Source organism: Rhineura floridana, chromosome 1 (assembly GCF_030035675.1).
Source record: "Rhineura floridana isolate rRhiFlo1 chromosome 1, rRhiFlo1.hap2, whole genome shotgun sequence".
Taxonomy (NCBI): Eukaryota; Metazoa; Chordata; class Lepidosauria; order Squamata; family Rhineuridae; genus Rhineura; species Rhineura floridana.
Genome location: NC_084480.1, coordinates 179,091,501 through 179,298,268, shown reverse-complemented (window position 1 = coordinate 179,298,268; position 206,768 = coordinate 179,091,501). Strand labels below are relative to the sequence as shown.

The 206,768-nt window shown below is 42.4% G+C and overlaps 1 protein-coding gene across 4 annotated transcripts; it reads right to left on the bottom strand.

The window, feature by feature from the left end:
* Positions 1-1,353: 1,353 nt before the first annotated feature.
* SEMA5A (semaphorin 5A) lies at positions 1,354-199,419 on the bottom strand. Of its 4 annotated transcripts, none has more exons than XM_061588081.1 (22): positions 198,914-199,419; positions 106,827-107,023; positions 99,457-99,556; positions 88,863-88,908; positions 71,671-71,733; positions 70,910-71,008; positions 67,946-68,159; positions 67,178-67,463; positions 63,282-63,417; positions 60,503-60,707; positions 47,718-47,925; positions 41,791-41,908; positions 35,123-35,304; positions 33,569-33,712; positions 25,128-25,275; positions 21,440-21,665; positions 15,795-16,004; positions 13,791-13,961; positions 12,559-12,714; positions 11,832-11,879; positions 4,568-4,779; positions 1,354-2,577 (listed from the first exon to the last, which is right to left on the bottom strand). In XM_061588081.1, the coding sequence occupies exons 2-22, from the start codon at positions 106,954-106,956 to the stop codon at positions 2,458-2,460; spliced, it is 3,222 nt and encodes a 1,073-aa protein (XP_061444065.1). In that variant the 5' UTR covers positions 106,957-107,023; positions 198,914-199,419; the 3' UTR covers positions 1,354-2,457. The 4 variants fall into 4 exon arrangements, with proteins under 4 accessions (XP_061444065.1, XP_061444074.1, XP_061444094.1 ...); XM_061588090.1 differs by lacking the exon at positions 198,914-199,419 and adding an exon at positions 153,807-153,910; XM_061588110.1 differs by lacking the exon at positions 198,914-199,419 and adding an exon at positions 153,511-153,529.
* Between the last annotated feature and the right edge of the window lie 7,349 nt (positions 199,420-206,768).

Genomic DNA, 206,768 nt, shown 5'->3' with positions numbered 1-206,768 from the left:
TTTGCATGAAGTAGTCGTCTCTCAGGAACCAAAACTGTAAGATGCACAGTTATCATAAATCAATCTAATTTACATCACTGCCAATGAATGGTTAGTTCAGCAGCTCTGAAGTGTTTCAAGATACAAGGCAGGGAAGAGGTAGAAGAAATGAACTTTATATAATCTGACCATGAGCTTTTAATGCAAACCACAAGGACTAATTTCTTGTTCTTTAAAAAAACAAAATGAAACTTTGTATCCTAAATTATCTAATGGACTACTAGAATCCCAATGAGGGGTTTTTTTTGCTACTGTTGTATCATTGCAAACCTGTGAACATATATATGATTGCAGTCAACTAAGTCCTACTCAGAGCAGACCCACTGAAATGAATGAACCTAAGTTAGTCATGTCTATTCCGAGTAGGACTAGCACTGAATGCCGCCTATAGTGTCCCCATCTCAGCTGTTTTCTAGATGTTCTTTGTTCACAAATGATGAGGACTCCATTATAGCTATAGGGGAAAGCCTCACAGACAAAGGGGGTGAGAGAAAGCTGTGGAGCTGGTTCCCAACTTCTTTTGAGGAAACTATCAAGGGCAATGTTCTTATGCTCCTTAATGAAAACTAAGAAAGGTGTGCTGCAACAGAAAATATGTCCAAGCAGTTCTGATTTAAGAACCCACAGAGTGCAGCTGAACAGAGAATCATCCCCTTAAAACAGTTTGACCAGCTTTCAGCCTCATTCCCACTCACTGCTCCGTGCCTGGCTCTTTGGGTAGAGATGTGTTCTCACTACCCAGGATTTTTATTATTTGAATTATATCCAGGATAGCGGGAAAGGATCCAAGGTGAGAAAAGCAATGTTTTCTACAGGTGCACAGAAGAAAGCAAACTCTCCTCATGCTCTGGCTTTCCAGTTTGAGCTTTTCTACGGAGGCCTGAATGCAATCTCGTGAGTGCCCAACAGTCAGTCCCTTATTTTGAGGGAGGAGATGTGTACATGCTGCTCTCTACAGCCCTAGCTGCTGAATGCAAGCATCAGATTACCGGCTGCAGGGGTGGCCCCTTGGCTTGAGGCACTAAGCTCCAAACTCCTGTGCTTAGAGCACAGGACGGAGAGAGGAGCAGAAACAGGTTGGATGTTGAACCCAAGAATCAAGCCTGCATCCAAGGAAATGAGAGCCCTGGCTCTCTCACCACTAAATATAAAATCTTACATCTTATTTGGTATTTTCTTAGTAGAAAAAAAACATTTGAAATATACATTTTCTGTAACCAGTTGGCTGAAGTATTTAACGTAATTCTTTCACATTCATTGAAACAGTATTTAGTTGGTAAAAAAAAAAAAAAAAGCAAACGTATCATTGATAAAAACAAGCAACACCACCAGGGCAGTGAACTGATACAGAATTTGGACCATGATGTCTTTCTTCCAGTTTGTGTCAGCTTTATTCGCAGTTAAGCACTTCCGCTATTTACATAAGTAGGGCATGATGGGAAAGCTCACTTAGCGCATCAAAACTATTACATCAATGCTTTGCTTAATACACTTTATGTTGTTTTTAACAAGATGAATTAAATAAAACATTAAAAAGAGAAGCGTTTGTGCTTTCCATCTGCTCCTAAGAAATGAAGGGCAAAGGACATGACGGACCTGCAAGCAGGTCCATGGGCCATCTGTGTGCTCCGGAAGGTTTATGAATGTCCTAATGAACAATCCAGGTGGACTCTGTGCAGATACATTGGGAGGGCCATCACATAATGCAGAAGTAGATGCTTGGTTCTGAAAGTGCAGCAATAACATGCAGAAATAATTCAGCAAGCCTTCCCCAGCTTCCATTCCACAGGTGCATCCCAGCAGTTTGAAACAGAAAAAAACCCATGCATATTTCTTGGTAAATTCTATCATTTAATGACTCTGTTTCTGTAGCACCTGTTTGGCCCAGCTTCCCTTGTGCCAGAGGTAGCTTGTAGTCTCGCCATAATCTACTCTCAGTTTCTTCAAGGACCAAAACAATTTCAGGAGTCCCAAGTATCCAGCAAAGAAGGCACCACCAGCCCTCACATGGACACTGGAAATGGCTTGCTGCCAAACAAATCAGGATAATTTCATTCAATAATCTACCATACTGCAGTGGTGCAGCAAGGAGGCCTCCCACTTGCAGAAAAGTCTTTTTTCCCCTCAGTCGCTCTCTAGCCATTCTCAAAACACTTTTGAGAAGCTGAAACTAGGAAGTAGTAGAGTGGCAGCATATTTACCAAATTGGATTGGCCTTGACAAAATAATCCATGTCCTTTCGACAGGTCCTGATATAGTTATACAGTACAAATATTGTACTGAAATAAAACATTTTGGAAAGGGAACCTTTTACCCACACGTCAGTGTTTTGGTGTTCGCAGCAACATGACATTGATAAGTTGAAGTGTGCTCTGAGGATTCAGTCCTTGGGGACACATATCAGTTATAGACACCCTTTTAATATTCATCATAGTGGTTCAGATCTGTAAAATAGGCATTGGAATATGCCTTTGTAGTGTGATGTGGATTAAAGTACTTGTTTTGCTCTTCTAGTATCAGGTTATTTTTGTTAAAAGCCTGGGAATAAGAAAAGAGAAAAACAGAGTTTAGCACGCACATAGTTCTAATGAATAATGAATAAAATACTGAAATCCAAAGCAAGACAACTAAAACATATCCACATTTATTATATTCGCTGGTGGTGGGGTTGAAATGACGTGGTGGGTTGTTATTAAAGAAATAAAAAGATCAGAGGTAGAAATGAAGAAATTGCGGGATGGGGGAAATGAGACAGCAAGAGCGGCTTGTAAAGATGATTATTATGGCTGATTTCACACTGCACTTTATTCTGTTATTCTGATGATTTCTTACCTGGTAATTTAAGAACATAAGAAGAGCCTGCTGGATCAGGCCAGTGGCCCATCTAGTCCAGCATCCTGTTCTCACAGTGGCCAACCAGGTGCCTGGGGGAAGCCCGCAAGCAGGACCCGAGTGCAAGAACACTCTCCCCTCCTGAGGCTTCCGGCAACTGGTTTTCAGAAGCATGCTGCCTCTGACTAGGGTGGCAGAGCACAGCCATCATGGCTAGTAGCCATTGATAGCCCCGTCCTCCATGAATTTGTCTAATCTTCTTTTAAAGCCATCCAAGCTGGTGGCCATTACTGCATCTTGTGGGAGCAAATTCCATAGTTTAACTATGTGCTGAGTAAAGAAGTACTTCCTTTTGTCTGTCCTGAATCTTCCAACATTCAGCTTCTTTGAATGTCCACGAGTTCTAGTATTATGAGAGAGGGAGAAGAACTTTTCTCTATCCACTTTCTCAATGCCATGCATAATTTTATACACTTCTATCATGTCTCCTCTGACCCGCCTTTTCTCTAAACTAAAAAGCCCCAAATGCTGCAACCTTTCCTCGTAAGGGAGTCGCTCCATCCCCTTGATCATTCTGGTTGCCCTCTTCTGATTTTTTCCAACTCTATAATATCTGAGCATTATATCTATAATTTGAGGATTATATTTCATCTTTCACATGACATACAAGCTAGTTCCCGAAATCTTGTGTAATATAGTGCAAGTTTAGCACTAATTTTTGTGATAATGCCAGAAATAAACCGTTTGCAAGCTTGGAAACCTGGGCAGGCATCCCAGCATGCAGTGCACTCCTACCCTTTAGGCACGCAGGGGTTTTTTGCCTGATGAAAATTGTACCGGTATTCCGGCTTAGATGCGAGTAGCAGCAGCGTTTCCCACAAACACATCTATGCCTAATGGCTGAAAAAAAGTCAGATGCTAAAGAAAGAGCGGTTGCACAGAGACAGGATGAGATCTTAGACCTCCCACACAGTGGGGAAGTGTAGCGTGCAGGTGAGGGATGAAAACCACATTGTTCGTTGCCGTGAAAGACATTTGCGTTAAATGCCGGTATATCAGCTGAAACAGCTACTGTTCCTTAGCACAACATGTACTCCAGTGTGAAAGGAATTTTAGAAATTGGGACAGAAGCACTACCCTTTTAATCCGTTACACTAATGCAATAAGCCCCATGTCTGCAAGCAGCCTATTACAATCGAAAGAATAGGAAGGTGTTAAACAACAAATATTGGGACAAAACTATCAAAAGAAATAGGTAAGGGCGGAGGATGAAGGAGAGAAATGAAATATAGCAAGCAGATGATGAGGATGTGAAGAAAACTGGGTAAGAGAGGTGAGTAGAAGGAAACCATAAATGTGTAACTTTGTAAATTTATGGCACTGCAGAGAGGCAGCTGGCGCTGCCATGGAATCTCTTCTTCACACCAAAGTGACATGAAGGATGGCTCTAGAAGTTAAGGGGACTGAAGTCATGACGTGGAAGCCTTTTAGTACAGTCTCTGTGTGAGTCAAGTAATGTGTGCTCTAGTTCTGAAGGGAAATTTTGCCCCCCACCCCCAAAAAAGGTCAGGCCATTTAGAGTGCTGGTTCCATACTCTGGAATATTACAAGAACCGTCCCTTTTGGGACCATAGCAATTTTCAGGAGAACCCATATATCTAGATCGTACAAAACACCACTTCTATTCATTCCTTACCTTAATGGCTTCTACAGAATCATACTTGTCCAGCTTGTTGATGTGGTTAGTGATGTGGGTATTTAGAAGGGCAGGTGACACTGGATGGATGACAGTTGCATCATGGGACTGCTGCTGATACCGTTGGCAGTAAGTGTAAACCAGAAGAGTGAGAAGGCATCCTAGAATGGAGCTGCTCAGCCCCACGGCAGTCATGTGGAACATGTTAAACTCTGCAGGGTGGACGAGACAAAACATAGCGTTATCAGGTTTTGTTTACATTTGATTAATTTTCATATGTCATAGTTATACTCGGGGCTTTGTATACAAGACAGACACAGAGGGAAAAATACAGAATGCAAAACTAGGTACAGAATTCAGCGTTCTCAGAATCCAACCTTTTTTTAAAAAAAGCAAGTTTCTAGTCCTGAAAGATTATGGGATGGATTAGGAGTTCCTGTGAACTCTGCTGCTAGGATGCTCCCACTGGAGAACAGATGGAAGGGTATTTTTTTCCGGTTTTGCCTTCCCCCTGTAAATCTGCTCTGGAGAGTGGGGAGCTTCTGGAACACCACAGGAGGTGGCACAAGTCGCTGCAGGAGCAAGGAGAATTAATGGTCACCTCCTGATGGAGCCTCTGCTGGATTGCAGTTTCTTCTGCAAATGGAAGGAGTGAAATCTTAACATATCTTTTCTTTGAAGTGGTGAAGGAAATAGCTTACCTGCTGCACTAAGGCCACATTCACAGCATTTGTTTATTCCACTATTATTCCATTTTAAACAGTCATGGCTTCCCCCAAAGAATCCTGGGAAGTGTAGTTTGTGATGGGTGCTGAGAATTGTTAGGAGTCCCCCCCATTCCTCTCATAGAGCTACAATTCCCAGAGTCCTCTGGGAGGAGGGTTTGACTTAAACCACTCTGACAATTGTAGCTCTGTGAGGGGAATAGGAATCTCCTAACAACTCTCAGCACCCTTTACAAACTACAGTTCCCAGGATTCTTTGAAGGAAGCCATGACTGTGTTAAAATGGAATAATAGTGGAATAAATGTATGGTGTGAACAAGAGTTATTACCAGCAGATGAAAAAGTAGAGAACTCATGCAAGTTAGGAAAACGTGGAATAAGAAGCTGCAAAACAAAAGAAGGAACAAGCAAGCATTAAACTTAAATCCACAGTGGAGGATTCAATAATGATGGTGCTTCCACAGAAGATGCTTACTTTGGAAGTGTCATTCTTCACTGTTTACCTTTTTATACATACCAGCATCATCAAATTATTACTCTGTGTCCTCCCCGTGCGGCTTCTGTCTCCTTGGGACAGAAGTTAATCCAACTTTAAAAAGAAGAAGACTGGAACAGCAATGCAATGTCGGCATGTGTAGATGGCCTTAACACAGCCTTTGCCAACCTGGTCCGCTCCAGCTGTTTTGTACTATACCCTCCATTGGCCCAGCCAGTACATGCACCAGGTTTGCAAAGGTTGCCTTAACGCTACCATCCTTTTGGAGAGGCATGGTTTTGACATTTACAGGGACACTCTGGGTGGTTAAGGCCTATAACCAGGCCACGCCTCTTCACTTTCATGTCTGTGAGAACACCCCTTTCCCATTTTCTTCCCCATTATTATCAGTGCAAAAAGAAAAAAAAACTTGTAATAAGTTGTGCTACAATGTAATTTTGCTTCATTTTGCTTTTTAATTATTAAAATATTCATACAAAAGCACTTAAGACATAATTGATCCAGAAAGCATAAGTGCACAATGAGAAATAAAAGATTGAGGAAATGGTGGCATGAAGGGAAAAGCAACTAAAGGTGATGGGGCAGGGGAAAGCCATTTCAGGAAATGATTAATTAAGGAGTCAATTGCAACAAGATTGGAACCACTTTGATCCACATCGGGCAGGAGATAGTTGCTGATTGAAGGCCATAGTTCTAAGCGTACTTTACAGGAAAGTTCCATTAAATGGAAGGGGGCTTACTTCTGAATGCACATACTTGGGAACTGGCCATAAAGTTGCCCACTTATGCCTTTGCTGTGGGGGTGTAACGTTGGAAGACTGCAATGGGGATGAAGTGCTATGGACCCATAGTGAATATCTCACTCCCAGTTCATGACACAAGAACAATGCTCCAACAGCACTAAAAGGTTCTAGCTTTCAAGCACTCTGACTCAGCAGTACATTCTGCAGAGAATACCTCCCTGGAAACGTTTGAAGAAGGCAGGGGGAATACAACTAATGCCTTTTGGAGGGGAGGGAAACATGAAGTCATCTCAGCATATGCATTGCGTATATGTACTGAGAGCGTATGTACAGGGTTTGACTAGTAGTAATTACATTGTTCAGAGAGGGGGACAAACATATTAATCTGGTCCTGGGAACGGTCTTTCAGAGTGTTACGATTAGAATCCATCCCACCAATTTGGAATTGGGAAAAGGAATAAAAGACTTTCATCAGAAGAGCAGCATTGGTTTCTACAATGCAGGTGCTGTGTAAACGGAAAGACAAGACCAAACCAGACATAGGCAACAAGAGTTAGCGGACCTGGCAGCTTAAGAAAAAGTGGCATATATAAATTCGAGATATGGATGAGAAAGAAATATACACTTCAATTATGTATATCTGTACACACCAGTAAAGAAGCTTCAGTATAGTAGATATTGGACATTAAGCCTTTAAATTTATACTCGGGACTTTGACTATGTCATGTAAGAACAACAGAATAAAAACGCTGAATGCAATACTGGTTTTAAAATTCAGCTTCCTGAGAATCTCTGCTTCCATTTTTATTTGTAAAAAGAGCATGTTTCTAGCCCTGGTGATTATGAACATATGCAGTGAAGGCTGTTAAGGCGGTTCACTAGGTGAAACTTCCAGCTGCCACAAGGAGATGGGGAGGGTCTTCCCACATTGACTTTTCAGTGCTGGACGGCAGCAGCAGAGGTGGCGGTTGCTGCAGCAGCCCTTGATGAGTGCACAATTGCTGAGTGGATGGTCACCTTGGCATAGGACCAACCATTTAGCAACCCTGTGCTTGCACAACGCCAGCTGTGCTTCCCCCAGCCTTCTGGTGGCAAAGGCTAAGGGCAGGAACACACACACACACAAATCACCATACTGTGATGACTGCCAGTTTCACTTAATGAGCTGCTTCATCTGCAGCCAGCAATGAATTCTTAAAAGTGTAAGGATAATGCTTGCTGAAATCTTAGAAGCCAGTGTAATTGCTCAGTAAGGTTTGCAATGAACGGAGAGCAGCTCTTTGTCTTCTCTATGACTAACAGAAACAGAATAAATGTTGCAGATTCAGAAAAACTGGGAAAGTGTGCCTGTTTTGCATAATTGACCGCAATCATATAATTCAACTTTTTTGCACAATTGATCCTGCTAAAATAATTCAGCTTTTATTGGTTTTGGCAGATTGATTTTGTACATGTGTTTAATATTATTTAACAATGAATACAAACACTTTATGCTACTAATTTGACCCTGTTGGCTTGTGTAACAACCCTCCCAAAAATAACTTTCTGGTAAGAGGGGACTGAGTACTCTTTGGAGGTATGGAGGAACCGTATGGAGAAGAAAGTTGTTTTCTGCCTTCCTCAATTCAACCCATAATTTAGAAAATAGCAGTGTATGGATCTGTACGTGGATAGAAAACAAACATCCTCCTGAAATCATTGAAATACCCATTTTGCTACACAAACAATATACTACAGGCACCAGTTCTGAGACACTATAAATACTATTTGAAGAGCTCAAGTTAGCAATTACATGTCTATCTTCAGACTCTCCTTTAAGAATTTTTCTAGTTTCAGTTGAGACTCACAAATCCCTAGGTACTCAAAATTGATATTGATGGTTTGTCTGATTACTGATAGGGATGATGGCCACCTGTGAGTGGAAATATCCTTTCTTTTGGGACTCTGGAGGTGAAGTGAAGATGACAAGGGAGGGCCGACTGCTGGTCTCTAAACTGATCCTGTCTTGGACAGGGTAACTTTCTCACTTACAACTTTTTGGGTAAATTTGCTTTACCCAAAGTACGTTTGACTTCAAAAGAGGAAACTTCACAAAAATGAGGGGATTGGTAAAAAGAAAGCTGAAAAACAAAGTCCAGAGGGTCACATCACTCGAAAATGCTTGGAAGTTGTTTAAAAACACTATATTAGAAGCTCAACTGGAGAGCATACCGCAGATCAGAAAAGGTACCGCCAGGGCCAAGAAGATGCCAGCATGGTTAACGAGCAAAGTCAAGGAAGCTCTTAGAGGCAAAAAGTCTTCCTTCAGAAAATGGAAGTCTTGGCCGAATGAAGAAAATAAAAAGGAACACAAACTTGCAAGAAGACAATAAGGGATGCTAAAAAAGAATTTGAGGAGCACATTGCTAAGAACATAAAAACCAACAACAAAAAATTCTATAAATACATTCAAAGCAGGAGACCATCTAAGGAGGCGATTGGACCCTTGGATTATAAGGGAGTCAAAGGTGTACTAAAGAACAATAAGGAGATTGCAGAGAAGCTAAATGAATTCTTTGCATCTGTCTTCACAGTGGAAGATATAGGGCAGATCCCTGAACCTGAACTAACAATAGCAGGAAGGGATTCTGAGGAACTGAGACAAATAGTGGTAACGAGAGAGGAAGTTCTAGGCTTAATGGACAATATAAAAACTGACAAATCACTGGGCCCGGATAGCATCCACCCGAGAGTTCTCAAAGAACTCAGATGTGAAATTGCTGATCTGCTAACTAAAATATGTAACTTGTCCCTCGGGTCCTCCTCCGTGCCTGAGGACTGGAAAGTGGCAAATGTAACGCCAATACTCAAAAAGGGATCCAGAGGGGATCCTGGAAATTACAGGCCAGTTAGCTTAACTTCTGTCCCTGGAAAAGTGGTAGAAAGTATGATTAAAGCTAGATTAACTAAGCACATAGAAGAACAAGCCTTGCTGAAGCAGAGCCAGCATGGCTTCTGCAAGGGAAAGTCCTGTCTCAGTAACCTATTAGAATTCTTCGAGAGTGTCAACAAGCATATAGATAGAGGTGATCCAGTGGACATAGTGTACTTAGACTTTCAAAAAGCTTTTGACAAGGTACCTCACCAAAGACTTCTGAGGAAGCTTAGCAGTCATGGAATAAGAGGAGAGGTCCTCTTGTGGATAAGGAATTGGTTGAGAAGCAGAAAGCAAAGAGTAGGAATAAACGGACAGTTCTCCCAATGGAGGGCTGTAGAAAGTGAAGTCCCTCAAGGATCGGTATTGGGATCTGTACTTTTCAACTTGTTCATTAATGACCTAGAATTAGGAGTGAGCAGTGAAGTGGCCAAGTTTGCTGACAACACTAAATTGTTCAGGGTTGTTAAAACAAAAAGGGATTGCGAAGAGCTCCAAAAAGACCTCTCCAAACTGAGTGAATGGGCAGGAAAATGGCAAATGCAATTCAATATAAACAAGGGTAAAATTATGCATATTGGAGCAAAAAATCTGAATTTCACATATACGCTCATGGGGTCTGAACTGGCGGTAACTGACCAGGAGAGAGACCTCGGGGTTGTAGTGGACAGCACGATGAAAATGTCGACCCAGTGTGCGGCAGCTGTGAAAAAGGCAAATTCCATGCTAGCGATAATTAGGAAAGGTATTGAAAATAAAACAGCCGACATCATAATGCCGTTGTATAAACCTATGGTGCAGCCGCATTTGGAATACTGTGTACAGTTCTGGCGCCTCATCTCAAAAAGGATATTATAGAGTTGGAAAAGGTTCAGAAGAGGGCAACCAGAATGATCAAGGGGATGGAGCGACTCCCTTACGAGGAAAGGTTGCAGCATTTGGGGCTTTTTAGTTTAGAGAAAAGGCGGGTCAGAGGAGACATGACAGAAGTGTATAAAATTATGCATAGCATTGAGAAAGTGGATAGAGAAAAGTTCTTCTCCCTCTCTCATAATACTAGAACTCGTGGACATTCAAAGAAGCTGAATGTTGGAAGATTCAGGACAGACAAAAGGAAGTACTTCTTTACTCAGCACATAGTTAAACTATGGAATTTGCTCCCACAAGATGCAGTAATGGCCACCAGCTTGGATGGCTTTAAAAGAAGATTAGACAAATTCATGGAGGACAGGGCTATCAATGGCTACTAGCCGTGATGGCTGTGCTGTGCCACCCTAGTCAGAGGCAGCATGCTTCTGAAAACCAGTTGCCGGAAGCCTCAGGAGGGGAGAGTGTTCTTGCACTCGGGTCCTGCTTGCGGGCTTCCCCCAGGCACCTGGTTGGCCACTGTGAGAACAGGATGCTGGACTAGATGGGCCACTGGCCTGATCCAGCAGGCTCTTCTTATGTTCTTAAGTTGCTTTAGTAAGCCACTGGAGGACCTTTCTCCTGTAAGATACTTATCCAGGGATATGCGTACTCTGAACTTAAAAAAATTCTGCATGAAGGAAACCCAATTCTGCAACAAGTATAAATTATGCAAAGTAAACACAGGTGCATAGGTTTTCTTATTTTGCAGAATTCATTCTGCCATTTTTACTATTTTGCAAAATGTTTTCTGCTTCTGTAGTCACAAGCAAGGGGTGAGGAGATTAAAGTAGACATTGCCTTAGCACTGTTGCACATGGCTTTATTTATTCATTTCCATTGTTTATTTGTTTATTATTGATTTACATTTGTATCCTGCCTTTCCAAACAATGGTGCTCAAAGTGGCTAATAAGAAATAAAATACAATATAAGGCAACTCTAAAACAAGCAGGTAAAAAACAAATCAATGAAACTGCCAGTTTCTTATTGAGTTGCACTCTGAACATTAGTGTTGCAGCATCCAGGGTTCAAATTATGTGTAATACAGAGTTCTATGTTTCTTTTCCGCAAAGCAGCCCAAGGAGAAGAATGAGTCTGAGCAGAAGAATGGATGGAGAGGGGCTACTTAACCCCTCCAGTCTCTTCTACAGCTCCCCCCCCGCTACTTTTTATCTGTGGGGAAAAGAGTTGGATTCCCCACATCTTCTCACTCACGGGTGAAAATGCAGCATGGGGAAGTTGAACTGATCCAGAGTGTCTCCTGACTGGCTCTGTCTTCATGCAGGTTTGCTGCTTTGGGTTAAAAAAGAAAAACCATGGAGGAAAACATCATGGGACTCTGCATGAAACACATAACAGCAGCCTTAGCTGATGAATAAGGTTGGGGAAAACAGCATGAAAATCATTCGGGGGGTGGGAGGATGCAGAAAAATAATTGCTGATGGAAAGAAAATTTGGGAGTGGGCGAGGAACCCTTACCGCCACATCGCTTTTCTTTCATGCTGCCGGTTCTTGCTACTGTTACATCTGCAAGAGCAAATAATTCCGTTATTAGCATTTGTAAAGAACAGCAGTCCTAAATAATTCTTCAAAATTCCATTTCAAATGTTAACAATATAGATCAGTCTGTTATGAGGAATTTTTCAACTGGCAACACACAATCAGCATGCTGCTAATTTTGCTGAGGCAAAAGAAACCGTGTTTCATTCTGCAAAGTTAGCGAATCAAAAAGTGAAGTGCTCCAGTCCAGCGACTGCAAGGCATGCATCAAGAGCATCATGAGTGCCAAAACCAGGAGGGTTCAGCCAGTGGGATGGGAGAGAAGAGACTGAAAGTGACCAATTGACTTGCATGCCCTTTCGGAGGGAGAGAGAAAACAGCTGCCTTAAGTCCACCCCCTCTCCCACTCCATCCTGCTAAACAAGTGACCAGCACCTGTTTCTTATTCTGCTTTTGTCCCACTTTTCCTTTACTAAATTCACAGCAACTCACTCAGGGCTCCCATCTAAGAATTGATCGGGTCCAGACCCCTCTCATGACCCTTTCCTAATTGCCAAGTGCACAAGAGGTCAACTGATCGACTGCTTTAGCTAAATTGGAGAAGCTGTGTCTTTTTAAGTGGCTTACATTGTTGTAAAATAATTGTAAAAATTACATGCTGGCTGGATCTGGATAAGAAGAAGGAATGTAGGAGATCTGCCCTTACCTGGTATGAAATTGGAATCAGGAAAACATGGCTGGCTCTCCGTGGTATTTCCAGAACACTGGTGACCCACAGGAAATAAAACATTACACTGGCGGGTGCGAAACCGGATTCCAGATGAATCGCAGACAGACCACGCTGACCAGTCAGACCAGCTATCTGTGACAGCCAAAAAAATCAAGAGGCACATGAACAGCAAATAAAATGTTTGAATAGACCAGTATATTTTTTCCTACCTAAGTAAATAAATACCTTGGGCCAGATTCTCACATGATCAGATTTTAACACAACATTACCCTCACTGTGCAAGAATTTTCTATGCACGAATGCAAGGATTGCCTTACTTGAGACAGTTATTATGTACAAATGTTGCTGTGACTGTTAACAAAATGCCCATCTAGCTCTTGAAGTGGCACATGGGGTGTCCTTTTTTGGATCAGGACAAGATAGGAAGTTTAGTGCTGTGACTTGGACAAAGCCAGTCATCTGCTTGGAGGGCTGAGGGGACTGAGCCCAGCCCCTCCCTCCCCCAATTATTAGTCATCCAAGCTTGAAGTGTATTGGCAATCTGTTCAATGGAGAGATGCTCATACCCAGCAGCATACTAGGAACTCACTGCTGTGTATGAGGTTATGGGGTCTGAGGCCCAAATGTGCATAGAGTTTTAATTCTTTCTTGAGCAAGCAGGCTTGACTGCATCTTGAGCTTCCCTGTACCTGCTCCACATCCTCCTGAGGCTGAGGCTAAATAAATGATGTAATGACATCCAGAGCTTGGAAAAGTTACTTTTTTTGAACTACAACTCCCATCAGCCCCAGCTAGCATGGCCACTGGATTGGGCTGATGGGAGTTGTAGTTCAAAAAAGTAACTTTTCCAAGCTCTGATGACATCATAATACAGGGTAAGTGAGCATATACCTATAGGGGAGCACTGCACAGGAGGATGCTCTTTTTAGTAGTAGCTTTTCTTTCGATGCTGTTTTTGGTAGTGTCAGCCTGGGCCACTGCCTACATCAAAACACAGCTATGAAAATGTTGGACTTAGCACCGCCATGAAGCACTTAGGGTGAGTCACAGTATCTCAGGCGAACCTTCCTCACAGGGTTGCTGTGGAGACAGGGTTGTGGAGATAAAACAGGGGTGGGGAGAACCATACATGCTGCCCTATGCTCCTTTGGAGAAAAGGCTGGATAAAAGTTTAATTAAAAAAAATAATCTCAAAATACAAAATGTACCTGGGCATTGCTGTGTATTGCAGAGTGCTTCTTCAGTGTGGAGTCCTAGACAAATATCACCTCCATAAGCTGGTGCTGGGCTTGCGCATGAGCGGGTCCTCATATAATGCCCACCTCCACAAGTAGTGGAGCACTTAGACCATGATGACCAACAAGACCAACCTCCATCGACTGCAAAAAGACAAAACACCGCATCGTTTCTTACTCTTAGTATGGAGATCAATTAATTAAAAACATAGGAAGAGCCCTGCTGGATCAGACTAAAAGGCCTACCCAGTCCAGCATCCTGTCTCCCACAGTGGCCAACCAGATGCCTCTACCATACTCCCCATTTGTGCTCCCCAGTAACTGGTACTCAGAGACATGCAGCCTCCGGTACTGGAGGTAGTACATAACCATCACGACTAGTAACCAACTGAACCATTCTCATGCATATTTCATAGCTGAGTACTCCATAGATAATTGCAAGCATCTCCAGCAAAGAGTTTCAGGCCATTTTCTAGACTGTAAAAATTAAAATTAGAAAGAGAGCACAATATTTTTTTACGGGTATAAGAGAAGAAACGTAAAAGCACATCCTGAACTGCAACACGATAGGGTGTGGCAGCTCTGAGGCAAATCAAGGAAATCTGAAGGGCCCTTTGTAAGTTACAGCAGTAGCTGAGGCGCTGTTTTCTGTGCCTTCTTCCCAGATTTCAGTTGGAAGTACTGTATCTGTTTAAAAGCCATCTTTCTCAGCCTGGCCCCAGTCAGGCGAGAAGGATCCATGCAATCGGCCCCACTCATGGGGTTTGAAACTTCAAAATATTACCACAGAAAGTCTTGATACCACAGAAGGTACGTTGGTTTCAGCCAGCTGTGAATTGTTACTAAGAATTTACACTGAGCTATTTTCCCTAACAGTGCATATTTTCAAAGCAAGACTGTGGGCAAAACTAATGAGCAATTGTGCAAATCGTTTTTTAACATGTCAATAGGAGGTGTGCAATGGGGGGGGGAGGGCTGATCCAGACTGGGCACCCTCAAAGGGAAGGGGGGGCACTGCAGTCCTGACAGATTGCATTCTCTGCACCTGCTGTTTGCATTACACATTGCCTCTCCCGCCAAAATTCTCTTGGCCAAATCATGCCTCCATGTAGCTTTCTAAAATGTAGCTTATGAGGGCTGTCACAAAGGGTAAGAGGGAGGCTCTTTTTCTCCTTATCTTCCCTTAATGCAGGCATTGCCTCACCTAAAAGACTGGTTTAAAGTTATGTATTCATTCATTCAAATAGACTTCTTGGGCGCCTTTCAAAATATAAATATTTTCCCAAGGCGGCACAGAAAGTACATTAAAAACAGTAACTGCCAAAAACATAAACATTCAGATTTAAAATAATTAAGCAAAAAAAACACAGTAAAACTATATCATTCCAAGCCAGCAATCCTATCGTAAAAAGTTAAAACCTTTGCACAACCATCAAAGACAGCACAGACAACAAAAATACACCTTCTAATTAAAAGCCAGCTGAAATAAATTGTTAAGAAGTTTGGGTGGTATTCAATGCTAGTCCTGCTCATAGTATACCCATTGAAGCCAATAGGCATGACTAACTTTGGTTCATTAATTTAAATGGGTCTAGTGTGGTGTAGTGATTACAGTGTTGGACTACACCTGGGAGACCAGGGTTCAAATCCCCACACAGCCATGATGCTCACTGGGTGACCTTGGGCCAGTCACTGCCTCTCAGCCTCAGAGGAAGGCATTGGTAAATCCCCTCTGAATACTGCTTACCATGAAAACCCTATTCATAGGGTCGCCATAAGTCGGAAAGTTGAAGGTAGTCTATTTCTATTTTTCACTCTGAGTAGGATTTAGCAGAAAACAATGCTAAGCCTGCAGTCCTGAACTAAACAAGGCTTACTTCTGAACACATACGTATAGGATTACACTGTTGCTGTTTGTTGCTTGTACAACCTGGAACTAGATCCATGCTTTCACACTTTCCTTCCTTGGCCTCTTACCTGGGCAAGGGAGAATGTTGCATTCTTGGTATTCCAGGGATGGTCCCAGACATGGCAGCCCCCCATACTTTGGCTCAGGGTTGTTGCAAATACGTTTGCGGTTCCGAATTCCTCTGCTGCAATCACGGCTACACTGAGACCAGGGAGACCAGGAGGACCAGGCACCATTAATTGTATGAGCAGAGTAGTGCCCAGAATGCATGAATTCACCTGCAAGACACAAGCACAAGCAGTACACTAAAAAGAAAAACAGATGTCTCTGCAAAACAAAAATGTGCCTAATTTGAATCACCTTGATTTTTAAAACATTGTTTTTCTTACTGTTCTAATTTAATTTGACTTTTGATCCAGTGGTTTGGGATAGTTAAAATAATGTACACAGAGAATGATAATTTTGTATTTAACTTGACAGTAGCAACAAGACTGACAATTGCTTATTATTAGAAATCCCAGAATTATTGGAATAGTAACAACCAAGGAATGATGAACTGGCTACTCGTGGTTCAAGTGAAACTCTCAAATAAATTGTCTCTGTCACCTAGTGGCCTCACCAAACTCATTTTTAAGTTGGAAGAAATACAGATTCTGCTCTATTACCTCTTTCTCTTTCGGATTGTGTTACATGTAAATGAATGTACCAATATGTAATGAACACTCTAATGGTGGAGCCCTTGCTGTTAGATAGCTCCGTCTTTACAATGAAGCCTGTCACTCACCACCCTGGGACGTTTTCCTGGAGAACCAGTGAAATGCCAGAAGTTGGCCATTTCTCAAATAGATTGATATGAGATATTTAAAATATAATAAAAACAATGACCTTCATAAGGAGGCATGAAATGAAACACTAAACTGAAATATTTATTGGAAAAAGGGGTTGAGCTTACTGGGAAGAAAAAAATTAATGGAATATAAAACTGTCAATATCATTCTCATTAAATTATTTTTGGAAGATATATTTTAAGCCACATAAACAGCAATTCTTGCCTTGAGCAGGGGGTTGTACTCAGTGGCCTTATAGGCCCCTTCCAACTCTACTGTTCTATGATTCTAAGTATCCGAAACTGTCATGAAGCTTAGATAGCCACACTTGTGCATAGTCGTTAGCAGGCTTCACTCTTTTCCCCTTCCTCCTACCGTTTTGTTGAAATTTAGAGTGTAAGCTCCTTGAAGCAGGGACCTAGCTTCTGTTATGTTATTCTAACAGGCTCGATTAATCTCACAAGACAGAGCTGTTAAAACCTTCCAGAATCTTTTCTTGGCATCAAAATTAAAGAAACAAAAAACAATAGGAAAGAAAAATGAGCTCTCTACACGGACACAAGCCACAACTCCAACAAACATAGGCACATTTCAGAACATGTTAAACTCTCGCATCAAAATCCACAGAACTTACAAGTTCCTAACAATTTGCCTGGATAATGCCTCATGTATTTAGATGCACGCCTGTGATTTTTAAGTGTATATTTATTCATTCATTCATTCAATTTATATCCTGCCCTTCCTCCCAGAAAGAGGAAACCTAAAGCGTGAATGAGACAAACAAGTGTTTGAAAAACATATATTATAGAGACACACGCGGTGAGTTAGGACTGGCTGTGGCCCTACTTGGTGGAATGGCTCTGACAACGTGGCATGAATTGCAGATTAAAGGAAAGGAAAAACAGCAAACTCTTAAACAGGAGACAATTACATTACTAGAACAGGACAGTACTAAACCTGAGTCCAAAAAAGGAGAATAGAAATATAAAAGTCAAGAGCAATTGACCTGAGTAGGGAAATTGAGTTGGAAAGTGACTCCTTTCCAATGATCTGCTTTAAAAGGATACAATATACAACAAATACCTTGTGACACATTTAATGAATATGTCCCTCCTAGATTGTATACTATTACATTTATAATGAACACCATCTTTGCTCTTTTCAAGCACAGGATATTTGTGTTGCTTACTGTTATGTTGTATGTTTTATGTATGATTCTTATGAAAGGTGAAATATGTTTTATAAGCATGGTGCTTGATAGATTGACTGACTGTTACATAGGTGCTGCAACCATTGTAAGACTCTCTGGACAGTTTACATGTTTTTTCCCAATCCCAAGATTCCTTTTTATCATGGCTCATGTATGAGTGTTTGCTTAAAAGCAAGCCTTATTTTTCTTAAAAGGTTTACTCCCAAGTAAGTGTGTGCAGAACTGTGTTGTCTTGTTCAAGAATTCCACACCTACCCTCTCTGCATGAATCAGAAGTGATATCCCTCTCTGTAATAGCAAACTCACCTCAGCTGCTGAGTGTCAACAAGACAGTACTCAAAATGGCCCTCTGAGAAACAAGAAGGGGGTGTTAGCATGCTCAAGGAAACCCCAGATTGCAGAAGTCAACGTTTCTTAAGGGGAAAAAATCTAACGAGGACTGAACATGCTCAGTGAAGACAGAATACTGAGTGTGTATTGTGGGTAGTGGGGAGAAAACCAGAGAGGAGGGAGAATGGCATGGAGTATCCTGGAAGAGGGCGTAGCTGACTGACTGGAACCCTGAACAAGAGCACTGCACACTAAACATTTTGTTGTAGGTCCCACTTGTGTTATTATACTACTTAGCACTTAACATAGCACCTTAGAGTGTTCTAAGCCCTTCACAGCCATTATCTCAATAACCCTTATCACAGTTCTGGAAGGCAGGACAGTAGGATTTCTCTATATTGCAAATGCAGGACTAAGAGAGTAGTCCAGAGGCCACCAAGTGAGTTAATTACAGAGATTTGCATCTGGGATTTCTTGGCTCAATCTCTGAGCCTCTGCCCTAGTTCTTTTCTCCTCCCTTCCTTCAATCTCAGATCTATTTTCATTTGCAGACTCTCAATTACCAGGCCATTTTTAATTAAGGGGAAATCAAAGTTAAGGGAAACAATGATAAAAGCCTTCAAATATTTGAGATGCTGCCAGAAAGAGGAGAGGTTACCATTGTTATCTCCTGGCCCAGAGTCAAGGATGAGGTGGAGTAATGGACAAGTTGGAACAACATGAATTTGGTGGGGCCTTTGAAAATGCTTTATAATGGCTATAATGGTGCCACAGGGAAAGATCTGTCCCTGGAAGATTTATAAAAATGGAGGAGGAAGGCATTTAGGTGAAGAAATTCTTGCTGCAGGGAAGAATGTGGGAATAAATGACGCCTCTAGCTTTCAAAGCAACAGTATTACAGCCTTCCATTTAAGCACAAGCTAAGAAGAAATTCCATGAAGTTGAGTGGCCAGTCTGGCTGAGGAGAGATGGGGTGCTCTCTCTCTCTCCTATATACCCAGCAAAGTAACCAAGTGGGCTGCCAGAGGAGGGAGGCTCCCTACTCAGGCTCCTCCAGATGAGCTGTTTAGTGAGCATTCACCCTGATTCATTCGCACAAAGCTTCCACAGAGGTTAGCGTATATGTGGTTTTTTATTGAGCATTCATTCTGATTTGTTCACCAGGAGGCTACACGACAATGAGCTTTCATCCTGATTTACTTGTACAGTGTTTACACATCTGCCCATTAATCTTTTGTTAATTTCTTTTCAATGCATCGTAATGCAGCAGCCACTGCAGGAGGGATGGAGCTCTGTGTTCTTTCCGTGACTCCAGCCAATCCCTGAATATGCTGTCACGGGGCCACGTAAGGTCTCAACAGCACACCAAGCTGCATTGCAACAAAAAACTGAGAGAAAAGAGGCACCGTAAGCAGAGACTAAAACCATCTACCTGTCTCCATTTCTGGCTTTCAATGGGACAAAAAAGGTGTCAAGACTGATGTCAAAGTAATGTTTTGCTAAGGGATAAACACACCGGAAGTGAAGCTGGCAGTTTTGCAACAGCTTCCAACAAGGGAAGCAATATCATAACCCAGTTCTCCTCTTATCCTCCCAGCTGTTGTTCCCTCAGGCTTATTTCCTATTTTGCAGCCCAACTAGAGATTAAAAAAAAAAACATCTGGGAGGGGGCAGCAGTGATTCTCCTAGAAATCTTGAGAAATGTAGACCTGATGAAGCTAACATTAGGCGGAGGCAGGACACACAACTGACTGGCAGCCCTATCCCAGCTACAGAAATGGGTCACCATTAGAGTGGAACAAGGTACCAAGTGAGATTCTGCAAGGATCTGTGGTGGGGGAAGCAGCATGTGGAAGAACGGACAATGCACTCATCAAATGAAGAGATAATGATATAGAACGGGGAGGGATGGCCAACTTTTTAAGAGGTTAAGATACAAGTTCAAACCAATCTCAGCCTGGGCAGACAGTGCCAAGGTAAAACCTATTAAGAGAAAATATAAAGTGTTACACAGGGCAAGAATCAGACGTTACAAGATAGGACAAAAAGGGTTTAGGGGATAAGGAACGGATCATGAATCAACAGCAGGGCAATGCTATGGCAAAAATGGAATATGGCACGCTAACTGTGGCAGCTTCTCCAAAATCTGAGAAACATTCATGCTATGCAGTGTAGCACTGGCAAGTTGACATTTGACACTCAAAGTTCTGGACACCACAACAGAAAGAAACTGAAAGAAAATTAGGGGGAAATCTCCAGTTCAGATGAGAGCAATGAAGAAGATTAAAAAAAAAAAATCACCCTAGAAGGCAAATTGCAAAAGTGAAGACAGAAGACTGGCTATATTTAGTCTCAAGGAAGGAGAATGAATGTTGAGAGTTTTCAAATATTTAAAAGATGTCAGAAAATGTGGAAGAGCTATAGCTTTATAACAGTTTCCATGTTACGAAAAATGTCCGAATAATAAGAGCTGTTCAGCAATCAATCAAGCTACCTGGGAAGGTTACAGAATCTTCTTGGCAATTTTCAAGGAACGGCTGAGCAAGCAAGAATGCTTTCAGTGCAGGATGTCTTGCATTAAGGAGGGAGGCTGGGCAAAGCAGGGCACACGATCCCATCCAAAGCTACAATCACCTATCAATATACATAGGAAAATGCTGTTGTCTCACAGCAGCATTTTATTCTTTGCTGCAGAATTGAATGGCACCTGTTGATTTCTCTGACAACGTGCTTGTACATTCACACTCTGGTGTGTATGTGCGTAGTGCACACTGTACACACACAAGCACACGTGTGTACCGAAGGGATATAACTGTCATGGAAGTCAATAGCTGTCTTCCTTTCTAAGGCAAAAAGTGAAATGTCTTATGGGAACCGCTAGAGATGGGCAACATCTGCCATACTGCTGACATAGGGATCATCAATATCCGGTACAGGGAGCACATTTGACCCTCACCTGAACTTTGTCCTTGAGAGCAGCATTTGGTCCCTATCAGAGTATGCAGGAACAGATTTCCTGCACTGGTAGGGAATTGGACTAGATGACCTTTGAGGTCCCTTTTAAGCCTAGGAATCCAATTCAGGTGGTTGCTAAATTTGCCCACTCCATCCACTCATGACCTCAGTATTTTTTGGAGAGGAGAGGGGGAGGTTTTGCTTCTGAACAGATAATATCCTTGTGTGTACTTCATTATATTCTGCCATGAAAGATCTCCCTATGTCCTCTGCCGTACCAATAGGCACCCAGCTGGTGAGTCTGTCAGTACCAGCAAGGCCAAAGTCTGTTAACCCATTCAGCCATACCAATGGCAATAAACCTAAGGTTCTGACGTGAAGGCCTGCTTACCATCAGTTGAGCATCCAGTGGTACCATCACTAGAACAGTAACGCATTTCAATCCTCTGCCTTCCCACATCTAACAAACTTGCATCCGGCAGCCGTGCCTTGCAAGTATATCGGAACCGTTGTTCATAGTGTCCACCATTGTCAGAGATATTCACTGGGGTCCATGGGGTCCAAGGAGTTGTCTTCTTCAACTCTGGGCAGGGGCTGGTGCTGCAAGCTTGATACTCCTGAAGGAAATGTATTAATTGCTTATATTTAGAGTCTAAATGGCTTATGGACAACTTGAAACATTGCATCAATTCCAGTCTTCCTTGGGCCAAAACGTTCTGAACCTAACTTTAACATTGTTTAACCATGATGATTAAGCTTGTCTGGATATCCCTGTACCTACAATGCCTGCATTAATAAAGCACAGCCCAATGATAATATTCATTATGGGGCAAACCGAAAATCCATGTCCACAACCAGACTTATCACTCTGAGATTTTGAAGCAGCAGCACCTACTTTTGCTGATTTATAGTTTGTCGTTTCTTTATTATTCATTAACTGCTCCCAGCATAGCTTTTAGAGCAGCTTACAGAATAAAAGTGTAAAAAACTATAAAATCCATAAAACAAATCACAGCAAGCAGTTTAAAAAATCAGCTTAAAAACAGAACAAAACCAAGAGGACCAGGAGAAATAAAAAGATTTTCACTAAGTGCTGGGGGGGGAAAATCAAGATTTTTTAAAAATAAAGATGATTCCAGGCAAACTGCTGTGAGAAGGGAGTGCTGAAGGAAGGATTCCACAACTAAAAAGGCCCAGTCTCCAGTCAGAGAAACTTAGAGAGAGCATGGAGCTGAGTCTTAATAGTCAAGCAGGTCCATGGTGGAACAGGTGGCCTTTCAGGTCACCTGGTCTCAAGGCATTTTGGGCTTCATTGGTAAAGGGTGATCTTCAGCCTCAGAGGAAGGCAATGGTAAACCACTTCTGAATACTGCTTACCATGAAAACCCTATTCATAGGCTCGCCATAAGTTAGAATCGACTTAAAGGCAGTACATTTACATTTTGGTAAAACTAGGGATGGGGCAAACGTTTACAGCAAATACCAACAGTCCTGTTCAAATTCAAAAGAGCAGATCTGAGGGGGAAATAGTCAACTGCAAGCAGGTGCCTAGCTTTACTCTATTTGCTCCAGCACCACTGCCTCCACTCCTGCAAGCAACTCTCCTTCCACCAAAGAAAAAAAAGAGTCTCACCTTAGGAAAGGGAGAAGAAACAGAGGGTACCGTAGGGTTCTGTTGTGGAAAGTAGAGACCTGGAGGCTCTCCACTGGTTGGAAAAGACATGTGTAGTGCCTTTCTCTGCCAGGGGTGATGGGAGATGAGCTACAAGCCCCCTCACTGCTGGCTTGTTCTTCAGATCCTCCATCCTCGGCAGGTGGTGACCAGACTCTCCCACCGCACTACCCTGGCCAGCCTGAAGCGCTCAGCCTGACCAGGTGGTGCCCTTGGAGCTACTTTGCTCACCTATTGGCCAGACCAAGTTCTAAACCAGCTGATGCCCTTTCCCAGTAATAAATCAGAGGAGTCGCAAGGGCTTCTGGGGCACCCTGTCATTTTGTATGGAATGCCTGTCGGATCAAGAATGGCTCCTTACCCCAGCGGCATCATGACTGGGGAAAGGATCCAGCCTTTTGAGCAGACTGGCAGGGAGGCGCCAGAAGGCCGGCTATCCCTGTGCTAGACAAAAATACCAAGAACGTCATTTTGTTGGTAAATGACAGATACCACATCGGTGGAAAACCCAGCCTTCATCAACCTGATACCTCCCAAATGTTTTGGACCAGAACCCTCAGCAGTCCCAGACAGCACGACTGGGCTGGCTGGGGATAACAGGAGATGTAGTCCAAAACATCTGGAGAGCACCAGGTTGGCCAAGGCTGGTAAACTACTCTGTTTGAACTAGAGGTAACTGCAGCACTGACATTTGACTATGAAGTCTTCTCATTTTTAGGCCCTCAGGTTAGAACTGCTCAGCACACAATCTCTAGCTTTTCATGCTAAATATACAGTTAGCACGAACAGGCCATAACATTGCTTCAAATGAAAGTCATAATTAGAGCAGCTAAAAAGACAAGTATTTTTCCTTCTACACTGCGTACTGCCTTTGACTTTCACATGGGTAAATGCCAGACCACACCCTTCAATATAAAAACCACTACAGGCCAACACAGGTCTTCTCGTGTGCAGTCTTATGACATTACTTCCCTCTCTCTGACCTTTCTTCACCATTAAGGTTTAAAGGTTCTACAAGGGAGACCAAAACAACCCTTTCCCCTCAGAAGGCAAAACAGGCACCAATCAAAGAAACCTGAACCTGCCATTTCTGGAGGCCACTGAGAGGTAGGGAAGGCAGAAGAGAGAGTGCACATTGGTCTGAGACCCTAGTTCATCCCAATCCATCGCCATTTTATTTATTTAACAAATTTCTAGGCCACACTTCACAAAAACTATGGGGGAAGCATATCAGGAAAGCGACACAACAATTAAAACAAAGACACAGAACAGGTCGACACGGCAGCGAAACTCAGCAGAGCAGATAAAACTAAAATTAAAGCCTGCTCAGGTGACATGCTGGAATGCCTGGGCAAATAAAAACATCCCCACCTGGTGCTGGGATGACATCATCATTGGCTCCAGGCGAGGCTCCCTAGGAAGGGCATGCCAGAGGCAGGGTGCCATGACCAAAAAGGCCTTCTCCTTGATCATCAGCCAGCTCATTTCAGATAAGGAGGGAGCAGAGCCTCAGATGACAAATGCAGCAGGCACCTAGGTCTCCACTTAAGATTCAGCACTTTGAATTGTGCCCAGAAATGGATCTGCAGCAGCAGCATTGCTTAAGAACCAGTTAGCAATCGAGGCTGCAATCCTAACCCCCACTCCTTGCCAGTGGGACTTTGTGGTGCAGTGGAGCCACCGGTGCATCTGCAGCCCAGCTGATCAGAGCAAACATAGTGGAATGGGGGAACATTATTGAGCCCAATCCCTGTGCTAGGTCCAGGGTAGTGGAGCAATCGGGCCTGGATTTGGCCTGATGCCTCACCCGACAGCGAGAAGATCGGCTCAGGATGTAGTAGATCCTGGGTCAACTCAGCTCCACCCCCTTCCCACCCCCGGAATGCCCCATTTTGGGGCTATCCTGGCTCCACTGGCAGTAATACTACCAGCCTGCCTCCTGCCCACATGTTTGGTGGGAGGCTGGCTGAGCTGGGAGAGCTGAACAAAAGGACATCTCTGCTCAATGCAATTCCCCCTCCTCCAGCCTGGCATAAGGCGTAGAGGCTTGGATTGTTCTACCTATCTGTTGCATTTTGTGCAAACTAAAGTTTCTGACAAGTCTTCAAAGGCAACCCAATATGCAGTTCATTGCAGTAGTTCAACCCAGGAGGTTACCGCACGTAGACCACGCTGACACACACTCTTTCTCTCCTTGTACAGATAGATGGATAGATAAGTATGTTTCACCACCTCCAGTTTTTGTCAGTATCTCTGTCCCAGCTTAGCATGCGACAAAATAATATATATTCATGAGATATAAATAACTCATGATATTCATGAGATGTAAATAATATCTTATATTAAGGTCTTATAAATATAAAATACACATATACACATTTAGAGCAATGAATGCAGGTGGACTCACAACGCTGCAGCCAGGACAGTCGGGGCCATTCTCACAAACTCTGTGACGGGCCTGAATCCCTCCTCCACACTGGGCCGTACAGCGCTCCCATGCACCCCAGCCAGTCCAGAACATGTGCGGAGAACATGGCAAATGCTCGTTACAGTACCTGTGAGAAGGGAAACGAAAGAGAAAAGAAACTATACACTTGGTGACAGCTTTTTGAATTATTTAAGAACAGGTTAGCGGCTTCACTATCAATGGAGCAGACAAACGTATCAAGACCAAAATGAAGCAGAATATAACTGAATGTGGTCTTCCCACAGTGTTTTTAAGGTAATGCATAGGACGGATCAGCTTACAAAATGGCATAACGAAAAAGAGGCCCCCTCTCAAGGAGCTCACAGTTTAAATTTTGAAAAAACAGCAAGAGGGGATGGGCAGGAGATGCATGGGGGAACAATGAGGGATGGATATAAAAGTGCAAATAAAGGAATTTGCATATACACGTGATGGGGCTTCTCCTTTTGAGAAAATGCTGTCTAATTATCTTCAATATTTTATGTATCATTACAGGGTATTCATTACCAGATGCATCGGTGGTATTACTGTTAGGATATATATCAAAGAGACCCGTGAGGATCATGATTTAGTTTTGCTGGTGGCAGCTAAGATTGGTCTGGCTAGATTTTGGAAATATACAAATATACCAGCAGTTTAAAAATTGTTCTGCAAGATCTAGGCTATTGCAGTTGTAGAAAAGATCACAGCTTACATCAAATCTAGAACTGAAGGTAATCAACAATGTAAACAAACGGTGCGCATTAAAGTTTGAAAAATACTGTTCGGGTAGATAATATTTTACAATGTCATAATATCTTCTTTACTTTTTTATTGAAGTAAAATATTTTTTAAAAAAGAATACAAGCAGGTGCATTTATAAACACATAAGTTTTGTTTCAGCTTTTGATCGTTCCACAACCTTAATCTAGCCTTGCAAATACTTTTCAAGCAGCAGTGGTTCTCCCCCGCCTCTTCAGACAAATCTTAACGAAGGCACAGTAACACATGTGCCTGCAGTGTCATTTGTATTTATTTTTTTTAACAAAATGTATATACCACTTGACTGTAAAAAAAACCTATAAGGGGTTTCCAAAAATACATTCAAATTATCGATAAAACAGTTAAAAACAAGTAATTAAAATATTTTAAAACAAAACAGCAACAACTAAAAAGATTAAAACACATCAACATCTATGTTGTAGAGTCAGAAAGTTTTGTCCGTCAAGGACCCTAAGTTATAACAACATACTAAAACAAAACACTATCAAAACTGACTTACTAAAATCTATTGCCATTTAAATGCAAAAGTCCACAACATGCTGTCACAAAAGTTTTCGTGCTCTCTTGTGACTGCAAAGGCAGAGGAGGCAACCTCTTAAAATAAAACAGCAATTCCCTAATCTTTTGTTGAATTGATCAGTCATCCTTTCTGAGCAAAATATTTAGATCTTCAAGATCTTATAAACAGGACACCGGAACAAGTAGCAAACCGTAAGTCTTCCATGATACCTTCACCACAGATGAGATTTCTTATAGGAGTTTTTCCTCCACTGACAATTCAGAACAGCAGAAGATGTGGCTGAAACCAGAGAAATGTCAGGGCTCTCCTGATCTGGTATGCAGAAAAGTCCAATAGATAGCTTTCATAATCATGTGTCAATTTATACAGGTGATACCATCAAGCAGGATTCACATCAAAAGGCTTGGTTAAATCAGTTTGTATAAACACATTCTGTTTTTAAATTGAATTTTAGCTACCAGATTAATACCACTAAAATAGGCAATAAAACCCACAGGACCAAATGTTTAGTCCTATAAGACTATGAAATCCAAACTGAAGTGCTCTTTAGGATTTGTTCTTGGCTACCATAGTTTTGGCAATCTGCCATCCCTCATCCACAAAATTTCAGTCCAGTAGTTGAAAAGCCATGGCACGGACACTTATCAAAATGGAGGTAAAATACAGGGTTTAGACCTAAATAGGGTTTCTCCAAATCTGATCTGAGAATTTTTAGGACTTTCAAATTCTACTTACCTATGATAACCTCATATTTGGGCTCTATAAAGCATCCCTAGAACTTGGAGTTCTTCGTTTGAGGGAACACTGTCTAGTTATCTTACATATTTTAAGTATTATTACTTAAAATGGGGTTAACAACTTGTTTGACCCCATTGTGTTTTCATTGGTTCAAAGTAAGAGATTGGAGGTGATCCCTCCAGCCACCAGCTTCTGAAAACTGGTTACCGAAATAATAATATGAGTTGACCTGTTCAATTTTCTGATCATTTGTGCTTTTTTTTCTTTTTCTTTAAAAAATATTTATTGTCCATAAATCGTAATATGGGCAAACAACTTTAGGCTTGTTATAATTTGCAGAAAATAAATCATTTTAACCAAAATTCTCTAATACTAGCAACAGAACATCAAACATATCCAAGCACAACAAAAACATGATCCTATCATCTGAATAATGGCCATGTTTAGAGCCAGCTGGTAGGGGGGGCGAAAACTATCCCTCTGGTTCTGACACATCATTTATATATATACACCAAGAAAGGGAGTCCATGTGTATTACTAACCCCCACTAGCATTAGAAAGTTACTTGACTAGCGGGAACTGATCTGATTCTAAATACAATCTATATAGTATTGTGCTGAAGAGTTTTGGTCACAGTCTTTCTGTTTGTGGAACTGAAGGTTGCCTTTCAGTCAACTAAGCAGAGAACATTGGGCTAAGAGTTCATTCCTTTTTTCCCCATTCAAGCTGTTGATGTGCCATAAATGGTTTACATTGATATGCTGCTATAGACAGATGGACCTGGTGATTTTTATGGACTTATTTATAAGGCTGTCTTCATCCATGTGCTGCTATATATGACTAATGATAGGACAACTGAAGCATACCAGAACCCAAAGGAGATCCTTTATTTTTTTGAAGAAGCATATACTAGATCTCCCATCAGCCCCAGCCAGCACTGCCAATGATCAAGAATGACAGGAACTGTCGTTCAGCAACAAGTGAAAGGCATCATATTGACTATTACTGTCCCAGATTTCCCCCCCTTTGTATAGATTAAATATGTATTCTACAGCTTCAAATGTAAGAATTACAAAAACGCAGAGAGATGATTATGTGCATTAGTTAACATCACTAAATTGCTTGAGTTCCAAGCACTGTACCCTACACTGGTTTTCATTTACTGTTTTTTTATCATTGGTGTTTTACCTGGGTTTTAAAATCAATAAAATATTAATTGCAAAAATGTAAGGATTGCATCACTCTGCCCAATCATGGGGCTTACCTATCAGACTGGATTTCTGCAATAGCTTTACATGGGGGATGCCTTTGAAGACTGGAAACTACAGCTACTGCAGAATACGGCCACATGATTGTTGACAGGCTTGAATGAACTGGTCCCATTACATTTATTTTGACACTGCTGCATGGGCTACCTATACATTTCTGAGCCCAATTCAAAGTGCTGGTTTTGACCTATAAAGCCCTATATGGCCCAGGACTCCAGTATATTCAGGATGCCTCTCTTAATATGAACAAGAGTGTTAGATCTTCCTCTGAGGCAGTTCTCCAAGTGTCCCCTCTGAGGAAGGTTTGGAGGGTGGTGACAAGGCAGAGGGCCTTTTCAGTTGTGCTTCCCATTGGTGGAATGCTCTCCTCAGTGAAAGTTGCATGGAGCCATAAACAACATCTTTTCAGCACCAGGTAAAAATTGATCTCCCAAGCATTTGACATATTATGATGATTTAGCTGTTTATTTATGATATGATTTTGCTGCCAAGGTTTTTGCTGCTGTTTGATTGGGTCTATTCTATGGATTATTGTTTAGCTTTTATTGTAACGTATTGCTATTTTTTCTGATTTTATGTTGTGCTTTATGCTCTTAAAAATTTGTAAGCCACTGAGAGACTCTTTATGTAGCAAGCAACTAATAAATTGAACAACAACAGCTGAAAGAGCTGCACTAGTTGCCAATTTGCTACCAGGCCAAGTTCAGGGTACTTGTGCTACTTCACAAAGCCCTAATCAACTTGGACTCAAAGTACCTTAAGGACCGCCTGACTCCTTATGTTACATCTCGATCACTGACATCCTCTGATGGGGCACTTTGGGTGGTTCGCCACACTCCTGAGTTTCAGTTGCCCTCCATCAGGGACCAATCCTTTAGTGTTGCAGGTCTTGGCCTGTGGAACTCCCTACCAATAGAGGTTTGACAGGAACCATCTCTTCTTTCTTTCAGGCATCTCTTAAAACTGAACTTTTTAGATGGGTCTTTTAGCATGATTTCCCCCCCTCTTCCAATCAATGCAGTGTTTATTTACGCTTTTTATTACTGTTTTTAATTATGTTTTCAGTTGGGTTTTAATTTTATAATGTTTTTGTATGTTGTAGGCTGCCTTCTTGGACTTTTATGGAAGTGTGGCTTATAAACACTTAGTAAACAAATAAAACAACAAAAAGATACACAGGATAACAACCAAAGATTGCCCCTGTCAATCCATCTGCATTCAAGCATTTCTTCCTTATTATGGTAGAGGAAACATTCTCTCTCTCTCTCTCTCTCTCTCTCACACACACACACACACACACACACAGAGTCTACCACAGCAGACAACTGCACCCAGTGCATACACAAGGCTCTAGATTGCAACGAGAACGTTTATAAAAACGGTTTTGCTTTTAATAAAACCTGAAGCCAACCTCATATTCTCCTTGCAGTCAGAATGAGCCACAGCACACAAGTAAATTTGCTGCAACTAGCAGACAAGCCCAGAAACCTCAAATACATTTCAAAGTCTCATTGCGGGGGTGAATCTGCCGGAACTCGGGATTTTGAGCAAAGTCCAATTAATCCTCTTTCTGGACGCCTTTCAAGCTAACAGGAAGTGCTTTCCCCCTGCTGCTTTTCCCCTCCCTGCTAATTTCTTCTTTTCTCAGGACCCAGAGGGCTTATGTTGCACAGCAAATCTGCAGAACAAGCAATGCAGGAGTCTTAGACCTGTGAAAGTACTGACCCTGTGTCCAGAAGTGATGAGGGCAGAAGGGAGAGGGTGACGTGGAAAAATTGCCACGCTGGTGATATGACCCTGGACGCATTGAATGAGGCCCCACTCAGTTTTTCCAAAGATAGCAATTGCTATTTGAAGGTGTGGAGGGCAGGGCAAGGGGAAGAAAAGAGAATTAAAAACACGCACGCAAGCTGGTCTAGTCCCTTCCCCACAGTGACTCCCAAAGTTCAAGCTCGTTTCCTGGAAAAAGAATTCATTGCACTGACACCGACGTTATGCTTCCCACCAAAGAATGGGAACAGATGCTCATTATGATCATGGCCGAGCACCTCGTGAATGTAACCAAGCAACCCTGGTGCAATTATGGGGGGCAGGGGGTAGGGATGGGGAGGAAGGCTCCTGCTATTTGGTCATGTCATTTAGCAAGCGTTATGACTAGGCAAAAGGAATGAACTACAGCAATCGTATCCATGTTCCTCGAGGACATACATCTCCCAGAGCCGGGAGAGGGCTGGAAGAGCTCCTGTCTGAAACCCTGGAGAGACGCTGTCAGTCAGTGGGGACAAGACTGAGTGGGATGGGCCAACAGTCTGACTCGCAGGATAAGGCAGCGTCCTATGTGCCTATGTATCAGAGGAACCCTACGCATGCTGACCTGGGAGTAAGCCCCCCTGAACTCAATAGGACTTACTGCTGTGTAGACATGCATAGGATGGAGCTACGTATTAATCATTAGGGACAGAATGTTTAACCAATTAGATAAGTGAATTAAAAACATTTGAATGGCTAAAAGTGATACCGTGCCACCAGCTAATCAAGAGGCATCTTGAATTGTTTAAAACAGACTTTCGCCACAAGTACCTTCATCCCAAAAGAGGCACTGTTAAAGACGCGTGTGGGTTTTGCTCAGAACATACTAGTGTCCCAACTACAGTGCTTTGTTTTATTTTTTTCCAGAGGAGTGAGTGGCGGAGCTTCCCTTACGTGGGAGAAAGTAAAAGGGTGTACTCAGGGACACAGGTCAGGAAGGGGCCATTGCTGCCCCCCTAGCTACACCACTTCGTTGCATGAGCAGTTTTTGCTTCTTCGCCGACAGTGGGCCTATTTACATGCGAGAAAAATCTGCATCTGGTGCTTTTTGCAGATTCTTTTAATTTGAACAGTTTACTTGACGTTTTCGCCAACGCGCGTGCATTCTACTGCTTTTGCCTTTTATTCCGGATTAAATGGATGCGACAAAAACCCAAATTTGCTTTTAAAATCTACACCTGCTTCTACCGTGTATTACCTTTTAAGCGCCTTTTTTTGGCTGTGCAGTTTCTTTGCCATTAGATCCTCCCTTTTCTCCACCCCTTTAATTGTCTCTGGGCGTCATTTTGTTTCCTGCCCTTGACGAAGCAACTTCTGGTTGCTCTCACCTTCATTTCTCCCACTTCCTCCCCAATCCTCCCCCGCTCCTTTAAACTAAATCGACACCAACAACTCCCCGAGGGTAGCTGGGCTGGAGCTCGTAAAATTCCTTCCTCGGAGCTGTGGTTTTGGCGCTGTTGTTTACGTCTAGCATGTGTGTGTGCGAGAGAGAGAGTGAGAAAGTGTGTGTATGGAGGACCTCTTCTGCCTCGTAGCATCCCTCCGCTCCCCCCCAAAGCTGGATCTCTCTCTCCCCCCCCTCGGGCTGATGCATACGCCCTTTTCACAGCCATGGCGAGAGGAGGTTGGTGAAGGCACCACTAGGGTAATTTATAACCGCCCAAAAGCACATGGGAAAGGGGAGCTGCCTTGGCGTCAGCATCTGCTCCACTCACGGAGAATGATAATATTAAACAGTCAATGCTTCCTTTAGTAGCTGCTTTTAATGTCTCTCTAAAGATAATTTTTTGGGGTTTTTTGTCCCGGGGTGCCAAAGGCACACCAATCTCACACAGGGACAGTCTGAAAGCCACGGGTAGGAGCCATTCCTTTTCTTTCAAGCGCCTACTCCTTCGTTTAGGCAAACACCACCCCTTCCCCACCTCCGCAGTTAACATGCTAATGTGTGGGCGTGGCAACAAAGAAACGCTGGTAGCAATAAATGCACACGCGTGTGAATGCTACAAAGAAAAACAGCCAATTTATTTGTAGCGAGGGCGGAAGTATGTGAACTGTCAAAATCAATTGCGATGGAAAAAGCAGCATTTTTAATGTGGATCTTGGGTCCCATGTAAATAAGCCCAGTCTGGCTAGTTGCATTTTGCTTTTCATTCCACAGAACTTAACAGAAGCCATCAGAGGTAAAATCTGCTCCTCTTTGCACACCCGGACACTTGCTTCCCCTTCTTGGTCATTATACCATGGGGAGTTTCAATCTGTGTTTTGAGAAGCCCTGGGGCTTCTCAGAGCTTTCTCAGGGGTTCCTCAAGAAGATCAGCAAGACTTGACAGACTTCCTAATGGGCTGCATTATTGCAGAGCTTCCCTGGCAAAGTACTGTACGTCTGCAAGGTAGTGCTGGATGAATTCTGGGCTGCACTCTCTATTCATGTGGGCAGTGGCCAGGCCAAACCAGCTTGGTTACTGCCCAGCGTAAGCTCAGGATTCACCTGAGAACATGGCCCAGAGCATTTTGCTGTGTGCTGGATTTCTGTGTCAGACGTGCAGAGATTCGACAGCAAATGGGTCAAGGTGGAAAGAATACCCTGACAGTGGAAAATTTAAAAACCTCAGCTCTAAAACATGATGGAACCTTGGGAAATTACTTTTAGATTGTTGGGCAGGTAGTACCTTGAAAACATTCTCTTGTACTTTTGAGATGTTTAAAATATTTAAGGAAAAAAATAACACCAGCTCGTCAATAATCCAGTGCAGTGACCATACATCATTTTCTTCTGGAGGTTGAAGGCAGCCACATGGAAGTCTCAACACTCTACAGGGAGAAGTAGAGCTACATCAGTGAGCCAGTGTGGTGTAGTGGTTAGAGTGCTAGACTAGGACCTGGGAGACAAGGGTTCAAATCCCCACTCAGCCAAGCTCAGTGGGTGACCTTGGGCCAGTCACAGTCTCTCCGCCTATCCTACCTCACAGGGTTGTTGTGGAGATTAAATGAGGAGGGGGAGAACCATGTATGCCACCTTGAGTTGCTTGGAGAAAGGTGGGATATAAAATAAATAAACAAATAAATCATACATGGCAACACTGATTTTGGGAGACCTCAGCTAAGTGAAAAATGAAAACTGCAACTGAATTTTTACTTCCTTGATAATAACAAACAACGCTACAAGCCAATATAGCAGAAATGAGAGAGAAAAGGATTGACAGAAAGGAGAAGAAATGAAAGAGGGTAATAAAATAAAGCTGATGCATCAAAAGGAAGCCAAGGCAGATGGAAAGGCACCTTACCTTTCTTCGCGGTTCTGCCCCACACATACACGCCCTCCATGCCGAGGGGTTGGGTTGCTGCAGGAACGTTGGCGGACTTGAAAGCCTATTCCACAGGAGGTGCTGCAAGGAGACCAGGATGTCCAGGGAGTCCAGCCTCCATTTCTAAAAGAATAAGAGACCAAAACCTGTATGTGCAAAATTCACTGTTCGAACCCTGCAGGGGAAATAGCTCTTTGGGAGGGAGTAGGGAAATCTGTAATGGGGAAAATGATAGGCAAGAAAAGAGTTAAGGCTCCTTTTCTCACACTCCTTTACTCTAACCACCACCACCACAGCCCCTCCAGTAGCTTTTTTAAAAAGGCTTTGGGTAACGTTATAGTTTGAGCAGTATTAGTATGTAACTAGCCCCTCTATAATGCCAAAACATCTGATTGGCCCTCCCTGTGACTGAAGAAACCTAATGCAACCTAAAAGCATCATATTTCAGAAACTGTTAGTAGAAGTGCAGCTCAGTTTTAATTTTCATTTATGTCTTTATTGTTAGGTTTATATCTTGCCTTTCTGGAGAAAAGTAATCCCCAAGATGGATTGCTTTAAGCAAATGCAACATTATCGTGCTTCGAGGAAGAATAAATTGTAAATTAGGGAAGATATAAATTTGTGTGCCAGGACCTAATTGTTACAACTAATCTTTAGCCAAGGAGAGAAGATAATTTTGAAATAGCAAACAAGCCAAGAACAAATAAACATGGTTTGCTTTGGTTTTTATGCAATTTTATTTTATTTAAGCTCAAATGCAGAAACAGATAACCAGTGTTTAATAAGGTAATATTTCTTCGCAGCTAATGGAATGAACAGCAATTGAAAGCTATCACAGAAACTATGTGGATACTTGTAACTGGATTCTCATCTGCCGATAGCAAGGATGGTTAAGTGAAAAACGTTTCTGGGGAATGGATTCCTTTCAATAACTGAGCCTCAGCTGTGTATTTTTCATTCCAAAAAGAATAATTGGTAAAGCCCTAAGAGTAATGCAGTACATGTACTATTGCCACAATATTTCCAGTGTCACTTAAAAACATTTGATGTCTATGTATTTCCGGTGTGTGTATATCTATATCTACATACACACACACACAAACACCTATTTTATGACAGAAAATCTGGGGTTGGTGCTAAGTGTACACTTGACAGGAAGCCACAGTCAATCCCAGCTCCTTGACAGCACCAGCTCTAGAATCTGAATGCCACCCCTTAACCTGGAAGAGGCTAGTTGCGCAAACCAAGAGTTCTGTCATGCTGCCCCTGACTTTTTTGGGGTGTTCTGTGCAATTTGGACATGGTGGTCCTGTTGTGGCAATAGGCCCTTTGCTGGTCTGGAGGCCAACTCCAAGTATGTCACTTACATATATGTCATGTCCATACTTGACAATTTTAGGTTTATATCTAAAAGATCCTAGATTTACACCTAAAAACATGTAATGTGTGATGTGGCCCTAATTTCAATATTGGCACCAATGCACAGAGAACTCTCTCAGAAGTTCAAGGTCCTCTCATCTTTGTTTGGCATACCTGGAGCAGTTGGCAACCTCCATACTTGGCCCTTCACATTGCCGCCCCCCACATTTTGGAACTGGGTTGTCACATGAGCGTGTCCTGCAGAGGCAAAAGCCTACGCTGGAGCCATCTATGTGTGAGCAAGACTTCCATTCTGACCAGGCTCCAAAATTGCCATCCATGGTCAAATTTCTCATCTGGGAACCAAAAGGCAAAATACAAGCTCTGGTTATCACATTCAAGGTAATAATCATCCATTATATGACATACTAACAGGACAATCTTAAGCACATTGATTTTTTTCTGAGTAAACACGCTTAGGATCATGCTGTGAAAAATGAAAGGCAACCAGGAAGTTCAAACCAGAAGACTCATCTGAAATTGCAACACACACATAAAAAAAAAAAAAAAAGCAAGTTTCCCGCTCATCCAAAGTCTTGGAAAGTTCACACATTTCAACTGAATGGATGACCACATGTAAGGCAGCCCCCTTCTGGATGGTAGAATCCCAAGGGATCCCTCTCCAACGGCTGTCCCTACAGGCAGGTTATGCCAGACAGACCTGATGTGGTTTCCATACCCCTCACCTTTTTGCAAACTCTCACTGAAGAGACAGTACCTATATACTGCACAATTACCTGCAGAGCAGAATCATCTCCTTGCCAGAGAGAAAGGACAGCAGAAGTGGTCCCATAGCTCAGTTGCACAGCACACGCTTTGCATGCAGGAAGTCTCCGTTTCGGTGCCCAATATCTCCAATTAAAAGCATCTTAGGGGAAGGGCCGTAGGTCAGTCACAAAAGCACATACTTTACATGTAAAAGGTCCTGGGTTCAATCCCAGGCATTTCCAGGGAGGCCTGGGAAAAACCCCTGCTAGAAACCCTGCCAGTCAGTGTCAACATTACTGAGCGAGATGGTCCAGTGGACTGATACAGTATACAGCAGCTTTCTCTGCTCCTATGACGTGAAGGAACTCTGCTCGAGACTTTACAGAGCCACTGCCTATCAGAGTAGACCAGAGATGGAGAACCAGTGGTCCTCTAGATGCTGTCTGACTCCCATCAGCCCCAACCAGCATGACCAATGGTCAGAGATCGTGGGAGCTGGAGTTCAACAATGTCTGGAGGGCCAAAGGTTCCCCATCCTTGGAGGAGACAATAACGAACCAGAGTTCCAACTCAGTATAAGGTAGCTTCATGTGCTTTCCAGTCCTGAGGTTTTTGAGTAGCCAAGCAAAAGAAGTAAGGTCAGTGACAAAATAATACTGGATAATATTGCACACAACAAGGCCAAGGTAATAACATTTTTCCAAACGTAATAAGGTTTTTCTTAACAAATTTACAGAAATGTTGATTATTGAGGAGAAGGAAATATGGCAGATTAAAAACCCCTCTAGTTCAGAGATTTAATAGCATCAATTCAAATGGCTTCATTTTGCATTGCTAGTCTGTGGCTGGTCTCCAGAGCCTTTAGCTGTTCTAAATTTCAGGGTTTCATCACAATTAATGGCTCATATGTAATACTAGCACATCAACAAGTCAAGTTTATTTTGTGACACCTGCTATTGATAACACTATGGTTGTGTTTGGACATGATGCTACACCATGGTTTAGTGTTATAAGTATGAACTTCAAAGAGTCTTGGGCTCATGCATTACTCCTCTCCTCTCTTTCTCCAGGGCAGCTGCAAGGAGACTGGATTAACATCTTTTTAGCATATTATCTGAACCCTAAACTGTGGTTAATTTTAAGTATGGATAGTGCAAAAAAACCAGCTTTATAAACTGTGATTTGAAGCTAACTTGTTTCCACTAACCATGGTTAATATGAGCCACAGTCTGTCTGGGTTCAGACGACACAGCAAGCTGCAGTTAATCTAAAATAGAAGTGAAAACTCTGCCTTGTGGCTGTACAGAAGCAGGGCACGGGGGAGTACACAAGCCAAGGTTTGCCATGGCTTGTTCTGGTTATGCTAAACTATGGTATATCATAGTTTAGCTAAATGATGGTTTAGCATTACATCCTAACCAGCACACTGTGTGTGATGTAGCACATTGCACACTCGCTATCTGTTCTCAAAAACAGGAAATTGGTTATTTCTTGTAAAATAGCAAAAGTCCTTCATATAATCACACTGCTGCAACAGTCTGAAACAGAACAGAGGAAAAGAAAAACCCGTGAAAGCTGAGTTACACAATCACAGCAAAGTGATGGGGTTTAACTCTTGCTGGATTATACTGTTTCCACATGTTTGAATGCTCCTTTTATTTTTTTTCCTGCAAATAAACATGTCAGGGAGAAAGGCCTTATTTTCCTGATTTGATAACTTTCCACATGCAGTGAGTTTTTACATAGGGGTTTTTAAAGATGGGACTTTATTTATTTATTTGTTTGTTTGTTAGATTCTTTAGGGAAAAAATGTTCAGTTCTCTGCTTTGTCATTTTTGTTCATACAGATAGACCAGAAAGAAACTGCAATAGATACTCAGTGCATCAAGTGGAAATATAGGCTTCCAAATAAATAGGTTGAATGTAGAAAGACATCCTAAGTGTGGTGGAAATGGTTTCAGTACAGTTGCTACTGGAATGCAGTGAGTGTATGTCAAAAACCATTCAAGCACACTACAGAATATTCTGTCTTCATCCATGTTCCACCAGCTATAATCGATTATACAGCCACTCTTGTGGCTGTATACTATAGTCAGCACTGATTTTTCACATTACGCAATGTTAAATTGAAAATACCCCCATGCCATTCTGATGCTTCCCATAAACTCATGTCAAAACAAAACCTTACAAAACTTATAGTCCTGAACTCAGAAACTCTTAATTAACAACCCTCTAAATTTTCATGGTGATACACAAAACAGTCAGACAGAATTGAGAGTTCAAAATGTAAAGAGAGGGAGAGAAAAACCAGAGCCCTTTTGGACTTTTTCCTGTCAGAGTTCTCATAATCTGTTGAAATTAATTAAAAATCAGCCATGTGCACACAGTAATGGTAATCCCATTAGGGACCTTGTCCCATACTGTGACCTTCATCTTCTGCAGTTTAAAAGTTAAAAACTTGCCTGGCTGATTTTTAATTAATTTAAGAAATTTAGCATTGAACTCAATTATAAGGCCAGACAGGCTCAATAAGAACCAACTGTCAGTGTTCTAAAAGCCAGACTCACAGCTGCTGGGCTTGCCTGATCAAGGGGCCACACCCAGGCCAAACCTTTATTTCACTTTAGACAGTCATGCTTCCCCCAAAGAATCATGGGTAGTGTAGTTAGTGAGGGTGCTGAGAGGAGACTCCTATTCCCCTGAGAGAGCTCCAGTTGCCAGAGAGGTTTAACGGTCAGCCATTCTGACTGAAGCTCTGTGAGGGGTACCAGGGTGTCTGTGAGGGAAACAGGGCATCTCCTAGCAACTCTAAGCACCCTTCACTAACTACACTTCCCAGGATTCTTTGGGAGAAGCCATGACTGTCCAAAGTGAAATAAAGGCCTGGTGTGGATGTGGCCAGGGACAGCTTTGGTTTACATTTGGGTGGGAGGCTACATGTGCCTGCTGTAGAATAAAAGATGGGGGAAACCCTGAAAAAGAATTATACTGCTCACAGTGCTTTCCTTTTGGAAAGGAAAGGGGCTTTCCCTCTGCCCAGTGTCCACCCACCCAATCTCCTCCCCCTCTCCTCCCCCCTCCCCTTCCTGCCCTTCCTGCCAGTAAATCCCACTGAACTCAAAAAGCATGCAAATGATCGAACCTATCCTCCACTCCTCCTCCCTCCTATCACCTCCCTTTTGCCCCTTCCTCTTCCTTCACTCCTCCCTTCCCCTCCCCCATCCCCTTCCTATCCCCTTCCCCCTCCTTCTCCCCCATGGTCAGTTTCACTTATCCTAAGCATGATTGCATGGGAGTAAATCACATTGGACTCAATAAGCATGCAAATGATCAAACCTGCCCTCCTCTCCTCCTCCCTCCCATCACCTCTCTTTTGCCCCTTCCCTCCCCCTTCCTTCACCCCTCCACCTCCCCTTCCAATCCCCTCCTTCCCCTTCCCCTCCTTCTGCTCCCCTCTTCCCTCCTTCCTTCTTCCCTCTACTTTCTCCACCCCCTCCTCCTCCTCCCCCATGGTCAGTTTTACCTATCCTAACCATGATTGCATAGGAGTAAATCCCACTTAACTCAATAAGCATGCAAATGAGCAGACCTGCCTTTCCCTTTCTTCCCCTCTTCTCTCTCTTCCGCCTCCCCTCTTCCTCTCCGCCCCTGCCCACTCCAGGCTTCCCTCCCCATGGTCAGTTTTACCTATCCTAAGCATGATTGCAAGGGAGAAAATCCCACTGAACTCAATATACATGCAAATGATCAAACCTGTCCTCCTTCTCCCCTTCCTGCCTGCTCCCCTCCCCCTCCTCCCCTCCCCATCCCCTGTGGTCAGTTTCACCTATCCTAAGCATGATTGCAGGGGAGTGAATCTCACACAACTCAACAAGCATGCAAATGATCAATCCATTCTCAGCAAACTTGCACAGGATCCCATTTCTTACCTTCCTGATTAAAAAGCAGAGAAATTCACTAATAGGCAAAAAAAACCCTTGTGGTTTAAGAACATACCTATAGCCAAAAGATATTTCTATCAAACTTTAAAAAGCAGGGAACAGCTATAGTGAATGCACCAGGGGAGCAGGAGACCTGAACTCCTCTCTGAGATATTGTAATGCCCTACAAATTTGTTAAAATGCAAACACAATTTGGGTTGGTCTTTCACAGTCCAATCCACTTCCTGTGTAGCTTGGAAGAATTTGGTAACGTGCCTCTGAGCATATGGTGAGTGGTGGCAACACCTGCCATCTCCAAAGATGGAGAATTACATTTTTCTATGTTTGTTGGTGTTCTTCTTACTTTGCTTCTTTTCTGTGTTACTACCGTTTCTACTATAGCTGTTTCCCTGCTTTTTGAAGTTTCATAGCAGCATCTGTTGGCTTTAAGTATGCTCTTAAACTGCAAGGTTTTTTACCTATTAGTGAATACACAATTATGTGGATGACACTGGTCACCAATGCACCACATCCCAAGCTTTATCAAAAGCAGCACAGACAACTAATAACAACACAAATCAAAACTCTCTAACAGGGCATACTGTAGTGCAAAGGGATAACTCCCCCTCCACCACCACCTCGCATCAGTCATGGCTCTGCAAATCCACCAGTCAGATCACAAGGAGCAAGGGTGACCTTTCCTGAATGCCATGAAATAGGGGCTCCCAAGGGAAAACAAAAGGAAGAAGAGGAATGCATGGCTTAAGATGCTGCAGTTAAGGAAGGCTGGGAGCAACAAGGTAAGGAGTCCTCAAGGCTCCAGTCTGATCCAGAAAGGAGCTAGAAGGGAAGGCTGGATGCTGCCAAAGCCCCTTCCCTCTTTCCAATGTCTTTGAGAGTGACTGCTCCGAGGGGATGGGGGCTATTCCCCTCCCCTCGCCTGAGTTCCCTGGCATGTACAAATGTCCTGCAGGGAGAAAGGGAGGGAGGGATCAGGTCACTGGCAAGCACAAATCACTGCTAGCTAGTAAGCTGTGTGGAGCCCTGACAGTGCAATTAAGAGCATGCCAAGAACCTGCAGCTGCATATTTCAGAAACACACACACACAGAGATAGTCATGGTGGCTGTATGCTATCTCCAAGAGTGGAGGCAGCATAGAGAACAAGAGGAAAAGAGCATGTCCTGGTTCCCAGGGACATGTGATTGGCTACTGTGGAAAACCAGATGCTAGGCCACAGGGGCCTTTGATCCGATCAAACGGAACTCTTCTGAATATTCTTGCATGGGCACGCACGCACACCTCTGCCCTTTGCCTCCCTGTCACAATGTAAACACTGCCACATTGCCTGTCCAACCCTTTCCCCTCAGCAACTGCTCTTCATCCTGGCCTCTGTGTGAGGTGGATTCTCGGCCCCAGCTTCCCTTTTTCACTTTTGCTGCCCACCTCTGCTCCTCTATCCATCAGATCTTCCCTTTCAACGATTCTTTCATTTCATGAAGGCAGCATTCCTTTGGGCCCTTCTCTCCACTTATCTAGCCACTTCAGCCTGCCTTTTTACAGCATTTGTGGGAAGCTTTTTCTCAGTCCTCCTCCTTACTGACCTCTCCTTTCACAGAGCCCCTTCTCCTCAGATTCCTCCATCTAACCTTTCTAGGTTCAGATTAATCAGCCCACTGTTTCCTATGTGAACTCTTCTGCCTCAAGGCTCTCTTCCCACTCTGCTTCCAAACCTGAATTTCCCTGCTTGCCCTGTAGTACAGCCTTGGATTCATCCCCGCTTCCTGCCAACAGCGCCCGCCTCTTCATGTCCCGAGCCCTGTGTGAGGTTTTCACAGCCAGACTCTGACTTTCCACTTCACATACAACAACTGCAGTTGCCAACATTCTACAGCTGCAATAGCCAGATTTTAGCTTGTTAGATGTGTAAGACTGTAGGTGGATAACTTAATGACTCAGACATACAAATTATGCTTCACAACAGCTTGCTGAGGAAAAATAAGGTTAAGCTTGCAACTCTGATGAGAGAGAATAAAACCTTGAACTGATGTTTGAATACAATCATTTACTTAATCTGAATCCTCTGACTTGTTTCTGTAGGAGTCACTTGGACTCAGGGAATATGAATTGGAAGAAGAATCTGCATTAAACTTACTGGACATAGGGAGATGCTTTGCTCCCACTGACTCATGCTCAGGCTTTCTTCCAGTGGTGTGCATTTCTTTAACACCAGGTCCCAGCCACAGTAAGGATCCTGGGATCCAACACACGTGCTGAAAATATAAACCCAAAACATCAGGCTGCATTGCAATCATTCGTATGTACCTGTTGTGTTGTGCGTGAGGCACACAGAGTGCTTCCTTCATGCATTAAAGGCTGAAAGGGAGAGAACATTTCTCCTTAGACTGGATTAAGACATCAGTTTGGGCCTTGTGGAAACCACTGCAAAGCACTCCAGGTCAGCATGTATATATGTGGAAAATGGCCACCCAAGGGCATCTTGAAGAATTTAACCCTGCATGTCCCAGCAAGTGGGAAGGCTATGCAGCCAAGCTGGATTTTTACTTGGCAGCAAATGGCATTACAGAGTCTGAGAAGAAGCATGCTGTGTTTCTCAGTGTCTGTGGGCCGGACACCTTTGACCTAGCCCAGGCCCTCCTAGCACCAGCAAAACTTGCTAAAACATCTTATGAGGATATCCTGAATGTTTTACAAGGACATTTCTCTCCAAAACTGTCTGAAATAGCACAACGTAATTCTTTCTACAAAACGTAATCAGGGCCCAACAGAGAGTGTGTCACTGTATGTTGCTGAACTTAGACGCATGGCGAAACACTGCAATTTCCCAAACCTTGAGGAGATGCTGCATGATCGCCTGGTCTGTGGGTTGCATGATGAGGGCCTGCAAAAGTGTCTGTTTGCAAAAGGACAGCTCACGTTCAAGACTGCATTAGAGGAAGCTCTGGCTACAGAAGCAGCAGCAGCAAGCGCCCGAGAAGTGCGCTTGGCAAGAAACTCACCCTGTTCAGAAACCCAGCTGGCTAAAGATTCAAATCAACAACTTCTAGAGATCCACAGGCTGAAGTGCAAATGCTCATCAACTAGAGTAGGTGTTGCAGGACCTCCAAGATCCAGACAAGTTTCCCCAGTGAAATGTAAGAGCTGTGGAGGATCCCATGAACATTGTGCCTGCCGTTTCAGAGGTACACAGTGTCGGTATTGTCAAAAAGTTGGGCATATTGAGTGAGCATGCCAAGCCAAAGCGGAAGCAGCCACCCCAGGAGTGCAGTGCAAAGCAAAACATCATCAAGGACACAAAGCAGTACCACACACACAGAATTTTTCCACACATGACAATGCAGAGGAGGTGATTAACCACATCAAGCCAGGGTTGCAGTACTCTGCCAGTGTGAGGAAGGTGAAGGTGACAGTCACCATCCAGGGCACCATGCACCATGGAAGTTGATTCAGGCTCAGGTTATACCGTAATCTCATTGGAAGCCTACCAGCAAATATTTCCTTGTGGGGGCCCACAAATTGTCCCTTTCCACTCCAAACGTACTGATTACCAGGAAAATCAGGTTCCAATAAAGGGCGTCTGTGAAGTTGAGGTGCATTACCAAACTTTCCATGGAACTTTACAGTTATTGGTTGTTCAAGGACATTGCACCAGTCTCTTTGGCTTAGACTGGTTTGAGCCATTGGGCATTGCTCCCACGGGGGTCCACCAGACTGGTGAATCATTATGGGATAGCATCCTAAATAATTTCAAAGCTGTTTTTGATAAAGGTCTTGGGAAATATAAGGGGCCTCCTATTTAGTTGTTCTTGGATCCTACTGTGGCCCCCATGAAACCCCATCGCGTTCCATTTGCACTGAGCAAAGATTGATGCTGAACTTGATCATCTCATAGAGCAAGGCATCTTGGAGCCAGTGACACATGCTACATGAGACCCATTGTCACTCCATTGAAGGCCAATGGCGACATCCGCATTTGTGGTGACTACAAATGTACTATCAATAAAGCCCTGCATCAGCATCCATATTCAATGCCAGCGGTGAGACATCTTTTGGCATCACTCTCACAAGGAATTTTTTTTTCGAAGTTTGACCTGGCCCAGGCCTATCAACAACTATCTGTGGATGATACTACTGCCGATGCTCAGACTATCACCACTCATCCTGGAGCATTCAGAGTAAAAGCCTCCAGTTTGGTGTTTCTGTAGCCCCCGGAATTTTTCAGAGTTTAATGGGGGATATTCTTAAAGAGTACAGGGTGCCATACCGTATTTTGATGTCTTGGTAGCCAGCAACTCCATTGCTGAACTTGCCACATGGGTGAGGGATGTACTGCACCATTTTGCTGTTGCTGGTCTCCGGGTCAAGCATGAGAAATGCATATTTGGTGTTTCCCAAATTGAATTCCTTGGCTACAGTATTGATGCCGCTGGCATTCGACCTACCACCGGTGAAATTTAAAGCAATTCATGAAGCTCCAGTGTCCCATAATAAACAGGAACTCCAAGCTTTCTTGGGACTCTTGAATTTCTATCATGCATTCCTGAAACATAAGGCTACAGTGGCAGAACCACTGCATTGCCTTCTTGACAAGCATGCTGCATGGCAGTGGACAGCCCAGCATGATGAGGTTTTCCGTGCTGTAAAACACCTGTTATCGTCTGACAGTTTCTTAGTGTGCTATGATGAATGGAAGCCCTTGATTCTCACGTGTAATGCCTCTCCACATGGTATTAGAGCTGTCCTGAGCCACCGCCTTGAGGACTCTCATGATGTGCCTATTGCTTTCTACTCCAGAACAATGTCTTCAACAGAACGGAATTATGCCCAAATTGATATGGAGGCCCTGGCTATTGTAGCTAGTGTAAAAAAAGTTCCATGACTTTGTCCATGGTCGACTATTCACTATTGCTACTGACCATAAGCCATTATTAGGATTGTTTGCACCTAACCAGCAGACGCCTCAAATATTATCTCCACGCATGTTGCAGTGGGCAATTTTCCTGAACGTGTATGATTACACCTTGCAACATCAGCCTGGCAGAAGCATTGCCCATGCTGATGCTTTGAGCCACCTCCCTCTCCCTTCTGCTGGGGTTGATGAAACCCCTCCACTGGACGTGCTGTTATTAAAGTCATTACCGGAACCACCCCTTCATGCTGGGAATATTACCACTGCATCGTCCGAGGAACCAGTTCTTGCCCGTGTTCTCAACTGAGTGTGGAGGGGGTGGCCATTAGGGAAGCTTGAGGAGAAATTCAGACCATTTGTATCCAAACAACATGAACTATCAGTACACAAGGGATGCCTCCTGTGGGGAAATAGAGTTGTCATTCCTACTGTGTTGAGACATCGAGTGTTGGAGGCCCTACATGTCGGACACCCTGGTATAGTGCGAATGAAGGCTCTGGGGTGCAGCTATGTATGGTGGCCCAAGATGGACAGCAACATTGAAGAATGTGTCAAGAGATGTGAAAAGTGTCAGGTTTCAAGACCAGCTCCACCACATGACCCAGTGCACCCATGGGAATCGAAAAAAACGCCATTGTCACGGCTAAATATAAACTTTGCAGGCCCTTTCCAGGGGCAAACCTTCTTGATTGTTGTTGATTCATACTCCAAATGGTTAGAAGTGGTTCCTGTATCATCAGTGACATCCTGTGCTGTTATCAAGACCTTACACAGGCTTTTCACAACACATGGGTTGCCCAACAGTTTCAGACAATGGGGCCCAGTTCACATCTGCGGAATTCCACACATTCCTGGATAATGGACTAATTCGGCATATCACTTCAGCCCCTTTTCATCCAGCAACCAATGGCCAGGCTGAGAGGATGGTCAGGACAACAAAGGATGCATTGAAACAGATTGTAGAAGGTGATTGGGACCAACTCCTCGCAAGTTTTCTCCTGACACAACACATCACACCTTGTGCCACAACTGCAGGAGCCCAGCTGAGCTATTAATGAACAGACAACTGATGACTCTGCTTGATCGGATGCATCCTGACTTGACCAAGGACCGACCAAGGGAATCCGCTGCAGTTCAAGAACCTGCACGGGTGTTCAACTCAGGTGACCTTGTGTATGTCAGGAACTACAGTGCTTGTGAAATGTGGATTCCTGCCACTGTGACCCAAGCCACGGGCCCATTGTCCTACAGAGCTCAAACACCAGATGCCAACACCAGTGTTACATCAACATGTATGTGGACCAGATGAGAGGACGAAGCCCAGCTCCATCAGTTCTCTCTGAAGGTGCTGGAAGTACTCAAGTGGGAAGAGAAAATGAGCCAGTGGCTGCTCCTGATGCCGGACAAGAGCAGTTGCGCCTGGACCCTGAAGTGGACCTGCATGAACCAGAGACAAATGGGGAACTAGGTGATGCGCTATCAGCTTCAATGCAAAACTGTCATCGACTGACCCGGATTGGGGCTCGTCCCAAGTATCTTCAGGACTATGAGAGCTGGGAGGAGGCGCGTTGTGCATTGGCCCTCCAGGCTTGCCATACCAGGAACTGCTGAGTCTGCCCAGGACTGTGGCAGTTTTGTTTTACTTCTGAGTTGCAGTTTGGCCTACAAGCAGCACCACGCTGTGGGCCTTGTTCTCTTCATATCTTTAGTGATAGTAAAGTTCTTGTTATTGTATATCCTCTGTGTGGCCATTTCCTTCAGAATACTTTTTTTATGTTGCTTGGGAAAGCACTGTCATTTCTTAGTATGCTTGCTAAAGGCCAATCACACTTGACAAGTAGGGAAGAGGGAAGGAAGGAGAATTTCAGCCCTTTCCCAATTGTACTTCCTCACTTCTCATCCATCAGAGAAGCTGTTGCCCCAGACATAGCAAGGGGTGGGGTCAAGCCTCCTTGTCCAAATCTGGCTGTGCCCCCCACCCTTCCATTCCCTAAAAATGGACACAGCTTCAAGAGCCCAGAGCAAGCGATATGGAACGGTTCCTCTCCTTGACCCAGACACTGAATTTTCCTACAGATAAAGTTGGTGCTATTAATAGTTTTCTGGAGATGTTCTACTTTGTCCCAAAAGAAAAACCACCGTAGAATCTGCTACTGAGGTTAACTGGAAGATTAACCAACTAAAGCTTTGGCTGATTAATTTAGTGGGATGCCTGTTAAGGTATTTGGAGGTTATTTCAGATGTGTGCAAAGATCGCCAGCAATGATCCCGTGAGCACATCTGCAAACCACAGAAACTGTCACAACCATGCAAGCACCACAACCACACAAATGCACACTCAGTTCTCCCTCTCACCAATTAGGCTTGATTTCCCCCCCCCAAGCCTAATTTTTTTTTGGGGGGGAGGGGTTGATCTTCCTGGAGAGTGCAATTGTGGAGACAATTTCCCTCCCCAGATGCAATCTCTCAGAAGATCACCCCTCTCCACTGCATGCAAGAACTGGGCTGGAAAAAAATATTTCTACAATTAGGCACAAGAGGGGCATGGGATGGGAAGTAATCCTTTCCTCCTAAACTGTAACTTGCTCCCCAAATTACCTCACTTCCACTGTAATTAGGCTTCAAATAAGGGTTCTATTGTAGCCAAAGAAGCCTTCTTTGAAGCTTAGATTGCATTTTTTACATCGGAGGCAGGGGGCCACAGTTTGGGAGGTAATGGTCAGGACTGGAAGAAGTCTTCTGTTGGCTTTGACTAGTTTCAAGTGTGCTTTAAGTGGATGGAGGGACCGTGCAGGCATCAGGGAAGGCCTCTATGGGTGCCTGCAGCCCCAATGTTATAGTAACATGAATGAAAAAATAAAATAGTAGCCTTTCCTTTTTACAATGTGGTGCCTTTCATGTATTAAACTGTAAACTATCTTACATTTCTTTCAATATTTCTTGGGCTTACATATAGATGTCTATAATATGCGTATTTATTTAATTTGTAATCAATCAGTTAATTAATGATAATTAATTTAGGTTAAATGGAAGATGAATAATCAACTAAAATTCTTTAAGATCAGCTGATAGCCCCAACAGTATTTTTTTTACGCATCTGTCCTCGATATCTTTGAATTATGCCCTTCTCTGAAAGTCAGCCAGCCAGATACCTGTATGTTTTGTAAAACAGACATCTCTTCAGTGGGATCTTCACCACACTTCTCTGAAGGCCCACATACAGAGCACTTTGGCTGTGTAAAATCTGCAGACTCCTGATGGTCTCCCGCTGCTTCTTTGGGAATATGTTGATCTCTTCTAGCAAGCAGCTGCCTGATGTTTGATTAACTGGAGCAAGTACTTTCTTAATAGTCCCATGATCTGTAAGGCAAGGAGAAAGGAGTCTTGTGAACATTGTGAGGGTAACACTTCCTATTCAGGTTCCCTCTTCCTCATGAGCCATTTTTCTGCATGCCTTTCAGCAGACAGTGAAGGCTCCTACTGGGAGAAAAGGTGGGATATAAATGTATTAAATAAATAAGCTGTCCTGGGGAGGCTATATGTATGTCTGAATACACACATTCCTTGAAATTCAAAAGATACCTACAATATATGAGACTGCCTTAGACTGAATCAAACCTTTGGCCCATCTTGCCTGGGGCTCTCCAATCTGACTGGAAGCAACTCTACAGGGTTTGGGGTTTTAGGAAGATCTCCTTCCCAGCTCTGCTGCTTTAGATCCATTTGACTGATGGTGGTGATGGCAGTAGCAGCCAGTGTAATGAGACAGTGCCATGGAGCCACCCCTCTGACACTGGTGTAGTCAGCCCCATCCAGATAAGCTGCATTTTCAGGAGGTTTCCGAAGGGCAGCTCCACCTCACCACACTACTGCCTACTGGGTATTGGTGATTCAACCTGGGAACTTCTGCATCATCTGTCACCAAGCTGTGGCTCCTTCCCAACACAGCTTCCCACGCCATCATTGTAGGGACTGTACCAGAAAGAAAGAGGAAGGCAAGACAGTAGTATAGCTGGTGCTAATTTAAAATGGGTGGAATTATGGGAGCTGTAGTCCAAGAACATCTGGAAATCCAAGGTTGAATAACAGTGTTTTAGGTGATCTAGCAGTGCATTATTGTGTCCTCACATATGGAAGATGTGTGTGAAGGGGAAGCGTTTCTGCAGTGGAATATAACTTTTGCTCTAAGACCCTGATCAGCAGCTAGTTTTGCCACAGGGCCACTTAAAAGAAGGGATGGGCAGGGTCAGGCCAGGGCCCTACCCATTCCCCAACATAAACAGACAGTAAATCCCACTGCTATGGCCACTCTTAAATCCCTACTCTAACGCATGGGTGGTCAACCTGCAGCAAGTGGTGCTAGTAATAAGCATCTGCAGGAAGGCTATGAACAAACTACACTTTTGCCTGCCTTTCCTGATGCCTGCTCTCTGGATAATTAGACCCAAGGCACTGAAGATGCACGTGTACTATAGTGCACATTACGGTGCCATTGGGCTTGGGACACACGTGCCAAAAAGGCTAATCACAATTGTTGTGAGGAGTTCTTCTGGGCTCGCAAGCATTTTCCCTTCGAACAAAAAACACCACGAGTGCAATACCCTGTGCTCTGTGTATCCATTTACCATGGCCTCCACTGTTATTCCAATACACCACAACATATCCTATCTGAAGTGTTTGGCGTTAGTGAGGTTTGCAGGGTAAGGACTCCACAAGTACAAACATAAATCTGTGGGGAAGATTGAACCATATATAATCTCAGAAGCTCCTTCACTGTAGAGGTGAAATTGACAATCTTCATCAATTTCACTGCTGTAATGAAGGTGCTTGCCAGTTTCACTGCCGCTCTTTGAAGCCTTTCAGAGGGGACTAAATAGTGTGCAACTGGCACTGAATTTTCCAGGACTAGTAGCTAGATGTACAAGTCTTTGAAGAAGACAGTATGGAGGTGTGGGGGGGAAGCGAGCAGGTTTCTTAAGAGGAAAAAACACACACATGCAGAAGTTGTTCAGAAACCTCTTGAACATCTGAGTGATTCAGATATTGTGTGGATATTAGATATCTTGGAATGTAACCGTAAAAAGAAAAATTCTGAGGAAACAAAGGGAGAATTTCTGAACTAAAAAGACTATGCTTGGAAGGAAAACAAGTGCTCTTTTGCAAATGCCTGCAAAAATGCTAGGGGAAGAATCCACATGGACATGGACTGCCTTCAAGTCGATACCTCTGAGGCTGAGAGGCAGTGACTGGCCCAAAGTCACCCAGTGAGCTTCATGGCTGTGTGGGGATTCAAACCCTGGTCTCCCAGGTCATAGTCTAAAATGGATAGACTCTATACCAATTCTCCTGTGCAAGGAGGAGAATAAGCTTAGATTTAGTTTCACTTTTCTCATGCAATGCTGTGAACAGCCTTGCTGTGAGCAGAAAACACCTTCTACGCAAGGAGGAAGGGCACCTTCAGATCCAATCTCTCAGTGCTTCCATCCCTCCACTGCTGCTTCCATGTCCGCTGTGATCTTTCATGGGTCCTCATCTGCATACATTATAAACTCGATTCTAAATACATACTAAACCATTAGTGTTTCTGGACTGATCTTCTAAGGAGATACTGAGAGTCTTGTATTATGCTGTCATAGAGATTAAAACTGATGGAGAAAGGAATAGTGTTAGCATTGCTGTTTTAACAAGTTAATATCTACAGTATTTGAAATACTGTATAGTGATAGTTCTTTAGAAAGAACTAATATGAAATATTTCAGTTAATGTCTTTCCTTCCACAATAATATTAAATTATGCTGTGGTGGTGCCGGTGGGGAATTTGCAATCAAGTAGCCAGGCCGGAGGGGGGGGAGTAACCATTTCACCACCAACCATTTCACCCTTGTACCTCCCCAGGTCCACTTAACACAGCAAACCTGCACCTGGGAGTCCTGGCTAGAGAAGCAAGGGTGGCTGGGGAAAAGCAGTGGGAAGAGAAAGATTTATGCACTCCCCCTCCCACTTACTACTTTGACATTGCAAATCATGCCTTCCTCTTGCACTTTGCAACTGGAGAAGGGTAGTCCAAGTTATCTGGTTTGTGCTTGTCACCAACATGCAATTCCCATCCCTCTATCCCAAATGGATGCAGGATCTGTACTGTCAGCAATGAAGCTGATGATCCATAACAAAATGTGCAGATAATTCAGTTCATTTGCAAACTCCTCAGAGATGTGAAAGGGCACCATCCTAAATGATAATTAAGTTGAATTCCTTTTGTGCAATTTAGAAAGTATGATTTCAATTCCCTCTTGAGGATGCTGCGACACAATCCATTGTGCATTTCCAGTACCAAGTAAGTATTTTGACAATTACTTGTCATGCTGTCCAAATGCTTATACTACAAGCAAATAGCGTAATTATGGTTCTCTTTTCACATCCCTCTGAATGAGACTTGTCCTTTTCAGACTTGTCCTTTCAATAGTTGCATCTGTACATCCGACAATTATTCAAAAGAAAAGGCTGTGCCTCAGTCAAAACAAAGTGAGTTTTGATAAAGAACAACAAAACAATGACATGCCAGTTTCTAAAAGGAATGTGGCTACCTGGTAACTGCTTTTGTCTCAAAAATCATGCTACATAGAGGAAGCAAAACCCACACCAGGCACCACATCACAGATACCCTACAAGTCTTTGCTTCTGAGAGTCTTCTAAAAAGGTTGTCAACGACAAGTAGCCATGTGGGAGCTTCTTGGTGGATACTGCTCTTCAGCAGCATTAAAGGTAAAGAAACTTTAAATTTGGCTATGGTAAGGCAGGGGTAGCCAATGTGATGCCCTCCCAATACTGTTGAACTCCAGCTTTCATAAGCCCCATCCAGCATGGCCAATTGCCAGGGACATTGGGAATCGTGATCCATGGAAATCTGGAGGGCACCACACTGACAGGGTAAGGTAAAAGATCAAATACAATGATGGCGTCTGTGGCACTGAGGTCTTCCTCCAAAAGAAACCGTCTCCCTGCATATAGTGGGCTGTAGCAAGATAGATGGAGCCAGTTAGCCTTCTGTGGCCAACCACAGATACAGGGTACCTTTGCACATTCCCCAAGCCATGTGGGATCCGCTGTTCCATGTGGCCAGAATAATGGTTAAGTGACCCAACCACATAGACAGGGACTGACTGCACGGTCTCGGCCACTGAATCGACACCTTGCTGGGAGGGAGGGTGCAGATTCATTAAAAAGGTACCACAAGATCTGGCCCCACCCACTTGGTTGGGCCACTTAAATATTTCCCCACTGTGCAGGAGCCAGTTGTGGAAATGCAGTACCCAGGTGGCTGTGTCGATGTGTAAATGGTTCCTGAAATAGCAAGCAGGAAGAGGGGATAGGAAACAAAGAAGGAAGGTGAAGCTGGGAAAAAGCACGAGATCCTGTCTGAAAGAGAAGAGTATTTAGGAGCGTAGATAAGAATCTCCCTTGTACGAGAGGAGGCAGAAGGGAGATCTGCTGGCAAGACAGCAAAGGAGTGAGAGTGAGTGGGAAAATTTCCCCATTTACTTTCCAGTTCACGCAGCTACTGAATATGCCCAGCACAAACTTTACATTTTGATCTTTCATAGTGTTTACTGCTATGAGATGGATAGGAGAGGTGAGCTGGAATTCAGAGATCTGGTGTACGTACTATGGCTATCAATACTCCTTTCCTCCATTTACTTCAGAGTAGCATTTATCTTCAGACTATATAGGCTGAGATCCAAAGAGTGACTTTAGTTTGCCACCCAAAGACCTGGGCATGCCCTATGGGATTTTTGAACAGTAGACACTCCCCCACTCCATATTAAACACTGCTTTTAATAGCTCCTTCAATTTCAAATATGATTTGCTGTGTGGTCCAGGAGAGTCTTGTGTGAGAAACGCTAGTCCAGAGGCTCCTCATCTGTGAGTACTTTTTGTAGGTATGCCATGTATAGAGATCGAGAAAGAGAGTGCAGTTCCACAAAGGGCTGATTAGCATGCCCCAGCCAGCATGGCCAACTGCCAGGGACATTGGGAATCAACATGCAGTAACATATACACATGCAGCCCAATTAAAAATAATTACTATGCAACTTCATGTAAAATTGGAAACGACAGAATCAATCTTTACAAGACACCTTGATACTTACTTTTCTTCTTTTAAAAATCCTACATTATACTACATAAATGGTAGAGTTAGTGAGGAAGAAGGCGAGACAGACATAAATAAAGTAACTACTGGTTGTTGGTAAATTTTGTCAGCGCAAAGGTTCCTTCCTAATTCTACCCTGAGACCACACACAAACTAGAAACATCCCCACCCTACATATCCAGCCTTGCACATGAACTTAAAATAGGCACTATCCACATATTACCTTGCAATATGCCAGACTGATCCCAACATATAGAAATTTATTCTGCTGAGTTACATGAGAAATTGCTAATGGACCAAGACGCAGATTTATATAGCATAACAGAAAACATATGTATTTGTGGCTGCAGCGAGAGGAACAACTGGAACCAGTCTCATTTTACCTAAAGCCATCACTAAGATCTAGTATAGCATTTCTGCTATACTATAATTTCTGCCTTTATTGTTGTGTTATCTATAGGAGGGGTAGCCATCATGGCACCCTCCAGAAGTTGCTGTGCTACATCATCCCTGACCATCAGCCACGCTGGCTGGAGCTGGTGATAGGAGTCATAGTCCAACAACATTTGGAGGGCACAATGTTGGCTATCCTTAATCTACAGTCCAGAATATATTAAATGGCTTCATATAAAATGCATGCCATCTAGCAGGTGTTCTATTTCAACATCATAAATATACCGATTTTATCATTTTGCAGCAATATTGCCAAGATTATTGTAAAAATTGCTGATAATAATTCTTTTAAGGAATTCATGCTATCTAGAGCGTGAACCAACACATCACTGTGTTTCCAGTTACTATGGGCCAGAACAATGTGGCACTCCTAAACAAAAAAACATACCCTTATACTGTGGAAGGGGCTGGACAACATTCATATACAATAGGATACAAAGAACAAAAATTCTTGAGCTCTGACATAATTAACAGCAAACAAGTTGAAAGAAATCCACATAATTACAAGCTTGCTGCTGAAAAGACTCCTGCTACAAACACACTTTTCCAATTAAATACCTGCTGTGCAGCTCATTGTTGCTAGTTATAAATCGAAATGAATGGAGGGAAAAGTTTTGTATTATATTAGCATTTTAAAATCTTCAGCACTCACAAGACATACACAAGACAATCAGTTACCTCCGAGTAATTTCTCTCTCTACCAGTTGTCTACCGGGCCCAATTCAAGGTGTTGGTGCTGACCTTTAAAACCCTATACGGTTTCGGCCCAGTATATCTGAAGGAACGCCTCCAGAATCACCGATTGTGCCGCCTGACGAGATCAGCCTCGCAAGACCTTCTCTCGGTCCCACCGGCCAAAACAGCTAGGCTGGTGCGGACCAGAGAGAGGGCCTTCTCTGTTGTGGCCCCCACCCTCTGGAACTCTCTCCCTTTCGATCTCAGACATGCTCCCTCCCTGTCCAGCTATCGCCGAGCCTTGAAGACCTGGCTGTTCAGGCAGGCCCACAAGGTTGGGACAGATTAACTTATGTTACAATTGAAGTAATGAATGGTTTTTTAGCTTAAAATTTGATTATGTTGATCTATATGTATTGTTTTTATTCTTGTTGTTCGTCGCCTAGAGTGTCCCTAACCCGGACAGATAGGCGGCTGAAAAATAAAATTTATTATTTGTTATTATTATTATTATCTTCACTTCTTCCTGGTACGTGCTGTACTTCTTGTCCTTGTTTTTTCTTATTTATTTGCTTCTCATGCTATTTTACATTTTGGGCAAAATACATGCATCAACAGATTCAAGACTATTCATTATAAATCTTGGATCCATTACAGTTGGAAGGTGGGGAGAGGGACTTTATAACGTTATACTGTATGGAGGTGAAGCATTCTGTAGCATAAAATCTGGATCAAAACTACAAAGCTGTAACTGATATACGATACTGTGTTTTTTAAAGCCCTATTATATGTATGCACACAAAATGTGATGTCTCTACAGTGACATATTCATCATTTTTGATTAATGTTATTTTATAAGTCATATGATATGTATTTTAAATGATCTGTTTTAAATCGCTGCGTTTTTATCATTTCATAAGCTATCTTGAGGGAGGAGGTTCCATATCCTAAAAAGCAGGATTTAAATGGAGAATTAATAAATAAAATAAAGTAGTTGTGTAGTTGTTTTGAATGAAATGTTCAAAATTGTAAAAAAAAAAAAGGAACTCTTTCAGCAGACATGTAACATTTGAAATAAAATGTGATCCACATTCCCGTCACAAGTAATTTCATGAAGTTACCAGGGTGATCTTGAGATGGAGAATGAAATCAAGGAGGTATCCAAAGGAGGAATGCTATAGTAATGGGTGACTTCAGTTAAAATGTCTAGATGCCCTAAATGATTGTGCCCTAGAACAGTTGGTCACAGAACTGACCAATGAGACACAAACAAAGGGATACTTCATCTTAAGTGGTGCCCAGGACCTGGTGGGAGATGTAAGGGTTGTTGAACCAACTGGGAAGAGTGACCACAGTGCTACCAAATTCAACATATATGAAAGTGGACAATTACCAAGGAAGTCCTACAAAGTCACATTTGATTTCAAAAGAGGAAATTAGGGGTTTGGTAAAAAGGAAGTTGGAAAACAAAGTCAAGGGAGTCAAATCTCTCCAAAATGCTGAGGTGTTGTTCAAAGCCACAATAGAATCTCAGCTAAAATGTATACCACAGATCAGAAAAGGTACCACCAGGGCCAAGAAGATTAATGAAAAGAGTCAACGTGATTAATGAGCAGAGTCAAGGAAGCAAGAAAAGTTCCTTCAGAATATGTTAAAGTCTTGTTCAAATGATGAGAACAAAAAGAAACAGCAACTTTAGCAAAAGAAAAGCAAGCAATCAAGAAGAGATGCCAAAAAAAAAAAAATTGAGCAGCAAGAATGTAACTATTCCCAACAGATATTTCTATCAAAGCAGGGAAATTGGGCAGCACTAGGGGAATGCACCAGGGGAGCAGGAGACCTGACCTCCTCTCTGAGATATTGGACTGCCCTACAAATCTGTAAAAATGCAAACACAATTTGGGTTGGTCTTTCACAGTTCAATCCACTTCGTGTGTAGCTTGGAAGAATTTGGTAACATGTGCCTCTGAGCATATGGTGAGTGGTGGCGGAGGAGGAGGAGGGAAGGGGAGAGGAAGGAGGGGGAGGGAGGGGAGAAGATTGGATGGGTGGGCACTGGGCAGAGGGAAAGCCCCTTTCCTTTCCAAAAGGAAAACATTGTTAACAGTATCATTTTTTTTCAGGGTTTTCCCCACCTTTTCATTCTGCAGCAGACACATGTAGTCTCCCACCCAAATCTAAACCAAAGCTGTTCCTGGCCACATCCACACCAGATATTTATTCCACTTTAAAAAGTCATGGCTTCCCCCAAAGAATCCTGGTAAGTGTAGTTTGTGACAGGGCTGTGGAGTCGGAGTCGGAAGCAATTTTGGGTGGAGTCGGAGTCGGTAGAAATGTACCGACTCCGGCTTCAAAATAAATTTTGATTGACAATTTTTTTAAAATATAAATTCAAAATGTCAAAGAAGCTTCCCATGAAGTCAGCTGTAGTTGAGCATTTCACCATAACTCAAGATGGAAAACATTTTGTGTGTCAGTGTATGACACAGGACCCAGATGAAGACAAATGCTGTGATGCCAAGATCAGCGCACATTCAGGCAGCGATAAAAATGCTCCTACGAGAGCTTCCAGTTTAAAAAGACATTTATAGCCCTTTCCAGGGCTGTGGAGTTGGAAGCAATTTTGGGTGGAGTCGGAGTCGGACAGTAGAAAAATAGAGGAGTCGGAGTCGAAGGTTTGGCGTACCGACTCCACAGCCCTGGTTTGTGAAGACAGTTGAGAGTTGTTAGGAGACATGCTATTCCCCTCACAAAGCTACTGTCCCCAGAATTCTCAGGGAAGAGAAGCTGACTTTTAAATAACTCTGGCCACTGGACTTCTGTCAGGGAATAGGAATTTCAGCTGGAAATTTTACCTATGTTTAGAAGGGTTTGAAAACCTTCATTTTTGACTTGCCAGAGGAAATGAATGGGCTAATTGATTGTAGTTCGGAGGGCTTGGGGTGGGGACTTGGTTTGCAGAATACATGATTTGGGTTTAGTGATGGCATTAGGTGCCTTTCACGATGATGGTTGATATTAGAAATTATGTTATTTTATGTATTGTTGTTACTTTAATTGTATATGTTTGGTGTGCTGCCCTTTGGTAGAAGGGGCATTATAAATAAATGTTATTGTTATTATTAATAATAAATGTCTGGCACACGTGTGGCCCCTGATTAGCCAAGCCAAACAGCTGTGGGTCTGGCTTTTAGAACACTGAAAGTTGGTTCTTGCTGAGCATGCCTGCGCTATCATAGACTCCAATGTTAAATTTCTTAAATTAATTAAAAATCAGCCATGTATTTTTTTAATTTTTAAACTGCAGAAGATGAAGGTCAGAGTATGGGGCAAGGTTAGTAATAGGATTACATGTACTCTGAACATGGCTGATTTTTAATTAATTTCAACACATTAGAGACCACTGAAAGAAAAAAGTCCAACAGGGTCTGGATTGTTTTACCCTTGTTTTAGACTTTGAACTCTGGATTCTCTCTGAGTGTTTTATGTATCACCATGAAAAATTAGAAGGTTGTTAAGCAAGCATTTCTGAGTTCAGTAATATATGTTTTGTAAGATTTTGTTTTGAAATGAGCTTATGGGAATCAGCAGAATGGCATGGCTGGGTATTTTCAATTTAACATGGAGGAATGTGAAAAATCCATGCTGGCTATAGTATACAGCCACTCTCATGGCTGTGTAATACATTAGAAGCAGGAATCCAGCTAGGGTTAGACCTTTGGGTAACAAGGGTGCTAAAGGTATGTTAAATAAAGAAAAGGAAACTGAAGAGAAGCTGAGTGAGTTATTTGCATCTGTCTTTTCTGCAGAAGATGTAGGACAGATCTCTGTGTTTGAACTAACTTTCACAGAAAGGTAATCTGAGGAACTGAGGCAAATAGTGGTGATAAAAAAACCAATTTCTAGGTCTTATTGATAAAATTAAAAACTGATAAATCACTGCATCTGGATGGCATCCCTGACAATTCTTAAAGAACACAACCATGAAATTGCTGATCCTCCAACAAAATATGTAACTTTTCCCTAAGATTAGCTTCCATATCTGAAGACTGGAAAGTGGCCAACCTAACACCAATTTTTAGGAAATGAACCAGGGTATCTGAGGAATTAGACTGGTTAACTTAACTTCTGTTCCAGGAAAACTGGTGGAAAGCATTGTAAACTATAGAATTACTAAGCATTGTTATGTGCCTTTAAGTCGATTTCTTCTTACGGCGACCCTATGCATCAGCAACCTCCAATACCATCTGTTATAAACAACCCAGTTCAGATCTTGTAAGTTCAGGTCTGTAGCTTCCCTTATGGAATCAATCCACCTCTTGTTTGGTCTTCCTCTTTTTCTACTCCATTCTGTTTTTCCCAGCATTATTGACTTTTCTAGTGCTTTTACTAAGCATATAGAAGAGTAAGTCTTGCTGAAGCAGACCAGCATGGCTTCCGCAACGGTAAGTCCTGTCTCATTAACCATTTCGAGTTCTTTGAGAGTGTCAAGAAACATATAGATAGAGATGATCCAGCTGACATTGTGTATTTAGACTTTCAAAAAGCCTTCAGTAAAGCCCTCAACAAAGACTCCTAAGTTCAGCAGTTATGGGATAAGAGGACAGGTCTTCCAATGGATCAGTAACTGGTTAAATAACTGAAAGTAGAGAGCAGAAATAGATTGGTGGTTCTCACAATGGAGCGATGTAGTAAGCGTCAAGGATCAGTACACTACTGGGACCTGTGCTTTTTAGCTTGTTCATAAATGCCCTGGAGTTAGGGGCAGTGAGATATTTGCTGATGATACCAAGTTGTTTAGGGTGGTTAAAACAAGAAGGAATTATTAAGAGCTCCAAGAGGATCTCTCCAAACTGGCTAAATGGGCATTACAATGGCAAATGCGATTCAGTGTAAACAAGTGTGAATTGATACACATTGAGGCAAGAAATCCTAACTTCACACATATGATAATGGGGTCTGAATTGGTGGTAACTAACCAGAAATGAAGCCTTGAGGTCAGAGTAGATAGCTTGATGAAGATGTTAACCCAGCGGCAGCAGCTGTGAAAAATGTGAATGCCATGCTAGGGATAATTAGGAAAGGAACTGAGCTGGAAAAGGTTCAGAAAAGCTCACCCGAAATGACTCATGGGCTAGAATAAGGATGGGTTATAGTTGGGGCTTTTTAGTTTAGAAAAAAATGTAAGTAAGGGGGGGACATGATAAAAGTGTATAAAATTATGCATGGCTTGAAGAAAGTCCAGCGTGAGAAGCCTTCTCCCTCTCATAAGAATAGAACCTGGGGTCATCCAATGAAGCTGAATGTTGGAAGATTCAGGATAGACAATATTTTTTCACACAGTGTAATGATAGCCACTAACCTGGATGGCTTCAAAGGGTGGGGTAGACAAATTCATGGAGAATAAGGCTATCATTGGCCACTAGCCATGATGACTATATTACTTCAGTATCGGATGGGTTATGGCTCTGACTGCCAGTTGATGGGATTCACAAGTGAAGAGATATGGACATATTGGATAATGTCCAAAGCACCTCTTGTGTGAGCAAAAGTGCAAAGAAGGGAATCGCTGACTTCTGCCAACTCCACCTCCAGATGTAGCCCCCTGTGCTCTATCAGATAGCATTCTGGAGGACCCCTCAATTCTCAGAAGGAGGATTCTTGGGTTGGGGGGGGTTATGACTGGAAAAATGCCAATACATGAGCAAAACAACCACAGACCTTTGGATCCCACACCAATGGTCTCTGTTCACTTTGCGAGGTATGAAAGGTGGACAGTACAAGCAAGCAACATTAATTATTGTCAACTATATGAAAATATTACAAGTCCTCTCCCTCCCCATACTCTACCCACATTCTCTGGGACAAGCAGCTGTCCAACTAAGCATGTGCATTATAAATGGGAATCACCATATCTAGCAAAGGCAACTTCCACTGAAAGCAGTCACGTTTTTCTGAAGTATTATTTTAATTTCTGCAAATTGGGCGCGGCAGGAGTTTTGTACTAGAAAGTGTTTAACTGATATGCTTAAAACTGATAAGGCCTGCCCTAGTTATGAGTCTCTCAAAACTGCTGAGATGTTAGTTCCTTGCGCACCAAATTTCATTCTGAATTAAAAACTGTGCTGAAATGGATTTTCAATGCTCCTAGTCATGAACCTTCCACATTCTCTGAACTCAAAACGCAAGTCTGCCCAAAGGTTTTCCTATCATAATTACACAGTCTAAAAAAAAATGGTTTGCAAATAAAATGTAAGTGTTCTACATGCTTCTCTGGTTTTTTTTTCTCTGTAAGCACACAGACTGAAACACATATAAATGACACTTGAGGGAATGCATGTAAAGGAATAACTATCCCAATCTCTAGACTGTTTGCAAGGCAGGAACTTTACTACAAATTAGGCCATCTGAACAGCACACAAATCCTTAAAATGCACAAGGACAGTTGCAGAAGATCTATTTCAGCTGTGAGTGTTATTTCCCACCTCCCGGGAGCCATATACAACCTGTTGCAGAACTGGGAACTGTAGCCCAGTTACAATTTTGCCTGCACAGGCCCACATGTCACATTCCCTGCAGTTTAAGCCTGTGTGCTCCTTCCCTCTGATTATCATCTCCCCGCAGGCGACATACCCAAAGCCAGACAGTGAATGCATTTACCTGTGGCCAAATAGATGATGTGGAAAAGCATGTCTTTGCCTTGCACCACATCCACTACCACATGGGAAAAACGGCTCTTGTCCTCCATGAAGTAAGGAACTGGTGTCATAGGCTGAATCACTTCATGCATCAAAATAAATTTCTGGGCATCTGGGAGATTCCTCTCTGTCAGATTCAAATATAGACCCTGGTCCATGGTGCCACACTGCAAATGCATAAGTTTTTCTACCATTAGCATAATAAAGCATTCAGAGGACTAAAACATACACCAAACTCTTATCCCTAACTAGGAAAATGCCCAAGCTGGATCCTACATAAATTGTGCAGTAATGAATGACCACTGAGGTACACAATGTACTCCAAAGAAAAATGCTTTTCTACATTAGCAAGTCATCCAAACTTCCTCTGCAAGTATCTGATGAAATAAATATAGGGACTGATGCAATGAAGTGCATCAAAAGACTAAAAAAAAAATCCCAAACAAACATAAGAGGTGTTTTGTTAGCTATAAACATGAATCCCAAATATATGAGATGTAGGATTTTGATGGATAGTCCTGGATTGGTTGCAGATGCAGCAGCCACAAGGACTAGTGCCTCATGCACTTGTAGGGTCCTCTTCTCTTCCATGGTGGCTTGCCTGGGCTTGGCTTCTTCAAACCAAAGCCAGTCTATAACAGGAAATTCCTTGCTGAGTTCTAGCTTGCCAGAGTGAAGAGTCGGCAGGAGGCACACAGTCATTGCTGGGCTCTGGCCCTCAGGCTGATTAGGAAAAAGATGACATACATGCCCTCAAACTCAAAAGGGTAAAGAATTACGCACAGGGTGAGAACAGATTTGTATATTTATCTACCACACCTAACCTACTAGCTTTCCTCTGTCTGTGCAAAGGTACTTCCATCCCTTCCACACAAGATGCATACTGAGGAGCATAACAAGCAGAAATCACAGCGGTTTCCCCCTCAACCTCAGTTTTCCCTGCTTTCACAATGCCTCTGGCACATGTACCTACCAGCCACCGCCCCCACTGATTCATCCACCAGTCTCACCCCACTCCTGATGGCTCAAATGGGCCATCTTCCCTTTTTATTTTTCAAAAATGTTACTTGCATGTTTAAGCAATCGATTTTTTTAAAAAGGTTAAAATGTTGCAAAATTAGCAGGGAAAGGGATAGGGTTCCTTATGTCATAAGGCAGCAGCCAACAGAGTTCAGTCAGATTCTGCTGCAAATTAATGCATTTGGTTCCTGACCTCAGCTGAGGATAAGAGCCCTCAACAGGTATGAGAAACAAGAACATGGCAAGTACATTTACAGAGAACAGCAACTCCTCTTTTGTAGGTACATCTGAATATACCCACACTGTGACTCAACATACCATCCAAAAAACCCCAGTGAAGCTGCTTTTTAGTGGCACACTATCAATAGAGATGCACATGAAAGCATGGTTAGGACAGAGGTCACAATTGTACTTGAAGAGAAAGATGTCCGTATAGTCATGATGGGTACAGGTCTATATCTACTCTGAGGAACAACTAATCACATTTTAATAATTTTTTATTAATTTATCCTAGTTTTCCCTAAATGTCTGATATCAGTAGTACACTATAGTTTGGAGTTAAAAATTGGAGGCACAGTTCCAATTTCATGAAAACATTTAGTTATAGGGTGTTTAGAGTAATGAATGGCACTCATTCTAATAAATAAAGCAACAGAAACCAGTATTTTTGGTCCCTAATCTTGCTTTCCTGATCACACATTCCATAATGCCCGAGTTGAAATGCGGCAATATTACAAGCCCTCAGAGGAGGTTCCCTGCAATGAGTGACTCATTGCTTTGGGTATGCCCCCTTTTTGGTGCAGAGATGCCATTGGTGATCTCTGAGGATGGGACATTCTGGAATTCTGGAGCTTGTCTGTATCAGGTGAGAATGGATAATTTATTCAGCCACAACTGATGCAAAGAATAATTACAAGCACTCAGAGGATGCTGATTGGAAGAGCGTTTGCCTGGAGCCTCAACTGAATATTTTTTATTGTTTTATCAATTTATTTCTTACATTATTCTTAAGTCATATTAGTGAGATGATGGCTTGACTTACTCATGTTTTGTTCCGTTCATGGCCACATTGCCTGTGATGAGTTGCTTTTTCCCCTAGTCCAAGGTAATGCTTTTCTTATTGTTACCCATTAACATGTAGCTGCTCAAGAATATTCCCACCCATTGGCTTTAAGTGCAACTGGTTACATCATCTCTCATCTCCTGCAAGTATGTAATGTCTCACAAGGGCATTCCCAATCGTAATTTAAGCCTGTGATGCAGGATCAGTGAACTTAAAGAACACCTTCTTCGAAGAGGATATTCTCCACATATTATGAATTGCAACATTCACCAAGGCTCCATTCTGTCCAGAGAAAATCTCCTCCATCATACTGAGGTGTCAAAGAGCAGAGAGCAACGGATTCCATTTGTGGTAGATTTCCATCCAGCATCTCCTAACTATCACCGAGCAATCAGGGAGAGCTACCCATTGCTGGCAAACTCTGAACATCTCACCAGAGCCATCAGCAGGCCTCCTATTATAGCATTTCACCAACCTCCTCATTTGTGCAGACTGTTGGTGAGAGCTGTGCTTAAGCCACCTATCACCAATCCAGATGGGGATGACTAGGTGGGGACACACATTAATCTATCCACCATCTCATTTGCCTGTAAAAATGTGATAACGGTTTAAAAGACAATGCATATGGTTAATTACCTTCCTTTTTCCCTTTAAGTACCTGAAAATTAGGGTTCGGGTTGGGATAAGGCAGCCAGGCAGAGCGAGAGTTCTCTTGATACTTAAATGGCCCATTGAAGACTTGAGTTATTGCAGTCATGTTGAATACACAAACAGCTGAAACTGCTATGCTGTTCCTTTAAAAAAGACACATACATAGACAAACAAAAGAAGATGAAGCAGACAGAAACGCAACTATTTTCATTTATATCTATTAATTCTTTACATTTTACATAGACTAGATAAAGTACACTTCCAATTACTCCAAAATTACTGACAAAAACTACAGGATCATGTAGGTGGTGAGCGCAACACTAGCCTTGCCTGGTGAAGGGAAGAGTCCAGAGGGAAAGACCTGTATTATAAGGGTTAAAAGAGGTACAGGTATATCTTTAAAATATTTTATAATGAACTCATCAATCCCAGGACCCCTGAGATAAAACAGATAAATGTATGTCCAACTTTTGAGTATTTAAAGCACTTCACCTACATTATCTTGTAATCCTCACAATAATCCCATTAGGGAAATAAGTCCCCGTTATTTCCCCAGTACAGATGAAGCTGACACAGTGACAGCGACAGCTTGCCTAAGACGACTGAGTCTTCTTGGCACACAATTCCGTCTCTGACAGGGACATCCTATCCATGCCTACTTCAATGGGGCTTCTCCCATTGGGACTCAGGCTGCAACCTACTACCTCTTGATAAGCACATCTGTAAACTGCTTGGAGGTGTTGTTTTTTACAATCAAGCTGTATATAAATTTTAATAAATAAAAATAATATTATATTTTGGCCTTATCAAATGTTATAGAGCAGCTGGGAGGGAAATGTGTCCCTTCTCCCCATCATCTCCCCCATCAACTTACTACTCTACATTGCCCCCTCACTTTAAAGAAAAAAATGGTATTGGGGCACTGTTACACATAATATCATGCAACACAGAGGTGGGTAACCTGAGGTCTTCCAGATGTTGCTGGACTACAACTCCTATCATCCCTGACCAATGACAGGGGCTGATGGGAGATGGAGTCCAATGTCTGAAGGGCCACAGGTTATCCAGCCTGATATTACATATAATTGGTCTCCGAAAGAAAGAAGCAGAAATGAAGTGGTTTGCTCACTGTTAATTTATGCGAGGGCAGGTAGAAGAAGGGGTGTGTGTAGATGTGACATCTTGTTTCATGCTGCAATTCTAGATCTAGGGAGGGCAGAGCATTCTTCTCTCTCTCTCTCTCTCTCTCATCAACATTTTTACAACAATCATCCACTTATGCAAATCAACAGAATTAAACCTGTCACTCTGAAGTTATTCACAAATTGTCCAGTTTCATTTGAATTCAAGCCTACAGACTCTGTCACAGCACAGGAGCATATCCATGTGTGTTTCTTAAATTAAAAAAAACTGTTTAAGATCCTCAGCGTGCTAGGCAGACTGCTTATTCAAAGTTTCTACCCACCAGGGAAAGAAATGACATAATGTAGAGCTGCATGCCAATTTGATAACTGAACTAGACAGGAGAACTTTCTGTCGAGCGGCTAGGATACAGGAGCAAATGACAATGCTGGTGCTATCACAAAAGCAGAAGTACAACGATCTCAGTTGAACAGCATTTGAAGTTTTAAGAATATTGATAAAAAGTTTAGCTGAAGCAAGCTAAAAGATTTTCAGTGCAGAGTGAAAGTAGCTATGGAAGTACTTTAACTCAATAATTCATGAGTTAAAACACTGACACTATCTTTCTTTTTAAGAAGAAATGTAGATAAAAGTTGGGAGACTTCATACAGACTTTCAATTTAAGTGAAACTGCTACTACCAGTCTGCAGAGCAAGCACATTACTCCTAACACACACTGTTGTTTAAACAGGCCTATAGAAAATCAAGATGATTCAGACAGTACATGTTAACGTCTGTGCTCAATTTATTTATTCATTCATTTTGAAGAATTTAAAAACCGCTTAAATAAATAAAAATCCCTAAGCAGTATACACACAAAATTATAAACAATTATCAATAATATACAAATAAAATCAGCAAAATTTAAAAAGCCAGATGTCAGACTCCATATTGCTCTGTAAAACTAAGCAGCAACCTGGAGTTATTTCTGAGGCTTGATTCAACTGCTCCCAGAGGGCAAATGGATAAAAATTGTAATACTATTTGTTTCACTTACACGCTGCTAACAGCTGTGCCTGCTACTGCTCTGCTAACACACCACTTCCTGACTCCAGCCAGGACTAGCCTGCATGCTGCTCTCTAATACCAGGAATGTTCCCCAGTGCCAGAGGTTAGTATGCATGCATCATCCATTGCTGGAGACAGGGTTTTTTTGGGGGGGAGGGGAAGGAGAGGTCTTAAAAATGGTACAGTTTACTTGCATTTGGCAAGAGGTCTCTCCCTTTTGATGGGGCTCACTCTTGTTCCCTGCTTCCTGCTTTTTGTGTGGCCAGAGCATCCACATACCCAGGATCCAGTTGAATTAGGAGGGTGAACATTTTATTAAATTGCCTATAAAACTAGGCTGTATGCTAAGTACTAAAATAAACATGCTTTTCCCATAAGTGCATAATAATTTTACAAGGACTTCAAAGTAGCTTAGAGATAATTCTCAGGTAGTTTTCCACTCAGACAGCTAACTCAGACAGCTACTTATGAGCATATAAATGTTTAAGAAATGCACCTTTATTTCTACATTTGTAAAGCGTCTAGCTTTTATGCGTTCAACAAATTATCACTCCTCCTAATAGTAAAGTGGGAGGGCAATGGCACAATTTGATATAACTGCTTCTTAATAGTTACTCTTTATTTTACTGTAGTATGCTTATGTTCATTGCTTCAAATATTAATGTTTTTCCTCCAAATATTAACCAGTGTATAATATTCATTAATAAATAGGCTTTTGATAAACCAAATATCCAGTGCATAAAACCAGAGTTAATCGTTTTGATGATCTCCCCTATATCCCATCCCATACACCCTATATCCCATCCCATACACACACGCACGCACACACACTCACGAGAGCTGAAACAAGCAAAAAATACAATAAGAAGCAAGTACCCTGCCCCAAACATAAAGGCTACCACAATAATCAGGAATCCATTGACTTATATCAGCTGCATTGGCTTCCAGTTCAATTCAAGATGTTGGTCACTGACTTTAAAGTCCTAAGAAAGTTTAGGACCAGCTTATTTACAGGACTACCTTCTCTTGTATGACTTTGACTGGCCACTCAGATCTTTGAGGAAGGTCCTATCACAGAAAAGGCCATGTACTGTGTCCTCAGCAAGTGAAGTTCAGTTGCTAGAAACAAAGGCCTTCTCCATGGCAGCACCTGGCTCTGGAACTCAACATCCTGCCTTGGGAGGCCCACATGGGTCCCCTCCTTGATGACATCTTGTATTGAACAGTATGTATGGCTCCACAGGACTTTTTGTCTGTTACCAACTCCCTCACTTCAAAATATTGATTTTTTTGTATTTTTTTAAAGTGTCTTACGATTGTTTTTGATGGAGTTGTTGTTAGTTGCTTGAAGGCTCCTTGATGAAGCACAACGTGCAGGATACAAATATTTTAATTAATAAATAACTGCCCCATTATTTGCTAGTCATTGCCATCTTGCCTAATAAAAAACACCACCAATGAAATCTTTCCAGTTTGAGACATTTACGTCCTTTCAGGTTTTTCATTCGTTACATTTATAGAAGTAATGAATGGATGTACTTCCTTCTACACTTCCTAAAGCCTCTATCTCAGACATTTTTCATTATATATTCTGTTTTCAAGATGGTCCACTCTTCTGCAATACACATATCTCCTAGGAGTAGTAGACAGCAGACCTCTTCCTCAATCTTATTCTGAATATTCTAGAAAAAAAATACTGCATAAACTACATACACATTAGTGGTAAAGATCCCGTAGATTAAGTCCAGTTCTGGCAGGAAGAACGTACTCTGTAATTCATTGTAGTAAAAAGGGATTTCTCCAGGGCGGGAGCAGTTCAAGCGAGCTTTCATGAAGGTGGTCCAGGTGTCTTCTAGGAGGAACCTGCCTCCAATGTCATTTTTACAAACTCGGGCAGCCCGTGAAAAGACTATTTTCCCACAGTCATATTCCACTGCATTCTCTCGGAAGAAGAAATAGATGAAGTTTCCAATGTCATAGGAAGACACAAAATTTGGTTCTGCAAGACATCAGTGGGAGAAATAAAAAAAACCCTTTTTATTTTACTTCCAATTTTCCCTCACAAAGAGGAACAACTGGACTGTTGTTTAAAAACCAGAAGTCTACTTGTGAATTTGACAGCACTTACTTGTACAGCTGAAGGTTCCAGAGATTGAACCCAGGACCTTTTGCATACAAAGCATGCACTCTGCCACTGAGTTATGGTCCTATCCCTGCCCCTTTCACCTACACTCTCTCATTTTCTTTGTAGCTTTCTCATCCTCCTCCTTTTTCTCTCCACCCAACTCAATGTCATGTTGAACTACCAACTTCAAGCCATCAACGTTGAGGACTAGAAAGCCATTTTTACAACAGAGAAACTGGGAACATTTTCTGAAATATCAAGTATTTAGAATGCAGGTGTTTCCTTCACAGGAAAGCAAAAATACTCCTTCAGAAGAATATTTATTCAAGTAAACAATGTGTCTTCTCTGCACTCACCATTAAGCCATTTAGAGTTGTACTGTGCAGTCCGGAGAGGAGGAAGCATCCCCAGGCTGCGATAAATTGCAGGATCCCTTCCTGGAAAGTCCATGACTGTTGCTGCATATAACTCGCCAGTGCTTGCCAGGAGAGCTGTGGAGTTGTGCTGGGGGCTGTACGGACAGCGAGCCATGCCACTGATCTGATCATGTGTCTCTTCCAGGTTATTAAGCTGCACCAGAGGGAATTAAAACCACATTACATCACATGAAACCATAAATCAATTCACAAAGTTATGTGCAAAAACAGAATGTGCATCTCCCAGTCCTCTCCTATAGAGCAACAACCACTTTCTAGCTCTGTGGTGTGTATCTGAAAATTGGGGGGGGGGGAGCATTCCCACTTGCACACGTTGCAATAAAAGAAATCTAATGGACAATCACTTGCATTAACTCTAATTGCATAGCATGCTCTCCCTCTTAACAATACCATCTGTGCACCAAATTCAAACAGTAAGGATACAGAGGTGTTCTACAATAGACCTGCCCCAGTAATTGGAGCGCACTAAACTTAAATCCTGAGTACTTATCCAAAGCGTTGTGAGACCAACCTATTTCAGCTGGCTTTCAGGGTTTAGGGTTAACTCAGCAGAGGTCAGGGGTTATTTAACATGATAGGATATTGTCTTCTTTTACTTTCATTACTAGTCTCAAGCCTTCAAGATAAATACATACATATATACATATTGTACATACATACGCATAAAAAATAAGTAATTTCTTCAGGGAAATAAAATCCTAAAGGGGAAAAAATGATATGTCTCTTGGTTTAGGAGACTTTGCCATCAAAAATCAAAACTGTTCTATTATTTTTCTTCTTAAATTCTAGACATTGCTCACCAAGAGCTACACAACAGTGGAGGAAACTCCCAAAGGAATGTGTGTTATTTAAAGGCTCCAAAAAGTCACATATTTATGTTGTATTTATTAATATGGGCTTCCTACTGGATCCAGGGACTAGCAAGTCATCACAGGTGCTGGGTATTGGAGGGGATACTATACTTGATCATCCTTACAGCCCATACGGGTGATCTACTCTTGTTTTATGCCTACTAATTCTTTGACCTCTGCAACATATTCAGTTCTCAAAACATGACTATTTATGTATTTATCAATCTAACAACCAAAAAGGAGTGGGCATTTGCCTTCCAACACATTCTGTTTTGCCCAGTTGGCAAATTTGGCAACTAACCTTACATATAAAAAAGTTCTGGATATTTACAAGATGATCCTATATGTCTTTACTTGGATCAGCTAAATGATCCTACTTAATATCCTTGCATGTATGCAGAGAGAACCAAACAGAAATCTATTCCTTGTCTCTAATAATTCTGCAGTACATATGAACTTCATGATAAAAAGGTTTTAGATTATGCTCCTAGGTTGTATAAAGGCTGCATTTAGTTGCAAGCTAAAACGTTTTAAATGTGATAGCAACCAACAGGTATTCATGATTGCTATGGAAAGATACGGGTTTTAAAATGGGAGAAATTACTTTAAATTGGCCTTTTTTTTCTGGATATCCTTTAGGGGTTTTTTTAATCAGAATAATATGGTTTACAAAAACAAAAGTTCTATTAAGTCTTACAGTTCCATATCTTACATTGCAATATTCAACAAAGCAGTTTCGTATTTCAGCAAAATTCACATTCTACAATCTTCCTTCCCTCCTTTGAACAGCTTCTCCATTTCTGCCTGTTCCAGATATTTCATTAACCACTCCCTCTCCATTGGAGCTTGTTGGTTCTTCCATTTTTCTTTTAGTTCACATTATATTTGCTGCTACCAGTGGTTCCCTGCCTCATCTTAAATTACATTAAACAAAATCAACAATAGGCTTAACCTATCCTCACAAGGACCAAACTTCTCACAATCCCAGCAAAACAAAAGCTCACCAAGCTTCCCTTTATGTACCTTATGCAAACAATCCCCCCAGCCCATGTGACTGAGGGTGGTTAAGGCAGAGGTGGGGCTGATGGCCAGGGGAGCGGGTGAAAGAATGAAAACAAAATTGCATGGATAGTTTTCAATTTAGCCCTAGTAAAGCACACTCTCGCTATGATACTATCTATTATTATTAATAATAATATTTATTTATTTATTTATCTAGAAAGATTCAGCATACACACTGGAATGAATGGTATCACGTAACCAATCTACAGATATTTCCAGTTACCTCTGCATCTTTTCTCCAGTTGGCAACCAGGGCCGGCACCAGCATGACTGGGCCTTGGGCACCAGCCTGACCCAGGCAGACTGCTCCTGCCTGTACGCTACGTGCATGCACATGCCTGCCATCAACCAAGATGGTGGTAGGGGCATCAGTCCTTTAAAGAAGCCTCTGCCACCATCTTTGTTGATGGCAGCCCTGCACACACAGCATGTGCAGCAGCAGAAGACAGGAGAGCGTTAAGTGGAGTGAGCGAACAGGCGGGCGGCTTGGAAGCTCCTTCCTGCGATCCATGGCAGGTTCCTGATCACAGCAGGGGAGCACTACTCTTCCACCCTAACGAGGGGCCCTATGGGCCCTTGGCCAGGGCCTGACTTGGCCACCCTTTGGCGCCAGTCCTGTTGGTAACAATCATCATAACTGGTTACCTACACTATTATATTTTACATTAATTTAATTGCCACCCTCCCTCCCCATAATAATCCTGGGAACTGCAGTTTGGAACAAGTGCTGAAAATTCTCTTAGAGATCCCAGCAGGACCTTTGCCGAGCACATAAAGAAAAGACATCAGGTGGATCTCCTTGGGGAGCGTGTTCCATAGTTAGGGCCTTTTTTGTGATTGCACCCTTTTTCATGGAGCCCTAGCATAAGGTTTCTGCCCCACAGAATCAAAGTATCTAGTGCTCTCTGGGAAGAAGGATTGAGTTCTGAACCTGTTTAATTCTGTAGTGTGGATTTGCTCACATTCTTACCGTCCGATTAGTGCAAATGGGTGTAAATGCATTAGTTCCACAAGCAAATAGCCTGTCCCCACCAATGAGAAGAACACGAATATAATTCTGGCACTCTTCCTGACATAAAAAAAAGAGAACAGGATAATCAATGTCTCATAATCAGTGTATGGTAACACCTGACTTACTTTTCAGTGGTATTCTACAGTATAAAACCATATATGAAAAAAATAGGTAAATCATGCCTGCCTGTAATTGGTGGGATGAGCAGATTATATTTACAATTAATTCCTTATCCCAAGAAATCCATCGATACTTTTGAGAGGGTCTGCTGCATCACCTTCTCTTTGTACTGATGCAGCTGCCGACTTGGACATAGCAACAGCCTGTGCATACTGTAGTTAACACAAATATGGACTTCTATAGAGAAAGAAATGCTCTTGCTCCACCCTACCACATGCAATATACTACTCCGTTCACAGAAGAGTTACTCCACAGACTTTAATTTGGAAAAGAATCTGAGTGCTCAAGCCATCTCCAACCATTATAGCCTCTTTGTAAGGGCCGGCTCACACTCCCCAGTGCTCCCCACATGGGTGCCTTGGCTGCTGGTGTGCTTGTAATTGTGCAACAACCACAGACAAGACAAGCTGCAATCCTCAATACACTGACATTTGGATTGTGTCCCACTGAACCCAGCGGAGCTTACATCCAAGTAAAAGAGCAGACAGCTGCATTTTCTCATTCAGATCTAGGAAACTGATCAAGGGGCAGCTACTCACCTTTGATTTGCCTTTACTGTAACAAGCTTTTTTAGTAGCTTCTTCACAACGCCACTCTACTCCCTAACATGCAGAAACACAAAAAGATTATATTTGGCAAAAGCAAGTATAATGCATAGAATGCATCTTAGAGATCTTGAAATTCCACTTAAATCAGCAACACTGATTTCAAATTCTATGCGATATCATATATTGGTCATATTTGGACATCACAACAAGTCACAAACCATGGCTCACCACGCACAAGTGAATCATGCCCAGTTCACTCATCCCTCTAGCACTGGGAGGAAGCGAACCACCACCCTCACTTAACGCTATTTCTGAACCAGGGACCATGGTTTGTTTCACTCCAAACGATGATAACTGCAAATTTGCTTTTGGCTTGCCAATTGTGATCTGCTTCTTCTGCACACAAGTGGTGAGGAGTGAAGCAAATGCAGTTCACTCATGCATGGTAAGCTATGGTTTATGGCTTACAGTGAAGTGTGAATGCAGCCATGGTGACAAAACACCACAATGTACCCATACAGAATTGATTCAAGGCCAAGGGCAGCCATGTTTGTTCTTCACCTGTTTGCCCTTTTCATGTATGAGGTGTGGGGTTTTAGGTCTTCTTTCAAATCACAAAGGTCACACAGGTGAGGTGACCTATTATTCTTCCCCACAATCTCCTTTTTCCCTCCCATGTACCTGCAGCAGAGGAACATGGGGAGGTAAGGCCCATGTACCACTTTTGATGTTAAAATTATACCTCCACTCCCATTTCAGATGTGAACAGGATAGGCACATTAATAAATAAACACAGATCTTAATATTTATTCTAACCAAAATGTTATTTAGTTATTTAAAAAAATTGTATACCGCCATTCATCAAATGATTTCAGGACAATTAATTTACAGCACATTAAAACCATAAAGTACAATAAATAAACACCAAAAGAATTAAAACAAAACAGCAGGATTCAGGATGCACATGGATAAAAATGTACTTTAAAAACATGGTCTAAAAGACCTAGGAGAATTAAAAACAGCAGCACCTGGAGAGCATCAACAGATGATCTCAATGTACAGGCAAGTTGATAGGGGGAGTAGGTGTTCCTTTAGATATGTGGGTCCCAAGCTACATAAGGCAGTGGTGGGAAACCTCCCTCCTGCAGGCCTAATTTGGTCCACAAGGTCACTTTCTACAAACAACGCTCACCTATCCTACACCTGGCATCATATATGGTATCAGGCGTAAGGCAGGTAAAGACCCAGCTCCCTGGCAAAAGCAGATGTGCCAGCATCTCCGATCAGCTGATGCCTGCAAACCCTTGTATCTTTCCCTGAGCAATACTGTTTTCTCCAGAGCTGCTGTTAAAAGCAAACATCGAATAAGCCATTTTCTTCCCTGCTCAACTGGCAATCTTTGAACATCCACCTATGTTTCTTGCAACCGAGTCAATGCCCGTATGAGTCTTGCCAATGAGGTGTAGTGGCTACAGTCCCAAGTGAGGACCGAGGAGAATTGGATTCAAATCCCTGCTGAGCCATGAAGCTCACTGGTGACCTTCAGCCAGTCAGCAACTCTCAGGCTAACTGACCCCACAGGGTTGTTGCAAGGATAACATGGGGAGAAGACTATGTGTGCTGCCTTGTGGATACAAATATAACAAATAAATAATTGTTTATGGGGGGGTGATTTCCTTCTCCAAAAATCCTTACACTGTGAAGTTTTACATTAAAGTACATCAATTTAGTACATTGTGGTGATTATAATGTTGTTCTTTATCGATAATATATTGATATATCATTATATACGATTACACTTTCCAAATTATACTTGAGTCCAGTATCCCTAGGTGGGAATAGCACACCACTCTACTTCAAAGAGTTCTTCCCTTGACAAATGGAGAGTTTAAGCTGGAATCAATTCTTTGTCTGCAGAAGGACCAGTTTCCATGGAGACACAGTCAGCAATCCCTGCTGTCAGCCAAGACAGACTGTGGCAAGAAGGAGGCAGACCCACGCTTTGCTTTTGCTTTCTGGTAATGTGTAGAATCTTTGCAAGTTTTCACCTGGCTACGAGTGCAAGAGGAGCATAAAGTGGTTGCCCTTACATGACATCAGCAACCCGACAGTTGGCACTGAAACGAGAGCTGTGACTTCTTACTTAATAGCTTAACTTCATTCTTGTTTTAATATTTTTTTCCCAGAAGCGTGACAAATAACTTCATGCAGGTAATTTTTGTACATTTCATTTCTTGGAAACTGTACTTAGTTGATGTGAAATAATTGATTGGGGGCTGATTTAAATAAAGGGGATAACAGCTCAAAGATACAGGGGTCCCCGCTTTACAGTACTTAGCTAATACAGCAGTCTCAATTAGACGCAATTAGATGAAAGCCCCACTCATACGGCGCTTGTTCCACTTTTACGGTGGTTTTCAGGCATTGCAGGCCATTCTGTTCAATGGGTTCCGCTTTACAGCGGTTTTCACTTTATAGCAGAGGTCCGGAACGTAACCCGCCGTATGAGTGAGGCCCTACTGTATACATTAATAACATAAGAACAGCCTGCTGGATCAGGCCAGTGGCCCATGTAGTCCAGCATCCTGTTTTCACAGTGGCCAACGAGATGCCTGCAAGCAGGACCTGAGTGCAGGAACACTCTATCAACTTGTGGTTTCCAACAACTGGTATTCAGAAGCATACTGCTTCCAACCTTGGAGGAACAGCAGAGCCATCATGGCTAGGAGCCATTTATAGCCTTATCCTCCCTGAATGTGTCTAATATTCTTTTAAATCCATTCCAGTTGATGGACCCCTGCCTCCTTTGGGAACAAATTCCATAGTTTAGCTATACACTGTGTGAAGTACTTCCTTTTGTTTGTCCTGAATCTACCAACATTTCATTGCATGTCCACAAGTTCTAGCATTATGACAGAGGGAGAAAAACTTTCCTGTATACACTTTCTCCATGCCATGAATAATTTTATACACTTCTATCTTGTCAACTCTGACTTGCCTTGTCTCTAAAGTAAAAAGCCCCAAATGCTGCAACCTTTCCTCGTAAGGGAGTCGCTCCATCCCCTTGATCATTTTGGTTGCCCTCTTCCGAACCTTTTTTCAACTCTACTATATATTTTTTTCCAGTGAGGCAACCAGAATTGCACACAGTATTCCAAATGCAGTCGCACTATGAAAAATGGAAATGCCTTCAAGTCGATCCTGACTTATGGCGACCCTATGAATAGAGTTTTCATGGTAAGCAGGATTCAGAGGTGGTTTACCATTGCCTTCCTCTGAGGCTAAGAGGCAGTGACTGGCCCAAGGTCACCCAGTGAGCTTCATGGCTATGTGGGGATTCGAACCCTGGTCTTCCAGGTCGTAGTCCAACACCTTAACCACTACACCACACTGACATTATGATATCAGCAGTTTCATTTTCAATTCCTTTCCTGTTGTTCCCTAGCTTATTTATTTATTTTTATTTTATTATTTCAATTTGCCTTTTTCACAGCTGCTGCATACATCTTAATTGAGCTATCCACAACAACCCCAAGGTCTTGTTCCTGGTCAATCACCACCAGTTCACAACCCATGAGCATTTATGTGAAAAAAAATTTCCCCTAGACATGCATCATTTTACGTTTGTTTACACTGAGTTGCATTTGCCATTTTACCACACATTCACTCAGTTTCAAGAGGTCCTTTTAGAGCTCTTTGCAATCCCTTTTTGTTTTAACTACCCTGAACAATTTAGTATCATCAGCAAACTTGGTCACTTCACTGCTCACCCATAACTCTAGATCGTTTATGAACAAGTTAAAAAGCACAGGTCCCAATACCGATCCTTGGGGGACTTCACTTTCTACAGTCCTCCACTGGGAGAACTGTCCATTTATTCCTACTCTCTGCTTCCTGTTTCCTAGCCAGTTTCTGATCCACAAGAGGACCTCTCCTCTTATTCCATGACTGCTAAGTTTACTGAGATGTCTTTGGTGAGGTACCCTGTTGGAACCTTTTTAAAAGTCCAAGTACACTATGTCAAATTAGTCACCTCTATCTGAATGTTTGTTGATAAAGAACTCTAATAGGTTAGTGAGACAGAACTTACCCTTACAGAAGCCACACTGGTTCTGCTTTAGCAAAGCTAGTTCTTCGATATGCTTGAGTATTTTATTGTTAACACTATTTTCCAAAAAAAGGAGGGGTGTAAACCCAGAATGCCAAAGGAGGGAGTTTTCAAAATGTTTATTGTATATCTTCTATGAAGAAATGGCTTGTTGTATAAAATGCCCAACGCGTTTCAGCCCAACAGGGGCTTTCATCAGGGGATTATCGTTGCTAAAACCTCTATATGCGTTGGGCATTTTATACTACAAGCCATTCCTTCATAGAAGATATACAATAAACATTTTGAAAACTCCCTCCTTTGGCATTCTGGGTTTACACCCCTCCTTTTTTTGCATTTCATTGTATGCCTTCCACTTTTTTTCTACTAACACTATTTTCCACCAGTTTTCCCAGAAAACCAGCCCATAATTTCCTGGATCCTTTTTTAAAGATTGGTGTTACTTACCAGTCCTCAGGTATGGAGGCAGATCTGAGGGACAAGTTACATTTTTTTTAGGAGATCAGCAATTTCACATTTGAGTTCTTTGAGAACTCTTGGGTGGATGCCATCTGGACCTAGTGATTTGTCAGTTTTTATTTTGTATATTAAGCCTAGAACTTTATGTCTCTTCATCACTATCTGCCTCAATTCCTTAGACACACTTCCTGGAAAAGTTAGTTCAGGCACAGAGATCTTTTCTATATCTTCCGCTGTGAAGATAGATGCAAAGAATTAATTCAGCTTCTCTGCAATCTCCTAATCCTGCTTTAGCACACCTTTAACTCCCTTGTCATCAAAGGGTCCAACTGCCTCTCTAGACAGTCTCCTGCTATTAATGTATTTAAAGCATTTTTGTTGGTCTTCATGATTTTAGCAATGTGCTCCTCAAATTCTTTTTTAGCATCCCTTATTGTCTGCTTGCATTTCTTTTGCATTTGTGTTCCTTTTTGTTCTCATTCAGACAAGACTTCCATTTTTTGAAGGAAACCTTCTTGATACTAATAGCACCTTTGACTCTGCTCGTTACCCACATTAGCATCCTCTTGGCCCTGGTTGTACCTTTCCTGATCTGCAGTATATGCTCCAGTTGAGCTACTAATACTGCGCTTTTAAACAATTCCCAAGCATTTTAGAATGATTTGAGCTCTTGAGTTTGCCTTTCAACTTCCTTTTTATTGATCTCATTTTAGGAAAGTTTCCTCTTTTGAAGTCAAATGTTATCATGTTGGATTTTTTCTTCGCAACTGTCGATTTACATGTATGTTTAATTTAATAGCATATGATCATGGCTCCCAGTCAGTTCAACAACACTCACATCTTGCACCAGGTCCTGGGAGCCACTTAAGATTTAAGTCTAGGGTCATTACCCCTGTGGTCCGTTCCATTATCATCTGTTCTATGACACAGACATTTAGGGTGTCTAGAAAAGTTGCCTCTTTGTTGTGACTGGAACACATGTGTAGCCAATCTGAGTAGTTGAATTCCCCCATTACTACAGCATTTCCTCTTTTGGATGCTGCGTCGATTTCATTCTTCATCTCGAGATCTCCATGAGCATTTTGATCAGGGGGACAATAGCCGATCACCAGCACCAAATTACTCTTGGAGCCTGGTATCACTACCCACAATGATTATATGGAGAAGTCTACCTCTTTTGCGATTTCTAGCTTCCTGGACTCTTTGATCTACACAGCAAATATACACTTACCCCTAAGTTTCTTTTCAAACTTTCTGCTTTCAAGCAATATTCCCCACACTGACTTATATTTAAAGCACTATAAATGAAGCTGCCATGTGTTGGAGAAATTGCCCCAATATCTTCCACATTTCAGAAGGAGCCATTCCTGATTTTCCAATCCTTTTGTAAGAAATTCCTTTGGACAGCAGAAAATATTTCATAGTGAGTCAGGGAAAGGGGGGTTGAAGAGGGCTGGAGCCTTTGATGCTAGGAGATAATTTATTGAACGTCTCCCTATATCAGAAAGTCAAATAGGAAGTTTTGGAAGCAGGCTTGGGAATAAAAGTAAAAAGTCAACAGAAAAAATTAAGCAATTTGATGCATGAAGTTGCCAATGCCTGCTTTTAAAAATTGTTCTCCAAAACAGCCAAAGGCAGGGGCATTGCTGGCTCTTAAAGGACTGAGGACACAGGCCTGTGGCACAAATTTGCATAAAATTACACATGCTGATTTTTACATATAGATGTCTCTGTGAAATTAAGATGGTGGGTTGCTGGAAACTCACCAACACTGCACAGTATGCGCAGCTGCCCTATAAGGGAAATGTTTAGAAAAAATAAAAGGGAGGAGAGTCCAGGGCATGAGATCTTGGGCTTGCTGCAATCACCCAGTTCAGGCCCCTTTGGCAAAAGGGTTTTTTAAAATACAGAATACAATATGATTCAAAGATGGGAACAGTATAGATTAACGGCCTGTGTAGTACTTGACAGATACATCAGACAGGAGGGGAAACACATAAAGCCAAGAAAGGAGTGAGGCTGTGAGAGAACTCCCAAGTAACAGAAAAAGAAACTAACAACACCGTATCTCCACGGCCTCTTTTCCCTGCTAACATATAATACAAAATGTGCAATCTGGTGTCATCCTATTGCAAATCTGCCCACCTGCACAAGTGGCAGCCAATTAAGAGAACTGAAGGACAAGGAAGCTCTCAAGGTAGTGATAACATATTGCACATTTTGTAGCATTAGATATTAATGAAGGGGGTAAACACTGCAGGGTGGAGGCTGCTTTTGGTGGCAGCCACACAGTTCCTGTAATGTCTCTTTCCATCCTAAAATAAGTAGAAATATTCAAGTGTGATCATTAAAAACTATTCCCTTCTTGGACTTTGATAATAAATGGGCCGTATATACCCCTTCATAGTTCTTCTAGGATATGTGAAACACGTAATACCACCAGAAGATAGGGAAATGGCATGCTTATTGTCGCCCGGTTATTGATCAGCTATAAATGGAAGATCAACCTGCCCTCCTTTGAAGAATGGCTTATAAGGGTCTGGGATACAGTTTATATGGTTAAACCTACTAATATTATAAGAATAAGAGAGGCAAAAACAATAAAATGACCTGTTTATACAGACATGAAGGCTCTTTATTCATTATTGGAAAAACAAGATAGAGAGTATGATTCTGCTGTGTGTTTATACTATGCACAACCTGATTAATAATCCATTTGTTCTCTCCTGCTTTGCCTTGTTCTTGGTTTTCTTTTCATTCTTTTCTCTTTTATTTCTTTTTTCTTTTTTTAATCCCTTTCATTATTTCCCTTTTTTGTTTATAACTATCTTTGGAATAAAAAAAAATAGTTAATAATTGTGGAGAAATAATTTATATATATATACTTGCTCTGGAGGATCGATAAGAGTGAATAAATTATTTAATTCCTGTGATTTTGTTTTCTTAATCATGGTGACTGTATTATTTATATTGCATTATGAAAGCAAAATTTAAAAATAATTTTAAACAAAACTATTCCTAAGTTGCAGCGTTATTTTGACCCACAGCTGCAAATATGCAAAGAATTATCATCACTCTGAACATACATAAACTGGGAGACACGCCTGTCACTGCAATGCTTCTTCCTCCCTCCCCCTCATGCTCATTCCTTTAAGCCCTAATGTAATGTCTGAAAAGCAATCAAGAACTGAAAAATGCATACATGCATGTGTGAACCAGACCCCAGAGATGGCTCTTAAGGATTGCTGACTTCAAATGGTCTTTGACTTTGCTTTGAACTGCAGCAATTAGCAGGTAATAACATGAATCTCCATGCTGTGAAAATGTTACCTGCTAATTGGTAAAGCTCAAAGCACTGTTAAAAGACACAGATACCGGAGTTGGTTGAAAAGTTGACAATTCTACACTGTACTGATCTTCACTGTTTCACATGGTTAGGGCTGGAAATGCATCAGAGAGATTGGCTTTTTTTCTGCTTAGCTTGTCACTTTCAGTGAATAGTTATATTGCCTTGAAATGCCAAATTCTGAAGCAAAAACTGAAACCTAAGGCCTGAACCAGCCCTAGTATATACTCTTACTTAATATAGGGCAGTATTCAACTAAATAATTGCATTCGTGCAACTGGACTTTCTCCCCTCTCCTCCCCTGCACACACCCCATACTGTCCCCAAATCTGCGCTGAAAGGTTAGAGGAAACACCAGCACAGATTTAGGGGGTGTGCAGGGGGAGGAGAAGGGTAGAATGTTCCATTGGACAAAGAGAAATCCTTGTGCTGACGAGACCAGAGACATAGCACTATGATGAATGCAACTCATAGTACAAAAATGATATTTTACACAATGGTATAAAGAAAAGAGAAATACATTCCTGCCCCCAAGGAGCTAACAATGTCAATTTAGACAGAGGAGAAACGAAAAAGAAGGAAAAACAAAGGCAATGGGATGAACAGAAGAATATGAATGCAATTATATGTACGTAAGGGCTTAATTTTGGTTGGGGATGAAGATCAGGAAGTTGTGCCAAAGGCTTCACAGAAAAGATGGCTTTTGAAGAAGGTTATGAATAGGAAAAGGTGGCACCATGTAAATGTCAGTCTGGTAAGAAGTTCTAGGCATTGAAATGGAAATGCACTACCTTCAAGTTGATTCCAGCTTATGGCGACCCTATGAATAGGGCTTTCATGATAAGCAGGATTCAGAGGGGGGTTACCATTGCCTTCCTCTGAAGCTGAGAGGCAGTGACTGGCCCAAGGTCACCCAGTGAGCTTCATGGCTGTGTGGGGATTTGAACCCTGGTCTCCCAGGTCGTAGTCCAACACCTTAACCGCTATACCACACTGGCTCTCTCTAGGCATTAGGGGGAGCCAAAAATAATGAGTGGCATCATTTAAACAAGCATGAGACCTTTGGGCTGCTGTAGGTGGTAGATTTGGAGCGAAAGCCACAAGCAAGAATATAATAGCAAATAAGTATGGAAAGATAAGATAGGCAAAGCCAACAACAGGTTTGAAGAAAGAAGGAGTTTGTGTGTGGATGAGTACTGTACTGTTACACTCATACTGCCACACACTAGACAAAGACAGCAACAACATCTACCTTCGCACATAATTCATATCAACAGAAATGCATATCAACTTTTATAAACTAAAAACAGAAAACAAACAGAAAAGAGTGAAACAAAATTCCAGACAGATGGCAGAGTGTGCCTTAGGCAGATGGCTCTGGTAATTAGACATTGGCAAAACATAGTATTTCCAAAGGTGGTTTAATTACACAGTGCCAGAAAACTAACTACATAATTTTAATAACTTCATTTAGTTGCCTTTTTACTATTGTTATCTGTTTGCCTTCACGTCTGATGCCATGTATTCAAACATGTTTTTTTAAAAAGGTACAATGCAACCTAGAATATAATTTAATTCTTTCTATCAAGCAGGGAAATTGGACAGCTATAGTGAATGCACCAGGGGAGCAGGAGACCTGACCTCCTCTCTGAGATATTGTAGTGCCCTACAAATTTGTAAAAATGCAAACACAATTTGGGTTGGTCTTTCACAGTCCAATCCACTTGCTGTGTAGCTTGGAACAACTGGGTAACATGTGCCTCTGAGCATATGGTGAGTGGTGGCAACACTAAAAAAAACCTCCAAAAACAATTGTTTCCTGTACAATCACATACTACCAGTAATCAAACCACCAGCCATCTATCATTAAGTAATAGCTAAAAGGTATTGGGTAGCACTCAACACTAAAGTCAGGATCATTCAGAACATGGTATTTCCGATCTCTATGTATGGATGTGAAAGTTGGACAGTGAAGAAAGCAGATAAGAGAAAAATCAACTCATTTGAAATGTGATGTTAGAGGAGAGCTTTGCACATACCATGGACTGAGAAAAAGACAAATAATTGGTGTTAGAACAAATTAAACCAGAACTGTCACTAGAAGCTAAAATGATGAAACTGAGGTTGTCATACTTTGGACACATAATGAGAAGACATGATTCACTAGAAAAGACAATAATGCTGGAAAAAACAGAAGGGAACAGAAAGAGGAAGGTCAAACAAGAGATGGATTGATTCCATAAAGGTAGCTACAGACCTGAACTTATAAGATCTGAACAGAGTAGTTCATGACAGATGCTTGCTGAGTCATAAGGTTGCCGTAAGTCGTAATCAACTTGAAGGTACATAACAACAACAACATTGGGTAGCAGAATGTATAAAAATGGGAAAGTTATACTTCAGGGAAAGCTTTACCAAGCCGAGTTTTGAGCTGGAGATTGACTTGAAAACTCAATACGAACGTGAGAACTGCCTTGCAACATCAAATGCAGTCATTGCTCCAACTACTGCTAGACAAACATCTCTGGAAATTCACAAGCAGTGCACAAGGGTTATGGCCACTCCCTCTTTATTCCTCTGTATCTTTGAATCCCCTCTGAATATGGAGATTTAATTTACCAATCGTAGATAACGTCAGTTAACCTTTTCATTCTCTGTTTAAAGCCATTGTGTTGTATCCAGTGGTGTCTGTCATCGTGTTGAAAGGTTCATTGATCCAGTGGAGGCTTTAGTCAGAAGGGAGAAGAAGGTGGGTTTTGTCCATTCATCCTCCCTGCTGTTCTGAAGGGTCCCTCTGGAGCAGACATGGGGACTGTCATGAGGAAAAACTGGAGAAAAATCTCCTCCTTCCCAGTTCCGCTAAAGCTCCTGCTGGATCAAAGTGCCTTCAGCCAGCAGAAGGTCACCACTTAATACAATCCAATAAACTAGTGGTCACTGCTGCATCTTGTGGTAGTAAAAAACAAAAGTGAATTACGCACTTGAGAGAGAGACCCTGTAAAATATGGCGGTGAGCAAATTTATTTACCATTTCAAAATTCTTTGTCAGCCTGATTCTCTACCTAAGATTTGCTGTACCAGGAAAAATGTTGTCCCCTCTGCTGGAAAAGCTCATGAAGAAAAGAAAGAAATGAGGGTCATCAACCTGTTAGCCACCATCTAGTTTTAATGGCAGACTTGGAGGTAGAGTAGCCATTGCCCTCTGACCCTGGACCATCCAGACCAGGCAATGTGGTGTCACCAGACTCCTTCAGCTCAGAGGACATCCCCCAACCATCCCTCACCACCTCCATGCCATGAGAGCCAGCAGTTACCCAACAGGGCAATGGCCCTTTAAAACGGGTGAGGAACCTCTGGCCGCCGGGCCAAATGTGGCTGGGTCTGATGGGAGGGCACCATGTTGGCTCCCCCTGATCTAGGACTGACTGGAGCAGCTCTAGTATTTCAGACGGGGGACATTTGCAGCTCTACCTCAACATACCAGTGACGGAACCTTGGACCTTCTGCATTCAAAGCATGTGCTCTACCATTCACCTGCGCCCCACTTCAAGCTTTTCCCCAATAATCCTTTATGTAGGGTTTGTCTTTTTCAACATCACTGCACATATTTTCATTGAGCGATCCTCCACAGAAGTCAGCTTTCATCCCAGCTATTGTAAGCAGCCCACATGTTAAGTTAATTTTTTAGTTATTGTACCAATACATGACAGCTGAAGGCATCACAGAGATGCAATGAGCATTATTCAAAATACTATTGAGAAGCAATTATGAGAGCATTCTTCAAGCTGTGTCAAAATGCACTTGAACAAATTTGGCATTTATTTTCAGCCATACCCTTTAGCAGTGCTTGGCAGGATTCTGCAATAATGCTGTCAAACTGGTAACACAAACTCTGATCTTCTGTTAGGCAAACTCTGTAATTAAAATTAGACAGCACTGTGTGGCTAGTGGTACATGCTTCAGAATGGAATGCTAAAAGCCAAAGTATGAGTGTACTATGATATTAATAGCTGAAGAATCTATAAGGATAGCTGTAGAAAAAGGTTAGTGAAATATACAGTATGTTATACAAGCACTTTTGCAGGGACCCTTTTGCATTGCAGCAAACAAAAAACTGTCAGACCAAAACTCATAAGAATTGTAGATTTTACATTTGAATTCATTACAATTCAATTATAATCCAACCCTTGAGATAGCTCTTAGCTTAGCTGCTTGGTCTCTTTTCCTACAAAAAAAAAAATCTACGTTGCATATAACTGTATTTGCTCTTACCCACACACGAGTGTTTAAAAGACATGTGGGTATACACGTACGGCATCCACAGATTTATAACTCAGTCCAATCCATGTCTAATCAGAAGTAATTCCCGTTAATTTCACTGAGCTTATTCCCAAGCAAGGGTCTACAGAACTGTAGCCTTAATATGGGAAATGCTGGTAAATATATGACAAAAATATTTGCCTTCCAAAGGGTGAAGCTTCCCACAACAAATATCCTGTTTTATGCAAGTATTTTAATGTCACTTACCTTTAACTGCACTAATGTAGGGAGTAAAACACCTGCACAGCTATAGGACATAACAGTGTGCACCCCCCCCTTTTAAAAAAAGCAGGATTTTAAATGCAGATGGTTTATTTGGGCACATTGTGGTACAAGAGGAACTGCGTACACAGTGAAGATAGTACTGAGTAGATAAAAGTTCCCCTTGCAGTGAGGGTGACTTCTAATAGGCTTTTCTGGCTGCAAAAAGGGTCTTTGGCTGCCTGGGCAAGCAGGTACTTTGTGTGTGTGTGTGTGTGTGTTTTAAGAGGAATCTTTAGGAAACTGCTGAATATATACACAATTAAGTGACACCTTAAACCCTAACGCATGCTCTCTCTGCACAAGAGGAATCCACTTTTTGCCATGAAAATACAAAATGCAGTCTCAGACAAGGATAGTATGCCCAATTAATTTCCACTGTGTTTCATTTCTGGGGTATTTCAATGCCCTACAAGCTAAGAGGTGAATGCCATGCATGTGACAGATTCACAAATTTATGTTGTAGAGATAACAATGTCACGTGTGAATTAAAACATGCGTTTGGAAAAGTATATCTGACAAAACAATGTAAATGGACTGCCTTCAAATAGGGTTGTTGTGGTAAGCGGTATTCAGAGGTGGTTTACCATTGCCTTCCTCTGAGGCTGAGAGGCAGTGACTGGCCCAAGGTCACCCAGTGCACTTCATGGCTATGTGGGGATTCGAACCCTGGTCTCCCAGGTCGTAGTCCAACACTCTAACCCAGTGGTTCTCAAACCTTTTTGGTTCGTGGCGCACTGTAAAACATATAAAAATTTTCTGGTGCACTTCGTGTACAAAATTAAAAATATATTAATATATTTAATAAAAATAACTTAAACTATAGAAATCTATTGCTTACCCTATACAAATGGGTTTCTTCTCATTTTTAAAATATACTTTCATAATATTTGAGGCACACCTAGCCACCTCTTAGGGTGCAGCAGTGTGCCTGGACGCACCGTTTGAGAATCACTGCTCTAACCACTATGCCACACTGGCTCTCGCCATCTGACAAAAGTGCATCTTAATAGTTCCCTCAGGCATATACTTGGTTGGCAACGTAGGTTTTCTCTCACATAGTGGAAAGGGTACAAACTTCTCAGTCAAGAAATATGAGAGGAGGCAGGCTATCTAGAGCTATGGAAGATGTCTATGGTGAACACAGTCTATGCTTAGCACAGCGTCTATGCAGCAACAGCGGTAGTGTTGAGGAACCAGGGGTCTGCTACTCACTGCTGGATCTTTCCACAAACTGATGCTACACTCGCAAGGGAAAGAATTGTGCCCCTTTTTTCTGCAAACCAGAATGTACCTATCATTGCGTAATAAGAGAAATGTCTAACGAACAGTATACAAACATATGTACACAAACCTTACCTGATTACATATGGTATGGAGCTAAAATATAAATAAACCTTTCCTATGTATGAAATATAAACATGAACTATAAATGTTAATATTAAGCCCAGGTGAGGAGAGTAGGGCAGGACTTCCCAAACTAGCGCATAGTGTTAGTGTTAAAACATTTCACTTATGGTTATATATGTACTGTACTTTGAAAACCAGCTGGGAGACACTCCTGGAAAATATTAGCTGCAATGATATCACCAAAATGGCTGCTACTAGGCCTGTGCACAGACCCACCCCCCCAACAATCTGATTTGCGGCTCCGATTTGTAAACACAGATCAGATCCAATCTGGTCTGGACATAGATCCATAGAGTTGGAATGGACCTATAAATCCACCCCCCCCTGCTCAATGCAGGAATTCAAATTAAAGCTTATAATTCTGACCCAATCCTGATCACAATCCAGATATCACACCTCTCCAAAAATCCCACTGATTTACACTACAAAACTGAAACAGCCATAACTCTATTTGGAGACATGGAGATTGCTATACAGGGGATTAAACTAGCCAGGTTGCAGGTGGATAGCTTTTCATGCTAGCCACCTTTAAATTTTGACATTAAAACCCATATAACACTTTTGTTTTTTTCACACAGCAACATGAAATCTGGTGATATGGTAGTCCCTTTAGAGGAAATTAACCCTGCCAAATTTCAGATGGGTAGCTCCAAGGGTTTTTGTGCTAGCCATCTTTAAATTTGACTTTTTCCGAGAACTGTTTTTAAAACTGTTTTAAAAACTGCTAACTGTAGTAGTGAGTGAAGGAAAATAAAAATAGTATTTAATGTTAATAATATTCACAATGGCTAGCAATTGGAAATATTATTATTCTTTAATTATATTATATTATTATATAATTAACAACAACAACAATATGGGGCTGCCCTTGAAAATGACTCGGAAACTTCAACTGGTCTAAAATGCAGCAGACAGATTACTGGCTGGGATTCCCTTTAGATCTCATATAATACCTGTTTTAAAACAGCTACATGGGTTGCCAGTTCGTTTCCAGGCTCAATTCAAAACGCTAGTGTTTAAAAGCTCTAAAGTCCCAAATACCTGAAAGACTGCTTCCTTCCCTACAGACCCTCTCAGGTGTTGAGATCAGCAGAGGGGGCCCCTTTTGGCAATTCTGCCACCCTTAGAAGCTCATGGGGGTGGCAGCCCAGGATTCTCTGTGGCTGCCCCTCTGCTGTACCATTCCCTCCCCACTGAGGTAAACCTGGCAACTTCATTGTACAGTTTTAGGTGAAAGCTGAAGATGCACCTCTTTACCCTGACCTTTGACACCTGAGATGTATATTTTTAGGATGCACCCTATTCTGTGATTTTAGGTTGTTTTGGAAATTCTTTAATGTTGTATTTTGTTATAACCCACCCTGGGAACTTTGGGCAAAGTTGGGTAAATAACAACAACTATAATTCTGTAATGATCTGTATTTATATATCACAGTTGCAAATTGGATTGGGGGATCTGTGCACAGCCCTAATAGCGACCATTTTGATGATGTCATCACAGCTAAACGTAATCTCTTCTGGGAGTGTACAATGCATATGCAACTAAAATCTGCAGTTTGAAGCTAATAGCCGGAAGTCAACTTTTTAAACACTATTTGCTGCTAAGGCTGTACACTAAACTGTGGTCCGTGGACCACCCATTGGTGATATATGTACTGTATATAACTGAGCTTCATTCAGGTGATCAGTGATGTGTCTGTAGATTTGTGGTTCAAGATGGCACATGCATCACATTAAATGTTCGCATTGATTTTTAATTCTTTTTATTGCTTTTTCTTATATTGTATTTTAACATATTAAAATTTGAACTCTGTGGAATTACAATTGCTAGAACAGGCAGAAAATATATTAAGCGGTCTGCCAAGACCCTCAGCAATTTTCAAGGGGTCTGTGGGGAGAGAAGTTTGGGAACCACTGGACTAGGGAGTACAGAGATATGCAGCAAGGAAATTGCTCAGCAAAGTTAGGCAAGACCTTGCAGCCAAGATATAGTGGAATGGGCATTTATCACCGCTGAATGAAAGGATGTAATTATACATTTATTATTATTTATATTGACAACTTGTACAGAGGAAAACACATTTGTGTTGAATAATTTCCCCAGAATAACTGAGATTAGAAATGACCAAAAGCATTTATTTTATTTTTCTGTTTTTTAAAGCAGAATTCTATTTGTACACCAAAAGTCCTTTCCTCCCTTTTCCTAGGTAAATATTGCCATTGGGGTCATTCAGATGTTAGTGTGTTCTTGCAACATGCACCTCCTCTTTCTCTGGCAGCTCTCCTCACCACTTCCACTGAAGTTGAGACAAAGAATTTGGCATTTTCAATTTCCATCTCTGAAAACGAAGTCCTTTGGAACCCTGCTCCCAATGCTGTGGATCTTCAACCCTGTGGATCTTCATTGTTTCTGTTGCATTTCTTGCACCCTCTAGGCTATACCACTTCATACCGCAAGTGGGAATTCACTGGATGGAATGCTCTTCCAGACCAGGGGAAAAAAAACACCTTTACATAGAGAACTAGATATCAAGGAGAGAGGACAGCAGTTCATGCTCATTTTTCCTAAATTGCTATGGCTAGCAGCAACAAACTCCTCTAGGATGCACACCTTAACATGGTGAAGGGGTTTGAGATTGCCAAAGAAGCTGTGAGCAATGCTGTGAGAGAGGGAGAGGGAGAACAGAGAGCGCACAAGTCCCTTGTTACAACAGCTCCACTGGCTACTGGTCTGTTTCCAAGCACATTTCAAAAGTGCTGGTTATTACCTATTAAGCCCTATATGGCTCGGGTGCAAACTATCTGAAGGACAGTATCTTCCCATATGAGCCTGTCCAGACTCTGAGATCGTCAGAGGAGGCCTGTGTCTCGATCCCACCGTCCTCACAGGCATGTCTGGTGGGAACGGGGGGGGGGTGCCTTCGTGATGGCTGCCCCCAGGCTCTGGAACTCCCTTCCTAAGAAGGTTAGACTGGCTCCCTCCCCCTTGTCCTTCTGTTGGCACATGAAGACTTTTCTGTTCCGATAGGCTTTTGGAAACTGACTGCAAGGGTATTAAAAGGGTGCTGTGTTTACTGATTTGTATTTTGTGTGTTTTCTATTGGTGCGTTTTAAATGGTTTTAATTTTATAGTTCGTTAAATTACATTTTACTTATAACTTCTGCATGTTTTATTTATGTTTTTAATTGTATTTGCTTTAATTTTTGAAAGCCACCTCGTGTCCCAGTTCTGGGGAAAAGGCAGCATATAAAACAACAACAACAACAACAACTTCTTACCTGGATGAGAGAAAGATCCTCACTATGTAGCCTGAAGAGATAGTTTCTAGAGAGGGGAAAAAAGAGGGGAAATAGAACTAGTTATTCAGGTGAATCCTGAGACAAAGGTTCTTGGGTGTTCCTGATTTAGAAGCTTAACACCATTATACACATTCTGTGACAGCAAACCTGGGTTTGCCGCTGAGTGTCAGTTCCTGGGTCTTCAATGAGAATTCCTGTATAATGCATCTGTTAACTACACAACGTGTTTAGTGTGGTGGCACCAGTACTTTACAACACTTTCTACTGAAATCGGATAGGCACCTGCAATTTTGATATTTAATCACCTGCTGAAAATGTTTCTATTTTTCAAAGTGGTGGGTTTTTTTAGAATTAATTTGAATCAGTGTTGGATATTTGTTCTGTATTTTATGATTTTATTATGTTTAATTATTTCATTGTACACTGCCATGATATTTTTCAACAAATTGGCAGTTTATAAATACTCTTATAAAGAAATCAAATGTTTCAAAACTTGTTTGTGTAATATTTAGGCAGTACATTAAGTGTACACTGAAACCTGATGTGTGAAGTAGCCAAACACTAGGGGTATGCTTGATAATTTAACTACAGACAGCTTAGGTTCAGCAATGTAAGGTAAGATTTACCTTTTCATTCTTAGTTTTAGTTTCTCTAAAGTTTACTTGCACTTGTGAGTGGCAAGGAGAAGTGGGAGAGAAATGCCAATGTGCCTGTTATGTGTCAAATATTTAACTGTCACTCCTTATCTGTAGACTTTGGCATGATAAAGGGGTGGGCCAGAAGCCCAGTTGCAAAGCACTTGCTGTGTAAGAATAAAGGCTCAAGTTCAGTCCCCAACGTTTCCCATTGAAGGACCTCAGGTACGTCAGAAGGTGCCTTATACCAGGGACAGACTGATTGTCCATTTAGCTCAGTGTGGTCAAAATGGCAGCAGCATTCCAGCAGAGGTTACCAGAGGCACCACAGACTGAATGCGGGAATTCCTGCATGCAAAGTGCACCCTCCATCACTCCACTGTGTTGCTTTAGGTATCTGGTGTGCAAGACCTCCATCTGAGATCCTGTAGAGTTGCTACCAGTCAGAATAGACAGAACTGGGCTAAATGGACCAATTCAGTATAAGGCAGAAATGAGCGACCCCCAGTTTGTAACACAATGCAACCATCATATTGTTGTGATATTAATAGATATTAATTACTAACAATCATGCAAAGATAAAAATCCCTACAGAGTGGATATATGATTTGCTTCAAGTTATTTTAGTAAACAAAAATATGTTCTGCATTTGGGATTTTTTCCCCATGCATTTTCCATAAAAGGAGGGAGGGGGGATGTCCCGTCCAGAGCCGAAAGAATGAGGCTGGAGTGTGTGTGCAAGTAAATCTTGTTTTATTAGAGTAATGGATACATCAAAGGCATTGCGCTTCATAGGAAACCCTACGCTAACTCACTAGAGTCCCTAACTATACTCTAGACATGCTCTGCAGCGTGTGAAGGAAGTTGACTCAACGACCCCCCACTGGGAGCGGCAGGCTTATATAGGAAATGTTTTCGAATGTAATCTCTGACTCCTTCGTAATTCCTGTCTTTGCCCTGTCCATTTCTCGCGGCGACGGGAACGAGGAGACAGGGGACGCGCATCCAACAGCTCATCTGAAGACACCTGCTCCCGAGCAACGCGCTCGAGGTCAGGGGGCGGTGCCACACTGGAATCCTCCTGGGAACTGCTTGGTAAAGGAGGAGCTGGCACTGACTCTGAAGCTTCCCCCCACAAGTCCTCTGCATCAACTGGGGGCGGTGCGCTCGGCTCCTCGGAAAGGGTGTTACTCGTGGGAACTGGCTGGAGAGCAGGCTGCCCCCCTCCCGCACGATCCTGCTCAGACACAACAATCCCCAACTCTGCTTCTTCTGGCTGCGGAGGTGCCTGAAACTCATGCCTCCCCCCTTCCTGTCCCTTCTGAGTTGGCTGCAGCGCAACCTCATCCCCCCCTCCATGCTTTAACCCTTCCCACCCCGAGGTCTAGGGTCCTCATGGAATTCTCATGGAATTCTCTCACCAAAGTTGGAGCGTGCACATTCTCCTCTGTTTCCCAGGAACGTTCAGTTGGATCGTACCCCTTCCAATGAATCAGGTACTGAAGACGCCCTCAGCGTTTTCGTGAGTCCAAAATCTGTTCTACTTCGTATTCCTCCTCCCCCTCTACCAACAACGGCGGTGCGGGCTCCACTCGCGGACGGTGAGGGTCGGGAGCAGCATCCTTGGTCAACAATGCCCTGTGGAAGACTGGGTGCATCTTGAAGGTGGGCGGCAATTTTAGTCTGTAAACCACGGGGTTAATCTGAGCCTCCACCTCAAAGGGCCCTACACGCCGATCCTGCAGTTTACGACACCGGCCAGGCATAGCTAGGAAACGTGTAGAGATCCAGACCTGGTCTCCCACTCGTATGAGGTCCCCCTCTCTCCGATGCTGGTCAGCTGCGTGTTTGTAATCTGCTTTGGCCTGTTCTAGTTGCTCTTGGAGTAGCTGTTGCATAGCGTGAAGTTCCTGCAAGTAATCCTCAGTGGCTGGGACTGAGAGACTGTCTTTTGGGGCAGGGAAGGCTCGGGGGTGGTAGCCAAAATTGGTGAAGAAAGGAGTCTGTTGCGTGTGCGAATGCACAGCATTATTATAGGCAAATTCTGCTAAATGCAGGTAGGACATCCAGTTGTCCTGCTGATACCCCACAAAACGACGTAAATATTGTTGCAACACTGCGTTGACCCTCTTGGACTGCCCATCTGTTTGGGCAGACGACAGTCTCAGCTCACTTTGCAGCAACTTCCACAACGCTTGCCAAAAACGTGAGGTGAATTGTGTGCCCTGATGGGAAACCAGGCTGTCTGGCAGACCGTGCAGCCGATACACATTTTGCACGTACAACTTGGCAGTGTCTTGAGCGCTTGGGAGCCCTGCGCACGGAATGAAGTGAGCCATTTTCGAGAAGGCATCAACGACCACCAAAACTGTGGTTTTCCCCTGCGAAGGTGGAAGGTCTGTTATAAAATCCATAGTAATCATTCCCAAAGGTCCTCCTGGAGTAGGAAGGGGTTCCAGTAGCCCCGGTGGCTTCCCAGTGGCATGTTTAGCCCTCATGCAAGTGGGGCAAGAGCGAACGTAACGCTCTACGTCCTTCTTCACCTTGGGCCACCAGAACTTCCAAGTGACAGCTTGAATGGTCTTAAAAACCCCAAAGTGGCCTGCCGTGGGGGCGTCATGGCACTGACATAGTACCCTCACTCGCAGTTCTCCGGGGGGCACATAAACAGCTTCCTGATGGTGCAGTATGCCATCCTTCCATATAAGGTCCTTCTGTTCTGCCTGGGGTGACGCGCCCTCTTCGACCTGCTGCTCCTGCACGAAAAGGTCCTGTTGTTGCGCTTCACGCACTTCAGCTTCCCAAGAATCTTGGCAGGCCCCTACTACTCCCCGCTCGGGAGGGATTATGTACTGTAACGGTCTTGGGGTGGGATCCCTCAGAAATTCTGGCTTCCTTGAGAGGGTATCAGCCCGCTTATTCTGTGCTTTGGAGATATAATGAATTTTGAAATGGAACCGTGCGAAGAACTGAGCCCAGCGCACTTGCCTCTGATTGAGTTTACGGGCGGTATGAAGACTCTCTAGATTACGATGGTCCGTGCGCACCTCAATTTCATGCTGTGCCCCTTCCAGATGGTGTCTCCAGGCTTCAAAGGCATCTCTAATGGCTAATAGCTCCTTTTCCCACACAGTGTAGTTTTGTTCAGAGTCGGTTAACTTTCTGGAAAAGTAGGCACAAGGCATTGGTTCTCCCCCTTTCTGGGCCGGTTGCAAAAGAACCCCTCCGATCGCAACGTCCGACGCATCCGTCTCTACCACAAAAGGGAGCGCCGGGTTGGCAGGCTGTAGTATGGGTTCGGTAGCAAACCTTCGCTTCAGGCTCTCGAAAGCCTCTTGTGCAGCTTCTGTCCATTGGAAAGGTCCTGAGCCCTTCAGGCAATCTGTGAGCGGTGCGGTCTGATGGGAGTAGTTGGCTATGAAACGATGGTAGTAATTTGCAAAGCCCAAGAAGCATTGCAAATCCTTCTTGGTCTTGGGGGGTTGCCACGTGAGTACACAACAAACTTTTTCTGGGTCCATTTCTACTCCTGCTGGAGAGATCCGATACCCCAGAAAGTCCAATGTGGTTAGGTCAAACCCACACTTTTCCAGCTTTGTGTAAAGACGGTGTTCCCGTAACTTATGCAGCACTGCACGCACATGCGAGTCGTGTTCCTTGGGAGTATTCAAATAAATCAGGATATCATCCAAATACACTATCATGAAGCGGTCCACAAAGTCCCGAAATATGTCATTCATAAAATTTTGGAAGACTCCAGGTGCTCCCGACAACCTGTATGGCATCACCAAATACTCAAACTGACCGTAACGGGTCTTAAACACAGTCTTCCATTCATGACCTGCCTTAATCCTCACCAAGTTGTAAGCTCCTCTCAAGTCCAGTTTCGTGAAAATTTTGGCGGAACGCAACCTCTCCAACATTTCCCTAATGAGCAGCAGCGGGTAACTATTGGGAATAGTGAGCTGGTTTAGGGCTCGATAATCATTACAGGGACGGAGCTCCCCCCCTTTTTTCTTCACAAACAGCAGGGGTGCACCAGCTGGGGACTGTGAAGGGCGAATGAAGCCTTTCTTCAAATTGGCGTCGTCCCTTAACGCTGCCAACTCTGGTTCAGATAGAGAGTAGATCCGCCCGGCGGAGATGCGTGCCCCAGGCACCAAATCAATGGCACAATCATAGGGCCGGTGAGGAGGGAGTTGCTCCCCTTCCTTTTTATCGAAGACGTCCCGAAAACTCCCATTCTTGGTGGGCAAAGTTATCTCCCTTGGAGGAGACGCCCCTGCCAACACCTGTGGCTCCTCTTCAGGCTGGCAATGTTGATGGCAGTACTTGGAGGTTAAAACCACCACAGCTTCATCCCAAAAGATTGTGGGGTTGTGCCTAACCAGCCAAGGCATACCCAACACCACCGGGAAACGCGGCAAGGACACCACATAGAACGACAGGTCTTCCCGATGCCCAGGGACCTTCACTTCCACGGACGCAGTCACCCGAGTCACCTCCCCAGACTTCAGAGGCCAGCCATCTATAGTTTCCACTGCCAACGGCTGACTCAGTTCTCTTGTGGGAATAGCGTGGTGTAGCGCAAACTCTCGGTCCATGAAACAAGAGGATGCTCCACTGTCGATCATAGCCTTGGCTGAGAAGCTCTCACCTGAGGATAGGGTGATGCGAATGGGCAACAGAAGGGCCCCTTGGGAGGGAAGGGGTCATAACGGAGGCTCAGTGTCTGTAGCATCCCCCAACTCTCTAGCCTCTACGAGAGCTGGGATGTGAAGTTTTCCGGCGGCTGGGATCTTCCAGTTTTGGCTGCACAATTTCTGGCAAGGAGTCCAGACTTTCCGCAATAGAGACACAATCCTTCCCTCTGGCATCTTTCCCTCTCCTCCTCTGTCAATCACGGTCTAGCCCCCTCAATCTGCATGGGCTCCTCTCCCGAGACAGTAGGGATGCCAGGATTGGGCACGGGGCGCGCACGGGGTAGCAGAGCAGCAACCTGACTCCGTGAAGGCTCCATTCTTCGCTCCAACTTTCTTCCTTCTAAGCGGCTGTCTATCTGCAAACTCAGTTGAATCAAACCCCTCAGTGAGTCGGGGTGTGTGGAGCATGCCAGTTCATCCAACACTTCTGGACTCAGTCCATTTCTGTAGAAGTACATCAAGGCTGGGTCATTGTACTCCGTCTCCTGAGACAAAACACGAAAAGCATTCGTGTATTGCCCTACAAACCCCCTTCCCTGTCTCAGGGTCCCTAACTGGCGGCCAACCTTCTCCTTCCTCTGGGGGTCTCGGAACATGTCCCCCATCGCATTCTTGAAGGCATCAAACTGGCGCAATATCTGGTCGTTGTGAATCAAATACAAGGTGGCCCAGTTTGCCGCTTCCCCTTCCAATAAACTGATGATGAACGCCACCTTCGCGTCATCAGTTGGGAACTCAGCTCTGCGCACTTGAATGTACAACTCACATTGGGCTAGAAACGTGGCAAACTGTTCACTCTGCCCCCCGTATCGCACGGGGAGCCCCACTGGAGACTTTACAGGGGCTGCCGCCCCGGGAGGCGCAGCCTGGACTTGGGCGACCAAGGCATGGAGATTCTGGTTATCCACTTGCAAGGCTTGCATTGCGGCTCTGAGGTTTTGGTTCTCGGCTTGCAGGGCTTGCGTAGTCACTCAGAGGTTCTGGATCTCGGCATACAAAGCTTCCATGGTGATAGGTACTCCCCTTCTTGCTCCGTTCTGGTCCATGTCATCCGCCATGGGAACAGGTTCGAGTAGGGATGGTGGTTGAGTCAATCTGTCCCGTCCAGAGCCGAAAGAATGAGGCTGGAGTGTGTGTGCAAGTAAATCTCGTTTTATTAGAGTAATGGATACATCAAAGGCATTGTGCTTCATAGGAAACCCTACGCTAACTCACTAGAGTCCCTAACTATACTCTAGACATGCTCTGCAGCGTGTGACGGAAGTTGACTCAACGACCCCCCACTGGGAGCGGCAGGCTTATATAGGAAATGTTTTCAAACGTAATCTCTGACTCCTTCGTAATTCCTGTCTTTGCCCTGTCCGTTTCTTGTGGCGACGGGAGCGAGGAGACAGGGGACGCGCATCCAACAGCTCATCTGAAGACACCTGCTCCCGAGCAACGCGCTCGAGGTCAGGGGGCGGTGCCACACTGGAATCCTCCTGGGAACTGCTTGGTAAAGGAGGAGCTGGCACTGACTCTGAAGCTTCCCCCCACAAGTCCTCTGCATCAACTGGGGGCGGTGCGCTCGGCTCCTCGGAAAGGGCGTTACTCGTGGGAACTGGCTGGAGAGCAGGCTGCCCCCCTCCCACACGATCCTGCTCAGACACAACAATCCCCAACTCTGCTTCCTCTGGCTGCGGAGGTGCCTGAAACTCATGCCTCCCCCCTTCCTGTCCCTTCTGAGTTGGCTGCAGCGCAACAGGGGAACAGTAGGATTTTCTGTGGCAAGTACAAAAATAACATATTCCTCTAGTCAGCAGCTAGATTTGCAGAAGGGCGGTCATCATGAAGAGGGATTGAAAAGTATTGGGCAGGTCGCCTCTCCCCAAGGGAGACCGTCAGTGACAATCTGCTACACTCTCCTCACACATCTCTTGCTTCTGAGTTGGCAGCTGAAGGCCAGATAGTAGCCCTTGTGGGAAAGCAGTTTGGCCCATGAGCCATCAGCTCCTGATCCCTAAAATATGCAGAATAAAGCCCAAATTTTAAAAACTGCAAGGCTGAAGGTTTATTTCAGTTTGACAGACTCTCTCAGACAACCTTCCTCTAGCAGTACATCATCTGCTGTTTTCTATTCCAGAAAAATTTAGAGCCAGCCAGGAAGAAGTGTCCTTCCTTTCCTAGCTCACTGTCAAAAACATCTTAGAAATCTTCACCCTCATCACCGTTGCCTCTTTTATTAAAAGCAGCTGAAGGCCATTTTCAGGTCCAACACAGCCTTAAATAAAACTCAGATATTTTTCACACACACACACATTTCCTCTGACAACATCAAATCTTCAGTGTGTAAAATCTCTAATGCAGCCATAAAGACTTCTACCACACACCCGTATTTAGGCTGCACTTTTGTCTCACAATTCTCCACTCTGTCTCACTCATGCTCTTGGTTACAAACTGTAATGAGACATCGCAAAAATAAATGTACTGTTACGGCTGCTGGTTGACTATTCCTTTGATTACGATATCTTAAGAGGTGTCCGAATGAGTAATGAACAAACAACTTTTCAAAACATATAGCAGATACGTATTGCAATAACCTAAACATTTCTTTCTTCCTTTGATAAGCAATGGCCCGTTGACTGAACACATAAGGATCTATAAGCAAAGAACAAACAAAAAACACCAAGACTGTCTAATTTTTTGGTACCAAATAAGTTTAATTGTTTTTTCAGGGAAAAGTTTTGCTATTTGTTCTGCAAATTGCCTTTAACAGAATTAATAACAAAGGCACAAATTATACTACAATACATTTAAATCAAATAAACAGTTTCAACTTTAATTTAAGGTCAAGTCTATGACACTAGATATTCTTAATCTAGGCATTCTTCTATATTACCATCTTCTTCAGAGGACTGTACAACAACAGCATTAACTGCATCAACAAAGTCCATTTTCATTATATAGAGGCAATTTCACCCTATCTGGCCATAGATTCACAAGTTCCAATACATCCAGCATTATCTCGACCCAAAAACTGTTGGATCAAGAATTTGTGCATGCTGTGAATTTCTCTATATTCATAGGCTTGCAAGTGTTGAAGGAATCACGGTCTGGAGGAAGTCTTGCAAAATCAGGATCTGGAACTCTAGTCATCCAGATCACAAGGAAGACAGTGTGTGTAGGCTTCCCTTCTTCAGATGTCCACCCTCAACAAGTGGACATTGGGGGCAAGACCAGGACAGGGTTAGGGTTGGGTGGCTGGCTGGGGCTGATGGGAGTTGTAGTTCAAAAAAGTAACTTTTCCAAACTCTGATCAGAACTGACTTTTAAACAAACATAAGCAAGAACTCTGGCCTATTTGTGCTGCTGTTGGTGACATTACATGTTTCATTCAAACTGCTTCAGCTAGGGTGAAAAAAAGATTGGTTGCTTTAAAATTTTAACCGACTAACAAAACAAAACACTAGTCATCTATCAAGCCACACAGCCACTTCCTTAGAGCACTATTATTATAACTCGGCCTGACCCAAAAACCCTCCAGAAGGACAGTTAGTATTTTTAGACATCTGGAATCAAAACCAGGATCATCAAAAGGGCAAAGCTGTAGCATGCTTAGGGTCCCAAATTAAGATATTGCTGGGCAGATTTAAGCACCTATGTCTCTTACTGCTTGCAGCATTCATTCTTCGCACTGATTTAGCAAGAGGAGGAGCCTAAACTCAGAAAAGAATGACCAGATGCATCAACTGCTGAAAAATTCTAATTTAGGATGAAGACAGAAGTATAAAGAGCAATAACAGACAGTGGTTTAATCAGTTGTAAGCCAGCTTCACAATTTGCACAAGAGGCATAAATAGCAAATCAAATATATTCCAGTACATTTTTTTTTAAAAAAATGCGAATATCCTAAAAAAAAGTTTCAAAACTTCTTTGTGGATTTGTCAATGGGAAGAGTCGGCAACAATATTAGCACTAGCCAACTGCCATCTCTACAACTGGCTTTTTCTTGGTTCTAACTAAAGTGTGCTGCAATCTTGCAGAGTCTTTTCCTTTTTCTTTTTCTTTTTAGTGATTGCCTTAGAAGAGGTAAAGATATGTTTCTACTGAGCATGGGGGGAGATGCTTCCAAACTGGCCCCACTGCTATATAAATGATATATCTGTCTTTATCCTGGTAATCCTTGCGATAATAAGTTTTAAAAATTGTTTTTAAGGATATATTTTAGATTGTTGTAACCTGCCTTAGGAGTTCAGGTTGGAAGGCGGGTAATAAATTAATAATCCTTACAGTACATATAGGATGCTTTCACTATAAAATATTACCTGCACCTAGAAAGCTAGCATGTTAGCAAGAAGGCTCATAGCCTGGCCTTTATTGTTGTATTGTATGGGAAGGGGCAACCCCCTCTCCCACTCCAACTGTGAAGTGGTACACAGTCTAATCGGAACTTTATCATGAGATTCTCTTGACTGTTGTCACTTAGCTTTAAGTTCTAAACATAGCAATGATGCTACCAAGTAGCACAACTAATTCCATGTTGTGGAATCCATGGTTTATTTACACGTCTTAACAAGGCAGAAAGAAGGAAGGTATGATATTTTTTTGAGAGTGCTTTCTAAGCAACACTTGCTGAACCTCCTCTGAATGCACCATGGCTCTTCTTAAAGAAGCTCTGTCCCATATTTAATGTAGAAACCCTATACACAAGAGTCTGAATACTACATTTGAAAATAGATATGGCCTGCCTTCAAGTCGATCCCGTCTTATGGCTACCCTATGAATAGGGATTTCATAGTAAGCGGTATTCAGAGGGGGTTTACCATTGCCTTCCTCTGAGGCTAGTCCTCCCCAGCTGGCCATGGCCCGCTCAGCTTGCCGCAGATGCCAGCCCCTTCCTTGTCCGCAACTGCCAGCTGGGGGGCAACTGGGCTCCTTGGGACTATGCAGCTTGCCCACGGCTGCACAGGTGGCAGGGCACATAACCCCTGAGCCACTCACTGTGGGGGTGATCTTTAGCTGGCCCTTGACATCCAGGAGACACGAGCGGGGATTTGAACTCACAGACTCTGGACTCCCAGCCGTAGTCTCCTCCTCATCGTGCTATACCAGCTGCATTTTAGGTACCTACAAATGTAAACCCTTAAGTGCATAAAAATTACATGAATATAAACAATGTATTTTAATCACATTTGCATTAAACAAGAAAAAGTGGTCCTCTGAGAAGATACAATTTTTTAAAAAGCATCGTCTCACCTTGCACCAACAATAACCTCTTTTTGTCTTGGATCAAACGTTATCTGAGAGAAGTCAACAGCATTTTCCGCTCTGAATACATGTAACCAAGGAGCAATTTCTATTCAAACAAAAACGTAAAAAATGAACAAAATCAGAATATTAATTATAAAAATACTTAGCATTTACATAGCACTTTTGGTACCAGCATGGAACTTTGAACATATTATATCATGAATCCTTACAACAGTCTTATAAGATGCCAGGACCATAATGCTGACCTAAGACAGTTGTCTGACCTAAGGCTTCCATTTTGTGTCTCCATGCACGCTCCCTTGCATTTCTTCCTGCTAATTTCTCCCCAAAAGTAAGAACTGGAGAGAATTTGAAGGTTCACAAGCCAGCCTTGCTAATGCCATGCTTCCTACTACTTCCTTGGCCTTCTGGAGCTCTCTCTCTTCCTTTCCTGGTTTTGCATTACACTTATGGCAGTTTAAGCGATGGTTAATGCAAACCAGATCCCCCTTGATACCTGCTTGTAAAACCAGCTTCAAACCATGGTTGCAACCTGTGTGATTTAGAACAGAAACATGGTTTATGCAGGTGCACATGCCATGTGATCATCCCCCCTGCTTTGGGCAAGTCTGGGGGAAGCCTTGGGAACCCAAAATATGAGCTATTAAAAAAAATAGAATGGTCAGCCATGTAAAAAGGCAGAGGAAAGATAAAGAAGAATGAGAACAGATGACACCCTATAATTTAGCAAGAAGAAATGGTTTGTAATATTGCAATGAACAGGTATTGGAGAAGTGTAAATAATTTAGACCAGGACAGAAGAAATAGAAGCAGCTGAAGACTGCAAGTATTCAAGACTTTCAAGAAGTTTAGATGAAAGAGAAAGCAGAGAGCTGGGATGATAGTTAGCAAGAATAGAAAGATCAAGTGATGTTTTCTAGGAAACAGGAGCAGGGATACAGTCATCCAGGGTCTTCGGGGGGGGCTTAGACCCTTTACTTTTGGGGGGGCAGGGTCACAGCAGGGTACCTAGGACTTCAGCATCGTACAAGCCAATCAGCATGAAAGGGGAGAGTGTTAGCCACTGAAAAGGGTCTTCTAACATGCTTCCGGTCCTTTCCTGCTGACTGGAGCCAATCAGAGTGAAAGGAGGTGAGTCAAACACTGAGAAGACTTTTCTCAGTAGCTAACACACTCCCCTTTCATGATGATTGGCTCCTAGGGACATCTCTTGTTGATGAAGAAGGCATTAACCAAGATCTCATTCTCAACCCAGCAGCAAAAAAGAAGGAGAGGAGTGTGGCTGTAAATATTATGAAGGAACCCTGCACTTCTGAATTTGCCACTACAACTACTGAACAGGAGATATCCCAGCTTGCTTACAATTAAACGAGAAAAAAGAGAGAAAATGTTAAAATATAAAAAAGAAAAGCAAACTGAAAGCAGAAAATGAATAGGTAAAAGAACATATGAAGAGCCTCACTGAATCAGATCAGGGGCCCATCTAGTCCAGCATTCTGTTCTCACAGTGGCCAACTGGATGCCTATGGGAAAGCCTGTAAGGTAGAAGCTCAAGAGAACAAGTAATAAGCTACACTTTACTTTTTAAAAAAAGGAAAGAGGAGACACCAATGAAAGAGAAGGGTGGGAGATAAAGGGAGAGAAGGGATGAGAAACATCGTAAAGACAGAGCTTGGAAAAGTTACTTTTTTGAACTACAACTCCCATCAGCCCAATCCGGTGGCCATGCTGGCTGGGGCTGATGGGAGTTGTAGTTCAAAAAAGTAACTTTTCCAAGCTCTGCAAAGATATTGATGAAGAAATGAGGGGTGAGTCAAGAACGTGGCAGAACTTATAGAGAAGAATGAATGGGACCTTGGCTTCTGTTTTCTTGCAGTTACACTCATATACCCACCTGCATTCCAGGGTTATGCATCTGAGTTGTTTGTGTTTTGGTTTTGATTCTCTGTTTAGCACATTGTTTTTCCTTTGCATTCATTGTACTTGGCACTTATCTTTAATGAAACCCAATCCAAATAATATTTAAAAAATGACAGGGAAGAATCTTTATCCACAAAATAGTCAGCAAATATAATGGGAGAAAATTACACAGAAGAAGGGACTGAAGGGGAGGAGAATTAAATGCAGAGAAAACATGAGGATGAGAGGATTAATAAATGAGGGGGAAACGGTGGAAGAATGATTAGGAAGAATGCATAAATTTTGAATTACAAAAACGCAGAAGAGAATGAGATTTGTGCCAAAGACGCTCATACTGGCAAATTTGATCTGAGGGGTCATCACAGGTGAGACATCCACAAGCAGAACTTCAAATTGTGTTCTGCAGGCTGTCTTTAGCCAGTGGATTGACATAATAGTTTCCTTAAAGACCCACCTTCTTGAGAAGATGAGCTGGCTATGTTCTGCACCAACTGAAGCTTCCAAACAATCTTTGAAGGCATATGGTACTCGAGGAGTACTACAGTGCGTGAATGTAATCTTCCCAATCTGGTGTTTTTCCCTCTAATTTTCTTGTGACATCCATATCTGTTCCCCTCTTGTTTTATCACTTGTTGTAGCTTTTTTGTTGTTTTTAAAATAAAGCTGGAAATTGAATGTAGATGCTCAGTTATGCCAAGAAACCAATGTGATGTGAAGTGGAAAACTAACACTTGGCACTCAGAGGCATGTCAGTCCCCTTCCAATATAACAGAATGTTCTGCAACTACAATATGAAGAGTCTAATTTATCACCTTCATTAGTCTATGTGCTCAATCTAAAAGTCAGTTTCATATGGGCAATGAAACAAGACACATAGAACCACATTTTAAGCTACTTTCCCTTTCCATATGTCACCAGGGTGTTTCCAGGAGGATTTTTCAAGTTTTGCTACATTCATTCTGCCTTCTGCTACAGGAGATGCTCATTCAATTAGTCTTCATTTATGGCAGATTGCAATCAGCCCATTTGTTGTGGACTGTGTAAGGACTGGAGACATGAGAGAAACTTTTTCCCCCAAAAGGCCTTCTGTTCCCACAAACTATGATAATGCTAGTTGATTTACAGCTCAATCCTATGTATGCTGACTCAGAAGTAAGCCCCACTATGTCCAGTGGTGCTTCCTTCAGTTAGGCGTACACAGGATTGCGGCCTGTTTGTTTGAAAAGGAGATGGTTGACCACAGTTAAACTTTAAATGTAATCTGCATATTATAAATTCAATGTAAGTAAATAGGAATTTATTCATTTTTTATTCTTGCTGCAGTCCCTCATATAGTATTGGATGTTACGCTAGAGATTTCCCTGGTCCGTATGAGTGGCTTCTTGGAAAATATATGGAGAACTGCTTTAGGGAGAAGGAGCCAAATCAACTCCTGGTGCATGAAGAAGCAACCTCATGGTTCTCCAGATCCTGGCCAGAATCTGTCCTTCAGAAAACATTATCCTCATGTTTAATGTCTAGATGGCAGGAATAGTGGCTGCACAGTCACTGCAGCTTTCTCACAAACCTCTTTTTATCAAAGTTATTCCCTTTTTTCTTTTTCTTTTTTTATTCTTGCTTGGGCTCTGTATCTTCCACTAGATTTCACAAAGCTGATTTCAGCAACTATAACTGCCAAGTAAGTAAATGAATCAGTTTTAGTAGATCATCATCACAGTTGCAGTATCCAAGAGGACTCAGCTGCTGTTTAGCAGTTACTTGCAACACATTGTGATAGTTTAATTCCTTGCAAAAATATTGCAAGAAGAAATTGGGACATTATTTATTTGTCCACGCTAGTTTCCTATCTCCCCACTGTGTAATCACTGTTTATTTTGAAAAGCATCTGTGCTGGTTACTCCCCTCATTGATACATTATAGTATGTCTCCTCCCTTCTGTAGCATCATTGCTAACTTTTGTAGCTGCTAAAATTGTCAATATGTTCACTGCTGGTACCCTGAAATAACACTGGCAATTATGACAGTCCCTGTGGAGAAATGGAGGACCATTAGCAGCAAAATCCACAAGGAAACCTTTTAGACTGGTGATTAAGCAGCCATACATCTGATCAGAATCGCTCAGAAAACAGGACAAGGAGTCTCAAGTATTAAGGATCAGCTCTTACAACTGAAACAAGTAAACATCACCTTTACATTTCTGCAACATTCTTTTTCTAGCTCCCTTTCATCAACGTTAAAAAAAGACACTATGGAATTATTTTCAATTCCTTTCAAATTGTGGGAATGCGTAAAACAATGTGGTCATCATGATGAGCAATAGCTGAGTGGGTGGATGAATATCAACATCCCTTCTTTATTCTCAATTGGGTTTGTCCTACCTTTCTTTCCCTTAGCCCCTACCTCATCCTACTTTGTGTCCCTACTTCCCCAAGTTCCACCTACACCTGCACTGTCACTCAGTTGCATTTCCAGAAAGCAGTTGTGCTGGCTGTTTCTTGCTTTCACAGGCACGCCTTAATTCTTGATGACATTTTGCTTCCAAGTCTGTTAAGTGTGGCAGTCTGCCCCAATCCTTAGTATGAAGTGGGCTCATTGCTAGGCATGCAAAGAGATATGAAATGAGGGTGGGGACTGGAGTGATGGATGCTAAAGCAAGTGAAGTTTTCTTAAAGACGTGCTTTCCATATGCAGTCTCTATAAAGAAAGGCCATTTGACATCTTGAATGGAAGGTTGCTGGCTTCTCAAACGTAAGTCTATCAGCTTGCCTTCATCTCAAATTAGAGATAGTATGGTACCTTTCCTAACCACACCAGCAAAGAGGTTCAAGAAGAAGAGGCAGCATTCATAGGTATGAAACACGATGAGATTGTGTCATTTTTTAAAATGAATATGATTTCTACATTTAATATACCTTAGCCAGATTCTCATCTCTTGGCCTAATAGAATGTCAGCTATTTTTAGCAACTGCTAAGCATCAATAAGAGTATCATCATCTGACACAGTAATTTTTAAAATGTAAAAATGTTGTTTCTTTAAAAAAAAAATAATTATGGGTAAAATCCAGATGCTGCACTCCAAAAATTCCACTCCTTGTTGGCTCCACCTCTTTCCTTTGAAGAGTAAAAATAGGTTGTAGCTTAGCCTATGAATATATTTTCGGATTATTTTTATTGCAAGTTCTCTTGGGACAGGAGAAGCAGCTTCAAGACAAGACACATCTCCCTTTCCTTGAGTAGTCAAGCTCTAATGCCTGGCTTTGAAAATCTGGTCACACTTGGACGTTTGCCTTCATTGATTATGTGCCCTCATTCCACCAAACCGAGAAATGGGGCAGCAGAATGACAGATAAGACTCAATGTAAGGGAGTAAAAAAGTGATGCTTACTGAGGCAGAGTCCTAACTTCACATTTATACTTAAGTCAAAATTAGCTACGGTTGCACAGAAGAGAGAAGTTTTGGAATCCCAGCAGAGAGCTCACAGAAGCCATCGACTCAATATGTGGCAAACAAGACAAATTCATTTTAAGAAAAGGGGCTAAGAATAAAACAGACTATTCTATAAATTTAGACTGAGGCCATGTTTAAGCCCTCCTTCAGGCATTTGTTTCTCTGTGTGATCAACATTGTGTGGAGGAGAAATAAGCACATGTATTGATGTCCCCATCATCCTGCATGGCTTTGATGGTGACAGTCTGCAGCAAGGTGCCTTCTCTGTCATGTAGGCTCCCTGCACAATTTAGAATTTTGACAGTCACATGGAGAAACAAATGCCTGAATTCGAGAATGCTAGAATTCCCAGTGGAGTCATCATAGTGGCCATGTTGCCCTCCCTGCAACCACCATCCTCAGAACTGGAACCACAAGGTTTAGTTGGATCAACTGGACGATGTTAGCTCTTGAATCAGGCAGGACTGTTCCCTAGACAAAACAGTTGGGGTGGGAGAAAAGAAAACATGCTAAGAATTAGCACAGCATTTTAAACACCAGACTAAATGGCTCAAATAATGGTACTGGTTTGTTCTGTGCATGCAACCCTTAATCTGGGTTATTCCAGAAATATCACTGAAATCTGCACTAGTGTTTTGGATTATGAAGCTTGTGTAAAGTGATCAGAATAATCCTTCATGTTATATGGTATATCGGTTACAGTCCTATTACACCATCTAGGACATGGCGGTAGTTCGGTGGTAGAGCTTGGGCTTTACACACAGAAGAACTCTGGTACAGTCCCTGGCATCTCAAGTTACATGATCTCAGAAAGCTGGGTTAGATTTCTCTACTTAAGACTTTAGAGAGATTCTGATAATTGGAATAGATAAGAATGGACCAAAGGTCCGAATTGGTATAAGACATTTTAAGATGTTCATGTTTTCTACTGTATACTGGCCACCTACGTTTGCATCAAGGTGAGTGGTCCTGTGATGACCGAAAAGCCTTTTAAGACTATGCACTAATGAATCCTATTCCAACTGTCAAGTCTTTGTTTCTGTGATGCCTGACTGTCATGACCATAGTGTCAGACTCCCCTTTTTTAGATGATGAGGTTATGGATTCAGAGGACATCTCAGACTGGGAGGAGAAGGTGCCCCTTGAATGAGCCTTTCATGTCTCTATCTCCTTGGCAACTCCAGCGCCAGAAGAGCCTCTAATTCTACCGTCTTTCTGACCTGAAGAGGTCACACTACCATCTTCACCCTCCAAGGCCTCCAGCTCAGAGGCCATAGAATTGCCGCACCCTTTCCTGTTAAGAGCACAGACTCCACTCATCGGGGTGGAGCTAGCTGCTCAAAAGAAGCTTCAGGCCTTTTTGAAGCACAGTCTGAGTTTGTCTGTTGTTGGAGCAACATTCAAGCCTGCTTTGTCTGACTTGCAGCCTAGGTGCCACATTGAGCTATCCAAGGTGCTGCCCACCTTACTTCACCTTATGGACTTTGACCTCCACTTTGCTCAGCCAGTCTTATCTGGACTTACCCTCTGCTGTGTTTGACCTTTCCTCACTGGAACCTAACCCTGACTTTATGTTTGTCCTGACTCTACTTCTTGGATTTGGAAATTATATTCACAGTATGTTATCTGGTGTCCCTGGACTCTGTGCCTAGCACAAATTCCCAGTTGCCTACAAGCCCATCCCCAGTTGAGACTACAGGTTGGGACAGAACAGTAACAGCCTTTTAACAATGCTACCCTGATAGATAATGACTGTTCCTGCTAACATAGTGCACCTCATATTCTATGGCTTCATAGCAGTCATTGCCTCCACCCTGATGAGTAGTGGCCCACTGATTCAAAGAAGTGAAACTTAAAACATCTATAAGAAAGCTGGTTGAAGGGCCACAAATTCACTTCCACTTGCCTCAGTGCAACAAAAATCCAAGTGCCAATTTTTCTCTTCTTTTAGAGAAATATTTGGAAAAGTCTCTTCTCAGTGACTTACCTTCACTTGTAATGATAGGATGCTCTACATGTTGACAATGGGAATCCTCTGTGGACACTGCTCCTAAGTAGAACATCCCCAGACCTGTGACCAATATCGCCATCAGAATGCCATCCTGCACATTAGCCATGTCTTCCTGGTGCCAGTCACATCTCCCTTAGCCAGCAACTCTTCTTGTATTCAGATGTGAAAAGGCCCTACAGAATGCAACAACAAAATTACAACTAGATCAAGCATGGCCATTCTAGCAGCATAATTGACTCTTCAATGTTGGCCCAAGGCCCAGAAGTGCATTTTGCCATTTGACAAAATCTCTTCACAGGTGATCTGCTTACCCCTCCAAGCATTAAGTGGTCATAGTTATGGAGCACATGTGCTTGAGCATGTTTGGGAGATTACATGCAAAACTTACAAGTAACACCCCAGGATGGATTTTCATGATCCCTCTTTCCCTCTCACACCTACTTAAAATAATTGCTGTATTCTCCTCTCAGAGATCGCTACATTCTGATCCGGCCTCTGGGCCACCAGTTCACTACAGTATCTCTAATTTAGACCATAGGAAGATAGGACAACAATTGTTCACTACATTCATCTTCTCCTCTAAAGGAGTTCATTCTATTTATTTCAAGAAATTTATAACTTTTGAGGAGGAAGTCCTCCACAACGTGCTTTACAACACATTTAAAATACAAATCCAACTCATAAGACACTTCCAAAATATACAATCAACAGTAATAGTAGAATCAAAACCAGCAACAAGACAAAAATAATACTTAACCAAAGCTCAATAAGCCAGCCACCATTTGTGACCCTGTGGAGAAGAAATTTGTCTTTAAGGCCCCTTAAAAGGTGCAAGGAATGAGGTTGTCTGATCTCTATAGAAACTGAATTTTGTAATTGCAGTGTCACCACCAAAAAAGCCTGTTGCAAGTATCCATCAGTCTGACCGTTTTCATCAAAGAATGCCGAAGCAGTCCCTATGACCTAGATCTCAGGGTACAGGCAAGACAATATAGGTTCAGATAGTCCTTTAAGTAACCCGGTACTTAACATATAAAATAAGGTGGCTAACTTTCTGTTTTCTTCACATGGCCTTAAATGAAGCGACCAGATAATAATGTCACCTGCTGTGGGGGAATCAGTAGAGAAAGGAAATATCCTTGCAGCTGACCACCCCCACCTCCCGGCCAAGAAACAAGCTATGGGAAAAGCAGGAAAAAGAAACCAAACAAAGTGCCACATTTATAAAAGAAACACTGTCCTTTTACAATATGCTGTAGAAGTACTTCAGAATGGTTGTGTTCCTGGGCCAGAGCATCTCTGCTATGAATATTCTATGAATCCGTGCTCACAGTTTTTATGTGAGAGCTTTGTTTTGTACAATTGTGTTATATATGTGGCAATGTTGTCATCCTTCTGTGGATTGCCCAAGAGGAATATAAGAATAAATGAGACCTATTAGAGAATGCTGCTATTTGCGCCAACGCCATGCTCGTTTTTATCTCTTAGCAAGAAATTATTCCATGTCCTTCTCATTTCTTTTTCCTCTTAGCCACAAGAGATGGCAATTGCTTTGAACAATGGCTTTCGTGCCCTGGCCCAGGAACCCTGGAATTGCTTGGAAGTCTTTCAGCAATTCCTGAATGACAAGATGAGAGTGGCAGACAAGCTTCTCCAAAAGATATCATCCCTTACAATGTACAGGTGCAGGAAAAGTGTTGGGTATGCTCTGGAGTGGACTTTTAGTTCACAAGGAACAATGCTGAGGCCAGTATACACTTGGAGGAACCAAGTGTGCACAAAGAACAATTCTCAGAATCCTCAGCAATGTGCAGATGATCCCAAGTAGATGTGGATTCCTCGGCAAACAAGTCCCTGGAGTCAGAAAACTGGAAAACTACCAGCTGAAAATAATGTACAAGACTTCAGAGCCCGACCATAGAAATACAGGAAGCTCCCTCATACGACAGTCAGACCACTGAGCCATCAAAGCCAGTCCTGTCCACAGTAACTGGCAACAGCTCTCCAAGGTTTCAGAGAGTCACTCCCAGCCCCACATGGAGATGCCAAGGACTGAACCTGGGTGCTTTTGCATACAAAGCAGATGTTATCCTTCAGAGCTGTAGCCCTGCTCAAGAAGTACTAAGAATTGCTCGGACTGAAGGAAATCCCATTAAGTTAAATGGGACTAATGTGCTCAGAAATGAAACCTTACAAACCAATCCTAATGAAGACTTCCTGCTGTTGTTGTTATATGCCTTCAAGTTGATTCTGACTTATGGCGACCCTATGAATAGGGTTTTTATGGTAAGCGGTATTCAGAGGGGGTTTACCATTGCCTCCCTCTAAGGCTAGTCCTCCCCAGCTGGCTAGGGCCTGCTCAGCTTGCCACAGCTGCACAAGCCAGCCCTTTCCTTGTCTGCAACTGCCAGCTGGGGGGGAACTGGGCTCCTTGGGACTATGCAGCTTGCCCATGGCTGTGCAGGTGGCAGGGCACGTAACCCCTGAGCCACTCACTGTGGGGGTGATCTTTAGCTGGCCCTTTACACCCAGGAGGCACAAGCGGGGATTTGAACTCACAGACTCTGGCCTCCCAGCCAGGTTCTCCTCCCCACTGTGCTATACCAGCTGTCAAGACTTCCTGCACCAGCCCATAAATTAATGGAATGGGACACAATAAATGCCATACCAAGAAGCATAATGTTGTGGTCAGGGCCAGCACCAGCCTGCCCCGGGCCCCGGCACTCCCCTTCTGTGATTCGCAGCAGGATTGGTACCGCGGATTGCAGGGCGGAAGTTTCCAAGCCACCGGCCATTCCCTCGCTCAACCTACCTTTCTGCTTTGGCAGCTGCGCACAATGTGCGCGCAGGGTTGACATCAATCAAGGTGACGGCCGAAGTTTCCCTAAGGGGTTGAAGCCTCTGCCGCCATCTTGGTTGATGGCACACATTGCTGACATCAACCAAGATGGTGGCAGAGGCTTCAGCCCCTTAGGGAAACTTTGGCCGTCACCTTGAGTGATGTCAGCCCTGCGCGCACACTGTGCGCAGCTGCAAAAAGCAGCACAGAGAAAGGTAGGTGGAGCGGGGGAATGGCAGCGGCTCGGAAGCTCCTGTCCTGTGATCCGCGGATTGTGGAAGGGGAGAGCAGGGGCTCCTCAGACAGGGGCCCACCTGGCCACCCTTTAGAGCCGGCCCTGGTTGTGGTGGCATCACAATCTGGATATTGGTCCAAAGTTTAAGGATTGGTGCGTAAAGGTTGCTTCGCACATTCTGGTTTGTTTGTTTATCAGACAAATACTTATGCACCTAAAACCTTGTGTGGTTGAGATCAACACTTGCATCAGGAAGAGCATCTAGATGACATCAGCTGTGTTGACAGTGGACTAAGACTCTTATCTGAGTCATCCATCAGTATGGTGTCATCTGTCAGTATGGTGTAGCGGATGTATTTCCTGCCTCGGCAAGGAGTTGGATCAGGTGCCTTTAGAGGTCTTTTCCAACTCTATTATTCTACAACTGAGTTAACTGACAGCCTTCACTGGTATATATCACAAAATTTGTCACAAAATGTGAATGTTTACCAAATGTCAGAGGGACATTTGTTGTCCCATATACATATCAAATCTCACCCCCAGCCCCCCAAAAAACTCCTCTGTCCCCATTGCTGCAACATTTCTAGAAATTTTGTAACAGCCAGCAAGTTGATTCACACACACACACAAAATGGTAGCAGCTATTTGGAAATAAAAGGCTATTGAGAGACTGATCAACAGAGCAGGCCAATCCCATACAGCAGCATGGGGAAAGGGATGAGGCAAATAATGCTTTCAACAAATGTTGATTACCGAGCATAATTTTTTATCAAGTAGCAGTCAAGGGATGATTAATCACTGTAATCTTTACCTAGAACTAATGTACTATACTCATATGGGCTTCGTTTCCCACCCCCAAAAAAGTTAAATGCTGGTGAGGGGAGTGGGGGAAGGAGAGTTGTTTTTCTGCCTGCAAAGAGCCTTGGAAAATGTTTTCCAAGATGTCAGCTCATTCTTTAATCACCCACATTAGGTGTACAGCCTGAGGCAACATTTTGAGTTGCCCGTGAGAGCCTTACAAAGGAAGGCAATGAAGTGCCGCCCTGGACTCCTGCTGGAAGGAAGGGCGGGGTATAAATAAAATAATAAATAAAAATAATAATAAATAAGTTTACTTCTGAGAAAACTCTACCTACGTTCTTCCTACAGCAGCAAGAGAGGGGAAGCTGGGCCATGCCATCAGCTCTACTAAGAGAACCCAGCTGGTGCCTCCACTCCCTGAACTGTTCCCAGCACAGCTGTTAATTATGAGAACTGTGAAACGTGAAGCACCGGTGCCTACATTTATTTGTTTTCCTCTTCCCTCCTTGCCCCTTTTCCTTTTGTGTCACATCTTTTCTTTTATAAGCCAGAGGCAAAAACTGTTTTGTTTCTGTTTTTTATCTTTAAGCTGTTCTGGAAGTGTTGTTGGTTGAAGAGAAGGATAAAAATACCTTAAATAATACATATACATATATAAATGTGTGCAAAGAACTGCAATTTGACCATCTCAGTTCCCCAGGTATTATATTAAAAACAGCAGGTCTGGAGAGCATGTCATAGTGTGAGATGCACTGTTCCTCTGAATACCAGTCATGGGAATCGCAGGAGGGGAGAGTGCTCTTGCACTCAGATCTTGTTTCCGGGCTTCTCATTGGTATCTGGTTGGCCACTGTGAGAACAGGATGCTAGACTAGATGGAGCATTGGCCTGATCCAGCAGGCTCTTCTTATGTTCTCAGATCTGCATCTGTTTTAGAGCAGCTAATAGGAGCAAGGGTTCACGAACACAGCGGCCCAGCTACCAGTGGCAACCACCAGATTAATTCTGCCAACTGCTGGCTACTGCATGCCGACTGCGAGATGACATACCCCTCCCCAGGAGCGTCTCCTAAACTTGGCACAAAGTGGAGAAATTTGAAATCAGTGATACCTACACTGCTTCCAACTTTCTCCAAAGACCAGTATGGAGTCAGAGAGAGACTCCATTTCCTCCGGAAGTCCTCAAGGCCACATCAGAGAAGGGAGTAGTGTCTTACTTTGTATCAAATGCCTTTCCTAGGGTAGGAGCAACAAAAAATAATTCATATTTTTGTGGACCTCCAAATAGGAGAGACTCACGATAACTCTGTGATATGATTTGAAATAGTCCAAAAGTTTGTTTTAGAGTAGAACAATGATCAAACCCCTATTCCATATTGTTATTTTATAAGCTGCTTAACCCCACCCCCAAATCTAAGCGATGTACATATCCTATTTTATCTTGGCATCTACATATTAAATCAAGAATTTGGAACTGGGAACTAATTTCAATTAGGCTGTAGTCATCCAGGGTCTCAGGGGGTCTTAGACCCCTTACTTCTTTGGGAGCAGGGTCTCTATGTCTCCAGCATCCTCTGAGCATGAAAGTAGAGTGTGTTAGCCACTGAGAAGAGTCTTCTAACATGCTTCCTTGTCCTTTCCTGCTGATTTGAGCCAATCAGAGTTAAAGTAGGTGAGTCAACCACTCAGAAGACTCTTCAGTAGCTAACACTCTCCTCTTTCTTGCTTTTTGGCTCCTAGAGATGTCTGTTGTTGTGAGAGAAGGCATTAACAAGGATCTTATTCTCAACCCAGCACCAAAAAAAAAAAGGGGGGGGGGGAAGATGGCTGTGACTATCATGAAGGGACCCTGCACTTATGAATTTGCGCCACTACACTACTGATTTCAATCATTTCCTTTTGACTTTTGGGGAAGCCAGTATTGCTCTAGGTCAGGCAGGGTAGGGAACTTCAGGCCCGGGGCCAAATGAGACCCTTCAGGCCTTTCTCTAGCCCTTGGGACTCTGTCCAGGTTACACACCACTCACAAGGCTCCACTGTCCTCACCTGCCCTGCCCCACACCCTCCACCTGTGATTTTGCCTGGCCAGAATGTATTCTTGACATGTGATCATACCTCTTGCTGGCCAGGATAGAGAGAGGGGAGGAGATGTGCATAACATTTCAGGTCAGCCTAGCTGGAATGTGACCTACTGTTCAAAGGGAAACATCACAGCTGTTGCTTGGCCCATACCACTACTGGTATATGGCCCTGGGAAGGTTGCCAACAAGGGAAGGTGGCCTTGAGGCTGAAAAAGATTCCCCACCCCTGGTCTATGTGTTATTTCTTGCCAGGCACATGCCAATAAAAATGGTGTCATCTGGTGGTCTCCTCCTGTACCATGAAGCAGCACTCACCACACACATTGGGGGCACACCTCCTCACAAATTACGAGGGCTGTGGAGTCGGTACACCAAACCTTTGACTCCAACTCCTCTATTTTTCTACTGTCCGACTCCAACTCCACCCAAAATTGCTTCCAACTCCACAGCCCTGGAAAGGGCTGTAAATGTCTTTTTAAATTGGAAGCTCTCATAGGAGCATTTTTAGCGCTGCCTGAATATGCGCTGATCTTGGCATCACAGCATTTGTCTTCATCTGGGTCCTGTGTCATACACTGACACACAAAATGTTTTCCATCTTGACTTATGGTGAAATGCTCAACTACAGCTGACTTCATGGGAAGCTTCTTTGACATTTTGAATTTATATTTTAAAAAATTTGTCAATCAAAATTTATTTTGAAGCCAGAGTCGGTACATTTCTACCGACTCTGACTCCACCCAAAATTGCTTCCAACTCCGACTCCACAGCCCTGCAAGTGACCATCAAGTATACAAAGTATGTAGGCTCTGAAAACCTCCATGAACTTCCCTGCTCCCATTCCTGCTTTTATTGGATAAAATGGACTACAACATGTACCCACAGCACCAAAATAACTTCCTCTCCCACCACACACACACACTACATACCACCATTTTGTGTATTTATGAAATGCTGTCATATGATACAGAGCTGGTTCCCTTAAATTCTGCTCACCCGTGGTCCATTTCCACTGTCTTTCTGGTTGTTTTCTTTGCATTCCTTCCAGCTAGAATTAATCCTCCATATAAGACTTGATCAGATAGTTTATAGCTTATGCAATGAAAACTGAATGGGGAATATGAACAGCTACAGGCAAATCAGTCATTATCAGCTATTAATCTGGACGGCCACACAGAATGAATAAATCAATAAAAAGGCATTGAATGGTTATTTATTTAACCCCTTATATTCTCTTTAAAGCATCCCCCCACTTCTGAGTATGAATCAATCATCTGTGCTCTATCATGGGATCAATAAGGAACATATTTGTAGCCCTAATGTGCAAAAGAGATTCATAAAACAAGAGGCACTCAACATTTGAAAAAGGACATGAATTTCTAAAGGCTTTCTCATTTACATTTTCTTTCTCTATTATATTGATGTTAGATGGATAGATGCATTAGTCAGAAAAGCTTGACCACACATCCTTAATTAGCCATTCCTCATGCACAGTTTCCCTAATCTCTTGAGAGACATATCAAAGTTATACTTCTAAAAATTTACAATCCATCAATTTATGTACAGGTTGTAACAGGCCACAGCTGATAACTCGCTATAGAGAAGTCCCATTAAAAAGGACAACTCTAGAGTGAACTCAGTTGATTCTTTGCTATTGCAAGCATTTTAAGTATTATTTTTATTTATAAAATAATTTGTTTCCCACCTTTCTGGTTCAAAACTGAATCACCAAAGGTGGCTAAAAATAAGATTAATAGTCTTTATCATACAACTGGAAACAACCAGAAAATAAACTGGAAACAGACAAATGGCAAACCAGATTTTTCATGGGGTGTGAAAACCCAACTAACATAGGCAGCAAACCCTATAGCTGAATCAAATGTTCTCCTGACCAAAATCATTTCTACCTTGTTTGGATTAAGCAGTTGGTAACCCACATCCAGTCCATTACTGCTTGCAGATGCAGACTGAGTTGGAAATAGGGTTGCCAGGTCAGAAGAACCCCAAACCCTAAGATTTCAGGGTCAGGCCCTAATGATGACACAGGTAGGGTTGTCAGATCTCCTTTTCACCCAGAGACTCTGGTTTTTGTGGGTCCTCTCTGGGTCTCCAGGTGAGGCACCCTAATCTCCAGACTCTTCGCTTTTTTTTACAAATTAGGTTTCTAGGTGATCTGCTTCAAAAGATATAAACTAAAATGTCAGCCCCTCTGCAACTTCTGCTAGTACCAGCTGCTCTAATCCCTGCCCTTTCAAACTTTTAGCCAATAAGTGAAGTCAAGGTTGTGACTGACATGATATGTTGACCCCCAGACAATACCTAAACCCCGTTTCAAGTTGTGAGAACAGTTTCCTTTTCCTGCTTGTCTCACATCAGGAATTCAGTAAATTTATAGCTTTCAGCAGCATAAAAAGTACTTTCTCTGTACAGGATTGGGACTTGCTCCTGAGTAAACATGCATAGGATTGTACTACAACAGAAGATCACAGCAGGATCTTGGTGGACATACACAGTAAACAATTTTAGTTATAATTATAATAAAAGTGTGCATGCAGGGTTTCCTTAATTACTTGCAAAAATGGCATATTATACATTTTATCTTTCAATTAATTTTTGAACACAAATTTTAAAAAAGTGTACATCCTGCGTTGTAATTAAGGTGTCAAACAAGTTTAAATTTTCCTGGGCTGTTGAAGAGGGCAGTTTATTTGTCTTATTCATAACCTGTTTTGAAAATCTTTCCAATATGAAGCTTTTCTGGGAGTGAAGCTGCAATGCTAATTCCACATATCTGGGAGTTAACCCCACTGAATTCTCTCTGTCAGTTATTACTAACTGGAATTGGGTTGGCTGTCAACATGAGTTTATAGCAGCCCACATGGTAGACAGGAAATGTAGAGAATCTTTTTAACTCTTACTTATTTCTCAAACCTCTCTCTGCAGTGAAGGGTCAAGTCTGTACAGACGTTCAGAGCAGCCATGTTAAAAGGCAGGCAGAGCATTCCAGACAGGAGGTTGCCAATCCTGCTTTACTTTTGAGTAGACATGGTTAGGATTGTGCTGAAAATCAAAGGGACTTTGAGTGAACATAGAAAAGGATTGTGTTGTAAATATTTTTCTCCCCCTCCAATCCTTTGTTTTTCTCTGAAGAAATTAGGCAGGGCTTACTTAGGTGTCACTGCTTTTATCGGCAGGAAACATACTTTTTAAAGAAAATGTTCTGCAATGGGCAACTGGTTTTGACAATAAACTATTATATGGGGTGTATGTATTTTTACATCTCCAGTGTGTGTGTATATGGAATATTCCCAGCAACCCTGTGAGGTAGGGTTGAAAACCAAGGCAGCTCACAACAAGAAGTAAAGCCATTTAGAATCCAATAACCATAAAACAAGTATAAAACAGTTGCAAAACAGCTTAAAGTGGCATGATTATGAATTTTGGATTGGGTGAGTGAAGTTCCTTATCGCTACATGGCAGTTCTGTGCATGTATTCCTGTTTGAGTAAGCCCCATTGAATATATTGGGACTTGCTTCTGAGTAAACATGCATATGATTGCTCTATAAATATCTTTACAGGTTGTGTAAATAATAAACATCTTTGACATTCATGCTTATATAAACATTTCTTCATACTATGACTTGATATGTTTCCAATTTCACACTATGATTGCAAATTATTATTAGGGGCAGATTAAGATGAGAGGCGGTGCATAGCCCATGGTCACCCAGTAAACTTTGTAGTTTATTTTCATTCTAAAATTTAATTAAAATTATTTATATGCAGGCAAAGTAATGCAGATTCTCATAATACATTTAAAGCACATCCGAATTGCATTTAAAGCACATGACTTCCCCAAAGAATCCTGGGAAGTGCAGTTTCCCCTTCACAGTTATAGTTCCCACCACCCTTAACAAATTACAGTTCCCAGGATTCTGTGGTGGGATTCCTGTGCTTTAAATGCATGGTGTGGATCTATCCTAGTATACTGTACATTCATTAGTGAATTGAAAAGGACAATTTTAAAAGATACTTTCTTAAACTGGGCTGTAGCTCAGTGGTATGCATGCGAAGGTCCAAAATTCAATCTCTGGAAAAGACTATTGCCTGGAATCCTGGAGAGCCAATGCTAGTCCATGTCATCAGTACTGAGCTACATGGTACCAAATGGCCTGAGTCGGTACAAGGCAAATTCCGTTGTTCCTAAAAGAGGAAAGAGACTCAAGGGCCACAATGACTCTGAAATTTATTTATGTATTTTATTTACAACATTTATATACTGCTTTATTGTAAAAAACTGCAAAATGGTTTATAGAAGGTATTAAAACAATAAAATTATTGGCAAAAACAGTTAAAGACAGGTATTTACTCGTAGGAATCTTGTGGTTAGTATGGTAGTACATTTAGTAAATCATCACTGTCTTTTCTTTTTCTATTTGCATTTCATTTATCTCTGACCTCACTCCCTTACATCCATAGAAGCAACAACAGCGTTTCCTTGCACTTAGCTCAACCCTCTTAAACCCACTGATGATGTACCTTGTTGGTTGCATGATGGTTTGTTTCTTGCTCAATAATGGTAAAAGAGTGACTTCCGGGAAGGGTGACTTCGCTTGTGCCTGCTTTTGGGACGGGCTCCCGCCTCAAAAGAAGCTTATTCAGATATAAATCAGTCAGAACATTTTTTTTTTGACTGATGAAATTTCTCCCGGGCAGGGAGAAACGTAGAGATCAACCTCAAAAGCCTGTTTTTGTTGGGAGGACTGGATTTCATTAATTTATGAGATAAGGTCCAGCCAACAATGCCGGACGGACTTTCGAACAAGCTCTATCTGCTTAAGCGATACGTTTATCTTTTCTTTAAAGAGAGAACGGACTAACAGGCAAGCACCCTTCTTTCTATTATTTTTTTTACTTGGTTTAAATTGTTGCAGCAAAAGGAGATTTGTCAGATTGATCGGCTTTGGACAGCTTCTGGGTGAGCTATAACTCTTCTCTGTTATCCACGAAATTAACAGCTTATCTCTGTTTCTGTCGCAAAAAGCTGTCCTGGAAGTGCATTCTAAAGATATACACAGAAGAGGGATTTCTATTCCTGATTTCTATTCCAAGGAATATTATATTGTCTGGGACTATTCTCTTTTTGGTCTATTTTATTTTGACGAATCTGCTTCTTCACGACGCCACTAACTGTTTTGATGCTGGGAACTAAATTTGTTTTGCATTCTTGAACATAGAGAGATAAGGCAGGTTGCTCTGTTTATACTGTGATGTCATCAAGCCTGGAATATTAACCCAATTGTTGCTGAAATAAGAAGTGGTTTTTCTTTATTTTTGTTTTGCTTTGTTTTCGTGGTTTTAAAAATGGCAATCAAGAAAGTGGCTGAGAATCTGGAAGTAACTATGTTTCAGAAAATAATGGATGAGATTGAGATAACGAAACAAACCCTGCGACAGGGTAGTAAGGAGCTGAAAATTGAACTGAGCAAAATGACGCAGGAGTTTAAAGAAATAGGGGATCCTGTGAGAGAGGAGAATGAGATCAGAGATGAGAAAAGAAAAAATAAAGGGAAGATACAAGCCCTGGAGATTGGAACAAATGTGGAATTGGAAAAAGATCTGGAGTTTATGGATTTTAGAAATAAAATCTACTGTTTGGAATTTAACGTTATCTCTGAAGAAATTAATGAAGATATTAGAGATAAAGTTATCAATGGCTTGGATAATCTTCTGGACTGGAATGATGTGATGGAGCTTGATATAGAGAAAATATATGGAATTAACTGCAGCCATGTGACAATGGAAAAACTCTTAAGAGATGAGCCAGTGCATTTTGTAAAAAAGAAGAACACAGATATGACTTTACAACAGTATTTCAGCAACTTATTCAGAATGGATGGCAAGAAAATATTTGGGATAGAGGAAATTCCCATCAGACTCTTATTATATGACTATGGCTACAACAGCAAGATTATTATGGAATACTGATAATGGAAGATTGGACACTGAAATTACTGGACTTAACAGGACTATTGAAGATGGAAGATGGAACTAATAGGGATAATGGAATAATGGCTATTGAAATTATTGGACCTAACAGATTCTGATGAGATGGATTAATCGAAATGTTTATTTGGACTATGGTTATGACAATAAGATTATTATAATTATTAACGAGATGGATTAATTGACATGTTTATTTGGAGAAAAATTGATAGATATATTTCTTAAAGAATTGAAACCTCTCTTTGACTTTTTGTGGAAAGAATAAAGTAATGTTTATGAGATTTGATGATTAATTAAGATAACTACTGGAGGAAAGTGATTTTATAATATGATTTAAGAGACAGGATTGTTATATATTGTAGACCTATAACTGATTTGATATGTGACAAATGGGAAGTCAACATTTTATTTTTTTTTGTTTAATCATTTTTGTTTTGTTTTTTGTCTTTGAATGTTTTATGATTTTGTTTTCTATGTTTTATGAAAATTTGAATAAAAATTATTGTAAAAAAAAAAATAATGGTAAAAGAGTATTTGCATACTAGGAAGTGTGGCTTCAATTGCTGTTGCTGCCAAGCTGCCGTCTGTGAAGGTAGAACAAACCATGTGTGTTTTCTCTCTGTCAGTTATTACTCACTGGAATTGGGTTGGCTGTCAAAGTGAGTTGATATCAGCCCACATGGTAGACAGGAAATGGTAGAGAATGTTTTTAACTCTTACTTATTTCTCAAACTTCTCTCTGCAGTGAAGGGTCAAGTCTGTATAGAAATTCAGAGCAGCCATGTTAAAATGTAGGCAGGGCATTCCAGGCAGGAGGTTGCCAATCCTGCTTTGATATGGATATCTATGCAGAGGATCCCTAGTCAAGCCTTACCAACAGCACAATCCAAACCATATCTACTCAGAAGTAAGTAAGTTCCACGGGCTTGGTCCCTTAGTAAGTGTGTTTAGAATTGCAGCTTTCAGGGATATCCGTCTTTACTTCTGAGTACTCAGAAGTACTGGAGGGGAAGAGAAAGATTTACAACACAATCCTTTGCCAAATTCACTCAAAAGTCCCATTTACAGCACAAATCCTAACAATTTCTACTCAAAAATAAGTCGTACTGAATTCAGAGAGGTTTATTCCCAGGTAAATGGGATTAGCATTGCAGCTTTACTCCCAGAAAAGTAAGTATAGGATTAAAGCTTCATATTGGCAAGGTTTTCAAAACAGGGTATTAATCAGACAAATAAACTGTCCTCTTCAACAGCCCAGGAAAATTCAAACTTGTTTGACTCCTTATAATTAGAAAAGTACAACATATTATAATGGCATCATATGCTGCAGCATGTACACTTTTTCAAATTTCTGTTCAAAAATTATTTGAAAGTTAAAATTTATAATATGGTATTTTTGCAAGTGATTAGAAAAAACCTGCATGCACGGATTTATAAAAATCATAACTGAAAATGTTACTGTATGTGCATGCCTACCAAGATTCTGCTATGATCTTCAGTTCTAGATTTCCTGCTATATTATTGTAGAAAGGCAATCTTGCTACTGCTGAAAGTTATACACTCACTCAACTTCTGATGTGCAGATAAGCAGGAAAAGGAAACTGTTTTCAGGATTCACAATGGCTTCTAGCTATTGCCTGGAGGTCAGCAAATCTCTCATCAATCACAACCCTGACTTCACTTATTGGCTGAAAACCTGAAAGGGCAAAGATTACAGCAGGCAGTATTAACAGAAGTTGTGGAGGGGCGGTGGCTGACATTTTGTTGTATATCTCTTGAACCAGACCATCTAGAAGCTTATTTTTTGTTTTAAATGAAAACTAAGAGGCTGGAGATTGGTATGACTTACCCAGAGAGGACCCCCCAAAACCAGAGTCGCTGGGCAAAAACCAGAGACCTGGCAACCCTAGTTGGAAATGAGAGAGAGAGAGAGGGAGACAGAGAGCATCAGATTCCAAAATGCTAAACAATCTCCTCACAGCACTGTCATGTTGATATTAAATGGTGCAGGGGACAAGATGGATCCTTGTGGGACCCCATGAACCAAAAGCAAGGGATCAAGCAGAAATCTATAAGTACCATGTTCTAGAATCTATGCTCCACTCCCGGAAGGACTGGAGGCCACAGTAAACAATGGCCCCATCTCCATCCTGGCCAGGTGATCTAAAAAATACCATAGCTAATGGCATCAAAAGTAGCTTAGAAATTAAACAGAACAGAGACGTACTCTTTCTGCCCAGTTCCCAGAGTACATCATGAATCAGAACAATCGAGGTTGTCTCAACTCCAAAGCTGGAAGAGAAACCATATTGAAACAGATCCAGATCATCGCTATCATCCAGAAATACCTGTAACTGGTACTGTAACTACCACCACTTGCTAGAACTCCTTGCCCAATACTGGAATACTGGAGACTAGATGATAATTATCCAATACAGTGGGATCAAGAGTGGACTTTTGCTTCTCTTCTGCCTTCATAAATGTGTAATTACTCATTCTTGATTATTTAGTAACACAGACATGCAGACTCATACTTCAGAGCTGCACAATGAAAAGTCAAAACAAAAACAAAACAAAGCTGGAAAGATGTGAGGCAATTTTTGTTCCACTGAAATCAGCAGGAGCAAGCTAGCACAAATCAAAGGGCCCGTCCATACGACTGTATTATCTGCAATATTATTGCTTTGCATCCTCATTAATTCACCATCGTCCATATGACGTGGCAAGCTAGTACGGATTTTCGCGTTCATAAATCCACTGATATGCTTTCCTGTATCAATAATCAATTACATTAATGTCCATGCACTCGGACGCAATGCCGCAGACTTTGCTATAATAGGCAGTCTATGGGTGTTCCTCCACCATATATCAGACCCCCTGTCTCCTTCCCACCCAATAGCACATCCACAAACCTGTGCATGTGTGGAACCTTGTAAAAAGATATACGTTTCTGCCCTCTTCCGAAAAAGCATGCAAAAAGCAAACAACCGTTATGGACCAATCACTGAAAAGGAGTGGACTGAGGCGGGTGGCCAATGCTAAAGCAATTTAGACCAAAATAAAGCCCACACATATGGGTGCTTGATAATCGGGTTTTCACAATAACCCAACCGCAAACAAGACATGTATGGATCTCGAGGCCATCAATAAAATATGGAAAACGTGGATTTTGCCATTAGGTATGGATGGGCCCAAACTTTGGCAATCTATTGTATTTGCATCGACGCCTGTTATTATTGCTCTATTTTAAAAACAATAAAAATAGGAGGTGAAATGCCAGGTTCTTCGGTTCAAACCCATTTGTATAGCTGATTGTTAAAAAGCAATATGCATTCCACACACATTGAAACCTGTTTAGCCCCATAAAGTATAATGACATTTACCACACTAATATCATTCACATCAATGGATGGTCCATAAATTCCACAACTCCTCCTGCCCATTTTGACAACCTTCTCCAAGGAAGCTCATAAAAAAAGCAGATTGTTCTCTCCCCCAGCCCATTCCAATATCACTTAATAGGTCTCAGAGGACTTTTACAGTCTTATTAAAGGGCTATCTAGGCCTTTACCCATTACTGAGATGTAACCTGTGATTGATTAAGAACCCAGAATGTGGAAAGTTCTCTCTCCTCTGCAAGGTAGTGCAACTTATAATCTCCCACAAAATAAATATAAAAATACTAAAATTTTCATTTAAAAATACTCTGAACTAATTTTGTGTTTCAACACAGAAGCACTTAAGCAACATAAGGAACCCATCAGCCAACCAAATTCTCTCTCTCCCTCCCCTTCCCCCCAAATATATACACATAATTTACTTAAAGAAGCAATATTGATGGTATAATTAAGAGGTGAGACAGCTACAGTGATGCTTTTAAGATTTTGCTCCCATATTTCATCTTGCAGATTTTAAATATGATTTTGGTTTCATAGCCCCCCCAAAGAAAGATGCCATAGTTTCTCTTCTCCAGAGTTCCTTACAAATACAAAATAATTTATAGCAATACAACATTGAGAGGTCTGTTAATAATAAAAAGTGGGAGGGGGAGAGACAACAATATTCTTACATTTGACCAGGGCTGTGGAGTCAGTATACCACTCCGACTCCTCTATTTTTCTACTGTCCGACTCCAACTCCACCCAAAATTGCTTCCAACTCCACAGCCCTGGAAAGGGCTGTAAATGTCTTTTTAAATTGGAAGCTCTCATAGGAGCATTTTTAGCGCTGCCTGAATATGCGCTGATCTTGGCATCACAGCATTTGTCTTCATCTGGGTCCTGTGTCATACACTGACACACAAAATGTTTTCCATCTTGACTTATGGTGAAATGCTCAACTACAGCTGACTTCATGGGAAGCTTCTTTGACATTCTGAATGTATATTTTTAAAAGTTTGTCAATCAAAATTTATTTTGAAGCCGGAGTCGGTACATTTCTACCGACTCTGACTCCACCCAAAATTGCTTCCGACTCCGACTCCACAGCCCTGCATTTGACATAGTTTTATACCTTGGGCTGATGCTGACACAATATTGGTTGCCTTCTAACTGCAATTAAGGAATGATGGGCCAGTGCCCCCGTCATGTTGTAATCACACTGAAGTGGTTTATTAGCATGTATGTTCAGTTAACATACAATCAGTATGTTTTACAGTTAACTAAGGTTTCACTTAAAGCAAGACGTGTAGTGTAGTGGATGGACCCAGGGTTGCAGGGGTGTCGTGAAAATAAAAACAGGGGTATAAATAATTTATACTTACGTAAACTTCCTACAGAAAGTGAGGGACATGAAGGAGGCAGACAGACAGTCCTTAGATATGTATATCCTTAACAAATAAAGAGGCCAAATATAGTTTGGCATAGGTCTCAGCTCACAAATTGTAGTTAACATTGCTCTGCCTCCTGAGACTGCCGTTCCATAAAAACTGAGTTGTTAATTGTGCCTTCAAGTCGATTGCAACTTATGGCGACCCTATGAATCAGTGACCTCCAAGAGCATCTGTCATGAACCACCCTGTTCAGATCTTGTAAGTTCAGGTCTGTGGCTTCCTTTATGGAATCAATCCATCTCTTGTTTGGCCTTCCTCTTTTTCTACTCCCTTCTGTTATTCCCAGCATTATTATCTTTTCTAGTGAATCATGTCTTCTCATTATGTGTCCAAAGTATGATAACATCAGTTTCATCATTTTAGCTTCTAGTAATAGTTCTGATTTAATTTGTTCTAACAACCAATTATTTGTCTTTTTTGCAGTCCATGGTATCCACAAAACTCTCATCCAACACCTCACTTCAAATGAGTTGATTTTTCTCTTACCCACTTTTTTCACTGTCCAACTTTCACATCCATATATAAAAAATCAGGAATACCATGGTCTGAATGATCCTGACTTTGATGTTCAGTGATACATCTTTGCATTTGAGGACCTTTTCTAGTTCTCTCATAGCTGCCCTCCTCAGTCCTAACCTTCTGATTTCTTGACACTGTCTCCATTTTGGTTAATGACTGTGCCAAGGTATCCTTGACAAGTTCAATGTCCTCATTGTCAACTTTAAAGTTACATAAATCTTTTGTTGTCATTACTTTAGTCTTCTTGATGTTCAGCTGCAGTCCTGCTTTTGTGCTTCCTCTTTAACTTTCATCATCATTCGTTTCAAATCATTACTGGTTTCTGCTAGTAGTATGGTATCGTCAGCATATCTTAAATTATTGATATTTCTCCCTCCAATTTTCACACCTCTTTAATCTTGGTGCAATCCCACTTTCCGTATGATATGTTCTGCTTATAGATTGAACAAATAGGTTTCAAATTCCCTTTCCGATGGGAAACCAATCAGTTTCTCCATATTCTGTCCTTACAGTAGCTTCTTGTCCAGAGTATAGGTTGTGCATCAGGACAATCAGATGCTGTGGCACCCCCATTTCTTTTAAAGCATTCCATAGTTTTTCATGATCTACACTATCAAAGACTTTGCTGTAATCTATAAAGCACAGGGTGATTTCCTTCTGAAATTCCTTGCTCCGTTCCATTATCCAACATATGTTTGTGATATGATCTCTAGTGCCTCTTCCCTTTCTAAATCCAGCTTGGATGTCGGTCATTTCTCGCTCCATATATGGTAAGGGCTTTGTTGTAGAATCTTGAGGATTACTTTACTTGCATGGGATATTAAGGCAATAGCTCAATAATTATTGTATTCCCTGGGATCCCCTTTCTTTGGAATTGGGATGTATATTGAACACTTCCAGTCTGTGGGCCATTGTTTACTTTTCCATATTTGTTGACAAATGTTTGTCAAAATTTGGATAGATTCCGTCTCTGTAACTTGTAGCAACTCTATTAGTATGCCATCTGTTTCTAGTGATTTGTTTCTTCCAAGTATTTTAAGAACAGCTTTCACCTCACATTCTAAAATTTCTGGTTCTTCATCATATGGTTCCACCGTGAATGAATCTGTCATCCTGTCATCTCTTTTATGGAGTTCTTCAGTGTATTACTTCCATCTTCCTTTTATTTCATCTCTCTCAATCAGTGTGTTCCCCTGTGAATTATTCAACATCCCTACTCTTGGTTTAAATTTCCCTTTCATTTCTCTAATCTTTTGGAGTAGGGCTCTTCTTCTACCCTTTTTGTTGTCCTCTTCCATTTCTATACAATAACTATTGTAATCCTTCTCTTTGTCCCTACATACTAGTTGCTGTATTGTTGCATTTAGGGTTCTAGCCGTGTTTCTATCTCCTTTTGCTTTTGCTTTCCTTCTCTCTTTAACCATTTGAAGAGTTTCTTCAGTCATCCATTGAGGTCTTTCTCTCTTTTTAACAAGAGGTATTGTCTTTTTGCATTCTTCCCTGATAATATATCTGACTTCACTCCATAGTTCTTCTGGTTCTCTGTCAACTAAATGTAAAGCTTCAAATCTGTTCCTTATTTGGTCTTTATAGTCTTCTGGGATGTTATTTAAATTGTATTTTGGCATTATGATTGCTTTGTTGTTCTTCTTTAGCTTTACTCTGATTTTCAATATTACCAGTTCAGTATTTGTACCACAGTCTGCTCCTGGTCTTGTTTTCACAGAAAGTATAGAACTTCTCCATCTTCTGTTACCAATTATATAATCAATTTGATTCCTATATTGACCTTTTGGTGATGTCCACTTGTACAGTAGTCTTTTCGGTTGCTCAGAAAATGGGTTTGCAAGAAACAAATTATTGGCTTCACAGAATTCAGTAAGTCTTTCTCCTGCTTTATTTCTATCTCCCAAGCCCCATTTTCTCACAATTCCTAGTTCTTCTTTGTTCCCTACGTTTGCATTCCAGTCTTCCTGTACTTTTGCGTAAAATCTCTCCAATTCCTCTTCTTCTGCATTTGGTGTTGGAGCATAGACTTGGATGATGGTTATGTTAATACGTTTCCCGTTTAATCTCATTGATGTTACTGAGACCTTCCGTTATAGCTCCTAATTGCTTTTGCTACATCACTTCTCACTATTAACTCCTTCTTAATTTCTCATTTCCTGCATAAAATATTTTGTAGTTGCCTGACTGAAAATGTCCCATTCTTGTCCATTTTAATTCACACATACCAAGTAATGTAATGTTGATAAGTTCCATTTCTTGCTTGACAATTTCTAACTTTCCCTGATTCATGCTTCTCACTTTCCATGTTCCTATTGTTTGCGTAGTACAACGCCGGACTCTCCTTTCACATCTGTGCACATCAACCTCTGGGCTTCCTTTTGGCTTTGACCCAGCTGCGACATTAATCACAGCACTACTCGCACTTGTCCTTTGTTCTTCTCCAGTAGCTCGGTGAGTGCCTTCTGACCTGTGGGTCTTATCTATGGGCTGATGTCAACCATGCAAATCTTTCAGAAAGGCAAAAGTGACGATGTAAAAGCAAAACTATTCACAAAGTTATCATCTGCTGAAGTTAAGTCCCTTTTCTGTGGTTTGCATATGTAGGAACACAAGTTCATATTTTAATCATAGTTGGCATAATTGTATAGACTGACTGGAGCAATGCAATCAAACCTTGTTTTGCACTGGCAGTATCCTCAGTGATTCCAGGATGCATTTTAAAAGTTCAAAGGCTAGGAAATTGGAGGGTGTGTTTTCAATGTGGTACACAGCACTTAAAATAGAAGGGTTGCACAAACACACAAGATAATTGCTCTCTGAAATAACAGTGGAAGAAAACAACAGCTGCTGTTTGGACACTTCAACGTGCAAAGCTTTTCTCGGGTGTTCCCAATCTAGAAAATGTTGAAAGCAGCATTGCTTCTTCCCAACAACAACAAATCATCAACTATTTCTTCTCCTGTGACCAATACCCATTGGCGGCCTAAGTTTTTAGATAAATACTGAATTACAGTAAAACCATGTGTATTTTCGCAAGGGAAAATTGCATATTACCATATGTTGCTGAACTGTGTTTTGTTGAAATACGATTTGTATTTCAATATGTATTTTGTATTTTCCTTTTACATGTGTTCAAGTTGTGGTGGCCTGTGACTCTGAGCAATAAAAATTCATTTCATTTCATGAAAACTAATTTCCTGACATGAATAGAATTAAAGGACAACTTCATTTTTTTAAAAATCAGAACTCCCCGTTTGTATTCAAGTTAGTTTTTGAATTGTCAAAATGAAAGACATATAAAGCGTGTTATGAGAAAGGTATTTCTGCTGTGCCAAAATGAGGAAAAAACTTCTCTAGGTTTTGTACAGCTAATAGCTAAAGATATTCCGTTAACTCACTATCAGTAGACTGTAGCATTCTGTAGTTGTAAATACCTGGAGGAAGCTATTAGGCAAGGCACCGCTTGCAAGAAATCATCCCCTTGCTGAGACCTTCTCTTTTCAGGTGAAACAATGCAGTTGCACGTACATCAGCAGGGTCAACAATACCCCACAATGTAAAGGCTCAAAACTTATACAAAGGGTTCATGGGGTATAAATGACCCTATAGCTTTTTTTAAAAAAAACCACAAAACAATCAACATATATATAACAAAAATGTAACATTGCAATAATCTTGTGAATTACTAATTAAAATTCCAATCCTGTGGGCAGGGACTGTTTTGTTTTAATTGAATGTGTGTAAGTCACTCTGGGAGCCTTTTTGTCTGAAGAGCAGGATATAAATTGCTCTAAAATAAACAAAGAAACAAATCTCACAGACCTTACAACCATGGCACTCGCTACTTAAGAAGCCTGTGTACAATCACCACGTTTCACAACTGCATCAGCAGGACAGACAAAAGGGTTACGTCAAGCACAGCACTGCTGCGATTTTCTGCGTTGGTGTTAGCCACAGAAATGATGCTTTTCCTTTCTCTTGGTGTCAGCAGTGGCAGAGCCTGCCAGTTCTGAGACTGCCTCTCTTGATGCCTCATGCAAGCTGGCTATGTGCTTAGCAGTAGTGGGCGGCCGGGCAACACGGGTGGGCTTCTGTTGCTCTCCCAGCTGCCCGGCGCCGAGGATTGCTGCTGCTGAGGAAGGGAGGGGGGAAAGGGGAGAGCGAGGCATAGGGGAGATCCACTTGGTAGAAGCTTTGGATAGGCTCCACCACACTGTGCCAAACTCCCTGCGCCTCCACCTTTCAGTCAGTGGCATCATCCCATGGTGTTGGGAAGCCAGGAGTGCAACAGAGCCCCACCTGTGCCACTCCACTGGCTGCTCCTGGTTCCTAGACTCAACTCCGGGCTTGATCAGCTCTAGAACTAGGTCTGCTAGGAAAATATATATTTTTGGATATTCAAACCATTGTGTATGGTCCAGTTTCCATACAATATAGGCATTTAAAGCACACAATGTCCACCATATCTGAGAGGAGGTGGACACAATTCACTACCATTTCATCAAGCGTTCAGAAGTGTGTCCATACCAGCTGTAGTTTTGTTATAATAAAGAACGTGGCTAATCTTAGGATGCTACATCATTATGCACTGAAGAAAGAAGAATCACTGCTATTCTTTTCTATGCCACCTAATTTACCAGGGTCAAATCTGCTTGAAAACCAAAAATGCTGCTGCCCACACTCCTACTTGTGGGCAAGGGACACTGTAGAATAGAACTCTGTTCTTTCAAGGTACCAGCCAGAATCAGTTTTTTCTTAGCTAATCTCCTGTCTGGTGAAGAAGTTATCTTTTGTTACAGTATATTCCATACAGAACTCTGTTAATGTGCTGTTAGTTTCTCAATTACTGTCTAGATTCAGAACTGATGGGTCACTTTTTCTGCCTGACATATATGTCTGCATCGTGCACATATGATGTTTTGGAATCACAACACATCCAGAATTTTATGCTATAATTTGTGCATTTGGGTGGCATATATTGCTTCATTGGACATTTTCCTTTGAATGACACTAATTGTTCATTATTTGTAACATTCTCTTATGGCATAAAGCATTGTGGGAGAGAGTTGGTAACTTGTTTATAAATTAAATGGAGTTAGGAATGAGCAGTAAGGTGCCCGAGTTTGTTGATGACAGCAAATTATTCAGAATGGTAAAAATAAATAGGGTTTGTTAGGAGCTTCGAAAGGATCTCTCCAAACTTGATGAAGGGGAATTGGCAATGCAGGTCAATGTAAGCAAGTGCAAAGTGATGCACACTGAGGCAAAAGAAAAGCACACCCCTAATTTCACATGTATGCTAGCAGAGCTTGGAAAAGTTACTTTTTTGAACTACAACTCCCATCAGCCCAATCTAGTGGCCATGCTGGCTGGGGCTGATGGGAGTTGTAGTTAAAAAAAGTAACTTTCCAAGCTTGATCTGAACCGACTAGGAAACAGATCTTGAGGTGGGTAGCTCAATGAAAGTGTTGACCCAGTGTGGGGCAACTATGACAAAGGCAAATTCCATGTTAGTGGTCTTCCCAATAACTGAAAATGAAACTGTCAGTATCATAATGGCTTTATAGAAAGCTATGGTGCAGCCACATTTGTAGTGCTGTGTACTGTTCCAGTCACCACACCTCAAAAAAGGATATTGTAGAGCTGGAAAAGGTGTCGAAAAGGACAGCTGAAATGATGAATGGGCTGGAGCAACTCCCATAAGGAAAGATTACAACATTTGGGGCTTTTTAGTTCAGAAAAAAGGTGAGGAAGGAAGGACATGATAGACGTATATAAAATTATGCATAATGCGGATAAAGTTTTTCTCCATCTCTCATAATACTTAAACTCAAGATCATCCAATGAAGCTGAATGGTGGGAGATTCAGGACAGACAAAAAGGAAGTACTTATTCACTCAGCACATGGTTAAACTATGAGTGGCTACTGGCCATTGTCAGAGGCAACATGATTCTGAATGCAAGTTGCTGGGAATCACAAGGGGGGAGACTGCTGTTGCATTTGTGTTCTGCTGGTGGGCTTCCCACAGGCATCTGGCTGGCCACTATAAGAAAAGCATGCTGGACTAAATAGGTCTTTTGCTTTGATGCATCAGAGCTCTTACATTCTTATGAATCGTTGTTGCTTTACACTTGCGTCTGTGTGATTGACTCCCATTCTCAATTTGTGTATTTCTAAATAAACAGATGTTACAACAGCCTATAAGTTTCTGGTACAATCTCCTTACAAGAAAATTTATTCTGCAAATGACTGTAGCATCTGACCAGAGATCTCCTCTCACTTAGGGAAGAAGGGACCCTCAAACAATAATTTGTACTGAGCTTGAAAAATAGGCAAGGCTTGACCAGTATAAGTATATGCAAGCTCAAGATACACAAACTCGTGATCAGTTAAATCTCTTGGGCATGATCTAGCCCTTATATGTGGGAGGGAGACAGGTAGCCAAAGTGTGCTAGTTTCTGCTAGAACTGCCTTTGGGGGGATAGGTGACATTGCTGGGGGGGGAGGACATATACACTATCTCAGTTCCAGGATTACAGGCATCTGACCAGAGAGCCATCAATTTAAAAAGCACAAGGAGGTAGAAACTTCTTCATTCTTCAAACAATACAAATCCAAGGTTAAACTGCATGGCAGGGTAAGGGAGGGCATTTGTTGAAATTATCTCACAAGATACATTGTGCCATTATCTTTGGGGGGGAAATAAAATGTCCATTCAGAAAACCTCTTACAGGTGGCACAATTTCACACTAACTTCATACTAGCACATTTTGGCAATGAAAGTTGGATACATCCCACTCAATTAAATATTCACTATATTCAGCAACATTGGGATTGCTTTTGCTTATCTAACATTCTCTCATCCAGCAGATATATAACTCCCATTGATTTAGTTAGTGCCACCGAGAGATGTCATTTTACAAAGCTTTAAACAAACAAAAGTCAGGTCTCTGACTGAGAAGCTTACAATCCAAATTAAATTTTAATAAGACGCCAATAAGATCAAAACCAGGTTGCAGAATCCATCATATAGTACACTATAATTTACTGCTCACCAATTATATAAGACTTCTTACTAGTTATTTATTCATTATGTGTTTTCTGGGAGGGAAATAATGAGGAAGAAGAAAGGTAGGTTCCTCCCTCCCCCTTTGAAAGGCACAAGCATAGTTTCCAGAACAAATTGCCAACAGAGGAACATATACAGGATGGGATGGGATGGCACAGGATGCTCTGTTCAGCAAACAGCAATCTGTTATTCACATTTTAATATCTTCAGTGTCACCCTCCAGCATAACGTGCACAATTAAGAAGAAATAGGAAGGTAGTTCTTTTTTCAAACTCGAGTGTTAACCCACATACAGCACCAGAAGAAATTGCAACAACCACTCAACCAACTTTAAACATTTTCATTAATCTTCAACACCTCCCATCACAATTCAAATGCTAATTACATACAGTCTTTGTTTTTCCCAGTTAGCAGCAATTTCATTTGGAAATAAAAATGGAGTATTTATAAGAAGGGTAACCGAGAAATGTGAAGCTAGACACTTCCAGAGAACACAAACAAGCCCCAGAAAACGCTGACGCCGAAGCAATGTACAATACACCTCCGTGTGTATGTTTGAATCAACTTTCTTTTTCAAAACATACATTGCAGTCTTGAGTGGAGAACCTGAAAGGGGGATGTTTAACCCTTTCCCCCTCCAGTCAATTTGATACTTAAAAAATGTTATTATGTGCCTTCAAGTTGATTTCGACTCATGGCGACGCTATGAATCAGCGACGTCCAAAAGCATCTGTCGTGAACTGCCCTGTTCACATCTTGTAAGTTCAGGTCTGTGGCTTCCTTTATAGAATCAATCCATCTCTTGTTTGGCCTTCCTCTTTTTCTACTCCCTTCTGTTTTTCCCCAGTATTATTGTCTTTACTAGTGAATCATGTCTTCTCACTATGTGTCCAAAGTATGATCACCTCATTTTCTGTCCTGCCCAGAACCCGAGAGACGAGACAGAGACGAAACTGGAATTAATTCTTGTTTTATTAGAATAACGTTACATCAAAAGCAGTGTGCCTCATAGACCTATCTATGCTGACTCATTACTGACCCTAACTAGGCTACCTAAGCTTGCTCTGCAGAGTGTGGAGTAAGTTGACTCAGCACCCCGATCAGGGGGGCGCTGCCTTAAATAGGAAAGGTCTTCACCCGTAATCTCTGACTCCTTCAAAGTTCCACCTTCTGACTGACCCGCTTCTGACGGCGTCTTGCGCGGGGTAAGCCTCCACTTGCTCATCTGACAGTGCACGCTCGCTAGGTGCCAGCTCGACTTCAGGGGGCGGGGAACCCGCTGGCGGGGAAGTGTTTGAAGTGCCAGGCGGGGAGTCCTGGGGGGGTGGAGATGGCACATGTGCAAGGTCATTCCCCAACTGCTCCGTTGGGGCGCTTGTAGGTGGAGCAAGCTCTGCGTTGATGGGAGGACTGTCCATGGGAACTGGGGGACTGTCAACTTCACCCCCTCCCTCAATGCCTTCAAAAACCTCATCCACCTCTGGCTCGTCCCCCTGATCTATCTGAGGAAGCTGGGGCTCGACCAACTCCCCTCCCTGCTCCTGCTGGGGGAACTTCCCTCCCTGTTCCTCCTGGGGGTGTTGGGGCTCAACATCTTCATCATTTTAGCTTCTAGTGATAGTTCTGGTTTAATTTGTTCTAACACCCAATCATTTGTCTTTTTTGTGGCCCATGGTACGCTCAAAGCGCTCCTCCAAAACCACATTTCAAATGAGCTGATTTTTCTCTTATCCACTTTTTTTACTGTCCAACTTTCACATGCATATATAGAGATCGGGAATACCATGGTCTGAATGATCCTGACTTTAGTGTTCAGTGATACATCTTTGCATTTGAGGACCTTTTCTAGTTCTCTCATAGCTGCCCTCCCCAGTCCTAGCCTTCTAATTTATTGACTATTGTCTCCATTTTGGTTAATGATTGTGCCAAGGTATTGACAAGTTCAATGTCCTCGTTGTCAACTTTAAAGTTACATAAATCTTCTGTTGTCATTACTTTAGCTATAGTCCTGCTTTTTGTGTGTTTTCCTCTTTAACTTTCAACAGCATTCTTTCCAAATCATTACTAGTTTCTGCTAGTAGTATGGTATCGTCTGCATATCTTAAATGATTGATATTTCTCCCTCCAATTTTCACACCTCCCTCATCTCTTTCATCACCTCTTTCATCACCTCCTCTAGGATGCACCCATTAACGTGGTGAGGGGGTTTGAGAGTTTCAAAGAAGCTGAGAGCAAAGCCGTCAGGAGTCTAGACCAAGAGGCTAGACTCCTAGCAGGGGCACCCAAGGCGGAATGGTCAAAGCTGAGACACCAGACTAAGATGCATCCAGACTCAGAGGAAGGCAATGGCAAACCACCTCTGAATACCTTTTACCATAAAAATGCTATGAACTTAAAAATTACCGCTCCCCAAAACTGCTTTTTTGACTCAGGAGGAAAGATACAAATACCCAAATCTTCCCCTCTCTTCACAGAGAGATAGAACACAACAATATAATCATTCTATGATTGTGAATGGGGAAATAGCCAGAATATAAAGGGTTAAGCACTACCGCTTCCTCCTCCCTGCTATTCTGAAACTCACAATTGCAGCCTCCCACATTTGCATTTAAAGTTAAGGGGGGTATAATTTCAACCTGTGCGGCTATACTAAAATGTCTCTTTTTTTATTCACTGCTCATTGATAAGAATCATCAGAGCAAAAAGGATCCAAAAATTATTCAGTCCAATCCACACCCCAAAGCAGGACAGTCAAATATTGATCTGCATTCATACCTCATTAAGCGCATTACATATTACCCCACATCACCCTGATTATAAATAGTGCTTTAAGCAGACAAGGCATCCGAGGGCTGGAGGTGCCTACAGGGATCAGACAGAGAGAAAAGCAAACAGCTGAAGCACCTCAGCCTAGACACACACAGCACAGTGGATACTGTCACTAGTCAATCAGAAAAGAATAAATTTCAAAAGCAGTTCATGAAAGAAAAGCCCCATGATTCATTTTATTGCTTCCTCTAGCACATTTGTATTTCGCCTTCCTTGTCTAGGCAATTGACTTGATCCCATTTTAAACTCTGTTAGTTCTTGAACAAGTGGACCAATTTCACATGTGGGACTGAACCCAGAATTTCCAGATCCAATCTCAACTTTCTGTCAGGGTCTCTGGAGCTTGCACTAAGGAACTCATCCTTGAGGACGGCAGAGACAGCCTCTTATTAAGGCACCTGAAATTGATGTGCGCTCACACTTCAGAGGGCTCTTCAAGCACTTGGTATGTGTGATATCAGTTCCTCCATTCGGTAGCTAGTATAAAGCTTCTTGATTAGCCAGGTTCTGTATACATATCGGGCACAGCCTCATGCCCTTGAGCATTCCACCTGCTGCATTTCATTGTTTAGTAACTAGCCTCTCAGAGATCCTGGGCTGTAAGCAGGACACACACACTCCAAATCTCGATTCAAGTACCACTAGTGGTGATAGGTTATTTAGGCTTGGAACATAACAGTCTTTCTTGAGGGGGTATGGATTAGTTTGATGGTAATGTGCATCATTTTAATTATGTAAAAACATGACAAGCTAACTCTGCTGCATTTGGGGGCCTCCCCGCTCATTCTACTGAGTAAGGCCCTGGACCTCTGCCCCAAAGTCCTGTCCTGATGGTACCACTGAACACTGCCCTCTCTGGCCCTACTATATCACTCCTCATCTTCTTCTTCTTCAAGCCAAAGATGTACTTGAAATGTGTGCGCTCTTGCCAAGCAATCAAATGTCAGTCTAGATCAGGCTGGCCAGTAAGCCGATCTACAGAGAACACCTGCCAAACAAAATGCTATCCCAGAGGGCAGGCGAGCACCAGAAGGCAGCAGGCAATTTCGCATCCTTCCAGATTGGACCCTGAATATAAAGCCAGCCAACTCAGGTGCACAGGACTCACAATGAAATGTACTAATGAGAGACATTTCAGAACCCTGTGTAGGGTCTGTAGCTCCCTACAGAGGGAAAGAGCAGAATGAGAAAAGAATAAAAAGGGAGACAAGGGCTTCGTTTAGTATTTATAATGATATTAGAAATTAAATGGAACAATTTTCACCATAGAAATCAGTATGTAGGCGGACGTCTGGCTCCAGAGCTCTGTGGGTGCCTCTCTCCCCTGGCTGCAAGGGGGAAAGTTTCAAGGATTGGAAGCAAGAATTTAATTCAAACATGTAAAAACGATACCTGCCAACACAAAAGTGAAACTTAATCTACAGTAATTCTCCCAATTATTTCTGGATTGATGGCCTTTGGATAAGAGACCTCAAATGATTACGTTGTCTTCATTTTTCACCGCTGATTCCACAGTTGGCCAGAGACGTTACGTATAGGAGCAATATAAATATCTCTCTCTGGTCATTATGAGAATTGCTTGGCTATACCTGGTAATTTCAATGCTTGGAACAAGCTCCTAACTACACCACCCATTGGGAAGAGATAAGGATTCTTGTGGACCTGTCAGGGTACTGTTCCTGAAATCTCAACTTCTGGCTGCTCAGGAGCTTTGGTGCAGAACTTTCCCAATCTGGTGCCCTTCAGAAACCCTGCAGCATGCTGGCTGGGGCTGATGGGAGTTGTAGTCCAAAACATCTGGAGGGCACCAAGTTGTTGTACATTAGGGTTCTCCATCTCCTGGCTGCTGCTGTCCAGTGCCATATAGCTCCAAGGTTTTCCTTTCCCACCACCGTTGTATGGCTGCTGTGCTGTGTTAGGTTGCAGGCACAGCACCAATGAAACTGTGCCACTCTTGTCTGTCACTCTGCCCTCACTGTGCCTCTGAACAGGCTGACATTACACTTTTTGTCCATCATCTTGAAAACACAATTATTTCATACTCAGCATAAAATATTGCACAATGTAGTATTAGTTGAATAACTTCATTATTAGGCTAGACGTGATCTTTGTTGCCTATTTCATCCCCTTGTCCATTTGGCCTAATTACATTCCTGGACATTTCTGTTTCATTTTGATATACTCACTGGGGTTTTATTTTAGACAAAAAAGCTCTATATATGAGTTGGGGAAATCTGTGACCCTCCAGATGTTGCTGGACCACAATTCCCATCATCCCTGACAATTGGCCATGCTGATGGGCACTGATGGGAGTTGGACTCCAGCAAACACCTGGAGGATCACAGCTTCCTTGCAGTACACCACCTTAAATTCCTTTCTAATGCCATTTCACACACTTGACACTCCTCTCACAGCAAATGGTTCCTGCTGGAATTTTCTGAAATGTTGATCTTATTTAAGGAGATAAAATTCCTTTGAGCATTTCAGGCTCCAAGCAGTACAAGCAATCTCATTTCCTGCTGCCAGAGGACGGTTCTTAATTAAAATAAAAATCCTCTTAATTTTCAAGTTAGAAACTTTAAGAGCCATTTCACTGGTCTGCATGGTCCAATTAAAGCCTCTTCTTTACTGCCTGCTATTCTGCTTTGCAACTCTGTCTAAATGAGTTGTATATAAGTAAAAGCCTATAATTATTACATGGGTTCCCTAGAAATGTGGAATGTTGCCTTACAAAGTACTCAGCAATGCACAACCTCATGCCAAATGGGGCTATATGTTTACCCTGCCCACCCAGATCTCATTGTGTAGGGCTGTTCAAATGATAACACCAGACGGTGGTAACAAACATTTACGAGAAACAGTTAACTATATGTTTGCTGATGGTTTCCTGTGGTTCTTTAAATGAATTTCTCGGAAGGCTGAGATTACGCTGCAGTTTGGGGTCACTGTTCTGTGGCCTCACTAATCTGCCACTGGAGTCTTCCAACTCACAAAGTTGGAAGGATTCTTCCAAAGTTTTGTCTTTCCAATTTGTTTGCAGGGCTAGATAGAGTGCTACAAATTAGGAAGTCCCTGTTTTGAATCTGGCCTCTGCCATGAAGTGGCATTAAGCAAGCCACTCAGCTTTTGCCCATCTACAATTTGGAGATGAACTGCCTTATAGGGTTGTTGTAAGAAGGATTACAACTAGATAAGCACTTTTAGTATTCTAAAGCACTAACTTTTTTTTTTTTTACAAAATATGTTTCTCATCTCATCTTTACTGTTTGCGGTGATTGACCAGCCACGCAGGTACAAATATTTAAATGCAGAAAGGCAGAAGAATTACATATAAACAAATAAACAAGTTAAATTATATAGCTTCTATATAAACAAACTTAAGAAAATAAAATCTGGTCTACTAAAGTTAAGATGCATTAACCATCTGTTTCCTTATAGTACATGCTAAAGCACAGAATTTTGCCACTTTAAAAGTTATTTCACTTCTTAAATCTGAGAGAAGGAAGGAGGTGTAGAATGTGTCAGATCTACCTGGCAATTTTTTTTAGAATTCGAACAATATAAAAGGAATGAATGTCCTTATAATATGAATAGTATAACGGGACATGGGTGATTGATTCAACCTCGGCCAACTGGCATGGGCAGATGCGTTGGGAATAAGGAATGCACAAATATTTCCCCTCCAACAAGGCTGATGGTAAAGAATTGAAACGAGCCAATGTAAAGGCTCTACAATACTTAGGGATCTCCAGGGCATAAAGATAGGCTTCAGGGGCAAGATTCTTATTGTGATTGACTGGGAACAAGTAACGAGAAGCCCGAGCTCTGTCTCCTTGTAAGGCAACATCCCTAATCCGGTTCTTAATCAATTCTTTGGCCTTTATAGGTCCCAGCTGAACCAAAGCTGAGGCAGAAAACCCATAAAGATGTAACTTTTCCTCAACCATACTTGCCCAACCAGAGGTCAGGTTATCTGTTAAAATCAGAGGGGCTAATCCTTGAGGTTTGAAATTTAGCTTGAGCCAGAAGCTTAATGTGGTTAGCCATGCTCGTGCTTCAAGAGAAACCAGCTCAGATTCCAATCTGAGTAGGGTGTTGGGAATGCCACGTGGGGCACCAAAAATGGATTGTAGAAACTTGGAATGTATTGCCTCCAGGGAGCAAAAATCTTTATAAAGGCATATCTGAGAGCCATAGAGTAAGTGGGCCAACACCTTGCCCTGGAAAAATTTGATGGCAGGGGGGATATGGGAACCCCCTTTTGAAAAGAATAATCTAAGAATCTTCTTTGGGCATTTTCAGAAAGATTTGCAATTTGGGCTCTCCAAAACTTGAGAGTTTGAAAAACTACACCCAAGTATTTATAATAATATAATAATAAAATTTTATTTAGCAGACGCCCATCTGTCCGACTGAACGGACACTCTGGGCGACGTACAATATAAAATACAATATAAAATACAATCTGCTCATATACATAATCATCACATTATTAATATCATAACATCTCATCTGAAGACCATCTTACATTAATACAGTGTAAAACCTAACCCACCCCAGAGATCCCATAGGCCTGCCTGAAGAGCCAGGTCTTCAAGGCTCGGCGAAAAGTCAACAGGGAGGGGGCATGCCGATGGTCAAAGGGAAGTAAGTTCCAGATGGTGGGGGCCACGATCGAAAAAGCCCTCTCCCTGGTCCGCACCAACCTAGCTGTCTTAGTCGGTGGGACCGAGAGAAGGTCCTGTGAGGCTGATCTTGTTTGGCGGCATATTTGGTGATACTGGAGGCGCTCCTTCAGATAAACTGGGCCGGAACTGTATAGAGTTTTAAAGGTTAAAACCAACACCTTGAATTGGGCCCGGTATACAACTGGCAACCAGTGTAATTCAATCAACACTGGGGTGATATGATCGCGGTGGCGGGTCTGCTTTATTAAGCGTGCCGCCGCGTTTTGTACCAGCTGGAGTTTCCGGACCGTCTTCAAGGGTAACCCCACGTAGAGCGCATTACAGTAGTCTAATCGAGAGGAGATCAGGCCATGTATCACTTGTGGGAGCAGATGTATGGGAAGATAGGGTCGCAGCCTCTGTACTAGATGAAGTTGGTACCAAGCTGCCCGGCTCACTGCAGAAACCTGAGCCTCCATAGACAGCTGGGAGTCCAAGATGACCCCGAGACTGCGGACCTGGTCCTTCAGGGGCAAACTCACCCCATTAAGTATCAGGTCAAAATCACCCAACCTTCCCTTGTCCCCCACTAGTAATACCTCAGTCTTATCGGGGTTCAGCTTCAGCCTGTTCTCTCCCATCCATCCACTTAAGGACTCCAGGTACCTGGACAAGGTATCCACAGCCAACTCTGGTGAAGATTTAAATGAGAGATAGAGCTGCGTGTCATCCGCATATTGGTGACACTGCAGCCCAAAACTCCTGATGATGGCTCCCAGCGGTTTCATATAAATGTTAAATAGCATGGGAGAGAGGATAGAACCCTGTGGCACACCACAGTTGAGGGGCCAAGGGTCTGAAACCTCATCCCCCAACACTACGCGTTGATATCTACCGGAGAGATAGGAACGGAACCACTGTAAAACAGTGCCTCCTATTCCCAGTCCCTCCAGGCGACTCAACAGGATACCGTGGTCGACGGTATCGAAAGCCGCTGAGAGGTCCAGGAGGACGAGGAAGGTATGTTCTCCCCTATCCAACGCCCTCCTCATATCATCCACCAGAGCGACCAAGGCTGTTTCAGTTCCGTGTCCAGTCCTGAAGCCCGACTGGAAAGGATCTAAATAATCTGCTTCCTCCAAGTGTGTCTGTAGCTGCTTTGCCACCACACGCTCAATTACCTTGCCCAAGAACAGTAAATTGGAGACTGGGCGAAAGTTGTTTAAATCTTGGGGATCCAAGGAGGGCTTTTTCATAATAGGTCTTATCACTGCCTCCTTGAGGGGCAATGGCATTACACCCTCCTCCAAGGATGCATTTACCATTGCCTTGATCCCATTGCCCAGTCTCTCTTTTCAGCTCATAACGAGCCATGAAGGGCAAGGATCAAGTAAGCAAGTGGTTGGTTTTACAGTAGAGAGCACCTTGTCCACTTCATCAGAGAGAAGAGGCTGAAACCGATCCCAGCAGACCGGATTGCAACTGGCCGCCTCTGGACCCCTACTTGTAACCACGACGTACGGAATCTTGTCCTTTAGGTGCTCGATTTTATCGGCAAAGTGTTTAACAAATGTGTCACAGGAGGCTTTTGATTGTTCCATAGGTTCCTGCGCTACTGGACCGACCAGGCTTCGGACCACTTGGAACAACCTCCTGGGACAGCACTCTGCCGACGCAATAGAGGCAACAAAGAATTGCCTCTTTGCTGCCTTTGTTGCCCGCTGGTAGGCCGCTATTGCTGCTCTAACCAGTGTCCGATCACCTTCAGTGCACGATTGCCGCCATCGGCGCTCTAGTCGTCTCACTTCCTGCCTCAGACTGCGTAACCGTGGTGTATACCAGGGTGCAGTCTGAGTTCTATTCAGGAGAAGAGGACGTTTCGGTGCCACCCGGTCTATTGCCCTAGTGATCTCCCTATTCCACTCCATCACCAGGGCTTCGACCGGGTGGCCTTCAGTTAGCTCCAGATCACCCAGCGCATTTAGGAATCCAATAGGCTCCATCATGCGTCTGGGGCGGACCATCCTAATAGGTCCTTGTCCCCTGCTGAGGGTGGGCGGCACAGAGAGATCCAATTTCACCAGGTAGTGATCTGACCATGACACAGGGCTAGAAGAAACAGTCCCCATCTTCAGATCACTTTCCTTCTCTCCCGCGACAAATACAAGGTCAATGGTATGGCCGGCTACATGGGTGGGACCCATATTACTTAGGTGCAGTTCCCATGAAGTCATGGTTTCAATGAAATCCCGAGGGGCTCCAGTGAGAATGGCCTCGGCATGCACGTTGAAATCCCCCAAAACCAATAAGTTCGGGGTAAACAACCGTACAGCCGCGACCACCTCGAGCACCTCGGCCAGGGAGTCTGCCGTGCAGCGGGGTGGGCGCTACATCAGCAGAATTCCTAAACTGCCCTTTGGTCCCAACCTCCAGTACATACAATCAACAAACTTGGTCTCGTGGAGAGGAGGTCTGGCGAAAACCAAGGACTCTCGATAAATAACTGCCACACCCCCTCCCCGCCTACCAATCCTCGGCTGCTGTGCATATCGGAAACCCGCTGGACACATGGCCTCAAGTATAGGAGCCGAGGCCTCGTCCAGCCAGGTCTCCGTAATGCACGCCAGGTCTGCATGCTCATCCAGAATAAGATCATGGATGAGTGATGAGTTGATTTATATACCTTGACCTGTTCAATATTGTGCCCATTGACACTCCATCTGCACTTAGTATATCTTTTCATTGTTTATTGCAGGCTCCTCTATACAGTATGCCGTAAAGGGGTGGAGGGCTCTCCTGAGCCCTACTTCTGAGTAAGATAATATAACAGTGTCATCTGCATACAATAAGGCAGGAATGGGTCGGTTCGCTAATTTGGGCGAGTGAAAGTCTGGGTTTTTAAAGCTGGGACTAGTGAGTTAATGTAAAAATTAAATAACGGGGGGGGCAAAATAGAGCCCTGTCTCACTCCTCTGTTTAGTGGGACCAAGGGGGACAGATGACCCTGCAGGCTGCACCTTACTCTAAGAGAATTATTTTCATGCAAGGTGCAAATTAATATTAATAGCCTGCAATCAAGAGAGGAGTCCTCCAGTTTTGCCCACAGCCTGTTCCGGGAAATACTGTCAAATGCAGATTTAAAGTCAACAAAAGCTGAAAAAAGAGCCCCATTGGGCCTACAGCTATATTTCCTAAACAGATGATGTAAGATCAGGCATTGATTGGTGCTGGAGCAACCAGACCTAAAGCCGGCTTGCTCCTCAATGAATATATTCGCCCGATCAAGCTATTCCCAGAGTTTCCACAATAGATGCCTGGCATAGAGCGTACTTACTGTGCTAAGCAGACTAACTGGGCAGTAATTGGAGGGGTCATCCTTTTGTCCCTTTTTAAATATTGGGATGATCATGGCCAGGCCCCAGTCTGTCAGAATTTGTGCTGGCTGATCTATAAATGTAAAAAGTGAGGCCAGGACTGGGGCCCACCAGTCTATATTGTTTTTTATTAGTTCTGATGGGATGCAATCAATCAATCACAGGAGCCTTCCCAGGTTTGAGCAGAGTGACTAATTTTTTTATTTCTAATATCGAGACTGGCTGCCATGACGGAGTGTCTGCCAAATTAATAATTGAGGTTACTGCAGAGTCTAGCCCTGCTGAGTAAACTGCACTAAAATGGGTTTCCCACGTCTTGGCAGACACCAGAGAGGTCATCCTAGGAGGTTCTGATTGAAGCCCACTCCCTATAATTCACCAAAAGAGAAAGGAATAATTGTTTCTAGCTGCTTAGCTGATTAGCTCCTTGTACTGTTTTTTTAGAAGGTGTAATGCTGGGGGAATTGAGGAAGCTTTACTTAGTCTCTAGCACTGATAATGGGCTACCAGCTGTTTCTTTACTGCCACACACTTTAATCAAACCAGGGCTTCAAATTGTTTTATAAAGTGGGTACTAATGGGACAACAGTTTTTTGTTAGAACCTGTTGCAGCTCAAGGGCTAAATTTTGACACGAATGAATAGCTATTTCAGATGAGTTTGCTGTAGTAATCTCATAGCAGAATTCAAAGGCCCTATCAGATCCAGAGTTTGGAAAAGTTAGTTTTTTGAACTACAACTCCCACCAGCCCCAGCCAGCATGGCCACTGGATTGGGCTGATGGGAATTGTAGTTCAAAAAAGTAACTTTTCCAAGCTCTGATCAGATCTAAGAAATTTAATACTTATCTCATCTAGCTTGCTAGACCATCTGACACTTTTATGGTCATCAGCGGACGTAAAATTTATGCCAAACTTATCTGTTAAATGAGTAGCCATAGTTCTAGTTTTAAATTTCAGAAAAATAGGTAAGTGATCACTATCCTGACATGGCTCAATTTTAAGAAGGATCAAGCTGGCCAGCAAATTACATGAGGTCAGAACATAATCAATTGTGCTGGCACCACGTTCTGACCAATAAGTAAATTCTCCAGGAGAATCACCATAAGATGCTCCATTGAGAATAAATAAATCGAACTTGGATGCAAGTTGGGCCAGATGGAATCCCCTCCAATTTAATTTGGTATCTTTAGAGTGACAGGGGAAAGATAAAAGTCCTGTCTCAAGTATAGGGAGTGCGGCATTGAAGTGAGAATACAAGACATCATCAGAAGGGCCTAATCTAGCATTGAAATCACCTCCCACAACCACTGAAGCATTAGGAAACACAAGGAGAAGCTTCAACACTAATTTTATTGCCAATGATGTTTGATCGATTTTAGGGTAACTTTGCGTCGCTGATTCCGAATATGGCATCGGTTCTGCTAGATTGGCTCTAATTTTTGAGATAATGGATGCCCCCATTGAAAAACACAACAAATTCAAAAAAATTAATGGTCAGGCATAGCCTACCCACAAATGACATGGAAACTGTCTCAAATCATACAAAAGTAAACACATGAAATACCTAATGGTGTTGTATTCAGTACAATAACATTAAAACAAAGTAAGCTGATTCAGATAAGCACAATTAATGCATAGAAAAACGCTGTGTGTACGATTTTCTTTTATGTGGGGCATCAGGACAATCACGTTGGAGGCTCCAGCAGTAGTCTGCCATCATGTGTCTGTCCCATCTGCCTTGATACCTTTCCTCCATCACCTTTATATCCTGATGGAACCTCTCCCCTTGTTCCTCACTAAAATCACCAAGATTATCCGGAAATCTGTCTAAGTGGCTATGGAGATAGTGTACCTTTATGCTCATATTAGTACCCAAATGTTTAAAGTTAGTGAGCATGTTTTGCACCAATTCTTCATAATTGTCAAGAACTTCTTGGGTAGCCACAAAGCAGACAACTGAGACATAACTGCACCAGGCAGAAGCTTCAACATCATTCATAAATTTAGTGAAATTCAAATCATTGATGAGTTTACGAATTTTAGGACCATCAAAGATTCCTGCTTTTAGTTTTTCCATAGTCAGTCCAAGGAACGATCTACAAATGTATTTGAAGCAATCACCATCTTTGTCCAAGGCCTTAACAAATTGCTTCATCAGTCCAAGCTTGATATGGAGTGGTGGGAGAATGATTTTTTCTCTGTCAACCAATGGCTTGTTAATGATGTTCGCTGCACCTACAGTCATGTGTTCCCTTGAAGGCCATGTCATTTTTTTCCAATGATCTCGCTTTGCGCTACTATCCCACAAGCAGATGAAACAAGGGTACTTCATGTATCCACTTTGCTGCCCAAGCAAGAAGTTCACCATCTTTAGATCAACACAAATAGACCACTGGTGCTCATGATAGCAGAGCTTCTGCAAGACCATTTTGATATTTTCATATTCTTCTTTAAGTTTTGTTGAGTGAGCAATTGGAAGAGATGCATAGCGGTTACCGTTGTGCAATAAAACACATTTCAAGCTTCTGGTGGAGCTGTCTATAAAAAGCCGCCAATCTTCTGGTCGATATTCCGGTAGTCCCATTTGGAGAAGAAGTCCAGGAATGTCATTGCAGTGTACAAGTTCTTCATCTTGGCTGAAGTATGGAAGAAGTCCCTCCTCTCTTGTCCGATAAGCTGTTATGTTAGCTTCCGGCTGTAGACAGTTCTTTTCCATTAGCCTGGATGCTAAAAGATCAGATACTTGCTTTGACAGACTGAGGTCTCATATCAGATCATTGAGTTCTTTTGGGGAGAACTGCTCAGGTGTTGAAAAGCTTTCTTCATATCCACTTCCTGGGCTACCACCTGTGCTACACTCCACGTCCAGCATTTCTTCAACATCTGACAATGGAAGGTCAGGCAGTGAGGTAAACACTGGTATGGGAACGTCTTCGCTGTGTGGCACAGGTCGCCTTCCTGAGTCCAAATCAGAATACTCCCACTTATGTTTCTTGTAGCAATTGAAGCCTTTCACATTCACAACACAAAAATAACAATCATCGTGATGGTCTTGCAGCTCTCTCCACACCATAGGCACACCAAAGTTTAAATGTTTCCTTTCTCCATTTTTCCACTGCCGTAGGCACTCTACACAGGCTTTGCAAACCTTATGGGGAGCCCAAGACTTATCTTGATCTCCAAGCTTCACTCCAAAATAAGCAAGATATGCTTGTTTTACAAAGTCAGTGATGTTTTTTCTTTGTTTTTGCAGAGTGTATTCGCCACAAATGTAGCAGAATGCATTAGGATTGTTTAAGCAGCCTCTTCGTGACGAACTCATATTCCTCTTAAAAAAAAAAAAAGTATCAATATGATATTATATGCAATGGATAAACTTGCAAAACAATGTTCAAGAGTAAAGACAGACCCCTGCTGCATATGTCAGCAGCTACAGGTCGTATTGGGGTACAATCGTCATTTGAGGGGTATCCATAATCTCAAAAACTAGAGCCAATTTGGCAAAACTAATGTCATTTTTGGATTTAGCACCCCCAAAATACCCTAAAGTCATTCAAACATCCTTGGCGATTAAATTTTTTTGTTGGGCGGTGAAAGGTAGACCAGTTTTTGCTTCTCCTGGATTGAGCTGGGGGAGGGGAATATAAATGTTAATGAGCAAAAGACTACAGTGACTGAAGTTCACAATGCAAGCCAAGACCCATCTACCACATGGGTCTAATTTAGTTACTGTAGCTTGAAGCTTTGTAGAAAGCAGGAGAGCCAGGCCTCTTTTGGCTCTTCCCCCCCTTTCCCCTACTGTGGCCTGGAGATCGATTCTAATAAACCCATCCATCTCCACTGAGGTTTGTGCCCAGGTCTCTTGGAGCAGAATTGTATCAAATTTGCAGAGCTTGGAAGATTACTTTTAAAAAGTAATAAATTACAGTTACAGTTACATGGTCCAAAAAAGTAGTAATTACAGTTACAATTACAATGGCTCTGAAAGTAACTGATTACTTTACTTTTTCTCAAAAGTAATCACTACAGTTACATTTCAGTTACTTTTTAAAAAAAACATCTACAAGGTGCTGGCCTTGGCTGCTGCACATCTAAGTAGCCTAAAACAACATTAAAAATAAACACACACATACAGAGGTAGCAGAATAATACTTTTTATCCATAAGATAGCAATGGTGGTCTCTCCACTGGTAAGGGAGGTGGGGAGGGAGGCTGAGGCCACTACTCAGATCTTTGCACATCAATCCAAGTGCAACCCCCCTCCCCCCCACTCAGCCAGCCAGCATAATCTCTCTCACTCAACCACCTCCCGGACCCTGCCCTGCCACCAACTAAGGGACACTCACCCAAGCAAACATTTTCCCCTGAGATGCAAAAAAGTTAAAATACTGCAAATGCAGCACAGTAGCCAGAGAGGGTGGTGGAGGCCACTTTATGTGCCAAGTGCAAACACAGTATTCACACTCACAGACACTTGGTCATCTTTCACCTCCACAGTTCTTTATCTCCATTCTGCTTCTGCCTCCTTCTCCTCCTTTATCCATGTTCTTGCCCTCTGGCTCCTTTTCCCCTCCATTCCATTTTTTAAAATTGTTTTCTCCACTCCACCCCGTCTCACTCTCCACCTCCTCCCTTGTCACCTCCTACCCACCCACAGATCATGACAATAATGAAAGTTAAAGAGGAAAGCACAAAAGCAGGACGACAGCTGGACATCAAGAAGACTAAAATAATGACAACAAAATATTTATGTAACTTTAAAATTGACAATGAGGACTTTGAACTTGTCAAGGATTATCAATACCTTGGCACAGCCATTAACCAAAATGGAGACAATAGTCAAGAAATTAGAAGGCTAGGACTGGGGAGCGCAGCTATGAGAGAACTAGAAAAGGTCCTCAAATGCAAAGATGTATCACTGAACACTAAAGTCAGGATCATTCAGACCATGATATTCCCAATCTCTATGTATGGATGTAAAAGTTGGACAGTGAAAAAAGTGGGTAAGAGAAAAATCAACTCATTTGAAATGTGGTGTTGGAGGAGAACTTTGTGCATACCATGGACTGTGAAAAAGACAAATAATTGGGTGTCAGAACAAATTAAACCAGAACTGTCACTAGAAGCTAAAATGATGAAACTGAGGTTATCATACTTTGGACACATCATGAGAATGTTGGAAGTGGGGCAAGAGCAACTCCTGTTTTGTTCTTTTGTTTGTGTTCCAGAAGGGAGATAGAGCTAGGGTCCTCCAGATGGATAGGCTTATCTTTACCTGTGATGCTCTGACTGACTTCCTTCTGTCACTAGACTGTTAAGTCTTTAGGGAAGCTTACCTGCCCCTCCTCCTTCTGCCCTTTCCACTTCCTTCCTTCTCTGTCTCTGCTCTCTCTCCTAGCATGGGGCTAACTCCCGCACCTGGGTGTTACACCTCCAACTTAGCTAGTTAGAACTAGGTATGCCTTTCTATCTACTATGTATTTCTATAAATAAACTAGCTTTTCTTATTTTACTAAGTCTGAAGTCTCAGTGATGCTGATGCAGGGTAAAAGCCTGCTTTCTTAGGTAAACACACACACACGCTGGCACACTTGCATTTCAACATCTGCTGTTACTCTGCTGCTGCTGCTGCTGCTGCTGCTGTGTTGTTTTAAACTTAATTAAGCACACAAACACACACAGCGCAACAGAGAAGACATGATTCACTAGAAAAGACAATAATGCTGGGATAAACAAAAGGGAGTAGAAAAAGAGGAAGGCCAAACAAGAGATGGATTGATTCCAAAGGAAGCCACAGACCTGAACTTACAAGATCTGAACTGGGTGGTTCATAAAAGATGCTATTGGAGGGCTCTGATTCATAGGGTCGCCATAAGTCGTAATCGACTTGAAGGCACATAACAACAATGGTTTGCAACAGGAGTAAACATTCAGTTGTACATGGTAATACTGGAATGTAGCTCAGCCAGTGCAGATCATAATTCTTGGACAGCTCTTGTTTCTGCCTATCTGTACTTGTCATCAGAAGAAAGTTGCTTGATGTCTAGACCCACTGTTGTTGCCACCTTTATGGACTGCACTGTGGAATTTTGGCTTCATAACTGCACTGACTTTTCCCCACCACCACCCTGATCACAAACAAGGGCTGCTAGCTGTTTCTGTAATCAGTTTTGATTCTTATATTCAAGGACATAACAGTCAAAATGTATGATGTTTCTGCATTAGATAGGCAGCCTAAATGAAAATTAACTCTGTGTGTGAGGACATGCATGCATGCATATGTACAGCCAATGTCTCATATTTGTTCTTTTTTATAGTTTAAATTTAAGACCAATTTCTTGGGGTTATGGAGGGGTGAAGAGTGTTGTGAACTTTTGATCCTCATCATGCAACCCAATTGTCTTTTGCTACTATTTAAAAATCAATATACAGATGGGGGGGGAGGCATTTAAAATATTTTGAATAGCAACAAATACAGAATATTTTCCAGGCTAACCCCAGGAACTGATGGCACAAGCTCCCTGGCCTAGGCTTCTTCACTTCTGCCTTCCCCTCACTTCCTGCATAGTAGACATCGAGATATATTTGCAGAAGTAATAGTGCTCTAAGATATGTAGAAGAACTCACTTTATTATATGTGAGTTACATTTACACACTCGTTTCTGAATTGGTTTTGATGAAGCAAAGGAACAGAATGTAATCTGGAGATCCCGTCCAACAACTCTGTAATACATTCTTCTTACCTTCAGCTTGAAAAGAATATTTGCAATTCCAATATATTTTTTGGCTACTACATGAAGGCACTTTCAGACTACCACTAGTTTTGGGTGGGACTCAGTCACATACCAGCAAACTCAGGTTATACAATTGTAGTTGATGAGGAGGTATTGCGCCACAAACCTTCCACTGAATATCAGATTTTTTTGCAATGAGAAAAGTAACAGGAAAATACACTGGAAAGGGACAAGGCTTGTTTTGATGCAATGTCATCAAATCTCCCTGCAAACAAATAAGGTTGAATGTTCAATAAACAAGTCTTCTGGAAGTTCCCTGAGTCTTTTTTGCACATATTTTGTTAATATTGCTCTATTTCATATATATATATGTATACCTTTTGTTTCTTATGTACTATCATAATTTCTACCAATACAATTACTTACTCTTGTAGTATTGACTTTGTCTGTTCTTGCATAATTTGGGGACCCTTTCCTCTGTGCTGAGGAGAGAGGCAACAACGACACCCAGGGAGGAGAGAGGCAACAACGACACCCAGGGAGGAGAGAGGCGGCAACGACACCCAGGGAGGAGAGAGGCGGCAACGACACCCAGGGAGGAGAGAGGCGGCAACGACACCCAGGGAGGAGAGAGGCGGCAACGACACCCAGGGAGGAGAGAGGCGGCAACGACACCCAGGGAAGGAAGAAGGAACAACAGGCAGGGAAGGAAGAAGGAACGACACGCACGTGGGGGAGAGGCAACGACACGCAGGGAGGGGAGAGGCAACGACAGGCGCATGGGAGAGGCAACGACAGGCACAGGGGAGAGGCAACAACAAGCAGGGAGGGGAGAGGCAGCCAGCGTTAGGCACGAGAAGAGAGTACGAGGCAGGCAGGAAGGGGCGGCAGGACAAGCGGTGGAGGCACACGCATGCGCACGCGCACACACCATTGCCACTCACCTCAGTTCTTCATCTCCATTCTGCTTCTGTAGTCTGGCTCGCCATGTGTGAGGCACATTCTTTTGGCCACCAATCACAGGAGCAGACTTCCCCTCCCCCCAAGTAACGGTAAATGGAACGTTGGAAACGTTACAGTTACAGCTAAAAAGTAATTAAGTTACCACTCGTTCTGTTACAAGCAAATGTAACGAAATTACCCTCCCATTACGCAAAAATGTAGTGAATTACAAGTAACTCGTTATTTTTAACAAGTTACTTCCAAGCTCTGCAAATTTGTCTATATACTCTTTAAAGAGAGGATCTGACTTCTTAGAGGCCCAGCCAGCAATGTTCCATGAAATGAGCTTAATAACACTGCGATGCAATCACTGCCAATATGGGTAGGTCTTAAATGCTTTTTCACACTGCAGAGGGTTAAGTTATTCCATTGCTGCTCTGAGATTTTGAGCAATTGCTGACACTCTGTTGGGCTGCATCCATCCTCCAAATTGTCCATCCTGTCAACATTATTTAGAATATTATTTAGAATGTTTTCCTCCTTGGGGCCACAGATTTTGATGAACTATTAACTTCATCTGGTCTTAGCCAGTCTAATTCCTCTACTGTGAGCAGGTCGCCCTCCATAGTATTCAGCACACAACAACTGGGTGTTGGAACTTGAGGGCTGGAAATTTCAGAAAATGGCCTATGCTGATCGCTCGTGTTTGAGATCCGATTTCATGGGGTTCCAGCTGTTGGAAGGCAAGCCAGTCATATTCCTTAGGGCTACAGACTTTAAAATTGGCAACAGGAGTTTTTGTTGCTTCAGGTTCACAATATTAGCACCGTATGAAGCAGGTGTGGGGCTCCGCTCCCCTTTATTAGGGGAGACAAAAGAATGAGGTTGCTTTGGAGGTTTTAATACCAAGATCTTGGGACTTAGGACCAGATTTCCCTTCACACTGGGGAGGTAAGGGTTGAGATCTAGAAACTCACCCCTTCCTAAAGGACTTCCTTTATCCCAGGAGATGGTTCCAACGTCCGTCTTGAAGACGTGATCTTTTTGCCTGTTTAAACCATGGGGAATCTCACAGCCCTGTTGGAGTTTGTTTTTTAACAGTTTTTGTAGAGTGAAGAGTCTCAGCAAAATCGCACTTTGTTCTTATGCAGGCAGGATACTAAAGCTGTCAATAAGCATAAATTCGTCTTTGTTAAAATCCTCTGGGACAGCAGTGATGTTATCAGTCCCAGCTATCTCAACGTTATTAATGGACGCACGCAGAAGGATCTACCCTAGAGCTGAGTTTACTTGATTGATGTTGAGATGATTGATGTTGCGGATTATAAATCGCAGTAATTTCTATCCATTTCCCTAAGAGAGGATCCTTATTAGAAGGGCCAGGAGGGCGAAACTTCTGACTCTGCAAGAAACCAAGGGGGAGAGCTGGGGACGTATCCTTAAAATGCCTCCAGACTCTCATGCCCCTACTGAGAAAATTGTTTAGCACTGTAAACTCTAGCTGCTAAATGTAGTGAAACAAAAGTTGTAATTGCCTGGGCAGAATGATAATTATAGAAAAGATACTCTACCTTCCGTATAGCATCTAAATCGAAGGCAATCACACCAAGATTTTTGGAGAGCTGTACAAAGTGAGCTACATGCTTGGATTGCGTAAGCAAGCCCTTTGGCTTAGGGTAATCGGTGAAGAGCAGTTATGATTTTGGAGCTGGAGATGAAGTTTCCAGGGAGTGATCCGAGGGATGGATTTGCTGCAGTTTCTCCAAAGGAGGAGTAGTTGTCACATTAGGGAGTTGTGAGATTGACCATGGGTCCTGGATGACACCTGGGAAGTCAGCAGTAGACTGGTGACTAAGCTGGTCTGGCTGCAGGGGTGAACATATTTGCGGGAGTGAATCCGTAGTCCTCTTATTATTGTGCTTCTTGGAGGGTATGTTTTGATTCCTGTCTTTTCCTTCCAGTAGCTTGAATAGCCTGTTGAAATTCATTCCAGCTGAATTTTTAGACTTAGTCGTGGTTTTGATATTTTTGGGATTTTTTTATACTACAAATAACAGAATTACTTATTTTTGGCCTGGATTTCTTGTTAGCCAGCCCTTGGGATTTTTTCTTACTTCCCTTGCTGTAAGGGATTTTACTTAGTGGTCCAAGGCATAACACTGGAGTAGGGGACTCGTTAGCTGAAACGTCAGCATGGGTTGGTAAAAAAGCTTGTTCAGCAGCTTGTAAACAGAGTTTGTTGCTTCCAGAGTTACTGCCCAATGGCATAGCACCAGATCTGTTAAGGTTGTAAAGAGCTCCTTGCATTCTGAAAGGAACTCTTTGATCTGGGCAATATCATCTGCCCATCCAGTGAACAGATTCTGGATCAACTCATGTTGGTTGCAAAACAAATTAATAGCAAGGTGGAAATCAGAGTCATCATTGATCATATGAGCAGAGTGTATAAGTGAGTGTGGAGAAAGTGAGTTGGATTTGTCCTTCTTGATGCCACTAAAGGTAAAGGTGTCCCCGCACTTGTAGTGCGAGTCGTTTTTCCGACTCTTGGGGTGACGTCTTGCGATGTTTACAAGGCAGACCGATATATGGGGTGGGTTTGCCAGTTCCTTCCCCGGTCTTTCTTTACCCCCAGCATATGCCGGGTACTCATTTTACCAACCATGGATGGATGGAAAGCTGAGTGGACCTCGACCCCTTTTACCGGAGATTCGACTTCCTCCTTCCGTTGGAATCAACTTCGGCCGTGAGCAGAGCTTTCGGCTGCATTTCCACCGCTTACCACTCTGCGCCACGGAGGATCTTTTGATGCCACTAGGGGGATGTAATGTAAATGTAAATGTACTGCCTTCAAGTCGATTCCGACTTAAGGGACTTGGGATCTAAAGGCACTTCTTTCACCATTGCCAGCTCCTCAGCTAAGCTATGCCTATCATAGCTATGCCTACCATTCATCTGGGATACCCAGTTAAGGTTCTTTGACATACACAACGGACCCAAGGACCAATCTAAAATCTCATCCTCATTTGGTGTGACAATAGGGTCAGGGTTAGTTCTTTCTTCCAGAACTGGGCTAAGAAAGTTAGTGATTTTTAATTGGCGATGAGCCTTGACAATGGAGGAGACATCTTCAGTCACTGGGACCAGCCTCAATTGCTTGTACTTTTCTCTGGTGTAAACCATTAGTTTTATCGAGACAGTAACAGCAGTAACTCCCACAAGGGTTGGGTCCTTAGTTAAATAATCGAAAACTTCTGGGATTAAAAGTCAAAATAGGGTAGAATAAAGCTTCCTCACCTGTTGTTCTCAAAGATTCATCTTCTCAGTAATTAAGCAGTCGCCGGTGGCCTAAGTAAACGCAGCCCTCCCCCCCTATAAAGTCGAAAGGACGTCTAAGATATCAAGGTTGAGTTGGCTTCCTTTCGGCTCCTTCCTATAAGTTATGGTGCAACGAGCACTGTCCTTGATAAAATACTTTCCTATCTCTAGCAGGAGTATAATTTAAACAAAAACAAAACAAATGAGAAGCTCAAGGTCGTAGCTGGTGAGTAGACAGATAAAATGCTCACATATAAGACATACCCAGAAGCTCCTACTGATTCCCTGTAAAGAGGCTAAAAGAGACTAAAAAAACCAGAAGATTCCTATTAAAAATAAATAAAAAATAATTAAAATAAGTGATAAAACAGAGACAAGCCACAGCTCTCAAACAAACAGCTACTCACTGCGCCATCTTCTCCCGATGGGGCTCCAAAATACGTTTTGGTTCTGTTTGAACATTATACATTACTATCCAAAGTTGATAAAGAGAAATAAAAATTTCTTTCAGATGGGCATAGCAACTAATAATAGAGCATGTTAAAGCCAGTATTATCCAGAATTAATATTGATAAGAAAAGTCTCTACCAACAAACAATAAACTAATCAGAAACAACAGAAAATATCACTTATTATGATGTCCTAATGAAATTAATAAAAGCTTGCTGTTTACAATTCAAATAACTAATAGTTCCCTTCTTACCAGAAATCTGTTTTGAGATCTAACTAGATTTCCAGGTTTAATAATTTCCACTGTGTTCTGTAGTCTCCAAATTAAATCTCTGTCACCTGGTGCATGGGCATTTCTCCTGTACTGTAATTTCAATTTTACCAAGGTTAAAATACCCAAAATCAATTCCAAAACATAATCTATTGCATCAATTTTTCAACAAGTGGCAGGTAAGAGACAGAGTCACTTTATACATTATGAGTATCACATTTGTCCTCCAGGCTTAAAAAATATCAGGAGAGAGAATGCCATGTGGATTCTCTCTTTAAATTGCTGGATTGCTACTTGTTGTTTGACTCCACTGGAACTGCAGATTAGATAATGCACAACATCTTGGTTCAGCTCCCAGCATCTTGCAAAAAGACAGCAATTTTCTTTATTTAAAGGCAAATGATAGATAGAATCTTTATTGCAAAGTCTATAGACCATAGCAAACAAACAAAATACATACAAATATAAAAAATTACAATATAGTACATATATCCAACAACACCAAATGCAATGAATCAGGACTTCGGTCTAATCAGATCCTTCCTAATCACCATGGCCTGGTTTAGATATTTGGCCACGTGAAGGGAAGCACGAATGGCCCCTTCCTTGCTATCCTTCCGTCGGCAGGCAAAGACGTTTTTATTCCGACAGGCTTTTGGACTAGAAGATGTTTAAGATAGGATCTCATAAGGTCTGTTGTATTGTTCTATGGTCCTATTCTTAATGTTTTAAATTGTCTTAGTATTTTAAGTGTATGTTTCATGGTTTTAATGTTACAAATAGTTTAATTCTATTTTAATTGTATATTTTTGTATGTTTTTTACCTATGTGTTTGTAAGCTGCCCTGAGTTCCAGTTTCGGAAAAAGGGCGGGGTAAAAATAAAGAGTAATAATAATAATAATAATAATAATAATAATAATAATAATAATAATAAAAGTGTGCTGGCTGAAAGTCTGGGAAAAGTTTTTAAAAAAGGGAGTTAAAAGATCATTTCTGACACCCTCATAAAATTTACATTTAAAAAGAACATGCATGACAGTCTCCACCTCATGCATACCACATGGACAGCACCTAAGATTTCTTGGAGTCTTGTCGTACCTGCCCTCCAAAAGTCTCGAGGGTAGGGCATCAAAGCAGGCCAAGGAAAAAGCCCGCCTGTATTTAGGAACAAAAAGCCAATGTAAATATTGCATCCCTTCTGAAGAGGGAGAGACAGTCAGGCGCAGGGCCAGGGGAGAACATGGGCCAGAAGCTACTGCTAAAAGCTCTTGGTTTATATCTATTAGTCAGCGTTTCACCACTGCCTTGGCCACATTAAATTCCATATGTAACAACTCTTCAGGTGAAAGACCAACCAAAACAATTTTCTGCACAACCAGTTTGGGCCAAGTTGCATTAAAAGAGTCATTTAGAATCTGTCTCGCATAAGACTCAGAGGTGAGCTTAGAAAAACACAGAAGCCAGTAATATATTGTGTAGAGCCAAGCTAGACATTTCAGGGAATTTAGACCAACTTCCAGCATAAGAGTGGCCCCTGAAACACATCTGGGAACACCAAGGATAGATCTTAAAGCGGCATGAAGAAGGCCATCAAAAGACCCCTTAAAGTATGGGGTCCAAATCAGAGCCCCATACAGCAGCATCGGGATAATTTTGGCTCTGATAATCCATATAGCTGCCAGTACATATCTCCCGCCTTTAGAAAAATAAAAGGCAAATGAATAGGAAAATTATTATTATTTATTAAATTTATATTCTGCCCTTCATCTCAGTAGCAGCCCAGGGCAGCAAATAAAAACACTAAAAACACTGTAAAACATCATAAAAACAGACTTCAAAATGTATTAAAACAATACATCTTTAAAAACATCTTTAAAAAAAAAGCTTTAAAAACATTTTAAAAAGCAATTCCAACATAGATGCAGACTGGGATAAGATCTCTACTTAAAAGGCTTGTTGAAAGAGGAAGGTCTTCAGTAGGCGCCAAAAAGATAACAGAGATGGTGCCTGTCTAATATTTAAGGGGAGGGAACTCCAAAGGGTAGGTACCACTACACTAAAGGTCCGCTTCCTATATTGTGCGGAATGGACATCCTGATAAGACGGTATCTGCAGGAGGCCCACGTGATGTTCCTGTATTAATGTAAATATGGTAAGTGCTGTTTGTATAGAAGATACATGGTAAGTGGAATGAAAGAGGAGGGGGAGTAGATGAGCAGTAGAATGCTGGATGATTGGCTGAGCATTTGAATGGCTGAGAGTATAAATGGAAGGATGACAGTTGAATCTGGGTGGGTTGTTTGAGAGGAGATTGTGTGGAGAGTTGGTGGATGTGAGGAGAGTGTGGAGTTCGGATTAATACTAAGACAAGTATCACAGGAATAGATGAAACCATATGCTTATGTGCCTTTATAAAGTAATCTTGTTATTTCTAATCTTTAATAAACACTATTTTGGTTTACTGGAGGCCTGATCCTTGGCTGGGGAATATACAGACCAGAAGGGAGGGCAAGGTATTTACCAAGGCTGAAGGGAAACTGTAACAATTGGTGGCAGCGGTGAAGGGAAGAATATAACACCACAAGTATTCAGAGCAACCGAGAATCATATGCATTCTATATAGATCAAAGGGATTGGGGACAGTTTAAGCACACAGTCACAGAGGTAACCTGATAGAGAGAGGCTCAGGCAGAGTCTCTGGGAATACTGGTTATAGGCCTAGCAGGGGGATCTGGTGAGGTCTGTGCTACAGCGGAGAGAGAATCCATAAAAAAAGGACAGTCCGGACTGGTGGAGTCCCTGGTGGTGCCTAGTGACAGGCAGTAGCCACGAGCAGGTAGGAACCTGACAGGGAGAGCCAGGGAAGGGCGTCACAGCCCTCACCTACAGAACTTAGTGATTGATGGGGTATGTGAGAAGTAAGACAATCTTTCAGGTATCCTGGTCCCGAGCTGTATAGGGCTTTGTACACCAAAACCAGAACCCTGAACATTGCCTGGTAGCTAATAGGCAGCCAGGGCAATTCGTTCAGCAGCAGGGTGACATGTTGGCTATACCCTGCCCCAGTGAGCAGTTGTGCTGCCGCATTTTGCACCAGCTGCAGCTTCCAGACCAACCTCAAGGGAAGCCCCACACAGAGTGCTTTACAGTAATCTAGCCTGGAGGTTAACAGTGCATGGACAACAGTGGTCATGCTATCCCAATCCAGAAACGACCAAACCTGGTAAAAGGCACTCCTAACCACTGAGGTCACCTGGGCCTCTAGTGACAAAGATGGATCCAGGACCATCCTCAGACTATGAATCTGCTCTTTCAGAGGGAGTACAACCCCATCCAACGCAAGCAACTGCCCAATTATCTGAACTTGGGAATCACCAGCCTACAGCCCCTCCATGTTGCTAGGATTCAGACTCAGTTTACTGGCCCTCATCCAGCCCACCACTGAGTCCAGGCACCGGTCAAGGGCTTCCACTACCTCTCCCAATTCAGATGTTACAGAGAAACAGAGCTGGGTATCATCAGCATATTGCTGACACCTCACCCCAAATCTCCTGGTGATCACTCCCAAGGGCTTCATATAGATGTTAAACAGCATGGGGACAAGATGGTACACTCCACAGACTGTTAAGCCACTCTGAGAATTGTAGCTCTGGGAAGGGAATAGGGGGGTCTCCTAACAACTCTCAGCACCCTTCACAAACTAGAGTTCCCGGGATTCTTTGGGGGAAGCCATGACTGTTATAGAGGAATAATAGTGGAATAAATGTATGCTGTGAATGTGGTAACCAAACTGGATGGCTTCAAAAGAGGATTAGACAAGTATATGAAGGATAAGGCTATCAATGTCAATGGCTGCTAGCCATGAACGCTATGCTCTGACCCCATGGTTGGAGGCAGCATGCGTCTTAATACCAATGGCTGGAATTCGCAAGTGGATAGAGTGCTGTTGTACTCAGTTCCTGCTTGCGAGCTTCTCACAGACATCTGGTAGGTGAGAACAGGATCATGGACTGGATGGGCAATGGTCCTGATGCTGCAGGCTCTTATGTATGCCACCTTGAGCTCCTGGTAAAAAAATGTGGAATATAAATATGGTTATTGTTATGGCTAAAATCATGGCATCTCAAATGTTAATTTTAGGAAACCAACCTGCCACAGGAAGTTGCACCATACTGCTTTTACCAGCTTCCCTACTTACTTGAGTCTGTCTTGCTTCACCTTGATTAGCTAGCCTGCCTTCTGCTCAACCGCTGAGCTTTGGGTCAGCTAGCCCCTATACACAAAGGGCAGGGATGATGGAGCTGTAGTCCAACAACTTCTATAGGGCACCAGTCTGGGGACAGCATCATTGGGAAGTTCCTTGCCATACAGAAGTGGGCTTTTTGCATAAACTTCTCTACAGCAGTAACATGAGAAGTAATCCTTTGGAATGCCTCTGAGGAATTCATATTTCTTTGTATTTATCTTCATGTCAGGTCCTGAAAATGCCAGTGCTTATGTGTATTGCATTTGCCATCACTTGCCCACTCGAAATGCGCTAATGGACAAATGCATCCTCTAAGGCAGCCTTTCCCAACCAGTGTGCCTCCAGATGTTGTTGGACCACAACTCCCATCAGTCTCAGTCAGGATTGCCAATGGTCAGGAAAGATGGGAGTTGTGGTCCAACAACATCTGGAGGCACATTGGTTGGGAAAGACTGCTCTAAGGTCTGTTCAAACACGGTCCCAGCATACCTGAGACACCTCTAAGAATTCAGATCAGAAGTGAAAACTTCAGATAAAGGCAAACCAACCTGAGATTGTAACTACAGCAGGACCACAAAAGTCACAAGCCCGCAACAATTTTTAGTAGCTTACTCACCAATCATTCATATGCATTAATGGTAACCCAAAAGTACCATAATTCTCACAATTTACAAAAAAAAAAAAAAAAGATTCCCTGTCATTTTGCTTGGAAGCAATTCTTAGTCACACCAAAGACAGTCTGTAAACAATCTCAAGCTCTCTGTAAACATTTCCTTACAGTCTTTTATTGTAAAAAAAGGGTGGGGGACTTTTAAAACTTGTTGATTAAGGCAGACAAACTGGCAAAAGTAGATCAGAATGCACATACACAGATTCACCATCAAATGTTTCCAACTCGGCCATGGCACCCTTCTAAGAAGCCAGCAGTAGTGCAGAATAAAGGGCTGTTCTCTTAGAAGTCAGTTTCCAGAACTACCAGTGCTCAAATAAGTCACAGTATCAGCAGTGATGTAGGTTTCCTTTGGCTCTTACAGGCTCTTTTGATTCCCTGCATTTACATGACTGTAGAAAGACCAGTTTCTGCTGTACAAATAACACTATTTTTTTTAAAAAAATTATTTGTCCATGTATTTGTTAAGAAGACAAGGGCAGCTTTATGCAAGCGTCCTCTCAGCCACATACAGTTACCTGTATCCACAGCAACCATGAAATCTCCTCAACTTTAATTTCAATAGGAGCCAAAGGCCAGGCAAACATCCATTTAATGCATCTGAGAATGTCTTTTTGTTTTGCTTCATTTTGTTGGGAAACATGTAACTTTTCTAGGCATTTCACAAACAAAGTGGAAATTAGTTTTCAGACCAGGAAACAAAATTATTTGCAAAATAATGTATTTTTTAAAATTTTCATATTAATCATAGGCAGCATCCAGTAGGTGTCCGAGACCCTTCCGTGAGCCCCTGGCATGCAGCAATCATATTAGCAGCGCTGACATACTGTAGGAGAGGGAAAGGCAGTATTTTCCCGGCAACAACAACACTATTTAAGTGTGGGTAAAATGCAACAGTCCCCAGAGCAGAAGACACCTGGGCATCCCACAACAAATGTGCATCTACTGCACAAGGAAATGATCCCATCGTAATGGACTCTCCAGCAAGAGAACAAAAATATGTTCTCACAACTTTAAAGGGAATGATCATGAAACAAAATAAATGCATGTGTATCCTATATAAACCACAATATAAAATGGACACATCACAAAGACAGACAAAATTATACATGCAGTGAACAAGGAATAAATTAGATATATGTACCCAATGCACAGTCCAACACATAATACAAAACGCACACTGCAACAATACAAGATTGCCTAACCGGAAGAGCAGATCAAGCGGTACAACTGTTCAATCCAATTTTTAAAAAGAGGAATTCCAAGATGATAAAATAGTTTTCCTGCTGTAATACAGGTAAGTGCTCCACATATATTATCTCAGTGATCAGCCCACTGAGGTATGCTTTGTCTTTACAGCGTATTCATTGTGGTGACAGGTAAAGATGTACCTCTTTTGTCAAGCTTTTTGTAGGTGGAGAATTGTGATTGATGAAGGCAGTTTGAAGTATAACGCTGCTACTATTTTAGTTATATAGGTATTTATGCAAATTGGTTTTAATTGACATATCTGTTGTGTTTTATTCTGCTGTGCACCTGACTGTTGTGATGAAGGGCAGTATGAAAATACCTAAATAAATAAATGAAATAATTCTTTCTTTTTATTTTCTTTAGCAAAATGTGCTATAGGATGCAATTATCCTTACAAGTAGCTAACAGATCTAGTAATGAAATCTGCATTGTGTTATGTTGCTGGTAGAAAGGTGTGTGTTCACGGGACTCCAAAAGTTACCCTACAGTTCTAAAAATATTTTTTTTGAAGCAGCAAAACAAAAATTGCATAGTCCAGATACACCTTTTTCAGAACAACACAAATGTTTAGTAGGTGGGTTTCTGGAGCCATAAATTGTGATCTTGTTCCCAAACAAACAGCAATCTGAGAGTGGGTTTCATCAGAAACACATCCATTATTAACCAGGGAACTGCACTCCCTTGCCCTGATGAGTCTGTTTTCCACCACTCTTCGCCTAAGACGGTTCGGCCACATTCTCTGAAGCATATTAGAGCCTTTTGCTCCTGCAAAATCAATGTGGAATGGATGGAGTTGCCCAAATCTGCTTCTCATTTGCCACTAAGTCACCAATTTATCCCTCTCCAGTTATAATTAATTGCAAGTGTAGCCATTTTCAGAGACTTTAACAATGTGTGCATGGGAACAGGGGGGTAAGGAAAGATAATTTGCTTGTACTGAACATACACTTTACACACACCATGGGCAGATTTATTTAGTTATTCAACAAGCCTTTTAAGAAGAGGTCTTATCCCAGTCTGCATCTGCCCTGGAATTGCTTAAGATGTTTTTAAAGTTGTTTTTAAAAGATGCTTTATTTCAATATGTTTTGAAGTATTTTCTTTTTAAGATATTTTAAAGTGCTTTTAGTGGTTTTGTTTGCACCGTGGGCTCCTTCTGGGAGGAAGGGCAGGATATAAATGTAATAAATAAACAAATATATAATAAATTAATTCATTCAATTATTCATTCACTTCCATCTCACCAGGTTCTAAAGACTTATGGGGAGGTGGCAAGATTGCTAAAATCCAAACCATAATATCAGCCATACCAGGCAAGGAAGGCTCTTTGTGATAATAGTTACAAGAGTTACATCAGGGCTGGGGAACCTGTGGCCCTCCAGATATTGCTGAACTACAGTTCCCATCATCCCTGCTGGCTAGACTGATGGAAGTTGTAGTTTGTGATTGCAAGTTGTTTTACATTCTTTTTAAATATGCATTTTAGACTTCTGTAACCTGCCTTGGAAACTCAGAGTGAAGGGCAATTAATAAATTAAAATGATGATGATGATCATCATCAGGGCTTTTTTGTGACAGTACTCACTGGTACAGAGTACTAGCACCTCTTTTTTTTTGCTGCCCATGGTAGTCATGGCATTTTTTACAAAAATAATAATAAAGGAATAACAACAGCAACAACAATATAGTTTAGCAACATCTGGAACACTAAGGGTTCCCCAATCCTGAGTTAGGTGATACTCTCTGATCATTATAAAAGCTTCTGGTTCAGGCTTGCTTGCTGTCCTGAGCAATCCAGACTGTTGCTATTTTGGGGTGGGAATTCAATCACATACCAGCAAATTCAGGTTGCGCAGTTGAAGTTAATTTAGAACTATTGTACAGCAAACCCTCTCCCCTTCCCCCTGCATTGGACTTTTTGTGATAAGAAAAGTGATGGGGAAATGCACTGGAAAGTCTACAGTAATATTTGCTGGATGCAACATGGCTTGACCTCCCTGCAAACGTATCAGAATAAATGCTCAAGAAATAGCTAGCATTGTATAACCTTCCTGCCAATAAATCAGGATGAATTCTCAAAAACTGGTCATCTGCAAGTGACGAAGGAGGCCTGTTCTTACTACATACAGTACTTCAATTTTTCAGTAACAGAATGTGACACAGGACAACTCTACCCAGACACTAATCCAAGGGCTGGAACATCAGATGCCCCCGCACTGATGTTTAATCTAAAGTTGGCATTGATGAGCAGTAAAGGCTCAGGAGGTGTAGAGTGCATGTGCTCAGGTAGCACAAAGCTGTTGATGGGGTGGGGTGGGAGAAACAACATGAAATACATATATCTCACAAGGCAGATTGGCCTTTTCAGAAGGAGAATGAAATACACACCAACCCATTGCTTCATTTCTTTGCAGAAGTAAGCAGTTTTAGAACTACTTCACTGAAATGTGGTAGTACCACTAGAACTCAATTTAGAATTGGTCCAGCTGGGCACTGCTGATCCAGAATGTAAAAAATACAAAATCAAAACAGGATTAACAATTCTTGCTTTCTTCTGGCAGAAGCTCTATTGGGGGGGGGTATAACCCACTTCAAAAGCAGGAAATAAAAACAGGAAGGCACCAGCTACAGGTCTTAAATTGAAACTAAAAAATTGGGCAAAGTAGTATACTAACTCAATTATTAAAAAATATAGAAGCTATTAAATTTATATATTTTAATACTTCAGTTAGAATACTACTTTGCCCTATTTTTTTATTTCAATTTTTGTAAAGGTTGGGTTTAGAGCCTTTGGTGGTTCATCAATCATCTACACATCACCAGTATCAATAATGTGTAGCTGCCAGGCTGAAATAAGTTATTCGAGAGTTTAATTTTTTGATGTATAAAACATGGTTATATTGTATAATGTGTTTTATTTTGTTTTTGTGGTATGATATTTAAAATTGGGAGTATATGTCATGTGGAGAGTTCCTGGTGGATTGATCAGGAGGAGGACTGGGATCCTGGGGAGGGACCCAGTGGGCTGCACCTTGAGAGCTAAAACAGGAGAAGACTTCAGCAGCTTAGATGGGGACAACTCTGCCCCCCTAATTCCAGTTAAGTCTAATAAAGTGCTATCTGACAGCAAACCGGTCTCATCCTGCCTTTCAGCCCTGCCTTGTCAAGTGAGCCAACACTTGCACCTTCCCCTGAGGGGGAGAAATTGGAGGCTCAACCAGAGGCGGTGTCAGAGGAGGAGCTGGCTGAAGTACCTCCACCCTGTCACCAAGGATGTGGTGCCATATGCGCAGGTGCAAACACATACTGCCAGCTTTTCAACTTGCTCACAGGAGTGCCCACTTGCTAACCCAGTCCCATTCTGAGAAACCTTCCCCATGCAAACAGAAGCTCATCCTGAGCCTACTTAAAGGATCTCAAGCGGCTTGTTTAATTGCTGTGACATCTTAGCTTGAGTAGTCATGCCTAGTTTTGCTGTGTAGAGATGCAGAATCCTGTATAACCTGTAAGCAGATCTATGAAATGCTCTAAATTGAGATTCCACATTAAACATAATGGAGAAAAACACACCAGCGAGTCAGAGTCAATCCAATGGGGTTGGCCAGGACACTACATATTTCATCACCCTTGGTCCCCAGATGTCCCCAGACTGCTCTTCATCCTTTGGTCCCCAGATGTTGTTGGACTGCAACTCCCATTATCCCTGGCTATTGACCAAGCTGGCTGGGGAATAATAGGAGTTATAGTCTAACAACATCTGGGGGCTGAAGGTTGAAGAACACGGAATCAGATTTTACAATTGAGCATTTTGGAGTTGTTGCTTCCTCCCCCCACACCCACAATTTTTTTACCCTCACTGGAAGCATTCATATTCTATGGTAAACCATAGTTAATGGAAATTACTCCTGTTTCACTCCTCCTCTTTAACCAGCAGCATTCCTGCCTTATTTTTATGTCCAAAGCAGGGGTTGTGATTAATTTCACTCCAAACAAGCCACAATGTTAAGGTAAGGTTTGTTCTTAGTGTTTCAGTTATGGTTTGTTTGAGCAAGAAAAACCCCTCAACTCTTGATTTGGACTTAACACTAAGCCAGGAATCTTGGTTTGTTGCTCCCATTGGGTAAAGAGGAGGAGTGGAGCAAGCCCAATCTCTCTGAACCATGAAACCAGGCCATCATTTTTTCATAGTTTATATTACTGCAGCTATTCATAGGTACGTGAAAAATAAACAGTCACACAGATCTGGCATGCAGGGGGGAAGAAATATAAATAGTGAGATCAAGAGACCATGAAATATAAGAGGAACAGTAGATCTGGGGCATTTCTATGTGGAGGTTCTTCAAAGTCAGAATAATGTCCCATTCTCCAGCAGTAGTTATAAGGGTTCATATTAAAAGTATTAGCTGTGCTAATTTAACATCTTTAGTAGGGAAAGAAATCCATAGTCCTAAGTAAGTTTAAACTGAATAGCGTCAAATTTGTTGATAAATTCTAGTTGCACAATGTCACACTGGAATCTCCCTTTGGAGTCTTTTCACTGAAGTATAGAACCTTCTTAGCAGCAGCAAAGTATCCTGGGAGATCGATAGGTGTCTCACTAACAAAACAGCTCACCTCTAAAAGCCGCCCTGAATAATTTTGTTAAGTCATCTGAAATCATAAGGCATTTTCTGAAACTATAGATCAATAAAAATAATGTAGCATTGCTAATGTAATAGACAAGCTTACATATTCTACTGCATGCATCTCTGGGTCTCCATTTTCCAAAATAGTTTTCCTCCAGGAAAGTAATTTAATTTTTTATTATTATTATTATTATTATCTTGATTTCATTGCTCTCTCTTCATTTGTTAGACCAATAGGATTTTTATATGCCTTCTCTGAAATTCAGATAAGGCTAAAGTGTTTTACAGCTGCATTTTAATTTGCTCCGTTCACTGCATTTTCAATTTTATAGAACAGACAACAAGGTCCAAAGATCAGTTTCATAGAAGTTGTTACAAAACACGAGTATTGCAGATAATCTGTTCATGAGAAATATAGAAGAGCAAACAAAAACACAAGCACTCGGCAGAATATTGTGACTTATTTGCAAAACACTGTCAATAAAATAGCTGGCATCTACTCCCACTTGGTTCACATGATGGATAAAATACAAGTGCAGGATGTTTCTTTGAACTCACTTGGCATCACTTGACTGAGGAGTTTCATTTACTGCAGCCTGAAGATACATACAGGTGTTTACAGGAGCATGGTCTACCAGTTGTATGTTCAACCTTGCTCATCTTGGCTAATAACGTCTAGCAACGGGGGAAGCAACCAGTTGGGTTCAAGGAGTGGTTAATGCCTTGTTGGGGGCAAGGTGACTGACTGGATGTTGGCAGTCCAACTCACGGCATTCCTGGATTACTTCCAGGATGGAAATTGCCTTGGTCATCCTCGTGGATGACTTCACAAGAAGAGAGACTGGACTGATTCTCCTGGACTTCTCAACAGCTTTCAGTATCATCAGTCATAGTATCCTTCTGGGCCATCTTTCTAGTATGCGGATTGGGGGCATCATGCGTCAGTGCCTGCAGTTCTGTCTGGTGGGCCAGTCCTCTAAAGTTGCACTGGAGAGTTTTTGTACAGATCTATGGTATTTATGCTTTGAGGTTCCACAATGTTGTCTATTGTCCCCTGAGCTATTTAACATCTACATGAAGCCGCTGGGAGAGGGTTTCAAGGGTTTTGGAATGAGGTGTTATCAGTATGTAGATGATGTCCTGCCCCATTTCTCCTTTCCATTCAATCTAGGCACAACTGTAGGTAACCTGAACAGGAATCTGAAGTTGACAATGGGCTGGTTGCTTGCTGATAAACTGAAGACAAGAGTAAGGCAATGTTGGTGGGTGATATAGTGGCTGTGAAAAGGCCCACTACATACTATTCTGGATGGGTTTCCACACACACACACAAACTTAAGAATCAAGGGTTGTATTCAACTAAGTCCTATACAGAGTAGACCCATTGAAATTAAGCCTAAGTTTATCTAACTTCAGTGGGCCGACTCTGAGTAGGATTAACACTGAATACCACCCCATGCCCACTACTTGGAGGTCCTGTTAGATGCAGTTTTGTTTGCTGATCCCCAAGTGGAGCAATCTTTTATAAAACAGTTCTAATATAAGCAGTGATCTGCATACAGTTAATGTGTAAGGTAAGTTAGCATTATTAGGCCCATTTATCAACTTCTGTTAATACACCAGTATCAGCATCACCTGGACAACAGTAGTATTGCCACAATTATCCCTTGAAAGTATACAGGTCTGATTTGTAACACATGATCATCATCTATGTATGCTGCCTTTCCATAGTCAAACGTGCTCAAGGCAGCTTCCAAAATCAAAGAGTTTCTCTCAAGACATGTGCTAGTACATTTCGTAAAAAAGAGGAACAGAGATATGACTTTACAACAATATTTCAGCAACACATTCAGAATTGACGGCAAGGAAATATTTGTGATGAAGGAAATTCCCATCAGACTCTTACTATATGACTATGACAGCAAGATTATTATGGGTGCAAGGATGGAAGTTGGAAGATGGAATTAACACTGATAATGGAAAAATGGCTATTGAAATTACTGGACCTAGCAGACTTGATGAGATGGATTAATTGACATGTTTATTTGGAGAAAAATCGATGGATATATTTCTCAAGGAGTGGAAACCTCTCTTTGACTTTTTGCGGAAATAATAAAGTGATGTTAATGAGATTTGATGATTAATTAAGATAACTACTGGAGGAAAGTGATTTTGTAATATATTAAGAGACAGGTTTGTTATATATCATAGACCTATAACTGATCTGCGACACATCGGAAGTCAACATTTTATTTTATTGTTTAATCTGTTTCTTTTTTGTTTTGTTTTGTGTTTGAAAATTTGAATAAAATTAATGATAAAAAAAAATCAAAGAGTTTAATTCTCCCAAGTTTTTGGCAATATGTAACTTGGAGCTGCACTAACGCCGATAATGTTGGTGTGTTTTGTAGTCAATTTCTATTGTTTATTTTAATCTATGTTATGCTATTTTATGTTAAGCTGTTTTAATCTTGTTACAAGTCCACCTGGAGGCCACATGCAGAAAGTTAGGTGGTTTAAATATCTTCTTCAAAAAAAAGTCACTAGGATTCCTAATATACAAATTCCAAAACCGATTCACTTTTTTTTAAAAAAAGAATCAAGCAACAAATGAAAGATAGGCACACATGGTGCAGTCCAAGGAAAAAAGGTTTTACAGAGGACAGTTGGCTTGAAGTATGCAGGAGGATCCCTAGATGAGCTTTGCTGACATGCACTAACCATTATTTCATTTGCAAAGCTAGGATCTTCCCACAACTCAGGAACATGCTGGCTGCATTCAGACATGTGGTTTGATGAAAACAAGCAGCAGTGCAGCTCAGGGGCGTGCACTTCTTCTCTTCTGAGGAATTCAGAAGCTTTTCCTTCCATTTTTGATTACTTGCAGCTTGTCATTTCATCTGAACCCGACAAACTATGGTCCATTGTAGCTATGCTTTGTTTGAAACAAACCATCTTCAAAGCATGGGTTATAAAGCTGCCTTATTTCACACAAACCATAGTTAATATTAACCATACTTTAGGATTTGGATATAATGATAAACTGCACTACATCAGATTCTGATTGCCTGGGATGATGCAGGGGAGGGGGGAGCTTTTGAGGCCAAGACTTGTTATGGCTGGTTTCTGGCTTCACCATGAAGAGAGCAGGGGGCTTTGGGTGCCTCAGGTTGCTATTGTCAAAGGAGAGAAGAAAATTCACAGAGAGGGATGGTTCAGAAGATGAAGAATGTGGGACACACCTGTGTAAAGGTTTATGGATAAGGATAAAATTCGCTGGGTGAGAAAGGAGCGCTGTGAAGAAATTTGAAAATGGGCATTTCTGAAGTCAAGAGAGCCAGTGTGGTGTAGCAGTTAGAGCACTGGACTAAGGCAAAACCACCCTTCTTCCAACCCCAACTCAGCCATGACGATTACCTGCTTACCTTGAGCCATTCACATTCTCTGAATCTAACCCACTTCGCAGGGTTGCTGTGAGGATAAATTTGGGAAGGAATCATATATCACCGAGCTCCCTGAAGGAATGGTATGATCAAAACTGTCATAAATAAATAAGCGTGAAGTGAATTATTTTGGCAACTGTGGTCATAAGAAAAGTGTGCTTGTAACATCTTTTGAACTGCAGGACTCTCCGGGTTTAAAGGAAAGAGGAAAAAACATTCTGAAGATGCTGAGGAAACAAAACAGAAGGCTACTAGATGCCAATATTTATTGCTGAAACTCTCAAGACTATAAAGTGCAGACAAGCAGACATTATATAGGGCCCCATCCAGTCAAGCACTTTCAGGTCCTACTGATTTCACTAGAACAGAGTTGGGCAGCTCCTTAATCTACAGGTGAGAATGCTCAAAATTGGCTAAATTGTATACATTATTATAGAATCATAGAATAGTAGAGTTGGAAGGGGCCAACAAGGCCATGGAGTCCAACCCCCTGCTCAATGCAGAAATACAACTTAAAGCATAACCAACAGGTAGCAATCTAGCTGCCTCTTGAAAGCCTCCAGTGTTGAAGAGCCCACCATCTCCCTAGGTAATTGGTTCCATTGTCATACTGCTGTAATAGTTAGGAAGTTTTTTTCTGGGGGCACCAGTCACAAAATAGCTGCCAAGGGAGCATGGCATAACACAAAATTAGAGAGAAGGAGTGGTGAAGCTTTTCCCATAATCATACTTCTATAGTAGAAAAGGGTTGACCTGTTGAATTTCTGCCTACCATACAGCTGTTAAAGGCACAAGAACCCTGTTTTTCCTCAATGCCAACCTTAAACCAAAGCCTTGGCTGCCATCCTGTACCTACTTACCTGGAAGTAAGCCCCATTAAACACAAGAGACTTACTTCTAAGTAGACATGTATACCATTGTACTGTGTTGATCAGGCAATCCAATCAACCCTCATGCACATCATGCCAAATTCTGTCCTATGCATTAACCCCTATTGGATTTGTAACCCTTGCTCAATTTGCTCAGCAGCAACCCAGTGGAATGAAGAGTAAAGCATAATCACAGACCAGTAAAAACCACAGACTCAGACTTATAACTGAAACGAAGACACCAGTTCGTTGATGTACAATGCTTAATAGTATTATAGGACTGATAAAAAATAAAACAAAGAAAGCTTGGAATTAAAGCAACTTAAAGTAATTTAAAAAGTAACTTAAAGCAACGTAATGTATATTTGCATAAGCTAATCATTGATTAATGATGACATAAACTAACAAAATAATAAAAATATGAACTAACAGCATTGACAAGATAATTAAAGATAGCATTGACAAACAAACATTCTGGATAAATCATATTTTCCTCCTAACTCCCCCCAGCCCCGCTACTTAGGCTCTAAGGCTGCAATCCAATACATTTCTACTCAGAAGTAAGCTCCATTGGGTTCAATGGGACTTACTCCCAGGTAAGTGTGTATTGGATTGCAGCCCACATTTCCTAGTATCTTAGATTAAGAAAAGACATAGTTACCATTCTAGGCGAGTGGGTAGGCCGCCGCCTAAAGCCTTCAGCTTGGGCAAAGCAGGTAGCAGCAGTATTTTTGTTTGCTGCCCTGGGCTCCTTCCAGGAGGAAGGGCAGGATATAAATTTAATAAATAATAAAAAATAAAGAAGATAATCCAAAAGCAATTCCCCACCCCGAAAAGAACTAATCTAAAAACCCCTTGAATTACCCTTTTTATATTGATCAGCAACCAGACGAAGACGCAATGGACTTCTCCATTATGTTTTCCATTAATGTGAGTGGATCCCCACAATACATTGATTATGAATTACAATTATCCACTTGGTAGGGGCGAAAGAAGAGTAACTGAGACACTGGCATCACCAGTGAATTTCCAAGCAGGTGCCTTTGACATACTTCAGCATTAGCCTGCAAAAATATGTTACGTTTTTGCTGTTGTTATGTCTTCACATAGCTGTTTACTATAACTTTTAAAACTGAAACAAATTGTGTATTTACATGAGCCCTGATTGGATCTCCTGATTAACATACTGTAAGTTAACTGCATAGTGAATTCTTAATAAGTTCCTAGTCTTCAGCTCCTGCAAAGCATAAAATATGCCTGAGCCTCTTTGCAAAGTTTTCACATTTGCCTTTGTGTGGAAGGGGGATTCTTTAACATTCACCCACACAATGTATGGCTAGTGTCTAAACAACACACTTATCAATCACAGCTCTGACTTTACTCATTGGCTAATAACACTGACAGGTGGTAGCAGCCACGCTTGCTCATTTCAAAGAAATCACTGAAAAAGAACCTGTACATTTTGCTCCAAGTTGAAATCAGGTTGGTGACCCCTGCACCTACCTGTTTTCTACTATTGAGATCTGTGTCACACACACACATACAGAAGTATATACTTAAATGCAAAGGCATGATTATAACAGATACGTGTCATACAGATGCAGTCTACAGGGAGCTGTGATTAGCTGCGGCTTCCTGTTAAGGAGATACTCGGTGGTAAATCCAGGTTTGCCTTTCCATGAAGTATGAAAAAAATTGGAAATCCATATTAGGCCAATTCTTTTATTAGGCCCACCAAAATGTCACAAAAAGTGTACAAGTTTTGAGTTCTGTAGAACTTTTCATCAGGTGAGATAGTAAACAAAGCAGGAGGGGTGAGAGGAAGAAGAAAAGGTTTCTGGCGATTCAGAATCTTTTCTCTTAAGATGGAATATGGGAGGAGGTAGCAGACCTTTAAATGAGACTCTTTTAAGCAGTGGAGGCTGATGGCACCAATGTCAGTAGGGCAATGAATGAACTTTGGGTTTTTGTCTGAACTTAAAAGGAGCTGTCCAAGGTGCCGAACCTATTTTGGGAATCGGTTTCAGCACCTTGGACATCTCCGTGAACATTTGGAGTAAAACCTGGAGCACGTTCACTGCCCTACTGGCAATTGGAGCCACCAGCCTCCACTGCTTTTAAGTACTATGCAGATTTCAGGTTGCACCAAGGCCTTTGGGAAGGAGAAATGTGCTATTTCCCTACCTTGGAAAATACAGAAAAATGGCTGTTACCCAGGTCTGTCTCAGATGAAACATGCAGGTTCCTCGGTAGATGAATAATATGAAAAGCAGAAACTAGGCAGTTTTTATATTAACAAAGGTTCATATTAATTCTCGGTAGTGTGCTAGGTAAGAAAAAAAGGAAATGGAAGTTGGCTTCTAGTAGTGGAGATAATGTTTCCTCGGAGAATAACAATCCAAACCATGTTTATTGAGAAGAAATTGGGCTTACTTCTAGGTAAGGGGTTAGGATTGCAGCCTAAAGCCCTAACTTCAAGTAGTACAATATCATCTTCCTCCAGTTTAAGTTCCCACTGTTGAATGGCTAAATCCAGTATTTTCCAAGCCACACAAAAAGTAAAACTGCTTTCCTGTATAAGAAAAATCCCCAAATCCTAAAATACGAAGTGGTCCTGAGAGGGACAAAAGAGGGGCACTGTATTCTGTTTTATTTGTCTTGCACATGGAGTGCACTGAACTTCTCTAGTGTGGTGTTTTGGGGTTCAGTGCATGTAATAAAGAAGCAGAGAGAAAATGTGGATCAGGGCCCGCAAATTAATTTTGACTGTAGCCAACCAAATGAAAGGGGGGATGTCCTCAGTATGTACCAGAATATGGGGGAGGAGGGGTATCTCATTGTCCTTGGATTCAGAGAAGACAGAAGCAATAGTCTCTTGCACTGCTTCTCCATGCTCCACATTTCTCCAACAGAGAGAGAGGGGGTCCTTCATTCTGGTGGATTTGTAGGATCCTGATGGGGGTCAGATGTTCTCTGGCATGCGGTAGCATAAGAAATGGTTGGAAAATGCCTTTTATTGGTTTGCAATTTCTTCACTAACTGTATTTTTCTGCAGATGTGTTGGTGAAGATACACTGATTTTCCTTGTGTCAAAATATCATTAAGAACCTAATGATTAAGGGAGCAATTAGCACATCTTTTTCATGGAAGGCGAATGTTAGAGATCCCTGTGGCGCTAAACTATTTGTGTTTATACTGAATCCATTCATTTCTTTAAAGAGCTTGTTGATGTCAGTATTTAATTAACCACACACGAGTGAATTCCTGAGAGCCATTAATATGCAGTGTAAAGCTGTTTTCTTAGGAGACAACCCCCTTCCATTTCATGATATTTACCTTTCCACACATATGACAAAATGAGCAGCCCTACACAGTATATTCCACTCGCACCGTGCTCTGAGGATCAGGCAGGAACCACCTTTCTTATATGCCTTCCTTTTGCTATCTTGGTTTGAGTTCTGGTTTCATCACGACCATATTTAAAGATGGATGAGTCTAAATACATTTGCACAAAAGCAAAGATAACGATCCATGCACCCATAATCTAGTCAGCTTTCCTCCCAAAAAAATTACGTTTTATTCATTTTAGTACAAACTTGGCAGCCCATAAAATGAGGGTTAAACAACTAAACGTGCATATTTTTTCATCCCCATTAAATTAATGCATCCAAACGCTGCATTTATAAGTGCGGTTTATTAGCATGTGTCAGTGTCTTCATCAGACTGAGCAATCATTAGTGCTTTTAACATGTTTACCTATTCTGCTACGTTTTCACGCTATTCACCACACCCACATATTTTCATATGTTCCTTTCAGCCAGCTTTCCTCAGCTGGGTGCCCTCTAGATGTTTTGGACTACTGCCCTATTAGCCCTATTCAGCATTGCCTGTGGTCAGGAATGATGGCAGCTGCAATCCAAAACATCTGGAGGGCACTAGGCTGATTAGATCATAACATCTTCTATAGCTACTTCCTTCTTGTAAGAGTATTTGATCTGAAGTAGGATGGATTGTGGTGTGGGTATTCAAGATACCATGCCACTACATTTCTGCCCTCCATCCATACACAATTGGGTTTTTATGTCTGGTCCCTAAACCTTGCCACATGATGTTAACTAGAGCACAAGGAATTCTGTGGAGGATTTTTAGGGGGTACCTGAGGCTGTGGGGGCAAGGGAGTTGAGAGGGCTTGTGAGCGTGCCTCTTGCAATTTTGGCTACAATCCACAGTGGTGTGTGTTTGTTGTTGCAGAGTTAAATTTTTAGCTTTCAGTAACAATCCCTAATCTGATCTACAATTAGTGCACTAAAATATTCAGCGTTAGTTTGGGTGTTCAGAACTTTTTTTTAACTTCTACCAAATCTTTCAGTGTTTTCGGGATCTTGAGTTCATTGGGAAATGATGCAGCTCGTTTCTCCTGAGCTCATTATCAAATGACGCAGTGTGTACATTGGACAGTGCAGTTAGTAGAGTTATCATTGAGATAATCTGGGGCCATATCTATCAGTAACGTTAGAAAATCAGCAAAACTGTTGTGCCTCCTTTACATAGCTTTGAAAAGGTTAACTCTTTTCAGTTATATAGTTGAACCAAGAATGAATCTATGCCAGGAATGGTTTCAATGCTTCCATATACAAAAGCATTCTCCTACATGTGTGTTATTTTTAATATTGTGGTAACATGAAGCACTGCAGGGTGGTAAGTTGAGACCACAACCTGTTACATGCATTTTAACATTTGAAGACAGACTGGCATCAAACAGCTTGATGGAATTTGGAAATGTAGGATGGCTTAAGATCTCAGCAGCAGGGCTGGGGAAAACTCCGGGTGCCTGGTCTCGCTAGTACCCAGAAATTTGTGGCTTGTGGCTAAAAAACAAACAAAAAACCCTGCTTATTTGCTCCAAGGCTTGTACCTAAAACAACAACAACAACAAAAAGTATGCCTTTACGTACCAGTTACTGCGAATCACAAGTGAAGAGAGTGCTGTTGTGGGCTTCCCATAGGCATCTGGTTGGAATCTATGACTTTGGACTGATCTAGCAGGGTTCTTATGTTCTAAAAAGCTAGTTCATTAAATAAAACTCAAGTATTACACAAAGCATTTGGTGTATGATCAAGTGAAACTTTCATGATTTCAGTGGGAGAGCACTACTTAAATTCAGTTGGATTTTAAGAGTGTTGGAACTTTGGATGGATTCCACCAATGATATCTGCAGAGAAATAAACTATGAGGTATATAAACTACACAGCTGCATAGTTAAAATAGTAAAAGAGGGAGAGGAAAACTTGTGGGGGAGGGAAGGGTTCACATTGCATAATTATACATAATTGTACTGCTAGCAAGTGATGGGCTGCACCTCACAAGGACTGGGAAGAATGTGTTTGGCCACAGCATAGAGAACATCATCAGAATCCTGATCCTAAGGGGGAGGGAGATGTAAACGTAAAGGTAATGATGGATGAAGGCTTATGCATAGTAATGGGAACCGAGAGAATGGCTCTGATGGGCCCAGTAATAGCCTATATTTTTATGAATGTAGGAAGGAAGCCAGATAATAAATCACACGGTTGTTGATGTCTGTATACTATGGCCCACAGTATGGGAAACAAACAGGATGAACTTGAACTCTTAATTACAGGAGGGTAAATATGACTAGATAGGTATAACTGAAACTTGTTGGGATAACGCCTGTGACTGGAATACAGCAACTGAAGAATATAACTTGTACAAAAAAAAGAAGGTATAGAAAGGGAGGTGGAGTTGTGCTATATGTTAATATATATATATACATCCATCCCTGTGCAGAAATACAGGAGGATGAGCTTGGTCGCCCCACCAAGAGTAACTGGTTTAAAATAAATGGCACAAGGTATAAAAGGAATGTGGTGGTTGGAATCTACTACTAACCACCAAATCAAGGAGAAGAAGAGGATAAAACTTTTGCAAAGCAAATTGCCAAAGTTTCAAGGAGGCATGATGTGGTACTAATGGGGAACTTCAATTACCTGGATATCTGTTGGGAGACAAATTCAGCCAAACATAGCTCCTCCAAGAAATTCCTGACTTGTGTTCAGGGCTGTGGAGTCAGTACACCAAACCTTCAACTCCGACTCCTCTATTTTTCTACTGTCCGACTCCGACTCCAACTCCACCCAAAATTGCTTCCAACTCCACAGCCCTGGAAAGGGCTGTAAATGTCTTTTTAAATTGGAAGCTCTCATAGGAGCATTTTTAGCGCTGCCTGAATATGCGCTGATCTTGGCATCACAGCATTTGTCTTCATCTGGGTCCTGTGTCATACACTGACACACAAAATGTTTTCTATCTTGAGTTACGGTGAAATGCTCAACTACAGCTGACTTCATGGGAAGCTTCTTTGACATTTTGAATGTATATTTTAAAAAAATTGTCAATCAAAATTTATTTTGAAGCCAGAGTCGGAATCGGTACATTTCTTCCGACTCCACCCAAAATTGCTTCCGACTCCACGACTCCAACTCCACAGCCCTGCTTGTGTTGCTGATAACATTCTCCTACAGAGAGTGGAGGAAGGAACTAGAGGATCAGCTGTCCGTGACTTGATTCTAACCAACAGAGATGACTTAGTAGTTGAAGTGGCAGTTTTGGAAACCCTGGGGGAAAGTGATCACGCTATACTTGAGTTCTTGATTTTAAAGGAAGCTAAAGCTGAGAGTAGCCATACATGTACCCTGGACTTCAGGAAAGCCGATTTTAATAAACTCAGAACAATGATAAGTAAGGTTCCATGGCAAGCGACCCTAGTGAGAAAAGTAGTCTAAAATGGGTGGGAGTTGCTAAAAATGGAATTCTAAAGACACAATGGCAACCAATTCCAACAAGAAAAAAAGGTGGAAGCCAGCAGAAGAAGCCAGTATGGCTTCAGAAGAAGCTTAGAGATGATCTAAAAACTAAAAAAAAAGACACACACAGAAAGTGGAAGGAAGGCCAGGCCACAAAGGAAGAGCGCAGACAGGTAGCACAGAATTGCAGGGATGGCATCAGGAAGGCTAAAGCTGAGAATGAACTGAGGTTAGCGAGGGATGCTAAAAGCAACAAAAGAAGCTTTTCTTTAGGTACATCAATAGTAAAAGGCAGGGAAAAGAAATGGTGGTACAGCTACTCAATGAAGATGGCAAAATGATAACAGATGACAAAGAAAAGGCAGAAGTGCTCAGTTCCTATTTTGGCTCATTTTTCTCACAAAAGGGAGTCTATGGAACTATTTCAAAATTTGAACTGTGCCCTCCAAGCCAAAAAGGCTGGCGACCCCCAAGTTAGTGAATCACCATAAGCATGCCCCCTCCAGGGCACTGCACTGCAAACTCAAGCATACCAACCTAACAGAGCAAGCAAGGAGAAAATGCAACACCTCTTTCTACATGCTTGGTATAGTTTCATGCTCCTCATTTTCATGTGTGGTAGAATGTTTTTGTGGCAGGCTTGTATGGACAGTAAGGGTGATACTCAACTAGGTCATACTCAAGAATATCAATGGGTCATCCTAAAGCTGCAGTCCTATACACACTTCCCTAGTAGGTAAATCCCAGTGAAGACACAGGATTGCACTGTCAAGCTATTTGTTTACTAATATACACGTTCAGCAGGGGGAAGCAGGCATGCAAACACCACTCATCCACAGAACAGCACCAGTTTCCCAAAGGTTGCTTCTTGCCAGCTAGTAACAAAACTCAGATTCTCTCTCTTCTATTAGTTACATTCAAACTACTAAACTACCAGCCCCCAATCTAGCAGGTAACCTGCATTCCTAGCTATAGAAACATCAGCTGGCCATCAGTGCCCTTTAGCAAGCATTCAAGCTACACAATAGCCTAGCTCTCTTCACTTGACACAACACCATTCAGAATAATATAACAACTGAGTACTCTAGTACATTCCTGCAGTCAGAGACTGAGGGGGAAGAAAACGCAGGGAGCCATTTAAAGGCGTAAGGAGAAAAGAGGCCGACTCCCCACACACGCATGCATTTTCAAATATTTTAGTGATCATTTTGGAATCTTCTCCACTTCAGGTAATGTGAACCGCCATTATTCACAAGTTAAGATAATAGAGCATGTGGTGGTTGCCCAACTCCAGAGATTCCTGGATGATACGGATTATTTGGATCCATTTCAATCTGGTTTCAGGCCTGGCTATGGGACAGAGACGGCTTTGGTCGCCTTGGTGGATGACCTACACAGAGAACTGGACAGGGGGAGTGTGTCTCTGTTGGTTCTACTGGACCTCTCAGCGGCTTTCGATACCATCGATCATGGTATCCTTCTGGGCCGCCTTGCTGAGATGGGACTTGGGGGCACTGTGTTACAGTGGCTCCAGTCCTTCCTGGAGGATCGAACCCAGAAGGTGGTACTGGGGGACACCTGCTCAATCCCCTGGCCATTGACCTATGGGGTCCCTCAGGGTTCAGTTTTGTCCCCCATGTTATTTAACATCTACATGAAACCGCTGGGAGAGGTTGTCTGGGGTTTTGGGGTTCAGTGCCATCAGTATGCCGATGACACTCAACTCTATTTCTCTTTTCCACTTGAAGCCAAGGAAGCCGTACAGGTCCTAAACCAGTGTCTGGCATCAGTGATGGACTGGATGAGGGCAAACAAGTTGAGATTAAATCCTGATAAAACAGAGGTACTCCTGGTCAGTCGGAGGGCAGATCAGGGAATAGGGATTCAACCGGTGCTGGATGGGGTCGCACTCCCCCTGAAGTCTCAGGTTCGCAGTTTGGGTGTACTCCTGGACTCAGCTTTGAATTTGGAGGCCCAGATTGCTGCTGTATCCAGGAGCGCATTTGCCCAATTGAAACTGGTGCGCCAGCTGTGCCCGTTTCTGGAGCTGCCTGATCTGACTAGGGTGATGCATGCCTTGGTTACATCCCGCTTAGACTACTGTAATGCGCTGTAAGTGGGGCTGCCTTTGAAGACTGTTCGGAAACTTAAATTGGTACAAAGAGCTGCAGCCAGAGTGTTAACCGGGGCTGGTTACAGGGACCATACAACTCCCCTGTTACAACAGCTCCACTGGCTGCCACTTTGTTTCCGGTCACAATTCAAAGCGCTGGTTTTGACCTACAAAGCCCTATACGGCTCAGTTCCAGGCTATTTGACAGATCGTATCTCCCTATATGAATCTGTCCGGGATTTGAGATCTTCAGGTGAGGCTCTTCTTCTGCTCCCCACACCTTCGCAAGTACATATGACACGGACACGAGATAGGGCCTTTTCGGTGGCCACCCCTAGGCTATGGAACTCCCTTCCGAGTGAGGTGCGATTAGCTCCCTCCTTGCCGTCTTTCCGGCGACAAGTAAAGACTGTTTTATTTCAACGGGCATTTGGGATAGAAAACGACCAGGATTAAGTGTCATAGGATTGGTGACTATAGTATATGATTTTATTATTTTAAATTGTCCGCTGTTTTTAGCGTATGTTTTATGGTTTTAATTTTTCTCATAGTTTAATTCTATTTTTAATTGTATATTTCTGTATGTTTTAATGGTGTTGTTTTTTAGTTGTAAGCCGCTCTGAGTCCTATTGGAAAAAGGGCGGGGTAGAAATAAAGTTTATTATTATTATTATGCTTTTCCTACTTGAAACATTGCCAACACTCCACTAGTTACTGCAGGAGAAGATACTCCCTCACCTACACTTACCTAGCTTGGTGGCCCAACTGCCCTGGGCTAGACTTCCATGTAATCCTGTTATTATGTGCTGGCTGGCCAGAGACTGACAGTGTGTAACTCCTCCCTTATTCAGATGCCCCCCCACACACTGTCATCTTGCCAATTTCACCAGTGTAGCTTCCACTCACCACCACCCCACAGCCATTCCTCAAAAGGGCAAGTGTATATACTAGTGCACATGCTGATGCTTTGATTTACAAAGAGACTGATCAGGCATTGGTGAAATGGGCAGAGCTTTCCCCAACCTTGAAAGTTTCATCCTGCAAATACCAGAAAGAGGAAAGATTAAGAAAATAGCCATGTTGCAAATGCCCATAGTAGTAGAGGTGAAATTGGATGAAAGGGAGCAGGGTCTCATGTCTGTTAGTGACCAAAGAAGCGTTTCCATAGAGGGAGGAGAGTTTAAAATGTGAAAAAGGACATTCTCAAATGTGTAAAACTCAGATTTACAAAGCTGATACAAACGCAATTAAAACTGCATTTCTTTCTACACAGGCACATCGCACCAGCCACAGGAGACAGTTTCAAAGGCAGTGGTGGCTGGTGGCTTCATTTCAGTGAGGCAGTTAAATCCACTCCAGGGTTTAGTCCAAACCTTCTAGGAGCTGTCTAAGGTGCTGAATCTGCTCCTGTACAGCTCCTTGAAAGTTTGGCCTAAAACCCGGAGCAGATTTCACTGCTGCACTGACATGGAGCCGGCAGCCACCACTGTTCAAATGTGCTTTAAGTGGCATGTGCAAAATTGGGGATGTGCTGTCCATGCAGCTCACATGGCACTGCCTTTATCCCTGGATCTACCAATCCTAGTAATCAGGGGCAAGACAGGGTGGACTCAAGAATTCTTCCCACTCTAGGAGTGGTGGTAGAAGCTGGCCCTGAAAGAGCTGGAAACGGATCGTAGAACCCCCTGAGTCATTGCTGTGTATTTTCAAACTTACATGTTTGCTTTTAGTGTGTGCTGCCTTAGGCTTTCATTTCAAATAAAGTGCATTTTCAGTAAAATAAATAGTCTGCACAGGGAGCCAGCTATTATAAATGGAGGCTGAGAGCCTGGGCTGATGTGCTACTTCCGGCATAGCAAGTGTCCCTCAAGTTGTGCCACCACAGGTTTCCCTTCACCTGCAGGCAGTAGCAGATGGTGTGATGGGGCAGCAGTGCTTACCTGACTTCTTGACAGGTGAGTCACTGCCGTTTTAGCTCCGCTGGGGTGTCTGCACCACACTGACCTCCCTATTGCCTTGCCCCTCCCCTTCCCAATAAACAGCAGCAATTCAATTTACGGGAGGTCAGATGAATGTCACTGCCTCATCATCATATATATGTACGTAAAGCCAGCCCTGCTAGGGGGTGGCTGCTCCAATTCAGTGGTCCATCCTTTTCAACCCCAAGATTTTATTTATTTATTTATTTATTATCATTATTTTTACCCCGCCCTTTTTCCAAAACTGGAACTCACGGCGGCTTCCAGATAAAAGCACACATATTATTAAAAACATACAAAAGTCTAGATTAAAATCAAATTAAACAATTTACAGTATTAAAACCATTCATACATACAGTTAAAATAATTCAAACTCAGTTTAAAATAATACAATTAGGCAACAGCAATGCAGCACCCTTCAAGACCTGTCCTTAACAGCTTTCAGTTCCAAAGGCTTGTTGAAATAAAAAAGTCTTTGCTTGCCGACGGAAGGACTGCAAGGAGGGGGCCATTTGGAAGGGAGTTCCAAAGCCTTGGAGCAGCCACTGAAAAGGCCCTATCTCGTGTCCCCACCTTTAAACCTATCCTTCAACAAGAGACTCCATTTTAATTTTACAGCACCCACTTTCTCTCCTTGTTTCTTTCCTCCGTGCTCAAAACTTCACAGTCTTATTTATTTATTTATTCCCCGTCCTTCCTTCCAGCAGGAGCCCAGGGCGGCAAACAAACACTAAAATCACTTTAAAACATCATAAAAAGACCTTGAAATACATTAAAACAAACGTTAAAAACGTTTTGAAAAAAACTTTTAAAACATCTTTTAAAAAAGGGTTAAAGATATTAAAAGACATATTAAAAGCAATTCTAACACTGACGCAGACTGGGATAGGTCTCAACTTAAAAGGCCTGTTGGAAGAGGAAAGTCTTCAAAAGGCACTGAAAAGGTAACAGAGATGGCGCCTGCCTAATATTCAAAAGGAGGGAATTCCACAGGGTAGGTGCTGCCACACTAAAGGTCCATTTCCTATATTGTACAGAACGAACCTCCTGATAAGATGGTATCTGCAGGAGGCCCTCACCTGCAGAGCGCAGTGATGGGCTGGGTATATAAGGGGTAAGACAGTGTTTCAGGTATCCTGGTCCCGAGCTCTATAGGGCTTTGTATACCAAAACTAGAACCTTGAACTTGGCCTGGTAGTGCTATCAGTGTCATGTTCATTCTGTGCATTTTTTTTTATATATAAAAAGCACACAAGATGACTTACACAGAACAAGTGTCACACAAAGCAAGATAAAACTACAGCCTTAAAAATAGGCAATACACAATCAGATCAATGTTCAAAAAAGGCCTATGCAGTGAGGGGGCCAAAGTCTAGCTCTCCAGAGGTGTGAGGTGTTCCACATTCTGGGTGCCACAACTTGTCCTGGGTACCGATCTGCCTTATATCAGATGTTGGTTGGACCAGAAGAAAAGCCTCTGAAATGAAATGATGGTCATAAGCAGACTCAAATGGGGAAGGGGGGGAATGCAGTTTTTGATATATTTTCATCCCTAACCATTTAGGAGCTCTCATGCTTCCACTTATGCAAAAGGTTGCAGAAGAAATCTTTGTATCCAGGCTCATTTTTCTCAGGCAATGTCAGGGCACAACATGTAAAACAGCCCTTCTGTGAGTAGGAAGTTGCCTTCCACATACACAAGAAAAGCTCTGGATTCTCAGGAAACAAAACTCTGCTTTCACTTCTGCATTCTGTGTTTTTTTCCCCTGCACCCTTGCAGAATCAAGACATACACACAGCCTTGAATATATCTTCTCATTGCACTGAAGGCAATAAGAGATTGCTTCCCCCACGGGCCTCCTGTTCATGCTTTTTCCACATTACGCATGGCTAGAAATGACAAAAGAGCACAGACATGAAAACACTACAGAAACGAGTTGTAACAGCAGCACTATTCCATTGAGATCATAACTCTTGATTGTGTATGTGAGCCCTTGCTGCATAAATCAAGTCTCTCAATGCAACTTTGTTTTCTCTCCCACTCTGACTTGTCTAATCGGATTCCAATCATACAAAGAAAATTACAAGGCTGCTTAACATTCCTGTTTCCATTGACTTCAATGCAGATGAGGCGTCAGCTAGTTAAATACCTGCTCTGTGGGTTTATGTAGGATCAAGACATTAGGTCAGTGTCAACCTCTCTCAAAGAAGGGACTATCTGCTCACTCTGTGCATGCACAAAAGAAAAATCCATGCTGATAGGGATCTTGGCATAAGCAATCAGATACTAACTCCACCTTTGTTATATGGGTGCCATTGACAAATATTAAAGCTGACATGAAAAGCCACAAAACCCTCTCAAAGTTCACTGCATTTGAAATGCTAAAGATTTTTGTTTCTCAACATACATTTCTAGTTTAGGAGCTCAAAATCTGTATTTTATTTTTTCTTCAGTTTTGGCCATGCACCTTCAGAATCTAACCAGTTTCTCATATGGATACAAGCCTAACCACTTTACATGTTGCCAAACCTTTAAAATGCAGTCACAGACTTTACCCTGAAAAGTTCCTTAACCAGAGATACAAAACAATAAAATGTAAGTTAAAAAATAAAAATTAAAACAAAGCAAGTGAAACATCAATAAAATCAAAGAGTTAAACCAATTACGACATAGTTACAATCAGCTTATGGGCCAAAAACATGTCTACTTAAAAATTATTTATCTGACAGCAGATGATCATCAGAGACAGGACTAGATGGGCCGTCTTTGGCAAGGAGTTCCAGGGTGCAGCGTGTGGACATATCAAAACAGGACCAGGAAATACAATATGGGCTTGGCCTAAAAAAAAAGACAGTGAAAAGATACGGCTAACCTGCTGTGTAACAATTACCTACTCATTCATGCATTGATTTAATTACATTTTGAAGGCTGACATATTGAATATTGAGTTCAAGTCCTTGAGCTAGTCTCTTCTGGCTCGTATTTGTTCTTGTACTTGTATAAGCAACCTATAGCACATTGAGAGTCAGGCCTGTACTACTGCCTGCGTCTCCCACATAACATTCCTGCCAGTCGGAATGAAAGCCGCAAAAATCCCAAGGTGTGGGGGCAGGGTTGTGTATGTACAGTAGAGCATATTAAAGTGGCACCAAATCATACCTGACGTTGGCGCATTTGCCAAAAAAGGTGTCCACTAATGTCCTAGTGTTGTTTGCTAACCAGATGAAACCTGATTGGCCGCTTGAAATATTTAGCAAGCCTACTAGAAATCTAGGCATGATTTACTTTGCAAATCCATGCCTCTTAGGCAGTCAAGCTGCAGGGTTTAAGAGATCTCCACACTGCTTGCCATCTTATGTCATCAAGCTGCCTTCCTGGCCCACTTGACTCACCTGACCTGAATGTTCCCTATCTGTCTGATGTCCTGGAGAGCTAGAACTGTGTCCAACAGATTGCTTGACAATCCAGCCTTGGCTCACGGTACCTAGAGTTCTTGGGACATTATTGTGCAAAAATTGCTCAGTACCTCAAATGGGAGGATCCAGTTCATATACATATTCTGTTCCTAGAACTAGCTCCATCTCATGAGTACACAACTGAGTCTTGCCAGGACACCCCTGACACTAAACACAAACTCAGCATCTTTTCAGGGCCAATGTATCTGTATGTACAAAGAGCAAATGGTTGCAAGTTTCCCTCACCTTTGGTCCTTAGATGACAAATTCAAGAGCATTAAATTTCTACAAAATGCAAGTGTAAAGTGCTGAACATTTGGGCAAAAAAATCCTAATTTCATATATGTGCTCATGGGGTCTGAACTGGCAGTGACTGACCAGGAAAAAGACCTTGAGATCCTAGTGGATAAAGATGCTGACACAGCAAGAGGCAGCTGTAAAAAAAAAGGTGAATGCCATGCTAGGGATTATTTGGAAAGGGATTGAAACAAAACAGCTAGTACCATAACACTGTTATACAGATGCATGGTGTAACCACGTTTGGAATACTATATACAATTCTGGTCCCCTCAGCTCAAAAAGGCTATTGTAGAGCTGGAAAAGGTTCAGAAAAGGGCAACAAAAACAATCAAGGGACAAGAGCAACTCCCCTATGAGGAAATATTATATCATTTGGGGCTTTTTAGTTTAGAGAAAAAGTAAGGGAGGATATAATAGAGGTGTAAAAAATAGAAATGTGGACAGTATGAAAAAAGTGGATAGGGACAAATTTTTCTCCCTATGTCAACACTAGAACTTGAGAGCATCCAATGAAGCTGAATGTTGAAAGAATCAGGACAGACAAAAGGCTTCTTCACACAGCACATTTGTAACCTAAGGAATTCGCTCCCACAAGAAGCAGTGATGGCCACCAACCTAAATGTCCTATCTGGACATGAATCCATTGAGGTGTCCAGAACGCGGCCTTGTCCTTTATTATTGGATGAATTTCAGTTGGTGCAGCTCGAGGAAGTGGTCAAGGTGCTTGGAATGGTGCGGGCGACCACGTCTGCTCTGGACCCTTGCCCATCTTGGCTAGTGAAGACTGGCAGGGCTGTAACCGCCGGCTGGGCCAGGGAGGTGATAAATGCCTCCTTGAGAGAGGGAGTAGTCCCTGGTAGTCTCAAGGAGGCAGTAGTGAGACCTCTGTTAAAGAAACCTTCTTTGGACCCAGATGTTCTGAACAACTATAGACCAGTGGCGAACGTCCCTTTTTTGGGCAAGGTTTTGGAGCGGGTGGTCGCCGGCCAGCTCCAGGCACTTTTGGATGAAACCAATTATCTGGATCCATTTCAGTCGGGTTTTAGGTCCGGTTTTGGCACTGAAACAGCCTTGGTCGCCTTGTATGATGACCTTTGTCGGGAGAGGGACAGGGAGAGTGTGACTCTGTTGATTCTCCTTGATCTCTCAGCGGCGTTTGATACCATCGACCATGGTATCCTTCTGGGGAGGCTCGCGGAGTTGGGAGTTGGGGGCACTGCTTGGCAGTGGCTCTGCTCCTACTTAGCGGATCGTCGCCAGAAGGTAGTGCTTGGGGAACATTGCTCGACACCCTGGACTCTCCATTGTGGAGTCCCTTAGGGGTCGGTTTTGTCCCCCATGCTCTTTAACATCTACATGCAGCCTCTGGGTGCGGTCATTAGGAGTTTTGGAGTGCGTTGCCATCAGTACGCTGATGACACGCAGCTCTATTTCTCCTTTTCACCTTCTTCAGGTGAGGCTGTTGATGTGCTGAACCGTTGCCTGACCGCGATAATGGACTGGATGAGAGCTAATAAACTGAAACTCAATCCAGACAAGACTGAGACACTGTTGGTGAGCTCTTTCCCTGCCCAGATGGTGGATGTTTATCCTGTTCTAGATGGGGTTACACTCCCCTTGAAGGAACAGGTTCGTAGTTTGGGGATCCTTTTTGACCCTTCCTTGTCGCTTGAGGCTCAAGTGGCCTCGGTGGCATGGAATGCGTTTTACCATCTTCGCTTAGTAGCCCAACTACGCCCCTATCTGGACAGTGACGATCTCGCCTCAGTTGTTCACGGTCTGGTAACTTCTAGATTGGATTACTGTAATGCACTCTACGTAGGGCTGCCCTTGAAGACAGTTCGGAAACTTCAGCTAGTGCAAAACGCGGCAGCCAAGTTATTGACAAGGACCCGTTGGTCCGCGCATATAACACCTGTCCTGGCCCATTTGCACTGGCTGCCTATCTGTTTCCAAGCCAGATTCAAGGTGCTGGTTTTGACCTATAAAGCCTTACATGGTGTGGGACCGCAGTACCTTATGGAACGCCTCTCCCGCTATGAACCTACCCGCTCACTTCGTTCAGTATCTAAGGCTCTCCTCCGGGTACCAACTCATCAGGACGCCTGGAGGATTGTTACTAGATCTAGGGCCTTTTCTGTAGTGGCCCCCGAATTGTGCAACAGCTTACCTGAAGAGATACGCCTGGCGCCTACGGTACTTTCTTTTAGGCGCCAGGTTAAGACCTGGCTATGCTCCCAGGCATTTTAATTTTAATGTTAATGTTTCATGTCTAATGTTTTTAGTCTTAAATCGTGTTGATATTTGTTACTGATTTTATTGTAATATTGTATTTTAATCTGTTTTGTACACCGCCCAGAGAGCTACTAGCTACGGGCGGTTTATAAATGAAATAAAATAAATAAATAAATAAAAGAGGATCAGACAAATTAATGAAGGATAAGGCTGTCACTGTACACCACAAGAGTGGCTGTATACTATAGGCAGCATGGATTTTTTGCATTCCGTAATGTTAAATTGAAAATACCCCCATGCCATACTTCTGCCTCCCATAAACTCATTTCAAAACAAATCTTACAAAACTTATATCCTGAGCTCAGAAAAGCTTGCTTAACAACCCTCTAAGTTTTCATGGCAATGCACAAAATACTCAGAGAAAATCCAGAGTTCAAAGTCTAAAACCTGAGTAAAATAATCCAGAGCCCTGTTGGACTTTTTTCTGTCAATGGTCTCATAATTTGTTGAAATTAATTAAAAATCAGCCATGTTCACAGAGCACCTGTAATTCTATTACTGACCTTGCCCCATACTCTGACCTACACTTTCTGCAGTTTGAAAGTTTTAAAAATGCATAGCTGATTTTTAATTAATTTAAGAAAATTAATGCTGGAGTTTATGATAGTGCAGGCATGCTCAGTAAAAACCAACTGTCAGTGTTCTAAAGGTCAGACTCACAGCTGTTTGGTTTGGCTAATAAGGGGGCCACACCCACACCAGACATTTATTCCACTTTAAATAGTCATGGCTTCCCCAAAAGAATGGTTACTACCATTCACCATATGCTCAGAGGCACATGTTACCAATTCTTCCACGCTATACAGGAAGAGGATTGGACTGTGAAAGACCAACCCAAATTGTGTTCGCATTTTGACAAATTTGTAGGGCAGTATAATATCTCAGAGAGGAGGTCAGGTCTCCTACTTCCCTGGTGCATTCACTATAGCTGCCCAATTTCCCAGCTTTTAAAAATTTGATAGAAATATCTGTTGGCTATCGGTACATTCTTAAACTGCAAGGTTTTTTGCCTATTAGTGAATTTCTCTGCTTTTTAATCTGGGAGGTAAGAAATGAGATGCTATGCAAGTTTGCTCAGAATGGAAAGATTATTTCTGTTATTTGGGCTGATTGCGGGTGTTGCCACCACTCACCATATGGTCAGAGGCACATGGTACCAAATTCTTCCAAGCTACACAGCAAGTGGATTGGACTGTGAAAGACCAACCCAAATTGTGTTTGCATTTTGACAAATTTGTAGGGCAGTACACTATCTCAGAGAGGTCAGGTCTCCTGCTCCCCTGGCGCATTCACTATAGCCGCCCAATTTCCCTGCTTTTTAAAGTTGGATAGAAATATCTGTGGGCTATAGGTACATTCTTAAACCACAAGGTTTTTTGCCTATTAGTGAACTGCTTACTAGTCACAATGTCTATGTTCTACCTCCAGTGTCAAAGGCACTGCATCTCCAAATACCAGCTGCTGGAAATTACAGGTAAGGAGAAAACTGTTGCACTTGGATCTTGCCTGGAGGCTTCCCACAGGCATCTAGTTGACCACTGTGAGAACAGGATGCTGGACTAGAAGAGCCTTTGGCCTGATCCAGCAAAGCTTTTCTTACATTCTCATGACTTACTTGCTGTCAAATTAAAATTTTAAAAAATTATTATCCCCCTTTGCCCCCTCCATACTTCAGGCATGCTGTCAATCTTTTTTAATTTGAACTTCTTACAAGTTTAACTGATTATGTATTTGTTCTGTGCCTTTAAAACTTTTTTTTTAATTGAGGTGGTGTTAGAAAAGCAACCCAATCTGTGCTGTGCACAGCCATCTTTTGTTGGAAATAAGCTGAATTGGTTTCTCCAGAGCTCAGCCCGGCAAGAAATATTGAATGCCCAGGGTAAAAAGGGCTGAGTGCAGTTCCAGAACAACTTGGCTATTTTCACTATGTATATCATTATATTCAGTTTTTACCAGAACTCCTCCTGTCCATGAATCCATTTGCCAACAAAGGCATCGAGTCTTTGTTGGCAAACAGCTACGAGAATGTAGAAACTGATAAGCAGATAACAATGTTTCCAACAGATAACACTGTAAATTTTGCAATTAAAATAAATACTTCTGTTCGACTATATATATATTCCTCTTGCCTCATTTCACAAAGAAAGTTTCCGTATAGAGAGTGATGTCTTCAGCATTAGCTTGCCCACAATCAATCTGGGTCTATTCTTGAATATAAAATAGCCTGATAACTACAACAGTGCCTGATGTTATCAGAGTACGGCTCTTCTCTTGATTTACCGTCTGCCTAAATTCTAACCATTCCTCTGGACAAACTATGAAGACAAATCTTTGGCAAATGTATGTGAAATTTCAGAAACTTGGTTTGGATCCAGCCCTCTGATTTTGAAATGCTGTTGTTTATCAGCAGGTTCACCCTTTGGCAGCTCCACTGGGACAATTTAACTGCTACAGACCCCCCCCCTCCTGCAATGCCATAGAGGCATCCAGAATAACTCCACAGCAGGTGTAACACTGAAGAGACTCTTCCCAACAAATAGATGCGGCAGCTCAAATCATATTAAGATTAGCCAAGACTATAACTGGGAGCCTCTTGATCTGTGTGCTGGTGTCCCTTGGGGTGAAGGAGCGGCCCCCAAGTCGCAGCATGGCTCCCACTCATCTGCCCAGGCAGGCTAGCAACTGGCTACAGATGGACAATCTTTCCATTTTGATTTCTCTCCGTTTTCAATTTCTCCCATTTTAAATTCAGTTTACTCCATTTCCACATGTGCAATTAAAAAAAAGTCTACACGAAAATGTGTATGTATTTGTGCATGCATTTCCCCGAATACACGCATCTTTGTCTTATACAATGCATTTTGCATGTTATTTTCACTAACATAAGCATTTTTGTACACATCTTTTTGGTTACAGAACTGCACTGCAACCTTTGGAGAAGTGCATATTTCAAAGGAGAGCCTCCCACCTCTCTAGCTGGCATTTGCAGGATGCATATTTTTTAAAAATTATATTCCACAGAATGTTGAGGGTGTCTACAGGAGAAAACAAGGAGGAAAACGGGGAGTGGAGAAAGGTGGCCTCCTCAAACCCCAACAGCTTATAGCGAGTGTCCTGGAGGGATGCATGCAATGAGGTTAGAAAAAAACCCTTCCCTGCACTATACAGGGAATTTTCAGGAGAGAGGAAAGGAACAAGGAAACACTTCCTCTTTCCCCTTTCCAGAAACCTTCTCTGCCCATAATGTGTTCTCTGCATTACTATACAGCATTGCAGGGGGATGAGATACAGAGAAAGTGATTCGTTGTGTCTCTAACCCACCCCACCCCACCCATGAGCTCCAGCCACTGCTACAAGATTCGTGCTCCAGGCTGGCTAGAGTCTTCAGGAGGAGCACTCTGTTAGGGACTGGGTGGGGAACCTTTTTCAACCAAAGGGCCACATTTCCTTCCAGGCAACCTTGCCGGGGCCGCATGACAATGGAGGGCAGGACCAGAGGCAAAAGCAGGCGGAGCAATGAATGTACGTTTTGCCGTTGTACAGTAGGATAGTTCATACACACACTCCTTTCTATACTCCATCCGGATAAGCAAGAGCCATTATCAGAGTTCACTAGGACATATTCCAGCCAGACCAAACAAACCCACTCAGGTGTGTGGACAGTAAGGCCAGTAGGGGCTTTAGCCTGGGAAGAGTCCTAAGGGTCACACAGAGAGGGTTGGAAGGCTGCATTCAGCCCCAGGCCTGAGGTCCATTGTAGGGGATAGGCACAGACTGTAAAAAAATATTAAAAGTCAATGCTTGTACCTTAAAATAACCACAGATCTAGATGTTCCTGCAAAATAACCATATTACTGGAATTATCTGTATCAATTATTTTCCTGCAAAAGTGCTATAGCACATTATGAAAAGAAATCTATTGGTCAATTTCACAGCAAAGAAAAGAATGATATGCAATTCTTTACATTTCAACCACAGTGTGAAATGTTTTCATTCCAATTTTGATTGCATTGGTAACGTTTCATCAAATACCATGTGCAGAGGCCATGGCTAGGATCAATAAAACCACAAAAAGAAATCCATAACCACCTCTGGCCACAAAAAAATGGTGCCAAGGTAAGAAGAGTTAGCATCTCCCTTCCACCTGCATGCTGGAATGTTGGGTGGCCTCTAGGCTGTATAGAGCAGCCTTCCCCAACCTTGTGCTCTCCAGATGTTTTGAACAACAACTCTCTTCAGCCCCAGCTGGAGGTTGCCAAGCTAGGGAAGGCTTGTGAACAGCAAATTGTTTCCACGCTTTCTACTATAAGACAACCTTTTCCCTATCAGCTTCTCTGCCAAGGAAACTCTGATGTGGTTTCAGGGCCTTCTGATACATACAGCACATATTCAATTCACAAGGGGCACCGGCCAGGGGAGCTGGGCCTACCCATCAACCTGGATCAGTGGTGGCTGGTGACACTATGTCAGTGGGGCCGTGGAATCCACTCCAGATTTTAGTCTGAATTTTCAAGGAACTGTCCAATGTTCTGAACCTACTTTAGGAATAGGTTTCAGAACTTTGGACAGCTCATTGAAAGTTCAATTTAAACCCCAGAGTGGATTTCACTGCCCCACTGACATGGAGCCACCAGCCACCATAGCCCTGTGTGAAATGGGAATGCCCTATCCATGAACACACTACTCTGAAGCTACTCCGCAGCTAACACTACTCTGCAGCTAAAAATTGGAGAAGGAAAACTTGTAACCAAACCATTTTTCAATGAAATTGTCTGCAATTACTGATATCCCCATCAAGGAACCTTTGGATAAGAAGTGGTACAGTTAGGTAATTTTAGACTCTAGATTTATTGGTCTTAAGAGGGGGGAAAGATGATTTAGATGATTACGTATATTTCCTCACTTACTTCAAACCGTGGCAAGCCAGCCCTGCTATGTTCTGCTCATTCTGCTGAGTGGAGCCCTGGACCTCTGCCCCAAAGTCGTGCCCTAAGGGCACCACTGTGGATCAACTTCCAAAGAGCCCCAGCATTTACCAGAATCACCATCTGACAGCCACTGATGTAATCAAAGATAGGTTCACAGGTGGGAAGCTGCCATAGGGACCAACACCTCTTTGGATCCCATCACCATTCATACCTCCCACACAAATGACACCATCAAGCGAGTGGCCTCAGCTACCATCATGATGGGACATAGTAACAGTCCACAGGCTATCTCCAAGGGCCAGCAGGCCTGAAACAGAACTCCTCAGTCTCCTCTCTTGCTCCATGACAGCCATCTGATCCCTGTTGCTACCTTCCACTTCCTATTTCCTATTCCTATTTCCCACTGCTTAACAGCCCTTCCCTCCAGCTACTGGAACTTTTTGCCTGCCTTTGTTTTTTTAAAAGATGCATTGTTTTAATTAGCTGTAATTATTAAGAATTATTATTATTATTTAAAAAACCATGAGACCAGCTGCCTCTGGTTCTGTCACCTAGCAGCAGCCATTTCATCATGCTACCTGGAACTATTTTCGTCCCAGCTAGTCAGAACTTTAAGAACTGTTGCCTGAGGTTTTTTTCTTCCTCTCCAACCCCTTTCCTTTTGAGCTATGTCTTTAAAATTGTAAGCCTAAGGGCAGGGACAATCTTGTTTTTTATTGATCTGTAAGTCACTCTGGGAACATGAAGAGCAAGGTAAAAATGCTTTAAATAAATAATAAAATTAATATATATAACAACTATAAGCACACAGTTAAGTGTTTATTTGTATTTATATAAGACATTTATGACCCACTTAATCATTAACATTTCTAAGTGGTGTTCATAAAAAAAATAAACCATACAGAAAATCAAAACAATAAACATCTATCGTAAAACTGATAATTACTGCCAATTAGGAGAAAGATATGCCTTTAACCAATGCTTTAAGAGCTGGTTGTTTGTCCAGATGACCCAGGAGAGACTCAAATGTCTAGAAAGCCTCATCTGCCTGCTGAGCTTCACATCCTAATTTTTAACTGAGACCTCTTTTTTTTTTAATGTCACTTGGAGATATTTTTACACAAATGCATGTCCTTTTCTTGCTTCCATATAGCATTTGGCCCTTCCTTCCCCATTTGCTTTTCGGGAACAGTAAAAAACCCTCTTTTAAGGCAATGCAAGAGTAGCCGCACCAAGGAAAGCTTCTGAAGAGCACGAGGGGATATGCTTATGTAGCAAGTAAAAAAAAACCAGTGAAAGGCTGTGTCTTCAATACCTAATTTTACCTGTAAATGCCTGTTCAGGCTCTAAGACTCAAAAGATTTCTGGAGGGATTCAAAAGAGCAGGCTGCCACCTGTTCTTGGCTGGTCAATTTTGCAATGCTCCAGGCTAGATGTTTAAAACTAGTCTACCATGAACAGCTGGCAAAAACTATATGTCACGGAGAGGTCAGTTTGAAATATGTTTTGGCATGGCTGATAAAACATTCATTCTTTCAAGTCAGCAATACTTTACAGAGACAAATTGGAAAAGACAAAAACTGTGTGCGTTGTGTTTTATAGCCGATTTCATGAGAGAATGTGAAGGAGGACATAATGGAAGAGGGAAAAAAGCCAATTAGTCCTCTCTCCTTTTTTTAAGTAGTGATGTCTAACTAAACAAATACATACACTGACAAATTGGGCTAGGGAGAGGATTTTGTAACTATGGCTCTTTGTTAGCATGATTTTGGTGTTAACAACTTTACAGTGACAAGAAAAAAATAGGGTCAAGCATGGCACGATGGAAATATTTAAATGCCAAAGAGTCAACAGGAGAAAGGGGGTCTGATTTAAAAAGCAAAAAGGCAGGTGAGCTTCCTGTGAACTCTTCCCCCTAAGTTCTTCCCTGGAGGTGCATTTATCTGTATCAGCCTCCCTTCTGGCCTTGCTGCCCCAGCTGAGGGGGAAAACATGCCTGGAAAAAAAGGCCCCCTACCCTCTCGCTTTCTACATGGCTGCAGTAAATCTGAGCTGGAACTATCATCACATCAAGCTTGGCCCTACATATTATTAACTTTCCTTCAAAATAATTTCGTTTCCGTCACTAAACAGTCATTGCAGTGCAATTTCATGCTGCAATGCATAGAAAAATATTTCTATGTATTGTTCATATGACAAGCACTCAGAATATAGATTAGACGCTCAGCATAACCGTTAGTGTCAGGAGCAGTCAGGACTTGAAACAGGAGCCTCCTGGCTTGTTGAGCAGGTGCTGGTCCTGGAAAATCATGAGGTCTGGGACTCCAGCACTGGGATTGTCCTCTGTGATGGACAAATCACTGGCACCTACAAAACAGGTTGGAGACAAACGGAAAGATGCACGGCGAACGGGGATGATACTCCAGGCTCCAACAGAAGTCCATTCCCAAAAGTCTCCAGCTCTCTTGAAGTTGGTTTGGTGGTAAAAGTTGGCAAGTCAGACCTGGCTTTTTGGCATGGGCCACAGGCTACATTTTGGCCTTACCAATCTGGCTCATTGCTTTTATGTGCCACTCTTGCCTACTTGCTCCCATGCCCACCTCTACAAACTCCCTGCAACCTACTCAGTTCAGACCAAACTCTGGCTTCACCCTCAGCCAGTGAATCACCTGGTTTTGGGGCATCCCCTTTTCCAAGGCATGTCTTGAACCTCTCAGTCCCTTATCCTGTATGTATTCAAGCCTGGCTCTGCCATAGTCGCTTATGGTCTTCAAAAGAACTGTTGCAGTATAGTGACTATATGCAAGAGATGTAAACTTGAGAGTCCTCAGTACAGATCTCATCAGAGCTACAAACTGAGTAAGTGGCCTTAGGCAAGCTACCACCCACTCAGCCTCAGTCTCCCATCTGTAATATGGGAATTATTGAGCCATTGTAAAAATTAGACAACTAATGAAAAGCACTCTGAACATTCAGAAAGTGTTCTAAGTAACTCACTATATTATCATTATCATCATCATTATCTATTACCCACCCTTCACCCAAAGGTCCCAGGGCGGGTTACAACAATGTTAATAGAGCAGTAAAAACCATTTAAAACAACCTAACAGTTAAATTGTAATTTGATGACCAGATTGTTTTATATTGTATTTGCTGTGTTTTTTATTTGATGTACACCGCCCAGAGAGCTTGCTATGGGCGGTATAGAAATGGAATTAAATAAATAAATAAATAAATAAACAACATCACAAGATAGGGTGGGTCCTCAAAACATACGTCTCAGGCATCAAAGGCCAAGGTAAAGAGGCACGCCTAAAACTGTACAATGAAGTTGCCAGGTGCACCTCAATGGGGAGGGAGTTCCACAACTTAGAGGCCACCACAGAGAATGCTCTTTCCTGGGCCACCACAGAGAATGCTCTTTCCTGGGCCACCACAGAGAATGCTCTTTCCTGGGCCACCACCCTAAGAAGCTCCCTTACACCGAGTCAGACCATTGGTCCCTCTAGTCAGTATTGTCTACACTGACTGACAGTGGCTTTCTCGGGTTCAGGCAGGGATCTTTCCCAGCCCCACCTGGAGATGCCAGGGATTGAACCTTCTGCACACAAAGCACGTGTGTGCTATATCATTTCATTTCTGAATCCAGTATGAGCAGAGAGTTTTTGGCCCCAGATACGGTGTGAGAGAGCTGCTAAAAGTGTTAATGCAATCTTAGGCACATTAACAGGAGCACAGCGTCCAGATTATGGGAAGCATATCATCACTTGATGTTGCAGTCATTAAATTACCTGCCTGCATGTGTGAACTAGCCCTTAAGCATACTCTTTGCTCAGAAACGAAATGCTTGACCAGGCCCATACTTTCATAAACTCCCATTTGCTTATTTACTTATCTAAAACATTTATGTCCCACTCTTCAGGCAAAAACCTCCCAAAGCAGGTAACATAATTGCACATTTAAAATAACAACCACTACCTCTAAAAGCAAATTCCGGTGCTGCACTATGACAGCTATGTGGCCAAAATGGGACACTGAGAAACAAGGAAGTGGTATTGGCGTGCTCAGGATAACTCCAAGGTTTGCAGGAGTTCAAAAAATTCTTTAGAGGGGGAAAAAAACCTAAAAGGGCAAAAAGTCAAAACAAAACCCAAAATAGGCTAATGAAGGTTCAGCATGTTCAGCAGCCATAGAATGTTAAGCATCTGTTGGGGAAAAAAGAATGAAAACTCGAGGAGATGGAGAATATAACACAGTGCCCTGAAAAAGGGTACAGCTAAGTGTTTGAAATCCTGAAATGGAATACTCCACACTGCAAGAGTTTGTTGTAGGTCCCGCTTGTAGATACAAAAAGTGACATAAGTGACATAAACCAGGAGTGGCAAAAAGAGCAGATGAAACCATACATAAAATTCAGCATTTTTAAGAAACCTCCACACTGTTTTCACAACAGATTAGCAGGTGACACTACTTCTTTGCAACACGGTTTTGTCCCATCCATAATCTCTGGGAAAATGCTGAACATGTACAGCATTTGTACTTTCCATTTCTGAGCCACTTCAAAGAAAGAAGGGACACACAAAAAACAATGCTCATTCAACTGGCTCATTCTAAACCACTGCAGGATTATATGCCCAAAGGGGGGGAATTATAAACTTTAAACTAGCACCTATCCTAAAACTCAAGCGCCATCTCCAAATGCATAAGCCTTATGCTTAATGAAACATTTTAATGGGTTGTTTGAATTCTACAGCTTGACATTAAAAAAAAAACCCAGCCTGCCCTAAGCATCTTTGCTTTAACAGATTGCTATTTAAATCTGAACACTTTTAAAATATGTGATCTTTACAACCAACCCCTAAAAAAAACCAACTCACTTGTTTCTTTAAAGTGTAATTATTTGGCTCTGGAAAATGTTAGGATGTGCTAAATATACACTTCTAAATCTAACCAATCAGTTTGCTTTCAGAGATATGTGAACCAGCACATTTTCTGTCAATTATGAATCTTTATGGCATTTTATGTTTACATTTAGCATTTACACTTGGCAACAAACAGATATTCATGTATCAGGTCAATACTCCACACAATAAGGATGATTTACACCATGCACCATGTTATTCCCCAGGGTTTAAAGACCAATAAATCAAAAAGTTCTCTTAGACCTCATATACAAAATGAAATCTATGTTATGAGCAAGCAGAACACAGCTAGTATTCTGACTTCAGTTCAGATAGTGTATAATAAAGGTCATTTCACACATTACACAGAAACAAATTGTGGGTTGGCACTAAATATACATTTAAACAAAGAGCATCCAGTTACAACTCCCTGATGAATGTATGTGTATGTTATACCTTTGCAAACATGTGCTTGTCATCTCCACACTTGGGCATATGCATATATATATATGGGCATGTTCATCGTTCAATAACTAAAACCACTGAGTGGTGCCTTGCATGTGAAAATACAGAAATCAAGCATACAAGAAAGCCATTGGGATGTACATGCATGCAAGAAATAGCTCTTGTACTTCAAAATGTTGGTTGTACAAGATACAAAGCTTAAAGTCCCGTTGCATAAAATGCAAGCAATAGGTTACCATCAAGCTTCACAATACAGGTCAAAAATGAAGCACGGCTTTTAAAATGCTGGCACTCAAATCCCAACTGTCCCTCCAACAACAACAACAACAACAACAACAACAACAAAAAACACAGCCAGAAGAGGCGGGCCTGAGTCCTTTCCTGTTGACCATCAGATGTCAGGTCAAATGTCTACTGTTTTGCAAAGTCTTTGAGGATAAATGGACCAAATGGATAAATGGAGATAAATCAAGTCTTCTTTTTAAGGTGATTAATTCCGTGCTACTGTTCTGGTTTTTCATAAATATTGTGCTTTAATGTCTTCCTATTTACTATTACTTGATGCACTTTCCCTGATAATTTGACTTAAAAAGCAGGAAATGCAGGTGTGACTAACCTGTGACCCTCCAGATGTCCCTGGATACAACTCCCATTGTTGCTGACAACTAGCCAAGCTGGCTAGGGCTGATGGGAGTTGGAATCCAACAACATCTGGGGGCCACAAGTCAGCCACCCCCAAGTTAAATAAATAAACATAAACAAGTCTCATTGAATTGACATTTGCCAACTTCTAAGCTGGAGTCAACATGCAACCTGAAGGGGCTTTAGTTTTACTGCACCTTTAAAAAAGCTCCATATAATCTCGGATACCACTGGACAGCAGGAAGGGCCACAGCTCAGTGGCAGAGCATCTGCTCTGCGCTCCTCAGGTCCCAGGTTCAAGCACCTCCAGTAGGGCTGGGAAAGGCTTTCTGTCTAAAACCCTGGAGAGTCACTGTCAGTCAGACTATACTGAGCTAGATGGTCTGACTTGGAATAAGGCAACTTTCTATGTTGGACTGAAGTAAGCCAGTGGCAAATAGGATAGGCTCTTCGGTGCATGCTATCTTGGACTGCAACCCTGTGCACACTCAAGGAAGAACAAGCCTCACTGAATCGAAGCTTGCCTACTTCTACGCAGTCTTGTAGATCAGCTCACAAAAGTCACTAGCCCGCAAAATAATACCAATAACCACTGGTCTTCTAAGAGGCCCATGTCATGCATTTCCACACTGGCTGGAGAGGAAAGGAAGCCGCCTCCCCCACGGCCAGCATAGAAACGCAGCCTACTCAATTCAAAGCAGGGTAGTAAAAAGAAAATAATCATCTGCTTTCTACCAAGAGGGCTAGCAGAAGAGGCATGGATCACTCCACCCCTCCTCCCCCACTGGGGTTTCTGTCCTGATTGCAGATGAAGGGGTGAAGGATCCATCCCCCCTCCACCAGCCCCTTCAGTGGCCTGCATGGAATTCCTGGGGAGCTGTTAAATGCAAGGTTGCTTCCAAGTCAACAGGCACAGGATTACGCTGCGAGGCTTTTATTCTTTTGCTAAATGAGCACAGCCTCACAGAAGCCAAGCTAGAAATTGAACTTGTAATGTTAAATTCGAAGGGAATTTAGCCAGCCAAACTCTCCCTTCTGTCTTCCTCTAAGATCAGAAGGGCCAGATAACATCAAGGGCCGTTCTGCTTAATGGAGAACATCTGCACACACACACACCAGCTTTCTTTTCACTCCATTACCTTCTCTCACAAACTGATGTTTTTTTAAAACAAGGTGCCCGGAGAATCTTTTCTTGAGCAGAAGCCTCACTCTTGGCGCCCCCTGCTGGTAAGGGCACAGACTCCCAAAGCAAGATTCCAGGATCAGCAGACGGAGGAGGTAGTATATAGCAAATGATCAAGCTGGAAGCAGACAGACAGCGCGACTTCCTACGCTACAGCAGAGTGAGAACACTGTTAAGGCACCACACGACTCCACGCGATCTTTCCTTTCTCCTCCCCAGTCCTAAAGTTCCCCTGCGCTCCAATACGCTCTCCTCACAAAGAGGAACCGCCACACAGGCAAAAGGACAGGAGGGCGCACAGTGTTCCTCCGTCTCAGATCGGCCCATCACCACCCAGTCCCTGCGGCTAGACCCTTGGGCAACCCCCTGTCTTTCCGACGGAGCTTCATACGCAGGCACCCCACGTTTACTTTCACACCTCCTTTCCTCGCCCCGTCCGAGCAAGTTTACGTAGTCAAGACCAAGTTTGTAAAATAAGAGCCATCGCGCAATCCAGACATACGAGCACGCTCGCATACACGCACTCACACATCAGAGCTCACTTCGTGCTGGTGGAGCCGCGGCAACAAGGCAACGAAATAAACGCCACTGAACTCCGCGCGGCTTCCTCGAGAGTAAACGTGCACAGAAGCGGGCCGGGAGGCTGCAATGCACTTACAAGGAAATCCCACTGAAATTAATAAGGCTTCTTTGTGAGAGAATCCAAGAGGGAAATGAGGCTGTAGGGCAACTGAAGTGGCTTGACGCCGCCTCCCGCGAAGACGGCAGTCGACGTCTCAGCCGTTTGGTGTTTTTGTAGCTACACTCACACAAAGGCAACCCCCTCTCCCAATCCCCATTATTTACTGAGGCAGGGGCAGGGAGGGCGGATAAGTTGCTAGGAAGGAGGCTACTCACCACAGCAGAAGCACCATAGCGGGGCCCGCGGCGGCAGGTCTCCGAAGAGCAGGTCCGAGGGCAGCGCCAGGGAGCTCCCCCAGGGCAGTCCCAGGAGGAGAAACGGAGCACTTGTCTGACCTCCCCACTCATCAAGCGCCCGGCGGAGACTCTAGAAAGGGTCGGGGGTGGAAGGATTGCTGCGGAGCGCGGAAACTAGACGGCGGCGCCCCCAGGGAGGGGAGCAGGCAGCGAGAGGCGCTCTGTCCGACAAGAGCTGAAGGACGGCAATCGGCGGGACGTGAAAGGCAGCAGCGAGCGAGCGAGCGGTCGCCGGCAGCAGGACCTGCAGGTCCCGGCTGGAGGCGGCGGGGAGGCGGCGCCGGAGCTTCTGCATGTGCGAGCGGCCAGCTGAAGCTACGGTTACTGCTCCTCCTCCAGCCCTCGCCGAGGAGGGTGAAATTGGAGCCGGCGCCCCCTCTTTCTCCTCCCTCTGGGCTCCGCCACCACACAGGGGACTCGCCCAGGGGAGGTCTTTCCGTCCGTCCAAGGACCACGCCCCCCCGTCCAAGGACCACGCCCCCCCGTCCAAGGACCACGCCCCCCCGTCCAAGGACCACGGGCTGAGCATTGCCTGGAGACCCCCCCCCCGTTAGAAACGAGTGACGTCTCCCTTTTGTGCCTGCGGCTAGCTTCCCAGAGAGATCCGAGAGCGGGAGACGCGGGGATTAAGCTTAGGTGTCAGTCATTCCTCGGGGCTTCTTCATACGTCCGTGCTCAGTGCTTGAGGGCTGCAAGGTAGGGTGGGCCAGTTTCAGGGTCTGCACGAAACTTTCAGGGGGTTTAGTCTACAAGCGCCAGAGTAAAAGGGTGAGGGGCAGACACAAGGCAGCCAATAGGATATTTTCTGCTTGGTTTGAGAACTGTCAGGTCCTCCATCACGTTCAGTCCCAGACCTCTGCTCCTTCCAGGCACCGCCCTTATCCTCTGTTCCTATCCCGCACGGCTCCACCTCTTAATCTGCCAGGGACCGCCCTTTAGCTCCAGGGCTCTACCCCACATCGCAGGACCTGAGCCTCAGGAGAGGGAGCAATCATACTGCAGCATCGAGTGGCAACTTGTACATGTGAATGAGCCAGGCCACGGTTTTCTATACCACAGGTGTAAAACTTTCATGATCACTTCACAGCCACCCAGCCGCAATGCTTTGCAAATGGAATCAGCTCACACATTTCGCTGTGAGTAATCAAGGGATGAGCTTGTATGAACCGGCTTCTTTGTCCTGCTTGCACAGGTCAATATAATGTGAATGAAAGGATTAAATGCAAAAGTTGGTTCACACACACAGGTACAGTGATTATTTTCTCATGACAATGCAGCCAATTTCTTTTGCATTTTTACTCAGAAATAAGTTCCACCATGTTCGAGGGGCCTTACTCCAATGAGGCACTGTACACAGGATTGCCCCCTAATTACTCAACATGTAAAGAGTCTCTGGCCAAATGGGTAGGGGGTGGGCAGATACACAGCACAGAAGTGGTGGATAGGGAAAGGATTATCATTAGGCAATGTCTCCCCAACACTGCAATTCCAGTTCTCTCACAGATCATTCCCCCACCCCCACCAGCAGGAAAAGCCACCAGCTAATAAGATCTGGACATAACCTACATCCTACATAAAGAGTGTTTCTATTATAGAATTCCGTCTAAACTCAGAGAAAGTATAGTAGCTGACAGTGGGTATGGGATTCAAAAGTATCCACCCTCACTCTGTTTAAGCAAGTTTCTAGCCCTTAAGAATAGGAACATACAAACAGTTGGTCCATCTAGCTCAGTACACTGACTGGCAGCAGCTCTCTAGCGTTTCAGACAGGAGTCTTCCCAGTCCTACCTGTAGATGCCATGGACTAGACCTGTGACTTTCTCCATACAAAGTGTAGGCTTGAATAATGTGTGGGCAAACAGTGCTACACAAATTCTTGTGGATTAGGGTCCACTTCATCAGATATGTGGACTCTCGTTCACAGAATGTGGTAAGATTTTTTTCTTTTTATTTAAACAGACTAACATAGGCTACTTCTCTGGCAGTGCATAACCAGAAGGTGATTTAGAAGGATTTCCGCTTGTCAAGAATAGGACTTGATTTGTAGGGGAGAATGAATTGGAATGGGTGGGGGATGCCCCTATCAAATGTTCCCTGCCTTTCTGCCCCTGCATTAGCATTAGAGATGAAATAACAGGAATTGGGAACTGTGTAACATTTCCCTGTGACCCTTAGTCTTTCTCCCAGTTATTCACTCATTTGTCAGATAAAGTGTCCATTTCCCAGCTTCGCTGAAGGTCCCATAGATACTAACTTCTGTCAACAAGGAGTCTTGCTCCCAATTATTTTGTCTCTTGAAAAATTCCAATGACTTGACATCACGTGAATCCTGAGCCTGCACTTCCTAGTGTTTTGACTGAAATGCATGTGTAGTCCAATCAATGATGGTTTAATGGATAATATATAAATATTCCAAAGTCTTTATTATCTGAGCCTTTAAGTTTTACTTTAAAAATACTAGCCCTCACAAGAAATCAATGCTTGGAGCTAGGGTAGATGGAACCAGTGGTGAACCTGTTGGATTGTGAGGGATGCTGACAGAATCTGGAGTTTACTGGGATGGTTTTAGACCTCAATACTAGTTACCTGATGGAAGATAGTTTTACTGGTCAGACAAAATAGTATTTGAAAGCTTTTGCAAGACAGAACTTATTTGTTCTGACACCATTATTCTTATGGACACTAATGAGGAAAACAACTCTGAATGATACTGTTTTCTTGTTCTGATACTCTATGACATTGTCTGTTATTCTCTATAAACTGTCATTATGAAGGTGTGAGGGTATGCAAGTGAAAAGAGAGAGCTCCCCCTGAAGATCTTTGTCAATGAGAAAGAGGTTAACCACCCTGAACAAGATTGGTAAAAACTAAACAATATTTTATGTGTGGACTCTCCAGTGCACCACTGCTAAAAGTGAAAGCATTTCCTTATTCCACCATGAAACTCCTTGCACAATAAAACCAAGAATTCCGTTCAACCTTTTTGCAGCTAACAATCACTTTTTGGCTTCTTATACTGATTGAATACTTACTGTGCTACACAAACTCTTGTTAGGTTAGTCTGGCATACTCTACTGTTAGTGAAACTGTGAAGACCTACATCCATTTGCTTTCTTTTGGGAAAAAACCTGTAATATGAAAACTAGAGCCAATACAATATTTTGCAGACATTAGTTTTGCAAATTTTAAATTGTGCAACCTTTGATTTTAATATTTGAATTTTGAAATCAGCATTTGACATCATAATTCATTGTTCATCAGACCTGGTTTTTCCATCTATTTTCAATGGGATGTTTTATGGTTGGTTAAATGAATGAATGAAGTTGGTATAACATTCACCCAAGTCTGTTATAAAGCAGCTGTTAGATTCGATCAAATACTGCAGGGAGGCAGGTTCCCCAGGTAACTTGTCGCACTGAAGACCAAGAGGCTTGGAGGTTCATACAGCTGGTAGCTGAAGGTCATTGATTCCCTGTCTCCTTGCCTAGAGAGGCTTCTGCTTGTTGCCTTGAAGGCCCTACCATTTCTCCCACTCCCTTTGGCCAACCATCCTGGCAGTGTAGCAGGAAAGGAGTTGGTGGTTGACTCCCCCAGCTGTCCCTGCGTTTCTTTGCTGTAGTAAAGAGTAGAAGTGCACTATTCCCTGGGTACCATGCCATCCATGTTCTCCTGCTAGCTTGACATTCTCATTCTCCTGACAAAATAGGAAAAGTCAAGAGCAATTCTGTTCTCATTGCGCTCCTTAAAGCCACTTCAGTGAATGGAAGTTATTACGTATGCAAAGCATTCATCTTCCTCCCCCCCCCCAGTTCATTGTTAGCTGTTAAAATACTAAACCCATGCCAATACAGAGACACACTCTTCAGATTAATATATTTATAAGCGCTTTCCTGTCATCAGAGTTGTCAGCTGTTTCTGACATGTTGCTGCAGGGCTATCTAGTTTGTGTCAGAAAATTAACTGATGTGCTGTGGCTGAAGCAGATGGAATATTTCCCCTAGGAAAGAGTAATGACATAGACAAAGTAATCATATACTGCAGTTATGGTGAGGCCAGAGATACATCACTGCTATATGCAATGAGTGCTCCACCCAAGACAGGGGAGGGCAGTGTGGCGGAAATAAATTTTTTTAAAGGCTGCAAAAATACCAGCCACACTTGCAACATCCTTGACAAATCCACCACTGCCCACCAATATCACACACACACCCCATCCAGAAACGGAGAGATCCAACCCACTTTGGATAATCTGGCTACAATGATGTCACCCCGTCTCAACACATACAGCACCAACAATCCCACAGCGCCCCCTATACATGAGCCCCAGTATCACGGTCAGCCTGCACGCAACTCCCGAGAGACCCCAGGGAGCCCTGCAGAAAGAGATCCAAGACCCCAAATACCACATTCTCCACACAAGCGCAAGCGCAAGGATCCAGCCTCAAGGCCCACCCACCTTCCCCCTGGCAATCCTCACCCACCCACTCACCACCTTTGCCTGATGCTTGCCCAGCAGGCTTCCTTTCCCCACCCCATTGCTCATCCACCCTCACTAACTACACACTGATAGCAACACTCATCATGAGATGCCCATCCACAGAGCCAGAGAGAGTAGAAAGTGGAGCAGCCCAAGTATTATCAAGGTCCCTGTCCTTCCCTCCACAAGAGTCCCATCCTGAGGCCAGCTGAAGCCAGTTTGCGCTATGGTTCTGGAAAGGGAATCTCATTCAGTAATGTCGGTCAGTATTGTTCTTTTTTTAAAAAAAAATATTCTTTATTAATTTTACACCTTTATCAAACATAATCAAAATATCATATATAAATCATACAACATTCACAAACTTAAATACTCAAAAATAATTTAAAATAAACTCATATTGGTTGGTGTTACAGTGAGTTTATGGAATTCATCTTTTAAAGCCAGGATATTTTCCTTTACAGTTTTCAGTATACTGCTTATCTTATTTGTGCTTATTCTTCCTCTTTTCTTTTTGGGTATGGGATAAACCAGAAAAGAGGAAGAAAGACGTACTTAAAGAAACCATATCCATTTATATGCTGGCAAAGGAACTTGATTGTGTTCTTCCTGGTTCATGCATTGTACAAAATCATACCAAGTCAAAACAAATGTGTCTCTTTGACCACTAGAGATTCTGAATTTTTGTGTTTGTTTATCTAACAATGCTTCATTCCAGACCAGTTTATACCAATATTCTATGTTAGCTGTGGGTAGGTCCTTTCAAAAGCATGCCACTGTGAAATGTGCTGCGTGTAATAAATGTGTAACCAATGCTTTATTTTGCAGTATTCTTGTTCTGGCCTACTGAAGGCCGTGTTGTGAGTTCATGGTAGATGTGTGATTCAAACTAGGCACTTTTAGACTTATGACTCAGTCCAGGACTGGCACAAGAAATTCTGCCATCTGAGCTGCCACTGCAGTGCTGCCATCACTGCCGCTGCCACGATCAAACCTCTGCATCTTCCTTCCCTTGATCTCCTTCCCTCTCCTTTTCACGGTGACATCCCCTTCCCCCTTAATTTTTTTTTAACAGCAGCTGCAGTGAGGCCTTCTGCCTCTCCTCTTCCTTCCTTGGTCTAGGAAGGATGTGGAGTTTAAGTCCTTTCCTTAGAGCAGGACATTCTGAGTGGGGTAGCCATGAAAAGTGTGGGCTTCTGCGGCTAATGATGCCTGACATGGAGGAAGGAGCAAGTTTAAAGTTACATTGAGTTTACATTTCCCCCCTAATGTTAGGCATCATTAGCCGTTGCAGCAAAGTGCAACAGTGGTGCAGGAGCATCCAGAATGTCTCGCTCTTAGGGATGGGCCTGCCGATTTTTTCTAGACTGAGGCAGGGAGGGAGAAGGTGGAAAGCTTCGCTGAGTGAGGAGGTGTCAGGGCCTGTTAGAAGAGGCACAAAGTGGGCCTGGGCAGCACCAATTCAATTCACTACCACCAACTGAGGCAGTTGCCTCATTTTAAGCCTAATGGAAGGGCCTGCCCTGCCTTACCTACAGAACTCCCCCACATCTTCCCTCGCCCTGAGTGCCCTATTATAGGGTAGAAGGGCAGGATAGAAATATTTTAAATAAATAAACAAACATCTCCACTATAGTCGCATGTCAAATGCCTAGTATAGGGTCTTTCAAATGTAAAGCAAGCTATTCCATTGCAGAGGATACATTCATTACTATGTTCCTACTTGTTTGGGGTTAGAGGGAACTCCCTAGAACATTTGAGGTCCAATGCCTTTAAATACAGACCCCTTAAAACATGCTGGTTCAGACAGGACAGTGTCTTTAGCTCTGTAATTCTTGGACAAATGCTGGAGAGTATCTTCCCTTTTCTTAGGCTACTTTAGCAACTAGGCAACTACAAAAAAAGTGATTTCAGCAAAGTATTAACGATGGCCTGTAAAACATGGTTCAATTTCAAGCACTTTGATCTATAACATTTTTAAGTGCTGCTGTCAAGAAGTATGGATTTCAAAGCAAGAACCAGTGATTGAAAAATTAAGGATTTCACATGATTCTGAGAGGATTATCCGTAAGCTTTAAGCTAACAGAGGCTTAAAGAAGAAGGCTGTGTCAGCAGGATAAGGTCCATGGTCACAACAGCGCAGAGCAAACACGTTGGCAATGGAATCAAACGAAATGGAGCACAATATTCAAAGTTTGCAGGCCTACACTTGATTTGTAATGTTTGCCTTTGATATATATTTTCGAATCTACTTTCCCCATGAGTGAAACACACAGGAGAGAGATCTCAGTTGTCCAAAGCAAATCTGTCAATACAAAAGTTCTATCTGTGATGCTGTGTCTATTGGGGCTCATTCACACATGAAAGCTAGCACTTGTAGCAGTCACCAAGTGATGAACAAGCACATGTAGAGCATATGTACTTTGAAATATTAAGATCCTTCTGAGAGATCTGAACAATTTCTTTGAACATTGTCTTCACTTATCTTCACTTATCCCCTACACAGGTAATTCTTCACTATCTAGGGTTAGAACTGTCTCCAAATACATGAAAACATACTTTGTCTACCAGTATATACTAGGAATAATAATAGCAAATACAGTTGTTTATACCTGCAAAGATTATTTCAGAACAGAGTGAAGCAAACTGAAAACAAAAATGAAATTGAAAGAGTACTGATGCAAACTCATATTGAGGGAAAGGCATGCAGATATGTGAACAAACGTAATTATTTATTCATTTATTACATTTATATCCCATATTTCCTACAATGAACTCAAAGTAGCAAGCATGGTTCTTCACCCTCATTTTATCCTCACAGCAACCCTGTGAAATAGGTTATGCTGAGAACTAGTGACTCAGCCAAGGTCATCCAGTGAAGTTCATGGCTGAGCAGGGATTTGAACCTGCATCTCCCCAGTCCTACTCCACTACACCAAACTACCTCTCAGAAGTTTTACCCATGGGGGATTTGAACCAGCAACCTCAGAAGCATGCCTGCACCTCCTTTAACAGACTGTACAATAATACTTAACATTTATATAGCACATATTTTAATATTGAAAGTGATTCACAAACATTATCTCATTGACTTACAACTACCCCGTAACGCAGGCCAGAATTATAACCCCCATATTGCATATGTGGGCTAAGGCTGAGATTCAATGGCTTGCCAAAGGTCACCTAGTAATTTTAGAGCAGAGATAAGATTAGAACCAGGGGGTTCTTGTTTCTAATTCTAAACACACTTACTATAGTAAGAGAATAAGCAACTGTAAATATACTTAACAGGGAGAA

Bases quoted from the DNA above. Each gene is read 5' to 3' on its own strand.
- SEMA5A (XM_061588081.1), bottom strand. From the start codon at position 106,956: ATGGCTAATGTGCAGGATGGCATTCTGATGGCGATATTGGTCACAGGT. The intron at 67,464-67,945 runs GTGAGTGCAGAG...GATGTCTTGCAG, and splicing joins CAACTCTAAATGGCTTAATG to AACCAAATTTTGTGTCTTCC. The intron at 12,715-13,790 runs GTACATTTTGTA...TGGCTGTCACAG, and splicing joins CAATACACAGCAATGCCCAG to ATAGCTGGTCTGACTGGTCA.